At 39.3% G+C, this 288,358-nt stretch overlaps 1 protein-coding gene across 1 annotated transcript; it reads right to left on the reverse strand.

Moving 5' to 3' along the window:
* Positions 1–557: 557 nt before the first annotated feature.
* Positions 558–190,137, reverse strand: adcy8.L (adenylate cyclase 8 (brain) L homeolog). Its single transcript, XM_018268263.2, has 18 exons — positions 188,167–190,137; positions 122,054–122,203; positions 111,525–111,655; positions 109,884–109,995; positions 94,554–94,681; positions 93,794–93,952; positions 91,741–92,011; positions 65,358–65,555; positions 57,648–57,748; positions 42,100–42,301; positions 30,008–30,097; positions 26,680–26,852; positions 22,612–22,693; positions 17,098–17,256; positions 14,621–14,767; positions 7,162–7,254; positions 3,110–3,224; positions 558–1,133 (listed from the first exon to the last, which is right to left on the reverse strand). Exons 1-18 carry the CDS (start codon positions 189,088–189,090, stop codon positions 646–648), a joined length of 3,723 nt encoding a protein of 1,240 aa, XP_018123752.1. The 5' UTR covers positions 189,091–190,137; the 3' UTR covers positions 558–645.
* Between the last annotated feature and the right edge of the window lie 98,221 nt (positions 190,138–288,358).

The following is a 288,358-nucleotide window of genomic DNA, read 5'->3' on the forward strand; positions in this document are numbered from 1 at the left end:
GAAGAATTTTGAAGTATAGACTCTTAGGGGTATATTTATCAAAGAGTGAAGTTAATAGTGAAGTTCCGCCGCTAGAGTGAAATTCCGCCACTCTCCATTCATTTCTATGGGATTTTTATAGGCGTATTTATCAAAGGGTGAACTTTCACTTTCACCCATTGATAAATACGCCTTTCAAAATCCCATAGAAATGAATTGAGAGCTGCGGAATTTCACTCTAGTGGCGGAACTTCACTCTTTGATAAATTTACCCCCTAGTGGTCTTTAACCAACAAACCCATAGAAAAAATGAAACAATCAATACCAGCCCTTCAGGAGGAAGACTGAGACTAGGCAGGGAATGTTTTTGGAAGAGTTCAAGTGACAATAATTTTAATAGATGTAGCAGCCATGATTTCCCAGATGTCTGTGTCAAGTGAACATGCATAAAGTCATATGGGGGCAGTGCAGAAATTACAAGAGCCCATGCCATCAAGTGCCACATCATCTATGACAAATGCATTCAAACAATATATTCCAATAGGTCCGCTTCAAGAAAGCAAAAATAATACCTTTTGTAAAAAAATTATACATTTTTTATTTGCGTATTTATATATAAAAGAAATACAAAAAATGAACCCAAAAGAAAAAAAAAAACATTTATTTTTATGGCAATTCGGACTTGTCAGCCCCCTCTGTCTGGGTAACGACCTCTGACCCACCTGAGGTCAGTAATGTCCGTCGGTTGTAATGTCCCTTCATGATACCCGAGTTGTTGTTCTCATTTAGGATTTGCTTTTGTTTTTGTCTGTTAAGAGACTGTACAAGTCCTAAGACAACGGCTGCTAAGGAATATTGCCCAGTTAGTTTTCTTGGCTGTAATATCAAAGGATTTGGCTGTACTCTTCCTAGAAGAAAATACGTCTTGATCTTTCCTTCCTGCTCGCTGATGCCTTTCACGTAGATCTCTCCTCGATATTCGAAGGCAAAGCCTCGTTCTTTTAGAATGAGATAGGTGTCTTCAGGCACTTGGATCCTGCCGCTAACTCCTGTGCTGTCCATTCTACTGGCTAAGTTGACTGTTTTACCCCAGATGTCGTACTGAGGCTTTTTAGCCCCAATCACACCGGCAACAACTGACCCATGACTGATACCTGAAAGGAAGCAAAAATAGTTGGGGTTAGAACTAACAATTTGGCAGTTGTGAGAAGAAAGTGGCAAGTCATCTTAAGCTTCTGAGTTGAATGAAAATACCTCTAGTTGGCTTTGCTATGTAACTGATCAAGACTGAGTCTTATAATTGCTTTTTCTTTCATGGTATAGACCCACTAACCATCTACAACAGATCATGTTACAGGAATGTGGCATGGCCAACGCCTCTTTTGTATCTTACAAATGTGTATGTTTCCTGAAACAAGAGATGAACTTGTCTCTGCATGGAGACAGTATAACCTAATGCAGATAGGGGCCAAGTGGTTTACACAACCTGGTAGCTGAGCAATATTTGACACATAATGCAGGTGAAACAGGAGCTATCCCCCCTGCCATTAATACCTTTAATGAAGTGTTGCAGCAAACATACAGAATCTGATTTAGAACTTTGCAATCCGGAGGCGGAAGATGAGGCGTGAGGGGAAGGAGGGTACCTGGTTGACTTTCACCAGACTTCCCCACATGTATATTACATCACTTTCATACTGCCCATGGGGTGCACTGAGGTTGGTGCTTAGAGCAACACTGGACTAAAATACTGCACAGGGCACAGTGTACAAAAGAAGCCATGTAATTACACCTGGTCTGTGGCAGGAGTAAAGTTCAGGGCTCCCTGATGCTAGGCACATAAAAACATACTGTAGGCATCACTGCTTTATTATGAAGTTTTGGCAGCACAATAGTTGGAAATACGGAGAAAAACAGGGGCTGTGTTGACTAAGGTTGGGAGATGCCATTATGGATGTAAAATGAATGAGTCATCATCTGTAAAAAAACGAATGGGACAAGGAGTGAGCAGTCTGTCCTGTAAGTAGGAACCAGGAAGTGAGTGGTTGCAGTTAAGGAAGCTGAGGAGTAAAGCTAAAATACAGTATGTTGAATGTTTGTAATTTCCCTAGATTAAGGTGCATACCCATTCCAGTTTCAGGAGAACCCGAATAAGGGATTGGCAACACCCCAAAATGATGTGCTTGCTGTAACACTTCAGTTTCCCTGTGTTGCTTTATGGTTTTTTGTGCAGTGTTAAACATATGTTAATCCGACACACAAATATAAGTCCAGCCAACTTCATTCAGTATTATGACATTTAATGCAAAGATGAATGATTGATTTGGCCCTTCAGCACCTGAGTGAGTGGAAACCTCAATCATAAGAAGGGATGCTAACATTTGACCCCCTCGGCTTCTTATTGAGCTATAATTAGTTTTCTTATCATCCATCACAATTTTAAGATAGCATTGCTTATACCAGGAATCCACAACATTTTATACCTGTGAGCCACATTCAAATGTAAAAAGAGTTGGGGAGCAACACAAGCATGAAAATATTCCTGGAGGTGCCAAATAAGGGCTGTGATTGACTATTTGGTAGCCCCTATGTCAGTGATCCCCAACCAGTATCTCGTGAATAATATGTTGCTCCCCAACCCCTTGGATGTTGCTCCCAGTGGCCAAAAGCAGGGGCTTATTTTTGAATTCCTGGCTTGGAGGCAAGTTTTGGTTGCATAAAAACCAGATGTACTGCCAAACAGAGACTCCTGTAGTCTGCCAGTCCTCATAGGGGCTACCAATACCCAATCACAGCCCTTATTTGGCACCACTCAGGAACATTTTTATGTTTGTGCTGCTCCCCAACTCTTTTTACATCTGAATATTGCTCATGGGTGAAAAAAGTTGGGGATCCCCTCCCTATGTGGACTGGCAACCTACAGGAGACTCTGCTTGGCAAAATACCTGATTTGTATGTAACCAAAACTTGCCTCCAAGCCTGGAATTCAAAAATAAGCTCCTGTTTTGAGGCCACTGGGAGCAACATCCAAGGGGTTGGGGAGCAACATGTTGGCCGTGAGCCACTGGTTGGGGATCACTGGCTCATACAAATAAATGGCAGTGTTCCAGAGCTGTTCAGAGTTGCTTACCAATTCGTAATTCAAAGTTGTTGAAGGAATGCTTGTTGATCTCTTGTATACTTTCATTCAGTGCTATGGAGAAGTCAGCCACTGCGCACAGATGCCCCCATTTGTCTTCACATTGCTAGATAATAGAAAGATATAACTGATTTGTGTTGAGTTCAAAACTATTACAAATATGGAGTTCAATCTACCCGTCTAGAAATATAACGTATATATTGCTATGTTTGAATTAAAGGTTAATTGGCATATACTGTAGATTCCATAGGTATCCAGTTTTAACAGGGGTGGTGGTAACTTATTTTTAAGTCTCATGTAAAGCATTCTTTGATTAACTTTATTATCTTTCAGCAGATTCTGGCTAAATATATTTGGATCCAGTCATTCTCATCTTGCACTGTGTGCGTATATTAGCCTAAGCAAATATAGTGCTTAGTTTTGTAAATATTACATAAACAAAGCTCCAAAGAGTGCAATTTCCCTGTTATAGCAAAATTGTGTTTCTTTTTATATCTTGTCATATGCACACCCAGATGTTCCTTGGTTAGAAACTGATTTGGATGAGATAAACAAGTAAATGAAATGACGTTTGTATAGAGTAAGATAAAATATAGACTGAATGATATTTATATAAATAAATTCACCAGACGCAAATTCACTGTGAATTTCCATATTTCCCCGCAAGCAATTTGCAAAACTGCGACAACAATTTGCTGGCAAAAAAAAATCTGCCGCGTCAAAATTGACGCTCGCATAAAAATTGTCATGCGTAAGGATGGGCAAATTTTTTCGCCTTGTTTTGCCGCAGAAATGACGCCCATAGACTTATATGGCGTCGTCTGACAAATAAAAAAGACGTGCGTTAAATTTTTTTTGGACTATAGACTTTAATGGCCTTCGATGACATTTTGCCAGCAGCAAATTTTTGGCGAAGCGAAAGGGTTCAAATTTGCCCATCCCTAGTCATGCGTCAAAATTATTTATATACGCCCATTGACTTTAATGCATTTAGACCAAATTGTCGCTTGCGTCAAAATTATTTTGATGCTCATTGACTTCAATGTGTTTCGCCCATCACTATATACCAGATCTAGTGCCTGTTAATACACTGAACACCCCCTTGGCGGACCAATCATTGTTCTGGACCCCCCCTTATAGAAGATAATTGGTTGATTATATAGTGGATAATGTACCCCCTACTGTAATTTATAAAGATATTATGTCACCGTGGAGTTATGTGACCATATAAACACATATACAGGTCACATAACTCCGAGGTGACTTCTAATATCTTTCTAAATTTCAGTAGGGGGTACATTATGCATTATAATCTATATTTTGTGAGAAATGTCGGGAGGGGGGTCGGAGGGGTCAGCATCCATTTCTGGTCGCCGGCGTACAAATTGGGCGCGCTGGCGTCTAATTAGAGCGCGCCAGAGTTCAATTTGAACACGGTGGCGTCAAATTCGGACTTGGGGTGTCAAATTCGGCGGCCAGGGACCCCTTTTATAAACAGTGCATTCTCACGTCAGAACGCGCTGTTTATAAGGATATAGTTTACAGTCTGGTCCCATAGGGAAATTACCAGACTGTAGATTATAACAATATATAGGACAGTAAATTGGCGTTCAACCATAGTACTTGTAGTTGGGCTTTTAGGTGTATCCAGAAGAGCAAATATGCATTTTCCCTAACTATCACCTACACATGTCTAAACTGAGGGGTAGAAGAACCATGTTTAATTGAAAAAACAGCATGACGGAAGGATAATAGTGGTTGCTCAGAGGGGAAATGCAGAAAGAACAACAGGAAGCCTCTGTGCCTCAATTCCTTTAAAGAAGGCAATTCCCTGGGGTAGATATAGTGGTATTGTTTAGTGCAGCCCCACTGGTGATCTAGATCCTTAATGAGGTTTCTTTAAGTGGTCTGAAGTGATCCAGTCTACTGAATTGCCCTGGTCCTGGGTTATCCTAAAGGATGTCAAGTGTAGGAGCTCTAGGAACACAAGATAGACTGAGCTGTATGCACTGAACTCCAACAAGGAGTAGTGGTATTACTGTGGTAGTAGCCAAAAAGCCTCTGAGGTTAGAGGTGTCCATTTAATTTAATACATTGTAAATGTTTAAGATAAAGCCCACTGGTGTTTCATAAAAATGGTATTTCATACCTAGGCTCATGTGTAAGAACGCAACTAGTGTTCTACTGGAAGCAGAAAATAGGGCTGGTCATGGTTCAACATAGTGTGCCAGATATATATATAATATTCTCAACGGCTAAAAAACACCAAAGCCTTTCTGTTTAAGATTAACCTGTATCCATTTGAGGACATATGTAAGTTAATGAATGGGTTAATGCTACACATCACTACTGATCCTTCACTCACAGATTCTCAGCTGATCAATAGTCATACCGATAAATCTCGAGGGACAACAATGCAAAGGCATCTTAAATTGCTCCATGCTCTCAGTTAAAGGAGAAGCAGCGACGTGATGTTTCAGTAATTGGGTTCATGTGTTCCCAGACTCAATACTCGCAATTAGCTAAATGTATGTGCAATGCAAGAGGGGTTGCAAGATATAATGCAAGGTGTATTAAGAGGTATGAAAAAAAAAGATCTAGGTTGCAGAATGAAGCCTCAAAAACAGCTCCTTTTGTAAGAATCTGCATACAGATTGAAGTAAGAGGTATTAAAAATGTATACTTATACTTGATGTTAATGTCCCCTGATAGACCAGTCCATTCCTCATTTATTGCAAAAAAACAAAAAAAACAATCTGCATTCTTGCAGAGGGCAACCAAATGCTGCATGTATATCTCCAAAATACCATAGTCATCACTGTCTTCTCCTCCAAAATTATCCATGTATTGTATTGTTTAGCACTGACCAACCCCTGAGCTGGGATGCATATACCAACTGGCAGGATATACAGTTGCATGGGGTCTCCAAGAAACCACCCATTAGCCCCTCATGCTGTGGGATTAATTACCATAACTTCCCAGAGCCTGGGTTGATAAATCTAATAACCAGTGTGTATGTAGTGAAGTTAACGTTAGTTGTGGAGTTGGTGGGGATGATGGTGTTGGGAAAATTCAGTTACCAGAGATGATTTGAGGTGAAAGACAAAGTTTATTTGAAGCTCTGTGGATTCTGAACTCCCATAGAGTCAGAACCCCAAACAAAGGATTCACAGAGTTTTCATAGACTTGTTAAAATAGATTCACTAGTGGAAGAGCATAGAGATATCATTCCACAGCACAGAAAAACTGCTCTTACAGCCAAACAGGTGGCTCTGTCCTCAAGGCCAGGGTATTAGTGATCAAGGCTAGCTTGAGAACAGAATCCATCCAAGTAGGTTGAATTGAAGAAAGGGTGAAGTGGCTGCAAAAATTCCACATTTAAAAGGGGAAACAAATAACTGCAAACAGTAAAAATGTGGGCAGCAGGACTATGGGAAAAGCAGTGCTGTTCAGCTTTATAGAGAGGGAAAGTCAAACTTTGTACCACAACAGCAAGAACCTTCAGAATTTATTCAGGCCTATAAACTGTATTTACATGCATGCCTAGGGGTTGTTCATGTAAACATCCATAAAAATAGTCTGCACAACACTCCACATAATGTACAGATTATTGAGAGGAGAAAAGGGTTGGATGAAATATCACCACAATTCCTGAGAATTCTACTTCTGCAGCAGCACACACATCAGACACCCAAGGTTTTACAAGGTGCATGAAACAAAAAGAGACCCAAACTGTGGCTCAAATTGAAACACAAAACTATCACTTTGTATATCATGTCAAGTTTGGCAGCTTTGCAAAATCTATTTTCCAGTTGCCCATTAAAGTATCACCTTAATGTCTTTTTGGCACAGATTAGTGAAAGTGATAAGACTGAGAGATATTGGAAGGTCAGCCAGGAAGAAGGTTTTGCTAGGAATTCTTATAACCGTTGTGGCTGGAAACCATATCACACATTAACCTTCTTTATGTATCCATGGACTATTTCAGTTCTTTATATTTAGTAGAAAATATACAAAACATGGCATGGCAAATAAATAGGTACCTGCTTCTCGGGGGATAATCCAGACACGGCCATGTAAGTGCTGCCAATAGTTTTGATCTTTTCAATATCCTGGAATCTTTCTTCACCCAGTAACTGAAACAAAAATCAAATGTTACAGACTGCAGCATAGTTACCATGTTATTAAAAGGCTTTAAGCCTTAACAATAAATGTTTGATAGATAGATGATATATAGATACATGTACATCATGTGTGTGCTCTCCTGCTGACTTCAGCTGACTTCCATGTGCAGTTTATCTCCAAACGTTGTTGAAAGACCTTCATTAACCTGCAAACAGTTACTAATGTATGCCTAATAACTTACTATTGCCCGTAAGCGATATCTTCGATGAGGCCTGTCTATTAAGGGCCTTAAATGCCAAGCTAGTTTTATCATAGCTGAGGCTATGTTTAAGTTCTTTGGGGAATGTCCTTCCTAGTGTCTGTAGGAGTGCTAAAAGTGTCAATATATTGTGTGTTTTAAGTTATTTTTGTTACTTATTCAAGACATTAGGCTGAGGGTATCCTCTTCTTACAGTAGGCCTCCCTCAATCAAGAGTAAGGTTCTGGAAGTTCATATAAGAATATGAGTGGTTGGCCCAAGTCTCTTTGGCTGATGAAAGGGAGGATTCATGATGCCCAAAGGCCCGTGGCCAATACTTCAGACAATTATTAATTAAAACCATTTTCGATAACTCAGCTAGTGTTAGATCATATTCCATTGAGTTCATGTTAGTTGGTGATGGATAGATACAGGATCTGGTACAGAGGGTGGTTGTTAATGGTACATTCGCTACTTGGAGTAAGGTTCTAAGTGGGGTCCCCGAGGGCTCGGTATTGGGTCCACTTTTATTTAACTTGTTCATTAATGACTTAGGGGATGGTATGTAAGTAATGTATCAGTGTTTGCAGATGACACAAAACTATCCAGCCCAATTAATTCCATCCAGGATGTGGCACTTGCAACATGATCTTGACAAACTGGCAATCTGGGCAGCTAAGTGGCAAATGAGATTCAATGTTGATAAATGTAAAGTCATGCACCTGGGAAGTAAAAATATAAACACTTATACTCTTAATGGGACTGCAATAGGCAAATCCATAATGGAAAAAGACCTTGGAGTCCTTGTAGATGATAAACTTGTCTGTAGCAAGCAATGTCAGTCAGCAGCATCAAGGGCAAATAAGGTCTTGAGCTGTATAAAAAGGGGCATAGAGGCACAGGAGGAGGGGGTCATTCTTACACTGTATAGAGCACTTGTAAGGCCCCATCTAGAATATGCCGTACAGTTTTGGTCTCCATCACTCAAACAGGACATTATTGTATTAGAGAGGGTACAGAGAAGGGCAACTAAGCTGGTAAAAGGTATTGAAAATCTTAGCTATGAGGAAATACTGGCGAAATTGAGGATGTTCACGCTGGAGAAGAGGCGCTTAAGGGGTGATATGATAACTATGTATAAATATATAAGGGGATCATATAATAATCTCTCTAATGCTTTATTTACCAGTAGGTCTTTCCAGCTGACACAAGGTCACCCATTCCGATTAGAAGAAAAGAGGTTCCGCCTAAATATTCGGAAGGGTTTTTTTTTTACAGCTGTGAAAATGTGGAATTGTCTCCCTGAATCAGTGGTACAGGCTGATATATTAGATAGGTATAAGAAGGGGTTGGATGGTGTTTAGCAAGTGAGGGTAAACAGGGATATGGGAGATAGCTCATAGTACAAGTTGATCCAGGGACTGGTCCCATTGCCATCTTGGAGTCAGGAAGGAATTTTTTGGAGAGAATTCAAATGTTTTTTTTTTTTTGCCTTCCTCTGGATCAACTAGCAGTTAGGCAGATTAAAAGGTTGAACTTGATGGACATTTGTCTTTTTTTAACCTAACTTACTATGTTACTGTGTTAAGATAGTACTTGCCAGTCAGGGACACAGTTTCAGGGTGAGAGGCTAGGCAGGTCTTTGATCAGCATTGAGTGACACCCTTTTGACATGTGCGTTTCATCCTGGGCCAGACACCTTTGTAAATCATTAGGACCCCTTAGTAAAGTAGATTCTCAGAAAAGTGGGCAAAGTGATAGGCCAAACATGCTTTGAGACCCTGCACTGTTTTAATATTACTACTGTGACTGAAAGCATCTGAAGGACTAAGCTGTAATACCATTTTGGTGTCCTCTACTACTACTACACCACTGTAATTAATCCTTCTGGTTCATTTGGTTAAAGGAAAACTATACCGCCAACATGAATACTTGAGCAACAGATAGTTTATAGCAAATTAAGTGGCATATTAAAGAATCTTATCAAACTGGAATATATATTTAAGTAAATATTGCCCTTTTACATCTCTTGCCTTGAACCACCATTTTGTGATGGTCTGTGTGCTGCCTCAGAGATCACCTGACCAGAAATACTGCAGCTCTAACTGTAACAGGAAGAGATCACCTGACCAGAAATACTGCAGCTCTAATTGTAACAGGAAGAAGTGTGGAAGCAAAAGACGCAACTCTGTCTGTTAATTGGCTCATTTGACCTAACATGTATAGTTTGTTTGATATGTTTGTGTGCACCGTGAATCATACGATCCCAGGGGGCTGTCCTTATTTTTTAAAATGGCAATTTTCTATTTATGATTACCCAATGGCACATACTAGTAAAAAAATATATCATTATGAAAATGTATTTACATGTAGCAGGGTTTTACATATGAGCTGTTTTATGCAAACAGAGACCTATGTTGTTTGAGGGGTATAGTTTTCCTTTAATTTTCTACTCCATCAAATATGTTATCGCTTCTCTTTGTTGTACCCTTTAATAAAGCCCTACACCCTGACATAAAGCTTATTTTTTGCTGCCCACATCTGGGTGTAATGTTGGTGGTCACTTCATAGTTATTAGACCTTGTAACAAAGGTTGTGATAGAGCCATGTTGTCTAGTTGCACATCTTTCCAATCACTGGATTCAGGCTGTGTGTATGGGAGACAATTATTCATGGTGTGTGGTCCTTATCTAAATCACTAGCAATTGCTTTACAAGCTGAGGAGATAAGGTGAAGGGATAGTGTTGTGATATGATTTGACCTTCTATTTATCTTCTCACACACACACCATCATCCTCTAAACCTTATGTATTGATTTCAATGTATAGAGTAAACCTCAACAAAGATGTGTGAAAGGAAGTGTCTTACTACATATTTTGAAATCCTCTTTTAACCTTACACCGGATAGCTGCCATTTTTATTTACATGGTCCTTTTAAGTCCTTTTTAAATGGATACATCAACATTTATTGTTATTTATTAACAAATGTCTTCTCTTCACCCACAGACCATCTGCTCCTTCTAATTTCTTTTAAGGTTTCTGGACAGGTAAGGTAATTTCACAGATCACATATACTATTATGGCAGAAACACAAGCTCAGATTCGAGGAAATTATCGCCCGGCGACAAATCTCCTCTTCTTCAGGGTGACTAATCTCCCTGAACTGCCTCCCACTGGCTAGAATGGAAATCGCCGGGGGGATGACACTTAGAGCGCTTTGTTTTCCGAAGTTGCCCGAAGTTTCCTTGTGAGGCAACTTGAAAAACGAAGCGCACCGATTGCCATCCCGCCGGTGATTTACATTCTAGCCGGTGGATTCTTCAGGATTCTACTGGAAGAAAACTATTGACTGATATAGTTGGTAAAAAGCAAATTTCCCCATGACGTAATGCCTTTAAGGGCAAACAAACTCAGATTCACTGGTATCTGACACCTGCATGAGGACTATTCAATATATCTATCTGTAAAGAGGTCTTTTCTTATATATCTTTTCATTTTTTCCCCCAGCAGTTTGAGCCATCTTTCACACACAGAAGTATGGATAATCTGTAAACTTCACGGGAGAGGTGCTAAATGGGTCAGGAATATATAAATAAACATAAATAAACACTCAAAAACTAAACATAAGATGAGGGAGAAAAGAGAGACACGGACTGTCCTATCCCTAAAGAAACGGTAAGAGAGTCATGTGAATATAAGGAAAGGTCCAGTCTTGGTCATTTAGAAATCTCAGTATGATAACTAGGGATGTAGCGAACAGTTCGCCTGCGAACTTGTTCGCGCGAACTTCGACCGTTCGCGTCCGCCTAATGTTCGCGAACGTTTGGGAACGTTCGCAATTTGAGTTTGCGACCATTCGACCACTAAAATCGAACGATTTCCATTCGTTCGAACGATTTCCATTCGTTCGAACGATTAAAATCCCTCGACCGTTCGATTCGAATGAAAATCCTTCGATCGAACGATGAAAATCCTTCAAACGTTCGAATCGAACGAAAAATCCTTCGAACGTTCGAATCGAACGATTTTGCGGGTGTTCGAAGCTCGCGAACGGTTCGCGAACTGTTCGCATTTTTTGCCGGTGTTCGCGAACGGCGTTCGCGAACACCAAAACGGCGGTTCGCTACATCCCTAATGATAACCATAGACTGTAGCAAGAGGTTTCGGAACCACCATATTATTAATGTTCAAACATGCAACTCAAGAAATTCAAGCAAGAAAATAAGAAAGTACAACCAACATAATGAAGTCTAACGTAAAAGAAACAGATATGGCTGAATTATAGCCTTCACTTAATAAATAAAGTCATTGAGGAAAGCAGGGAGCTGTGATAAACACATTACATGGATGGTAGAAAATCCCACAATCTCCCAGGCCATGAAAAACAAGACCATCATGTAGAATGCGGTAAGACTGCTAATCCTTTCCATATTGATTGTTCAAATATGACCTTTTATAGCAATAAATAGCATCAGTTGCACATAGCCGGTGAGTGACAGTTCCCTCGGAGAGCTTGTCCCATTGTTCCTTTTAAATGCAACATCACAAATTGATTAGGCCGGGTGTACATACGAGACAAAACCCAAAGTGAGAAAATGACAGTGGAAGGTTCAGAAATTGGTTATTATTATTCTGCACTGTAGTTCCTAATGAACCAGCAGAGGAATATAATGAGCTCGTTGCAATTCCTGTGGATTTTTTGTTCACTGTTACTTCATTTCTTCTCCAATGATTGGAACATGTTCATTAACCTCTTGCTACAAGAAAAGGCCAGCAACACGGTGTAATTGCAGATACAGGTCTCTCAAAACGGCAGGGTTAGTCTGGCTGAAATAATTGCTAATGGTAATGAATATAAATACGAGTGTTTTCTTGATTTTATACGGTCTTTGCATAAAGCTGTTTATATATTACAACTTAATTATTGATGACCCAAAAGATAATCAGCTGGAAAGAATAAAAACAAACAAGAACTCTAGAACATCCCTGCATAAGTTCATTAAATGGTCTACAAAGAAAAACCCCACATTGTCTAATCTATAGTATATACATAAGGGACATAGAGTTGTGCCCAATTGGGGAATTTGAGTGTACATATATTAATAAATATATTGATAATGGGTTGAGTGCAGAGGACCTCTTGTATTTGTCTATATATATATATATATATATATATATATATATATATATATATATATATATATATATATTTATGTACACAGTATATATTTATATTGGTTGGTTGGGTGAAGGAATCTTGGTGAATCATCTTTTCTAAAGTAATGTGGCCCCTATGCAAATTATGTCATAGACGTAGAGATCCGCTCATTTGGCGATGTCAAACCGGATCAGAACGTAGGGTGTTGGATCGCGGGACCACATCAAGGAAAAGATGCAGCCGCAATCTGACGGGATTTTCTATCCTGCCCGATTGGTATCTGCCCGGCTTTCAGCCAGATATTGATCGGGAAAGCCTGTCGGGGGGCTCTACACACGGGCCGATAAGCTTCTGGCCTTTACCGTTTCAATTTTGAGGAACCCTTGCTTGACTCAGGTCCTTGTAAGTCAACGTTTTACATCTTATATATAAAATTGTAGTGAAGGGTAGTTTTCATTACCGTACACACCATCTGTATTTTGGGGCACAGCAACAGTACTTACTGCAATTGTTCAGAATTTTTTTTAAAGAATGGAAGAATGCATGGGCTCAATGAAGAAATGGAAGAATGCATGGACTCCATGGCTAATGAGAAAAAAGTATCAATTTATGGTACCTTGGTATCATAATCCATCAGCCCATGGACAGTGGGATAGTGTTCAATGGCTTCATAGCTTCGTTGGGTTGGACTGGTGTAGTGCAGGGTAGTTTCCATTACCCTATACACCATCTGCATTTTGGGGTACAGCAGAATAATGAAGATTCCCCAAATGTATTGCAGTACTTACTGCAACTGTTCAGTTGGCCCTCTTTGTTACAATTTCATTACTCCAATGGATGTATTGATCAAAAATCAAATCTGTGAGGTGTTAGAGGTTTTTTCTTCTGTGAATAAACTCATAATTAAAAATAAACTGGAATGTGTGCTTATTTATTAAAAAAAAATCAACTTAATTGAATAAAATTATTGAATACCTTGAGTTTGTGAGTTGTACAAGCTCAAAAAAACTCAAAATTAAAAAAAAAAAATGGCTTGAATTTTGCCTAGCTCCCATTGACTTCTACATGAACTCACAGGCTTTCAGATGCTGACGTTTTACATTCCAGTTCTTTTTTTAATCCCATGATTAAGTACTGTGTGGGTACGAAACACATAGGGCCTATGGAGATGCATTTATACTTTTAAACTATGATTAAAAAATACTTATTCTTTTAACTTATAATTTTGGCCCTGTTGATTCCCGTGGAGTGCCGAATAGCCCTGTCTTTTAACTTTAGTATATTAACCCATCAGCCCATGGGCAGTCGGATAAAGCTCCATGACTCCAGTGGGTTGGGTTGTTGTAGTGCAAATTAGTATCTATAACCCTTTAATATGGGGATCCCCAGATGTTTTTTTTTCTGTGAGCTACATTCAGATTTTAAAAAAAGGTGGAGAGCAACACAAGCATGCAACAAGTTCCTGGGGGTACCAAATATAGGTTGTGAATTGCCTCCAAGACAGGAATTAAAAAATAAGCACCTGCTTTAGGGGCCACTGGGATCAACATCCAAGGGGTTGGTGAGCAGAGCAACATATGGCTTGTGAGCCACATGTTGGGGATTTTCAGTGCTCACTGTTGACCCCGAAGCCATGCAGTAAGGATATCTTGAAGTTCAGGAGGCTCAGAGTTGTCTAATGCAGATGAAGCCTCAGGAGATGAACAATAGAGCTATAGGTTTTGATAACCAACTACATCTCTATGAGTCACCTTTATATGAGGAGAATCCCATAGACTCAACTCAAGTGAAACAACAGATAATGATTATATTATTATGTCTTTGATCTGCTACTTACCAAACTGTCCAAATCCTTGGTGGAAATTGGTGGAAACTATTTTATGCCCAGCAAACCCATACAATGTAAATACTGTCTCTACTGTAACGTTATATGCTACAGGACATAAATAAACACTTAACATTTTAAATTTATTCAATTTACCTCGTCAAAGTCAGCAATGATTTCATTCAGCAAACGAAGGCATTCGACGCCCTGGTTATTCATTTCGGTTTGGGAATAGAAATCGGCAAATCCAGGAATAGACGCAAACATGACGCCTACAGCATCATAGGACTGGGAATACAGCTCCTGAGACAAAAGCAGTGGAAATACATGGATTGTGTAAGTCTCTATATCTATATATCCTCAAGATTTTAGAAACTGTGCTTAATAAATATAAGAAAGCTCTAGACCCACCATAATCATAGATTCATCAATTCAACCCTTTTGCTAGTTCTTCATCCACTTACTGACTAGTTTTCCTGCACAATCAAGTTGCTAATGGAGAAATGGGGAGGACTAGCAATACTGTGTATTTACTGGGAAATATATGGGAAATCAAGAGGTTGCAATGAAAGGTTTTCAACAATAACCGCCATATACATCAGCTATTAGTAAACCATGGAGACATCTGCTTCTGATCCCATGTATCTGATCCCCTGTGCTTCTTTGATTGAGGGCCACCAGGGAGAACCTCCATGCACCGTTATGACTATTGACAAATGATATTTCGTTTATTTTGTGTTATCGTGATTTCTTTTACTAAATATTTTTTATACCTTAATACATTTTAACCATTCCATAATATACGGGTATTCAATAACTGATTATGAATTCTGTCACTAGGTGGAGCATACATGGAAAATGTATGGGAATGGAATGCACCTCCCCTCTACAGCATTTATTTTTTTATATTTAGCCTCCCATAAAAGACTAATCTATTTATTGCTAATATTTTTTGAGTCCTGAATTCCAACTTCATTGGTTGTCATGGAGAGACAGTTACATGTGATGTTGCAAGATCTCCTGTGGTTGAGCTTCAGTCGCATAATGCAGCCCCAGGAAATACCTAGAAACTGCTTTAATTCTGATGCTGACGTGATGCAATCGTTTAAGTGATGTTAAAAATAGAGATGCTTTGTACAACAGAGAGGGAAATAAAGATGAAGGCGAAAGGGATATAAAATGCCCTGAAAATAAGTCCTTTCTGTTTATACAAGTTGGCATTTTCTGCTGTTGGCCCATGTTGAAGATATATCGCTTTGTGTGTGTGCTTATAACCACGTTTATGTACCCCCTAGAGAAACAAAGATGGAAACTCTGCTTTGAACTGGGGGGCCATGGAGTGTTTTTCTTCTGTAGGAAACAGACAGCTAACAGATAACTTAAGTCAATATCTTCTGTGGAGCTGCAGAAAATTCCATTTAGGAGCCTAATTAATTCTCCTTTAATATCAACTGCACCATAACTTAATAGCGTGCTCGGTTCTGAAGTCAGAATAATTAGTGTAACGGGGCACAGGCTAAGATACTTATTGCCAAGAAACATTTGGTGAGCAGACAAAAAAAAGCACCTTGTATAGAAGCACAATTATATTTGCAATGTTAGGGTGGTTTATACAGAGAACATGCACATATTTCTAATTATAATGTACCACCAGTGCCTCAAGAACGTGCACATTCCAGCTGAGGAATGTATCCCCCTCTTGCCTTCATTTCTGTTGCCTTGTTCAATCCTATGAAATGCCCTCGCATAAAGTTAATTGCCCTAATGTTCCACTTTCCTTTCTAAAACTGCCCTCCCAGCTCCAACCTTTCTAAAACTGTCGTCCCAGCTCCAACCTTTCTAAAACTGCCATCCCGGTTCCAACCTTTCTAAAACTGCCATCTCAGCTCCAACCTTTTTAGTGGGGGCAAAAGTGGTCATCAGCTGGTGGCATTTCAGACTGCAGATGGAGGTTCCAATAAAATGTCAGGAAATAAGAAGCAGCTGAACTGGGGTGACCACACACTGTTCCATACTCATTGGAATTATGGTCAATGGGCCGATTGGAATTCTATAAGAAGGATCATACATGGTAAGACCACCATTCTACTGTTCCGTTTGTTCAGGCCAATAGCCCATATACCCTGGCCGACATGGTGCTTCAGCAAATGAAATTTTCCATCATGTCCCATCAACAAACTATTTTACACAGGTCGCAGTTGGGACCGTCCCCCCAACATAAAAGATTCAACAGTACAACTTTAGTAACTGAGAATCTCAAGTAAACCCAACGCTTCTCACCCTACCAGAGACTACTTAGGAACAAAGCACAAAGGGGGTTATGTAAGAAAAGGCACTAAATTTGCCCAGGAGTAGTAACCCATAGCAACCAATCAAAAGGTAGAACTTGCTGGTCACCTGTTTAAAAGCAACAATCTTATTGGTTGCTATGGGTTTCTGCTCCTGGGCAAACTGAGTGCCTTTTATTGCATATGGGGGAATGTGCACTAATTAGAATTTTCTATTGGCCACTGTTTGTAATACCTGCATTTTACACTAGGATTCATGTATGTCAAATACACAGATTTATAAATAACAGCACATATGTACATACTCAGTGACTATATAAAAAGCCAAAGAAAGGGAAAACATACTTCATTATCTCGGTCCTTCTCCAAGAAGTGCCGGGCGACATGACTAGGAAGAATATTTCTCAGCATATTTTCATTGTGTTCCCTTAATTCCTTCATTTCATTGATCTCTTCTTTGGCCTGAACTCGCCATAGAAAATCCAGTCTTGCAGTATATTCCAGCTGTGTGATAAACATAAAGCAGGGTCACTAACAGAAACAATGGATATGCATGGGTGCACAGAAGTACTTTTGGTTACAGCGGGAATCATATTCTTCTGCGATAGATGATAGATAGATACTGTAGATAGACATAGATAGATAATGGATGGATGGATGGATAGATATATGATAGATATATGATATATAGATATATGATAGATTATAGATGATAGATGGATGATAGATAGATAATAGAGAGATGGATGAATAGATAGATAGATGTTGGATGGATGATAGATGCTTAATGAAAGATGAATGATAGATAATAGACAAATAGATGAATGGGTGAATGGATAGATATACAGACAGACAGAAAGATAGATAGATAGATGCTTAATGAAAGATAGATCAATGATAGATATATAGATAGCTAATAGATAAATAGATGGATGGATAGATAGATAGATAGATGATAGATAGATAGATAGATAGATGATAGATAGATGATAGATAGATGATAGATAGACAATAGATAGATGATAGATGGATAATAGAGCGATGATGGATAGATAGATGATAGATAGATGAATGGATGATATATAATGATAGATGTTGAATGGATGAAAGATGCTTAATGAAAGATGAATGATAGATAATAGACAAATAGATGAATAGTGATGGGCGAATTTGGGGCATTTCGATTCGCCGAAAAATTAGCCGTATTTCCCGCGAAATTCATGAAACAGTGAAAAATTTGTGAAACGGTGCCGGCGTCTCGTTTTTGACGCCGGCGTCCTTTTTTGTGGATGCCGGCATCTGTTTTTTTGGCGAAATTGCGCCGGCATCCAAAAAAATGGACGCTGGTGTCCATTTTTTTTTGACGTCAGCAAATTTTCACCTGGCGAAAATTTGCCCATCACTATAGATGAATGGATGGATGGATTGATATACAGACAGACAGATAGATAGATAATAGATAGATAGATAGATAGATAGATAGATAGATAGATAGATAATAGATAGATAGATAGATAGATAGATAGATAGATAGATAGATAGATAATAGATAGATAGATAGATAATAGATAGATAGATAGATAGATAATAGATAGACAGATAGATGGATCGATGGATGATAGATAGATAGATAGATAGATAGATAGATGCTTAATGAAAGATGAATGATAGATAATAGACAGATAGATAAATGGATAGATAGATTATAGATAGATGGATAGATATATTGATGAATGAATGGATGGATGGATAGATGATAGATATTGAGTGAGTGATGGATAGATGCATAATGAAAAATAGATGAATGATAGATAGATTATATACTTAATGAAAGATAGATGAATGAAAGATTAATGGATGGATAGATAGATAGATAGATAGATAGATAGAGATGGATGGATGGAGAGATAGATAGATGGACAGATGAGTTGATGGATAGATAGAATAAAATGGTCTAAGTAGAAAATCCAACCCTGCTTTCCTGTGTGTCACTTAAGCTGCAAGGTCTATACATTAGGGTCTCCTCTCTCCTACTGGGGGGGATGTTTTACAGTTTATACAATATTTTATCGACTTCTGGCAGGGCTGAAGCATTTCATTAAGAAGCATAATAAAAAGCGGCTGATTTGTTGCACAAGGATTTTCATTATTAATTTATCATGGAAAAACCATAAAAAAAGGTGCAGGCTGCTCAAACGAAGCTCTGATTATTTATACTGCGATTGAAATAGCAGCGGGGCATACGAGACGAGATAATTACATAGCATACATTATTAGCGGACTGGAAAGAGAAGGGACTGCTATGGAATGTATATACTATTTGTATCAAATGAACGTGAGAAATGAGAGCTCCCACGGAGAGTCACTGCCCTCTCAAACATTGCAGGCTATAATTAAAATGCATTACATTTCCCTCATTTATACATATATAGATCACCATAGATAAATATGCTCAGAAATTACATTTAAAAAAACAAAACAAGGGAAACTGTTTCATAATTCAGTTTAATAAATAGGCTGTCCTTTTTTAACATATTCCTATTTTTAACAATTTATCTGTGCGTTATTTAACTCAATTTTTCCAGTTTAAAGAGATTATGAATTAGTGCAGAATGCATTCTACTAATCCAGTATATCCAGAAGCCCATGGTATACTAGAAGCAATTCACCCTTTTCTTTTTTTTAAAACAACATTTTTCTATTTATATTGCAATTTTCTTATATTTAATTTTTTTTGTGTGCCAGGATACTGTAGGGAAAGGTAATGGAATAATGAGGTTTGGAGGCCGGGCCCCCTGACTCTCTTATCTTGGGACACTTGCCACTAAAGTGATTTAACAGCTTCAGCCGATGAGCCAAGTGCATCCAATCAAAGTGTTTCCCGAATAACCAAATAGAAAGGCCGGACATAAAAAAGATAAGGACAATTTGCATAATGTCTGGAAGCCTTGTCCTGTCTCATGTAATCTCACCAAGCATTGGGCACGAAACCAATTACATAACACAGAAAGCATGGAAAAGACATGAAATAGCACATACATGTTGCTGCCTTTTAACGTACTATAATAAGCTTTTTATGTTTTTCTTGTTTGCTACCGATAATTTATTTTGATTACGTTTCCTGCAGAGTAAAGCGACTGTCTTCAACTAGAGACAGTATGAGTAACACTGATTCCTTTACAGGAATAGTTTGTAAAATGGGGATCTTAAATATTCTGGCACTTGATTTTGTGTTTAGGGGTAAGATACTGTACAATGCAAGGGCAAATAAGGTCTTGAGCTGTATTAAAAGGGACATAGAGTCAAGGGAGGAGGGGGTCATTCTTCCACTGTATAGAGCACTTGTAAGGCCCCATCTAGAATATGCCGTACAGTTTTGGTCTCCATCACTCAAACAGGACATTATTGTATTAGAGAGGGTACAGAGAAGGGCAACTAAGCTGGTAAAAGGTATAGAAAATCTTAGCTATGAGGAAAGACTGGCCAAATTGGGGATGTTCACGCTGGAGAAGAGGCGCTTAAGGGGTGATATGATAACTATGTATAAATATATAAGGGGATCATATAATATTCTCGCTAATGCTTTATTTACCAGTAGGTCTTTCCAGCTGACACAAGGTCACCCATTCCGATTAGAAGAAAAGAGGTTCCGCCTAAATATTGGGAAGGGGTTTGTTACAGTGAGAGCTGTGAAGATGTGGAATTGTCTCCCTGAATCAGTGGTACAGGCTGATACATTAGATAGGTATAAGAAGGGGTTGGATGGTGTTTAGCAAGTGAGGGAATACAGGGATATGGGAGATAGCTCATAGTACAAGTTGATCCAGGGACTGGTCCTATTGCCATCTTGGAGTCAGGAAGGAATTTTTTCCCCTCTGAGGCAAATTGGAGAGGCTACAGATGTTTTTTTTTGCCTTCCTCTGGATCAACCGGCAGTAAGGCAGGTTATATATAGAGACTTAAAAGGTTGAACCTAATGGATGGGTGTCTTTTTTCAACCTAACTTACTTTGCTGCTATGTATGTATCAATCCGGAACACTATAAAGTAAAGTCCAGGGGCCCAAAATTCAAATAATACCAAAAGTTTTTTTACATTATGTTTAAATTGAAACTTTTTACGCCTTTTACGCGTTTCGTGTCATCCAAAGACACTTAATCATAGGCTTATGAGTAAGTGTCTTTGGATGACATGAAATGTGTAAGGCTGTTTAATTTAAACATAATGTAAAAAAAAAAATTTTGTATTATTTAAATTTTTGGCCCCTGGACTTTACTTTATGGTGTTCCGGATTTATGCCTACTATTGAATTTCTCCCCCTTGCTGAAGGTCTGGGGCATGACCACCTGGACCCAACAATGAAAGCAGTAAGTTTATCCTATAATTTTAAAGATTCAAGCTTCCTGTAGCTATAAAATATATGTACTATATATGTAGCCAGAGTTATCCAATGTGATATCGCACGCTATCCCATACATATGTATGTTGCCAGTTTCTAAATTGAAGTTCTAGGTACACAATATGGCCATAAGTATGTGGTCATCTGCCTGTCCAACATCTCATTCCAAAAGCCAAGAATATTGATATGAAGTTGTTCCTCTCTTTGCTGCAAAAGCAGCCTTTATCCTCTACTATTCTAGGAAGGCTTTCAACTAGATGTTGGATCGTTGTTGGTGGGATTTGCTCCAGGCATTATGTCAGGGTTTGGGTACTGAATGCAGTTGGGGTTTCTTGTTCAGTTGGGTTGAGGTCAGGGCTTTCACTCACATCTCAGCAAACCAATTGGGACCTTGTGGATGGGGTTATTATCCTGCCCAGTCTGGAAAGAGCCTTCCCCAAACTGTTGTCACAAAGTAGAAAGTACAGAATTTTCAAGAATGTCATTGTATGATGTACTGGCACCTATTTTGGCCATGATGGCCATATCTTTAAAGGGGTTGTTCACCTTTTAATTAACTTTTAGTATGACGTAGAGAGGGATATTCTAATATTCTGACAATTTGCAATTAGTTTTAATTTTTTATTATTTGTGTTTTTTGGGTTATTTAGCTTTTTATTCAGCAGCTCTCCAGTTAGCAATTTCAGCAATCTGGTTGCTAGGGTCCAAATTACCCTAGCAACCATGCATTCATTTGGATTAGCGACTGTAATATAAATAGGAGAGGGCTTGAATAGAAAGATGAGTAATAAAAAGTAGCAATAACAATACATTTGTAGCCTTACAGAGCTTATGTTTCTTGGTGAGGTCAGTGACCCTCAATTGAAAGCTGGAAAAAGTCAGAAGAAGGCAAATAATTCAAAAACTATAAAAAATGAAGGCCAATTGAAAAGTTGCTTAGAATTAGCCTTTCTAAGGCACAATTAAAGTTAACTTAAAGGTGAACCACCCCTTTAAACAGAAGTAGTGGCCACATACATTAGACTATATTGTGTATAATTCGGATCCGATAAGTAGAATTCTTTCTGAGATAACTGAAAATAGACACTATCTATAAAAGGAATGTCACATTTAATTCAATATGGAATGTTTGTGCAATAATATTATGTATGTTTTCCATACCCCTAGTAATGGACGAATAAATTCGCCAGGCGCGATTTTGATGTGAATTTCTGCGTTTTGTCGCCAGCAACTAAATTCAAAATTGGCGAGAGCGTCAGAATTGATGCAGGCATTAAAATTCTTGTTTTGCTAATTTTTCGCCATTTCGGGACAAATTCGCCCATCACCACTTACCACTAAACCTTTTATTAGACATCATTCACCTTGATAACACAATGTTATACAAATGAAAAAATTCTGCAGGCCAAGAGCAAGAAGTCTAGTGGCTAATGATCAACGGTGACTGTCATGTTGCCGTACCTGTTGCCCGTGATAAAACACCGCTAGGAGAAACATGGCCATCAGGAGCAAGGAGGCTTCTTTGGTTCCCAGGAAGTCTGTGCTAGAAAAATATAAGAACAGACACGGATCAACCTTATTGATCTGCAAATAAAGATTATGGTCGTAGCAGAGTCATTTTCGCTTGCAAATGCATGTCGTGTATCACTGGCTGCCTGTGTTTAACAACACGCTGGATTTATTGTTAGGAGAAAAATCTATAGCTCCTGGAACCGATTCTTTATGCACGTCCTCAAAAGCACGGCGAGGTTAGTAATAGCCCTAAATCAATCCTCTCGCAAAAATCTGCATTGTAAATTAGTGACACTGTCACACAGGGGATGTGTTTTCTCTCTGTTACAGACCAATAAAGCTGCCATATTGGCTCTTGCTTTGCCCCTGCATTGATGTCCTCTGGCCACTAGAGGGGGTGCCATCATATTATTAACCCCCAGCATAATTGTAAAACAGGTATGGGACCTGTTATCCAGAATCCTGGGGGATTTCCAGGTGAGGGATCTTTCTGTAATAGATCTTCGTGTCTTAAGTCTACTAGAAAATCATGTAAACATTAAATAAACCCAATAGGTTGGTTTTGTTTCTAATAAAGATTAATTATATAGTAGTTGGAATCAAGTACAAGGTACTGTTTTATTAAAACAGGTATGGGACCTGTTATCCAGAATCCTGGGGTTCCCTGGATGAGGTGTCATTCTGTAATATAGATTGTCATACCTTAAGTCTACTAGAAAATCATGTGAATTATTAAATAAACCCAATAGGCTGGTTTTGCTTCCAATAAGGATTAATTATATCTTAGTTATCAAGTACAAGCTACTGTTTTATTATTACAGGTATGGGACCTGTTATCCAGAATCCTGGGGTTTTCCGGATGAGGGATCTTTCTGTAATTTAGATCTTCATACCTAAAGTCTACTAGAAAAGCATGTCAACATTAAATAAACCCAATAGGCTGGTTTTGCTTTTAATAAGGATTATTTATATTGTAGTTGGGATCAAGAACAAGGCACTGTTTTAGGAAATTTGGATTATTTGGATAAAATGAAATTTATGGGAGACTACCTTGCTGTATCTCTGAGTTTTCTGGATAACGGGTTTCCGGATAACAGATCCCATACCTGTATCAATATCTCTACAAGCTATAAATTCTCACCAGTCTTAGAGCATCTCAATGGGGGTGGAGTTTAGCCCACAAGCAATAGGAAATAAGCCAAGGTAAAAGCTTGGTATTGGTACACTATATAGTGCTAGGCACTAGAGATTTCTTGAACGATTGATGTAAATAGGCTTGGGTGAAAACTAGAGCTGATTAGGCCTATAAAGCAGATGCATAATGTTTGAATAATTATAATATAATCCCGTAGGTAAAACAGCAATAAATGGGGGATTTTTTTCTCTTGTAAAAACAGAAGGTTGAGGAAATTATTCATATTCCAGAGGGCGGAAAAGATTTAGAGCTGGAAATATATTTCTATCAATATGGTGCAGTTTAGTTAAAATTTGCAGTGGCATTAAAGGTCCAGTAAACACCAATAAGTGGAAGGTCTCGCCCTGTAAAATCTAGAACTGCTGCTCCCAAAAAAATATTGGTGCAGCTATGGAATCCATTATCGGGAAACCTGTTATCCAGAAAGCTCTGAATTTTGGGAAGGCCATCTCCTGTAGACTCCATTATAATCAAAAAATTCTAGTTATGAAAAATGATTTCCTTTTTCTGTCTAATCATAAAACAGTATCTTGTACTTGATCCCAACTAAGATATAATTAATCATTACTTTATTTCATAAATTAAAAAAAATCTAAATAAATGATTTTTTTGTAGATTTAAAGTATGGAGTTTCAAAATACAGAGAGTTTCAATCTGGGAAAACCCCAGGTCCCAAGCATTCTGGATAATAGATCCCACAGGATTATGGGATTATTGGAGCAATGGGGATTGGAGTACTGGGAATTTAAAGGAACAGTAACGTCAAAAAATAAAAGAGTTTTAAAGTAATACAAATATAATGCAGTGTTGCCCTGCACTGGGAAAACTGATGTGTTTGCTTCAGAAACACTACTATAGTTTATAATAAGCTGCTGTGCAGCAATGGGGGCAGCCATTCAAAGGAGAAAAGGCTCAGGTTGCACAGCAGATAGTAAATAAGCTCTGTCTGTCTAATGGTGTTATCTGTTATCCATTAGTTAACCTGTGCCATATAGCTGTTTTTCAATTTCCACCATTGCTACCCAGCAGCTTGTTTATATGAACTATAGTAGTGTTTCTGAAGCAAACACATCAGTTTTACCAGTGCAGGGCAACACTACATGATATTTTCATTACTGCATTGATGAATAACAGACAGGGATATAAATAGGAGAGGCCTGAATAGAAAGATCAGTAATATAAAGTAGAAATAACAATACATTTTTAGCCTTACAGAGCATTTGCTTTTTGGATGGGGTCAGTGACCCCCATTTGAAAGTTGGACAGAGTCAGAAAAGAAGGCAAATAATTCAAAAACAATAAAAAAGAAAAAATGAAAGCCAATTGAAAAGTTGTTTAGAATAGGCCTTTCTATAACATACTAAAAGTAAACCTTAAAAATGAACATGGCTTAAAACACCATATTTTATATAGTGAACTTATTGCACGAGGCTAAAGTTTGAGCTTGTCAATAGCAGCAATGATCCAGGACTTCAAACTTGTCACAGGGGGTCACCATCTTGGAAAGTGTCTGTGACACTCACATGCTCAGTGGGCTCTGATTGGCTGTTGAGAAGCTAAGCTTAGGGCTCGTCACTAATTATCCAGCAGAAAATTAGCTTCCCTGGCTGTAATATAAGCTGATGCTACAGGTTTGCTGATTATTAAATTCTGATGCTAATTGCACTGGTTTCTGTGCTGCCATGTAGTAATTATCGATATTAATTACTAATCAGACTTATATTGTGACATTTCTATTCTATGTGTACTGTATATTGTGAGTGGGTCCCTAAGCTCAGTAAGTGACAGCAGCACAGAGCATGTGCAGTGAATCAGCAGAAAAGAAGGTGGGGAGCTACTGGGGCATCTTTGGAGACACAGACCTTTACTGCTAAAGGGCTGTGGTTGCCTTGGGCTGGTACAGAAGCACAAAACATCATGTACAACATTTTTACTTATGTCTTTAGTTAGGTTTTAGTTCTCCTTTAAAGGTGAACCCTCCCTATAACCATTATTCCCATGCGGTGGCTTTTTTGTGGGTTACACCTACCCATGGGTTTTAAGCTGTGGTGCATCACTAGAATGAAAGGGCTTGAAGTGCTGCATCTCTGTCCGTATCAAATTGCTGCATTCATTGTACTTGCAGCTGGCTTTAACACGCTATTAACTGATTGGTTGCTATGGGCAAATCTGCCCGGTGTTGATAAATGACCCCCATTAGTGAGATACAGTAAGTACAGGGCGGTTAAGTACTTAGTGTGTAATGTAATAAAAGGCACTATGTTTGCCCAGGAGCAGTAACCCATAGCCACCAATTAGCAGTTAGCATTTACTGATCACCTGTTTAAAAGCAAATATCTTATGGGTTACTGCTCCTGGGCAAACTCCTTTTATTACATATTGGGTTTAGTGTCCTTGTGCTTGGAGCAGTAGTAAATCAATCCTAATGCCTCAACAATAGTAAATGCAGCTGGAAGCTCCACTCTACTGACGCCCCACCGGCCAACCAGTTTCTTCTTTCCCACCTCCCGAATGTGACTGCACTCGGCACAATCTTGTCTCATCCAGGTCCATCTCATTAGCCGACTGGAGCAGCAGAGTTCATGCAAATTTAAAAGCTCATTTCAGTGGATCTCGGCAGGTCGGCACTGATGAAGGCCCCACAATTCCTCAGTTCTCTGCTTGAAACAATTAATTAAATTGCCCTAAACATTTCTATTATTGGCTGGGGGGGGGGGGAGTGTTAAGCAACAAATGTCTTTATTTGGGAGAGAACATAAGGGAAGCAAATAAAATATTAATAATTTGTGTCCAGTGGAACAGGAGGAGTGGGTGTCACTTACTTGCCGTTATGGTGAAAGTTGTCATATCGCAGGAAGAGAGACGTGTAGATGGTCTCGGTGAGCAGGGAATATATTGCTATCATTATGAGCAGCACCGCCAGCTTCAGCACCGAGTTCAGGCGCAGGAATACGGCACAGGTCACCATGGCAAGAACACCGGTGAAGACAAAGTACTGATGGAGGAGAAAAATTAATATTATATATATATATATATATTTATGTGTGTGTGTTTTCATGCAGAATGAGCACCGTAGAGCTTGCTATCTATGTACAAAGAGGGATTGAAAATTAAGTTCATTCAACACTCTATTCAACTGGGGGTAGGGGGAAGGACAGGGAGATTGTAGGGGGTCACTTACTTTGATCCAAGACAGAAGTCTTCTTCAATAAAAAAAATAAAACCAAAAAACCCTTGCATCTGGGGCAGTGGCGTAAATATATATTAATGTTCCCCATAGCAAATTATTTTTCAAGCCCCCAAAATGTTTAGCTGTTGACCTGTTTTACCAATATTTATTTAACTTCTGTATGAATTAGGGCCTCATGGGGCCCCTATACCTCCTGGTCCTCTCTGCAGCCACAGGGTCTGCTTACTCTGTAGTTACGCTCCTGATCTGGGGTCTGGATGTTAGTGATGGGCGAATTTGTCCCGTTTCGCTTCGCCACGAAATTCGTGAATTTTCTGTGAAACGGACAAAAAATTCCCGAAATGTGACTTTCGACGCAGGTGACATTTGACGCCCTTTGGGCGTTGTAACTGTCACAAATTCATGAATTAATTTGCCAGCGGTGAAAATTTGCCACGAATTTGCGCCTGCCGAATAAATTCGCCCATCACTACTGGCTGTGTTCTGCGTCTAGCACTAAATTTCCAATCTAACTGCAGGGTGGGCGCAAGGCATACCTATCCTTAACGCCCACCAAACTGCAAGTGGCAAGTACAGGGCCTTTAAAAAGGCCCCTTTATTGGAGCTCCCTGTAGATTTGTTAAGGTTTGATATGAGGGGTGGGTGTGTGCTAACAGTCCCTGCCAGAAGCACAGCATGGAGGGGGACAGCCAATCACAGCTTATGATAAAATGTCAGATCTTGAAAATTACTATTTATAAAGATTTTTTCTACTTTTTAACAAATATTTTTGGTCTGATCTGCATGTGGGTTTCAGAGTGCCATATACCTGTCACTTCTCTATACGGATTAACCACCCCCCTGAGCTGATTGACTGGGGCAGGAGCACCACTGCTCCACCTTGGTGAGTTCTCCACTTAGATTTGTATTTTGGACAGCCAATCACAGCCCTGCAGTCACACAGGCAAAGACAGTCTTCAGTTCCCTATCAGTCTAGCTGCTGATTGGTTCTTATCCTATAGTGTGCTGAATGTTGCTGACTATCCTGCACAGCCTGGGAAAGGAGGCAGCAGGAAGTGGAACAGATAGGCGGGACTAGTAGGGTAAGGAATCTTTCAATAAATAAGCCTAAAACACTACTTTTTTTCCAGCACATTTCTTCTATATTTAAAAGTGTATAATGCACTGGTACATTCTTGTTTCCTTTAAGCATTATCCTGGACTAGAACACTGTATTGGTAGCGAGATTTTCTTTGCTGATACATTGATCAGTGCTAGACCACTCTGATTGGAAGCTTCCAGGGGGCGGGGCAGGGAGATTTCAATTCAGGCTGTAGGAAGGATTACAATACTATGATGGCAGCTTACATGGAAAGTGGTCTGACACTTAAAGGAGAAGGAAAGTCGTTTCAGACTTGGGGTGGCAAATGTTAGGCACCCCCAAATGAATGTATTGACTTACCTAAAACCCTGGCCAGTGCTCCTATCAGCAGAAAACTGCACCGGCCCTGGGTTTTTCCAGCAAACACCCCGGAGCGATCCTCTTCTGGTTTCTTCTTGTTTCTCGCGGCTGCACGTGCATTAGAGTGAAAAGATGAACTTTAACTAAAAAGCCGCTATTTCTACTGCGCATACGTCTGCCCCGGGAAATTTGAAGAAAGAAGAAGCCTGAAGAGGATCGCTCCGTGGTGTTTGCTGGTATAACCCCGGGCCAGTGCAGTGTCCTCTTGATAGGAGCACCGGCCCAGGATTTCAGGTAAGTAAATACAATCACTTGGGGGTGACTAACATTTGGCACCCCAAGTGTGAAACGACTTTCCTTCTCCTTTAAGCATTGATCCTGTTTAGCAAATTCTATGAGTGATTTGAAAAAGAGATGAGTTATGTAGGTTTTAATGAAACATGGGAAATGCTAAATGTAAGTTCTTTTGGGGAGAGCCCCTTGTATTGGTGTGTTTTCCTGTATGTTTAATGCATACACTGATTTATTTACTGTACAATTCTGGGGAATCTTTGGGCATTTTATCAATACACAATAATAATGTTTTTGAATATCGGCGATAACTAGATTTGTCTGTTTTGTTCTGCTTTCATTCCTATTAAATGGTCTGTAAACCCCCAAATTAAATTTTCCTAATGAAAGAAATTGCAGCAGGCCTTCTCCTTCTCCTTTCAAAATAATGTAGCAGAAGCCTGAGAGCTGCGAATAAGCACGGAAGGCTGATGACTTCTGTTTCAGGAGGCAAAATCAGCAGTGTAGAAAGAAAACACTACAATTTTTAATGAAGGGATATTGGCGACTTGCGTAGAATTAAGTTTTCTTTTATTGTGCAATTTTGGGTTCACATGGGTTTTTCTTTTTGTATAGAGATAGCGAGATTTTTGTATTGTTATTTTTGCTCATCACTCATCAGAACTTGAGTGTCTACCTAAAAGCTATAATAAAGAAGGATATGCTTTTCCAAGTGGAGGGAGCTGGATTAATTGCTAGAGAGCCCGAGAATGTACTTGTCTATTCGGCATTGGCCGAGTGCTTTAAACAAGCGTATTTTTCCAGCCAGCTGCTCATCGCTCTCATGCACTGCTGCACCCCATGACAATAACATGTTATTAGTTCAAACATTCTGTCGCAGCGGAATCCATGCAGCTCATTTCTGTAGCGCTGTGTTACCGCCTTTGTCTTTGACTGATGTCACAATTTATAGCATTATAGAAGGGCTTTCAGCACAAGCAGCTCATTGTGACACCTTCATAATCATCCAATGGACAATTACACTCACAGAGAAAACCCAGAGACACGGATTAGCCATCACTCATATGAGGTTGGGTAGAGCTGTAATTAAGAGCTTGCCAATCACTGCCTGCTTTACTTTTGCTTGACATTTTTATTATCCTCATAAAGATAAATGGCAGATATTTGAAAACAAATGATCATTTGTCAAGGGGCCAAACAGGAGAATATTGGAGATAGATAGGATTACCTCTGGATAAAAGCAGATGTCTGTGAAGGAGGCAGATGCATTGAAGGTCTCATTTTTTGAGGTTATTGACTTGTCGAAATCACACCAGAGCTAGAAAGGGGGAAAAAAAATCATTAGGCTGATTTTGGTAGCCCACAAGGGCAAAATACTTCTTTATATCCAAGCACCTGAAAGGAGAAGGCACAGTATAGGTATGGGATCCGTTATGTTATCCAGACACCTTTTATCCAGATTTTAAAAAATGATTCCCAACTAAGATACAGTATAATTAATCTTTATTGGAAGCCTATTGGTTTTATTTAATATATACATTATTTTCTAGTAGAGTTAAGGTATAAAGATCCAAATTACGGAAGGATCCATTATCTGGAAAACCCCAGATCCCGAGCATTCTGGATAACAGGTCCCATACCTGTATTTAGAAACAGTGCAAAACATTGTGATAGAATATTGTGCTCCTTCTCTTATCTGAATTTAAACATACTGCAGGATCTGGAGCTTCCATACTTGACTCAAGCAATCTCTTTATTTCACACTTATACAATGAACCTGGTTTTGACTCCATTATTTAGTATACAGTGAAGATGCATTTAATAGGGGATGGTTTAAAAGGTAACAAGTTATCCTTTACCTGGTAAATTGTGCTTAATACAGGCTAATTGCTATTTTGCCATACTTGTATGGTATCTCTCTGTACAGAGCAAACAAAGGGGGCTGTTCCTGCTGAATTGTGCTTAGTACAGGGGAATACCTATGCTGCCATAGTTTTATGGGATCTCTCTGTACAGACTATGAGCAAACTTAGGGGACTGTTCCTGCTGAATTGTGCTTAGTACAGGGAATACCTATGCTGCCATAGTTTTATGGGATCTCTCTGTACAGACTATGAGCAAACTTAGGGGACTGTTCCTGCTGAATTGTGCTTAGTACAGGGAATACCGATGCTGCCATAGTTTTATGGGATCTCTCTGTACAGACTATGAGCAAACTTAGGGGGCTGTCCCTGCTGAAATGTGCGACTCCCAACTCCCAAGAAAGGGCTCATTTTAGGGTGTTCCCAATTCCCTGTGATACGCTTTGGGTGGGGGAAGGAGGCTGTGGGAGAGGGGCTTAGTTATAATTTAGGATTTAATTCTTCTTTAAACAAGAGTAACTCCGCCTTCACTGGAGGGACAGAGTCCCATGGGTTGGTTTTCTTGGTATAACGACAATGGCTCCCACTACTGTCTGATCAATTGATGAGTGAACACAATCCATACCAGTTGTCAGACTGAATGTTCAGCGAGTGCACCTTTCTGAAGCATGGAATAGTTAAACCCAGGAAAAAGGTCATTGCTAAGTGAACGAGGTTCTTATTAAAGATTCACTATATATTCATAATTTAATTTCTATTTGCATCTGTTTAATGGAAATATTAAGAACTGAATGTGTAAGTACTTTTATTTTATTTTCCCCCTGACATCTATGAAGATGTACTGGTTAGATTTTAACTCTAGCCAAGCCTAACCAGCCACTGTCACGCATGAATGAACACAAACTATCTTATGGCCTCTTGTAGCCCTCCAGTTGTGTTATTATACCCTTATGAGAAGGTAAAACAAGGTGTGACCTAGAAATCCATGGAACTTGCTATAAAAAATTTGGAAGTGGAAGAGATGGAAGCTATAGTAGGACTAATTGATAACAGCAGAGCAAGATGGTAAAAGTAGACCAAGGTGATCCAGTAGGGCAAATTAAGACAGGAGGTCAAGATGAGACAATAAGACAAAATAAAACAGCAGGACAAGATGAGACAATAAGACAAGATGTGGACAGTAGGCAAAGATAGTGACAGTGGGACAAGATGTGACAGTGGGACAAATGAGACAAAAGGACAAGATCATGCAGAAGGACAAGATGAGACAATAGGATAATATTGTTATAGTAGGAAAAGATGAGACAATAAGACAAGATGGTGGCAGTAGGCCAAGATGAGACAATATGATAAGATTGTGACAGTAGGGCAAGATGCAATAAGACAAAATAAGACAGTAGGCCAAGATGGTGACAGTAGACCAAGGTTAGACTATAGGACAAGAGCATGGCAGAAGAACAAGATGGTAACAGTAGATCAAGATTAGACAATAGGACAAGATCATAACAGTAGGACAAGATAAGACAGTAGGACAAGATAACCCAATAGGATAAGATTGTGACAATAGGACAAGAAGATACAATAAGACAAGATAAGACAGTAGGATTGTGACAGTAGGACAAAATGATACAATAGGACAAGACGGTGACAGTAGGACAAGGTCAGACAGTAGGGCAAGATGGTAACAGTAGGACAAGATGGTGACAATAGGACACATTTGTGACAGTATGACAAGGTCAGACAATAGGGCTAGACGGTGAGGGTAGGACACGATGGTGAAAGGAGGACAAGATAAGACAGTAGGCCATGATTGTGACAATAGGACAAGATGGTGACAGTAGGACAAGGTCAGACAGTAGGACAAGATGAGAAAATAGGACAGGATTGTAACATATAGACAAGGTCAAACAATAGGGCAGGATGGTTATAATAGAATAGGATGAGACAGTTGGACAAGATGAGACAATAGATAAAAACAGCAACAGTATCAGCATTGCCAAACCTGTTGCCCTTCATTTCTTGTTGAACTAAAACCATCAACACCCCCGACAATGGCATGGGTTAACATACTTTGGTGATATACAGAGGCATATATATAACAATATCAATCAACAATAAACCTTTCTCCATTGCTATGAGAACCAATAGGTAATTACTGAATTGGCATCATGGACAGTTTGTCCGCTGTTGTTGGACTACATGTCTACAAAGGGGGGTTGTGTCTGGGTTTTCTCTCAGCCCTAGATTCAGCTTGCATTGCCAAGGGCTCAGTGAAAAGAACACATCTGATGAAGAATATAACAAAGTACTTTTTGTTATCCCACATAAAACAGAGGTTTCAGATATTCCCAGGTCAGCAGTGTTCCTGCATTCAACAGGAATAAACCATGAGGTTTTATTAAAGGCAAGGATTTAACATGCCACAATGCTTTACTACACACTTACAGCCTCTATAACAATATAATGCAATTGAACACAGAATTTCAAGGTTTTTTATTTTTCATGCTGCTGGGTTTTTGCCTTTGAGTTGAGGGCATTTATTAGTCTGTGAAGCTTCCCCATATTTCTCAATAATACGTCAGGTTAATGGTATTTTTGGTGATGAGCACAACTTTATAATAGAGACATCTGACCATTTCATAGGTCCTTTGAGTGTTGAGTTGCTGCTGTAGATAGATAAATGTACTAAGCTTCAGCTAAACCGGCTTCATAATGCCAACAAGGATAACAATTATAAACAGTTAATTTGCTGCTGTATGCGCTCACACTTTTTTTTACATGCACAGAGCTTTAAAGCAGTTCTAAACCTTGTTCTCACCAAGGCTTTACATACTCTTACTAGATCCCTGAGACCTGCAACCTGCACCCACCACCCAGTACCCCTACCTAGTTCTGCTACCTTACCTTTCAACCCAGGACCTGCTAATCTGGAAGTGATGTCACTGTGAAACGGAAGTGATATCACAATGAAGCCCAATCAAATGAGCAGGGGAGAAATTTTTGCCACAACCTCAGGGGATGGTTGGAGGAACCAGTCCCGCACCTTCGCTGGGTACCCGCACAATCAGGGAATTTGAACTTTTTGCTGAAACTCAACCCAACTCATTCTCCTGAATAACAAATCCCTCCCCCATAAAAATCCTATTAAATATTTAAATCATTTTTTGCAGATTTAAAGTATGGAGATCCAATTTACAAAAAGATTCATTATTTAGAAAAGGCCAGGTTCTGAGCATTCCAGATAATAAATCCTATACTTGTACCAATGAAACAATTTAGTGTTGTATCATACTAATTATACTTATATAAATTATACTTGTATATATTTTTGCATGCCTGTAACTTATATACAAGGTAGGGTTGCCATCTGTCTGGATTTCATCCGGACATCCTGAAAGTGCCTGTCCGGATGAAAAGTGCCTATCTGGATTTCCAAATTAGGAAATCTGGACAAGACATTGACGTTAATGACATGGTGATCAGCCAATCACTGATCGCGACGTCATCGCCCCTGCCCCAACATCACAGGCCTGCCCCCAACTTCACTGGCCTGCCCCCGATGTCACCAGCCCGCCCTCTGATGTCACTGGCCCGCCCCCTAATGCCATCCGCTCCCTGCCCGTTTTCCAGGAATTAAAAAGGTGGCAACCCTAATTAGGGATGAATTGAATCCACTATTTTGGATTCGGCCGAACCCCCGAATCCTTCGTGAAAGATTCGGCGGAATACCAAACCGAATCCGAATCCTAATTTGCATATGCAAATTAGGGGAAAACATTTTTTACTTCCTTGTTTTGTGAGAAAAAAACTACGGGATTTCCCATCAGCCTCTAATTTGCATATACAAATTAGGATTTGGTTCGGCCGGGCAGAAGGATTCAGCCGAATCCTGCTGAAAAAGTCAGAATCCTGGCTGAATCCAGAACTGAAGCCTGAATTTGCTGCATCCCTAACCCTAATAAAAGGAAGAAGAGGAAAGTATCTTGATTGTGAATTTTTGTCATGATTTTCCGGAATCTCAGCAAAATCGCAATCAGCTTGACATTCAGCCCAATATCTACCCATCCTCTGTATCCTCCATCTCCCCCATTTACAAGTGCTCATTTGCTCATTGGCCTTCACTCTACAGAGTCCATCCTAGTTATGGGCAAATTTGCACCGTTTCGCCTGAAAATTTGCGAATTTCCCATGAAATTCATGAAACGCCGAAAAATTCGCGAAACGTTTTTGACGGCGGCGGCAAATTTTTTCGGGCGAATTTTCGTGGACATTTCGTGAATTTATTCGCTGGCGGCGAATTGCGCAAAATCCCTGCGAATTCGCGCTTGCCAAATAAATTCGCCCATCACTGGTCCATCCCCTTGCAGTTGGTGCTGATAACATTTCTCATTTTGCTCACCAAATATCTATATGATTATATCTGAACTGGAAAACAAATCCCAGTTCCAAATGCCAAGATTTCAGTGAAATAAAAGTAATCAGATTTTTCCTCTTTCTACTGTACTGCGACTACTTGGACTGCCTAATAGACCAGCTGAGCTTTTGAAATAAATAAACTGAACATAATTTATATATTCAATATACATTTTCATTAGCTATTTTCTTCCTCTGGCTTTAGAAGTATCGCTGTGTCTCCCCCGCCCCTGCATAAGTTATAGGCACAAGCTTTATTTATTACATTAAGAAAGCTGCTTGGACTTCACCCTCTGCTCAAAATGTGTTTCTGTTATTAAACTATGGAGCCAAAAAACATTCGTTTCATGATGATGAATATTCCCGGGACTAGTTCAGTAAAAAAAAAACGTGCCCAAAATTTGAAATAATGCGACGGAGAACTGGCAAAATGTTAATGTTTCTCTGAATCATTTCTGAGGTCATTTGCGCACAGCTGGGGGAAAGACGGATCGCTTTTTGACAACACCATGTGTAATGATTAAGAACATAATGGAGTTTTGCGGGGGTTTCATTTGAGCTGCGCTGCACATACAGTAAATAATATCTGGCAAAAAAAAACAAGAGTTTGCTGAAAATTTTCGTTTCTTAAATCTAGGGAGCTGCTATCCGTGCTTGGGTTTTGAAGAGTTGTTTGACCTTTCAGTGACAACAGTATTTCACATGAGATCCATTACATAATATAAAGGGATGCAAGGAATGGGATTGTTTATCCAGAAAGCTCTAAATTACGCAAAGGGCATCTCACCTTAGACTCCATTTTAATCAAATAATTTACATTTTTAAAAATGACTCCCTTTTTCTCTGTAATAATAAAACAATACCTTCCAAACTAAGATAAAATTTAATCCTTATTGGGGGTGAAACAATCCTATTGGGTTTAATTAATTATTACATTATTTTTTTAGTAGACTTAAGGTATGGAGAGACCCCTTATTCAGTCCTGAGCATTCTGGATAACAGGTCCCATACCAGTATATTGCAAGGTGGCAAGTTATTTAAGCAGTCAACACCATTGCAAAAGGAAGAGACTTTGGTAACTACTAATTGTTGGGCAAATGATTAAGATATCCAACAGCAAGGAGTTGTAGCTAAGGGGATGGACAAAATCGAAGATATCATTACATTTGGCAAGTGTAAATGAAAGGCTATATTGGTTAAAACATGTATATCACAGTTAAAACTGCATATCATTACTGCACTCAAGGCAAAGCAGTCCCCGGCCAATTCTAAATAATTTGACAGCAAATACCCGTTAGAGCACAAAAGGGGGTCATTTTCCAAACCCAGGGGCTTCTCATGCTCATCTACTTAGTCCTTGCACAAAGACAAAGGCGTCAAGATCCCCCCTACCCGTCCTTCATGGAATGACCGCTGCCTAACACATGCAATGGTCCATTCAAGGGGAATGCCTCAAGTCCTGCATTGTAAGTGACCACCGTTATTGTAATGCACAATGTATCCCATTCAGTATATTGAGGACTTCATAGACACCATCAATTGGCCTAATTTACTAACTGCAAAAAATGGGCGCAAGCATATAATTTCAGAATAATTACACTGGCAAAAACCAGAGCTATATTCTGTGCTATTCACTTTTGTGCCAGGTTAGCAAATTGCATGCAATCACACCTGCAACAAAATGGCACATATATGACACAACCCCGTTCAGTTGTATGTGATTCCTAAAGCTCGAATCTTCCATTGACACCATCCACAAAGTCAGCCACACACATGCCATGGAACCAGAGTAGTGTGGAGAGTTTCTTGTGCCACATCTTGTACTCAGGGACTTATTCCCATTAATAATGAAAATGCTAAAGTCCACACTTTTGACCAGGTTGGGGTGCTTCTCAGTGCTTCCATTTCAGCCAACCTTTCACTGCTTATCACGGTCATGACCAGCTTGAAGAATCACCTCCTATGTAATTGGGATCTGCAAACATCAGTTCTTTACATTAGCACACTGCACCCACTCAAAAAAGGAGCAACAAAGTCTAATGGATTGCAATATGGATTGAAAATGCTAAAGTCCACACTTTTGACCAGTTTGGGGGTGCTTCTCAGTGCTTTCAGTTCAGCCAACCTTTCACTGCTTATCATGGTCATGACCAGCTTGAAGAATCACCTCCTATATAATTAGCATGTGCAAACATCAGTTATTTACATTAGCACACTGCACCCACTCAAAAAAGGAGCAACAAGGTCTAATGGATTGCAATACTTTGGCACTTGCAATAGACTGAGATTTGAAATGGCAGTAGATGTTGGCAGGCACGGGGGCCAAATAACACACTTACGGTTAAGTTTACTAAGCGGTGAAAATTCGCAGCCATCGTAACACTGCGCCGGGCGAAAATTCACACAGACAGAGCTAATTTACTCAAATGCAAAGCTGCGTCCAGGGCGCCGAACGCTGGCGAATTTTCTCTAGCGTTACTTCGGCAATGCGAGCAAATCCTGGCACAACCTCGTTAGAGGTCTAAGCTCAGGCTAATTTGCATATGGCTGGAAATTATAAAGTTGAATATACGTATATGTTGCTGCAAATACATTACATTACACAAGGCCAGGGAACCTTAATAAAGACAATAGAGTTGTTATATTGCCCTACACATGAGCCCACTGTATAGTTAATGTTCCATATGTTAGAAAATGTAGGGGGGAAACCGGTTACCCAAAAAAATTTTTAAGGACTTTTGTAGCCTATCGCTGCAAAAGTCGCCAGCATTTTTTGGACTTTTGTATTTACATTAAAAAATATGATGTAAGTAACAAAAGAATGAGGAAGATCTATGCACTCCAATTCACTTCGCCTGGTCTGAGCTGGTGAACGCAAGTCTGGCGAAAGAGGTAATGTTTAGTAAAATCCGAGTGACGTCCATTCGCCAGAGCGAAGATTCGCCTGGCAAAAGAGTGTGAATGAGCACTAGCATCTGTCTCTTTCACTAGCGAAGTTACGCCTGCGCAGTTAGTAAATCAGTGAAGTGCCTAAAAATGGTAACGCTGGCGAATCGTCGCCATCTTTAGTCACTTCGCCCTTTAGTAAATCTTAGTCTGCACCACATGTGCACAAATGAGCCTCACCGTTTGCCGGCCCAATATCAGTCAATCTGCTCTGGAAAGGAAAACTCGTCCTACATTGTTCTGTCTCATCGGTTGAATACATTTACCCCATCTGATTATCCCCACAGGGGAAGAGCACAATGTCTGGCCAAAAAGAATTAAGAGAACTTAGCCGAGCAGAACAGAACCATACGACTGAAACACGCCTCTCCCCGTGTGTATACGCGGTTCCTGGTCCCATATGTGCTAATATTACAGTACAAGCAGATAAATCAGCATGCTTAAGCTGATCAGTTCAGTGGCTGAAAAGGCAAAGTTTAATCAGGATAAAATTGAAGTGAATTGGCAGAGCCGTGTAGGAGAACGGACGAATTCCCTTGACGACCCAGTGAACAGAATTTCGGCTGTACGGCTGAATGTTTTTTTTTATGGAGCTATTAAATGGTCGCTGTGTGAATAGTCTGTGCTTATCCAATGCGTTTTAGTACATGGTGCTCTGGGTCAGAGAAAAAAAAAAAAAAACACCGGGTGAGGGAATAAAATAAAATCCTTTAAGATGAGACGCTTGAAAGGAGAATTACAAAATAATACCCTTGGCTTAGGGTGAGGGAGTTTAATGTTTTCATTCTGATCACTCAGATAAATATTAATAGGAAATAATCCTGGTCAGACACAACATGTAACCACATAATGATCAGAAGTGCAGTCGCGCAAGGTGGGGGGCTCTCCCTGAATCCTTTGCATGACAATGTCGCTGCAGCAATTGCCAGTAACCCACCAACAGCCAAACGTTTGGGAAGTCTAAGTCTGTATTCCAGATAGTGCCTTCGTGTCTCCATCAAGGCTATGGATTTATACCAGGGCCTTTTCCACTTGAAACACTATTAAAAATCTTACGAATACTTAGAACATTTTGTCTCCTTCTATAAATTCTCTCTATTTCTGTGAAAATGTAGATTAGGTTCTTATGCCGCATTCCTGTTAATTTAAGGCTTAGGCTACACAGTGATTTTCGTAAGTAGTAAATTATCACCTTTTTTTTTTTTACCTCTTTTTAACTTACTATAAAAGTATCCAGCCCTTTCCAATATAGGTGAATAGTACAAAGGCAGGGAGGCAATTCAATAATTTCATAGCTTTTAATGGACAGGATAATTTCTCCTTTGTTTTTGTCTCAAAAGAAAACCATATGTGACTTCTGGAAGGGACTACTGGGGTATAAAGCACCAAAAAACACTTAAAGGGTTGTTCACCTTTAAATAAACTTTTAGTATGATGTAGAGAGTGATATTCTGAGACAAATTTCAATTGGTTTTCATTTTTTATTATTTGTGGTTTTTGAGTTATTTAGCTTTTTATTCAGCAGCTCTCCAGTTTCAGCAATCTGGTTGCTAGGGTCCCAATTTACCCTAGCAACCATGCATTGATTTGGATAAGAGACTCGAATATGAATAGGAGAAGCCTGACGAGTAATACAAAGTAGTAATAACAATACATTTGTAGCTTTACAGAACATTTGTTTTGTTTTTTGTTTTTAGATGGGGATAGTGCAAATTTTTGTGGGGTCAGGCAAATAATTCAAAAACTATAAAAAAAAAAATAATGAAGCCCAATTGAAAAATTGCTTAGAATTAGCCATTTTATAACATACTTAACGGTAAATTAAAGGTGAGCCACCCCTTTAACTGTCTGGGCTTTATATGGTGATCACATAGCTCTTTAAGTAAATTATGAAAACATAGGGCCAACTTATATTCAATTTTATAACAAACAAGGGAAAGTTGTGCTCACCACTAATTTTTATAACCATTAGGCAGGGGGTGCAATGAGGCTGTGACCACAAAATAGACAAATACAAAATGTCTCAATGCCTTAAATATATTGATAATGGATTGAGTGCAGAGGACCTCTTGTATTTGTTATTCAATTCTAATATCATGAAAATACTAGGGAAGGTCTATAAATAAATAAAGGACTCACTTCATATTTGAAAAGACCCAGGGGCACCATCCCTTCAGCCTTCAGCTAAGGACTATATAGATGTAGAACAGTAACTCAAAGAGCAGTCTTCCAAAAGCAGAGGTAGGCTGCCCCTGCTTGTACATAAATAAAACTCTACTTGGTTTTATAAGGCTTGCTATTTCAATTGGATGTTGCTCCCAGTGGTCTCAAAGCAGGGGCTTATTTTTGAATTTCTTGCTTGGAGTCAAGTTTTAGTTGCATAGAAACCAGGCTACTGCCAAACACAACCCCCTGTAGGCTGCTAGTCCACATAGCTACCACCAAAAGTCAATCACAGTCCAGAATTGACACCCCAGGAACTTTTCACATATTTATGTTGCTCTTTTTTTCTCTACTTTTTTTCACATTTGAATGTAACACACGGGTAATAAGGTTGGGGACCCCCCTATCTATACAATTAAATTCTAATATCCTAATTTCATAATAAAATCTTTTTGAAAAGGTTTAATTTGCACCTTGTTCACCTTCTTTCACTAATATCTGTTGTTTAATATGTTTCTACCTCACTGGAGATGCCACAAAGACGCCCAATCATGTCATTATAATGTCCCATCTTGACAACTAAAAGCTGGTACTGTCTGCTCTTCCACTTCTCCATTATAGTTTGTTAACCTTCAGCTTTCCCAATTCTGCCATCTCCTCCACTTGATCTCTATAACCATCGCAACTAATATAAAATAATAACCCTCATTTCCAAAGCCCTTGATGTTATTCCCGCTATACCTGTTATCCAAAATACTCGGGACCTGAGGTTTTCCGGATAAAGGATCTTTCCGTAATTTGGATCTTCATACCTTAAGTCTACTAGAAAATCATGTAAATGTTAAATAAACCCAATAGGCTGGTTTTCCTTCCAATAAGGATTAATTATAATTAATAATCTTAGTTACAAACCAGTACAAGCTACTGTTTTATCATTACATAGAAAAATGAAATCATTTTTAAAACTTTGGATTATTTGATTATAACGGAGTCTATGGGAGACAGCCTTTCCGTAATTCAGAGCTTTCTGGATAACGGATGCCATACCTGTATATATATATATATATATATATATATATATATATATATATATATATATATATATATATATATATATACACACACATACACAGGTATGGGATCTGTTATCTGGAAATCCATTTTCACACTTAATCCTTATTGGAAGCAAAACCAGCCTATTGGGGTTATTTTATGTTTACATTAATCTTAAATAGATAAAAGGGAGATCCAAATTACGGATAGACCCCTGGTACTGTGCATTCTGCATAACAGGTCCTATACCTGTATATATAATATATATATATATATATATATATATATAATATCCTTATATTTTACATATATATATATATATATATATATATATATATATATATATATATATATATATATATATATATATATGTAAAATATAAGGATATTATAAGTTACCGAGGAGTTTCATGACCATATAAAAGTACGAGACCGAAGGCCGAGTGTTTTTATACAGGTCATGGAACTCCGAGGTAACTTCTAATATCCTCATATTTTGCAACTGGGGGTACTTTATTTATTATAATACACAAGTTTCAGTGAGTCATGTGATAGAAATGACATCACTACTCACCGTTTATAACTGATGACATCAGAACTCACCATTTATAAGGATGTAATTTACAAGATATTCATTGCTTTTGTGTATTATATATATATATACTTATGCTCAAGTCACGGGACACAGCTGATGTCACCAAGAACTGATTATAACAAATAACATCACTCAATATTGTTTTTTACACTCTATTTTACATATTTTTCATATTCATATTGGTATATGTGTGTTAAGGTCAGAGCAATAACTCAAATTTCTGGTTCCTGTTAATAAATCCTGCCTTATCCTAGAAAAGTCATCAATGTATTTAAATAAATTGCTTACAATATTGATGACGGCTCCCAGAAAATTAATCATTATGGAGGCGAAGATGATGACATTCCGAGCCAAGTAGGTTTCATTAATCCAACAGCATGTTTTGCGTAGAACGAGGGGCAAGCATTTATAATCCTCCGCCGTTGTTATCAGGACAAGAGCCGAGTGGAGCATGATCAGAATGGAGAACTGGATCACCATCGGCATCATCCTGGGAAGAGAATAGTTACAGTTCATATTAGAAGCCAATTCCAGCATTGTTAGTTTCATTCATTCCTTGTATAACAATAAAAACCGCCATTTTCTTTAGCAGAAATTTACAGTATGTTTTATATGTTTCCAGTTCATCATGTTTTAAGTAATAAAAATATAATGTAAAAACAGCTTCATTGGACGGAAGCATCGTGATTGAACTTATTGAATCCATTCACCTCTAAAAATATAATGCAGTGTTGCCCTGTACTCATAAAACTGCTGTGTTTGCTTCAGAAACACTACTATAGTTTATATAAACAAGCTGCTGTGTAACAATGGGGGCAGCCATTCAAGCACAGGATACACAGTAGATAACAGATAAGTACTACTATAGTTCATATAAACAAGCTGCTGTGTAGCCATGGGGGCAGCCATTCAAGCACAGGATACACAGTAGATACCACATAAGTACTACTATAGTTTATATAAACAAGCTGCTGTGTAGCCATGGGGGCAGCCATTCAAGCACAGGATACACAGTAGATAACAGATAAGTACTACTATAGTTTATATAAACAAGCTGCTGTGTAGCCATGGGGGCAGCCATTCAAGCACAGGATACACAGTAGATAACAGATAAGTACTACTATAGTTCATATAAACAAGCTGCTGTGTAACAATGGGGGCAGCCATTCAAGCACAGGATACACAGTAGATAACAGATAAGTACTACTATAGTTTATATAAACAAGCTGCTGTGTAGCCATGGGGGCAGCCATTCAAAGGAGAAAAGGCTCAGGTTACACAGCAGACAAGCTCTGTAGAACATAATGGTGTTATCTGTTATCCACTATTTAACCTATGCCATATAGACTTTTTTTCAATTTCCTCCATTGCTCCTCAGCAGCTTGTTTATATAAACTATAGTAGTGTTTCTGAAGCAAACACATCAGTTTTACCAGTGCAGGGCAACAGTATGTGATATTTTCATTACTTTAAAACACTTTCATTTTTTGGTGTTACTGTTCCTTTAAGAACAATTTATCCTTATCAATGGCAAGAGCCGATTTCTCAAGCACATGATCTGAACCCTAATTTGCATATGCAAATCAGTGAGGGGGAGGGAAATTTTTTTTACTTCCTTGTTTTGTGACTAAAAGTCATCCTGATTTTAAGGATTCGGTTCGGCCAGACACAGGGATTTGGCCGAATCCGAATCCTGCTGAAAATGGCCGGATCCTGCCCGTATACTGAACCTAACCCTGGATTTGGTGCATCCCTAGTTTTAATACATTTCAATGGGAGTATTTCCCAGATTTCAAGTTGGTTTTCCAGAATTTGACATCAAAATTTTGACCCATTTTTCTTAAAGACCTGTTTATCCATGTGAATACTACTTTTTGTGAAAGCATTTTAAGTTTCCGCACATTTTAAATGAGTTATTCACCTTTGAGTTAAATTTTAGTATGATATAGAGAGTGATATTCTGAGACAATTAGCAGTTGGTTTTAATTTTTTATTATTTGTGGTTTTTGAGTTATTTAGCTTTTTATTCAGCAGCTCTCTAGTTTGCAATTTCAGCCATCTGGTTGCTAGGGTCCAAATTACCCTAGAAACCATGCATTGGTTTGAATAAGAGACTGGAATATGAATAGGAGAGGCCTGAATTAAAAGTTGAGTAATAAAAAGTAGCAATAATAATACATTTGTAGCCTTACAGATCATTTGTTTTGGATGGGGTCAGTGACCCCCTTTTGAAAGTTGAAAAGAGTCGGAAGAAAAAGGAAAATAATTAAAAACTATATAAAAGAAATAATGAAGACCATTTAAAAAGTAACTTAGAACTGGCCATTCTATAACATACTTAAAGTTAACGTAAAGGTGAACCACCCCTTCAAGTTGTATATTGGAAAACCATGATTTTATGTACCCCTATTTTATGGGTCGAATATTTTTCAATTCCAGTTTGCTGAAGTTGCTGAATTAAAATATCAATCAAAAAAATCCTCAAAAATTCAAATGGTGATTTCTGAGTTTTTTGGGGGGATAAATGCATTTTTCAATTTCAAGTTCTTTAGCTGTGAAAAAAATGTGTCTTTTTGGGCTATTGATGTTTGGGGTAGGGATGCACCGAATCCAGGATTTGGTTCGGCCAAGATTCGGCCTTTTTCAGCAGGATTAGGATTAGGCCAAATCCATCTGCCTGTCTGAACCGAATCCGAATACTCATTTGCATATGCAAATTAGGGGCAGAGAGGGAAATCACGTGACTTTTTGTCACAAAACAAGGAAGTAAAAAATGTTTTCCCCTTCCCATCCCTAATTTGCATATGCAAATTAGGATTCGGATTCAGTTTGATATTCGACCTAATCCTTCGCGAATAGTGGATTTGGTGCATCACTAGTTTGGGGAAAAAACGCAGATTAGTAAATCAGTCCCTTCTCCCAAAGTCTTCATTATTCTTCACCTATGGTTTTGTGGTTGAAGTCATAGATCCAAGCAAACATAAAAGTTGATATTCAAACACTAGAAAGCTGCAGAAGAAATTGTTAAATTCATTAATAAAAAGAAAAAAACGCACATAGAAACAACAACATCAATATCTTCTTCGTTGGCCTGAGGAAAAGCAGCAAGTGCTCCGATAAAACTTTAATAGTTATACTGTATATGCTAAAGTATCTAGATCTTATATGTGATTCTGGATCACCAACAGTCCTGGATTTCAAAGATAATTTTGCATGGGACCAAAGATTCTCCAAGCATCTATGGGATGTCTAATTCAAATGCTACTGTAATATCTAAGAAAATCTTTCTGTTGTTCATAAATTGTTCCTGTCATTATGAGTAGTGATGGGCGAATTTGTCCCGTTTCGCTAAGACGAAAAATTCAAAAATTTCCAGCGAAATTCGTGAAACAGCGGAAAATTCACTAAACTTGAATTTTGACGCTCACATCAATTTTGACGCCAAGGTTAAAGTCAATGGGTGTCTAAATAATGTTGACACCCCATGGTTTTAACGCAATCGACTTTTCCTCCGTGCATCCAAAAGTCTCCGCAAAGTCGCGCCTGCCGAGTTTATTCACCCATCACTAATTATGAGCCAAGGAGGTACAGGACAAGCAAAATTCAATGTGAATTTTTGTGGTCCAATTTGTTGGTACACTTGTTTATGAAATGTTATTATGATATAATTTTAAAGGTAAGATCTCAAATATTCATAAGCATTTTGGCGTGTACAGTTCACCGGAAACTTTCTTGTTTCGCAAAACTGCGTAAATAAATTCACCCATGCAGCTCGTTTGCTTTGGGAGACAAAACAAAAATGACGTGCAACAAATGCATACATCATTTTATACTTCCCCTCTCCTTAATCTACATCAACCAAACAGATCTGAGCCATCCCACTATCAATATAAGGACATACACATAAATATATGGTTTATTCATTTTAATATGGGATGCAAAGCACCCAGATATTATCTGTTGATAGTCAGATTTATTATTAGTTGTGCCTGTGTTTGTAAGCAACATAGTCTAGTAGTAGATTACCATTCGACCAGAGATAATGTCAAAAATCACAGACGTGCTTTTAAGAAATGGGAGCCTTCAAGTTGTAGCCTAGTGTAGAGGAGGTCCTTTAACAATGTAGGGCATGTGTGTAGCAGTATTATGAGCAAAAAATGCTCTTACTGGATCAACTTTTTCCAAGAGAGGATCCTCTAGCGCAGTCTGGGAACTGGAAAGCGCTGGTAGTATAATTTCTTGGTCCAAATGAAAAGATGAAACCACTTTAGGCAAAAAGGAAGCATCTGGCCTCAAAATAAGTCTATCTGGAAACAACATCATGTTATCATCTTTAATAGACAAAGCTTGAAGAAGACTCACTCTAGCTGCCGTAGAAATGGCCACCAAGAAAAATGTTTTTAAGGTTGAAAACCAAGTAGAGGTTTCTTCCAAAGGCTCAAATGGGAAAGAAGTCAAGGCTGAAAGAACCAGAGGCAGGTTCCACGACGGAAGAAAATTCTTTCTTGGAGGTCGTAATCTAATGACTGCTGAAAAGAATCTCCTGATCACTGGATCCTCTGCCCACCTAGTGCCAGATATTGCTGATAACGCAGACACTTGAACTTTCAAAGTTCTGTAATGTAAACCTTTATCCAGACTGTTTTAGAGGAAACTATTTGAGATAAAGAGATTAGTGACGGTGAAAAATTCACGAAACGGCGCCAGCGTCTTGTTTTTGATGTGTGCAATTTTTTCAACGCCGACGTCCGTATTCGATGCCGGTGAATTTTCGTCAGCGAATTTTCACCGGCGTTTCTCGAATTTTTCGCCGGCGGCGAATCACTCAAATTCACAGCGAATTCGTGCCTGCCGAATAAATTCGCCATCACTAAAAGAGATCTCTAAACGCTACAATTGATCTAGGAATGCTCACAAGTCTGGCTCCCACCTTGGAGTTTTCTAAACCTTGATAGTCATGCAGACTTCTTTTGAGGAGTGGAAGTTGACTTGCCTCTTTCTCTGGAGACAGAAAATCCTGCATTAGGCCAGGAATTGAATTTTGAGTTGTCTCTTGAATTCTATCTGGAAGTAGCCTCCATACGATCTTCCTCTTCCTGTTCCACGAGAAAGATAAGGTCTAAAAGATTGATTTTTTTGGCTTCTTTTTCTCTTGAGGTAGAAATTAACTTTTCCCCACGAGAACTTAGAGATAATGTCATCCAACTTTGACCCAAAGAGTCTGCCTCCCTCGAAAGGTAAAGTACAAAGATTCAGCTTAGAAGGAGTATCCGCTGTTCAGACACAAAGCCGCAAAGCTCTTCTAGCAGTTACAGAAAGAGCCATGGTATGAGCTGTAAAACGAGTCAAGTCAACAGACGCCTTGAGAATAAAACCTGCTTCTTGCTTCAGCTCAGCTAGACCCAAGGAAATATCCTGTTTGTCTGCTCCTTCTTTCATGGCATTATCCAAACTATCAATCCATAAGGATAAGGCTTTTGCCACCGAAATAAATTGAAACTGCTGGACTGCAAGCTGATCTTGCTACTTAATAAAGTTTCCTTAATTCTGCTTCAACTTTCCTATCCATAGCGTCTTTAAGGACAGAGGAATCATCAATAGGAAGAGTGTTTCTTTTAGCCAAATGAATTACTGCTGGATCGACTGCTGGAGAAGAATCCCAGAATTTAGAATCTAGATGAGAGTTAGCCAAAAGAAACTCTCATAGAGACTCTCTAAGACACTCTGACTTAATTAAATCTGAACAATTCCCATAGGGAGGAAGCACACCAAACATATGATTTTGCCTTTTAGGACATTTATTCAGCAGTGTTGGCACAAGCTTTCGGGGTCAACCCCTTCCTCAGGTGCAAGGGGTTGACCCCGAAAGCTTGTGCCAACACTGCTGAATAAATGTCCTAAAAGGCAAAATCATATGTTTGGTGTGCTTCCTCCCTATGGGAATTGTTGTATGAAAACCAGGCTTGGAAGTAGCTGGAGGAGTTGAATGCACCCTAAAGAAAAAAGGAAAAGTAAGTGGTGTGCCGAAGAATATGTATGCAGGCATTAATTAAATCTGAGACTTGAGAAAATAAGGGAAAACCCTCCTTTATCTTGGCAGAAGAAGGCAACACCTTCAATCCATGTATTGATCCAGAGGGTGGCTCTACTCTAAGAATAAGCTTTACAGCCTTAATAAGAGGATTGACCAAGGCCAAGTCAAAACTTGAAGAAGATTCACCTTCTTCTTCCTCCTCCTCTTCTTCTGTGAGTGAGGCATCTGATACATTCTGATTATTGTATGAAAGATCCTCCTCTGAGGAAAATACTTCCTCTCTTGAAACGGTATTATAAGAACCTGAAGCTCTGGAAATACCCGTACAACTGCTTCCAAAATATAAGCCAAAAGAGATGGAGACATGATATCCTTAGCCTTGGCTGAACTTGTCCCAGGGGCACTGTCTTCTGCCAGTTGGCAAAGGCGATCAGCACAAAAATTTTTATTTGTCAATGGAGAATTGAAACATCCTCTGCACTCCATCTTCCCCTTGGGTTTGGCAGTCTTTTTATTTTGCAAACTGCAAAGAAAAACGGAAGCCACACTATATATATATATATATATATATATATATATATATATATATATATATATATATATATATATATATATATATATATATATATATATACATTTTAAAAAAAATATTTACCTAGCTCCTGGAGCAGTTTTTGTTAGGGCAGTGGGATCCATTCTGGTGCACTGAACTGCTGAATATATAGGAATAAAAACCATTAGAGCCCAGGTACCAGACAATAAAAAATTGATAAGCTTAACCCAATTTAGCATAAAAACTGACACCAACCTGCAGCTTTAAGAATAAAAAAACCTCCAATGCAGACAGTTACTTGCTGAAGTGGCAAGCCGAGCGCTAAAATTGATGGCCTTTTAACTGATGCGCATCCTGGCGTCCAAAAACCTTGTTTGCACATGCGCAAACACGTGAAGCGCAAACACGCCATGCGTAAACACGCCATACGGAAACATGCCATGCGAAAATACGCCATGTACAACACGCATAGTGATGACATCATCAGCGCCATCTTGGAGGAGGCATGCACGAAAAACATGCATTGACCTTCTGAAATTTTCTGAATCCCACTGTGCCATAAACACCCTAGAGGAGGCATTAACATAGCACTACCCTTTGACCCAATATGGAATCTTAAAAGAAAATGTACCTTCCCCTTAGAAGAGGAGAAGGAAAGCGTATCTTATACACAGCCTTTTTCAAAGGAGAGCTCTGACTGACCCTGAACAGCTCCCAAAAAAGAAAACAGGGAAGGAACTCTGCTGCATTAAGAAGCAACCACAGGTCCAGATCTACTAGGTAAGGAGGAAAAATCTCTTTGGCCACCTTAGGCAGAGAAAAAAAAGACTGGTTCCAGGAGGGGGGGGGGGCACATTTAAAGTTTTGATGGAGGAGGAGTTCTCTGGTTTCGTCTGGGGGGCGGGGAATTACCCAGTGTTTTATGTTGACATATAGTGGCCAGGAAAAGTTGTTTTGCAATTTTTTTGGCAGTTTCACAAATTTTTCGGCAAAGTAAAATGGGACAGATTCACTTATCCCAAATTTTAAAACATTACAAACTTTTATGCATATGTATATACTGGAATCGTGTGAGCTACAAAATGTTCTTTCAGATTAGAGAGGTAGTACTACTAAACGAGTTACTCTTTATATATAAGGAATTAATTTAATATTAACTTATTAATTTAATATTTAAAAAAGGCTTTAATGTAATTAGTTACATACATTGTGTATAAATAACAATGTTATACACATAAACCACAGAAACACATGTGAAGGATGCTTTTGAAATAAAGAATGACTGTTTTTTATGCAAAAACTCAAAAAATGTGTGTGCCCCAAATAGTCTTGATTTTTTGTTTCTCATTTTTGAAATAAATAAATATATATATATATATATATATATATATATATATATATATATATATATATATATATATATTACAGTGTTTAATATGACTGGGGTACTGTAAACGGCACCAATTACACACAAAACATCGATTAATGCCCTTTGTTTAACTAGTCATGTATTATTTGCATATCAAAAAATGAATTATTGGCAAAACACAGAACCACAGAATATGCATTGTTCAACACCTTTTTTGTATTAGCAGTAGTGATGGGCGAATTTGTCCCGTTTCGCGTCACCCAAAAAAAACATGCATTGAAGTCAATGGGTGCATCAATTTCGGCACCCGCTACAATTTTGATACACGTCCGAATAATTTGGACGCGCAACAATTTTTATGCATGCGACTATTCTGACATGCGTCCAAATGTTTTTGACGCAACAGATTTTTTGCTGGCAAATTTTCTTTGCAGTGTGGCAACGAAACGAGAAAATTAACCGCAAATTTGCGTCGGGCGAATTTATTCACCCATCACTAATTAGTAGTGCTTATACTGTATGGTTTGTAAAGGAACTAACCATCCTTACTGTGAAGATGTGTTTTTTTTCCCCTTTGGTCTAGCGGTAGTAATTGTAGCTCTCTATCACTATATAAAAAGGAAGAGAGACCGTCCTCTTTGGTCTAGACTCTAGGAGGACGATGGATTCGCTAGGGAGCATATGTTCCCAGTATCAAGTGCACCCTAAGTTAAATGTGAGCCTTACTTAAATCGGAGCCTTACTCATAAATGAGGTATAAATAGTGATAGGATATCATCTTTAGTAGTGTTAGGCAGACATGGCTAGCTAGTAGAGCAGTGTGTGCTCCACTGAGAATACTGTAGTGTGGTGTAAATCCCCAGGCTATATCCGCCATAGTAGTTACTCCAATGTGATAGGGCTCTGGATGTATAGCATTGGAGCACCACTGGATAACTAGTATACAGGGGAATGACACCTGTGGGGTAAGTAATAGTCATTGGGCTCTTGGTGTAAGATGTGATTTTGTACCACAAATTTTGATGTACAAAAGATATACCTTTCAATAAATCTACTGTTCCTGGTTAAGAACCATTGCATTTTCTACATGAAAATGAAAGGTTGTGCACTAGTCTTGAGAGCAGCTGGAAAAGGTACCTTCAAGTATTTATAGTGCTGCCATTACATATACTTAACCCCCTTTGAGCATGTATATGAATTCTCATCTATATTCTGTATTTATAAATTGCAGAGGTGGAAATGCACCAGTAAAAATTGTGGAATGACCTAGATATTAATGGTGTAACCTTCTGCATTAATCATTTTAATCATCAGATATGTCCTGCTAGAATTATACAGGGCCTCAAAAGAGATGTTCTTGGAATTAATGATAGCTACATTAGAAATGGACACACACGTTGACAAGTTATGCATTGGTGGTAATCATTACATTTAAAGTGATACTGAGTGGTTTAAGAAGAGGGTAGGGTTCCCAGGGACAATGGGTCCAGAGAAATACACAGACATACTTCCGTGGACAAGTAGGCCAGTTTGATTTTTATTTTATTTTTTTAACTTATGTAGACCATGATTTCGAGAGGGTTGTGTCAAGCAGTGTAAATGGCTTTCTCTTTAAGGAGCCGCATAAGAGGATTTTCTTTATGATACAAGCAGAGCTACAGCAGCGAACAAACAAAGCAAATGTACCCGTATCCCTGTGTACTGTGAAATAGCTGTGAAATTACAGAACATTGTCGGGCAGAAATGTACGGCGCAATTCGCTAAAAGTGTAATTTGCTCAGCACAATGACTCTTTTGGTGACCTACAGGGCTGGTTTTACATTTGCAGTATTATGCATCAAATAATACAACTTAAGAAAATTACAATTGTAATTTAAATTCTGCTACAAAATAAGCCCTGTGCCAATTAGCATTTGGTCACGCTGAGTATTAAAAACAAAATGCATACAAAATAGGCATGTGAACCTGTAAGTCAACAGTGAACATTTACTAGAGTCGTTTTGCTATTTTTGTGTTTTTTTTGGGAAAAAACAATATACAGAAGATGGTAAGTGTAAATGCAGGAAGGGTGAAACATGGCGGCCTATTTACCAAAGGTCGGATGTTTTTGAAACCATGACTAAACTGGCTTTCTCTAAAACCATGAATGTCATGACATTTATTAAAAAATCAGAACAAAAAAAGTACGAACAGGAAAACACGCGGAAAACTTTTTGAGTTGTCGCACAATAACTATGACTTTTTTTATTGTCGTACGTTAGCGTCAAAAACTCTCAAAACCCTCTAAAACCACAAATCAAATGAAGATCTTCCAATTGTAAAATGGACATCTGCCATTGACCTCTATGTGATTTCTACAGGTTTGGAGTATTTTTGTATTCAAAATTGCCGCAGATTTTAAAATAATAAATCCTGAAAAAGTCACACTTTTTTCCCCACTACTTTTTCAGACATTTGCCATCAATGGTAGCATAATACCAATATGTGAATAGATGCAGTGCAAAATGTGTGGAGTGTTCTTGAACCTGCTAAGGAGAAATAACAAGTGGTTTTAAGGGCTTAACCTCTTATCCCATCTTTTGACTAATTTGTTATTTTCCCCTCTTCTTTTAATTTGTGTTCATCCTTGAATACATTTTTAATTTTCTCCAAAATAGTTTTTTGCTAATTTCTCCGCCTATGTCCCTCAACTCTTTAGTCTTACCCTTCCTTATCTCTCCACTTTAATATCCTCAAACTTTCTGCTTCCTCATTTTGTCTTCTTCTTACCTTGCTAATTACCTTCAATATCTTTCCTCGCTGATTTTCTTTGCCCTGTCTGAATTGCTCCGTCAAGGTCTTAGGGTCCTTACAATTATATTTAGACCTTCTTTCCATGGTGGCCTTGATAATTTACTTGTAGAGGACCCTATAGTACTTAACAAACTTATCTTGTTGATAGTGCCAAGGAGAACAGTATGCTAAAACATTAGAGGAGGTATAGCACTGAAAATCTTACAATGGCCTAGCATTAGAGAGTCATTGCGCTGCTAGGAAGTCAAGCTCAACTGGTTGTATAGATAAGAGTGAAATGCTAGTCCTAGTATGTAGGGTAGGAAGTACATCCATGAATTACTCTGCATTCTGCATTTGTTTCTGGTGGAAACATAATCAGAAATGTGCTTCTTGCCACCACCACCACCACCACCACCACAATACTTTAGCTTCAATATTAGCTTTTTTTCTCCTCTTGCTTGCTGTTAAATCATTCTGCCATAGCTACTATTAAGCTGAAAGCTGCACTCTGTCAGTACATATGAGAAAAACATAAGTCCCTATTTGATTGCTTCCCCGATCCAGTAAATAGTCATTCATGACCTGGATTAAGATGCTACTGTGCCTTTACTCATGTCAGATTTGATTACGTTTGAACAGGAGATAATGATCATCAAATTCTATGGCTTCAAGAATAAAGTTCAGTTCATTATTCCATTAAATCTGATTTCGCCATGACTGGACACAAGGTGCACAACATGCAGTGCCTGCAATGATATTTTTTTCCATGTACTGATTTCTGGCCCCAGGAATGATATGTATGGCACATGGTTTCATGCTCGCTGCCTTCATCTTTTTGGAAGATTTATATAATAATCAAGGAAAGAGTAACGTGTGGACTCTGTAACAGGGAAAGTCTGACTTGATACTTGCGTCAGCTCCAAGGGAGAAAGCCTCGGGGCAACAAAAACGAGTTTATAAGCTTCATAAGGCAGGATTTGCTACAAATGAGAATTTCAGTGCAGCGTATAGCTAGCCAATCTCCAGAAGCTGAGATTTCATTATTAATGTGTGTGCCACTAATAGTCTCTGTATATGTCCATTTTAACCAAATCTTTGAGCTAGTTAAATGTAATACAATGTTAAGGAAGGTTAGTAACAGAGGACAAACATTCTAAATAAAGAAATACACCCATAATATAATAAACCCATCACAAAGGAATCAATTAACTGGACTCCTTAGAGTATGGTTTGAGGTACTAGGTAAGTGACTTGTATTACTATCAATGCGGAAAGTCCTTGACCTCCTTTAGAAATGAGGTTGGTTACTATATAAAAGGCTAAAGATCTGTCAGTATTGTAAAAAAGGACAAGGGAATAGGATCTATTTCAGTGTTTGCCTATGAGAGAGAGTCAGAAGTAGCTCAGTGCTTGTCCTTGACCGTGATGAGGACTATAAGATTGTACTTAACGTCGAGTGCTTCTAATAAGAAAATCACCATTCATTTTAAATGTGTATGCCAGCCTCAGTTTCTAGTTTACATTTATTAATGGAGCTTTAAAATATACTGAAGAACCAATTGCCCTTGGTCTCTAGCTGATTATTTGTATTTAAGATGACAACTATAGATGGTAGGTCCTATGATGTATCATGGAGTACAGGACCACAGTTTGAGGGTTCATAACTATAGGAGTGTCTCTTGGTAGTTGGATGATTGTCTGGCTGGTAATTCTAGAAAACCTCACCTGTCCTAGAAAAACCTTTTTTGTTTTCTAAGCAGCCAATACCTTGGATTCATAAAATTTCACTCAGAAGTCTATGGGGCAAATTCAAGATCATATTTTTTTCCAGAATTGTGGCAAAAATAAGTACAACTAGAAGTAAAAATTCACCATTGAGCTATGTACAGTAAATCAATGAGAGGGGTATTTTCAGTAGCTGAATTTGTAAAAAAAACAAAAACCTTGGGGTATTCCAGATCTTTCTGTTATTTGGCTCATCATAACTTAAGTCTACTAAAAATAATTCAATCATTAGATAAACCCAATAGGCATGTTACTGTATTCAATAAGGATTAATTATATCTTAGTTGAGATCAAGTACAAGCTACTGTTTTATTATTACAGAGAAAAGGGAAATCATATTTAAAAATGTGGATTATTTGGATAGAATGGAGTCTATGGGAAATGGCTTTCCCCTAATTCATAGCTTTCTGGATAATGGGCCATTTTCAGTAGCTGCATTTTTTAAAGAATTGCAACATTGAATATTTTCATTGTGCTGAGGCTTTTTTCAATTAATGAAGAGTGTTACCAAATCAAAATGTTTTCATAAATAGATGAACAATCAAGGATTTCAAACTGTGACTTTTGGAAAAAAACGAAACTTGCTAAAATTTTCAAAAACTCATAAATATGCCAACTCAAACTAACATGTATTCATGTAATGTACCTGACCCCATCTGGATCCACCAATGACATCCGAGTCATGTCTTTTGTTCCTACTTACTTACCAAAGCTGGTCCAACATTAGTTGGAGAAAACCACCCAAGAAACAATGACTGTTGTATACAGTACCATAATGCCAAAAAGCATTCACACTGATTATAACTAGGAATATAGCTGAGTAACGTTGTACAAAACAATAGACTGGGATATCACCAAAGGATACACCTGCCTCCATGCATTTACTTATATACTCATGTTACATGAACAAGTATTCATTGAGTATGTTATGATGACTCTAAACATGGTCACATCACATATGGGATAAAAGAGAAAATGAGAGCAGTATTTTTTATAATTAAATAACCTCTAATAGAAAGAAGGAAGGAGGAAGAAGAAGAAACTTAAGAAAAGGCTTTATGGACATTACAGTTCTAACTGGTGCATTAGAGGGTCTACATGTTTACTGTATCTTAGTGATTAGTACGCATCTGTGAAGACAATCATGTCTCTTGATTGCTCATGTATATGCAGGAGAGAGTAGAACCAACAACTGCTAAGCTTGTAGAGGGCCCACTACAGTTTTTCATTGATGCCCAATTTGATGACAAATTGAAGAAGCTCGGATGAGTAGTGAAATGTCTTCAATAATTAATCAGCAAGTCCAGTTGTTTTATAAGGACTTATATCAGATTGATGACAGATTGTTCATTTGGAGGTGGGGGTTGCTAAAGAGAATTTATTGTGGATACAAGTAACTTCAAATTACGACACCGGTTAGATATATTCAACGGGTAGACTTTTATTTGTCATGGAATATTAATGGGTCTCTCAGAGGATTTTCACAGAGAATTTAATCTGAAAAATAATATTTGCCTTATTATTTTTTACTGGTGAAATGTAAAACACCCACACTAACGACATTTTAGTCTCATATTGCTTTTGATAGCAAATATGCATCGCAAGCTTTTTATTTTAGGCTACCACCAGCTTCTCTTATTTTATTACGAGATGAATCATTTGAATGTGAAATGACTTGATTAAATATATATTATTGTTTTCATTCCACTCGCAGTTTGAATCAGTTTGAGACTAAGTACATTCAATATTAAGATGTTCTTCAATTGGAATTAATTGCCATTACTTAACTAAACTGCAAAAGCGTTGGGAAACTGGGTTGTTCACAAGGATAGAGGAAAACGGACTGGGCGAAAGTGTTTGGACAAGGAATAACTAAAAACTACACACAGGGAAAGAAGTGATGGGTTGGTAGCGTCACAAGAACAGATGGAGATGAACTACACTTACGAAAGAATGGAGATCATGGGATGGGAGGCACAGAAGGGGTCTCCATGTGACGAAGATGGAGAAATCAGTTGGTGGTCTTTACCGGACCTACATATTCATGGCCACAGGCTGAAACTTTTGCCCTGTAGAGGACAGAATGAGGATGGGATCACGATGATAATCTAAGTCAATATTTATTGCCTACTTATTTGCCTACAACAGAACTCACATCAATTCAGAAAGTCGATTCTTTATTATGTAAATGGTCCTTGTTATCTAAAAGGGCTTAAAATGTGTGGAAGGATGTGTTTAAATAACAGGATGGAATGCAAATAATGAGTTATATGTAGAATTTTTTTTAGATATGCAAAAAAAACACTTCTTTACTTCTTATTCATTTCACCAAGAGTTTACACAATAAACTAATTGTGTGGTATGGCAGGACTACATCGCTACCTCTCAACACTGTGTTTCTGGGTTCAGTTCTGTCCAAAGTGGTGTGATGTTTAAATACTCTCCAGGTGCTCTAATTTTCTCTAAAATTCCTGAAACATGCAGCTTCTTGGCTCTTGATGAAATTGACCATCGTTTGTACACTTGCCTTTTGTAGGGAATGTAGGTCATAAGCTCCAGTAGGGAAGGGACAGAAAATAACAACAAGCTCTTTGTTGGCTCTATATAAATAACATCATTTTCTTGACATATGGTAATAAGGTCATCTTATAGTTTTGCGGTCTCCACCGTTAAAGTTAGCATTGAAACGTTAGACCCAGATACATAAATATACTGTATAATTTGCCTACCATATCCCATAATGCCTTGGTTCCAATTATAATTCCAGGTTGCCAGGGCTTTGTGAGAAAAAAAAATGTAATGCTCTCATCGATTGTACATAAATACTTGTTATTTAAAGAAGATTTGATGCTGTATCATCAACAGCAACATAAATATGTATACAACCAACCAAATCCAAATAGCTATGCCACATTTAAAATTATCCCTAAAGGGTATTTTTTTTACTGATTATATATGAAAAACATAATCCATGGTAACTCTATGGCTTCATAATAATAGTTATTATAGTGGAAGAGAGCATTCATCAAGGACGGTAAGAAAGAACTTGATCTTCATCTTTGTTCCCATGCATAGTGCAACCTTTAAATGAACGTATTGAAATAAATAAGGCATCTTTTCAGTCTGACAAACATATCAATACTAAAGCATCTCCAACCTAAATGTCAATACAGTACACATTGCAGAGAAAATTATATTTATAGGGTACACAAAAAAAAAGACTCCAGGGCAATAAGCTTGCCAGGAACGGTGGTGTTGATATTATCAAGTATTTAATTCAGGGACGATCAATAGAAATAAATTTGCCCCATGGTATTTACCTTGATGAAGGAAGCAAGCTTTGGATTGCCGTAATAAATACAAGAACTATGAAAGCGCACACCAGGTTTGACTTGAACACTTCATCCCTCATTTGAGAATACTGAAATGAAAAGAAGAGGAATTAATAAGGTGGAAGAGGCAATGCTTTTAGTTATTTGAATGCCATGATGTTACAAACAAGCAGAAACAATATATTGTACAGCCAAGTTTTAGCTACAGATTTTAAAGAAGAAGGAAAGGTTAAAACTAAGTAAGCCTTATCAGAAAGGTCCATCTAAATATACCAGTAAACCCCCAAAGTAGTGCTGCTCTGAGTCCCCTGTCAAAAGAAACAGCACATTTCTTTCCTTCTATTGTGTACTCATGGGCTTCTGTATCAGACTTCCTGCCTTCAGCTTAAACCTCATTGCCCAGGGCAAGAGCATGCTCAGTTTGCTCCTCTTCCCCACCCCCTCCCTTCTCTACTGTAATCTGAGCCCAGAGCAGGGAGAGACTCAGGCAGGAAGTGATGTCACACCATGTTAATACTGCAGCTCCTATCCTAAACAAACAGAGAGTTTCTAGAGCTTTTTACTCAGGTATGGTAAAACATTCTACAGAATAAATATAGCATTCTAGCTTGCACTTTTGCAGCTAATCTAATGGCAATAAAATGCCTCCGTAGCTTTCCTTCTCCTTTAAACTAATAGGTAGGGAAGTAGGAGGGGAAACGAAGTGGAAGGTCAGAAGAAGGGAACACTAAGTTATACGGATGGTGGGAAATGGAAATAGCAGCCTTTTTAGTGATAGGCCAGGGATGGTGATGAGGAGGTCCAACAACTTCCTGCGAGGGATGCTTGGCGGGATGGGGTACCTGTGCTCCAGATTTAAGCACAAGTGTGCCAGGTTTGTGATGGTCTCCTCAAACAAGGATTCCAGAACAGCCTGCTCTCAACTGCCCACCTCTCGCTCTCATGGGAGGTCATGTGCTGTTGTTGGACGGCAAGCATTCTATGCAGGGGTGTGTTATTTTCCTATGTTATATTGTTGTTTATGTTACTACTGCTATTTATTAAAGTCCTTTAAGTTTTATCCCAACCATGTTGTCCTCTTTGGCTCCATAGGGGGCAAAAGAAAAACCACTAAAGCGTGTTCCACCCATAGATAAATGTTGGCTAAGAAACAACATTAACTACAGATGGTTGCAAATCGTATCTAGACATTTAGCACTATATACCCCCATGCCATGCCACTTAAATAAATGCTGTGCTTTATTATGGCAAAACAAAGATTTACTCCATCTGTAAGATATCGCTGTAAGATCCAACTGTAAGATATCACTTTCTACCAATTACATTCATACTGAAATACTCCTAAAACCAAATCCATATGTGAACGCACTGTGTGACTTAACTAGATCAAAGATTTTAGTTTGTTACTGCCATGCACTTTTAGGGCTGGTTCAGAAAAACAGAGGTTCTCAGCAAAGCCAATGTAGCATATCACAATTCTACACAATTTCACAATTTTTTCTCCATTTTTGTGAATTTTAGTCTTGGCTCAATGAAGGCAGATTCTAAGCACTACAATGCAGTCCCAGCATTAACTAAACTGCAGGAGCTCCCCACAAAGGCAGTACAGTAATAAGAGTGCCCCCCACAAAGAAGGGATGGAGAGGACAGCATAAAGGGGAAAAACAAAAAAGAATAGGACAGGGCAGAGAATTGGGCAAGGGAGAGCATACGAAAGACAGGGAATGGAAGTAGAGGAACATTAAAGAAGAAAACTGAGAAATTCAACAAATATATTACAGAGTGTTGCTTTTCTAGCGGTGACTTTTGCATTACTTGTTCATTATATTAAGGGTCAGAAACTGTTTATTGAAAGTATACACACGTATGTTCCCAATGGACAGTTCATGCTTTTGACATGCTCTCAATCACAGCAATTTCACATCCTACTTTAGTAGAAAACTATGGGAAGCATAAATATCTTGGAGGGGAGAGGCAACCATTGATTCCCATAATACTTCAGGAATAGACCTTCCAGTAACAGATGGAGCAAGGAGGATATCGGATAAAGAATGGTCTTTTCCGTATCCAGGCTTAGAGTTCTATGAGTGTATTATGGAACTAAATCAAAGTGTTTATTTAATATGGAGGTAATCTGCTTCAAAAGATGCCTTTAATAAATGTTGATGTAAAGAATAGATGAGCGCTAAAGCTCTTTATGCATCATTACTGCTACTGCAGACAGATTAATCGTGTCCCTTAAGTTTTTAACCCCATGTTAGTATTTCTTTTTTTATATATATTTTAATAAAAAATGTATATATATATATATATTTTTTTTTTTTATGCATATTTATTCTGTATATATTCAGATATTTTACAGTAAGCTTGGAACGCTTGAATTATTCCAAAGAAAAGCAACCAGCCTTCAGCAGACCAATTGACTTAAACATGGAAGTGCCAGTAAGTCTCCAGGGTACAAAGAGATTACCCATGTGCTTACAGGGTTTAATCAATTGTTAACAGTTGTTCTTTAAATTTGAAGCTGCTATTGGTTATTACTAGATGATTTGGAATTACTCTGATACCTCCAGCTTTCAATCAACTTCCCCATACACATTCATAAACAATTAATTACAGAGTGTAAGTAACTTTAGGGCTCTTTTACTAATGAAATGCTTCATTTCAGCATAATTAGATTTATTTACTCACAATGCAATATTCCTTCACAAATGTCTATGAAGGTTTCCATTCATTCAGGTCATGGTATATCTAGCAGAAGTAAATCTAGAGCAACTGGACTTGCCCAGTCATCTCTGAGAACATTTCAGTACTAACCCGTGTAGCTTCTTCAGTTCAACTGACTGGTACGGAAAGTCCTCAGATGTGATTGTGACCTCTCTGAATAGTTACACTGCACCATTGTTTTGGATTATTGGAAGAGTTTACATGCTGAGGACTTCCCGTACCAGTCAATTGAACTGAAGAAGCTGCAGGAGTTAGTATTGAAACATCTTCAATGATTACTTCTACTAGACATTCCTTCACATAATTATTGCACCTGCCACCTACTTCCAGAGTCTTGCACCTCATGCACCAAAAATGTAACTATAGCACTGCACTGGTATAGGTTAGCTCAATTAGACGTTTTTTTTTATCAAAATGCGAAAATGTCTGAAAATATTTTCTGAAAACTACTCTAACCAAATCAGCACAGGTTTTTTTCCCCTTATAAATCAATACATATTTCGGAAAATTTCCTGTGCGGGAAAAAATTTGAAAAAGACACAGAAAAATCTAATCGTACACATTTTTCATATTTTCATATTTTCCGCCAAAACCCCAAAATCTTTGGATTATTGCACAAAACCAAATGCTGATCAGGATATCTGTGGGACCTCTCCCATTGACTTCTACATGAACTCGGCAGGTCTGAGTTGGAGTACTTTTTTATTTTTGTACTTTTAATACCCTCTGGGTTTAATAAATTCTGAAAAAATTGTGTTTTTTTCCCACAAAAAAACAAAACAGCATTTTCAGAGTTTTTGGCATTCGGACTTTAATAAATAACCCCTGTATTTTCTGACTTAACCCCCTTTAAAAGGCTCCTCTCAAAATGTGTTGACTAATTGCTGCAGACAATGACAAAATGCCCTGCCCATCATGCAGATTTTGTTATGATGATTAACCAGAAAAAAATGAAAATGTGGAATCTTCTGGCCCCTGATATCCGACACTATTGTTTGGGTTCTTGTTTCGTTTGCAACATGTATATTAGAAGCTGTTTGCTTAGCAGCTGTCAAGTGTTTTTTAATTACCATCTCAGGGGCACACAAGGATTTATATGTAAATGGTACATTTAAACAACATAGTCAACTACAGTTCTATTCTTTGTGTTGGAGCAGCTAATGTTCCGTTGGGATACAGAGGAAGTACAGTGGTTTGGGCACTGAGATACCTCTGATACTCCTACATGACTCAAGAACATAAATATCATTAGGATTAATTCAAAAGGAACCATTACATTTTAGCTTGGTGCCAACCAACCTGAAACCTATACTCATTTGTATCAGAATGTTCATATCTGCTATCATCTTCCTACATCAGTGATACCTGGGGAATAGGGAAATAAAACTGTAATAATGACAGAGATGTCACAAAAACCAGGGAATAAATATCTGCAGATATCCTTGGGGGAAGCTGACATTTAGCTTAAACAAGTTACCATCTGTGCACAAATATGTGCTCACCTTTGCATGCACTGGAATGTTTGATTAATATTTGGTTCCCTAGATTAAATCAATGCTGTGAGAAGCTAAAAAATAGAATGGGGATTACAATTTAAAACAGTATCACCCTTTCAGTTATGTACTGATATTGTACCTAATACACTAATATATATATATATATATATTACATCTGCAATTGTATAGAACACTACATATAATTATTGTCTTAATTAATTTGTCTAAATTTCATTCAACTGGCACTCATCTGATGGGCTGAAGAGGTAGCTGACACTTATTATGACCTCTAAGTCTTGGTCAATCAAAGTTCAGTCCTGATTGTCCAAAAGGAAGAAAAGATGGTATTTAAACCTATATCAGGATACATGGTCAAGCAGTTCCTTAAAAAAAACCTAAAAAGCCTTAAAATGCATAAAGTCCTTTCATTATTGTGTTTTTTGTGAAATATTGCTTTTATATGGTTACTTTGGCTGTGTTTCATCACAGCCATAGTGATTCAGTCCACATTTTTAAGACCTTCTTCCGCTTTATAGCAGTAAATGGTATTGCAAATCTCTAGGATGGGATCATTATCTCTCTGATGATATGGGATTCATTGATGACTCTGAATTAATGGAGTTGAACTTAACAGTAATGATAGGATAGAGGAGGTGCTGGGAGAGAATTGGCAAGAAACAGACATGCAAAAGCCAATGAGTGAGATGAAAGAAATATTAGGATGGTTATGCAAATATAAGAGATTTGAAAAAATACGCTGGCCCCACTGGATTGGGGTTTTATAGTAGTTCTAAACATGAACTAGCTTCATATCTGCCTTGTGTTTTCTATGAGTTTTGTAATCCAATAAAAACTGCTGGCAGAAGTTTGGGTTGACATTATCCCATGAACCCATGAAATCACATTGAAGACCTTTTTTCTACATTTGTTGGTTGTAATTTAGGGCTGTCTACCATAACTGCTATAAATACTGGATGTCTGATTCTACAGTTACAGTTTTTTAATTATGCCTCTGGTATAGCCATAACTGATACAGCTACAAAGAGAGCAAGCTTTATCTAGATATTTGGTTAATATGGCTCACCATGTCCCACCACATAAGCCAAATGTCTAGATCAGTGATCCCCAACCAGTGGCTCTTAAGCAACCATTGGATGTTGCTCCCAGTGGCCTCAAAGCAGGCACTTATTTGCAAATTCCTCACTTTATGCTTTAGTTGCATAAAAAACAGGTGTACTGCCAAACACAACCTTCTGTAGGCTGCCAGTCCACATAGGGACGTACAAATAACCCATATTTGGCACCCCTGGAACTAATACTTGTGTTGCTATCACTGTGGCCAGGCCCGAGCCAAACCAGCCGGGTGCCCAAGGCAACCGAGCCAGCCGATATGCCCCCTTGCCGGCATGGGTTAGAGTGCACATGCTCGCGTGTCAGGAACTGCGCATGCGCACGCCTGATATTTCAATTCATAGAGGGGGAAGAGAGTGGGCACAGAAGCACGTTGGAGAGTGCTGGAGGGGGAGAAAGGGTCTGGACCAGGGGTAAGCTGAAACAAGAGGAACGCGCTTGGTGCCCCACTTCATTGCGCCCTAGGCAAGTGCCTCTTCTGTCTCCCCCTAGTTCCATAGAAGGTTGGGGACTCCCCAATCTAGATACTGTAAACCTCCTTCCACTCAAATATATGATATTGCATGTTAAGGATCATTTATGAATGCAGCATAGCGTACAAATTGCACTTAGATGGAATGTTGAGTGAGGATTGTGTCAGGTCTGGTGTGCCTGTTACATTAAAATCCAGTTTTCTTGGTGCAATCTGTAATGACCATTGATGTAACTTGCTGTTGTAACTCTGGAATTAAAACCACATAAAGAGTGGAGGTAATTCAGGAGTTCCTAGCATCAATAGACACACACTGTTTATCAGTGTAGGCTGGGTGGGCACATTGATGCTCAGCGCAAATACACCAAAATGCAAGCAGGAAGTTCTTTTTATGAATGGCTTCAATGTGGGAATAAATTTGCAGCCATGTTTGTGCACGGCACGTGCGCTTCAGGTCATAAATGAGCCTTGTTGTATTGTAGTGTGTCTGTTCACCTTCTAAAACATGGCAAACTGTTTTTTTCTTCATGGTTTTAAGAAAAGATTGTGGGGAAAACAAGCAATTGGTGGAAAAGAAACGCAAGCAAGATAAAGATCTCTCTATGTTTTACTACTTTGGGATGACCTAACACAAGGTACGAGCTTTAATAAATTAGCATCTATGGGTTCACAATTAAGTTCAGCAGAATTGCCACATTTTTTTCAAATCAGTAGGTTAGTAAAAGTGTTAAAAAAAGGGCCAAGCCTCTAGCCAAATCCTTTATTCCATGCATCCTTGCCCACCACCTAATTAAAAATTAAACATTTTCTTTCCTGAATATGAGTCTAGTATTATAGATCAATATCATAGCAGCTAATCTAATAACCCCACTATGAAAACAGGGTGTTTATAATTATATCGGCTGCTACAAAGTGGATCTTCATAGATCTGTCATATCCTATAAATATGCTCACTTTGTAGTGACTAACCATAGGCAGATAATTTAGTTTATTTAAATTTTGAAGGAAATTGAAATCATGTTCAAAATAACAATACATTTTCATTCTGAGCTTGCATACCTTCCAACATTCCTGGCTGAAATATCTAAACATTTAGTCCAAGCACATGACCCAATCTCACCATGACCTGATTGACCTTAGCCACGTCTCATTTTGGGAGATGACCTTGCCCTTTCGCAGTAAAGTTTAGTCTCACACATGATGGGACAATCAGCAATTATCTAGACATTTTGTCCATGCTCTTAAAACCACTTTCTGATGCACCATAATCCCACAACCTTTTGGGAGAAGCCCTGAATAACCTGTTTTTTGCATCATTGTTGTTATATCTCGCTCAAAACGGTTGTCTTGCTGTATTAGTATTATTCACATGGAACATGAAAACAAAAAACATAAAGAGAATATGTAAAAATTAAACATCTTTTCTCCTTTATCACATTAGTTTTTCTGAGAAGAGCTGGGAATGTTGAGGGACTTGTTTTAAAAGTAAAATAACATATTAAGTTGCCTCTAAAAAATATGCATGTTATAAAATAAAATGTAAAATGAGAACAGATGGAGAGTGAGTTATTCCAAACACTGATGCATTGCGGTGTTAGCCAATTAACGAGAGGGTTTCCAGTGTTCCCTTTGCCTAGCAACCATGGTTCCATACTTATTACCTGAGCTGGCAGCATGGGCCTGCTCCCTACTACAGAGCATACAATGGCATGCTAGTGCATGAATGTACACAATAGCTGACACTCCATCTGTAGTGTGCAATAAAAGTGACAAACAGACCACCAGACGTCTCATTGTGTCTTCCTGTAGTGAGGTGGACATCGACAAGTTAATTGGCAAATATCAGCTATTCAGCTATTCAGACCCAGCTACCTTATGCTCCAGGCTGGAGTCTTTAAACATCAGTGAGAAAGGCTTGATATGCTCTCTTCTCAATTTATCGCCACTCCGTAAGTCGATGGTGTGCTCTATTCGCTTGTTAATTTCCTCAGGCCCAGATTGGACATGCAAAGCTTGTGCAAGATGGTTTGGAAGCAGATTTATTGAGTTTCTTGTTAGAGCAGCCAGAGTCTAGGGGAAAGCACATGCAAAAAGAATAAAACTGCTAGTCCCCTTTTGAATTAAAATGCAATGTTTTAGGTCATGTAGCATCGCAAGTCATTACAGCATTCCATGCAGTTCATTCACTAGAGCTTACAGAACTTAAAAATGATCTTGTCTCGATCAGGAACAGTCTAGCAAAGTGGTTACCAAGCTCCATCTTCAAGATCAACCAACAGGCTGGTTTTCTCGATTTCACAGGCACCTTAATGGCTCTTATTCAATTGATTGTCGAATAAATTTGGTTGGTGAGTGGTTGATCTTGAAGAGTCAAACTTTGACAATGCATGTACTGTTAATGATGAGGGAGGCAAAGTTAATTATGATGTATGAACAAGCTAAATGTTGTAGAGGAGTTGCTGGACACTTTAGTGGAATAAATAATCTTTCCACACAGTTCTTGGAACATGGTGGGGTGGAAATACATGCTGGACTGAATCTATTAAACACTACAGCCAATTAAATTAATAAAAAATAAAATTGTTAATCCTGTTACAAGCCATCGTTAATCCAAGTTCATGTTATAAATTGTTTTTTAAATTATTTTAAATCAGTCTAAAAGAGCAGCGAATTGTCTCTGTGTCTTTTTTTCTCCTCTGTCTGATTTTTATCTCTTCCTCAGAAGTCCATAAACATATGAAAACAATTTTACAACAGGGGGTACATTATTTATTATAATACAGAAGTTTCAGTGAGTCATGGGACACAAATGACATCACGGATGACTTAGAACGGATGACATCACTAAGCATTGTTTATAAAGATATCGTTTACAGGATATTTGTGTGTCTCGTGTAGTATATATATATAGGAAGTAAGAGAGAGAGAGGTCTTCTTTGTAGAGAGAGAAATATGAAATAAAATATTTACTTTGGTTTAATTGTGTTTTCTTTACTTTGTTAGTGTAATTAAAAACTAAAAGGAGATACGATAATGTATAAATTTAAAAGGGACCATACAATAAACTCTCTGATGCTTTAATTACCAGAAGGTCCTTCCAGGAGACATAAGAATCTGTTCATTAAAGGAAAGGAGGCTCTATTTTAATATTCAGAAAGGGTTTGTTACAATGAATAATGTAATATTGTGGGATTCTCTCCCTAAATAAGTTATACTAGCTGGTACATTAGATAGCTTCAAGAAGGGTATGGATGGCTTTTTAGTGAGAGAGAGAGGTGAGAGAATACACGTTACTGAAAATACAAGTTTACTGAAATTAGCCTTTAGCGCAAAGTTGATCCAGGGACTGGTCCAATAGCCATATTGAGTCAATTTTTCCCCTCTGAGGTTTCAGATGAGTTTATTTCACCTTCCTTTGGATCATCTAGCAGTTAGGCAGGTTTTATGTAGACCATAATAGCAAATAATGTACACAGTCAGTATCGCTGCATTGTCAGTTATTTTGAATTGTTACACCTTTGCGGTTGTTAAAAAAGTTGCCTTTATTGAATAATTTCATAGTATAAAGTTTGTTTATTATATAGTACACAGCACCTTGCAAAAACATTCTCACTCCTGGCCAATTCTGCCATTTTAGGGAATCACAAATCCTATCCTGAATTTGTCTTCTCTGTCACATTTCTATTTCAAGCATTGAAACTAAAAAAACAAAAAAAATGTGGACTTTGATCTATATTACAAAAAAAATCTTATGAAATATATGTCAGCAATGTTTAAAATTACATTTTGAAAATTTTAAATTTCCCAAATGCAATCTTAAAATGTCATTGCTTGCCATTGTTGCTTCTTTTCAGCAATTACAGCTTTATGTCTACGAGATATGTACCAGTTTTACACCTGAGAGTGAGTTGGATGCACCTCAATGTTTTTGGATAGTGCTACAGGTTCCCTATTGGACTGAGATCAAGGCTTTGACTGGGTCATTGGCGGACGTTTAACTCGTTTTTGGGCCACTCTGGCCTTCTTTTTGGTAGCATATGGTGTGACCATTAAAATCTTCATTCATAGAATGCTTCCCATAATGCTGTGTTAAACATCAGGAAAGCTTTCCTCTGGCACACATTCACAAATATACTCATGGTCAGAAAGTGAATGGGATTCTAAGAATTGCTTCTAAGAATTGCTAAAAAATGTTTGATTATTCATCTCATCTCTAGGCAAAATGCCATTGGATCCATTGGATTTTTACAATATTTAATCAAAACTATAATTTTGCCCATGTGAGATTTATATACCCCTAGGACAGTGATCTCCAACCAGTGGCTCACAAGTAAATGTTGCTCACTGGATTTTTTTCCCAGTGCCCCTTAAAGCAGGCATTTTATTTTGAATTTCTGACCCGATGGCAAGATGTACTGCCAAACAGGTCCTCCTTTAGACTTCCAGTCCACATAGGGTCTACCAAATTCCCTTGCTTGTTCCTCCAGGAACATTTTTCATGCTTGTGTTGATCCCCAACTCTTTTTATCATTAAATTGGGATCATGGGATCAAAGGTTGGGGATTCCTGAAAGCAAAAGCAAAAGATGAAAACCCCATGTGTGAATCTAGTAGCTGATAACTTTCCAGCCACATTCTCTCGTTACTGGGAAAATCTTCTAATCACAAAAAAATAATTACAATAGAAACAAATAATATTTAATTTAACACAAGCAAAGCAAGAGACTACACAGGGCTACAAAAAAGCCACCCAATGTGAGGACATGAAGGAAGGCAACAAGAATGAATACAGTATATCAATTTGGTTTCTTAGAAATACATACACAATTCATACACACAAATCTACCTGGCAGCTTTATACAAAAGGTTCTTCCTCTGGGCCCGGACGTAGTCCTGCTTACTTCACCCACCATTATGGAGAAGAAGAAACTAGTTCCTTTCTTACATATTATAAACATTTGCTGTCTGCAGGGTTGCATTACTTCTGCTATCCAGGATTCCCATCTTAAAGAATGGGATAACTTCAGAAGGCCAAAGCTGAACATTTGGTGAAATGAATCTAAGAAGGTCTTATGTTCAGTGTTGAGCCATGGAATTAGGGTGGTTTTAGTCTTGTGTACAAAGACAGAACTCTGAAGTATTTTCCTATTGTCAATCTATATATGGCTTATAATGGGCAACTCTTACTATGTACAGGATTGTAATTCTAATTACCTATTGACTGATATAAACAAAGACCAAATTGCACTACTTTATCTACTTATGGAAGGCTTTTAAAGATGGGTTATCCAATGTACACCAGGCTTGAAAAAGTTCTACTTGCACTTAAGATAAATTTCAATCATTAGCAGGCTTCACCTTTGTTTCTGAACCCTTTCCTGTGTTTCAGAACTTCGTCTCTCTCTAAAAGCAGACAGAAATCTATTGCAGACTGAGACTTTTTATAGAACCAAATCTAAATGAACACACCTGAGATTAAGGTACCTGGACTATTCAGTCAGCAAACTCATTGTACACAGAATTAGACTTATTTGGCTTGGAGATGGGCTCAAGCTTGTTTAATTCAGTTTACAGGGTAAAAGGGGCCATTACTCCGTCAGTTTACTGGATTAAACCCATTCTGTTTGTACTCATACGAATTTCAAAGTATTTTTTGGGTACTTCGACCATCAAATAGGCTACTATGAACTTCGACTATGACTTCGACTCGAACGATTCGAACTAAAAAATCGCTAGACTATTCGACCATTCGATAGTCGAAGTACTGTCTCATTAAAAAAAACTTTGACTACATACTTCGGCAGTAACATACCGAGGTACAATGTTAGCCTATGGGGACCTTCCCCATCAGTTTTCAAAGGTTTTTTTGATTGAAGGAAAATCCTTCGATTGATTAAAATCCTTCGAATCATTCGTTTCGAAGGATTTCATCCTTCAATTGAACTATTTTTCCTTCGATCGTAGGATTTACGGTAAATCCTTCGAATTCGATATTCGTAGGATTTTTCTTCAAGGGTCAAATTCGAGGGTTTATTAACCCTCGATATTCGACCCTTAGTAAATGTGCCCCTATGTATAAAGAATTAAAAAATATGACTTTCCAGGGTTAAGATTTGGCATATATTGCAGATTTTTTTTTCCAGACCAACAGAATATGGCTCATTGCTGGTTAACCAAAGTAATAAAGATACCAGCAAGCTCCCAAATAACAAATGCTCTTTCTTGGGGCTGTGCAGTGGCCTGTAATGTAGCTGAGCTATTAGTCATGGTTATGTGCACTGAAGATGCTTTACATGGAGATGATCCTTTAAAACAAGTCACATACAGGAATTTTCAGGAGGAACTACTTTAAAGTTTCTAGATGTTTACAGAGTTAGTTTAGCAGGATAGGTGCAAACGGTGTACCCTAATCCATAGAAAGAAAAAGACCATCAGTTGTTCTGGAAAATAGTCTTTTTATGGCACCTAAACCAGACTCACCCACATATGAGAGCATAACAAGTAAGGGTAGGATCACTGCTATCATGATGATGATATAAGTTAGAGGAGCATATTGAAACTTAGATATTAATATACACTGTATTAATATAGGAAGAAGTCTATGAGGTGTCCCTTAGTCAACCATGTAATCCCCTACAATGTGTGATTGTTACCACTGTGAGGTGATAAAACCAAGTAAAGCGATAACTCTAGAAATATATATATTTTGTATTATCAACGGGGGCCTACAGATGTGATATTTTGTATAGCAGCAAAGTACTTAAAGTTTATTATTGCGACTGCTCTGTAAGTCATCCTGGAGTCATATTCCAAATTCGTTGGCAGGGCGGAGCAGAAGCAACCAATGGCCTTGTCAAGTGGGTGCCAGGCACATCCTGAGTCCAACATACTGGTTCTTGGTATCGTTAATTCTTTCGCGATTGCCAAAAAATTAAAATACTAGAGAGTGATTAGCTAGGGTTGATAGCACATTTGTTTTTATTTTTTGTATTTCTCTGGGAATGTATGATTTCTTTGCTAATATTAGCTCTGTAAATTCTGTAAATAATGAGTCCGTTTTATTTACGTCATCCATAAATATCCTCAGGAGTCCTGCCTAGAATAGAGATTCTCTGCAGAAAAACTGAACATCTGGATTATTCAGGTCCAGCAGGTGACTGGCATCTATTATAATTGTCACACATCACTTCCTAATCTTGTTCATTTTTCTACATGTCTGAAACCTCCTGTGCACTGTCTTGCCATTTGTCTTTCTGGTTTATCTCCACCCCGATAGTTGAGGCCGAGTATATCCTTTAGTAAAATTACAGAAGACTCTAAGCACACAAATTTCTTCTATACACTTGCAAACCTCTAACATTTCATTCCTTTAGATAATTATAGGAAAATCTCTTATCCGGTCTGCTTTTAATCAATCCAACCAAAGAGGTCCACAGTTTTAATAAGGAAAGCACGAAACAGTACTGATGTTCATGGTGGTTTTGAGGAATGTAGATGTTATTTATCAATCAAAAAAGTCTCAAAAGGGAAACAAAGGTTTGTTGCATAGGTAATGGTTGAACTGCTCATGTTTGCACAACTTCAGTGGAAATAAGGGCTGAGCATGACCTTTCATTCCTGATCACATGTACTTGGAGGAATCCCTGATCAAAGCAGACCTAAAGAAAATGGGTTCAAGATGGGACAGCAAAATGCGAGTGTAATTGCCATTTTGGGTGAATTCTACCAATTCTGGCAAAGGTAAAGACCTCCATGTATGCCAGTTCTGCACCTTTTGTACCCCCTAGGCTTTCTGCAGCAACACCAACAAGGATTCGACTGATGCTAAATTGACCAGCGGCAAAGTCAGCCAGTCATACGTAGGGATGTCGCGGACTGTTCGCCCGCGAACTAGTTCGCGCGAACATCGGGTGTTCGCGTCCGCCGAATGTTCGCGAACATCGCGCGACGTTCACCAATTTGGGTTCGCCTTAGCTGGCGCTTATTTTTGCCCTCTCATCCCAGACCAGCAGATACATGGCAGCCAATCAGGAAGCTCTCCCTCCTGGACCACCCCCACACCCCCTGGACCACTCCCCTTCCATATATAAACTGAAGCCCTGCAGCGTTTTTTCATTCTGCCTGTGTGTGCTTGGAAGAGCTAGTGTAGGGAGAGAGCTGTTAGTGATTTGAGGGACAGTTGATAGTAACTTTGCTGGCTAGTAATCTACTTGATACTGCTCTGTATTGTAGGGACAGAACTCTGCAGGGATTTGAGGGACATTTTAGGTTAGGTAGCTTTGCTGGCTAGTAATCTACCTTCTACTGCAGTGCTCTGTATGTAGCTGCTGTGGGCACTGCTTCTGATCTCATCTGCTGACTGCTGTAATAACCCAATAGTCCTTGTAAGGACTGCTTTTATTTTCTTTTTTGTTTTTTTACTTTGCTACTATAAGAGCCCAGTGCTATTAGTCTAGCTGTGTTGGGGAGTGGGACTGGTGTGCTGCTCCTAGTAGTTCAGCACCAACCAGAGTAATTTTTTTTTTTTAATATACATATACATATTTTTTTATTTTACTTATCTTACTGTTCTTTAACGTGTCCAGTGCTGTTTGCTGTTGTTCATAGTAGTGCACCAATAGTAGTGCACTTGCAGGCATTATTTGCCCAGTGTGTTCTTCAAACAACTGCCAGCTAGCTGTGTGAGCTTGTTCACATTCTGTCTAAATATCAATAATAATACCGTCTCCAGAAACACCACCTGAGTGACGTTTTTCAAGCAGCAATAATATATTCCGTATCCACTGCTGTAGTGTATACGTTGACCTTGCAGGCATTGTTTCAATTTGTTTGCCCAGTGTGTTCTTCATTTTCAAACAACTGCCAGCTAGCTGTGTGAGCTTGTTCACATTCCGTGTCCAGAAACATCACCTGAGTGACGTAGTGTGATTTCTGCCCTTTACAGCACAAAACACAGCGCTGTGTCAACAATGTATTTTTCAGAAACATTTTTGCCCTTGATCCCCCTCTGGCATGCCACTGTCCAGGTCGTTGCACCCTTTAAACAACTTTAAAATCATTTTTCTGGCCAGAAATGTCTTTTCTAGCTTTTAAAATTCGCCTTCCCATTGAAGTCTATGGGGTTTGTGACGTTCGCGAACCGTTCGCATTTTTGCCCGGAAGTTCGTGAACTTTTTTTCCGACGTTCGCTACATCCCTAGTCATACGGTGAGAACAGAAAGCAGCCAACAAAGTCTATACCTAAGCCATGGGTCAGGGAAGGCAGCAAGTGAGTTGGAATCTGTGAAGGCTAGACACAACAGAGAGAGGAGTGCTTCAGCTCCTAGCAATAGCATGTTTTACATAAATAATCATTAAAATAGTAAATACAGGTATGGAACCTATTATCCAGAATGCTTGGGACCTGGGATTTTCCGGATAAGGGGTCTTTCCATAATTTGGTTCTCCAAGCCTTCAAAAAATTATTTAGATATTAATTAAATCCAATACAATTGTTTTGCCTCCAATAAGGATTAATTGCATCTTAGTTCAAGTACAAGGTTCTTTTTTTCCCTTTTTATTACAGAGAAAAGGGAAACTATTTTCAAAAAATTTATGAAAATTAAGTCTTTGGGAGATTCCAAAATTCTGAGCTTTCTGCATAATAGGTTTCCAGATAAAGGGTCCCAAACCTGTACTATGCTATAACATATGAACCTTTTTATTACCCTTTATAGGCAATAAGTACAGCAAAGTGCTCTTGCCACACAAGTAAAGAAAAAGAAGGGTCCAGATCAGAATATTGGCTTTATCGGTCATTAAGAAAATGACTCTTTAACATCACCCACGGAAAAATGATTTTTTTGCGTATGTGCTGTAAAAGATTGTTTATCAGTTTACAAAGACCAACTGAAATTCTTAACTCTTAAAGAGAAGGATATCTGGCTTTCCCTAAGAAATTTACAGAATCTCAACTTCATGGAGACCTGAGAATAATATACAGGAAAAAGTTTATTCATTTTTGTACGTATATCCCAAAAACGACATGTTTGGGATCAATATTATTATGTGAATAACTTGACAGTCCAACTATACATGTCATTACACACTAATCATATTTAAGACAATTGATTGGTCTTCTTAAATGTAAAAAATAATCTACAACAAGGGTAACCCATTGTAGTCAAGCCCATCAGCAATTTATATTTTCAGTAAAGGTCAGTGGAACAAACAGTTCTATAGGGGACAACATATGCCTTAATACAATTAGTGGCCCTTAGTTCATTTCAGAAAGCATTACCATGTCTGCCTATTAATCATAGGAAACCCAATCCTATATGTCATGTCACAACATACAATCAAAAGCCTCTGGGGCGCAGGTGTTTCTCCTGCTTTTATGGTAGTAGGAAGAAAAACATTTTTGAAATCTCAAATTTTCAAGAGAAATGTCCAAGTTCAATCTATTGCTGAACCATACACCTAATAAGAAAATAAACACTAAAATTGGAGAGAAATAGACAACTTTTCCATCATGATCACCAAGATGAATTAGGCCCAAACATACTTCAAACAAAAGCTTGAGGCTTAAGTAAAATGTTTTTAAAGTAGGGTTCTAGTCTAGTCCTCAACTTATTCAAGTCTTAGAAAACTTCATATAGTTAAATGCAGGTCGCCCATTGGTTTTCTTCTGACTTTTGGGATTCATATCTTTATTGTTATAACTTTCTTTCCAATAAACTACCTTCGGTTTCAGACCTGTCTAGATTAGACTTCCTTCTCATTTCTTCTGTACTTCTCTGTTGGTGAATCAACTTTTATGGGCCTGGTTCACCACTGGGATTGACCAAACTCTCTGTTAATTAGGGTTGCCTGCTATCCAGAATGCTCAGAACCTGCAGTATTCTGGAAAACAGATCGGTAATTTTCTGTTTTCGTAATTTGGATCATCATACCTTATGTCTGCAAGAAAATTATGTAAATATTAAATAAACCAATAGGCTGGTTTTGCCTCCAATAAGGATTAATTATATCTTAGTTGGGATCCAGTACAAGCTACTGTTTTATTATTACACAGAAAAAGGAAATCATTTTTAAAAATGAAAATTATTGGATTAAAATAATAAAAACAGGTTTCCAGATAATAGTTCCCATACCTGTACCATTATCAAAATAAAGTTTTACCATATATGTGCCTTAAAACAATAGGGGTGCAAAAGCACTAGGGCCACAGAAAAGTGCTCATCGAAGATCCATCAAATAACTTGTTGCACGTTGCACCTCACGCCAAATAATAAATCTTGAACAAGGTGCAGAGTGGAGCATCAGCAGCCACAGGGCAGCCAGCAAACACTGGGATCCATTGCAGGCTGTGGCCACCTCTGCATCTTAATGTCAGGAAGGAGGCAGGGGAGAGCCATTAGTATAATTATCCCTATAGTTTGTTTTTGCCATAGAAAGATTCCATATAACTATGGAAACAGGAATACCCCGCTGTAAAGTACACAATTCAGCAGGAACAGACCCTTAGTTTGCTCATAGTCTGTACAGAGAGATCCCATAAAACTATGGCAGCATAGGTATTCCCCTGTACTAAGCACAATTCAGTAGGAACAGCCCCTAACTTTGCTCATAGTCTGTACAAAGAGATCCCATAAAAATATGACAGCATAGGTATTCCCCTGTACTAAGCACAATTCAGCAGGAACAGCCCCTAAGTTTGCTCAAAGTCTGTACAGAGAGATCCCATAAAACTATGGCAGCATAGGTATTCCCCTGTACTAAGCACAATTCAGCAGGAACAGTCCCTAAGTTTGCTCATAGTCTGTACAGAGAGATCCCATAAAACTATGGCAGCATAGGTATTCCCCTGTACTAAGCACAATTCAGCAGGAACAGTCCCTAAGTTTGCTCATAGTCTGTACAGAGAGATCCCATAAAACTATGGCAGCATAGGTATTCCCTGTACTAAGCACAATTCAGCAGGAACAGTCCTCTAAGTTTGCTCATAGTCTGTACAGAGAGATCCCATAAAACTATGACAACATAGGTATTCCCCTGTACTAATCACAATTCAGCAGGAACAGCCCCTAAGTTTGCTCATAGTCTGTACAGAGAGATCCCATAAAACTATGGCAGCATAGGTATTCCCCTGTACTAAGCACAATTCAGTAGGAACAGCCCCTAACTTTGCTCATAGTCTGTACAAAGAGATCCCATAAAAATATGACAGCATAGGTATTCCCTGTACTAAGCACAATTCAGCAGGAACAGTCCTCTAAGTTTGCTCATAGTCTGTACAGAGAGATCCCATAAAACTATGACAACATAGGTATTCCCCTGTACTAATCACAATTCAGCAGGAACAGCCCCTAAGTTTGCTCATAGTCTGTACAGAGAGATCCCATAAAACTATGGCAGCATAGGTATTCCCCTGTACTAAGCACAATTCAGCAGGAACAGTCCCTAAGTTTGCTCATAGTCTGTACAGAGAGATCCCATAAAACTATGGCAGCATAGGTATTCCCCCGTACTAAGCACAATTCAGCAGGAACAGTCCCTAAGTTTGCTCATAGTCTGTACAGAGAGATCCCATAAAACTATGGCAGCATAGGTATTCCCCTGTACTAAGCACAATTCAGCAGGAACAGTCCCTAAGTTTGCTCATAGTCTGTACAGAGAGATCCCATAAAACTATGGCAGCATAGGTATTCCCCTGTACTAAGCACAATCAGCAGGAACAGCCCCCTAAGTTTGCTAATTGTCTGTACAGAGAGATCCCATAAAACTATGACAACATAGGTATTCCCCTGTACTAAGCACAATTCAGCAGGAACACCCCTGATCAAATTACATTTCCACTAAAACAAAGCGATACAATAAAACTAGGGAGCCATAGAACTTCAGATACCTTATCAACAGAAAAAAATAAAGAGAAGGCACATACCAAAGATTGAAAACATCGCTTTGTTTTCCGAAGTCACCCAAAGTTGCCTCACAAGGAAACTTTGGACAAGCTCGGAAAACGAATCGTTCCGAGCGCCATCCCTCTGGCGATTCCGATTCGAATAAGCGATTTGTGACTGGGCAATTATTCTCCCCCAGTAGCTTTGAACAGAGAATGCATGAACAGAGAAAAAAACAGAAGGAGCAATAACGACCTATAAAAAGAATGAAAGAGGACAGCAAATGCCATCCATAATAAATGAATAAAATGCCATGAATTCTGGTTCACCTATTAGAACCAATAAATTGCAACGTAGGGCAGTCTCTTTGCTCAAAGTTCTGTCGGCCCTGCCTTTCTTAAGGAGAAAAACTTGAGCGGGAGACTGAAGTGCAGAGTTGAGTTTCATTTGTTTGTGTTATTTATAACTTTCTCATGCCTTCAATGTGCCCTGCCTGTCAGCATGGGGCAAACAATGTGTTAGATTTCCATGGTTACATTGGTTGGGCAAGGGCATGTCTCAGCATAGAGCAGCCAGGAAGATCATTTGTGAACCTCTGAGCAAGGGTTTTAGGCAAGAGGTGGTTTCAAACACACAAGAAAAGGTTTTAAAATGAATTTATAGGCTGTCACCAGCATAACGGCACCAACACTTCGTGGGCCGAGATACCAAATGTCTGTAAAATCGGAGATACCATGGGGCAGATTTACTAAAGGTCAAAGTGGCCAACGCTAGCAACATCTCACCAGAAATCCCATCCACAGGGACATTGCCAATTCACTAACATGTGTAGGCGAGAATTCGCTAGCGAATGGGACCGTCACTAGTGTTAGTTTACACTCTATCGGCAGGCAACTTTTCGATTTTGCAAATTCAGTACAGTGTGAATTTTACAGAACGTTAACTCTTTCTACAGAGTTGACTTCACCACCTCAGACCAGGCAAACTGCTAAAATGAAGCTCCATCCTCCCCAATCTTATGTCAGTGACATCATATCCTGTCTGCCAAAAATGCGTTAAAGTTGTAACTGGCGACTTGTCTACTGACTTGTGGCGACTATTGAACTTTTTTGTGTTAACATTTTTCGCCAGACATTTGAGGGGCATGGAACATTCATTTTACAGTGGGCTCATGTCTAGGGCATTAGAGGATCTATTTTTATTCAGGTCCCTTCGACATTTGTAATAAAAAAGTGGCCACTTCAATTATTTGCGCCATCTCTAATAAAAACGTCCATACGACTTTAATGTACCCGCCCTATTCAAATTGACCTAAGCGTAAGAGGACAAACGAAGACAGAACTGATCGCTAGTGTAATTTTACTTTGAAACGCTCTCACTGCCGAAGTAACGCTAGTGGAAAGTCGCCAGTGTTCGGCACCCAGGACTCAACTTCACATTTAGTGATTTTCGCCTGGTGAAGTGGCTCAAAGAGTGCGAAGTGTTCGCTGGCAACAATTCACCCTTTAGTGAATCTGCCCCCATATGTCTGTAAAATCAGAGCCCCCATGGGTAAATTCTAATGAAGGGTAAATTCTAACAAATTCTAAGGCTCCCCTAAACCTGCATCAATGAATTTGTCATTTGTCTACTGGGGGTTTAAATTTGAAATTAGCACTACATTTATGGTACCTTTCAAGGTGTTCTGGGAGGTATTTTACATGAAACTGGCACTGCATTTATGCCGCCATGTGTTCTGGTGTATTATTCTTGACATAGGCAGTGTATATACAGCATGCTACTATGTGTTTAGGGGTATTGTATATGGAGTTGGCCTTGGGATAGTATGAATAATAAAAAATGTCTTCAATTTGCCTCCCAAAAAAGAAATTCCCCTGTGCCTATTTGAACCCCCCATGAACTTTCAAGACAAGCTTATGTTATAGGTTCCTTCAGTACAAAAAATTATGGACTCTCCGGGCCCTCAGGGGCCCCTGCTGGGCCACATTTCTCCCTACAGCTGACTGTGCTACTCCATGACCTCCCTCTGCCCTGATCGCAATAAAGAGATATGGTATACGCTGGGAAAGGGGCTGAAGGGGGGTTGCAGCTGGGTTGGGGGCCACGGGGAGAGGGGTGTGGGCCCCTGATGTGGAGCTCCGGTGGGCCTGGAACCCCCAGGCCAACGCTGATCAATGTTGTATGTACCTAGTCTAGGACATTATGTATGTTCCTAATGAAGACATGATATATGAACCTAAACTAGCACATGATGTGCGCACTTAGTCTAACACATGATACATGAACCTAGTCAAGGACATGGAGTACATAATCTTAATTATTACTGGGCTTGACTTTGAGCAACAAGAGGGCACAATTGAATGTGGCTCATGGGTAAATAAAAGGTTGGGGACTCCTGATTTAGATCTACAGCATGGACCCCCCAGCTCAAAACACAATGGAAGTGATCCTAAAGGTGCTCATATCTATTTACTTGGGAGCCTTCTAAATCAGTTGACCTTGAGATATTGAAAACATCGACGATAAACACGACGGAATCTCGATGGAAAGATGCAACGTTTAGACTTGTTGGATCCTAGTCCTAAACTGATCCATAAAGCAAAGAAAAAAAAAATAGTTAACAGATTAAATTCATGGTTGACTCCTGAAGGTTCGAATAGAAGCTCCTCTCGCGGTGCATGGTGACGAAGGGATCGGCACCATCCAACTGCAAGTAGGTAAGAAATCACTGGCACTCAAAGGGCAGGTGCAAGCAGGGACAGTCCCTTGCGTTTTATTAGCAGAAAATGCAACGTTTCGGGGTCCATGCTTGATAAAGGGGCCTGACCCCAAAACGTCGCATTTTCTGCTAATAAAACGCAAGGGACTGTCCCTTCTTGCACCTGCCCTTTGAGTGCCAATGATTTCTTACCTACTGACTCCGGAAGGTAACACTACCAATGGTATCAAAAGATTCATGGACTTGTCTAAGATGACAAATCTACAAGCAGCCTTGGGGATTTGAACCAGGGTCTGTCATTTAAAACTGAGCTTGGGTATAACGAAAGCTTGGGCGTTATCTGCTGGCTGCTCTAGCCATTAATACTATTTAGTGTAATTATCCCTTCTTTACAGGGTTAGCGTGATGGATAAAGTAAGTGTATAAGCCTCCGGCCGGCTTGGCTTTCTGCCTTGCACTATACACAGTGTTGTTCTGCAATAAACAAACGGAATAAAATTCTCTATAAATAAACAAAAAAAATAATAATCTTGCAGTGGACAGTGACAGAACAGCATGAGGCTCAGTTTCCATAGCAAACACAGAATGGCAGCAGATTTATTGCTCCTCCTGGGGAGCAGAAGGCACAAAGGCAAAGCACAAAGCAATGTAACAATATTATAAAGCTTTAATAATATTAATAATAATAATAATAATAATAAGGGTGGCGATGACAAAATGGGTAGGGCTGAGGGTTAAAATGCTAGTATTTATTATCCTTAATTTATATAGAGAATAAATATCCTGCGGCATTTTATAGAGATTATACATCAGTCGTAGCTGTTGCTGCACCAATGGAGCTTACAATCTAAAGTCCCTATCACAGTCACATACACTAGGGTCAATTAGGAGCTAATTAAACTGACTGTATTTTTTTTTGGAGAAAATCAGAGTACCTGGAGAAGAGCCAGAGCAGGCACAGAGAAAACATTTACAACCATAAGTGCAAATTCGAATGCAAATCCCTGTGTGTTTTTTACCTGCAATGCAGAGTTTTCCCATCGCAATTCTTCATGGCGGCGGTGCAGCAAGTTGCAATTTTGCTCAATGTTGCTCAATATCCAAATTTTGAGGCATATTGGGTGCAAGTTGCTGCTAAAATGTTAATACTGGAGATGACATTTCCTTTTACAGGGATGATTGCATTTCAAATTTTATCAGATACAGTATTATTCCCTGATACATTAAAGGCTCAGATTTAATTAAAAATGTATTTTACCACTCCGGTGATTTTTATGACCTGCCTCAGCTAAGCGTTTGTCTCTTCCAATGGCAAGCATGGCAAATGCACACCCTAAGAAAATAAGTGAGGTGCCAATCCATTGCAATCAGCCCAAAAACAATCCCAAATGCATTAAGCAAAAAAAAAAACAAGGGATTGCACACTCCAAAATTTAAAATAAAAAATCTTTATTAAATAATCGCATCATTAAAAAACCAAACACGTTTCAACCACAAAAAGAGGTCTTCATCAGCGGGGTTCTCCACCCCTTGGAGAGCAGCAGTTCATTGAAATGATCCTTTTTCTAATTTTGAGGGCATATCTACAAATCCCTTCCACAGAGTAAGGCAAGAATGCTGTTTAGATTTTTGGCAGAAAAGAAATAGGTGTACAATACTTCATGCAGAAATGTACAGTACAGTTATGGGATCCATTATCAGGAAACTCCTTATCCAGAAAGCTCCGAATTACAGGATGGCCGTCTCCCATAAGGGCATATTTATCAAAGAGTGAAGTTAGAGATCACAGTCCACTAGTGGGAAATTCCTCTACTCTCCATTCATTTCTATGGGATTTTTAAAAGTGAATTTATTAATGGGTGAAAGTTCATCCTTTGATAAATATGCCTTTAAAAATACTATAGAAATGAATGGAGAGTAGAGGAATTTCCCACTAGTGGACTGTGGTGATCTCTAACTTCACTCTTTGATAAATACAGTATACCCCATAGACTCCACGGTATCCAAATAATCCAAATGTTTTAAAATGATTTCCTTTTTCTCTGTAAACTCCGAATTACGTTCTCCCATAGTCTCCATTTAAATCAAATAATTGACATTTTTTCTCTGTACTTGATCCCAACTAAGATATAATTAATCCTTATTGGAGGCAAAACAATCCTATTGGGTTTATTTCATGTTTAAATGATTTTCTAGTAGACTAAGGGGCAGATTCACTAAGGGTCGAATTTCGAAGTTAAAAATACTTCGAAATTCGACCCTCGAATTGAAATCCTTCGACTTCGAATATCGAAGTCGAAGGATTTAGCGCTAAACGTTCGTTCGATCGATCGAAGGATTTTTCGTTCGATCGAACGATTAAATCCTTCGAATCGAACGATTCGAAGGATTTTAATCCAACGATCGAAGGAAAATCCTTCGATCAAAAAAAGGTTAGCAAACCTATGGGGACCTTCCCCATAGGCTAACATTGACTTCGGTAGGTTTTACCTGCCGAAGTAGGGGGTCGAAGTTTTTTTTAAAGGGAAAGTACTTCGACTATCGAATGGTCGAATAGTCGAACGATTTTTCGTTCGATTCGTTCGATTTCGTTCGTATTCGAACGAATTTAACCAATTCGATGGTCGAAGTACCAAAAAAATACTTCGAAATTCGAATTTTTTACATTCGAATCCTTCACTCGAGTTTAGTGAATCGGCCCCTAAGGGTCGAATATCGAGGGTTAATTAGTCCTCGATAATTGACTGGGAATTAAAATCCTTCGACTTTGAATATCGAAGTCGAAGGATTTAGCGCAGATAGTACGATCGAACGATTGAAGGATTATTCCTTCGATCGAACGATAAAATCCTTTGAATCGAACGATTCGAAGGATTTTAATCCAACGATTGAAGGAATATCCTTCATTCAAAAAAACTTAGGAAAGCCTATGGGGACCTAGGTGGCGAACTAGGGGGTCGAAGTTTTTTTTAAAGACACAGTACCTCGACTATCGAATGGTCGAATAGTCGAACGATTTTTAGTTCGAATCCTTTGATTCGTAGTCATAGTCGAAGGTCGAAGTAGCCCATTCGATGGTCGAAGTAGCCCAAAAAAACACTTTGAAATTCGAAGTTTTTTTACTTCGAATACTTCACTCGAAGTTAGTGAATCGGCCCCTTAGGTCTAGTAGAAGGTATTTTAATTAAAGAAGAAGAAAAGGTCTTTTTGGGGTGCCAAAAGTTAGGCATGCTCCGGTGCTCCTATCAGGAAAACTACTACGTTCCGTGGTGCTCGCTGGAATAATCCTGGACTGGTGCAGTTTTCTCCTGATAGGAGCACCGGCCCGGGGTTTCAGGTAAGTACATGCGATCACTTGGGGGTGACTTGGCACCCCAAGTAAAAAGACCTTTCCCCTTTAAGCAAAGATCCATAATCCGGAAAAATCTGGAAAACCCCAGGTCCCGAGCATTCTGGATAACAGATCCCATACCTAGTGATGGGTGAATTTTTCCCCGTTTCAACAAAAAATTTGTGAATTTCCCGCAAAATTCACAGAACTGGGAGAAATTTGTGAAAATTTTTTTAAAACTCGAAAATCAATTTTGACACCGCGTTGAAGTCAATGGGCGTCCAATTAGTGAATGACACACGCCGATTTTCATGCGAGTGACTTTTCGGGTGCGTCCAAAATTTTTTAATGCCGGAAATTTGCAGCAAATTTGTTCGCCTATAACTACCCATACCTGTATAACCTTTATAAGCAAAATATCGCCCCTAAACAACATTGACTGTCAACATAAATAAACAAATCTCATTGTTGCATCAGCAGCCATGTAACCGATGTACTGTATATAAAACTCATATCTGACAATCTAGAAACCGATGGAGTCGAGTAGGATAATATTATATACTTGACAGATGTTGCTATTAGGAGTGATTCATCTCATTAAAACATCTAAGTATATCATGTTGCTGTCTGAGACCCCCTACTCATAAGCAGCTAATAGGAGCCAACATTGCCTATGGGAAATTTATAATGAGATCTCCGAACCGGCACCTCTGGTTTTTTTTGATTCTCAGAAAATGTTTTTAATCTGTTACCTCCGGGAGTCACTGACTGCTTAGATCTTAATGAGGTATCCATAGAGCAGTTTCTTTACAGAATGATCATTCTTACACATAGGATTACTTCATTTTTTTACACTGAGGATTAATACTGATTAATGCAGTTGTGGCTTTGGCTTTTTATGTCCAGTTGTCTATTTACAAAAGCAGCTGCTTTAAAATGGACACAATGGAGAGCCCCTGCAGTAACCAATGGACCCATTGTGCCTCTTATGAGTTTATAGGTGCACCAGACCTGCACCCAGTGAATCAGATCACACCCCTCTTTGAAAATTCTAGATGCAACTTGCACCCGAAGTGCACCGCAAAGGCAACTGAGTGCAACCCAGAGTGAGGCTTCAATTACAATGGAATTATGGGGGGCACGTTGCATTATGGGTAAAACATGGTGATATCCATAAGAAATTGCAATTTGCACACCACACTTGCATTAATAAATGACCCATGGACACATAAAAACATGAATAAAAGTGCCATTTCTAAAATCCCCATTGATGGCACTGATGTTGAAAGTTTTTTACAAGTATGGGACCTGTCATCCAGAATCCTGGGGCTTGACAGATAAATAGTGATGGGCGAATTTGCGCCATTTCGCTTCGCCGAAAAATTCTCGTTTTTGACGCCGGCGCCCGTTTTTTATGCCGGCGCCCGTTTTTTGTGCCGGCGAATTTTTGACGCAAATTTTTGCGGGCATTTCGCGAATTTATTCGCTGGCGGCGAAACGCGCAAATTCGCCGCGAATTCTCGCCTGGCGAATAAATTCGCCCATCACTACAGATAAAGGTTCATTCCATAATTTGGATCTTCATACTTGAAATCATGTAAACACCCTGTTCTGTTTCCAATAAGGATTAATTATATCTCAGGTGGGATCAAGTACAAGCTACTGTTTTATTATTACAGAGAAAAATAGTTTTATACAAACTATGAAAAGCTTCCCTTTAATGATTTGTTGACACTAGAGGCTTCAATTGGACTAAATTGTAACCTGGATGTGAATGTTGGTACTGTGTCACTTTTATCCACTGATAATGACATGAGCTCAACAAAATCAGATTACGCTTTACACACCTACGTAGCAACATGGTGGGATCACCTAGATGTGTTGGATCACTCACTCGGGAGTCAGGACTCTCATCCCACTGGAACAGAAGTCAATAGATATGAGATAGAGTGATCACACAAGAATTAAACATATAAACAAATCCTACTCTATTGGCCTTTATCAGGGCTGTCTAACTGGTGGCCTCCGTGGAGCTCAAACATGGATTATAGTAAATAACTGTCCCAATTTATGGAAAAACAGGTATGAAACCTGTTATCCAGAATTCTCGGGACCTGGTGTTTTCCGTATAACATATCTTTCCATAATTTTGATCTTCATACCTTAAGTCTACTAGAAAATCACATAAACATGAAATAAACCCAATAGGCTGGGTTTGCCTCCAATAAGGATTAATTATATCTTAGTTGGGCTCAAGTACAATCTACTGTTTTATTATTACAGAGAAAAAGCAAATCATTTTAAAAAATTTGGATTATTTGGATAAAACAGACGGCCTTTGCGGTAATTCGGAGTATTCTGGATAATGGGTTTCCGGATAATGGATCCTATACCTTTGGCCAGCATCCACCAGAGAGTAAGTCCTAGGCAGCAGGAATATAGTGGCCATGATATGCTTATGGTATCATATACAGGTATGGGATCCGTTATCCAAAAACCCAGTATCCAGAAAGCTCCAAATTGAGGAAAGGCTGCCTCCCATAGACTCCATTTTATCCAAATAATCCAAATTTTTAAAATTGATTTCCCTTTTCTCTGTAATAATAAAACAGTATCTTGTACTTGATCCCAACTAAGATATAATTAATCCTTATTGGAAGCAAAACCAGCCTATTGGGTTTATTTCATGTTTACATGATTTACTAGTAGACTTAAGGTATGAAGATCCAAATTATGGAAAGACCCCTTATCTGGAAACCTGCAGGTCCTGGGCATTCTGGATAATGGGTCTCATACCTGTATAATTAATAATGCTCTTTAGAAACAGAAGACGTTTTTTTATGTAAAATTAGCTGATCTGCTTGGAATCAACAAATGCACCCCATGAAATTTATTTATATACTTTATAGACAACAAGGCAGCAGTTATAGTAAAAGCAAGGCAATGCCAAGCGGAAAGCTCTTGTGACACCCTTGGGTTAATTCGTTCTGGCTCCCAAGCGATCAAATATCGGAGATTATGTACACTGTGATTTTGTGCTTGTTTCAGTTACTGAAAATCTGCTGTAATAGAAAAATTAAAAATGCATTTTTAAGGGGGAAGTATTAATGGCTAACCGTGCAGAAAATTACTGGCGGCTTTCAGAATGTCTACGGCCATTATCTATTCAGCAGGTCATTCGAGTCTCAATTTTAAACCACTTTTGTTATTTTTCTGTTACAAGAGATTTTTACCTGCTTGTCTATTATGCCGTTAAATATTGTTATATTGTGCTCTTTATTCGCACCAGCTTAGGACTACACCGGGTCAAAATTATGTCTGACTCATCAGCAATCGCAAGAAAAAAAGCATGTATTTTTGCTTAATACCACGTTTGATATTAACTAGAATAATGTTGAATAAAATATGGATTTATTACAAAGCGGGAACTAACACTCCCACTGGCAATGGCCTACTAGATTAGCATTAAAGCATAGAGCTGACATACTAAATGCCATAAAAACAAGCTCTTTGAAAATCACTTGAATGTACTGTATGCCATCCCAATCTCCTCCACCTTTTACCACTTGTGGTGGAAGGCCAGGTCTCCTGCTTCCCATTCCTCACCACTGTGTTGTCCCTTACATTTCCCTAGGACCACTCTACATATGAACTTTGCTTCAAGATTAAGGTGAAGAAATCAACCAGACCAAGAAATCAAGACCTTAAACAAAAAATTATATTTTGATACCAAAAATATGAACACACCAAAAAAGTGTTCAAAACAAAGTAATTATAAAAGGAAGTGAGCCTATGAGTAAGTGCCCCATTAAGCACAAAACACATCAGGCTCTCTTATGTCCTAATAAAATGCTGTTTTAACTTTTGTTATTACTTAGTTTCTTGGGGTATCCATATTTTTGGTATTTAATTGCAGCTTGCAATCCATTTTGTATCCCAAGTCTTTATCTCTTTTTTAAAAGGTACATGAGCCTAGGAGTAAGTACCCCATTAGGTATAAAAACGCGTCAGGTTCTCTACGTCCTAATAAAATGCTTTTTTTTTTTACTTTTGTAATTACTTTATTTGGAAAAAAAATTCTTGGGGTAGCCATATTTTTGGTATTTAAGTGAAGATTGCCATGGATATGGCTATCCATATTGGACCTCAATTCCTTTTCTCCTTTTTACTAATCAACGACTAATTGCATTTTCAATGACTCCCTTTTGGACTACCTGGTCACCTTTACCAGCTTATGATTCCTTGGAAAATAATATTTTGAGTCAAACCTTTTTTTTTTTTAAATAATTACTTGTATCTGCTTCCTTTCCTTAAGGAAACAAGTGACTTCAGTAGAGTCACACCTCCATAATTATTTCTAACATAGTGTCTGAAAAACACATGGAGGTTCATATTATCTTGGTGCACAGAATCATTTGCTGGCAGCTAAGCTGATGGACTTCCTGCAAGCGTCTTCCAATAAGGAGCACCACCAGGAGCCCCCCGGAAAGTCATAGTTTCAAATGACTATGGAGCTTTTAAGGCCATATGGATAAATAAGCCATAGTCATGACAATATCAAAGGATAGTGTGCTTACATTTCCTGCATATATGAGCAAGATATAAAAGATGCCAATATTAAACATATTAGAAAGCATATGTTTCTACATTGTCAGTTTCCTGCCTCACTTGAAACTCTTGGGAAGAATAGACCCTGAGTTTCCCTAGAAAACGCTCAACACATGTCTGATCTTTTGTTAACAGACAACAGCACATCTGACTATATAAGACCTTCTCTCATCCTAGTTAAATGGGGGCCAAGAAAACTGATCCCTGCGGCTAGTTAAAGGGTCACTGCTATCACAATGGCTGTTAGATTCCATCTTGAAAGACTCTGAAAGAGGACATGCTCATGTCAACATAACTTGGCTTTTCCTTGTAGAGTGTAATCACGTCGACAGATACAAAGTTTATTTCTGTGATCTTTAAAAGATCTTAACCATACTCACAAACACGGTTCAACAGCAACAACCATTTAAAGGTAGGCTCACATTGTCCCTGCACATGCCCCAGTAAAGTACCTTTGTTATCTTCCATTTTTATCATTGTTGGCGGCCAGACGTTTTGAGCATAAAGTTGCAGTGTATGTTGGTTGTTCCAAAAGCTTATTTTAATAACTTTATGAAGAAGTGGCCTACAATGTGCATTACTTACAACAGGCAGATGTAACACAGCATACAAACCATAAAAAAAGGCTGAACATTGAATCAGTTCATGCAGGCAACATTCCAACATATGACTAGGGATGCAGCTTAATAATACATGCATGTTTAATGGCTCCCGTTCAGATTATGGTAATTAAATTAAAATTAAAATAAAAGACAGAGTTGATGGTATGGAATTTATGTAAAATGGCAACAGTAGAGAACCATAAGCAAGCTTTACTGACTGTGTGCAGGATTGATGCTGTTCTACAAAGTCATACTTGAGTCCTGTTGAGATGTTAGGGGTACTGGTGAACTATTTCCCCAATTTTTTTTTTTGATTTATTGGCAACAACTGCTGAGAACATGAATCCAGTTTTGCCCTAAAACTTACACTGATGCAGACCTCCGCTTTCTGGGTTACTCTCTTTCACATGATTAGGAAAGAAGGGCCTAAGGCTTTTTTCTCACTAAGAAGGTTGGGTTGATGAAGCTTTGGCCAATAGATAAATGGATTAATGACTTAAATCTGAATTTATCTCATAATATTAATAAAAAAAAGCTTGATCAAAGTCCCATGCCGATTTTACTTTTTTATTTAAAAAAAAAAAAACATCCTATTTAATCCGATCAATAAAATAGAGCGAAAAACTGGAATCATGCATATTTTTTTCAAGTTTTTTCCTATATTGCTTGATTTTTGGAGTTTTTGCCTGAAAACCCTGAAAAAATCAGATTTTCAGGCTAAACCCAGCATAGACCACAATAAATTTATATTGGGATAGGTGCCTCTCCCATTAACTTATACCGGACCTCGACAGGTCTGTGGTGGCAGATTTTCGGATTCAGTTTTTTTGCAGCATCGGGGTATAATAAATCTCAACAAATTTGAGAGCTTTTTTCCTCTAAAAAGTCAAGATTTCTAGTGAAAAATCTTTTGAGATTTTACAACTCAGCCTTTGATAAATTACCCCCTATGTGTTTGCTCCATCAATCAACTACTTTGACCTGCCTACCATGGCCCATAAATATCAGTGCACGGGGAAATCCCCCATGATGCCTTTCAGCCTGGTCCAGTGCTAAGCCCTGCCTTACCATGAAAGAAAGAGAAAAGATGGAGAATCAGAGGTCAATACCTGTGTAAGTTCTGGAGGCATATAACCTTAATTTACCCAGGGTTTAGGTTTTATCCTAAGAAAATTTTTTCTTAATATAACTGTACACTTGTACTATCATAATTATTAGTTATTGTGGGACATCACTCATGAACCATATTAAACCTAAAATCCTAAAAACCTAAAAGGAGAGTGTTGTCCATATTATTATGAAACATTATGATCGCTCTTAATATCTTTAGAATTTAAGAGACATTTTCCTATGGGGGTATCTTCTCTCGCATAGCACATCTTATTTCCATTCACTTTATTAAAATGATCTACCTGGGGAAGACACTGTAATTGCTCTGCTGGGGATAAGATTGACTGTGTGCAATACCCCATGCTCTGTGTATGATTCAATAACAATAACACATACTCTTAGGGAGTCTACACTGTCAGAAGCAGAGCATTGGTGTTGCAGTTGTTCAGATACCAAACTAACTGAATATACAGCAAAAGAGACAATACCTAATGGAATGAGCTTTATCCTCTTAAAATGTAATTAAATCTACTCTCTCTGCATTGGCATAGTATTATTTAAAAAAATAAATATTTATTTTAAAATATCTATAGATATTATCATTTGCTGAATTTAAAATATACAATTAGGTCCATAAATATTTGGACAGAGACAACTTTTTTTTTTCATTAATTTTGGTTCTGTACATTACCACAATGAATTTTAAATGAAACAACTCAGATGCAGTTGAACTGCAAACTTTCAGATTTAATTCAGTGGGTTGAACAAAAAGATTGCATAAAAATGTGAGGAACTAAAGCCTTTTTTAACATAATCACTTCATTTCAGGGGCTCAAAAGTAATTGGACAAGTTTAAAAATTTAAATAAAATGTTAATTTCTAATTCTTGGTTGAAAACCCTTTGCAGGCAATGACAGGCTGAAGTCTTGAACTCGTGGACATCACCAAATTCTGGGTTTCCTCCTTTTTAATGCTCTGCCAGGCCTTTACTGCAGCGGCTTTCAGTTGTTGTTTGTTTGTGACCTTTCTGTCCCAAGTTTAGTCTTCAACAAGTGAAATGCAGCTCAATTGGGTTCAGATCAGGTGACTGACTTGGCCATTCAAGAATTTTCGACTTCTTTGCTTTAATAAACTCCTGGGTTGCTTTGGCTGTATGTTTTGAATCATTATGAAATGTTAATCTCTGGAACACATTCATCTAAAACGCTGTCTCTTTATTTATGCATCAATACATGCACTTGGGGCACCCATCATAAAAACACACCTGTGTGGGGTTGAGAAGAGCCTAACATCACCAAAAATCTATAAGTGAAATGCAGCTCAATTGGGTTCAGATCAGGTGACTGACTTGGCCATTCAAGAATATTCCACTTCTTTGCTTTGATAAACTCCTGGGTTGCTTTGGCTGTATGTTTTGGGTCAGTATGAAATGCCTCCCAATCAATGTGACTGCATTTAGCTGGATTTGAGCAGACAGTGTCTCTGAACAGTTCAGAATTCATTCTTGTGCTTCTGTCCTGTGTCACATGATGGATAAACACTAGTGTCCCAGTGCCACTGGCAGCCATGCACCCCAAGCCATCACACTGCCTCCCAAATGTTTTATCATGTGCAATGCTTTGGATCATGAGCTGTTTCACACCTTCTCCATACTTTTTTTCTTGCTATCATTCTGGTAGAGGTTGATCTTGGTTTCATCTGTCCAAAGCATGTTTTTCCAGAACTGTGCTGCCTTTTTTTTTTTTTTTTAGCTTTTTTTAGCTAAGTCCAATGTAGCCTTTCTATTCTTGATGCTTGGCCTTGTACCTTGCAGTGCACCCTCTGTATTTACTTTCCTGCAGTCTTCTCTTTATGGTAGACTTGAAATTGGATACACCAACCTCCCTGAGAGTGTTGTTCACTTGTTTGGCTGTTGTGAAGGGGTTTCTGTTCACCATGGAAATGATTCTGTGATCATCCACCACTGTTGTCTTCCATGGACGTCCAGGTCTTTTGTATTGCTGAGTTCACCAGTGATTTCTTTCTTTCTCAGGATGTACCAAACTGGAGATTTTGCCACTCCTAATATTGTAGCAATGTCTCGAGTGGGTTCTTTCTGTTTTTGTATTTTTTCACCTGCATGGAGAGCTCCTGCATGTTGTCTGTTCCACATCCAAGCAACCCCCTCAAATCAACTCCAGGGTTTTTATCTGCTTCATTGATAATGACATAACGAAGGAATTTCCCCCACCTGCCCATGAAATAGCCTTTGAGTCAATTGTCCAAAAACTTCTGAGCCCCTGAAATGAAGTGATTGTTTTAAAAAAAAGGCTTTAATTCCTCAAATTTTTATGCAATCTTTTTTGTTCAACCCACTGAATTAAAGTCTGCAGTTCAACTGCATCTGAGTTGTTTCATTTGAAATTCATTGTGGTAATGAACAGAACCAAAATTAGAGAAAAGTTGTCTCTGTCCAAAGATTTATGGACCTAACTGTGTGTATATATATATATTATACTGTATACTTATAGGGTAAATTTATTTTTAATAGTTTTGTCAAATATGATGATTATTTAACAAAATAATTGTATGGCAATGTTAATCTCTGGAACACATTCATCTAAAATTCTGTCTCTTTATTCATGTATCAATACATGCACTTGGGGCACCCATCATAAAAACACACCTGTGTGGGGCTGAGAAGAGCATCACCAAAAATCTATAAGAGATATTCTATCCATTTTTTGTGAACATGAAATCATTTTGGGTTATTTGGTACACACATTTAATTTTTGTATTGATGTCTTACACTTTAATGGTATTTAATTCTAATAGGGCGTGTGGGATTTGCTTCAGTTCATACATTTAGTAGGTTAATTCAACCCTTGGGCAATTTTCATAATTATTTCTAGTTGTATGTTAAAGGAAAGGTTAAAGATGGAATTTTTTTTCCTCGGAGGCTTTCAGAACTGAGCTTTGTTCAAGCATGTCTTATATGTGTTGACATTATGGAAAGTAGGACTTACATTTTGCTTGCCAACAATGTTATCAAATGGAAGTTCTGGGCTCCATGAACCTTCTGTGAATGTTGCTCCACTGTTTCTTCTATCGGTGGGACTGACAGACTCCTTCACAATATCTTCAGGTAAAGTCAGGAGATTTTCCTCTGGTTGTTTAATTAAGTATGTCTCAATGTTATGTTTCCTCAAAAATTCATTTCTTTCTTTACCATGGCCCTCTTCCACATTATAATCACCGTTAAGGCAGTCCAAGGTAGCTTTTGATATATGAATTCTCCTACAAATGTAAAGAAGATTTTACATTGAAAATATGAAAAACATTTTTAAAAAATTTGCTTCAATTGGGGAAACACAAACATAAACAAGGTCCAGTTCACAAAAAGTCCCTTTCAGCTACCAAAGGTTTCATTGGCAAAGTGGCCATTTTAGCAAAACAGCTGTTTAAAGGAGAAATAAAGCTTAACTAAATAACTAGGCTAGAAATATTGTACATTATGTTTTGAGCTGCTGTACCAGCCCAAGGCAACCACAGCCCTTTAGCAGTAAAGATCTATGTCTCCAAAGATGCCCCAGTAGCTCCCCATCTTCTTTTCTGCTGATTCACTGCACATGCTCTGTGCTGCTGTCACTTACTGAGCTTAGGGACCCACTCACAATATATAGTACACATAGAATAGAAATGTCACAATATAAGGCTGATTAGTCATTAATACACATAATTACTACATGGCAGCACAGAAACCAGTGCAATTAGCATCAGAATTGAATAATCAGCAAACCTGTAGCATCAGCTTATATTACAGCCAGGGAAGCTCATTTTCTGCTGGATAATTAGTGACGAGCCCTAAGCTTAGCTTCTCAACAGCCAATCAGAGCCCACTGAGCATGTGAGTGTCACAGACACTTTCCAAGATGGTGACCCCCTGTGACAAGTTTGAAGTCCTGGATCATTGCTGCTATTGACAAGCTGAAACTTTAGCCTCGTGCAATAAGTTCACTATATAAAATATGCAATTTTTAGCCATATTCATTTTTAGAGTTTAGTTCTCCTTTAATAAATACTTATTATTATAAGAAAGTTAATAGGGAATGTTCATAATGTTATAAAAATGGATTAGTGTAGAAGATAGAGAAGCAATTGTCAGAATCATTAGAAAAATATATGAACAACACACAGTGAGTGCATAATATAATGAAATATTGAGATGTTTTATGCTGGCCAATGCTATTCAAAATAAAAATAACCGAGTCTCTGATATATGTCTCAATAAAAAGTTCATGCTGGCAGAGCATTGTCTACTTAGGAGGTTTAGGAGAACAAGACTGTCCATGGGAAATGATGTTGCTATTGTGTGAATCTCTGAAGGCAAAGCCAATAAAGTTTGTGTGGGGTATTGTCAAGGAGTGTTTTGGATATCATCTGCATTCTGCAATGGTTGCCTTGGGGATCTTATAGGCAAAATCACACTGGATAATGTACGCTATGGGGGTTATTTTTCAAGGTCCGAATTTATCTCAGTATTTCTAATATCCAACTCTGTGCAACTCCGAATTCTCGAATGGATCTAATTTATGAAGAAAAAAGCCAGAAAAAATAGGATCGAGCAAAACTCCGAAAACTTCAGAGCTTTCCCCAAAAACTCCTAATTGTTCAGAGTTTTCTGCAAAAACTAAGATTTTTTCACAGTTTTCTACGTTTTTTGGGCCAAAACCCCCGAAATCATCGGATATCCGTACGGACATCAGCGCAGACATTGTCACCTTCCCCATTGACTTATACAGGGCCTCGAGAGCTTTAAGATGCCGGGGATTCGGATTTTTTAGAGTTTTTAGACCATTGGACTTTAATAAATCTCAAGAAATTTGTAGGTTTTTTTTGCTCCAAAAACTATGATTTATTCAAGGTTTGGATATTCGAAGCTTGATAAATAACCCCCTATGTGTAATGTTGTGTGTATTTGTTTATCACTAAGCAACATAGACAATGGTGTGAGAAGAGTACATTTATATATATGTATATGTACATGTACATGATACTAAAGAAAATGATGCTGCTTACCCAGGGATTCCACCTGATTCCAGTTTGTTTGCAATATCCACATCCCAAGACCAAACATCAAACTGCCACTTTCTCAGCCCCAAGACTCCACATAGAACTGAGCCAGAGTGAATACCTATCCTCATATCAATATCGTGTTTGGTCCTTGATCTTACATACCTACAAGATAACACATGGAGATAAACAGATGGGGTTTAATCCCAGTTTCGTAGTGTGTAAGCAGGCCTGCAGGTTATTTGACGTCCCTTGTATAGTGATGGGCGAATTTGAGCGAATTTGCGCTTTTTGGACGCCGGCATCTGTTTTTTGGACTCCGGCGAAACTAATGTTTTTTTTGATCCTGCCGAATTTTCACAAGCGAATTTTCGCAGCCGTTTTGTGAATTTATTCGCCGCTCGCGAATGGCACAAATTCGAAACAAATTCGCGCCTGGCGAATAAATTCGCCCATCACTACCCTTGTAATTAACACAATTTCCTTCTTTATAAATGAATTGCTATTTAGACCATACAAATTTAAATTCTAAAAAAATAAGATCTACTTAAAATTCCCTTGACCGGCTAGTATTACAGGAACACGGACCGAATGAAAAACCAAACAACGCCCAGCTGTGCTAAATTATTACTAAGAGAATCAAGTAACTGAACGTTCTGTAATGCAATTCGGAGGTGAAATTGAATGCAATGTACCAGCAGCTTAACTTTATGTTCCCAGAAATGAACAGACATAGGGAAACATTAAGCAAATAGAGTGCAATTACCGAATTGTTTTGATCATGCTCAGCCCCATTTCTACACAGCAATGAGCGTGGTCTTGTCGTGGTTCAGGGAGTCCAGACACACAGTAATAACAATCTCCTAAGATCTTAATTCTAAGGCAGTGATGCTCCTGAAAGAGAAATGACATCAATGGCTGACTTTAGACTTTGAACGAAACACAAAAACAAAACAATCAAGAATCTGATTATTAACGTTACTGCAGGATCCAGGGCTCTTACGATTCTTTAACATTTTTATTGCACTTACTTTTTTTTTGCATTTCACATATTTTAATAAAATTGTAATTAATAATTACTAATTTAAAATGTCAATATTTTTTAATAAAAAAAAAACTGATGTAAAATGATCTTCAAATTTTTTCCTGCCTTATATTAGATGCTTACTTTGATTTTTGCTTCATATGAAGCTTTTGTTTCTGTATTTTGTATATATAAACTAGACAAAGAACATGTGCATTTCTTTATTTTTACCTCTTCTTTTCTGGATATGTTTTACTCTTTGGTTCTTTTTGCATTGATTGTGTCATCGCGAAATTCAATAAAAGTTTTTGAAAAAAATTGCAGAATGAAAAAGTGTTCCTGTTGCCATACTGTGATATAGGGGGAGGGGGATATAAATAAATGTTTTTGCCTGTTTGTATAAAAAAATGCCCATTGACTCCAATGCATTAAGAAAAAAAATTCTCACTGACTTTGACATTCTGAGAAATTTCAGTGAAAATTTGCCTATTTTTTCATGTTCCTTAGTCAACAATTACAGCTATGGGACTTATTATCCAGAATGTGCATGACTTTTTCAGATAAGGGATCTTTCCATTATTTCCATGGATCTCCATACCTTAAGTTTTCTTAAGTCTCATTTAAACATTAAGGGGCAGATTTATCAAGGGTCGAATTTTGAAGTGGAAAATACTTCGAAATTCGACCATCGAATTTAAATACTTCGAATTCGAATATCGAATTTGACGTTTTTTCATCAAATTTGGCAATCGTTTGATCGAATTTAAATAGTTCGATCAAACGATTAAATCTTTCTAATCGAACGATCGAAGGATTTTAATTCGATGTGTAAAGACTTGAAAAAAGTTTGTAGAAGGTCCCCATAGGCTAACATAGCAATTCGGCAGGTTTAAGGTTGGAGAAGTATCGAAGTCGAAGTTTTTTAAAGAGATAGTACTTAGATTATTGAATGGTCGAATATTCAAACTATTTTTACTTCTAATCGAATTCGAAGTAAATTTGAAGTCGTAGTTTCCTATTCGATGGTCAAAGTATCCAAAAAATTACTTCGAATTTATAATTTTTTTTACTTAGAAAATTCCCTCGAGTTCACTTCGACCCTTGATAAATCTGCCCCTAAATAAACCCAATAGAATTGCTTTGCCTCCATTAAGGATTAATCATATCTGAGGGACTAATTTACTAATTTGGATTTCCTTTCATTCCACAAATCGTATTTTTCTTTAAAAATAGTTTTTTCTATTTCTCTAAAACTTTAAAAAACTGAGATTTATTAAGTGTGAAAACCACAAAAAATTCAAATACAAAACTGCACCAAGTAAAAGTAGTTGAGGTCCCATAGAAGCCAATGGCAACTGCACTAATCCTATTGGACCTTTTTGTAACCATTCAGACTTTTAGAGGTTTTCAGATATTTTTACACTAGTAATTGAATTGTCCATACAACTTGAATTTTTAGAGGGATTGCAGATTTTGTATTTTTTTCAGCATTTTTTTCTGTTAGTACTTTTTTTGTTCGGATCTTTTTATAACATTCATGGCATGCGTCATTTTAGAGAAATAGAGTTTAATTGAGGTTTCAAAAAGCATTACCCACTAAAATTCAACCTTCAATAAATGGGACTTCTTGTATCAAATACAAGGTTCTGTTAAATTATTGCAGAGAAATTTTTTTTTAAAATTTCAGTTATTTGATGAAAATGGATTCTCTGGGAGATTGCCTTCCCATAATCCAGATAATAGATCCCATACTTGTACTACGTATAATTAAGTTGTATTCATTATTTTATATTTATTATGGAAGGGGAACTACCAAATCTACACAACCTGTAATGGGTTTGTAATAAATCTATTTAACAAAAAAAAAAAAAGGCATATATTTTTTTTTGGGTATTAAATTATGGGGCAAATTTACTTATGGTCGAATATCGAGGGTTAATTAACCCTCGATATTCGACTGCCGAATTGAAATCCTTTGACTTTGAATATCGAAGTCGAAGGATTTAGCGCATTTCCTACAATCGAAGTAAAAATCGTTCGATCGAATGATTAAATCCTTCGAATCGAACGATTCGAAGGATTTTAATCCATCGATCGAAGGATTTTCCATCGATCAGAAAATTGTTAGGAAGCCTATGGGGACCTTCCCCATAGGCTAACATTGACTTTGGTAGGTTTTAGGTGGCGAACTAGGGGGTCAAAGTTTTTTTTTAAAGAGACAGTACTTCGACTATCGAATGGTCGAATAGTCGAACGATTTTTATTTCGAATCGTTCGATTTGAAGTTGGAGTCGAAGGTCGAAGTAGCCCATTAGATGGTCAAAGTAGCCAAAAAAAACATTCGAAATTCAAAGTTTTTTTTATTCTATTCCTTCACTCGAACTAAGTAAACGGGCCCCTATGTATTAATGTGCACAATCACTCTACCATTTATTTTCTTGGCGTGCAAATAATTTCTGCTGTTGAAATTGAAAGGAATGTGTCACGGTGCCAACAAACATAACAATTGTCACCTTGTCAAACCAAACTGTTTATCTATTATTATGGCACCGATTTCATGAACACGTTGTTGGAAGCAGGTTGGCAAAGGCTGATGGATCTCAGTAACAAAACATTTCAGAAACTGGAAAAAAATAACATGGTAAATTAATTCAGACCAACATTTTTGCAATGACTTTTCCCTTGTAAAGCAATATGGTCTTACTTTTTATTTTATTTATATGATACGAAAAGAGATCATAAATACTTACCTAAGTATGAACAATGAGCCTTATATGTTGTTTCCTTTTAGTTGTGAATGGCGACCTATATGGTTATTTTATCATAATACGCCATAATGGCTGGCAGATCTCATATGGAGATGAATATATTTCATTTGTGACTGATCAACCAAATTATGTGATTCTAGTAAGATACATTATTTATTCCGGCAATCAAAAAAAAAAACATGCAAGCGTTTAGCTATTCCCTCCATGCGGATCAGTCAAGTGTAAGGTGGCGTTATTATGCAAGAGATAAATTGGTTAAAGGATGTACAATATGAATAAACCCATTAGTATAATTATTTGTTTTGTACAAAACAAACCCATTTAAGCCAAACAGATAGTAATTAGGAATGCTTCATTAATAATACAATAAAACGCACATTTTCCCTATCATTTCTAATTTCTCAGCTGTCATTGTGTTGGATAAATGATGTGGATTTTAATGCAATTAGACAAAATGGATTTCACTAATTTAAAGTTACTCTAAGTGGTGATGAAAAAAAAAAAACGAAAAAAACAAAAACTTTGTACCGGAGTCTGGATGTTGTAGAATATGCAATGTGAGTTTCATTGTTACAAATTTACACTCTTTATGGCTCATTTACTATTTTACCACTCTCTTAGTGGCCAGTGCTGTTGGCAAAAACCAACCCATAGAAAGGCAGAAACACCCTGGAACTCCTCGTATTTCAGTTGATGATGGCATGCGCATGCCTTGTTGAGCATAAGTCTATGTTATGGATAAACTTTCCAAAGAGTCTTATTTTTTAACAAAAGGAAAGATCTCAAAGCACAAGCCTGTAGGAGATCCATGTTGTGGACCCAGTTATGGCTAAAAGTTGAGCAGTTTATTAGGTTGGTTCATAAAGAAGCCAACAATGGACACAAACTCATCATGTGGTACTGCCAACCACCTGGATACATAACTTTTTAAGCTGCTTTTTCCTAAGGGGATTAGTCCCTATGTATTAGTCAGTCAAGAGAGAAGTCATGCTAATCCATGGATTGTTCAGCAGTTCGCAGTCGCTCAAGCAAGGGCTCAAGAATGCTCCCCAAACAATGTGATTATAGATGGGAAATAATCTTATCCCATTTATTTAAATTCAAAAGGGTGTGCTATAAGGACAAATTGTTTTGGGAAGCCTTCTTCAGGCACAGAGACAATTGCTAAAATAAATAGATCAACACCTTTCAAATTCAGTTAGAGCTGCCGGTTTATTTTATGTTTTATGTTCATTCCCCAAATGGAGGTCATTGATGGAGGTCAATGGTGCAAAAAGAATTAAATGGTGAATAGTCAACAGGCTTCTATATGTGTAGCATCATCTCACTAGCTTGTATGTGCAATTTATGCAAATCTGAGGGACTAATTATATTTTGCCTCAAGTAAATTGTACAACTTCAGGGTATAACCCCCCACACTTGGATATATTTAGCAACGACCCAAGTGTTAGAGCTGGATTAGTAGTGTAATATTTGAATTAAGGCAGGTTCTAAGAACAGTGCTCCTTGCAAACCCCGATACTCTAAAACTATCTCTAGCTTTCATGCTAGGGGAGATTCTATGGGATGACCATGTCACCTGTCTGTTACCCCTCTCTGGACACACTGCATGCAGACAGTGCTGCATTCACAGAAGGTGGTGCATATATTTTCTCCATTGTTCATAAAAAAGGCTTTTAAATTTTTTTCTGGCTTAAAGTTTGTCAATAAATAAGTCTATAGACATTTTAAAGTGGTTGTTCACCTTAAAAAATAACTTTTAGTATAATGAAGAGAGGGATATTCTGAGACAATATGCAATAGGTCTTTATTTTTTATTATTTTGCTTCTTATTCAACTCTTGAGTTTGGAATTTCAGCACCTATCTTGTTGGGTCTAATTTACCCTAGCAACCAGGCAGTAGTTTGAATATAGGGATTGAATATAGGGTTGCCAACTGCCACCTAGTTTTCAACCAGACAGCTTGGTTTTTTAAGGGGCTGCCCAGTTCAAAACATCTTGCCGGGTTTTTAAATTTCAAAATTGATACAGGCGTGACATCATTAGAGACACCCATAACTTAATCAGACATGCCCCTAACATCACCGCTTTGTAGTTATGTGCAGGCCAGCCCAATGTGGGACCCTTGGCTTTACCAGTGGGTCAGACGGGTTTGGGCCTCAGCACAGTCACTGCCGGCTTCCTTCTTCCGGCACTCTTTTTTATACCCTTGCACTCGGCCCTCCCCTTTTGTGATGTAATCAGCAGGGCGAGTCAGGGCAGCGTCGGTCTATATATAGAGGGGAGGAGGCAGGTGCTGATCAGGTGCAGGTCGGGTCGGGTGCTTGTCGAGTTTTTCTCGTCCCGCAAATCACTACCGCTCTGCCCTCCAATGTCACTAGACTGCCCCTCTGACATCACCAGCTCACACTTTTGTCTGGCTTTCTATTCAAGCCAAAGTGGCAACCCTTTTTGAATAAGAGAATGGAATATGAATAGGAGAGGGCCTGAGCAGAAAGATAAGTAACAAAAAATTAATGCAACACTAGTTTTTTGACTGCTGGGATCAGTGACCCCATTTGAAATTAAAATACAATAAAAATGAAAACCAAGAACTGGCTATTCTATAACATACTAAAAGTTAACTTAAAGGGATACTGCGTATCTTGACAGCACTATATAAATAAATGATGATGATGATGATGATACTGTCATGTGAAAAAAAAATTTTTTCAAAATGAATCAGTTAATAGTGCTGCTCCAGCAGAATTCTGCACTGAAATCCATTTCTCAAAAGAGCAAACAGATTTTTTTAATATTCAATTTTGAAATCTGACATGGGGCTAGACATTTTGTCAATTTCCCAGCTGCCCCTGGTCATGTGACTTTAGGAGAGGAATGCTTTCTGGCAGGCTGCTGTTTCTCCTTCTCAATGTAACCGAATGTGTCTCAGTGGGACATGGGTTTTTACAATTGAGTGCTGTTCTTAGATCTACCAGGCAGCTGTTATCTTGTGTTAGGGAGCTGTTATCTGGTTACCTTCCCATTGTTCTTTTGTTTGGCTGCTGGGGGGGAAAGGGAGGGGGTGATATCACTCCAACTTGCAGTACAGCAGTAAAGAGTGATTGAAGTTTATCAGAACTTGGGGCAGCTGGGAAATTGACAATATGTCTAGCCCCATGTCAGATTTCAAAACTGAATATAAAAAAATCTGTTTGCTCTTTTGAGAAATGGATTTCAGTGCAGAATTCTGCTGGAGCAACACTATTAACTGATTCATTTTAAAAAAAATTTTTTTTCCATATGACAGTATCCCTTTAAAAATGAACTACCCCTTTAATTATTTCCTGAAATGCAAGCTATTGTATACAGTATATCATCATATGTAAAGCAATAAAACAAGAATATGAATTTGCCGGCCAACGATATCCAAAGGTCACGAAGAAAGAACTCTCTGTCCCAAGGATCTTCTAATCTAATTCAATCATAAATCCTATTGCAGTGCGAACAAATGAAGTTAGATAACAGATCAGATATTATTTGAGTTATCTCTGCAAAGTGGGTATCTGCATGAATACATGTACGTAGGTGTGCTAAACACTGTTATTATGAAGCATAAAAAAAAAAAATCCTGGCGTCTATTTCCTTACGAAGGATAATTATTTGTAGCGACTTATTTAGTGACAGATGTCAAAATAATGGCGCTTAGCTCCGGTGGTATAATAAGCACAGTTTAACGCAGAGACGTAACAATCAGGTGCATACGGACAAAGGAGAAGGATTTAATAACGTGGAAAAACTTTTCGTACATTAACAAAAGTGCGTTGCACAAGCAGGACGTGGGAGAGAAGGAGCCTGAGAGGTTTCACAGAAAGATATGGCATTGCTCATGAAATTCACACAAACCTCTTTGATTAGAATGTGCCGGCCACACAGTCCAAGTTGGCAGAAGCTGTGGGTGTGAAATTCAGATGACAGTAAGCATGCTGTATGATTCAGAGCCGGTGACGGCCGGGGAAAAAAAAGGGGATGATGAAACTTTAATAAAAGGCACAGCTTTGAGCAACGTCTGTTGATGATAAAACACAATGTGCTCTTAGAAGATCTGCCATTGACAAATAATGGTTTTCTCTCTAATTAAAGAGCTTGAAACAGAAATGACGTCACTAAGCAGCACATTCTGTTTGTACTCTGGTTCTAACCTACAGACTTGGGTTCTGACTTATGACTAACAAGTCTAAAAATATTACAGCAGCATCCAAACTGCTAGAAAATATAATACAGACATTATATAAAATCCCCTGGTATCGTCGAAGATAATTGTCTTTGGCATTCCTTTTTTCAGGATACAGTGTTGAAGGTGCAATATTGAACTGGCGTGGCAGGGGGTCTCCAGGAGATGTAATATCAGGAGCCCACTCTCCAAAACAACACTGTATATTCTCCTTCCTACTTGACTCATCATCTCTTTCCCTGCCCTACTCTATCCTTCTGATTCTTATATGTTCCCTTCCTTCTGCACCCTTTATTTCCATCCCAACACTTTTCTCTTTCCACTATATTTAATTTCTTCTATGTCCTCAACTCTTCTCCCTTCCCGGGCTGTACACTTGCTTATGGAACACACTACACTAGGAATGGGAGTATCAGAGATATACAATAGCTATGTCCTTCAGTCTAGATATCACAGTCAGCAACCACCTCTTAAAGGTACTTCCCAATTTATGAACATCAATTTGCCATCGGACTTTGGCTATCACGAGATGCAACCTATTTCTTCAAATGCAAAAACAAATAATTAAGAATTTAGAGCACAGATACCAAATATGTTTGTCCACCAAATGTATTATTGTGAAATGTTAGCTGGTTAGTTGTTGAAGTCCACCAACAGATGAAGCAACATCAGTTTGGAACCCATGGTAGATTTATCAAAAGATGTATATTTTCCTGGATATTTACAAAACAACCTAAGCAACTGTTTACATGAACAAGCAGTTTATATTACAGAAGAAGCAGTTGTTAGTGTGTCCTGCTGGCCTACCTGGTCTGCTGTCACCTCTGTATAGTTGTGATAAATAATATGTATGTGCTCACATGGCAGTGGACAAAATAAATGCATTATTAAGCATTGCCTTATCTGTTCTGAGTCAGACTGGGCAGCCAGGACACGGGGAAAAACCTGATGGGCCCCAGCCCTTGTAGACCCCATTAACCCATGCCCACTACCTCCTAGCAACCCCTTAATGCTTCCACAATTAAAAGGACCACTCCATGGTAGGGATGTAGCGAACTGTTCGCCCGCAAACTAGTTCGTGCGAACTTCGAATGTTCCGAATGTTCGCGAACGTTTGGGAACGTTCAGAGTGCATGCTAGTGGGGTTGTGGTGTTGGACAAGTCTTGCCAGTGGATGGAGAATTTCACAACTGATGTGGGGAGACCTGAGGTTTCAGCCATGGTGGGCCCAGGACAACCCAGTCAAACACTGTACCTGTTCATGTTTTTGTGAATAATTGTTGCTTTAAATGCTCTTACAGGCTCTTTTTCTGTAGATGTTGCCTGAAAGTGTCTGCTCTGCTAATACCCTAGGGGCACTTATGATCTAGGTGACCTCCTGATTGTCCTTGCTCTTCATTTTTTGACCTATTCTGTTTTCTGAATTATTTATTGGCTTTGTCTGCTTGAGGCTGACCCCAACCCTACTACTATCCTATCTCTCTCTCTGATCTTACACTGTCTATCCAAAATGATCAATTCAGCATCTTAAATTTCAAGTTCTTCTAGCCCTCACTTTGATGGCTCACTTAAAGGAAAAAAGCTCTAGTTAAAGACCCTCAAGACTCAAACTGAAGGGAACAGTGGGTGCAATATGGGCACAGAGCAGGGCCGGTGCCAAAGCTGGTAAGCAACTAGTTGGCTATCTAACAGTTAAGAAGTGAAACCAAACTGAAAATGAAGAACAATGATGAATGAGAAAGCAGAAGATCTAAGTGAAAGAAAGTGTGAGACAGATGCACGTTCTGTAAAACAGATGTAACATTTGTAAGGAGCTTGCATTAATTTGTCAATGTAAATTAGTCTGTGGAAAGGGAACAGCTTATCAAAATGTCATCCTTGTGTGCACTAGTATTCCAATTAGCTGCGAATCTGGAACCTGAGCAAGACAATGGGAACATTCAGGCAATTTAGGTGTGTGCCCTTATCTAATTATGTAAAGTCAGCTAGAACAATTATTCTAAAACTGCAACTGATAACAATGAACCCCTCCCACAGATTATTTGATCTTGAAAAAAAATTAATCAGGACCTTTAAGAAACTCACAAACCTTGTAAATGGGCATAGAATACAGACTTAGATTGTCATATATTTATGTATTGAATGTGGGGTTCATTACTATTATCATTACTATTCAATAGAAAATACAGTTCTTCCAATATCTAAGAATGTGGCCTGAATCACAGTCCTTATGGGTTGTTCACCTTTGAGTTAACTTTTAGGGGCAAATTTACTAAGCACCGAAAATTTGCCAGCGATGGCTTCGCATCGCAACACTTCGCCAGGGGAAAATTCACTCAGACAACGTTAATTCACTAACATGCAAAGTTGCGTCCTAGGCGCTGAATGCTGACGAAGCCTATAACCCTGAGTGTTTTTTGGGTCTTAGAAAAATGTTCAATTATTTTTTGAGGAACTCCTATCTACTCTATTGCACTTCGCCTGGTCTGAGCTGGAGAAGGCAAGTCTGGCGCAAGAGGTAACGTTCAGTAAAATCCACATCTTAGTAAATTTGCATAATTAGGTAATAAAAAGTAGCAATAACAATAAATGTGTAGCCTCACAGAGCATTTGTTTTTTAGATGGGTCAGTGACCCCCATTTGAAAGCTGGAAAGAGTAAAAAAAATAATTATAAACCTATAAATATTAAAGACCAAATAAAAAGTTGCTTAGAATGGGGCATTCTATAACATACTAAAAGTTACCTTAAAGGCGAACCACCCCTTTAACAGCTTTGAGAATAACACAATTATGCTCTACAAAGAGACCAGTGAAGCACTTGAGAAGGCTAGAGTTGCTTAAAATTGTCTAGAATGGTCAGAATTGGGTGGATATGTTTCATGCCCTCATTCCATGACCATGAAAACATATAAGGCTGTTCAATTCCTGAGCTAGTACCTTGTGAATTAAGGGAGCAAGAAGAAATATAACTACTTAGAACTATTTTGATTCCATGATTATTTATCATGTGTGGGTTGAGAGGGGGTGGCCATGGTGGAAATTATAATAATTAAATTATACAGTAGTTGTCTCTAATATCCAACAGCCCTCCTTTTTCATTATAATACCTTTTCAAGAAAGAAAATAAAGGATATAGTCTAGTGGTTCAAGGTGTAGGATCTGAAGCTTTTTGGGGTTGGGGCAGAACACAAAGAATTACAGCAGGGAGTTGGTCAATAACATAAAACTTTACCAGCATAGACCAATATACTCCTGTAATAAGCACAGTTCAACAGGAACATTCCCAAATCTACCTATAGTCTAAAACAGTGATTCCCAACGCGTAGCTTTTGAGCAACATGTAGTGCTAAGTAGAGTCTCCTGTAGGCTGTCAGTCCACATAGGCACTACCAAATAGTCAATCACAGCCCTTATTTGGCACCCAAGGGACTTTTTCAGGCTTGTGTTGCTCCCCAACTCTTTTCAAATTTGAATGTGGCTCATGGGTAAAAAAGGTTGGGGATCCCTGGTCTAAAAAGAGACATACCATAAAACTACACTGTGCAAAGTACTCCCCTGTACTAAACAATTCTGCATATTTATGTTGTTTTTGGTTGGTCTGTAGAGGCTTCCGATATTGCATAACCTCTCATGCTTTAGTGCTCTATTGCCACCACATGTACAGGGAAGGTGGTTGTAGGTCATAGTTCTATCAGTGGGATCTATTACAGGTAATTATGTTGGGTGATGTCCATGGTATTGAATGACCGGTGTCCATTGCAAAAAGCTTTCAAAAGGTTTTGCTTTACATTATTGCATTTCAAATGTCAGCAGTTTTGAAAAAAAAAAATGCTGTATCATGGGCAACCCAAGGTGTGGGGGGGGGATTTCCACTGATGATTAAACTGCAACTGCTATTCTGTTGTCTCGGCCATCCCACTTTGATCACATACTGTACTGTCGCTCTATAAACCTAAAAGTCACTCTAACGCAAAGGCTGACCTAGACATGCAAAGAATGTCTGTATTGGGCAGGGACATCAAGCTCCCAAGACCGAAATGCAGGCGGCTGTTGACCATGAACCATTAGAATGTGCCCTGTTATACTCCAACCATGTCCCTTGCTCTGTCCTGTGGGTGGTATAAATATAGGTGACTCCTTAAGAATAATAGAGGGTTGTCTGGACTGGAATCAACTACATTACAATTTTTATTATCATGAGATAATCACGTGATTTCATATATCCAATGCAAATGGACAACGTTGGCTAATATCCAATTAGGACTATGTACAGGAATAAACTCATGAGATCCTCAAAAGCATGGCTATCAGATGACAACCCAAGGCTTGTTGTCTTGACAGTCTAATTGATTTACTATACAAGGTGGCTTCATATGACAGACGGTATCACAAAACAGGTCAAACAGCTGTTTCAGGAACGGATTTGGTGTCTAGGGTTTCACCCGAGCAACTTCTCCTGCATTTTAAATGACACATCTAAGAAATAAATTGGTAGATATGGTAGCACTATCCTACAGTTCTCCCACTCTATCTAAACATCCAGGAATATGGGGTAACACCAGCTACTGCTTCTCCCTGTCCTGTATTCAACAAAATGCAATCGGAAATATTCAGTCTGCTTTACAACTGTTTTATATGAAAGCTAACTTTTGATTGGTTCCAAAGGGCTATTCAACTAGCAAAATAACTTTCTCTACATTTCTCTATTAAATAAGCTTAAAAGGGCTGTGAGTAACATGCTCAAATGCTCATTTGAATATTCCAATTTGAAATAAAAAAGATATGTGTTAGAAGTCATCTGAGTCATTAAATTAAGCTTTGGCTAGGATTTCCCTAGCTTAAAACAAAACTGGGATATTAATCAACTGGTCCAACTGTGAGGTTAACGCAATGGTATTTCTCTCCTATTTGGCCACAGTCAAAATTGTGGCGCCCATGAGCCACATGCCTTGAGTTGAAGTGATACCATCACGTAGACACATGAGGCCATTACACTGCAGTTTGGTGCTAAATTTGGTTGCCAAGGACCTTGGTTCAATTCCCGAATATAGTTTATACTCCTGAGTGCGCTATAATTCTTTTTTTTACTTATTCCTGGCTCCTGACCTTCTCTCTTTGATTCTTGACTTTGCTATTTGCTGCCTGCCCTGATCTTTTGCCTGGTTACAACTTTGAACTTTCTTAACCCTTCAGATAATACAAATTAGACTTTCTTTATACAGCTTCCTTCTTGGTCCTGAGTCCAACCTTACAAGAGCTGCTTGACCCTGACCAACAAAATATAAAGCCTTAAAGGATCAGTTCAGTGTAAACATAAAAACTAGGTAAATAGATAGGCAGTGCACACTAAAAAAATGTTTCTAATATAGTTAGTTATCCAAAAAATGTAATGTATAAAGGCTGGAGTGACTGGATGTGTAACATAATAGCCAGAACACTACTTCCTGCTTTTCAGCTCTCTAACTCTGAGTTAGTCTGTGACTTGAAGGGGGGCCACATGGGACATAACTGTTCAGTGAGTTTGCAATTGATCCTCAGCATTCAGCTCAGATTCAAAAGCAACAGTTATGACTCATATAACCCCCATCAAGTCACTTATTGGTTACTGCCTGGTAACCAATCAGTGAAAACCAAGAGAGCTGCAAAGCAGGAAGTAGTTTTCTGTTCTGTTAGACATCCAGTCGCTCCAGCCTTTATACATTACATTTTTGGCTAACTAACTAGATTAGAAACATTTTTTATTTTGCACATCCTATTTACCTAGTTTTTACTTTTATACTGAACAATTCCTTTAAGTCCTACTAAATTGAAGCTTTATGTTAAGTATCTGGAAGAATAAATAAGCCTTCTCTCCAAATCTAGCCCTATTTGGCCTTTAGGTGCAGTCTTCAAGCTACTCTCCATGTTCCCATTGGAGTGCCAGTCCGAGAGTTTTGGAACCGTTGTTGTTCAAATAAATATCACATATACTCATAAACCTGTTATTTATTTGAGTATGAGGCAGTCTCCAACTATGAAGTGAAATGTAACATCCATAGACAACAGACTTTTTCCTATTATTTACTGTTGATTTAAGAAAATAACAAAGAATAGTAACAGCCTAGTTTTAAATGCAGCACATTTTCTCTTTATCTATATATCTATAAAGCCCACATTCTGCTGGCGTCAGTGAGCCAATGGAGGCTTGGATATCATTTTTCTATGACTAATAACCACAGCCCATTCATGCCAAAATTGCAGTTGAAATTTCCCAGTTTTGACAGGAAATGATGATGAGGTCCAACATGTGGATGAAATTATACAGTTACATGCCTGAATTAGACACCTGTGAGATTAAAAGGGATTCTAATATGTCACACATGTAGGTGCGGTATCTTTTAACCTGTAACATTTCATGTATTAGGATAGTTATTTCCCTGTACTAAGCACAGGAACAGCAACCTAAGTTTTCTCATAAACTGAAAGCAACAGTAGAGTATATTCTCCAACTCTCTCCTTTAAAACTGTACAGTAGGGGGATTAAAGGGTACAGTACATTTTATTCTACTGTGAAGACGTGAATTATACATTCTCTGTAGGCAGGGGGCTTCCAGGGGCATTTGCCACCCAGAGAAAGCCTTTTGAATGCCCCCTCCTTGCACCCAGTGCTTACCTTTTAAAGCATTGCAGTGGAGTGAAGAGGGCACCATCGCTAGTGGAGAAGGCAATTACTCATCTCATGGCAGTAGTGTCCCTGTCTGTAGGAGGTAAGTGATCCTTTTTGCTACAAGGGAATTATGGGTAATCCCTATCTTATAAAAGGTAGAGTTAACTAGCCCTAAATCTATTTGTCCGGCACTCTGTGGAGGAGGGTGGATGGTAGTGGGAGGCCCTGGTAAAGAAGCGTTCTGAAATTTGGAGAGTGGAAGTTGGGTAGAGGGACCTTGTGAAATAGGATTAGATGGTATGAAATGAATCCCTGTTCTAACACCCTCTGAAAGTGTGGGGCCAGAGTAGAGTAGCAAGTTAGATCAATTGTGTGTTCCACAGAGGAAAAGTAGGACATGGTTATTTCCAAAAGTGATCACCTACTAGAGTAGGGCTCAAGTTATTATGACCAGGGTAGTAGACAATAACTTTGAGGCAGGGGTCGCCAACCTTTTTTTTTATCCACAAGCCACACTCAAATATAAAAAGAGTTGGGGAGCAACACAAGCATGAAAAAAGTTAATGTGGGTGCCAAATATGGGCTGTGACTGGCTATTTGATAGCCCGTATGTGGAGTGGGGTTGGCCCCTTTGGGGTATAGAACAGTGGCATGGTCTCTCTGAAGGTCATAGAGGGTCAGATTGGTGGAAAAATACCTATTCACTCTTCTAGATACATGTGAAAGCCCTGCTTGAAGGTTAATGAGGATAAGTAAATGGGATAAAACTTGGAGGCTCTGTTTGGCAGTACATCTGTTTTTTATGCAACTACACTTGACTCCAAGTAAGACATTCCAAGGGGTTGGTGAGCAACATTTTCAGAGCTACTGGTTGGAGATCACTACTTTGAGGCATCACTGGGATTCAGAGGTTTTGCAAATTGAATGTGATTAGGAATCACTGCTTATTGTGAAAGATTGTGATGTGTATGTTTGTATCAACTTGGAGACCCTTTCCACTGAAAAAAAATACAACTCTGTGGATGAATTCTGTTCTCAAGCTAGACTTGGTCACTAGTACACTGGCCTTGAGGCAGAGCCACCTGCTTGGCTAGAGCAGTTCTTTATTTCTCTGTGCTGTGGATCAATATCTTTATGCTCTCTCACAAGTAATTCCCTTTTTTACAAACCTATAAAATCCCTGTGATTCTGGGTTATGACTCTTTGTGAGTTCCGAGTTTGACAATAAACTTTCTCTTTACCTCGAGTGATTCCTTAAATTCCAAGACACCTTCAATATTACAGAGTGTACCCATGCATTTAACCTGACCCTGCTCAGAAAGCAGAGCGACTCATATAAATTGTGGAAACAATTTAGAGGACATTAAATAGTAAAGCATAACTACTAAGCATCACCTTCTTAACAACATGCATTTTGATATTTTTCAAAGTGAACGCAACTCACATGAGCTAGTCGATCAAATCTCGCAAAGAGTTCATTCAACATCCGGACTAACTCTTGGGCTGAGAGTGTAGTGGACAGGTTTGTGAATCCTTTGACGTCTGCAAAAAGAATGCTGAATAAAACATGGAAATAGCATTAATATTTCATTTTCATTAGTACACTAGTTGATAGCTGAACATCTTCTAAACTCTCCATAGATTCCCTATTGCCCTGCTCATTAGGGAACACTTTTCTTGGCAAAAGTTTCTCAGGGGCATTTAAAGCATTAATTGGTTCAGTGTAACCTTGACTTCAGTGCAATTAGGAAATAGGATGGTATAGAGAGATCTGCCGTCATCTTAGGTACAGAAAGCAATAGGAGGGGAGTGTGTACTTCAGCCTCATTGAGGCTACATTAAGTCACTTGCGTATTTTACAGCTCATTAACCAGAGATTTGAAGAAATCTTAAAATGCTTGAAAATAACACAGGGATGGAGAGAGAATGTAGTTAAATGCATTAGGTTATTATGCATATCACGCAATCATTGCCAGCTAATTCAAGACTCCTGTATAAAAGCCAAATTGAATTGTACAAACCAAAGAAAATAATGAGGAAATTATGCTAGTTTATAAAACAATGAGTAAAGCTCAGTAAGTAACAATGTAAAAGATATTTTAGCTGTTAGGGCTCCTCTTCCATTGGAAATGGTACTGGAGCAGGGACCTCCCTCGTCTTGTTTCTTTGACACATAGCTTTTAATCTCTAATGCAACTGTACTTTGTATTTTTTTTATTTATAATTATACAATTAATTAATTTATTGTTCTTCTGTACAGCGCTGTGTACATAAGTAGTGCTACAGTATATAAATAAAAATATACATACACCCAAGTGCTAAGAAACACAGAATCGATACTTTTAGGGCCCATAAATTAGGAGCACTGGCTTCCGTAGCAGTGGCAGGTGCAAACTGCAATTTGAACCTTGTGCCATATTAAAAAAGGTGGAGAATGCAACTCACATAAGAGAGCTAACTCTTTGAAAAATATTTACCTTCAATTCCGATTCCAGTGAACAAAGAGCTGGGGATATCACCACAGATAAAAGGAGCTGAACACTATTTTCCCTTTTATAAATATAAATTTGCCCCATAGTGAATGAGATGTTTGGCCATAGTTCTCATTGTGTACAGGGCCCATGAATTAATCCTTTTAATTCCTTGATCATTGTTCCCTATAGATTTGTATAGGGGATTTGCCTTTCCCAATATTTTGACGGATCTCATTCCATCTAATACTACACTACAGTATTAATATATGGCTCTCTGAGCTTGAGGTCAAGATCAAAGATATCTGACCTTTACCTAATGAAGAAGGATCCATCAGAGATTCCACCACCACCACTGCCAACACAAAAACCCCCAATAAACCCCAGGGTAGACTTAAACAAGAGGAGACACCATAGTAATATTATAGAGAAAGGAAAATTAAATAAATTATGGTTGTTCAAATTGGTAATGGTAATTGTTTGTAACCCTAGTGCTTAGGGAAAAATATATGGAAGGAGCTCTTCAGTATTCTGCACATCAAAAAGGAACTCATTAAGCATTATACATGAATTATACATTACAAGTTAAATGTCCTGATCATTAGTTCCCTTACCTGACATTTTCATAGCGGTGGATATAAATCTTGTGGAACTGATGCTGTAGATGCTCATCTTCAACATTGGTCATGTCATTGATCATTTCAAGTACAACAAATCGGGGTAATACTGATAAAACGAGCCTCTCCTGTGAAACAGTAGGACAGTTACTTGTTAGGAGACTGTTCTTGGTAAAAAGTACAATCTAATGAAATGGCCTGAATCTGATCTTTGTTGACTAGAAGTTCTGCCCAGCACAACCCCATTGTAGTTCTAATTGTAGGCCTAACAACTCATGAATTACCTGTAAAGTATATACCTCGAAACAGAGAGTAATTATGTTGGGGTTCCTTGACCTAAATAAATGTATTTGGCCAGTGGCCTTGTACTACCTTTATGTGGAGGAGATGACCTAGAGGTTATTTAATCAGACTTTGATGTGGGGGTCTCGTGTAGAGGACTTCAATTCCTTGTGGCAACTCCTTGCAGGGTGGGGCTGGTGGGAAACCATGAAAAAACGTCAGCCTAGCCCACTCCTAGCCGCATTAGATTGTGTGCTCCCTAACCTCCTCCTTGCCCCAATTGTGAAAAGCAGAGAACAGAGGTAAGCACTGACAGGGGGAAGGGGGTGGATGAGTGTTGTAGCTGGGATTCATGGGGATAAGGGACAGTGGACCCAGGGGTGTTTGTGGGCCCCAATGCTGCAGCCCTGGTGGGCTCAGATCCCCCCAGTCTGACGCTGACTCCATGTGACCCTGGACAAGTCACTTAATCTCCTGGTATACCAGATTACTTAGCGCGTCAATAATGGCTGTCTTTATTTTCTGTAAAAGTGCTTTGGGTTCCACGGGATTGCTAGAAGAAGTGCTAGAAGAAGCAGTGATCTGGATCAGTATTTAGAAATATTGTGAATCCATCATTTTGCCCATTATTAATCTAGGACAATGGCTGTTGGACTTTTCACTTCAAGCCTCCAACATTTTGATAAGAGCACAAGTTTTACCCCAATTACTTATCCTCATTGACCTTCAAGCAGGGCTTTCACATGTATCTAGAAGATAAAATAGGTACTCTTCCATCAATCTGACCCTCTCTGACCTTCAGAGAGACCATGCAACTGTTCTACACCCAAAAGGGGCCAACCCTTCAGTTTTGGAACCACTGCCTTTAGACCAGGGATCCCCAACCAGTGGCTCATGATCAACATGTTGCTCACCAACCAACCAAATTTTTTTAGATGTTAAGTTCTCTGTTGCATTTTTTTAAAGACCAGCCTAAATAGTCCTCCAATCCATCAGCTCTTCTGCCGTTGGCTCTCTGCACCTTCCAGCAGCCTTATCCATGTCTGGTATTCAAAAACCCACTTGAAAATCTGCATATTTTTCAGCCAGGGTGGAATTCACACATTTGGCACTAAAGAAAGCAGCACGTTCCAAACGGCTGATTTAACATTCCGGCGGATTGAATATCTTGCTTTTCCACGCTACACTGCCCTTTTATAAATATGCAAAAGCCACACACACATAAGGCAGGGGAAACAAATTTGCAGACAAAACAAGCCTTTTCTCCAGATCTTTCAAGTTTTACTTCGGAATGATAATGAACTGGCCAAGAAAGAATTTGCACAGAAATAGGATTTTGTTTGAGTGTAAAATTTCCATTTGATTTTCAGCTGAAGCTATACAGATACAGTTTCAGCAATGTTACGGCATTAAGTTATGGTGTAGCAGATGCAGGATAGGGATGTAGCGAACTGCCGAACACCCGCTAAAATCGTTCGATTCGAACGTTCGAAGGATTTTTCATTCGAATCGAACGTTCGAAGGATTTTAATCGTTCGATCGAAGGATTTTAATCGTTCGATCGAAGGATTTTCATTCGAATCGAACGTTCGAAGGATTTTAATCGTTCGAACGAATGGAAATCGTTCGAACGAATGGAAATCGTTCGAACGAATGGAAATCTTTCGATTTTAGCGGTCGAATGGTCGAATGGTCGAACGATTTGTATTCGAATCGAACGCGAACTCAAAATGCGAACGTTCCCAAACGTTCGCGAACATTAGGCGGACGCGAACGGTCGAAGTTCGCGCGAACAAGTTCGCCGGCGAACAGTTCGCTACATCCCTAATGCAGGAAAAGTATAGGCGATGTTTTGGGTACATACTTACCTGGGAAAAACAAGAGAGCAATGGTTGGTAAGTACATGGCATGCTCATAACCTTGCCAAAAAATGCACACTAACAGAAAGATTAATTGGCACTTAATTTAGATGCACAGGGAAAGGGATTGTCCTTGCGGTCAACTTTGAGCCCCACTATATTATGCCATTTTTTTCTACCCAACTGAACCGATGATCTGGGTTTAGGCTGTGCCAGGTTTTTATTGTATTTAATATGCTTTAAGCCACATGTTACAATTATAATAAGGTCTATGAGAAAGCTTTCAGTTGCATGAAATTGCTTTATAGCATTTTAATATATTGCTATCCAAAAGAATATATAGAGGACAAGGAATTGCAGGCTATCAACAGTCCAAACCTATACTACTTAGTTATTCCTCCCTAGGAGTCCAGACTATTATTTCACTAGTAGCACAGCCCCCTTAGAGGATGGACCCTCTCAGCTAAGTCAAACGTGGACCAATTTTCATTGGTTGTCTAAATAGAATAATCAATAATCAACACCAGAAATGCCTGGTTCAGCCAAACTCTTATGCCCTTTCAATGTTAACAGTCCAACCAAAGAATACTTAGTTAGAAGAGCCCATCCCCCTGGGAGCCCAAACTATTATTTCACTAGTAGCACAGCCCCCTTAGAGGATGGACCCTCTCAGCTAAGTCAAATTTGGACCACCAGAACACCAGAAATGCCTGGTTCAGCCAAACTCCCCTTTCAGAGTCCATGACTGGGTGGGTTATGTCCCCTGCAAGACACCCGCCTGTCCCACTTGATTGGGGGCTCTTGCTCAACCAAATGCATACTTATTTAAGATGTATGAAAAAATGCATGTACAAATGCATGCAACTACATTAGGAAACACACTCAAAGACACAAAGGTGCATTTGAATTGAATTGACATATGTTTAAAGCCCTTGCCATCATACCCAAGGCTATTAAATAAACCATGTAGCCAACAGGAGGCATCTACATAAGCTGGTGTCATTTAGCCATTTAGCATTTTGATTTCATATGTGTTCAGTTTTAATGTAGCTATCAATGATCAACTGGTTCTAAAATATGGCCAATAGCAATCAGAGCAGAAAAGTCAGGAGGAGTTTGCTGGGGTATGTCAGTCTATTTATTAGTGATGGGCGAATTTGTGGCGTTTCGCTTCGCAGAAAAATTAGTTAATTTCTTGTGAAATTTTCAAAACGGCAAAAAATTCACCAAATGCGCCGGCGTCTAGTTTTTTACTAGAATTCGCTGGAAAATTACGCTGACTAATTTTCGCCAGCGAATTTTCACGCCTGGTAAATAAATTCGCCCATCACTACTATTTATCATTACACAGTGCCTGCTTTAAATAGTTATACTCACACCCCAGCTAATTGCACAAGGGACTTCCTGGAACATGGAGGAACACTCCAGTTTGTACATAGGATTTCTCTACACCATAATGCCATTGGTGAAGTATATATCAAGTTTTTGGGTCGATTACATTCATCTGAGTTTAAAAAATTCGACTTTTTTTTTTTTAATAAATTTCGATTGGTCGAATTTCGAATTTCTGGGAGTTTAGGGGAGTTTTTGAAAACTAACATGAATTCAAAATATGACCTTTGTGCCTCCCTGAGTTCCCACACACATTGGGTTTACAGTTTACTGTAATGTAGTTTGTGCCATGTGGTGTAAATTGATTTCATTCCCTATTGGTATTTACCTGTGGGAACAGACACCAGTGGAAAACACAGAACCTGTCTAAGGAAACTAAGGATGCGCCATCTTGCATTTGCTGTGAGCACTGCACTCCAAGCAAGAGTTGGAGTCTGTTGGACTAGAAGGAAACCCATATCATGTACTGAGGGTTTCTTCATCCACAAAATTTATTCTACTTGTTATCAGTCAACTGGGTTCCATAAAGCAATCAACTTGTATTTCCCCTCATCTCCTGATGATGCTCATTCTGTGTACGATTATTTTCTGATATATAATCTCTTGCAGAAGTGTAAATTCACAAATTCTATTGCTATTCCTAAAATTCCTTTTGCTGGGGTATTCCTGATTCCTGGCAAGTCTCCCTTGCTCCTAGAAATATGCTTCTGAATTGGGAACCAATGAGACATGGAGCAGCAAGCTCTTATGAATAATGCAATTGTAAGAAGATATCACAAGATGAGACTGTACATCTTTACCTCATTTAGTAGAGATGGGCAGGGTTCAAAGTGCACAAAACAGGTGCAAAACTGCTGCTTGACATTCAATATTGGAGCAAACACTGTTGATGGGCTTGTATTTTAGGACTGTAGGAAGTTCCTGGTTAACTTTGTAGATTTCTATATATTATATCTTCATGCAAATGAAATATTTTTTGATAGCAAGATCTTCTTTTACTGTATGTAAGAAAAGGGGTCTCTTTTACAAAGAGCTGATCACAAATGCTAAGGTCTGCTAAAGAACTGTACCTAGACATTCCTGTGCTGCTTGTATACTCTGCACTAGCCTAGAAATTTGGCACAAGTCGTACAACAGAGCAGTTACACCATTAGCAGGCGTTATATCTAATTAAGTCCCCTGAAACTCCTCAATTTACACATGCAGGGACTCCCAAGGGCCACCGACCCCTTCCTGTAGGCAGTGCTGCATACAAAGAGGTGCAACTCCTTATGCTCCATTATTGAAGTACAGGTATAGGATCTGTCATCCAGAATACTCGGGACCAGGGATATCGTGGATAAGGGGTCTTTCTGTAATTTAGATCACCATACCTTAAGTCTACTAAAAATCAGGAAAACATTAATTAAACCCAATAGGATTGCTTTGCCTCCAATAAGGATTAATTATATCTGTAAGACACGCCGGGAGATCGCTCAGTGTCCTCAGTGCCGGATTTGTTTGCTGGCCGCCCCTAGGCCGCACGGTCCGACCAGGCGGCCACACGGTCCTAGTTCTTCCCCTTCCCAGCTCCCCGGCAAAAAAGCGCCAGCGCAGCTGGTGTCATTGAATGGGGACGCACACGTCCCCACAATGCGGCTGGGCGACATGCCGCCCCTATTTTTTGCCGCCTTAGGCCCGGGCCTATGTGGCCTCGCCACAAATCCGGGCCTGAGTGTCCTTACCTCCTGGCGCATCTCTTCCAGGGTGACGGGGTGCAGGCGTGTCCGCCGCTGACGTCACCATCCTTAAAGTAATGCTGGCGTAGATTTGCCAGCATTGATGCAGTGCGTTGCGATGCTCACGTCAAGATACCGTGCATCATGACTTCATGATTTGGTGCGGAATTTGAATTTTGCTGCCAAATTCCCTTTAAAAAGCCAAATTTTTGTCAGTGCCAAAGCTGGCTTTTGTTTTCAAATCCTGTCAAAGCGTTTTTATTGCGATTGACTACTTTGTTTTTTTGACTTCTGCCTGTTTTTGACCTTGATTCCTGCCGCCTGCCTTGATTCTCTTGCCTGATTGACTACGTTTTTTGCCTAATCCTTGCCGGTACCTCATTTCAGACTTGTTGCTACCTAAAATGCACTTTTTCTCTGTGGTTTGGCAGCAATGTAACTGAAAGCCCGGGGCCCCTAAAGGGCATCAGTGAACACCAGAAACCCGTGTGCGTCTGAGTGTACCTCCTAAAGGCTCCAGATTGACTAGTACATACAATATCTTAGTTGAGATCAAGTACAAGCTATTGTTTTATTTTATGCTCTAAAATGTTGAATTATATTATTAAAATGGAGTCGAAGCGAAATCACCTTGTCGTAATTTGTAGCTTTCTGGATAACAGGTTTCCACATAATCTCATATCATATACAAAGAGTTTGGCCTCATGTCAACTCACAGATTATACTGGGGAAAGATGCTCAGTGCAAAATAACGTATCTAATACTAATACAAAACAGTTAAAGGTTTAGTTAGCCCTTCCTGCTTGTGGCCTGCTCTTTATGCCCCATTGTTCTCCGGTTGCCAGTTCTGACCACTGATATTGCCTGAATTTTGCTGCTACGAGAAAGTGCCATGTTGCCTTTTATTAGCAGGAGGAATAAGATCAGTGCAAGCCAAGGCTACAGCAGATTAAAAGGCTCCAGGGCCGACAATAAAGGCTCTGATCTCATTCTTGGCTTTGTGCTGCAATAGGAGACAATTACACTGCTATACTGTAGCATTACAATGATGCTATCCTTAATGTATGAATCATTATCCCACCACCATAAATGAATAATGGCAGCTCACTTTCACACAAAATGCGCCAGTGAATAGAAGGAAAGGATCCGGTTCTCGAGTTCCCTATATCCATATTGTTTCATTCTAAGGAACAATGTTCTATTCATATTGGTGCCAATATAATCAGATAAATGGGTTTTTTATACAAGATATTTGAAATCTCTTATAAAATATGCTTGGGAATTGGGGGTCTTTCTGTACAGGTATAGCAAACCTTATCTAGAAACTTGTTATCCAGAGAGCTCAGAATTACAGCAAGGCGTTTTTACAAAAACGTAGTTTTAATCGAATAATTCAGATTTTAAAAAAATGATTTCCTTTGCCTCTGTAATAATAAAACAGTACCTTGTTCTTAATCCAGACTAAGATATAATTAATTCTTATTGGAGGCAAAACAATCCTACTGGGTTTATTTAATGTTTCAATTACTTTAAGCAGCCTTAAAGTATAGGGATTCAATTTACGGAAAACCCCAGGTCCCGAGCATTCTGGATAACAGGTCCTATACTATGGAGCATGATGCTTGCAGATAGTCAGGAAGCATCTCTGGGTGCCAGAGGTGTAACCATTCAGCCACCAAGGAGAAAATACAAAGTGTCAATGATTTGTTTGTTCAAATAGGACTCCATGGGAAATGGCCTTCCACATTTTTAGAGTTTTTATCAAGATCTTGAATAATCTGTTCCCATATAATGGATCCCATAGCTAGTTTAGTCATCTAGTCTTTGCTACAGGGGAGAAGAAATCTGAGCAGACCCACTTACCAGTAGACTGGTCTCTCCCTAGAGCTGAGGTCCCCACCTTTTTGTATCCATGAGCCACATTTTGGCACAGTGGGGAGCCACATATTATGCAAAAGGTTAATGGGGTTCCCATATAAGAACTCGTCTTGGCTGTTTTTTTCCATCCATTTTTATTGCTGGGCGGTAGGAACCTCTCTTTGTTCTTACACTTGTAGCTTGCACCTCAAGGACTTCTCTTTAAAGGGGAACCATCTTCAAAATGAACATTTAATATAAACTTCATCATACTAAAATACATTTTACTAAAAATAAATACATTTCCTAAATATAATCAATTAAAATTCTGACCCCTTTCAGAAATAATGAAGTTAATCTTCACTCTCCCCATTTCAGCATCTGTCTCTCTTCATTATGTCTTCATGCAGCAGTTGCAGGATTTTTAATGACAGTTGAGTCCAAGGGGAACTCCTTTTGCCTAAAAGGTGTATTGGAGCTCATTCTTTAAAATGACCAGAAATCTTGTCTCTCTACATGCAGGATTGGTGCCAAAGTCAGTTATTATATTGAATCTAACTGTCAATGAAACTCTGACATTCAATTCCCGCAAGAAGACAGAATGAAGAGATTCAGATGCTGAGAGTGAAGACATGAAGTTAAAGAGATCCTGCCATCGGAAAACATGTTTTTCAAAACACATCAGTTAATAGTGCTACTCCAGCAGAATTCTGCACTGAAATCCATTTCTCAAAAGACAAAACAGATTTTTTTATATTCAATTTTGAAATCTGACATGGGGCTAGACATATTGTCAATTTCCCAGCTGCCCCTGGTCATGTGACTTGTGCCTGCACTTTAGGAGATAAATGCTTTCTGGCAGGCTGCTGTTTTTCCTTCTCAATGTAACTGAATGTGTCTCAGTGGGACATGGGTTTTTACTATTGAATATTGTTCTTAGATCTACCAGGCAGTTGTTATCTTGTGTTAGGGAGCTGTTATCTGGTTACCTTCCCATTGTTCTTTTGTTTGGCTGCTGGGGGGGGGAAAGGGAGGGGGTGATATCACTCCAACTTGCAGTACAGCAGTAAAGAGTGATTGAAGTTTATCAGAGCACAAGTCACATGACTTGGGGCAGCCGGGAAATTGACAATATGTCTAGCCCCATGTCAGATTTCAAAATTGAATATAAAAAAATCTGTTTGCTCTTTTGAGAAATGGATTTCAGTGCAGAATTCTGCTGGAGCAGCACTATTAACTGATCCATTTTGAAAAAAAAAATTTTCCCATGACAGTATCCCTTTAAACTTGATTATTGATTATATTTAGAATATATATTATATATTAATTGATTATATTTAGAAAGTTTCCAATTTCAGTATGATGAAGTGTCTATTAAATTTACTTGTTTGCGACAGGTAAAAAATCAGCACATTTTCTGAGGTCATTGTGAGGAACGTCCTAGTGGTTGTTGAGCAACAACAGGAATCACTGCCCTAGAGGAACAGAAATAAACCGAATCCCACCAGAACTTTTCTGACCCAGGTCGGGTTTAACTATGGGTTTCAGCTGTCGATGAGATAAGGGAGCGAGGAAAGAGCTACATGTAAGAAATGCATCTGTTAAATCTCTATTAAACCATTTATTTTTTAATACCAGTGGATTTTTTTCTCACGTAGGAGTTATAATTATAGGTTCTAATTTTGCATTGAGTACCCAGAGTCTATTTTATGTTTACTTACACTTTAATTTTACACAAAGATTTCTGACTTGGCTGCAGCTGTCACTTTGTGCCATATGTAGGAAGCTTGGAGTCAACACAATAAAATAGACACATTTTAATCATCCTCGCGCTGCGTGACTGTTTATGGGTGTAATACACTGCGCTCAATAGCTGCCGCTTCTACCATCTTGCACAACACAAAGCACATTAGACTTGGAAGCCGAGATTGTAAATGGACTTTCTTTTATCCAGTTTTTTTTTATTTTGGCTGCATTCCTTCATGTGTTCCTTAAATACCATCACTATGGCAATCCCAGGAGACTTGTCGCCATAGAAACACCTGTAATTTGGAGGGGGGCTTCCTAAGGGCACACAGAGGGTGGTTGGCATGGCAGCTTTTGAAAAGCCATCAAAAGTGTTGTATTTAAAATTCAGAAGGAAAGAGAAGACGTCAAAGGGGTATTGGCTGGATTAAAAGGGCTGTATCCTTTAAAATGCAAGTTCTTTGGCTTATATATCACAAGTTAGAGGAAGGAATTACTGCATTGCCTTAAAGAACCCCATATTAGCCTTAATGCTTTGTTAGACACTCAAATATCCCAACGCCCTTTGAATAAAACGAAGCCTGGCACCTCCACTGCATCAATTTAAGTTGCAAAGCTTGTTGAAAGTCTAGTAACTTATTGTATACAATTTCCACCATTGATTTAAGGCCACGGAACACCCTATCTGATCACATGTATTTATGAAGTCGAGTAATGATTCTGAAGGAAGAAGAGGAGTTCATTTGAATAAAGCTTTTATGTTGCTGCATATACCGCTTTTTATGCCTCGTATTCTTTGTACCCTAAGTTGCTCTAATGGACTTCATCAGGATATGCCAGATCTGGAGAGGTGTGAATAATGGCATTAGAAATACTCCGATTAGCTCACTGTGATGGATTATTTCCAGAATCCTGAGGCACGGTGCTAATTCTTGCATGAGTTCAGCAATTAGGCTTTATATTTATACATCTTTATAAATATGACCCTTGTTTATAGGCATAAGCATCAATGTGTAAGGAGCCAGTTTGACAGCGTCAGACTGGCGTGTCACCTCGGGGGTCCCACGCCCTCTCGGGGGTCCCACACCCTCTCAGAGGTCCTCCTGCTTGCCCTAGTTTTAACTAAGGCTAACCCCCTTTGCCCATAACCCCCCACCACCTGTGCAGATAAGTTAACTTCTCTGCTGCAGCCGTGATTGGGGGAGGTCAAGGGGAAGCAACAAATATTTTTGGCAGAAAGTGGATCTACGTTGGCAGGGCCCACCGGGTTTTTCTGTTGGCCCAGTCCGACGCTATTGGAGGCTTATTAGTCTGTCCATAGGGCTGAAACAACAGGCTTCCCTGACTGATATGTGCTCACCGGCGATCCCTATTTTAGAGGGCAGGAGTGGGGACCTCTACATGCATGCCACTTGTCCTTGTGATGCCAGGCAGTGCTGTATTCATAGGGAAAATGGATACCATTGCACTCCTTTGCTGACCTACCCCCTTTGGATGCTCACACTCTTTTTTTACTTTGCACCTGCCCTTAGGAGCCATAAGATATTTAAAATACTACCTTATAATTTAGAAAATATTCCTAAACTGCAGAACTGGACTATTAGACATTGCATTGCTGCCATTTCCTACTTCATACAGTAGGGCTATTTTTGAGATATCCATATTTACATACCTGTCTTTGATTTTCTGTCTCCAGCCTTAGCCTCGCCTCGACGCATCTCCGGGTTTCCAGGAATGCTTGGCGCTGAGCGCGGTCTGACAGGTAGCTAATGAAAATTCCGGCAGTGTTCATACACATAAACAGCACTGCCTGCGCCACTATCTGCAAGACAGAAATGTGAATAATTTAAATCGCAGGCTCAGTATATGCCACATATACAGAATGACATGGAAATAATAATAGGCATATTGCACGCTAGGTTTCATAACCTTGTCACACATTGTTACGGGATCCTGAGATGGAGAGAGAATATTTTTAATTGGGTTAAAAATGTAGCAAAAGGTCATTGCAGTTTTTTTCATAAGACTTTGTAACTAAAATAAATGTTGCCACTTAATGCTCCTACTACAAAAAGTAGGGATGCACCGAATCCAGGATTTGTTTCGGGATTCGGCCAGGATTCGGCCTTTTTCAGCAGGATTGGAATTTGGCCGAATATTTCTGCCTGGCCAAAGCGAATCCTAATTTGCATATGCAAATTAGGGGCGGGAGGGAAAGTGCGTGACTTTTTGTCGCAAAACAAGGAGTTAGAAAATGTTTATATCTACGTATATGCGCTCTTTATACACACTATATATGCCTGGAAGGAGTGCTCTATGTTCATAATGGGGCAAAGGGGGAAAGTGCAAAAAACAGTGCCTATCCCTGCCCTACATATAGAATAATTGCCACAGATCTCTTTGTCAAAAAATGGAGCTGTATTCAGAAGGGGAGAAGTGGAGAGGCTTGTAGGTGCCTCCCTATAAGTTAGGTGGTACCAACTGGTGAAGACCACAATGGAGCCTTGTATTTATTACTTTCCCTATGGCCTTGTGCAGATTTTTTTTATCTGCATTGAATGACCACTAAGGGGCGAGTTTTTGGGATATATATAAATAAGCCCCTAATATGCTATACTCTTCCTATGGAATAAACACAAGGCAGCTTCCAACTCTATATATATACTGTTATAGTCTCCTGGATTTCTATACTGGGCTGGGAAAGAGATGGATCATGGTTGGGGTGTATCTGAACATGTATTCTGACTTAAAGTAGGAGTAAGGTGTAGTCAGGCCAGGTCAGAACCACATAACAAACTAGTGATGGGCAAATTTGTCCCGTTTCGATTTGCTGTAAAATGTGCGAATTTCCCACGAATTTTGACACCCGCGTCAATTCTAATGCTCACGTCAATTTTGACGCTGATGTTAAAGTCAAGGGGCATCCGTATAATGTTGACACGCGACTGTTTTGACGTGAGCAACTTTTTTGATGCACGTCCAAATTCACCGGTGATTTGTCACGGCAGTTTGACGATTTTATCTGCCGTCGGTGAAACGCAGATATTCGCCCTGAATTTGTGCCTGCCAAATTAATTCGCCCATCACCATAACAAACCAGTAAATTGAGAAGCAAACTTGTAAGCAGGAAAAAGCTGGGGTCAAAACTAGGAATTAAATGTAAGTGGAAGGAACAGGAGTGAGTGAGAGTAGGAAACCAGATTGCAGGAGTGGGATTCCAAAAACAGGGAATCCAGGAACAAGCATACTTAACGTACAATGGGCAGTGAGTGAGCTCTGAACTAGGGATTATATAGGGAGGCTCATAGAAAAATCACACCACCTGTGTGCAGCTATGGCTACCTGAATAATCATCAAGGATACCATAGCATTGAATAAGGTCTTATCTGCCTACTCCTATAAAGCAGTGGCATATATATATATATATATACTGTTATAGGCTCCTCGATTTATATACTGGGCTGGGAAAGAGATGGGGTCATGGTTGGGGTGTTGTGACATGGTCTATTCAAGGACAACAACAGAACATGTCAGTGTGCTCCTTTGCTCACAGGCATTAAAACCACATTGCCTGTCAAAATGCCAGATAGGCAATCATATACAAGCAAAGGAAGGCATGATTGAACAGACATAACATGGTCTGGTATCTCAGAATGTTTAGTCATATGGGGAGAACCATATTTAGTTGATGAGTACCATCAGGTTAAATACATTCATTCAATATCATCAACCCAAGCCATTTCTATGAACCTTAAGGGAAGGAGGCCCTAGCCCTATCTAGGGAATGTAAGCTTGGCCAAGACAAGTAGAACTACCTATTTCTGGCATTGTTTTATGGTAGCTACACAACTTTATGGGGCCATTCCTGCACAATTGTGCTTAGTACATACAACCTAACCTAGACTAGACTTGCATAGTTTTATAGTATTTCTCTCTACAGGTTATAAGTAAACCGGTGGTGGAGTTTCTATACTGACCACATTTGACTAACCATACCTTATATAACCCTCACGGAAGATAGAGAAAAACAATGCATGAGGATAATAATTTTATATTAACCTCTTCATATTCATATTAATAAAAGAAAATCTAGGGTTTATTGACCCTTGAAAGAGGTAGACCTTATTCTTTAGAGCATTACTTCTGCACATTATTCTCCATGTTCATTAAAGGAAATCTGAAAGTCTAGCTGAAGGCGGATACAAATTGACAGATTAGGGAAGATATTCACAGTTGCACAAATTACCTACATGTAACAGACTAACAAGAGGTTAGAATAAAGTGCATTAGTCACAGATCTCAAATAGATTTACTGGCGAACACTACAGCTGAATGATTTAACAGCTGAGTCATCATTGTGACAACACTGACGATTCCGGATTGTAAACATCAAATAACAAGATAGTAAAAACTGTAAATCCGATACATTTAAGGGTTGTTTGTCCTTAACATTAAGTTTTTGAAAGTGGGGTTCCCTAGGAACCCCATTAGCTTACCTTTATGGGAATGTGGGACATGGAGAATCCAAACATGAAGAAACATGATTTTTGTTAAGATTTAGCTACAAATTCATCTAAATTATTAACCCTCAAATACGTTCCTGTCTCTTGCCATCACGGAAGATTATAATATTTGCCCTAAACTTCAAGATTCAAAAAGGCCTTGCAATATTTTTCAGTTTTTGGTTCAGTTGTTAAGTCTGAGAAGTTAACTTTTGAAGAGCAAACCATAGACTCATCTGCCAGTCTTCTGCCCAAATTTTCACTCTGCAAAGTGGCAGCATCCTGAGAAAATGCTCCATTTACCACCACTCTTTGTAATCTATACTTCAGCCAGTTCTCTATCCAAGTACAAATACTATGTTCCAGGCCAATAGTTCTTAATTTAACCAGTAAGGTTCCGTGTGGTACTGTATCAAATGCTTTAACAAGTAGATCACATCCAATGACATGCCAGAGTCTAGGTTCCTGCTCACCCCCTTATTGAAGTCTGACAAGATCTATTGCTCAAAAAGCCATGCTGGCAAAAAAAATCATAGTATAGTGATTTGCAAAGTGTTTAAGTATCTTATCCCTTATTACCCTTTTCAAAGCTTTCCTACCACTGATGTCAGACTAACCGGCCTATAGTTTTGAGGCTGAGAACAGGATCCATTTTTGAATAGAGGCACCACATTATAAATTCATCATTCTCATAGCACCATGCCAAAACTAAAAGAATACTGAAAAATTAAGTAAAGAGGTTTGGTAATCACAGAGCTAAGTTTCTTTAATATTTTGGAATGAATACCAGCCATTCCTGGACCTGTGTTCTAGTCTCTTTTGAATTTTAATGCATTTAGAGGAAAAAGTTGATTGGCAGTGAATGGGTGTCCCCTGGAACCACCTGCACTCTCCCGGGTTAAATGTATTCAGAAACTCAGAACAACAAATGCCAGGGGCCACATCCTTTACTTACCACATTGATGTCACATAAGGCAATTGCAACCCCAGGTGGAGTAACTAATCTATAACGGACAACTTTGGGTTGACAGCTCTTCTTAGGGTGGAGACTTTTAATCAGGTGAACAGAGTCCTGTATTTGACTCAAGCCCAAGTGCTCCAAGCATAGGAACTGAGTAGTGATGGGCGAATTTATTCGCCAGGCGTGAATTTGCGGCAAATTCGCGCGTTTCGCCGCCAGCGAATAAATTTGCGAAACGCCAGCGAAAATTCGCGGCAAAAACGAGACACCGGTGCCGTTTCGCTAATTTTTCGCCGTTTCGCAAATTCGCTCATCACTAGAACTGAGGTGCAATAATAAATGAACCGTAATATATGACAGTAGATTTCATTTACAGTTACACATTTTGTAAATTATGTTCAATTCATGTTTTGATTCTATTTTGGATTTTCCTTGAGCCTCAGAATATTATTCTTGTCCAGAATGAGAGAATATCCAGAACTGTTCAGAACTATTTCAAATACTGGAAGATAGTAAAGGTTTTTAATGTACCTGAATCTGTATCTGTATCTGTATCTGTATGTCTCCAGGAACCTGCACTAAAGAATAACTCACATGGAAATAATAAAATATGTCTAGAAGCTAATGAGAAATTTTAGCTAATTTGACCCCTGCTAAATTAGCTATATCTTAAACTGTTATTTTTAATACAATGGACCAGGAAACATTTCCTCTTTCCCTTTAGTAATTAAATGTCTTCTGCCTTAATCGAGCCAAGGTCAACTGAAGGAGGAATTTTTCTTCAACCTCCATTAACTTCAAGTCATAATCGTCGTTTCAGACATACATGAGCACTGACATAGATGATCGAGTCAAAGATGACATCATCCCCATTGAAAACGAAGAGAAAGATGACATCATCATCCATCACACAATGGTTTTAGCTCGGATTTGTTTATCATTTTTAAAAAGAGCCAAGACATAATTCAAATGGAAAAGGAAGATAGTTGCAGAACTATCTAATTTCTGTGGGCACTTTTAGAAAGATGTACAGTATATGTAGCTACAGTGCCTTGTGGTCCATTAGTGTTTTTTCCTACCATTATTTTTTTTAATTTGTAACTCTGTTTTCTTTTCACTGTCAATGTATACTAGGAAAATATCTAGTGCTACCAATCCCTATCTGTAGTCCAAATGAGAATAGCAGACAGTAACCCTTCCATCTGTTATACCTTGTGATTATAAAACATTTTTGTGTCTTTTTAAATATTTTTCTCTCTATAGAATCAAGTGCTGGATCTTTTTTCAGTTTTTTTCAAGAGTGTGATCAAATTCATATTTTATGAGACGTTGTCACTTTGAGAAGCATTAGCAGTCTGTTGGGGATTTCCTTTCTTTCTTAACATTAAATTTCCATCAGTTTAATTGTTTGCTTTAAGCCATCGCACGGCAGTGCCACAGAATAACAGAGATGCACTCAAGTTCATCAGCAGCAAACAAACAGGGGTTTATGATGGATAAAGAGTCAACATGGCAACAAAGTGAAAGCTTTAATTACAGTTCACATTTTTTTCTAATACAATGAACTTCCTTTTTAGTGGACAAGTGCAAGGGACAAGGTACTGAACAGTTGTGTATTTTAGAACCAACAGACTGCTCAACCCTATCCATGTTGGTATGGTTACCTTAAATGGTTCAGTGGTTTGGTTCATTATGGTTCATCTGATTTTCTGAGTCAATTTGTCCATTTGTCATGTTTTTTCAGTTCTATGGGTTTATTACAGATGGAGCAACCTCTTCAAGACGTGATAAAAAGGGTTCACCATGCCACTCTGTTTCAATAGATCATTATCCCACATTGAAATATATACTGTAACATAGTACTATGAGGTTTATCCACTTTGGCAAAACAAGTTTGATCCCTCTTTAGGTTGAGTGCTTGAGGAATTTATGCTTTGTCACTTCCCAGTGCCTTGTCTTGACACTGCTGCTGGGTAAATCTAGATCAAGAGGCCTTATGAAGTATTTGTTGAAGGTATAGTTGGGGTCCTTCTTATGCCCTTCTGAAACCTGAAGCTGGCCCCCTATTCTTTTTTTTTTTTATATTTAATTTATTTGTTCAGTTTTTTTTTGTTAAAACAAAGAATAAAACACATAAAAGAACAATACAGCAATAAATGTTTTCTCATTGCATAGTCATCATTAAATACATTTATCTGTATACACAAATACATAAGAAAGAAAAGAAGAGAAAAAAAAAACAAAACAAAAAAAAAACATATTAATTAATAAATAATAATAAGGAAATTAGAACTGTCACCCTCTTCTTAATTGTCCTTCATTCTCTAAGAAATCACACCATTGTTTCCATAATTTATGGTGTTTGCTCATTTTACCTCTTTTTTTTGCTATTATTTCTTCTATACCTCTTATTTCTTCAATTTCCTTAATCCATGTTATTTTATTTATTGGTGTTTTTGTTTTCCATTTGTGTGGTATCATATTCCTTGCCACAGCTATTATTAATTTGATTACTGAATCAGTAATAGTTTTCTTCTTTTTATAGTCATAAAGCAGTACAATTTGTGTTATGTCTGTATCTGAGATATAGGTTCCCATTTTCTCTATTACAGATAGGACATATTCCCAGAACGGCCTGATCACCTCACATTCTATTCTTCACTTACAATTATATTTTTATCTTACACACATATTCCATGTGCCTGTGACTGATTGTATCCTAAACTAATGTGCTGTACTATTGCCTATTTCATAATTGATTTGGTTTAGGAGCATTGATGTCAAAATGTTATCTTTCTTCTCTATGTTTGCTGAGTAAATGAGTGAGGAACTAGGAGAAATCATGGAGACCAACCTAAAAGGGTTCTGTACTATGAATGCATAAACATGATGCAAGATTTAATAGCTTATTACATACACAAGAGCCATAAATAACATCTAAAATAAATCAGTTTGCCATAAAGAGCAAGGTCTGTCTGTACTTCAGTGTGGCCTCTCAGATGTCAATGAACTATGGGCCATGCAAAGTCAAAACAAAGTTTGCTCTATCTAGTAAGTGAAGTCCAATATAGAGCATGACCTTCAAACTGCAATGCACTGTAAAACTACAACAACCAACCGTTAAGGCTATTTTAATAGTGCTGGGAATCATAGCTCAATGAAATCTAGAAGGTCCCCATTGCCTTTCGCTGATGCAATATACTGTTCATGCAAAGAAAAGTATTCTCCACTCTACAGCAAATCCAGGGACCTCTTATCTTCTGCAGCTTTTCATTTACTTTGGCAACACTTTCTAAACATCCCTTCTTGTCAAATTTCCTCTTGCTTAATGAAGGATCACTCGTCATCCATTTCCAATATTCCAATATTAATAGGAGACAAGAGCATAATCAAGCCTCTCGTTCTCTAGATGAGTGCCATTATTTACATTAGCAAGCCTTAAGAGGACGAGATTGCTGAATGAAGGAGATACAAGAGTTCTGGGGATATTTTCCTAAAGTAAATCTATCCTAATTGCTTTATCAAATGAGTTATTACAGTAAGAGATTTCTATTCTCTCAGGGTCAGCACTGATAAAGTTGATAATTAGCTTCTTTAATTTCATATACATGGTTATGTCACAAAGCCTGTTAGCAAATTGGAGGTACAAATCTAAGAACTAATAGGGTAATGCAATTAAAATTTGCACAAGGTTTGGTAAACCAGATGAAACCATTCAGTAGGTAGAGTTTACTGGTCACCTGTTTGCAGGCAAGCATCTGATTGGTTGCTATGTAATACTAGATATGGTGCATAACCTGCCACCTACATTTTCTTCTATGTCCCAGTCTGGAACTCTGCATGAGAACTAAGTAGATCAGGGGTCCCCTCAAATTCAAGTGTAAAAGAAGTTGGAGATTAACACAAACATGCAGAAAGTTCCTGGGGGTGCAAAATATGAGTTCTGATTAGTTATTGGTAGCCCCAATGTGGACTGGCAGTCTACAGAAGGCTCTGTTTGGCATAGTTCTTATGCAACCAGAGCTTACCTTCAAGCCAGGTATTTAAAAATAAGCACCTGCTTTGAGGCCACTGGGAGCAACATCCAAGGGGTTTGTGAGCAACATCTTGCTTGCAAGTCACTGGTTGGGGATCACTTAAGTAGATGAATATAATAATTTCATTGAAATAATTTCAAATGAAAATAAAACCAAGAAAGAGCCCCTGCACCGTCTCCCTTCAGAACCACTACTCCAACATTGCTCCCCAAAATGGGCATGTTCTCTCCCATACAGTACCTGTTTTTTTAAACACCATCTTCACTTAGCCGTTTCCTAGGCCCTCTTGTGCTAATACCCGACCAGGAGCATAAGCACTAAAAGCCAAAACCAGATCCACTTCTCTACCCATTCTCCTTTTCAGCACTCAGCACTAGGGAACCAGGAAGGACCTTCAACTTTTTGGAGCTTTTATGGAATCTGTTTAAGTATGTTAAAGTAGTAAATTGTTCTCCTTCAACCAAAGCTTTATGCAAGGGACCCTTGTCTGACACTTGATAAAGGGCGTGGGCCCGAAACATGTTGTGTAACTCATTATCCCAATAAAGAACTTTGCAGACAAGTTGCTGCCCTGGATTTGTTCCACAACTACTGAATGCATTGAACTATTGGGTATTACACACAGAATACCTGTGGAAGAAGCCAACAAAGAAATTCGGTGAGCTTGCTCTGAATACTATATTTGGACCCTTGTCTACCACCTGGCCCAACTGTCACCATTTTGTCCTGCTATTAGGCTGAATTCTTTGATAAAACCTTCCCCCCCAAAGGCCTACAAAACTAAAAATCAAGTTTTATAGGTAGCTGTAGAGATGTAGCTATTACTGTGTCACAGTTTATCATTACAAATATAATTACTAGAACATGGATACATGCGCCCTCTTAATGCCCTCTGTGTTTGGCTAAAAATAACTAAATGGGCAAATCAGCATGAAAATAGAACCCTCCATTGTTATCACATGAAACTGATCCAGTTAGATGTGTATTATGTGAATTAATGTCCCGCTACATTCCTGCCTCTGGACATCGGACTCATTGCTGCACAGTTTGTTCTTTCACATATGTTAACCTTGAGGCTGAACGTTATTCCTTCCATTGCTTGGATCCCTCCAGGGGCCAGTTTAATGTGTTGGGGCCCCTGTCAAGCACACAAGGAGCTGAATTAGCCATACCCAAGGCACTGGTTTCTGTACACAGCTTGAAATTGACAGGATGCCTCAAACACATTGTTTTTCCTCATTTAAGAGAGAATTAATTTATTCAATGTTCAATTTTCTTGAAGGAGAGCTATATATGTAATGTTATTAAGGCACAGAACAATGGTCACACTCTGCCTCTTGAATCATGTCAATCGAATTACAATGTGGAATGCAATGTAGCGAATGGCTGCAAAGATAATTATCTGGGAAAGCCTGAGATATCACCCTGAGATACCCCTGGCTACATTTGTATTGTGGTTGGCCTGTTTGATCTCAGTTTCAATTGGCTGCCTGAAGATTCATGGAATTGTACTGGAGCTCAGAAGCAACAAAATATCAGCATGTTTGACATCTCTGGGCTAAAATTAGTGCCATGTGCTTCACTAGAGTATTAATTTGCTGGAACATTTTTGTCCTCAATAGAATTAAATGGGTTTTGACAGTTCTACAAAAACTTTGCTAAGCCCCTGTCTTGCAGATGATGCAAAATTCAGCTTTTAGGGTAAAGTCACACTGGTGTCCTGCTGAGGTAGAAAATACCAGTACATTGTGAAAATGCTTTTGTGTGCATTTTTGGAGCACATTGTTGTCAATGTATGAAGGTACAGGGTGGATTTCAGTTGTATTGGCATTTTCTCTGACGCCAATAGAGAAAGTGCCAGGTGTGATATTTGTAAGGCTCTGCTGAGATTGATGCCAGGAAGCTCTGACCTTCTGTCTCTGTAGCTTATCCTCTAGGGCAGGTGAGCAGCTAGCAAGTGTGTTCATTATATCACCAGGTCTTTCCTATCTGGTCCCAGCACCCTTACTGGTTCTAAAGGGTCAACCAATTAGGGCTGACCCTGCCTTATATATGCCTGGTCCTTATTTTCTGAGAATTGTTATCCATCTGCAAAAATGGAACTACATGTCGCCACCACTCTAAGCACAATCTTCTTGGCAAATTCACATGCAGCCAAACCACCAGCAGGGCCTGAGGGGGTGTGGACCCCAGTGCAATCGCACCCCCAGTAGTTTCTCCACTGTTCACCCGCTCCATCCTGTTCCAGTCATGTTCTCTTCACCCACTCCTTCCCTATCCTGCCAGACCCTGACTCTTCACCCATGTTCTAGTTCTTGTACCTTTGTGACCCATTTCACTCTTGTCTGCACAATACCAATCCTCGCCTGAAGGACTCACACCTTCCTCTCTATAGAAATCTATTAGTATCCCTTACAATGTTAGTCTTAATATTAATTAATATTAGACTCTGTTGCCTTGCAGTTGTACCTAAAATAGGTTCCTGGGCTGGAGAGTAGACCTTTGCAAATTGTTTATTGCCATACCATTTGATGTACAACTCAGAATGAGACCTCACATGCACAAAGACAATGAGACCTCACAAGCACAAAGACACAAATGACAAGTCGTTAGCTATATAAACACTCCTTCTAATTAAGAGAATTTGCTATTCAAGTCATATTGATCATTGTTGACATGGTTTCCATCATAAAATGACATTCTTGACAATTTTGTGCTTCCTACTGTGTGGGAACAGGTTGGACGGAGACCTTTATCCCCATGCACAAAGTAAGGTTCATAAAGAATTGGTTTGCTAAGTAGAGGCTTGTCTGACCTGTATAAAACTCAATCTCAATCCAAAATAACTCCTGTGGGATGAAATGATGAAATTCTGATGCAATTCAGCCCCAACATTAGTGTCCAACGTCTTATATATGAATGGAAGCGAAACCTAATACCAACAATGCTCCAACATCTGGTGGACATATTCCCAGAAAAGTAGAGGATGATATAGCAGCAAAGAGAACACTGAAATTGATGCCTGGGATTGACATGTTGGACAGACAGTTGTCTACATACTATTTGCCATCTAGTGTATATCTGGTACAAACTGTAGAGAAAACGAAGAACAACCCAACTCTGTACATTGTCTGTTTCACTCTATCCCCAAAAATAATTTTTAACCAAAACCATGACACTCACTGGCATATTTTGCACAGAGTAGAAGGTATGTAAATTCCATGGTGGGACAATATTATAAATCCTGGGATTCCCATTCATTATATAATTACTTTGATTATTTCATTATACACTAGACACTAGCAAACCTCCAACATTTATCGATATTTGCTGAAAAATATAATTCAGGGTTATTCGTGCAGAAAAGGATCTTCATCAATCAGCTTTGTTGTGTTCTTTATTCTCTGTGTTTTATATAAGAACCAGCAATTGGATTAGGGTGACTTTAATAAGACACAGTGCAGGAATCCTGCAGGAAATGTTCTTTTAGAAGAAGTTGGAAAATAAATGGATTGGGGCTCTGACCATTTTTCATTCTTTATTGAAAGCTTTTCAATGGGATTTTTTAGCCAGGTTGTGGACAAAATACACAGAGCGGATGTGAGCGAATGGGATATAATGTCTTTACAGATCTTAAACGTTTAAGAAATTATTTTTTTTCTTCACGGAGTTTGCAATAAACTCTCAGTCTGTAAAGATGAGGGGTCAGAGGTATAGGGGGAACAATAAGGCCTATTATTTTCTAGTGAGACATGGCTATTGAAGACAATTTAAGCAAACCCGGAATATATATATATATATATATATATATATATATATATATATATATATATATATATATAATAACAAATGATATACAAGAAAATGTTTAAGAGATGTCTTACAGCAGTAATGCCATCACCTTTAGTAACAATACAGATCCTGGTCTTTGATGGGAGAAAAAAGAGATGAAGTAAGGGGCAATAAGAACAAATAAGCAGCATCTATTATGCTGAAAAAGGCAACACAACAGGTCCCCTTTATTTATTTGGTACGTTGACTACGTTCTTCCCATCGCTGACTTGTCCAAACTTGAATCCATGTTAAGGATCTGCAAAACAAGATCTATTGGGAAGCTCAAAGTGAATCAACAGTGCCTCTATGTAATCCATACATTGTAAAACTATGCAGCGAAACTGCAGCAAAAACTTTTGCCGCATCAAAAAATGTTGATGCCTATTCTGATGCCCGCGACTATTCTGACGCGCATCTAAATTATTCTGACACCCATTTACTTTTATGCATTTTGATAAATTGTCGCGGGCATCAGAATAGTCATGGGCATCAAAATTGACGTGAATTTTTCAGCAAAGCGAATCAGGACAAATTCCCCCATCACTAGTGATAGGATTTAACTTAATCAATACAATTAAGATTATATAATTAATAATATAATCAATCTTGGGCCGCAGGTTTCCCATCCATGGCCTGTTGTAAGTTCTAGGCAATCTAAGTTCAACACGGTTGATTTCTTTGCCAGCTGAGAAAGAGACTGACATCTTGACTGTCAGCACTTTATATTGGAGGAAGAATATGTGCCCAAGTATCACCAAATTTATACTGAGACTGTAAAAACTAGGGGACATTCAGAAAATCATCAAGGAACTTTACATGTACCGTACACAGAATAACAGTAGAGGAACCAAAGACATCTTCGTGACACCAGATTTACACATGAGTTGAACATGAACCTACTGTAACTGTTGTGACCACCATAATAATGTTATTTTATCAATATAGATACAGCAGTTGTTTGGGCTGAACCAATAAATTAGACCATCAGTTATAACTTCCAAGGACCCTTAATTATGATCCAGAGGAGGCTAAAAAGTAATATGTGTAACAAGAAGGTTACAACTCAACAATCAATGAGTTTGGATCCATTCAGAAGCTAATGCCCCATATTATAATTGCTCAAATGTATCTACAGATACATTACCACCTCTATAGGCCGGGGTGAAATTTCAACTGCAACAAGATATTCCTTGCTTCTAGTGATGGGCGAATTTGCGCCGTTTCGCTTCGCCGAAAAATTCGTGAATTTTGTGAAACAGCGAAAAATTCGTGAAACGGCACCGGCGTCTCGTTTTTGACGCCGGTGCCCGTTTTTGACGCCGGTGCCCATTTTTTTGACGCCGGCGCCCGTTTTTTCGGAAAAAAAATTTGTGACGCCGGCGAATTTTCGCGGGCGTTTCGCAAATTTATTCGCTGACGGCAAATAAATTCGCCCATCACTACTTGCTTTCCCAGAACATGTATTTGCAAGTTCAAGGCCAGGGGAAAGAACCTGAATAATTGCAACTTATAGGTCTACAACATGTTACGTTATTCACTGCCCCCTAAACACAGTTGTGAAGTCTACAACCTAAATTGTTATACAGGCATGGGATCTGTTATTCAGAATGCTCAGGTTTTTCGGATAAGACATCTTTCCGTAATTTGGATCTCCATAACATCTGCTAAAACATAATTTAAGCATTAAATAAACCCATTAGGATTGTTCTGCCTCCAATGAGGAAAAATTATATCTTAGCCGGTATCAAGTACACAGTGTGGTTTTATTATTATAGATTTCTGAGCTTTCTGTATAATGGGTTTCCGGATAACAGATCTATGCCTAAGCTATTTTTCAGATCATAAGATAATGTAATACTCAGATGTTTTTTATTTTTTTATTAGCCAGGATAGGTGTTTCGGGTGGTTATTTAATGAAATGCCTAATATTTCCATGTTCAGCTATTCCAGACCCCTTTCCGAGTGAAGCCAAACTGGAAATGTTCGTCTCCTGAAACACAGGCAGGAATTAGAGCGATGTTAAAAGCTCACAACATAGAACATAATGTATTTAAATGGAAATGCTGCTGAATTACTGTAACATGATCATTTTGTATTCAGTTATAATATACCTGAACAAATGTGAAATCCATTTTTTTTTATTTAATATTCACCAGAACAGGTTAATATCAAGGTTACAGCCCCGGGTCAAGATGATGTATACTGGAAGGAGCTCATTCTGAATAATATTTTTCTTTTCCCCCAAGCATATTAGGTTTTCACTATCTAATTATATGAAGCATATTTAGCATTTCAAAGACGTTTCATGCTCTGCTGATCTATATTTAGATGTTGCATTTCCATTGTTTCATAATTATTTTCAAGTATAGGATCTTTACTTTATATTCTATATCTACAGACCACTAGCTAGGATCTTTAAGCAATACTTTCATCTAGTGATGGGTGAATTTGGGCCGTTTGGCCGAAAAATTCGCGAATTTCGTGTGAAATTCGCGAAACAGCGAAAAATTCGCGAAACGGCGCTGGCGTCTCCTTTTTTCGAAAAAAAAAAATTTGCGGGCGTTTCGCGAATCGCGCAAATTCGAATAATAAATTCGCCCATCACTACTTTTATCCCAAAATGTCCATTTTCAAAATTATTTTTATGCAATTTTTAGTGACAAGCTGATGTAGAATTTCTTATTTTAATCAATATAAAAGCTAACCTGACTGCAGGCATTCTCTCCACTGGGACAGAATGTTCTGTTATACAGATAGTTAGAATCTCAGCCATCACTACTTTTATCCCAAAATGTCCATTTTCAAAATTATTTTTATGCAATTTTTAGTGACAAGCTGATGTAGAATTTCTTATTTTAATCAATATAAAAGCTAACCTGACTGCAGGCATTCTCTCCACTGGGACAGAATGTTCTGTTATACAGATAGTTAGAATCTCAGCCATAAAGCAGGACAGGACTGCTGCTTACAATGGGGATCAGATAGGATCTGTGCAGCCACTGGAACAGAATGTTCTGTTATACAGATAGCTAGAATCTCAGCTGCCATAAAGCAGGACAGGACTGCTGCTTACAATGGGGATCAGATAGAATCTGTGCAGCCACTGGGACAGAATGTTCTGTTATACAGATAGCTAGAATCTCAGCTGCCATAAAGCAGGACAGGACTGCTGCTTACAATGGGGATCAGATAGGATCTGTGCAGCCACTGGGACAGAATGTTCTGTTATACAGATAGCTAGAATCTCAGCTGCCATAAAGCAGGACAGGACTGCTGCTTACAATGGGGATCAGATAGAATCTGTGCAGCCACTGGGACAGAATGTTCTGTTATACAGATAGCTAGAATCTCAGCTGCCATAAAGCAGGACAGGACTGCTGCTTACAATGGGGATCAGATAGGATCTGTGCAGCCACTGGGACAGAATGTTCTGTTATACAGATAGCTAGAATCTCAGCCATAAAGCATGACAGGGCTGCTGCTTACAATGGGGATCAGATAGGATCTGTGCAGCCACTGGGTCAGAATTCTCTGTTATTAAGGTTAAAACAATCTTGTAACTGGTCATATAAAAAAGACAGGCAGGCATTAGGTCAACCTTTCAGACACCCTAAAAATGTCTTTGTACGGCCTCCTTAAGTCTCTGATATCAGCATATGGGAAACTAAACTGGTATAAGCAAAACTACATCCATCATATAAATCTATTTGAACAAAGAGTTGCAGCAGCGAGACCTAACAGCACTCAAGTCAAGAGATCAGACAGATTTTGTCATTTTTTCAAGTAATTTTGAGTGCTGAGAATTTTCAGGGTCAGAGAATGCTGATTTGTGTCAAGCCAAGATTACTTTGTAATTGAATTGACCCACGTACACCGACCCATGGCAAATGTGTTTATATTATTTATTTTATGTATGACAATGAAGAAAATGCTTCTTTGGAGGGTTTTACTGGAGTTTCTGGGTAGATGAGCCCAGTTTCAGTCTTTAGGTATAGAGTAACAGCCCTTGCTTTCCCTAATTGATATACAAATGAATCTTTCAAGGATTCAACCAAAACCCAAACCATTGGATTTAGTGCATCCCTACAATAAGCTGTGTGTTTGATCAGAAAATCATCAGAAATATCTCCTGCATAACTGAGGACTATCTAAGGACAAATGGCAATGGGATGTGGAGTAATTGCCAGTTGTAAGAAACTTACCCTGGTGGTCTAGTGGGCAGCGGGGTCCACGGCGCGTCCTTGGCGTGGACGCCCGCTGCGCCGCTCCTATCCTGCCCTTGCCGACGCCATCTTGGATTACTAGGGCGCGCACGGCATGCCTGCGCGCCTCTTAAAGGCACAGGCGCTCTGGCGTGATTGCGCCAGCGCGCAACGGCGCGAAATTGCACATGTTTCGGCGCCAATTGGATCCCTATTTAAGGCCCATTCAGACCTGTAGCCAGTGCCCGTTATAGGATCATATCCTGTGGTTTCCTGAGCTTTTGCTACCTGTTTCTGAATTTGCTATCCTGACTGATTATCTGTGTTTGACCCAGCCTGTTCCTGACTACTCTGCATACTGTATCCTGACCCTTGCCTGCCTACGACAACTCTTCCTGCTTAACCCCTTGCTTGATCACCCGGTTTGACCCCTTGCCTGTTTGACGATTCTGATATCCGCCTGCCTCGACCCAGCCTGTCTGACCATCCTTCTGCCTTATCCAGTCTGTCTGATTATCTGGTTTTGACCCCTTGCCTGCCTGATGATTCTGTTATCTGCCTGTCCTGATCCGGTCTGTTCCGTTTCCACCTGACGCCTTGCCCTTGACCTTCTGCCCAAAGACTCTTGCTATCCGGTCGTGCCCCTTTGCCAGCCAGAACTCCTCGCCTTGTACCCCTCGTTAAGTCCAGGTGGCACCCAATTAAGCTGAGGGCTCCTCCCGAAGCCCAAAGGTGGTCACACTACTGGTGAAGCCGAGCCGAGACCAGGGTCCTTGGCATTTGTTCTGGTATTGGGTGCTGGCCGTGACTCCAGTGCTTTGCTGCCTGAGCGATATCCAGTTTTGGAGGGTGAGCGGGTGGCAAAACCCTTTACTGATCTAACTGGTAATTCCAGGCAGCAATAACTCTAAGTGCAGTGGTAGAGACAATTTATGCCAATCATCCTGTTTGCTACTGCCTAATACTGTGCATTAGTGATGGGCGCATAAATTTGCCAGGCGCAAATTTGCGAAACTGCGGCGTGTCAAAAAAATAGTCGAGCGTCAAAATTATTCAGACGCCCATTGACTTTAATTCATTTGGACAAAATAGGCGTGCGTAAAAAAATTGTATCGATGCGTGTCAAAATTATTTTGACGCCCATTGACTTCAATGCGTTTCCCTAATTTTTCGCCATTTTCCGAATTTCGCAAATTCGCCCATCACATCTGTGCATATCCCTCTTTATTCGAAGTCCACTAGGAACAACAGACTTTAGAAACCTAAAATTGCGAGTGCCTCCAAAAATCAATAAACAATAGTAAAAAATGACAAAAGGTTTATTAGGACATGTTGGGACAAGGCCTTGACACAAAAAATCCAGAATGTTTTAAAATGCTTGCCGATTGCTTACCACCCAGTTAAACAGCTTTGATGAGTGGTGAAATATATAATGTATTTAAGTTTATTCAACAAGTCCCGTTGCTTTCGATTTATCACTATTAGATGTGACAGTTTCCAAAGCATTTGAGATGAAGGATTATTGATTTTGCTTTCTCAGACCATTACTCTGATTCTGATCTTCTATACAGAAACACGGCCATAAAGCAAGCAAAAACTGTTGTTTTTCTTTTGCCAAGAAGTCACGATACAAGTACACTCGCCTGTTCCTAAATCAACAGAATTTTCAATCAATATTGCAAATTTTCTATTCATGGATAAAACCATTTCATTATATCTATATTCTTCTATTCGATTTAGGATAATAACTAAAGAGGATATGTGAGCTCTATGGACCACAGGGGCATCTGAGCAAGCAGGTTGTACAGGTATGGGATCCGTTTCCTGGAAACCCATTATCTAGAAAGACCTGAATTATGGGAAGGCCATTTCCCATAGACTTCATTTATCCAAATAATCCAAATTTTTAAAAATGATTTCCTTTTTCTCTGTAATAATAAAACAGTACATTGTACTTGATCCCAACTAAGATATAATTAATCCTTATTGAAAGCAAAACAGGCCAATTGGGTTTATTGATTTTCTAGTAGACAAGGTATAAAGATCCAAATCACAGAAAGATCAGTTATGTGGAAAACCCCAGGTCCCACACATTCTGGATAACAGGTCCCATACCACTGATGTGAGCACTAGAATGGACAATACTTGGTTCTTCAGTCTTCCATGTTGGCCATCTGAAATTTTAATTACAGCCAAGTAACGATTAACAGTTACACGCATAATGAATAGTGACCTTGTCACCCAGAGGATAATTCCATAAGGCAGTCTAATTTACAGAATCCATGTACATTTTCATATTGGAGCACTTGTAATATGTTCTGTATGCAGACTATGTAAAACATGTTGGTTGGAATATGCGTTGATTACAGACTAGAGTGTGATGATATTCCCAGATTATAGCATGTATTGAAGAAGAATGGTGCAGGGGAATCTGGGGATCATATCTGAAAATATATATCTATATGGTGAGATAAAATACAAGATGGGCATTAAGTAGTGTAAAATATTTGAACAAGGTGTGGATGGCCCACTGGGGCTGCAACCAGAAGGGTCAACTTTGAGATATAAAGGCACCCCCACTTCCAACTGCCACCATGAGGCAGCATCGCATATTTTTCACTTCCTTCCTCAACTCGCAGCTGTGATCGGGTGATTGGAAGTAGCAGGGGAGCATCTGCAGTGGTGTGGGGAGCAGGACTGGGTCAACTGGGGGCCCATGAAGGTTTTTTTTCCGGTGTCCTGATGGCCCAATCTGACCCTGAATATAACCTGTAATCAATAGTAGCACTCATATGCTCAGCCATGGGTGCTATAAAAGCAGCACTGATTACAAAACTCATAGGTACTGTCAGTGGTGCTATACTCATTGCCCTCACTTGAGGTTATTTATAAACACTGGATGCATTTGCTCCTGGGCAGAAGACCATGTCAACCAATCAGATGTTTGCTTTCATTTTTTCTACCTGCAATTCTCATCACTGGTTTTTTGCTTTGGGTAACTGCCCAAGAGCAAAATTGCCCAATGTTTATAAATGAGCCCCATTGTGTGCCCATAGACGTGCCTTTTATTCTTGTTCTCATCACTAATTTCACTGCTCATCCATAGCAATTTCTATTAATGCTGCACTATTCTCAGTGAGTGTCCATAGCCGTGCTTGTTTGTGCTACAATTGGGGATGCTCTCATGGCAGCAGCCAGCTCATATTTACATATGCATGTACGAATTTCAACAAGGAACAAGGACAGTCATGAAACACCTAACCTAGGAGCCCTTCCATAGAATATCCACCTTGTTACATGCTACAAATGCTACAAACCATTACAATGTCAAATAAAGGTAAATGGTATAAACCAAGGTTCATTATACAATTCATTCCATCATTTTCTGGCCCTCCAGTGAGCGTGCATGCCATACAACATCAATCCTTATTAACCCTCCAAATTCCCTTGTCAGGGCAGTGCCGCCTAAGAAAAAAACTCCCTGAGATAAATCTTTTTTTTGTTAGAGAAGAATTTTTCAATCTACAAAAAAAGGAGCAATTGTACTTTTGAGCAAGGCTCTCATTTATATTTATTTGCAATAGAAAAGTCATTTTGTGAGAGTTAAGGAAAATCAATTTGGCAAGGCAGAGTGGGACTTCTCAAGTTGAAAACATTGTGGTGGTGAAATTAACTCTTTGCTAATAGGTTCCTCTGAGTTATTAATAGTTATTAAGTATAAAGATTTAGGTCATTTTTAATGATACACAATATCTAAAGCACATCTAAACACAGTAGGTTAGAAGGGCTGAATGTAGAAATAGGGAACAGTCAGAGCTCTCTTTAGGGTTATCCCTAAAATGTTGTCTTTTGAAGTTTCATTATGGCAGAGATAGAAGAAGTAATGATCCAGGGGACCCTGGCTGATGTGCAGTTTCAATATGGCAGAGATAGGAGCCTTAAAGGGATTCTGGCATAATTTTTATGGTGAAGTTTTTATTTCTAAATTACACTGTTTACACTGCAAATAATACACTCTACCATATAAATTTGCATTCCTAACCTAACAAGTGTATATTTTTAGTTGTAATATTGGTGTGTAGGCGCTTGTGATGTGCGGGCCAGGTACAACCCGACCTGCAATCGACCCTAACCCACCCTCCCTCCACCCGCACCCACCCGTGCCCAACTTCCAGCTTACATTTATAGACCCGCAGATGACGTCACAAAAAGGGGCGGGTCGATCAGGTGCACGTCTATAAAAGAAGGAAGCTGTGGGTATCGGGCCGGCCAGCACATCACTAGTAGATGCCATCTCAGGTCATTTTGCCTGGTCATGTGCTTTCAGAAAAAGTCAGTGCTGCACTATGGAACTGCTTTCTGGCAGACTGTTGTTTCTCCTACTCAATGTAACTGAAGGAGTCGCAGTGGGACATGGATTTTACTATTGAGGGCTGTTCTTATATCTACCAGGGAGTTGTTATCTTGTGTTAGGGAGCTGCTATCTGGTTACCTTCCCATTGTTCTGCTGATGGACTGCTTAAGGGGGCGAGGGTGATATCACTCCAACTTGCAGTGCAGCAGTAAAGAGTGACTGAAGGTCGATCAGAGCACAAGTCACATGACCGAGGGCACCTTGGAATCTGGCAATATGTCTAGCCTCATGTCAGATATCAAAATAAACGGGAACAAATCTGTTTGCTCTTTTGAAAAAGGTATTTCAGTGCAGAATTATGTTGAAGCAGCACTATTAACTGATGCATTTTCCCATGACAGTATCCCTTTAAGGATCAAGGGGACCCTGGAAAGTTATGGATTCAGGGGATCCTGGCTGATGTGAAGTATCAATATGGCAGAGATAGGAGAGTTAAGGATTGAAGGGACCCTGGCTGATGTGCAATATTGTGGAGATCTGTAAGATTCTTGTGAGCTAAGTGGGATTTCCCAAAAGACAGATGCCCCGGGTTTACAGTACGGCAAGATGTACCAAGATAATAAGGCTGTTAGTGTAGGGGTAGTTCATATTACAGCTAAATGGTCATATCTATGGGTAGCAAGGCAATGTGGTGGTTTCAGCAACACTTGATATCAGAGGTACCCAACTTGCATCTAGCTGTGGTTGATCTCCAACTCTCAAGTAGGGATGTCACGGACTGTTCGCCCGCGAACTAATTCGCGCGAACATCGACCGTTCGCGTCCGCCGAATGTTCACGAACGTCGCGCGACGTTCGCCAATTTGGGTTCGCCTTAGCTGGCGCTTATTTTTGACCTCTCACCCCAGACCAGCAGATACATGGCAGCCAATCAGGAAGCTCTCCCTCCTGGACCACCCCCACACCCCCTGGACCACTCCCCTTCCATATATAAACTGAAGCCCTGCAGCGTTTTTTCATTCTGCCTGTGTGTGCTTGGAAGAGCTAGTGTAGGGAGAGAGCTGTTGAGTGATTTGAGGGACAGTTGATAGTAACTTTGCTGGCTAGTAATCTACTTGATACTGCTCTGTATTGTAGGGACAGAACTCTGCAGGGATTTGAGGGACATTTTAGGTTAGGTAGCTTTGCTGGCTAGTAATCTACCTTCTACTGTGCTCTGTATGTAGCTGCTGTGGGCACTGCTTCTGATCTCTCATCTGCTGACTGCTGCCTGTAACCCAATAGTCCTTGTAAGGACTGCTTTTATTTTCTTTTTTGTTTTTTTACTTTGCTACTATAAGAGCCCAGTGCTATTAGTCTAGCTGTGTTGGGGAGTGGGACTGGTGTGCTGCTCCTAGTAGTTCAGCACCAACCAGAGTAATTTTTTTTTTTAATATATATATATTTTTTTTTATTTTACTTATCTTACTGTTCTTTAACGTGTCCAGTGCTGTTTGCTGTTCTTCATAGTAGTGCACCAATAGTAGTGCACTTGCAGGCATTGTTTGCCCAGTGTGTTCTTCAAACAACTGCCACCTAGCTGTGTGAGCTTGTTCACATTCTGTCTAAATATCAATAATAATACCGTCTCCAGAAACACCACCTGAGTGACGTTTTTCAAGCAGCAATAATATATTCCGTATCCACTGCTGTATTGTATACGTTGACCTTGCAGACATTTTTTGCCCAGTGTGTTCTTCAAACAACTGCCGCCTAGCTGTGTGAGCTTTTTCACATTCTGTCTAAATATCAATAATAATACCGTCTCCAGAAACACCACCTGAGTGACGTTTTTCAAGCAGCAATAATATATTCCGTATCCACTGCTGTAGTGTATACGTTGACCTTGCATACATTGTTTGCCCAGTGTGTTCTTCAAACAACTGCCGCCTAGCTGTGTGAGCTTGTTCACATTCTGTCTAAATATCAATAATAATACCGTCTCCAGAAACACCACCTGAGTGACGTTTTTCAAGCAGCAATAATATATTCCGTATCCACTGCTGTAGTGTATACGTTGACCTTGCAGACATTGTTTGCCCAGTGTGTTCTTCAAACAACTGCCGTCTAGCTGTGTGAGCTTGTTCACATTCTGTCTAAATATCAATAATAATACCGTCTCCAGAAACACCACCTGAGTGACGTTTTTCAAGCAGCAATAATATATTCCGTTTCCACTGCTGTAGTGTATACGTTGACCTTGCAGACATTGTTTGCCCAGTGTGTTCTTCAAACAACTGCCACCTAGCTGTGTGAGCTTGTTCACATTCTGTCTAAATATCAATAATAATACCGTCTCCAGAAACACCACCTGAGTTGTTGTTGTTGTTTTAAAAAAATGCCAGGCAAAGGCAGGCCGCCACGCAGAGGCACTAGGGGCCGTGCTGCTATGCTATCCTGTGGCCCTAGGAAATTGCCCAGTTTTACAAAAGCAATTACCCTGAACTCCCAAAATGCTGAAGAGGTAGTTGACTGGCTTACACAGCACACCCCATCCTCTACCGTTTCTAACTTTGCCACAACATCCTCATCCTCCTCTGCTATGGGCACCCCACGTAACACTTCCTACACCACCGGCGCCCCTTCTTCACTGGAGTCAGAGGAGTTATTTACACATGAGTTTCTTGAACTGAGTGATGCGCAACCATTATTGGCAGAAGAAGATGAAGGAGATGAGGACGTTACACCAGATATAATTCTGGCAGACAACACAACAGAGATGGACATAATGAGTGATGAGGAGGTCCCCGCTGCTGCTTCCTTCTGTGAGCTGTTAGAAGAAATTGATGCATCTGAGGAGAATGATGATGAGGAGATTGATGTTTTGTGGGTGCCCAGTAGAAGAGAGCAAGAGGAGGATAGTTCAGATGGAGAGACGGAGAGTCAGAGAGGCAGGAGGAGAATAAGACTTAGAAGAAGCAGGGAGGACAGCTCGCAGGGAACAGTAGGGCAACAACATGTATCAGCACCTGTGGTCAGCCGGCCAACGCACCCGCCATTGCCGCCAACTTCTACTGTTACCGCCAGATTGCCAGCTTCAAAAAGCTCAGCAGTGTGGGATTTTTTTAATGTGTGTGCCTCTGACAAAAGCGTTGTAATTTGCAATGAGTGCAGTCAGAAACTGAGTCTTGGGAAGCCCAACAGCCACATAGGTACAACTTCTATGCGAAGGCACATGAACGGCAAGCACAAAGCACTATGGGAGCAACACCTCAAAGGCAGCAGACAAACTAAAAGCCACCCTCCTTCTGGTCCAGCATCTTACTGCTCTACCTCTGCTGTCCTTGACCCGTCTGAACCACCCTCCACTCCGCCTTCCACCTTGACCACCAGTTCCCAGTCATCTGCCCCCAGCCAAGTTTCTGTGAGGGCCATGTTTGAGCGTAAGAAGCTAATGTCTGCGAGTCACCCCCTTGCCCTGCGTCTGACAGCTGGCTTGTCTGCACTCTTAGCCCGCCAGCTTTTACCATACCAGCTGGTGGACTCTGAGGCCTTCCGCAAATTTGTAGCAATTGGGACACCGCAGTGGAAGGTACCCAGCCGCAATTTTTTCTCCAAGAAGGGAATACCACACCTGTACCACCATGTGCAGAGCCAAGTCACCGCATCTCTGTCACTTAGTGTTGGGGCAAAGGTCCATATGACTACTGACGCATGGTCCTCCAAGCATGGTCAGGGCAGGTATGTCACCTACACTGCCCACTGGGTGAACTTGCTTATGGCTGGGAAGCAGGGAATGCGTGGCTCAACAACAACAGTGGAGTTGGTGTCACTGCCACGGATTGCACGCGGTTCTGCCACCACCTCTACTCCTCCTTCGCTCTCTACCTCGTCTTCTTCCTCTGCTTCCTCCTCCTCTGCTGCTGGGTCCTCCTCCTCCACACCTGTGCACCCCCAGCTCCCCCTAGGCTATTCGACGTGCCAGGTACGCCGTTGTCATGCTGTCTTGGGGATGACGTGCCTGGAAAGCAGAAACCATACCGGATCTGTACTCCTGTCATCTCTGCAGTCACAGGCCGATCGGTGGCTGACCCCACACCAACTGAAGATCGGAAAAGTGGTGTGTGACAACGGAAGCAATCTGTTGGCAGCACTGAGACTGGGCAATTTAACACATGTGCCCTGCATGGCACATGTTCTGAATTTAATAGTCCAACGTTTTGTCTCGAAGTACCCAGGATTCCAGGACATTCTCAGGCAGTCCAGGAAGGTGTCGGCCCATTTCAGACGTTCCTACACAGCCATGGCACGCCTTGCTGACATTCAGCAGCGGTACAACATGCCAGTCAGGCGTTTAATTTGCGACAGCCAGACTCGCTGGAATTCAACGCTCCTCATGTTGGAACGTCTGCTGCAACAACAAAGAGCCGTCAATGAATACCTGTTTGAACTGGGTGGTAGGACTGGATCTGCAGAGCTTGGGATTTTTTTCCCCCGTTACTGGGTGCTTATGCGCGATGCCTGCAGGCTCATGCGCCCTTTTGAAGAGGTTACAAACATGGTCAGTCGCACCGAAGGCACCATCAGCGACCTAATACCCTTTGCTTTCTTCCTGGAGCGTGCCGTGCGACGAGTGACAGATGAGGCTGTAGACCAGCGTGACGAGGAGCAGGAAGCGCACGATTTCTGGTCGGAATCACCAGAACGAGCCCAGGCACCTGCTGCAACGCAGGGAGAGGTGTCAGAAGTGGAGTCAGAGGAGGAAGGTGGCTTTGTGGAGGAGGAGGACCAACAGGAGCAGGCTTCCCAGGGGGCTTGTGGTGACCTTTTGGGGACCCCTGGTCTTGTACGTGGCTGGGGGGAGGAGACTGTGGATGATATAGTCCTTGATAACGAGGAAGCGGAGATGGATACCTCTGCATCCAACCTTGTGAGAATGGGGTCTTTCATGCTGTCATGCCTGTTGAAGGACCCCCGTATCAAGAGGCTTAAGGAGAAGGACCTGTACTGGGTCGCAACGCTACTAGACCCTCGGTACAAGCATAAAGTGGCAGAAATGTTACCAACGTACCACAAGTCCGAAAGGATGCTGCATTTACAAACCAGCCTGCAAAACATGTTGTACAATGCTTTTAAGGGTGATGTCACTTCAGGAACTCATCAACATTCCAGGGGCAGAGGTGCCAGTAATCCTGCCACAAGCGCACCTGCAAGGACAAAGCACTTTGGCCACTCTGTAACGTCAGACATGCAAAGGTTTTTCAGTCCAAGGCAGCGCCAGAACCCTTCAGGATCCACCCTCAAAGAACGCCTCGACCGGCAGGTAGCGGACTACCTGGCATTAACTGCAGATATCGACACTCTGAGGAGCGATGAACCCCTGGACTACTGGGTGCGCAGGCTTGATCTGTGGCCAGAGCTGTCACAATTTGCCATGAACCTCTTGTCTTGCCCCGCCTCAAGTGTCCTCTCAGAAAGGACCTTCAGTGCAGCAGGAGGGATTGTAACTGAGAAGAGAACTCGCCTAGGTCACAAAAGTGTGGATTACCTGACCTTTATTAAAATGAACGAGGCGTGGATCTTGGAGGGTTACTGCACGCCGGAAGACTTGTTCTGACTCCCCATGCAGCTGTCCTTCTCTGCACGCCGCATGACTCCACACACAGCTGTCCTTTAGCGTCCTCCTCCCTCCGCCACCGTTACAAACTAGGGTGCAAACCCTACTGGTTTCATTTCAATCAAAACTTTTTGGACAGGTAAATCCTGAGTTTTTCTGGCCTCTGTGCTTCAGTGGCTGCGACAAAAAAAACAGAATATTTTCAGCATTTATATGGCATATTTTTTCTGGCCTCTGTGCTTCAGTGGCTGCGACAAAAAAAATTCATATTTTTAGCATTCATATGGCATATTTTTTCTGGCCTCTGTGCTTCAGTGGCTGCGACAAAAAAAATTCATATTTTCAGCATTTATATGGCATATTTTTTCTGGCCTCTGTGCTTCAGTGGCTGCGACAAAAAAAATTCATATTTTCAGCATTTATATGGCATATTTTCTCTGGCCTCTGTGCTTCAGTGGCTGCGACAAAAAAAACATAATTTTTCAGGAAAGTACACATGCCTAATTTTTCAGGGTTCTGCAACAGTGGCAAAATCGCATCTTTTATGGTCACCGCAGGTGATCAATAAAGTAGACCAAAACTGGGCCCACACTGCAGAATCAGTGTTTTTTGGTTCACTTCACTGTACATTGAATTACCTCTGCCTGACCGTGCACGTGCGCACAAGCACGGTGACTGCTAAACACACCACTACAGAAATATTGCCACCAACAGGACGAACATCCTGGAGGTGACAAGCAACTAGTAATTAAAAACTATTATTTGCTCACTTGACGGTATCATTCATGAAAGCTCTTTGAGTTTTTTTGCGTTGCAGTAAGCGCCGCGTTTTGTCTTTGCGTGTGAACAGGCTGTAACCTTTACACGACTTGATTGGCATGTAGACGCCGGACGTTTTAAAGCAGTTTATTACACAAGTTTAGAAATGTAGTGTGATTTCTGCCCTTTACAGCACAAAACGCAGCGCTGTGTCAACAATGTATTTTTCCGATACATTTTTGCCCTTGATCCCCCTCTGGCATGCCACTGTCCAGGTCGTTGCACCCTTTAAACAACTTTAAAATCATTTTTCTGGGCAGAAATGTCTTTTCTAGCTTTTAAAATTCGCCTTCCCATTGAAGTCTATGGGGTTCGCGACGTTCGCGAACCGTTCGCATTTTTGACGCAAGTTCGCGAATATGTTCGCGAACATTTTTTCCGACGTTCGCTACATCCCTACTCTCAAGTTGAGTAGATAACTCTCAAGGGATACTGGGACAATTCTGCAACAGGAATGGGGGCACACAGAGTACTTTCCCCTAGGTTTATCCATCATTCAGCTGTTTCTTTTTAGCCGGTGCTGCCATAGAGATCACTTTCTGCTGTAAAATAACACACATTTAAGCTGGCCATAGAAGCAAAAGATCCGATCATACAAATCCATTAAACGATCGGACTTCCCCATCTCACAACCTGCCACTAACCATTCAGATCAAATAAAGTAGTAAAAGAACAGATCAGCCGATGTTCTGCCCCTGACAGCAATCGTACGCAAGTTATGTCCAATAAAAGTTGGTGACAGTGTCCCACTGAAAATCGAGATATTATCGGCAGCCCACAAAAATTTTCTAACCTGTCAGATTGACCAAACGACCGATCTCCGCCGGACAAAAAATGACGGGACTCTCCACACATGGTCCGAAATGATTCGTATGATCGGATCTTTGCGTCTATGGCCAACTTTGGAAGATCACAAGTCTGTTCAATTTTAATGCGTTGCAAATTATTCCATTGTTTGATGTGACACAACTAGCCCTTTAATTACCTGCCACTCTTGTTATTTAACCCAATGCATGGTTTATTTGCTACTATTTGTTTCTGTGTTTGGTGCCGATCTTTATAACCAGAGGGTGCTACTGTTTGTATAAAACAACAAAAAAACACCAGCAATCAATGCCTCGCTCATTTATTACTCTGGGCAGTTTGATTGATAAGAAGCCACGACAAAGTTGTGTTAATAGCAGGTATTGAGTGAATTAGCAGAGCTTGGGAACAGTGATTATTATTCAATGGTTAAGTGAGTATGTAATTGGCAATGTCAGGTAATGCCCCCATGAGATTAAAGGCTGGTCAGTATGAATGGCACAGCCAGGTATTTATAACATAATGTTAAGAAGAATTGCATAGTTACCTCCCACCTAAATATTGCACCATTACTAATCATGACCTTTCAAGAAAAGGTTAAGGAATGTAGAATCCACATCTAATTGTGGGATTCAATAATAAATAGGGTGACATTTATCGTTGGACAGTCAGAAATGGGATGTGTTCTCCAACAACATTAAGGGCAAGGGTAAGATGAGTGACTCTCACACAACGTTTAATGGTTGCATTAAATTCTCTCAAACTGAGATCAATAGCCCCCTAAGGGGTGGGCCACATGAGGGAGCATGGGCTAAAACAGTCTTGGACAAATCCAACTTCTCAGCTACACTCATCAATCACTGGGAAGATGCTGGAAGCTACTGTAGATTTCCCTTGTTGTTTGTGGAGAACCAGAGGCACATTGTCCGCTGAAGGGATAAGAATATGACAAAACCCAACCAAGAGTTCAACATTGATCCAAAGAACTTCTAGTCTATAGCAAATTCCCTGCCAACCTACAGTGCCTTCAGCTAAAGTCAGCAAACTGGCCAACAATGGCTAACCTTACATGCCTGCCTTCAACCAACTCCTGTTCTACCATAGCAGAATTCCTGTCTACCTGCAGTCACCTACCTACACCTAATCTGGTTTCTAGGGTCCAAATTACCCTATGCATTGATTTGAATAAGGGACTGGAATATGAATAGGAGAGACCTGAATAGAAAGATTAGTAATAACAATAAATGTGTAGCCTCACAGAATATATGTATATATATATTTTAGATGGGGTCAGTGACTCCGATTTGAAAGCTGGAAAAATGCAAATGAAAAAGGCAAAAAATTCAAAAACTATAAAAAAAATAAAAAAATAAAAAAATATTGAATTGTGGGACACCAGGAAAAAAATGGGATGGGAACTGGCTCTCCCCAATGACCCAGACCCGTGGGAGAGGGGGGGATAGGATGGGTTTGGCCAGAGGAGCTTTGTGGCTGGGGCCGGGGGGGAATCAAACACTGTCCATTTTAGAGCAACCACAATCATGGGTGCATTCCTAACTGACCCCTCATAGAGTGATCAGGGAAAAGCGGGCATTTCAAAACATATAGGGGCTTCTCCATGTGTATTTATGCTTGCATACGTGGAGCATGTCATTGGAAATATATCTAGAAGTTCATCAGACATGAAGTCTACAGTTGAGTGCTGCTCACTTCTTGCTCTTTTAATGAAGATGAAGCTTGAGAATCATGAGTTTGCTGCTGCTGCTGCTGCCAAAGAAGTACAGGGTGTTAATGCCTGAAATCTGCACTAATTCTCCAGGGAACATATAATAACAGGTGGCAAACTAATGTGGTACATAGGGCGGACTCTGATCATTTCCCAGCACGAAAACTTGTAAATTGGACTCATCTCTCCAAGGACAGCCCCATAAATCATAGTTTGGTTTTTACAAGGCAATGCTGGAAACAGGTGAAATTTCAGCTGAACTTGCCCTGAACTTGCATTGAAAGCTGTGATTTCGGGAAACGTTTCTATATCAAACTCTGCTGGGTTTTGTTTTATAGAGAACTGAATGTATTGCCTTTTGTTTTGTACTTAACTTTATGGTCCACTTTATTGCTTGTGCCGTTATTTGGCACAGGAATGTGTTCCACGTCTGCCCTTCACCTGTTTTACTATATACTGGTATATAGCCATTGTTATTCAGTGCAGCCAGCAGTACTGTTGTTTTCTATTGTGTTCCTTTTTTTCTCTAGATTTTATTGCAATTTATTTTGATGACAAATATCTAGAAGTGGTGACCTCAAAGCTGCAATATGGCTATATTTTATCTGCACAAACCTGTAAGGTTTACTTACATAGTGACTTAGTTAATTTTGGTTGACCTTTTTAGCCTTGAATATTATGCTTGCCCAGTAAGTAGTGATGGATGAATTTCTCCCGTGAGAAAATTCTCGCAGAAGTTTTGCAAAACGTGGAAATTTGCTGCAAATTCACGACTGGCAAATTTATTCGCCCATCACTACCAATAAGTCATCCAAGCCACTCTTCTAGCATTAATGGAGTTTGGCAACACAACATCCCCTGGCAGAGCATTTCCTAACCTAACTGTCCTCAATGTGAAGAACCACCTTCTCTGCTTCAAACGAAGTCCTTTTTAAGAACTAGAGCCCAAAACTGCCCCCCATTCTCCAGGTGAGGCCTTACCAGGGATCTATAAAGTGGCAAAACTGTTTTTTTTACCAATCAAGTGAATGCCCTTATAATGCAAGACAATATTTTATTTGCTTTTAGAAGCCACTGACTGATGCTGCCTAGAAATGCATTGTCTGTTGTCTACAAAAATTTCCAAATACTTATGGAGCCACCAAACACACCTCTATTTAGTACATAGCTAGCTTATTAACTAACTAACTAACTAACTAACTAACTAACTAACCTTTTTCATTTTACCAATATATGTGAATAAGTAACAAGAGATTAATTAACAATGATGTTCCTATTCGAGGGAGATTACAGGTTTCTAAGGATGATGGTGGATGAGCCCTTTTTCAATTGACTGTTACTTCCCATTACTCTGCTAATGCCGTGAATTTGTAACCAGGGCACCCCCTAGTCTTCTCTAACTTTCGTTGCTCAATGTGACGGGAGTTATAGAATGGCACAGAGAAGTTCAGAGTCAGACTAGGGGGTCTGGGGTCCACTGGGGCTGCCAATTCAGGGGTCCCCACACCTCTCCACCCCAGCTGCAACCTCCCTCCACCATAACCACCACAGGGGGGTTGTGGCTCGTTGCCGAGGTTACGGGAGTGGGTCTGGGTCGGCATGGCTCACAAGGGACATGCCCCCCTGGGGTAGGACCCAGTATTACCCTTGAGAAGTCTGCTTGACACACAGACCAGCAAAGGGAGCTACTGTTACAAGTCATGATATTAGCTGTGTTAAATGGCTAATATCATGACAAGCAAAAGATAAAAATGTCTGTATATCTCCAAAATGCTCAGAGCACGTTTACATTATGTTTTTTGGTTGGGTATCTATCCCCTTTAGCATAAAACACAACAAGATGGCCTTGATATAAAATGTTATTCAGCTTATAATTAAAAAAACACAACCATTTGCAACAATTAGAAAACTACATTTCAATGTGCTGCACCTGTAAAGGCTCTTACACACGAGCAGTTGAAGTTGCGCTCCCCTGTGTTCCGTTTTTCTGCGTTCAGCCGCAGGGGAGCGCAGGAATAGACGCATTACATTTTTTCCAATGGGGCTGTACTCACACAGGCGCGTGTAGGGGCCGAACGCAAGAAAAATGCAGCATGTTGCGTCTCAACCTGCGTTTGGCGCCTACACGCGCCTGTGTGAGTACAGCCCCATTGGAAAAAATGTAATGCGTCTATTCCTGCGCTCCCCTGCGGCTGAACGCAGAAAAACGGAACACAGGGGAGCGCAGTTTCAACCGCTCGTGTGTGAGAGCCCTAAGGCTATTTGTGGGGGTTGTCCAGGTGTGAGGCAATATGATATATAGGTTGGACTGACTCATAAAACCCCCCACTAAGGTGCACAAGGTCTGATTAGCCCTGTAGCTAAAAATGTTACGACGAGAACTCCAAGGAAATCTCAGATGAAAGCAATACATTGCAATCTGACGTGTGATAATATAGCCATCCTCATTGCTTTAAATTGTCTCCGCTCAAACCTTTGATCAGACTCCCTTTATCACCATAAGTTAAGTGAACGGAGAATGAGTCACTAGAGGAAAATGGAACTTTGAGACAAGGGGAGAATCTACATTCAACCAATTTCTAGGAAATGTGCACGTCACTGGGCCTCTCCAGGGATTTCTGGTAGAATAAATGGCATCCGATCTCTGAAATAAGGTCACGGGTGTAGCTCAGCTTGTTTAAACTGAACTCTGAAGAAAAGTACAAGGGTTTTATCATGTAATGGAATCCTGCACTGTCTAGAACTGATTAACCCTTTCAGATACTTGGGGTACATATTCTGCAGCCATGCTGTTTGGCAACTGCCTGTTTCAAGCTGTTTTCCATCGACAACCGGTGCAGGTATATGGAAACCCGTTATCCAGAAAGCTCCAAATTACTACAGGAAGGCCAAGATATAATTAATCCTTATTGGAAGCAAAACCAGCCTATTGGGTTTAACATATGTTTAAAGGGATGATACTAAAATTTAATAATTCTAAGCAATCTTTCAATTGGTCTTCATTATTTTTTTATAGTTTTTGAATTATTTGCCGCCTTCTTTTGATTCTCTCCAGCTTTCAAATAGGGGGTCACTGACCCCACCTAAAACAAATGCTCTTTAAGGCTACACATTTATAGTTATTGTTATTTTTTATTGCTCATCTTTCTATTCAGGCCTCTCGTATTCCTTTTGCAGTCTCTTATTCAAATCAATGCATGGTTGCTAGGGGAATTTGAACCTTAGCACCCAGATTGCTGAAATTTCCAGCTGCTGAAAAAAACTAAAAACCACACATAAGAAAAAAATGAAAACCAGTTGCAAATTAACTAAAAGTTAACTCGAAGGTGAACAACCCCATTACATTCTTTTTTAGTAGGATTATGAAGATCCAAATTATAGAAAGATCCCTTATCCGGAAAAACCCAGGTCCCAAACATTCTGGATAACAGGCCCCATACCTGTATAGAACATTCCGAGATATAATCTTGAAATACTTTGAAAACATATTGCCTTTATGTGCTCCCCCTTCCAAACTGCAAGTACAACAGTCTTATAAAATTACCACCAAAAGGTCAACCCAGATAATGAATGAGATAAATGATGTAAATAATTAAAGCCTCCGCAGATCCAGCTGTTCCATTCCCAGTGATATGGTATAAGGCTGGAGGTTGGCAGCTATTTAATGGAATATTTTCCGAATACCTTTTGGTTTTTTTTTTGTTTGCTTTCTTTTGAATGCCTCTAAGGCTAAGGCCACACTAGGCGATAGCGCGGCGATTTGACTCGCGGCGACTTTTCGCCGTGACTTTTAAGCCGCAATCGCTGTGGAAACTTTTGCGCTGGCGTCTATGGGGAATCGCGAGCGTAAAAACACACGCGGCGATCTTTTTTCTATTGTCGCTCGAAATCGCCTAGCGAGGCAATTTCGAGCGACAGTAGAGAAAAGATCGCCGCGTGTGTTTTTACGCTGGCGATTTTTCGCGATTCCCCATAGACGCCAGCGCAAAAGTTTCCACAGCGATTGCGGCTTAAAAGTCGCGGCGAAAAGTCGCCGCGAGTCAAATCGCTGCGCTATCGCCTAGTGTGGCCTTAGCCTTAGTCTTGACTGCTTCTTAATTTAATTGAAACAATTGAATCCAGTCTGTAGATGCCCACTATGTAGGGCTCTGTCTCTTGGTGCTTCCCACTCAATTGTGTCTAAACAATGTCAGAAAATTTTAATTAAAGACCCATTTATGGATGGAAATGCAGTTGCTCTATTTGGTTGCCCATACACTGGATCAAATACAATCACTTAGTCACTAGGCCAATTTTTGCACCCAGGGTTGGACTGGGCCAACAAGAGACCAGGGGAAAAAAAACCTGGTGGACCCGGCCCTTGTGGGTCCAACTGACCTCGACCCCATCCCCAACCAACCACTGACCTAGCCGGTGGGTGAGCGGACGGGTGGCGAAGGCCCCAGAGGGGGTGTGATGGGCCCCTGGGGTAACAGCACTGGTGGGTCTCTTACACTGCAGTCTGACCCTCTTCAGATCAGAATGACGGCATATGCAAGCCCGTCAGGAGAAGGCTGAATTAACTGTCCAAAGGGATCCTCTAAACAATCTGGCCTATTTTTGACCAGATCTTAATTTGGCCCGCCATAGGGAGGGCTTCTTAAATGAATAAATAAGCTGCCATAGACCTGTGCTGACAGGCCCGGATTTGTGGCTAGGCCCCAAAGGCCCGGGCCTAGGGTGGCGACATTTTAGGGCAGTACTCCGCCCAGCCGCATCCTAAAGTGCATTAAGAAAGCAGAGTTCCCTAGCTCTATGCAGGGTTGCCAGGTTGGCGGTTTTCCAGCCAAATTAGGCTACTAATTTAAATGCCAGGCAGGGTTTGAAAGTACAAACTAGCCAAGGTATAAATTTGGGTTACTTTTTGGGCTTTTGGCAGATTTGTACTTTGGAAACCAGACAAAGTTTTTTTTTTGCCCTAATGTGCCGAGACTGCATCTCCCAATGCATTCTGGTTAATGTAGTTTTTGTTTAACAATTTGCTAACTGTCACATTTAATTTAAAACTACAATACCCAGCATGCAATGGGACTGACTTGTATAGAGTCTGGAGTTACCCTATTCGCCTGTCCCTTCTTAAGCATTCTCGCATTTTCCGGTGATTTTCCTTTATTTCAGACAATGTTGGGGGGAAAAATCTGCTGGCCACCAAAATACTGTATCTAGAGGCTGACCTCTTTTACCAAAATTGTTTGAAATTGTATATGTATTAGGGCATTATATTACCTCCTGGGTCCCCCTCTGTAGTTACACCGCTGGTGACAGGCGAATCGGTCCCATTTTGCTTTATGGAAAAATTAGCGAAACAGTGAAAATTTGACATAGGGGTATTTTCACACAAATATTCATTTATTTTTTAGACTTTTTTCACTGCTCATATCACAGTTAGCCCTATGGGAGCAGTTAAAGTCAGCCTTGCATGTGCTGATACTGAGCACTGGCCCTCGTGCAGGATTTTTATCCAGAGCAAAGTGCAGAAAAAAAAGGTTCTCTATTATTAAAGGGGCCCCTTAGTGCTCTTGCACTTCTGTCCTGGCTCATAGTGACACTTAAAATAAAGTTTTCTCATTTCCATTCTTTATTTATATAGCACTTCACTAGTGATGGGCGAATTTCTCCCGTTTCAATTGGCCGAAAAATTTGTGAATTCCCAGCAAAACTCGCAAAAATTGTGAAATCGTAAAATTCACGAAAAAATCTTGAAATTCGAAAGTTTTCACAAAAGAACTTGAAATTCTAACGTTTTCATGAAAAAATAGTGGAATTAGAATGTTTTCACAAAAAAATTGAGCAATTCTAATGTTTTCACAAAAAATTTGAGAAATTCGACAGTTTTCACAAAAAAATCGAGCAATTCGAACCTTTTCACTAAAAAAATTGAGCAATTCAAACGTTTTCACGAAAAAAATAGTGGAAATCGGAAATTGATGCCAGAATTTTCTCTGAAGATTCACAAATTTATTCGCCGACGGCGAAATGCGGAAACTAGCCGCAAATTCGTGCCAGGCAAATTTATTCGCCTATCACTATACTTCAACATTCACATCAGTCCCTGCCCAAACAGAGCTTACACTCTAAAGGAGTAATTGCCGATTGCATGTGCAGTGAGCAAAATACAATTTCAAACGCATTCTCTGTATTTTTTTCCCATAATTCCACCTCTGTTGTGGTTTCAAGGGGGTGTTGTGTATGATGCCAATGTGCCAACTGAGCTTACACTTTGCCGTAAATAAGACGCAATTGTGGTGAAAGTTTTTCAAGTCTGCTTGGTTCCATTTCCAAAGTTCACGGCGAGAGAAAGGTGTGATTAGGAAGAAGCAAGTGTGCTGCGCTTATTGACACGGGAGCTAATGGAACCCTAGAGCAAACACCTGGCTCAGTAGCTTGAAGGTTCCTCTGCGCTGACAGTTGTAGCTGGGTTTTATTTGGAATTGGAGGCAAGAAGGACTGAGTGGCACTGAGCTCAACTATATGGAAGAGCAATGAGCCCATTTTGTTGCAAGACAGTGTCCTGGCTGGAATCAAACCCTAGGCCCCCAGCAATGCAACTACTACTCCACCATTTATATAGATAAATAGTGGGACAGTGGGAGCTGCCAAATTGCTTCCCTTGTCTGAAACATAAAAGCAGAATTTCATTATGGCTGGTATTCAAATGCAGAGATACAGGGAAGAAATGTCATGTTAATCTAATGCTCAGGCTGTGTGTTTAAAGGGGAGGCTCAATATTAAATGTACTTTCTGTATTTATTTCAGTACTAGTTTCAAATCGAATTTCATCAAAATATCACTGTGCTTTTTCTATGCCGTGTCTAAATCATTTGCATTTCTGTTTTTCTGCTTTCTCCAACGTGAAATTTAGAATGAAATCGTGTTGCCTGGTGACGGCATCCGGCAGAAAACATAATTTATTGGTTATTGTTATGTTTGTCTTTCTGTTTGCGACCCTTCTCTGTTTATAATTCACTCTGACCTCCCTGGAGATTTCAGACTGAAAAGCTGAAAAACAGTAGAATGAATTTAAAAAGCTTAAATAATACAAATGAAAATGCGATTTGGGAAATTTGGGACAGGTGAACTTCTTGGTTCTCATTTAACAAATCTTTTGCCGTATGGCCTGTCTCCACCGGCGCCCCCTAACTTGTGCCTCATGGGGGGCAGGAGGTGGGACACCTATGTGCCTGTCCCCTTATCATGAATACAGAATAGCTGAACTTAGGCACTTAGGGGCAGATGTATCAATGGTCCAATTTCGAGTTTATGGGAGTTTCTAAAAACTCCCATCAACTTCCATAAACTCGAAATTCAAAAAAAAAAATGACCAATCGAAATGTATTAAAAAATCACATTTTTTAAAAAATGGGTGAAGAGGGTCGAGCTGCAAATTCAAATCAAATTCGAATCGAAGTAGATCAAATTTGATTAAATTTTTTTCACCAAAATAATTTTTTTTTCAAAAGTCCACCAAACTACTCCAAATTGATTGTAGGAGGCCCTCCGTAGCCTAAAACAACAATTCGGCAGGTTTTAGATGGCGAATAGTAGAATTTCAATACTTAAAGGGACAGTACATGATAAATTTCAAAATTCAAATTTCATTTTTTTAAAATTCAAATTTCATTTGTACTATTCCCTACTCAAATTACACTAAAATAAACTTGAAATTCTAATTTAAAAATTTAAAAATTTGAATTTTCAATTCGACCCTTGATTAATCTTCGCTTTAAACTCAGCCTCAAATCCATTTGGGGCAGGATTGGACTGGGCCGGCGGGACATTGGAAAAAAAACGGTGGGGTTCAGACCAGCTGCCTTACTATAAGAATGTACTGCCGAGGGGGTTGCGGCTGGGGCAGGGGCCCATGGGAGTGGCAGAAGGTTTTGGGAGAGGTGTGTGGGCCCCTAATGCGGCAGCCAAGCTTGGCGCAGACCCCCCAGTCCGACACTGATTTGGGGTAAGAATTGGGGAGACTAGCCATTTGTTTTCCTAGATATAATTGAAAGTCCAGCTTAACATAGTGTCAAACTGGTCCTCCTAGGACCCACCTCAGAACTTGACATTGGGGACATGTTGCTGCTGCCCTATACAGCCCTGCTCTACCTGGGTCCCTAGGGAGTCAACAGTATTTATACCCCTAAGGACAGTTTGCTCCTGTAATCTTAATTCCCTAGTATATTGACAATTAATAAATAGTGAATAAAGTACCCCCTATTGTAAAATATAAGGATATTATAAGTTACTGAGGAGTTCCATGACCATATAAAAGTACGAGGCTGGAGGTTGGGTGTTTTTATACAGTTCATGGAACTCTGAGGTGACTTCTAATATCCTCATATTTTGCAACAGGGGGTACTTTATTTATTATAATACACAAGTTTCAGTGAGTCATGTGACAGAAATGACATCACTACTCACCGTTTATAACTGATGACATCCAAACTCACTGTTTATAAGGATATAATTTACAAGATATTCATGGCTTTTGTGTATTATAGGGATATAACCTACAGGATCTTCATGGTCCTTGAGTACAGGTATGGGAATTGTTATCTGGAAACCCATTATCCAGAAAGCTCCGTATTATGGAAAGGCTGTCTCCAATAGAATCCATTTTATCCAAATAATCTAATTTTATAAAAATGTATTCCTTTTTCTTTGTAATAAAAAACAGTAGCTAATTAATCCTTATTGGAGGCAAAACCAGCCTATTGGGTTTATTTAATGTTTACGTGATTTTCTAGTAGACTTAAGGTATGAAGATCCAAATTACGGAAAGATCCATTATCCGAAAAACCCCAGGTCCTGAGCATTCTGGATAACAGGTCCCATACTTGTGCTTCATTTTAATAATAGCTAAGACCAATACAATCTGATGAACTGTTGGGCATCTGTTTACATGAATATTTCTTTATTAGCCTTTTAATGTTCTTATGCTATAAATCATTGCTCATTTGTACAAAGAGTGAGACATACAGTAGCTGCAGTCCCCCCTACTCACACTCATGTCTCCCCTCCAGTCTCCTCCTTGTTGCCTTCTACAGTGAATGCCAAGCATCTTGTCTCCCTGAAACTTGTTTTTGTTTCTCCATCTGTCTCCCAATCCCTTTTAGCAGCAGATTTGGATCCTTCCAGTTCTTGTGCAGCCAAGCTCAGTTCCATCACATGTACATATCTGTTTACCTTTAGAATCCCAAGAACACAACCGAAGCAGAACTGAAGCCTTCTAATGAATTAATAAAGAATCCTACTGACTTACCACCCTGCCGGCTAATTGGGGAGCCTTTGTTTGTTTGTCATGTGACACCAAGCGATTATAAAGGAGAGGAAAGGAGGATATATTTTTTGGGCTAATTCTAATATCATGGCAAGATTTAAAACGAGTTGTAGATGCTATGGTTTAACAGAGTGGATCTTGACTTTGATTACTGAGTACAGTTGAAGAAGCTTTATAATGAAGTTTCAGAGGGGCGTTCAAGCACATTGCTACTGCAGAGCACTAACACCCCATAGAGCAACATGGCGATCAACTGTTGAAACCAGGTGTCTTTCTTAATAAATGAAAGTCAGAAAAATGTTCATAAATTGGGCAATCATCAAAAAATGTTAGGAATCCTGCTTGATATTTTATAAATCCTCCTTTCATGGAACCTTATAGGCCAATAGCTTTAAGAAATGTGCAATTTAGTGATTGAGAAATAATTGGGTTCATTTACGGCAAAACAGGGAGCCAGATATAAAAACAGGGGGCAGATTTACTAGCCTGGCTTGTTTGATATGCGCTCAGAGGTTTGACTTATGAAAGTGCAATACGTTTTAAAACCTTTTAAAAAATAAAGGCAAATTACACTATGGGCGCTGCCCCTGCTTTTTAATGTCTTTACAGAAAAAGGAAAACCCTGGAGTTGATATTGATATGCTGTTTTGAAAACAAGAATCTTGTAAATTGCTAATCCCACCAGAGAGTGGCGAAAGATTTTACGAATTGAAGAAAACACCATTGCACCTTATTTTAATTCATTTTACCTTTTGAAGCAAGCACTAAAAAGACTTTGTTTGACCTAATTATAATTTTATTTTGGAAATAGCACCTTGCAGAAATCACTGCAGCACTTTAAAACACACTCGAAAAAATCTGTGCATAGACTTTCTATGGCTCAGGACACACACAGATTAGTGTTGAGATTGCACTGAATATTAGCAATATTGCACTAGGTTCTGTTGTTTGGTTTTTTTTTCATAGCCTGTGGCGCTGATCTTTGATTGTATCTTGAAAGAGACAGACGCCATCGGTCATTCTCTTTCGCCAGGCGAATTTTTGCTCTGGCAAAAGGACGTTACTCCGCAAATTCACTAGATGAAGATGCGGAGCCAGCTCAGACCAGGCGAAATGCAATAGAGTGCATAGATCTTCCTCAATCTTCTGTTACTTACATCATATTTTTAGTGAAAAAAGTTTCTAAGTCCCACAAACAATGGAGTCTTTTCCTTTTTTCAGAGAGATAGGTTGCAAAAGTCCTTAAAGGAGAAGGAAAGATTAAAACGAAGTAAGCTTTATCAGAAAGGTCTATATAAATACACCAGTAAACCCTCAAAGTAATGCTGCTCTGAGTCCTCTGTCAAAAGAAACAGCACATTTCTTTCCTTCTATTGTGTACTCATGGGCTTCTGTATCAGACTTCCTGTTTTCAGCTTAAACCTCCAGGGCAGGGCTTGAGCATGCTCAGTTTGTTCCTCTCCCCCTCCCTCCTCCCATCACTGCTGTAATCTGAGCTCAGAGCTGTATGTGAGCAGGGAGAGACTCAGGCAGGAAGTGATGTCACGCCAAGTTTATATCCCAGCTTCTATCCTAAACAAACAGAGACAGTGTCTAGAGTAGGGTTGCCACCTTTTAAAATAATCTATACCGGAAGGTGGAGGGGGCAGTGTTAAAAGGGCGAGGCCATGACGATAAAGGGGGCAGGACCGTGACGCGCTATTGGCTGACCGGGTCGTGACATCAAAGGGGGCGGAGTCATACACACAAATTTGGCAAGAAGCCCAGGAAAAAGGTAAGTTTGGAGCAGGCTGGGGGCAGGCCACGGGCTTTTTTTTAGGTGTATTACAAATTTACCGGCAGCTACATTGCCGGTAAATTTGTAATACTGGCCCCAGCCTTGGCTGGTGTTTTACCGGCTAGGCCGGTAAAATACCGGCCGGGTGGCAACACTAGTCTAGAGCTGTTTACTCAGGTATGGTAAAGCATTCACAGAATAAATATAATGTTCTAATTTGCACTATTGTGGCTAATCTGTTGGCAATAAACTGGCTTGAACCTTTCCTTCTCCTTTAAAATGTTTTTTGGGTAACCGGGTTCCCCCACACATTTTCTAACATATGGCACATAAACTATACAGTGGGCTCATGTGTAGGGCAATATAACAACTTTATTGTCGTTATTAAGGTTCCCCGGACTTGTATAATGTAATGTATTGGCTGCAACATATACGTCCATTCAACTTTAACTTCCTGCCGTATGCAAATTAGCCTGAGTGAAGACCTCTAACGAAGGCATAATTGAACGATAGCGCCTCTTCGCTTTGATTGTCCAAGTAACGCTGCGAAAATTCGCCAGCGGTCGGCGCCCTGAATGCAACTTTGCATTTCAGTAAATAAGCGTTGTCTGAGCAAATTTTCTCCTGTCAAAGTGTTGCGATGGCCGTCGCCGGCGAATTTAAGTCATTTTTTTTTTGCACCTTACACCTTGCACCTGTGATGCCCCTTCATGATTAGAGGTGCTTTTGCAAAGTGGAGCCCAAAGAGTTGTGTTGATTTCTGCCGGAAGTACTGTATGTTAATGAGCAGGGGGTAAGGGTCCCCTACTTTTGGTATAGTTCAATACATGGAAGGTAGACTCACAAGAGGAGGATGCAAAGGAGCAATGTGGTGGTGCAAAGTGCTTACACGGAAGATGAGCAGCTGCCTAAGTGTAAAGAGCACAAGCTCTAAGTGGTGCAAATTTGTGCCACTTAGCATGACAGCACTTCCAACCCTGATCATTGTAAATGAGCTTATTGGAAAAGTTGAGGATTACAGTGATCCCTTAAGGTTTGGTGCAATTAACACATCACTGTAACTCTCTACTTTTCCAATAAGGTCATGCTTTGACCCTGCACACCCTCTGACCCACTGTCCATTTTAGTGCTCTCCAGTTATTTTTTTATTCAAATTTTAAAGCCCAAGGTTAACACAAAGATATATATATACACATATGTACAGATCTTTGTACATTTACTTCTTATACATTGTCTAGAGGCAGATCAGAATGTTTGGCCCTCAAGGCAATGACTGAATTATGCGATGCAGGAATGCTGCGTTACTGATACACATCCAGATATTCATCAATCAGTGTTATGTTTTCCAACCTTAGATGGTGTCTGAATAAGCCCCAATAAGGTTTTCATTAGAAAGAGAATGTGGTCGTGGGCCCATATTCTGGTTAAAAGAGAACTAAATCCTAACTAAAGAAGTAGCTAGAAATATTGTACATGATGTTTTGTGCTTCTGTACCAGCCCAAGGCAACCACAGCCCTTTAGCAGTAAAGATCTGTGTCTCCAAAGATGCCCCAGTAGCTCCCCATCTTCTTTTCTGCTGATTCACTGCACATGCTCTGTGCTGCTGTCACTTACTGAGCTTAGGGACCCACTCACAATATACAGTACACATAGAATAGAAATGTCACAATATAAGGCTGATTAGTAATTAATACAGATAATTACTACATGGCAGCACAGAAACCAGTGCAATTAGCATCAGAATTTAATAATCAGCAAACCTGTAGCATCAGCTTATATTACAGCCAGGGAAGCTCATTTTCTGCTGGATAATTAGTGACGAGCCCTAAGCTTAGCTTCTCAACAGCCAATCAGAGCCCACTGAGCATGTGAGTGTCACAGACACTTTCCAAGATGGTGACCCCCTGTGACAAGTTTGAAGTCCTGGATCATTGCTGCTATTGACAAGCTGAAACTTTAGCCTCGTGCAATAAGTTCACTATACAAAATATGGAAAGTTTAGCCACATTTATTTTTAGGGGTTAGTTCTCCTTTAAGAGGCTACTGTCTCAAGCAAAGCCAAGTTGATCAATCTTAGATATCATTAGTGATGGGCGAATTTGTTCAGTTTCGCTTTGGCGAGAAATTCGCAAAGTACAAATGGGGAAACAAGAATTTTGTCAAAAAAAACCTTTGAAGCCGTCGAATTTTCATTGGCGATTTTTTCTAATTTAATTCACCCGAAGCAAAACGTGGGAATTCTCCATGAATACGCACCTGGCGAATAAATTCACCCATCACTAAATAACATTTATTGCCATAGGTGAAATCTTTCCCCGGCAGTAATCCATATCAGCCAATAAACAATGTTTTCTAGTTTTCAGCAATAAAGGAGAATGCCTAATTGGTTGCTGGTGAGAATCAGCAGTGCAGACGGGGGCCAACAAAACACTGCTTCCATTTACAAGTAACTTTAAAAACCAGTGAAATGCTTAAACTACAGACGTCTCTTAGTCCATATCAGGCTCCAACCAGAGCAGGGTTCTTCTCCTGTACAATAAGGCTGCGCTAATGATCCTGTCTGAGAGGGCTTTAAACCCTCAACTGAAGAGCTGGCTTCAACAAAAGGCAGACAAAGCCCAGCATGGGAGCGAAATCTATTATAGAATCTTACAGCAGCAGGGGACATTAAGGAGCTTATTTCTTCAGCACAAGCAGCACTAAAGGAAAACACCGAGCGGAGAAAGGAAGAACGACACAAAGGACATGGGAAAAAAGGTAGACTATCTTTAGGAGCCAAAGGGAAAGCAGGGACTGAATTGTGTCAACTTCTTATTATAACTTTGTATTAAAACTATCTCCCTCTTTCTCCCACTATTATTTGAAAAGCTGACAAGCTTTGCTCATTTATACCAAACTGCTTGCAATTCACTTTTCAGATCACTAACCCCCCCCTCCGAAAAGAAGTTGGTTGGACTGACCAGATAACCCTTTATGAATCTAGTCAGTTAAAGGGGATGCTCACATTGTTTTGCACATTTTTGCACATTGAAAGAAGTCATTCTAAGCAACTTTCCAATATAGTTTCACTAAAAAAAAAAATCAACGACCAACCCTTGTAGACACAACTGTGAAATCCTACAACATGGCTGCCGTTATTAAAGGAGTCCTTATCCTGAAAACTATTTTTTGTAGAATGAGACAAACACAATTCTAAGCAACTTTTCAATATACTTTCATTAAAAAAAAAATCAGCGACCGACCCTTGTAGACACCACTGTGGAATCCTAAAACAACATGGCTACCGTTTCCCTTTTTTTAAAGGAGTCCTTATCCTGAAAACTATTTTTTGTAGAATGTGACAAACACAACTTTTCAATATACTTTCACTAAAAAAAAAATCAGCGACCAGCCCTTGTAGACACCACTGTGGAATCCTAAAACAACATGGCTGCCGTGTACCTTTATTAAAGGAGTCCTTATCCTGAAAAATATTTTTTGTAGAATGAGACAAACGCAATTCTAAGCAACTTTTAAATATACTTTCATTAAAAAAAAATCAGCGACCAACCCATGTAGACACCACTGTGGAATCCTAAAACAACATGGCTGCCGTGTACCTTTATTAAAGTGGTCCTTAACCTGAAAACTATTTTTTGCAGAATGAGACAAAATGCAATTCTAAGCAACTACAGATGAAGCCACTTGGATTTGTGAGATAAATGCGTCATGACTCATGGTTAATTGAAGAAACTGCGTTATCTAAAGTCATCTTAACTCATTTAATGCATTTAACCTTTCCATTAGCATACCAAAGCACCATTGTGAACAATGGTGAATGCCTTAATTAGATGGGATGTTGTGACGCAGTTTTCTGTGTTAAATGAGATAAATGGGATATCTGTGTTTAGTTATTCTGTGTCAAACAGACAAACCAAAGTGGCTGCATCTGTATACATATTGTAAAGATTTTCAATGCCCCTCCCTTTTAAAGACCCCAGTTTAGAAGTGTGGGATCCTAGAACAATATGTCTGCCGCATACCTCACTTAAAGGGGTCCTCCACCCAAAAGCTATTTTTTGCACAAAGACACAAAATGTAATTCTAAGCAACTTTCTGCTGTGCATATAGTAAAAATTTTCATCATGGCTGCCACATACAGTACCCCACTTAAAGGGATCCCCCACCTAAAAAATGGTTTTTTTTTAATGGAAGAAGATGTGATTGTAAGCCAGTCTGCAATTAACATTAATTAAAAATGTAAATGGAAGACTCAGTTAAAGACCCCAGTCTAAAAGTTTGGTTCCTAGAACAACAAGGCTGTAGCTTTTCTCATTTAAAGGCGTCCTACACCCAAGCTTTTGCAGTATGAGTAAAATCATCATTTATAGCAACTTTCCAATATTATTTAGTAAAAGTTTTAAATAGGGACATCCTTTAAAAGACACGACCTAAAGGCACAGAACAACATGGCCACCATTTATGTCTACATTTATCAGCCAAACCCACTGTGTAATGTGATCTGTGATATTTGGACGTCTATATTTTTTATGTATTTCTCCCAGTTTTTAGGGGCCAAACAAAATGCGGGCAGGTCAACATGGACAAATATGACCAGTTTTAGACCTTGCACATGGCCTGCAAACCTCCATTTATAAAAGTCCTTCATTCAAAGTCGAAATATACCTATTTATTAGCTATCAATGCTTAAGTTCTTAAAAGGGACAGAATTTGCTTTGACTACTATAAAATGCTTTGAGCCCTCGGGAGGAAAAAGCTGTAGAAACCACATATGTACCTTTATAATCTTTTGGGAAAAGCCTGCATTTATGGAAAGCACAATACAACAAGAGAATAATAAATCCCAGCAGACACACTAAAACCAAAAGAATTAATAAGTGTCTTTAGTAAGTAGAAAGGTCAAATCAATTATCGTTAACTAGGCTGATATAATAAAGATGGCTGTCATACGGCGGCACTGGGGTCAGCACAGAAAATACCACATATAAAGGACAAGACGCCAATTATGCAAAGGGAGGAAGAATTTCTAATCCAAAATCGTCTCTTGAAAGGAGAAAACCGTGCCATTGATAAAGATTAAGAAACCAATCACCATCAATAGCAACATAAAGGATTGTTCTTTCTTTTCTACTGTACAATTGCGGCTTCAGAGAATAATAAGGTTAGGAACAATTACCAGCCGTAATAGTCGCCAAGGACAATAACGAGTGCAGTAAACAGACACTAAGGTAACATAAGCAAGAGTCATCAGACCGCGTTAACAGTACAGCGGGTATTGGCATGGCTGTAAAGGATATTATATCTCTGAAAAGAAATAGGAAACACAAGAGTATTGTCACGGTCTCCATATCCTCTCTGAAGGCTTTGGCTCAGGTTTAATGAATCACAATAAAGACCACCCCCTACTACCAGCCTTGGAGAAACGGAAAAGCATGAAGGTGTAGAATCTTCTATCCACATTCATTCCTTCTCTTCTTCTCGTCTTACTTACAGTCATTTACATGGGACTGAGCTGCCATATTGCTTGCTTAGGATGGGCATTTCTCCAAAGAACAGGAAGAGAGAAACCATTACAGTTCATGTGCTACGTATGTAAAGCATGGAACATAATACATATATATGTACAGGTATGGGAACTGTTATCCAGAATGATGGGGACCTAGGTTTTTCAGGATAAGGGGCAGGCATGGATTTCCTTCTTCTGCTCCCCTGGGCTGCCAGGTCCTTGTGCCCGCCTGATTTCACACGTGCCCATTGTTCCCCCCCAATGAGTGTGCGCACATGCAACAGATAGCTGGATTCCTGGGGAGTTGTGGCTCCCTAGAATGCCGCCCCTGAAATTTTGCCGCCTATTTGTGGCCTCACCACAAATCCGGGCCTGATAAGGGGTCTTTGCGTAATTTGGATTTCTATACATTTCCTTAATAACCCAATCCTCCTGTAAGGATAAATTAAATCCCAGTTGGGATGAAGTACAAGATATTGTTTTATTATTACAGAGAAAAAGGAAATCATTTTAAAATATATGGATTATTTAATTAAAATGGAGCCTATGGGAGATGACCTTCCAGTAATTCTGAGCCTTTTGGGTAACTGAATGTAGAATAAGGTTCACACTCATCTCCACACAAGGTCATAATGTCCAACCATCAATCAACCCAATACAGGCTGTACTCCAATAATACAAGGACTTCTCACTATTTAGGGACACCCTCTTCTCAAAGAGATATATCTCTTCTCCCTGATGGGTTTCAAGTAGGGATGCACCGAATCCACTGGAATCCTGCTGGAAAAGGCTGAATCCTGGCCGAATCCCAAACCGAATCAAGGATCCAGTGCATCCCTACTTTCAAGCTGAAGTATTACCAATGTTCTATCTAACGCACAAACTTAGAGTATCAATTTTGTAGTGCAGCTGCTGGACTCTTTGGGGCATAGTGCAAAAAATCAGGGGCAAAGAAAAAAAGGATTTTGCCTACAAAGTACCTTGCCCTGTGGAGTTGCACCTGTACCTATAAGAGAATGCTGCATCTGTCATGAAAGGGGCATGGACATTGGTTTTTGACATAGAGTACTGTGCTGAACCAATTTTTTAAGCCTGGACCAAACCCGGACATTTTTAACTGCTTGGACCTCATACCTGACCTACAACTGCCTTATCAGCAACCCAATCTTCAACCCACTGAAGTGCTGTTACTGCAAAATGGAAGTGACATCATCAGAAGTGGGAAGAGGTAGAAAAAAGTCTATAAAATTGGTTAAAGGAGTAAAATATAAATAATATAAATAGTAGAAAATTAGAACTATAGATAAGACCCGCAACCCAACATGTCACCCAAAGATCTGCATCTATACCTACACCCAAAAATCAAAATTGTGCTGTAAACACCTTTCACTATACAGTATGTGCCCAAAAGGCAATGCAAAAATTGAGCTTAGCACACCTAAACGAATGGGAGCATCATTTATACCCCTCAATGTGCCAGAACCCTGGGGGTTCAATAATGAGTCAAGAGTTTGATCCTTAAACCAGAACTTTAGCCCTCGTGCCTTAATAACCTTCACCACTCCTGCAATATTTTGCCTACTGCGCCACCGTAGTACTTAGTAGTGAGTTCTGTGGCTCTGAACAATAAATTTGGGAAAAGACCAAAAAGAAACAAACCAGAACACAAGGCCGAGGACCCTACTAATGCCACCATCAAAGCTACATAACAACTACATAGAAGGTAGGCCACACTTGCTCCCTAGTGAAAATAATAGGCCACACTGGTAAACTGATTGTTAAAGGAAAACTATACACTCCAAACAATGTAGGCCTCTATTAAAATATATTGCATAAAACAGCTCATATGTAAAACCCTGCTTCATGTAATTAAACCATTTTCATAATAATATACTTTTTTAGTAGCATATGCTGTTGGGTAATCATAAATAGAAAATGGCCATTTTAATAAATAAGGGCCATCCTGGGATTTTATGATTCACGGTGCAACAAACAAACCATACATGTTAGGTCACATGAGCCAATTAACAGACAGAGTTGTGTCTTTTGCTTCCACACTTCTTCCTGTTTCAGCTGCAGTATTTCTGGTCAGTTGATCTCTTCCTGTTACAGTTAGAGCTGCATAATTTCTGGTCAGGTGATCTCTGAGGCGGCACACAGACCATCACAAAATGGTGGTTCAAGGCCAGAGATGTAAAAGGGCAATATTTACTTAAATATATATTCCAGTTTGGTAAGATTATTTCATATGCCACTTATAAAATCTATAAATCTGTTGCCTGGTGCAAACTGCCGGAGGGGAATAAGAGGCCATTGCAACTTGCACGCAATTCACCATAGCAGATGCACTGACTTTGGTCAGCACACAAATGGTGGCACATGCTATTTTGCAGCTATTTTGGATGCTATTACAGTAGTAAACACATTGATATTCTGCACGTTACCCTATGCACAGCTTTAGTAAATAAACCCTTATATAGAGTGTATTACGATGTATCCAGCATTACTGTACCTTACATCATATGAAAGCCTTCACTTAGCCATGACAACCTGCAGCGTGGTGCATAACTCTGCACTGTGGCCCCCAGATACAATAGATAGATCCACTCCCCGGGGGGCAATTCTAGATTTAGGCTTTGCCTAATCAGATGTGTGAGTACTAAGCTAGAGGGAAATCACAGATGTGCTGGTGAGGAGAGCAATCGATGTTTATATATATGTAGCTGATGTCTCCAGGGGGCTCTAAGTGGTGCTTTATGTAGCTCTGCAGTGCACTGATGCAACTCCTGCCATACAGTCTGCATACAAAATAGGGAATGGAAACAGAGGTTTAACTGAATGTTGACGGGTCAGGATGATTGAAAGCACTGGTGCATCAGTCCCATCCCTACGCAGATGTACAAAGAGCAGATCAGCCGGGAGAATCATAAATATGCTGATATCTTGAATGATGCGTTACACATGGAAAAGTTAACACTCGATTGTGCACTATATAAGGCAAACAGATGTTTCTAAACTGTGTGGGTGGCCCCTATAAGGGAACTCACAGCAAGGCCTCTGGGTCCCAGCCCAAAACCTAACTAGAGGGAGGTCTTAAGGTGGCCAAAGACGCACAGATAATATCGTAAGGAAATAAATTTTCGTACGGTATTCGGTGCGTGTATGGTGGGAAAAGAGCCAACTGAAATCGACAGTAGACTTGGATATCGGTCGGCTCATCGATTGGGCTGGACTGAAAATTTTAATTGGGTGCCTTTGAAGGCACCCAAACATTGGCCATAATTAGTGCTGAATCATCAGATACAGGTAGAATTCTATTGTTTCTATTTTGTATATCTGACAATTCAGCTCTACACTTGTGTATTAAAATGAACGATCTTTCTTGGAAACATCTTTTCCAAGAAAGATCGTAATTGTTACATCTATGGCCACCTTAAAGAGTGTGTTATTGATCTCCATAGTATGACATTTAAAGGTTTATCTGAACACCATGAGCTCTGCCACTGATCTACTGTAGCTAGCTCTTACCTGGAGCCACACTTGGAGATATAGTCATTGATGTGGCCCCCTACCTAAAAGTGTTAGTTAGGGTCAAATAGCTGTCCAATATGTTCAATGTCTGTGTGACATGGAAAATGAGTAATTAAGCGGCAGCTGATTTTACTATAATATAATGGTGAAATTACCGGGGTTGCAGGTGGTGAGGGCAGAGAAGGAGAAGGGGAAGATATTCCTGAAGGCACACATGCATCTGGAGGTTGGGGGGCCATCTCCAGAGTGGAAGGGGACAGTTTGAAAGGAGGGGGCATCTTTAGGGTGGAAGGGGACAGTTTGGAGGGTGGACGCATCCCCAGGGTGGGAGAGGACAGTTTGAAGGGTGGGGCCATCCCCAGGGTAGAAGGGGCCAGTTTGGAGGGTTGGGGACCAACCCCATGGGTAGAAGGGGTCAGTTTGAAGGGTGGGGGCAATCCCCAGGGTGGAAGGGGCCAGTTTAGAGGGTGGGGGCCATCCCCAGGGTAGAAGGGGCCAGTCTGGAGGGTGGAGGGCCAACCCCAGGATAGAAGAGGTCAGTTTGAAGGGTGGGGGCCATCCCAAAGAGTGGAAGGAGCCAGTTTGGAGGGGGGCGCATAAATTACACCACTGCTAAAATATTTAAAAACAGGCACCACTAAGATAAAATAATACTTCCACAATCCTGCCCCCTTTCAGGTAAGCCCTTCCGTTATGGTGTCTGCAGCTGAAATAGATTAGCAGAATAGATTAAGATGAACCCTTTCCAGTTCATCAGAAGCATTGGAATGTTTTGATTCTCCCCAAAGGAATTCATTTATATAGAGAAGGTTCCTAAGAGGGGACCCTAAAGAGGCAAACTGTACGTTGCACATGGATCTGGGTCGGCTGCATTCATTATTCCCTAACAGAAAAGGCCAGAACAAAAGCATTCTTCTATTAAATGTGTGGGTGTAAATTTGCTATTAGCCACACTTGGTGCTTCTGTGTGTAACGTGATGAGAAGGGAATTCAAGGAAACAAAGCACAAAGGAGATTCCAGTGTAAAAATAAAATGGCTCAGTTTATAGTTTCTGCAATTTCACACACACAATTGCTACATAGTTGCATTTATGAACTCACTGGATAAAAAGCTTATGATGGACATGGATGAATTGATGAAATTTTTGAAAAATGCCTTTGTTTTAAAGAAAACTAAAGCTCAACAAGGAAATAGGCAACAAATACTGCACCTTACATTTGGAGTTTCTCTAACAGTCTACCACCAAAGCCATTTAGCAGTAAAGATCTGTGTCTCCAAAGATGCCCCAGTAGCTCCCCATCTTCTTTTCTGCTGATTCACTGCACATGCTCTGTGCTGCTGTCACTTACTGAGCTTAGGGACCCACTCACAATATACAGTACACATAGAATAGAAATGTCACAATATAAGGCTGATTAGTAATTAATTCTGCTTCAATTTACATGGCAACGCAGAAACCAGTGCATTTTGCATCAGAATTGATTAATACTAGCCCTGAAGCATCAGCTTCTATGAAAAAGGAAAACATGATCTGGTAGCTGCTAAGCTTCACTTCTTAGTAGCAGCCCAGAGCCCACTGATCATGTGCAGTATCGTTGAAACACAAAAGATGCCTAACAATATCCAAGATGGCGAGCTACTGGGGCAACTTCAGACTTGGATTTATAAACCGGATGCCCCTAGGCTGGATCCACTCATGGTTGCGTCCGTGCTTCTGTGCCTTCTCTGTCCTCTTCCCTCTCTCTTTTTCGTCCCCTTCCCTTCCAAATCTGCTTCCCTTGCATTCCCTGTCCACTTCCTCACTCTGTCCCCGTCCACCTTCCCTTCCCACTGTGTCCCCCTTCCTAATCCACTTCTCCTGCTTTCCCTATCCACTTCCCTCCCTCTGTCCGTGTCCCCTTCCCTTCCTTGTCCGCATCCCCCTCCCCTTCCGTGTCCCCCTTCCCAATCCACTTCCCCTGCCTTCCCTGTTCACTTCCCTCTCTCTATCCGTGTCCCATCTTCGTCCCGTTTCTTGTGTGAGTGCATATGAACAAATCTTTAGTGCTGGTCATTTGGGAAGTACAGTAAGTTCAATTTATAGAATACTGCTTTTGACTATTAAACTCTAGTAGACATTCCTAAATCGAATAGCACACAGGATGATTCACCCTAAAAGCACATTAGAGAGATTTGGGGTTGACACCAGTATATCCCATTCAATTCTAGGGAAGGCAGCAGGGAGAGTTTGAGGCACTTTTGCACCGGCTAAAAAATAACAACATCTATCATTATTCTGAAAATGTAATAGAAAAACATCTGCTGGTTTACCAGAGGATCCTCGCCGCCTTCTATATTAATATATGAGTTGGGATAAAAATAGATTATCCAGAAAAATTCTTTCAAACTACAATTCCCAGACAGTAGAAACTATAAAAAAATGTAAATAAATTCTGAAAGGGTGTTACTGCAAAAATTCATTACATGATTATGTGATTAATTTACTTCTGTACTTATAAATGACATCAAGTGCTTTACAAATTCACTTAAAGGGGCCATTCCTTATTTGAGCCTGTAATTAGATTCTTGATAGATCACATAAAGCGTAGTTAACAGTTTAAAGACAAATCGGTAGTTTTACATTAATGGAATTTGTAAATTGATTAATTGGAAATATGTAAAATGACAGAAATGAAGTGCAAAAGTGTTGAATTCCTCTAAAGCTGGCCAAAGGCGTACCAGTAACACGATTAGATTTTCTGACGCATAAGTTGCCTGGACATTTCAACACGTTTACTTGTTCAGTGGATTTTGGCTGAATCAAATCCAAACCCCTAATTTGCAATTTAAAAAAAAAGGTTTCATGTGAGAACAAAATATTTTTTGCATTCCCTTGTCCAGAAATTTTGTGAAAATGCAGTCATTTTTTTAAAGGTTTTGCGCACTTTTAAAAAGTCATAAATGGTTTCATCATGATTGGATCAATGCATGGGAAAAAGAAAAGTCCCAAGTTGCATTTTCCATGCATTTTAAGCAAGTTGAAAAATTAAATGTAAAATAAATGTAAAAACTAAGGCTGGCACAATATTGCAGAGTAAAATTGGTCATCTTCAACAGGGGTGCACTGAATCCACTATTTTAGGAATCGGCCAAACCCCAAATCATTCAAAAAAGAGTCTACCGAATACTGAACTGAATCTGAATCTTAATTTGAATATGCAAAAGGGAAACAAAGGATGAAAGAGAACAATACTGGGTTAAAAAATTGTAAACTTCTTTGATCATATGACGACAAGTCACATGATTTTTAGGATTTGGATAAGGTTCGACCAGGCACTTGGAATCAGCCTTTTTCAGCAGTATTTGGCCAAATCAAATCCTGGATACGGTGCATCCCTAGTTTTCAACTTGAATCCTACAGATGCACTTACCATCATCTTGACAGGATTTGCATAACCGAAATGTTTTTTCCGTTACTCTTTCTTAATAAATTGAGCAAAATTGTGAAATTATGTTATTTTACACAATGTTACAGTAAAATGGTTCACAAAACCACAGTCGTATTTGTCTATTTTTGATAAATCAACCCAGCAGGGTTTTTAATTTATTTAGAATATCATTTATAAGAAAACTTTTTCTACAATTTATTCCTATATAAAATAATAGCCTTGATCCAGAACAGTATTTAAATATTTCAGTTGGGAATGAAAACTTCTGTCAACGGTATGATCCGTGCAATATGGAGACTGGTGGTAATGTCAGGGGAGGGGCTATGACACGGCTATCGGCCATTGGACGATCGCCAAGTCAATCTGGGGAATCCTTTAGTCATTAGCCCATGACTAAGTACCATGTATGTACGAAACACGTAGGGTCTATGGAGATGCATTTATACTTTTAATTATGATTAATAAATACGCTTTTTAACTTGTACTTTTGGCCCTGTGGATGCTTCTGAGTGCCGGATAGCCCTATCTTTTTGCTCTGTATATCGGTTTGCCGCTTCCTGAAGCTGGGGTTCTGGGGCTGGTGCACCTGGATCACATGATCAACTTGGTAAGCTATTTACCTTTTAATTCTAGAGCACCACTCATTTTTTGTTGTAACCCTAGACATGCACCTACCATTTCATTTTCCTATGGGTGCCAGTGTGCCCATGCACCATGATCAACAAAGTAAAGTGAACATGACAGCCCTCCAGCGAATAAAATGTCTTTATTTAGCAGTTTAGGGCACAAAGTAGCAAAGTTTCAAGCCTACGTGTCTTTTTGTTAAGTTGACAAAAACCATATAGGCTTGAAATGTTGCTCCTCTGTGCCCTAAATTGCTGAATAATTGCATTTTATTCACTGGAGTGCTGTCATGTGGACTTTTCAAATGGATCCCTTTGGAAATTCAAGTTAACATTTCTTGGTCAATCCTTCTGAATTATAAATCCTTTATAAAATAAAGCAGCAAAAATGAAAAACAAAAAACAAAACCCAATGCCTGGGCAGTGTGACCTAAGACAAATTATGAAATATGAAACAGCTGCTCTTTAGCAATTTTTCTACTGTTACAATTTTTTAAACACGCACACATTTATTATTTAGGTATTCTATTCTATTTTTAGACTTGGCGGCGGAACACAAAAGGCTGAGAAATGAACCCTGGCAACACGAATGAAGGGAAAAACAATGTCTGAAATAACACTTGGAAATGGAATGCAAATAGATGGCAAATAACTCAAGAACTGTGTCAAATATTTAAGATGCTTCCATTCATTTGGACAAAGGGCTCCCAAATAGTAAAGTAAAGGAGCTCAGAGCTCAGTTTTTGGAGGAAAGGAATTTCCTTTGTTCTGTTTTTATCATTCCTGTTGGATTCAAAGCCTATGCTACTATGCTAGAAATGTAGTTTACACAACTCCTAAATAATAAGCCTTTCCTACATTCAGATAGAAAGTACATATTAGGGACTCCTTATCTATAGAGGTAAAGGGCCTGTTATCTAGAATGCTTGGGGCTTGGTGTTTTTTGGATAAGAGATCTTTTCATAATTTGGATCTTCATACCTTAAGTCTAGAAGAAAATCATGTAAAAATTAAATAAAGCCAATAGGCTGGTTTTGCTTCCAATAAGGATTAATTATATCTTAGTTGGGATCAAGTACAAGCTACTGTTTTATTATTATAGCGACAAAGGAAATCATTTTAAAAATTTTGATTATTTGGATAAAATGGAGAGACAGCCTTTCCGTAATTCAGAGCTTTCTAGATAGTGGGTTTCTGGAAAATGGATCCCATACATGTATTTGCATAACAGGTAACAGATGATGATTAGCTCCAAACAAAGTTTTAAGCTAGAAATGCTACACCTGGGGACATATTTAACAACGGCCAAATTTAGATTTTATGGGAGTTTATAAAAACTCGAAATTCGAAAAAAAAATAGCAAACAAAATTCATTAAAAAATTTGAATTTTTTAAATTTGGGTGAATAGGATTGACCTGCAAACTCATATCAATTAGAATTTGATTCGAGTTTTTTCACCATAAAAGTCCACGACTCCAAATTGATTTTAGGAGGTCCTCCATAGGCTAAAACAACAATTCGGAAGGTTTTAGATGGCAAATAGTCGAATTTGAATTCTTAAAGGGAAAATCTCGAATTTTTTTTTAAACTCGAATCGAATTTGGACTATTCCCTAGTTAAATTACGCTAAAATAAACTATAGATTTGAATTTAAAATTGTTTATTTTCAATTATCCTTGATAGATCTGCCCCCTTATGTTTCGGGTTTCTGTACCATCTCAAGACTCCTTCAGCAATCAAAAACTTTGCCTCTGAAGATGCCCCCTCTAGTTCCCAATATGCAACATACTAAACTAGAAGCATAATTGCATGTAACCCTTTAGTGTAGTTGTGTCTATTCCCTCTTAGTCTGGTTCCTACCAGACACCAACCCCCTTGAGTATATCCTATCTTTCCCCTATCATTATTGCCTAGCCAAGTAAGGAGATACTACTCCATATTAAAAATGGATCATTGAATAGTCTTTTGATGATTTTGATGACCAAAGTAAGTTTGCTTCCCCCACTATTGATGGCCTAATTCATAGACAGACAGATTGCTATGAAAGAAACATAAGTGTCTACATTCAAAAGAGGTGCCCACCTAATTCCAAACATTCCACATGCTTCTCCATTACCCTGAGTTATATATTGCTATTTAGCAGACAAAACATGTCACCACTGCAAACATATATGAGTGTAGGAATTCCATTTTGGAAGGATACATTTTATGCTAGAATATTGTAGCCAGAGTTATTTCAAAGTGAAACTTCGGGCTATCCTAGATCATTATCTCTGCAGCCGTCGGCCATGCTTTCCAAGGTGCAATTAGAGTGTCTCAATATAACCTTGCTGTATAACCAAGGTTGCTTGTTTATTGTGCCATACAGTTCAATTTTGCTGTAGGGGAAGTCAATTCTCTATGTGTTCTTATTGGTCAGCTGTGTAATAATCTTCCCCTTTCTGATATTCAAGGAGAAGACCAAGGGCCTCCCTTATCTCCTGGGAAATGGTACATTATTTTGTTCTAATATATCAATGATTTAGCAGTCATCAACTACACCATCAGGAAGAAGACTATTAATTGCAACCAGAAGGCAACAATTGATTGCTTCCTATCAGACGTACATTGTAGACCACAAGAGTATTGCTATGAGGTAAGGAATACTATTATGGTGTTTTAATGACTAGATCTAAATGTAAATACATAATAAAGCATGTTATTTAAAAGAGAAAAGAAAGAAATGTCTGTGCCATAAAAGAGAACCTGTTTGTACTACACAGAATCTCATTAGACCTCCTTGTGATATTAGAATTAGGGATGTGCCAAATCCATATGCAAATTAGGGGCGGGAAGGGAAATCGCGTGACTTTTTGTCACAAAACAAGGAAGTAAAAAATGTTTTTCCCTTCCCATCATATGCAAATTAGGATTCGGTTCGGTATTCGACCTAATCTTTCGCGAAGGATTCCGGGGTTCGGCCGAATTCAAAATAGTGGATTAGTCGCCCCAAAGAAGAAGCGATTTGTCACTGGGTGACTAATCTCCCGCAATAGCAGCATGTGCCCTGGCCCTTAAGGTAGGAAGATCCAAATTACGAAAAGGTCCATTATCTAGTATTCTGGATAACAGGTCCCATCTCCAGTTTGTCACGGAAAGAGTAAGTGCAATCTGTGTCCTGATACAGACAACCTTGTATTTTTTTACTTGTTAAAAAGTCATCCAAATATTTCTTGACACTATCTATTGTATCTGCCAGCTCCGATAAGCCTTTAATTAAATCATTTGCTTTTCTGTCAGCCTTGATCTTATTCACCATGAGCCATGTTATCCCATCACTCTCAATTCCATCCAAACTCCCTGAATTCCTTTCATTATGGCAAAACCTTCTGCAACCAAATAGCTAGAAGGAGACTTATTGGGCCCCCATCAACCTTCATTACAAATATTATAACTAAGTCAGTCTGGAAGAGGGAGGGTTTGGTTTCTTCTCATGTCTTATTTATTATTTAACTATATCTAGACATGCATAATATTACACGCATTATAATTTTCATTGCAGCTGCACTGACACCAAACATTATCAGTCTTATGAAAGGTTCACACAGCAGATCTATCACAAAATACTGGTAAGGGACCTTTTATCCATAATGCTGGGGGTTTCCAGATTTGGGTCTTCATACTTTCTAGTCTACTAGAAAATTATGTAAACATCAAATAAACCCAATAGGCTGATTTTGCCTCCAATAAGGATTAATTATATCTTAGTTGGGATCAAGTACAAGCGACTGTTTTATTATTACAGAGAAAAGGGAAATCGTTTTTAAAAATTTGAATTATTTGGATAAAGTGAAGTCTATGGGAGACAGCCATTCTGTAATTTGGAGCTTTCTAGATAACAAGGTTTCTGGATAACGGATCCCGGATGAGTAAACCTATAAGGGAGACGTCTTCCAATGAATAGATCTTGGGTTTGACCATTTATGATTTAGATTTGGAAGGTTAATTTTAAAAAACATTAAGAACCCTGAAAAGGTTGAATGAAGGACAAGATTACTTAAGGGACTGTACCTAAAAGGAAAGGCTCCATATACTATATTTGTTTACCTTCATTACTAAATGGCATTCATCCCAAGGACATAGAAGTGACAAGAGGAAATCCACTGAGGCTGAGTCAAGGCTACTTCATCAATTGCATGGCATTCCCTATAGACAGGGGTCTACTGCATCACAGATGAGTGGGGTGCTCACCTAGCAACATGTAACTGGCAGATGAAAGTCTAATAAACCTAAGCATTCTTTAGCACCTAAATCTACTGCTTGGCTAGACAGCAGTAGACCCAATGGTCAAAGGCAACCACAGTCCCAGGATGTCTCATATTTATGGTCTCCATCTTTCTGTTGTTATTCCCCACTCAAAATATTTGAAGAAAAATTGCATTTTATTTTATGTTCCAAGGAACCCTGACTCAAGGGCTTACTCTTTTAAATGGACTTCATATTTCCAATTGGTCATTTATCAAACTATAGAGCAAATGGACAGGCACTCAATGGAACAATCCTCCGCACAGATGTGTAACTGAAATATAGTTTATTCGGTATCCATGGCTCAGCCTTACGCATTTCGTATCAACACTGATACTTAAGCATAGGCACAACAAACAAAGCTACACAAGCCAAGCATATTTAAGGAAACAACCACCAATCGGCTATTAGGGTTAATTAACTCCTACCAATGAGAGAGATAATACAATGTGATGCAGATTACATCATAGATCCAGGCAAAATCTTGGTGCTCTCAGTTAATGAAGAGAATTCAAGACAAACACAACTTTAATCATACATTTTTATATATATATATATATATATAGATATATAATTTTTACTTTGTAAAAATGTAGAAAGCTACCTGTAGTAGAGTATGGTTATTTATCATAGGTAGAATTTTAGAGTTTTTTATACCTCAAATGAACTCCAATTATCTGAGAACTCAAATGGTTTCTTATTTAAGAAAAAACTCCAATGATAAAAACTTGATTCAGCAACTTCAAGTTGCGAAATCTAAAAACTCAAATTAATCAAGTTTTCAAAAAAAAAAAACCCTTGAATCACTCGAATTGATCATGCATTGGGGTAAAACCCTCTGAAAAAAACTCGAACATCAAGAAGGTTATTAACATCTTCAAATGGTTCAAGGGACCTCTGTCACTGACTCCTACATAACCTTGAAAGGTTTTAGATGGTGCATTTTTGGATTCAAGCTATTTCCAGGGTCGAGGTATAATAAATCTTGAAAAATTCTATTTTATTTTTTTTTCAACTGGAAAAATTTTAGTTTTTTTAACCAGAAAAATAAATTTTTGACCAAAAAAAATAACCTCAAAAACTCATAATCTGCCCCTTAGCTGCCCATTGCCTACATATGGCACAATTAATAGACAGCCCTTTGTCTGCACCAGGCTTACTTCACCTACTTTATTTGGCCTGGGCTTCCCACTCCCTAACTGCTCAGGAAAGATAATAATATCAATGGAATTAATACTCCAGCAGCTTGTATCTAGACTAATCTCTCTTCCTGCATGGTTTTATTACAAAAAGCTTCTTTCAATGAATTGACTAGCAGACCTTCCCTGATTAAGCATCCGAATGGCAAATGTGTCTGTAGGGAGTGTCTTGCTCTGTTCTTCCTACATTGATGGATGTTTGGCATTTTGTAATTTGTATTCTTGCATGAATATAATTACGTTCTCAATGTATTATTCAATACTCTGCAGTGTTGTGGAGTGATTGTTTTGAAAATTAGGGGCAAGTCCCTTTCAGAACCCCATTCTCTTAGTAGATGAGTGTAGATCAAGTCTCTTCCAGGGCTCCTTATACTCTTCCAGGGCTCCTTAGCATAAATCTTATATGCTTAAAGTATATATTACCATGCAATTGTGTGTTATGCTACATACAATAACTAGGACAGATAATAACCAGAGTAACACCTACTCAAACAACCCATGCTCTAAAAAGGTTTAGCATGTATTACTCATATGAATGGAAATGCATTTCAAAAGCTTTTCTGATGTCTAATTATCAAATGTTATTGTGTATCTCCAATAGTCTTCACAGGGCAAGATGAAGACTACGACTTTGAAGAAAACTGAAGATCGTTCTCAGATTGGTGATAATGTTTTCATTATATAGGAACAACAGGGCACTCATTTACACAATATTATATAGAACATGTATTTGTGAAGACCAATAAAAGAGATAGGTAGACAGAAGAATACTATAGATATAGATATAGAATTTATTCAATCTGCATTTACTATGATCCCTGGATGCAAATGCTAGATTATACTAAGGGATGCAAAAGCTAGCCCAATCAAAGAGGATTTGTGTCCATGGTCTTGGGGCAGAGCACAGTACCAGCTGGCTAAAGACAGCTCTTTCCGGACTACTATAAGGCAGGAGGTAAGTACAGGGCTCAGCTGTGGTCTTCACCGACAGGTATACGCTGCCATGGAGCTCTGAGTAAGACATAAGTTAACAGGGACATATGTACCTCCCCACCAACTGGACACTCAAGTCTATGTGCTTCATTTTAGAGCTATTCATAAAAGTGCCTGGAAGGGTGCAAGAAGCATGGTTGTGTGCACCTTTTCTGTACCTTGCACCCGGTCCTGCACACTGTGACCAATTTAGATCATTATAACACATATAATCAGTTTCAGCTTGCATTATCTTATCTTATATGGTTATCTTACATTATCTCATATGATCAAGTATTGATCACCAGGTACAGTGACCAAACAGCAGACCCAAACAGAGAAGACATTTTCATTCTCTTTTCATGTCTTTTAAGGCCACAGGGCACCTTGGCACAACAACTAAGTAAAGCATCTGTCTGCAACACATGGTCACATTTCCTTTAAGTAATAATTATTTTATCTCAGACCTTTGTCTATATTATAACAATTTCCATTTTGACATTTGTTAGCAACAAGATTTTAGAGTCTTAACTATAACAAAGCCTTGTTGCTTGTTTTCTTCCTATGTATATGTGACCATGTTCTGCTAGAAGGTCCTCCTCTTGTCTTTATCCAGGGCATATTGGCTCTTAAGGTGTGACTGGTAAAAACAGATGCCTCCAGTTCTCACAGCTACATGAACATTATCCAAAATCAATCACAACTTGCTTGGCAGGATAGATCTAAGATCATTCCAAACCCTACAATGCAAAGTAGAAAATATTACTACAGCAACAGTTGAAAAACAGACAAATATTAAGGAGTTGGTCCTCACCGAGCTTCAATTAATTTACAAAAAAGTAAATGTTGAGTCCACAAGCAGAGACCCTGGACTGGTGACAAAGCAGCCTACACATTTTTAAGGCATCATGCCTAAGACAAGACCTCAAAAAGCTATGGAGGCATTTTATTAAATTAGCTGCAATAGTGTGAACTAGAATGCTATATTTATTCTGCAGAATGTTTTATCATACCTGAGTTAAAAGCTCTAGAAGCTCTTTGTTTCTTTAGGATAGTAACTGACATATTGGCTTGTTGTGACATCACTTCCTGCCTGAGTTTCTAGCTCTATGCTCATATTAGGGGAGGGGGAGATGGAGAGAGGAGCAAACTGAGCATGCTCAAGCCCTAGCCCTGGAGGTTTAAGCTGAAAACAGGAAGTCTGATACAGAAGCCCATGAGTACACAATAGAAGGAAACAAATGTGGTGTTTGTTTTGACAGAGGACTCAGAGCAGTATTACTTTGAGGGTTTACTGGTGTATTTATATAGACCTTTCTGTTAAAGGTTTTCTTCTCCTTTAATGGACAAGCAAACTGGAGATGCAAAGTCATTAAGCAGCCCTTGATGATTCTAGTTCTTACTTCAGATCCCCAGGCCAATGCTCCTCTTCTTCTCAAAATGCACTGGCTTTAGCTACTTTTTTTTCTTGTCAGTGTTTTCCCCCATACTCTACCGATGCCCTGGCACTCTATACATCAACCTGTGCAAGAAGAGAGAATACTGGGGAAACAAAAGAGTATTGGTGTTCAGTACTGAGAAGAGAAGTTCCCCTGGGTGGTGCAATTTTATAAGAAGAGGAGCACGGGCTCTGGGTCTGTAGTAAACTACAAACAGTCTGGCACCCCCAGTTACTCGACCTTTTCTTGTCCTCTAAATCAACTAGGGTTGCCACCAGCCCAGAAAATAATGGATTCTCCATGTCGATGTTAATAATAGAGAAAAACAATAGAGAATAGAGAGTCCAACAGGATTGGAAGGCTGCTCATTTTCCAGGAAAGTTGGCAACCCTGAAATTATCCAAAATTAAGTTTTCACACATTTTTACGTAAAAAGGCCCCGATCATATTAACGGTTTTCTAACTACAGCATTTTATTTATTTAATTAACGTCAGGATCATATTCTGACACATATATTTGAGCACATTACAAATAATTTTTTTATTGATTCCGGAGAATTACACCCACACCTGATTTTCATATATGAAAGGAACTTGATTGAATGCATTGAACATCAATACGGCTTAATGGTACATAATAAAACGGTTTCTAATTTAAACTGCTATGTCAGCAGCGGAGTGTCATATCGGAGACAATATACACACGGCATATCTCTGCCATCTATAGCGTCTGTCATCACAAGCAGAACAGCGAGGCAGCCGTAAGGAAACGTGGAGCATACATTGCCTTCCGCTCAGAAATACAGTCTGGTGTTTGTACTACAGAGGCTTTATAGTAATGTTTTATTGGCAGATACAGGTATGGGATCTGTTATCCAGAATGCTCATGACCTGGGGTTTTCCAGATAACAGATCTTTCTGTAACTGAAATCTTCATACCTTAAGTCTACTAAAAAAATCATTAAACGTTAATTGAACCCAATTGGATTATTCTGTCTCCAATAAGGATTAATTATATCTTAGTTGAGATCAAGTACAAGGTACTGTTTTATTATTACACAGAAAAAGAAAATCACTTCTGTATAATTTGTCTATGGGAGATAGCCGTCCTGTAATTCTGGATAAAGAGTTTCAGGATAATGGATTCCATACTTGTAATGCCTGCCTTTAAAGGTACGCTATAATATCACAATTAAGTGCACCATACCCAAGCACTAATTTTACCCAGCCTGGAGCACTTGAAGGACTGTACAGGAGAGCAGAGCTGTGCTGCCTGCCCAACTTGTCATGCATTGACTGATACTCTGCTAAGCAGCACTGAGCAGTTTATAGGACAGGAAGAGGCTAATTCTAGTTCTAGACATTCATAATATATGCAATTTCCTTAACGCATGGGGCCTCAGATTTACTTGCCCCATCCACCAGACTTTGTAGAACAAACCTCCTAAATGTGCTACACCGAACACACCCTGGGATTATAGTAATCTGTCAAGACTATATGGCAGAAATGTATCCCAACCACTGAAATTATCAATGGGAGCTGTGAAGTAGTGATGAGCGGGTTAGAAATGTTTCAGCTCAAACCTGACCCTAATCCTTCACAATCATCATATAAGCCAGCCTGAAGCCCTCTTCTACTGTATGACCCGACTTCTCTCTGATGACATACTTGGATGGGATAAGTCAAAATAAGGGAGAAGTCAGCATCATTATATCTCCAAAGTAGAGAGGCCTTTGACTGGCCACCTGCCTGAATCCTCACTTGGAGCTCACTGTCTTGGCTCAAACCCACTCAACCCAGGGGTAAACCTATGGGTTTCAGGTCTATCCGTTCATCACTATGTTGAGATAACCACTAGATTTGTTCTCCCTACTGGACTGTGAACTCTTTCAGAAAGGATAAAACTCTTCAAAAAAGGGATGTGAAGATCACAATATACAGATAAGGGACAAGGGACCTCTTATACAGAATGTTCTGGACCTAGGGCCTTCCTGGTAACAGATCTTTCCATAATTTGGATCTTCATACCTTAATTATACTAGAAAAACATGTAACCATTAAATAAACCCAATAGACTGGTTCTGCTTCCAATAAGGATTAATTATATCTTAGTTGGGATCAAGTACAAGCTACTGTTTTATTAATACAGAGAAAAAGGAAATCATTTTCAAAAATGTGGATTATTTGGATAAAATGGAGTCTACGGGAGATGGCCCTTATGTAATTTGGAGCTTTCTGGATAATGGGTTTCCAGATAACAGATCCTATACCTGTACCTTTGCATCAGGCATTTCAATGATACGCAGGTCCAAAGTAAGAGTGGAAAATGTAGTGAGGGGGAGCCCCATACGCACCAAGGTAAATTAACTGTTTTACATGATTAATTGACATCAGCAAAGGCAATATGACAAATCATAGCTTCAGCAAGGTGACAGGGCCCACAACCCTGATTGAACATTGCTCACGCAACTTCTAACCCCCTTGACATAACCATTGCAAATGATTTCAGTCCTCCAATCAGTCTGCTGTGTTGTTACTGCCATCGCTGACCTGAGCAACTCTAATTCATTTTTGTCCATTCGAGAGAAGTAAAATACGAAAGGAAATCATTGAAAAAACAGATGCAAGTCTACTAAAAATATTTTCTAGGGCATTCAGAAATTGATTGAAAGGTAAACCTTCCCATTAATGCCCTGTGTTTTTATAGGGTATCCTCAGTGGCAAAGGCTTTGAGTTTCTGGAATCTTATTTAATATTATTAATTGGGGATGAACTTCCAGCACCCACCAGTGGCTGATGATCTGCCATGAATTGAGTAAAAGCATGAGCAGTTGGCACATATTGCCCATTATATGGGCCCCTCTGATGCCCTCTAGCCCTCTGTCCTAGCTTAATAGTTGCCTTCCCTGGCACAATGATTTTCCCTTATCTCTGAAATGACAAATACTCTAAACATCAATAAATACGCATTCATATCAGACTATAAACATGGAATGAATACAGTATAGATTAGGCACTGTATATAAAACACACTCACAAAAAGGCATTTCCATTATAGTACAGGTATGGGACCTGTTATCCAGAGTGCTTCGGACCTGGGGTTTTCTGGATATCGGATCTTTCCATAATTTGGATCCTCATCCCTTAAGTCTATTAGAAAATAATTTAAACATTACATAAACACAATAGGCTGGTTTTGCTTCCAATAAGGATTAATTATATCTTAGTTGGGATAAAGTACAAGCTACTGTTTTATTATTACAGAGAAAAGGAAAGTCATTTTTAAAAATCTGGATTATTTGATTATAATGGAGTATATGGGAGATAGCCTTTACAAAATTCAGAGCTTTCTGGATAACAGGTTTCCGAATAACGGATCCCATACCTGTGCTAGTTACCAGAATGATTAATGCCACAGCCAAATCAAGCATTAAAGACTGTAAATGTTTCCTTCATTCAGTGATAACTTTACCTTAAGCCCTATGCATAAATCGATTCATAAGAACATTTTTCCTGTACAGTAAATGTATCCGGCACTGCTGCCTGCACCGCTTTCACTAATTCAGCAGAATCATTCTTGAACGTACGGTATTATTGAATTTATCCTTTTCTGACTTCACCATTCAGCGCTGCTCACTGAACGTCATTCCTTTGTCGCCTGCTCCCGTCGGAAACATTCAAACATTTAGTTTAGTTACTGTAAAATCACCAGGGAGATTGTAACATGTAATTATTGCACAGATTATGTGAATGTACTCACAGTATGGGCACTATCAATAAGCCAAGCTTTTAATGATCCATTGTTTTGCTAATGGAGTGTTTACTAGCGAAGGCCTTGCACAGCTTAGGTGAAAACACTCAGCAAGAATGTAGGAATCTCAAGAATGAGCGGGGTATAGAAGCCTCATATGGACGCCCAGCACAAGTTTCTTGCCTTTATCTCTATTTAGAAGAGGGAATGTTTACTATAACAGCATTGCATGCACCAGTAGAGGGAGCCCAGACGAGGATTTGTTTATAGTAAGAAAACAATACAATGCGTTCAGCACCACAAAATACTGGAGAGCGCCCATTCATCATCCATAGACTGGTGGATCCGACAAGGAATTCAGGGCAAGAGAGTAATTATTACCAATCATCCCTATCTATTCATTTACCAGCTATAGAATTCAGCATCATGGGAACAGCAGTTGCAACACAATGATCTTTATACTCCGTGTGTGTGTGTGATGTTATGGATCTTGCAGATAGAGGATAAGTAGTAAATAGGTACTCTTAATGGACAGATATGGGTAGATTGGCAAAAAAGTAGACACATGAAAGACAGACATAAATAGATTTTGATAGCGGTATAGATAGATAGATAGATAGAAGCTATATAGAAGATATATATATATAGATAGATAGATAGATAGATTGATAGATAGATAGCTAGATAGATAGATAGATAGATAGATAGATAGATAGATAGATGATAGATAAAAGACAAAGTATGTATTTAGGGTTGTCATGGGAAAAAACACATCAAATGGAATTAAGAGCTACAGTACAGTATGTGATTAATATGAGTAAAAATCAGTCTCCCCACAGAAGGCATTTGGAATCCCGCTGCACAAAATGACATAAAGACTTTGGTCTGGCACTAAGATAAAGGAGCGGGTGGACAATTTCCATCAGTATCCTGAGATTCCTGCGAGTCATTGATAAAAGTCCTGCTAATCTATTTCGTGCAAGACAAATCTGCTATTCTGTGTGTGAGGGAAGAGTTCAGAAAGAACCCCTATGTTTCAGTAGAGGGATAGTAAAACAGATGTGTGTGCAGAGAGATAACTTTACAAGACATTAGGAACACCATATCTTAAGCATGAGAGGTACCTGGTTTATGGAAGTTACTGCAAGCCTTGGTATTACCAACTGCATCACAATTTGTAGAAGGGAGGTGACCAATCCAGCCAAGATAGCCCAGGTCAGGGGCAATGGAAGCATGCTGTAGGTAGCAAAAAGTGTGAAGAGTACATAACCAATACCGTCCCCTAAAAGGCCATATCCGAGCCCTGCTGCTAGTATCTGAGTGGCCATGGCTATCCAGGTCACAACACCACTGAGCTGGAGATAGGTATAGGATGTGGTGTCCTTCCTGACAACTACTAAGGCACATATCACCACTTCAATTCCAGTAAAGAACCCCAGCAGAATGCCTTTGATTGGGTCCATGGGAGCAGAGGCCAAGGTGAGATGAAGAATCAGTAAAGTGAGTTTGGTCAAAACATCAAGAATGTTCATGACCACTTCAGATTTTCTCCGTTGGCCCAGAAAATATCGCTGATAGAGTCTCTCCAGATCTCTAGATTTAAAGGAATTTCTCAGTGTTGGGAAAATGACTCCTCTGTAGGTGTAGCCCCAGTTCAAAAAGAAATCTGAATTGCTAGGGGCACAATCTAAATGAAGGAAGCCCAAGTCGCTGCTTGTCCTCTCTGGGAAGACTTTAGTGCCCCCATTGTTATGCCTGTCCCCACCAGTAAGTTTGCCTATAGATTGCCTGTTGGCATGGTGTGTATAGGAATCATCTGAAGAAAGGGTTTTGGCGCTGCTTTGTTCGGTAATAAACCTCTGCTCCGTGATATGTCTCACAGCAGTCTGCCAGAGAAGTCTCTTAGGTCTCGTGCCACTGTTAATGGTCGGGGTCTTGTTGATGGTGTAAAGTTCATCAGTGGCACTGGAGCACCTCACCTCAGACAACTCCATGGTTGATCTGTAGATTTCTTGCTGTTTTCTTCTTTGAAGTTTACTGAAATACATCTGTGGTCATTTTATCAGCCAACCTGATTGGCTGCTCACGGTCTTGTGCTTTGCTCTGAGTTTCTTCTCTTTTGTTCTCTGCAACACGTTGACATTTGATTCATGAATCTTCGTACAGCGTTTCATTTCCCCCAAACACTTGCAGGGTCGAAAGCACGCAGGCAGCAGACATTAAGTCCATTCATATTTAAAAACTGTCCTCTGGAATCTCCTAAAGGGCAATCGAGTGTCCGCTTGTAATTTAGAAAGCAACATCACATCTTCAGGATCTCCAAAGCAGCTTTGGAAACCCAAGGTTGCAGGTCGGGAACGACTATCCTTGCCTTTTGCCAAATTGGGATCATGGCAGCTGCCACGTTAAAATAAGAATCATGCAGGCAATAACTTGATTAAGGACAAACCGTGTTTATATCATTGACCTTGGTATAAATTGCAAGCACCTTAAGTGCTCCAGAAGCGATCAAGGTCTTTCTTAAGGTCATTAAGTAATAAGAGGAGCTGGGAAATATCGCAATAATTCCATTCCTTATCATATATCCCATATATGTTATAGAGAATAATGCAAGGAAAAGTTATATGCAGCGCTAGAGCGATCCTATACGGCAGGGTATATACATATTTACAGTTACTGACCAGATGATTGGATTGTTGCTTGACTTGCAGAAGCCAAATCCATCACAGGTCGCTGAAAATCAGCAGGAGAAGATTGCCTAAATCCCATCCTGGTCAAGGACTTGAGTGAGCAGCTGTCACCATTCATTAAACTTCCAGCAATCCCTGTTGTGTCAGATGAGAGATGGGGACGTGCAGATTTCCTTGAGGTTCATCAGCTCCAGCTCATCACTTCTGCTGTAGGGAAGAACTTCTCTGCTGCTTCAATTGATCAGTTCTAGTGATAATCCATTGCTGCTCTCCTCCCTCTGGCTGTGAATTCAGGCTCTAGTCTAAAGCTGTGTGTGTGTGTGTGATTTCTCTAGGCTCCTTGTCTGTGAGCTGTTCATGCACTGAGAGCAGAAAGGGGAGTGAGGCTCATGGCTTTGCCTGCACCCAGCCAAGTCAGTATGTAGCCAGCCTTAGTGGGAGGGGCTTAGTGATGAGCAAGAACTGGCGGTGCTGCTGGGTCCTAAGTGCTGAGAAGCTGTTGCTGTCCGAGGTGCTGAACTGCTATTTAACGCATTCACCAGCAGCAAAATGATGGGGCATTTGCAGAAATAATTTTTGCAGCTTTCAAGTGCCCTGCTGTGCCCTGGTGGGTGATATTCTGAAATGTTATAGACATCACTGGGGTTAAAGGGAACATACAGTGTTAATGAAGGCTGGGCTTTTCTGTACTGAAAAAAATCGGAACAGGGCTCCACAATATTTATTAGAAGGAATATAACAGCGTGTTTCCCAGTGATGCTGATTCCTGTATTCCGGCAGTCAGGCAAAGAGTTGACGAGTGAAACCCAGGACAGCAGAGAGAAGTTCACATTCCAGGCTGCAGAGACACAGAATGGAAAGTTCTCACATAAGAAAGTATAATAAAGATGGGAAGGTTTCCGATATCTGATCCCCATTGTAAGCAGCAGTCCTGCCCTGCTTTATGGCAGCTGAGATTCTAGCTATCTGTATAACAGAGCATTCTGTCCCAGTGGCTGCACAGATCCTATCTGATCCCCATTGTAAGCAGCAGTCCTGTCCTGCTTTATGGCAGCTGAGATTCTAGCTATCTGTATAACAGAGCATTCTGTCCCAGTGGCTGCACAGATCCTATCTGATCCCCATTGTAAGCAGCAGTCCTGTCCTGCTTTATGGCAGCTGAGATTCTAGCTATCTGTATAACAGAGCATTCTGTCCCAGTGGCTGCACAGATCCTATCTGATCCCCATTGTAAGCAGCAGTCCTGCCCTGATTTATGGTTGAGATTCTAGCTACAGGTATCTTTATAATAGGACATTATTTTACAATGGCACATGTCCTATTCTCTTATACAAATACTCAGAGTATTGTATAACTCAGCCTGCAGCCTTGTGCCTTTATATGGTCACAGAACCCCTCAGTGACTGCTAATATCCTTATCATTTACAGTAGGGGGTACATTATCCCTTATATTACATTTGTGATACTCAGAGTTCCCTGTATAACTCAGCCTGCAGCCTTGTGCCTTTATATGGTCACAGAACAACCCCTCAGTGACTTCTAATATCCTTATCATTTACAGTAGGGGGTACATTATCCCTTATAATACATGAGTGATACTTAGAGTTCCCTGTATAACTCAGCCTGCAGCCTTGTGCCTTTATATGGTCACAGAACAACCCCTAAGTGACTTCTAATATCCTTATTATTTACAGTAGGGGGTACATTATCCCTTATAATATGAGTGATACTCAGAGTTCCCAACCAATATAAATTTTGGTCACAAAACATCATAATAGCTTCTATTACTCTTATTACTATTACTATTACTCTTATTTTAAAATAAGGCATGAAGTATTCCAAAAACATTCAGCTAAACATAATCAGATTATTATGTTTACAGCAAATTACAAAGTCATGAAAAACCTTTTCTTTTTTTTGCATTAAAGGACATGTAACATCAAGGTTTCAGAGTACTAATAGTTCCTTTATATGATGGTATTTTATTAATTTTTATTAATTTATGTTCTCATAAATAGGCATTAAAGCCAGAGGCTGTGTGTGTTGGTAGACAATTATTTTTCAGTGTATTATCATTTTTATTTACAGGTATGAGTTGCCCCAGTGTTTGTTAGGGCAGAGTTTTAATGATACCTGCTGTTGTGCAGGTAAAGGAGACAAAGAGATTAAGGGGCAGATTTATCAAAGGTCAAATTTCGAAGTGAAATATACTTCGAAATTCGACCATCGAATGGCCATGCTTCGACTTCAATTATCGAAGTTGACGGTTTTTACCGAATTTGACTGTTTTGCGGTCGAAGTAAAATCGTTTGAATCAAACTATTTCAGTGATTGATCGAATGATTTTACTTTGACTACAAAAAACTTGCATTAGAAGGTCCCCATAGGCTAACATAGCACTTCGACAGGTTTAATTTGGCGAACTATTGAAGTCAACTTTTTTTTTAAAGAAACAGTACTTCAATTATCGAATGGTCGAATATTTGAAAGATTTTTACTTTGAATCGAATTCAAAGTAAATTTGAAGTCGTAGTATCCTATTTGATGGTCGAAAAATTACTTTGAATTCACTTCGACCCTTGATAAATCTGCCCCTGTGTAATTTAAGAGGATGCTAGGAACAATAACATTATAACGATGTTTGCAGCCCTGTCAGATGGATGAGAGCCTTTTTGTCTCCCAAGGCAAATTCCTCAGTTTCTACCTTTTTGGAACAATAGAAAATACTGTCTGGGCTATTATAGAAATTTCTTTTTGAGATCTGGATGGCTATGGCATATGGATTATATCATCATATAGTGGCCATTACTTTAAAAAGTAATTAAGTATGAATCTGTCTATTTCAGATACAGTATTCTAATATGTGAATAAGAACAGCTTTATATATTATACATGATTTGTATGGATGGATACATAGATACATGATATATATAGATGAATATGATGATAGATAGATAGATAGACAGACAGACAGACAGACAGACAGACAGACAGACAGACAGACAGACAGACAGACAGATAGATAGATAGATAGATAGATAGATAGATAGATAGACAGATAGATAGAGATAGGTGATAATAGAGAGAGAGAGAGAGAGAGAGAGAGAGAGAGAGAGAGAGAGAGAGAGAGAGAGAGAGAGATGATAGACAGACAGACAGACAGACAGACAGACAGACAGATAGATAGATAGATAGATAGATAGATAGATAGATAGATAGACAGACAGACAGACAGACAGACAGACAGACAGACAGACAGACAGATGATAGATAGATAGATAGATAGATAGATAGATAGATAGATAGATAGATAGATAGATAGACAGACAGACAGATAATAGATAGATAGATTGATAGATAGATGATAGATAGATAGATAGATAGATAGATGATAAGAAGAATAAGAAGTTGTTGCACAATCTATGCATTCCATTTCTGACAAAATGATACTCAGGAATATCCGCTGCAGAGCTTACAATTATCTGGCTTCACTGAGTCTGGGTCATGGAGGTGTAGAATGAGCACCAAACTAGTTCTTTGAAGTTGACTACATGAGTTTTCTCAACTACAAAGTCTCCGTGTTCCTCTGTCAGAGATCTAAGCTTTGTGATCATTGTTGCTCTTTCCTTTTATTCCATGCCGGTGTATTCTCTTGAGATTATTGACACTATACAGCTCGATTTATTTAAATAATATTGGCACTTAAAGGAAAACTAACCCCTATTTCAAATTCTGAACTTCCTGCACTGGTCTAAAGGTAACAGTAATGATCAATGCTTATAAAGTTGTGCACAGGGGGTGATCACCTTGCATTTTGTGAGGAGTGTCAGTGGCACTGCACATGCTCAGTATGTTCTGGGCTGCTGTTGCGAAGCTAAGATAAGGGCTCGTCAGGAATAAAGCAGTTACTGCTAGTAAAGGTTGTCAGCTTGTTTTGGAACAACCAACAGTTTCCCAATCCTAGCAATCTCCAACTGGATGAACTAGCGCCAACTCAAGCTCAACCTAACAAAAATTTAACTAATCATCTTTCCAGCGAAGCCTGTTCCTACTCCCGGATTTACTATCTCTATTGATGGCGTGCTCATTAACCCTGTCACCTCAGCACGCTGTCTGGGGGAAATCTGACTCCTCTCTCTCTTTCTCTGATCATATTAACACCACTGTCAAAACTTCTCCCTTTTTCTTACACAATATTGGCAAAATCTGTCCCTTTCTTTCACCTGCTACAGCCAAGACGCTAATACATGCTCTCATCTGATCCTGACCAGATTACTGTAACCTTCTACCGTGGCCTCTCTAACTCCCACCTCTCCCCTCAACAGTCTGTATTAACTACTGCTGCCAGAATTATCCTCCTCTCACCCAAAAGTAGTGATGGGCGAATTTATTCGTCAGGCGCGAATTCGCGGCGAATTTGCGTGATTCGCTGCCAGCGAATAAATTCGCAAAACGCCCACGAAAATTCACGGCAAAAATTCGCCGGCGTCAAAATTTTTTTTTTGAAAAAATGGATGCCGGCGTCAAAAACAGGTGCCAGCGTCAAAAACGGGCGCCGGCGTCAAAAATGAGACGCCGGCGCCGTTTCGCGAATTTTTTCACTTTTTCGCGAAATTCGACCATCGCTATCCAAAAGGGCACAGGCCCCTCTCCTGCTGAAGTCCTTATCATGGCTTCCTATAAAACAAAGAATAACTTACAAACTCCTCATAACCGTTAAAGCCCTTCATTCCTCTGCACCTCACTACATCTCATCTCTTGTCTCTCTATATGTTCCTGCCCGAAACCTTCACCCCTCTCAGAACAACCGCTTGGTTACACCCCCCAATACTACTGCTGTTTCACACATCAAACCCTTATGTCTTGCTGCTCCTTATATTTGGAATGACATTCCTGAATTTCTCTAGAGAGAATCCTCCCTCAATGTCTTCAGAACTAAACTAAAAGGCTCCCTCTTGGGAACTGACACTTATATGGCAGTGTCACCCACTGTAACCTACAGCCTTTAATATCCTTCTGTCTGTAAATTACCCACCCATTTAGATTGTAAGCTCTACAGGGCAGGGACCTGCATCCTTTTGTCTCCTTGACAATAAGCACTGCATATGTATTGTAACTATACTTTATATCAATGTGTATTGTATTTTTATACTTATTTGTACGTATTATTGCAATAACCTCCTGTTTCTTCTGCTAATTTAATGTTCTGCTGTACAATGCTTTGGCCTCAAGGAGCGCTTATCAAATCAAAATATACATATATACATACATACTGTACATCCTTCAGATTTGAGTCTGTACTTATTAGAGGGATATGAGACATCCTCAAGGCCAAAAACACTAAGTGATGTGATGTCTTCTTCTGTTCAATTAAGTCTGTAGCAGTGATGTATGTTTTGAGACTGTTCCAAGTCAACCCTATGACAAATCACACCCTGAGTTCCACTTGTTGTTACTGGATAGACTGTCCCACAAAGCAGAAATCTTGCTACTGTATTGTACCCATGCATTTGTCTGTTATACATCAGCAATCGGCTTAGCCTACTCTATGCAAACAATTCCAATTGGTCATTTTGAAGATTAATATATAAACATGGCGCTCAATAAAGGAATTAGCTTGCTGGGCAATGGACTGCTGCATTTATTAAAGGCATTTTTATGTTTATTTAGAATAGTTGACATGATCTCTTAACTGCAGTGGGGAACGTTATTGTTGGGTCCATATACTCATCTTCCTATATGATCCTCTCCACTAGGGATACAGCTTTGAGACCTGTTATCCAAGATGCCTGAGACCTGGAGTTTTCTGGATAAGAGGTATTGATCTCCATACTTTGTCCACTAAAATATAATATTAACATTAATTAACATTAACATTAATTAAACTCAATAGGATGGTTTTGCTTCCAATAAGGATTAATTATATCTTAGTTGGGATCAAGTACAAGATACTGTTTTATTATTACAGAGAAATAAAAATAATTTTTAAAAAAGAATTATTTGCTTATAATGGAGTCTATGAGAAATGGCCTTTCCATAATTCGGAGCTTTCTGGATAACGGGTGTCTGGATAAAAGATCCCATACCTGTATATGATTCCTGTCCACAATGAGTCACTCTTGGATTTGACTAAAATCACTTACTCAAACTGAGTCTGGTCCTGAACTTCCCCCCTGGGTCTGGCTAGAACCATTCCGGTCCATTGAGGATGTTATCCAGACAGCTTTGTTTGAGGTATACATTAATACAGAGTATTACAGTACAGAGTGTTAAATAATATCTCAGGACTCATGAATAGGGATGGGCGAATAAATTCACCTTGTGCAAATTAGGACAAACTTCCTGTGTTTCGCCTCGGTGGATAAATTTGCGAAACGCCTGCGAAAATTCCCCAGAGTCGAAAAATTTTGGAAGCGCATCTGAAAAGTTGTTCGCATCAAAATCCCAGCACGTCAAAACTATTCGGACACCCATTGACTTTAATGCAGGCTTCAAAATTGACGCGGGCATCAATTTTTGCATTTCACACATTTTTCACTATTTTTTTGCGATTTTGAGAATATCACGAGAGATTTGTGAGTTTTTCGGCGAAGTGAAGTGGGAGAAATTCGCCCCCATCACTACTAATAAAAGCTTGTGACACTGCAGGGGGCAGGGAAGGACTGGGGTGTGCAAGGCTCACTGGGGCTGCTATCCCGGGGCCCCCTTGCCCATGCGCTTACCCACTGCCAACCTCTCCATGTGCAACGTCCTTAAACTTACTTTTGCTGTGATCAGGGGAGGGCAGCATTGGGGAGCGATGGAGGAGGGAGGACAAGAGGGAACAACGGTAGAAGGTAGAAGGTGGGGCCCACAGGGTTTTTTCCCAAATGTCCACTGGCCCAGTCTGCCATTGGTAGCCATTTAGGAAGAAGGCAGTTGATTTAAGATGCTCCTGCTCCTCCTTTGCCTTTAGAATCAACAGGGTGAAAAACATTTTAGGGGTCCCTTGTGGGTGCTCTAATATGGACACCCAAATAATATCCCAGAACACACGACTGGAAGCATATAGTATAGCCAACTGCATATATAATACCCCAGAAACACATGGCAGAATATTATGCTAATTCCATATATAATACCCACAGAACACATGGCAGCATAAATACAGTGCCAATTTCATGTGTCACATGGCAAGAAAATGTTCCATGTTCCATTAAATTTGAAATCATTAGGCGGGGGTGTAATGAGGCTGTGACCATGAAATTCTTATAGACAAAGACAACTGATCCTCTGCACTCAACCCATTATCAATATATTAAGAACATTGAGACATTTTGTGCATTAAAGGAAAACTTTACCCCCAAAATGAATATTTAAAGGAGAAACAAACCCCTTATTAAAAAAAACCCTACCCCCTACTCCACATAGACCCCCATCCCTCCTCCCCCCCAACCTAGCTGCCCCTAATTTTTTACTTACCCCTCTATGCAGATTCAAGGATCGGAGTTCATGGCAGCCATCTTCCAGATCTTCGTGTCTTTCAGTGATTTGGCAATTTCCGTCCATTTCGGCGCATGCGCGTTGTTGCAAACCGGGAAATTACGGTCCCATTCTCAGATTACTGAAGACCCGTAAGATGGCTGCCGTGAACTCCGATCACTGAATCTGTAAGTAAAAAGTTAGGGGCATTTGCCCGGGGTAGCAGCTAGGCTGGGGGGAGGGGTGTCTATTTGGGTTGGGGGGGTAGGGTTTTTTTTAATAAGGGGTTTGTTTCTCCTTTAAGCAACAGATAGTTTATATCAAATTAAGTGGCATATTAAAGGAGACATAGTGTGCAAAAAATAAGAACGTACTAGTGCATTATACTCATTTAGATATAGAAGAATTGTGCTTAAAAAGTAGTGTTTCAGGTTGATTTATTGAATATTTCTGCAAAAACCCTAATGATCCCTCCCTTCTCTTCCACTTCCTGCTCCCTGAATTCCCAGGCTGTGCACTCAGCTCACTGAACTGTATGACAGGAACCAATCAGCAACTAGCAGGACCTGATAGGGAACAGAAGTCTCTCTGTGCTTGTGTGACTGCAGGGCTTTGATTGGCTGTCCCCCTCCTACTGTGCTTCTGGCAGGGACTGTTAGGACACGCCCGCCCCTCATTTGAAACACAGACAGGGACCAGAGAACATCTATAGGGAGCTCCAATAAAGGGGCTATTTTTAAAGATAATATTAATTTTTAGCACCATTTAAAAGCAACACCATATATTACTCATAATTGCCTACAAAATTAGGGTTTTTTCATTTCTCCTATATGTCTCCTTTAAAGAATCTTACCAAACTGGAATATATATTTAAGTAAATATTGCCCTTTTACATCTCTTGCCTTGAGCGAACATTTCGTTATGGTCTGTGTGCTGCCTCAGAGATCACCTGACCAGAAATACTGCAGCTCTAACTGTAACAGGAAGAGATCACCTGACCAGAAATACTGCAGCTCTAACTGTAACAGGAAGAGATCACCTGACCAGAAATACTGCAGCAGGAACTGTAACAGGAAGAAGTGTGGAAGCAAAAGACACAACTCTGTCTGTTAATTGGCTCATGTGATCTAACATGTATGGTTTGTTTGCATGCACTGTGAATCATACGAACCCAGGGGGCGGCCCTTGTTTTTTTTAAATGCCAATTTTCTATTTATGATTACCCAATTGCAAATAATGCTAATAAAGTATATTATTATGAAAATGGTTTATTTACATGAAGCAGGGTTTTAAATCTGAGCTGTTTTATTCAATATCTTTTTATAGAGACCTACATCGTTTGAGGGGTATAGTTTTCCTTTAAGATACTTAAAAAAAGGCCTTCCCCTTTAAATGTTGGAAGGTATGATCTGGATCCCGCGTGGGGGGGGGAGAAATCTATACTTTGTTCAATGTACTCACTATCAGGCTTGACTGTGGGCCTATGAAACTAAAACAAAAACAACACTTAATGCAGCGTTAATTCCTTAATTAATTAGATACATCCTGCAAACTGCAGTGGTTTCTAGGCAGCCATGCAGTGCGCATTTTAATTAAATGCCAGTTAGCTATGCAGCCAGTAAATGTATTGCTGGGGGGGGACCTTTAGCAGGCTTTTTTTAGCTTGAATTATGAAGCAGATCCATGCATAGAATAAGCCTGTCCCAATATAGCATCAGTCAGGTTCCAGAGCTGGTCTCCACCTGTCCGGTATTAGACATGAGAGCATTACAGCCCAGTATAGAGTGGATTACAGGGGGAAGAGGCAGCCTCTCATGTCAGCTCGCAGCACTGATGTCATTCCATAGCCCATTCCATTCTCTGGCAGAGGTTTAATCTACACGAGAGAGAGAGCAGAACAATGCACTAATCACTAACACCCCCTATGTCTGCCAGTTAGTGACAAGAGGATCAACTGTCAGTCTTCTCTGCCCACACGGCTGATTCATCCAGTTTATTGACAAAGGAGGGAGGCATTAAACAAGCAATGCCCAGTGATGCTGCTCAGGCCTGGCTCACGTGGGAGTGGGGAGGATACAGGACACTTGTGAATGGACAGTTGGTTCATGATTCTCCGCATTAAATATAATATCCATTTACTGATCCCTAATGTATTCCTAATGATCAAGTCACATTGTAGCACAACCTGTGTTATATTAGGTTATAGGGGTATGCAACCTACTATCCAGAAGCTCAGGACCTGGGATTTTCCAGAAAAGGGATGTTTCTGTAATTTAGATCACCGTGCTTTAAGGGCTCTTAAAGACAAACGTTTTTAGCTGCTCTCCCCTGCGTTCTGGTTTCATACATTCAGCCGCAGGGTAGCGCAGGAGTGGACGCACTGAATTCTTTTCAGTTGGGCTGTACTCACACAGACGCATGTAAGCGCCGAACGCAGGAAAAATGCAACATGCTGCGTCCCAACCTGTGTTCGGCACTTACATGCGTCTGTGGAGTACAGCCCCAACTGAAAAGAATTCAGTGCCTCTACTCCTGCGGCTGAACGCATGAAACCAGAACGCAGCTAAAAACGCTCATCTGTAAGAGCCCTAAACGACTTTTTATCCTTTTAATTCGTTTGAGGTAAAGATTGACATTCTGAGTAGTGATGGGCGAATTTGTTGCGTTTCGCAAATTTATCGGGTAAATTTATGAAATGTCGAAAAATTTGCAAAAAGCATTGAAGTCAATATATTCGCCGGGAGCAAATAGCGGAAATTCACTGCGAATTCGAGTCTGCCGAATTTATTCGGCCATCACTAATTCTGAGACAATTTGCAATTGGTTTTCATTTTTTATTATTTGTGGTTTTTGAGTTATTTAGCTTTTTATTCAGCAGCTCTCCAGTTTGCAGTTTCACCAGTTGGATTGCTAGGGTCCAAATTCCCCTAGCAACCATGTACTGGTTTGATTAAGGAGCTGGAATATGAATAGGAGAGGCCTGAATAGAAAGATAAGTAAGAAAAAGTAGCAATAACATTAAAGAAATCATTTTTTAGACCAATACTTAAAAAACTATAAAAAAAAAAAATAATGACCATTTGGAAAGTTGCTGATTATTAGTCATTCTATAACATACAAAAAGTTAACTTAAAGATAAACCACCCCTTTAAGTCTGCTAAAAAAAACCATTTAAACATAAAAAAAACCCAACAGGATTATTTTGCCACGGATATGGATTCATGCAGCTTAGCTACCATCAAATACAAGGTTTGATTAAAAAAAACGTCGTGGGGTGACGGAAATTAAAAAAAATGTAATACAAAAATCTGTTTAGGAGGTGATTCGCAGGCCTTTGGGGTACAAAAAAAATTCCAAAACTGCAAAAATATTTGCGAAACTGTGAAAAATGTGTGAATCGCATTGAAGTCAAAATTTACATGCAACACTTTTTATCGCTACAAATTTATTATGTCAATGGGCGTTTTTTCTTTTGTTATGGGTTTTTTTTTTGTTCAAATGTATTAAAGTCAATGGGCGTTTTTTCTTATGGCGAATTTTTTTGTCCTCATGCAATAAAGTCACTGGGTGTTTTTTTTCTTCTGGGCCTTTTTTCTTGGTGACTTTAGGCTATTGTCTCATCATTAAAGGAGAACCAAACCCTTGCTAATAAAAATCCTTACCCCTACCCATACATAGACCCCTGCTCCCCCCCCCCAGCCTATGTGATACCTCTGGTAAATGCCCCTAACTCTTTATTTACCCCTCGGTGCTAGGGATGTATCGAACTGCCGATTTGGTGTTCGCGAACGCCGTTCGAAGGATTTTAATCGTTCGATCGAAGGATTTTCATTCGAATCGAACGATCGAAGCCATTCGATCGAATGATTTTCATTCGATCGAATGCTTACAATCGTTCGAACGAATGGAAATCGTTCGATTTTTAGCGGTCGAAGGAATTCGAATGGTCGAATGGTCGAACGATCGAACGCAAACTCAAAATGCGAACGTTCCCAAACGTTCGCGAACATTCGGCGGACGCGAACGGTCGAAGTTCGCGCGAACTAGTTCGCGGGCGAACAGTTCGCTACATCCCTACTCGGTGCAGATTCAGGGCATCGGAGTTCACAGAACTATCTTCTTCTCTTCGGTAATCTTCGAGTCTTCTTCCGGTGCTTTGGCGATTTCCATGATTTTTGCGCTGTAGTCCCGAAACAGAAGATTGCTCCAACAGCGCATGCACCAACACGCTGCTCTCTTCCTGAAGATTACCGAAGAGAAGATGGCGCCCATGAACTCTGACATGGGTAAAGGTCTATGGGGTGCATGGAGTTCAGTTTTGCCCCCTTAGGGCTCCAGCGCTGTACCTGTGGCAAATGAGCCCTACTGTGTGTTGCGTGCAAAAACAACTTTGCAAGTGAATCTAGTTATGATATTATGAGTATATTTAGAACCACAAAAAGGTGGAAGAAATTTAATAGACACTTTTATAGCTTTGATTCTCCGGTGCTAAATCTCCCCTGGAGGGCAGAGATATGTTTCTGATCTTTGTTTTTGCAGCACATACATCATTTTAATCATTTCTCAAGTCTTTAAAGTTGTGTTTATTTACCAGCCGTAAAGCCTCCCTTTGAACAGTTACTCTCCACTCTGTCTTCATGGATTAGGAACTCCATCATTTAAAAGATCAAACAGATATAAATGTATCTCCCCACACCAGGACTTTCTGTGATTATTGTCCTCCATTAGCTTCATCCACGTGCCAGTTTCCCAAGGGTAGCTGGTTCTTAGCTTGAAACCAACCGATGTCTGATCAGGGCCTATTGTAGGGTAGGGCATTTGCCTTAGGCAACCTTTGGTCAATATTTTCAGTATATAAATAAGGTGGTGCAGCCTTTGGCCAACATCCCGACATGGACAGTATAAAGGGAGTTTACTAACTACTTAAAGGGATCCTGTCATTGGAAAACATGTTTTTTTCAAAACACATCAGTTAATAGTGCTACTCCAGTAGAATTCTGCACTGAAATCCATTTCTCAAAAGAGCAAACAGATTTTTTTATATTCAATTTTGAAATCTGACATGGGGCTAGACATATTGTCAATTCCCCAGCTGCCCCTGGTCATGTGACTTGTGCCTGCACTTTAGGAGAGAAATGCTTTCTGGCAGGCTGCTGTTTTTCCTTCTTAATGTAACTGAATGTGTCTCAGTGGGACATGGGTTTTTACTATTGCGTGTTGTTCTTAGATCTACCAGGCAGCTGTTATGTTGTGTTAAGGAGGGGGGTGATATCACTCTAACTTGCAGTACAGCAGTAAAGAGTGATTGAAGTTTATCAGAGCACAAGTCACATGACTTGGGGCATCTGGGAAATTGACAATATGTCTAGCCCCATGTCAGATTTCAAAATTGAATCTAAAAAAATCTGCTTGCTCTTTTGAGAAATGGATTTCAGTGCAGAATTCTGCTGGAGCAGCACTATTAACTGATTCATTTTGAAAAAAAAAATGTTTTCCCGTGACAGCATCCCTTTCAGTGGATTTGAAAGAGAGAGAGAGTTGACATACAATTTAATGGGCACTAGTCTGGTGTATTGACATAACCTTCTGCAGAAACCCTGGTGCTACCACCAGGTCCTGGATGGGGTTATCTCCGTGCGTCCCAGCAGTTATCACCATTCATCAGAAGAGGCAGGATTTATTTTGTTGCAATTACCTTAATGCATTGTGCCAATATGCACTCTCCATTGTGTCTGTTTTAGAGCACCGGAACTATCAGGTGTGTTCACAAACAACCCCGTATGTTGCTTTTAGCATATCCTACTATTTGCTGTTGTTGGTGCATGTGGCCAGGTCAGGGAGTAGTTGCCCCATGTGCTATACTTTACCCACCGCAACAAGCTCACTTCCCCCTGCAACTGCAAAGGCACCACACACAATGTTTGTAGCATTAGTCATGTTTCTGCTTCTGAGTAAATACTGAATTTACTGAGATTACAGCAATTTGTGGCCACTTTTCCTTATTTTATCGTGCCTGATCTCTCATTAGTCACCTCTTTGTCATTGTGTCAGCACTTGTGTTTAATCAGCAACGTCCCCTGTTAGGCGGAAGCTTACAAATGAAGGTGAAATTAAGACATATGTTCTGTCTTAGAAAAAACCCACATTGCATCAATAAGAAAAAAGACAACAGAGGTCCTAGGCTTGGGGAAGTCATAGCTTGACCACCTTTGCAGCAAATAAACTGTGCTAAGGTTGAACCACCTTTCCATCATTCATCATGGATATCCTCTTATTAGTTTCTCATAAATCTTTACACTGATGAAAAATAATTAAAACATGTTAAACATATGCCACGTCAATAGATTGTATTAATGTACAGTTACCAGCTTATCTGACTAATGGAGCTCTCCATGTCAACTGCCCTGATTCCCCTTCAGCTTTCATTCACACTTGGTATGAGCCACGTCCATCACAAACATTATTTGTTTAGGTATGATGCCCATAAATTTATGTGTCCATAATTCTTTGCAAATTTGTAATGTCATACATGAGGAGGGTTATTTACTAAAATCTGAATTTATATTATTACTTTAATAAAGAAAACCACAACCAAACTCCCATGCCCGATTTGACCTTCTTTATTACTTAAAAAAATCTAATTAATTGGTTTGGGAACAAACAGAAAAAGCCCAAAATGATTGGATTTTCAGGCTAAACCCAGCGCAGACCACAATGACTTCCAATCAGGGATCTCTGGCATTGACATGAGGGTTTTGCCCAAAAAGTCTAAAGTGATCAGTTTTTAAGACTAAATGCAGCTCAGACCACTTATACCATTGCCATTGACTTATACACAACCTCGGCAGGTCTGAGATGGCAGATTTTTGGATCAAGGCTTTTTGCAGCATCGGGCTTTAATAAATCAAAAAAATAAATAAAAATTTGAGTTTTTAAAAAAACCCAAAAAATTTGAGTTTTGCCCCAAAAAGCTTAACCAGATAAATTCAGAGTTTAATAAATAACCCCCTAAATATCATGTACATGCTTAGTTTCACCGATAACTGGATTCCAGATGTCCAAGACCAATTTGAGCTCTAACGTATGATCAAGGCCTACTTAACCATTAATATATTGCAAATATATAAAAATATTGCTATATCTGCTTCAGTTACAAGATGTCTCCACCATAAATGTCACCCTAATTGACCATAAGACGCAGAATTCCATCTATTCTGAGCCACCGAGGTGGGACAGTCACACCATTTGGATATCTCAGATGCACATGGATTTATTGATTGTGTCCCATGTCCACTGATTAGAAAATATACAACACATTGTCGTATCTCTACAAACATAACCATGAGGAACACAGAGATCATAAGCCTCCAAGCCAGGAATTCAAAAATAAGCACTTGCTTTGAGGTCACTGGAAGCAACAGTCTAGGGGTTGGTGAGCAACATGTTACTCATGAGCCATTGGTTGGAGATCGATGTTGTTCTTTGTTGATGGCCTCCAGATAGCTAACCATGTAGCTCTTTATTATATATTTCATTGAAGGTAAGTGGAAGGGTATATTCATAATGAACACTATGTGATGGAGCTACTGTGCCCGTATGTGCATGATTCGCCGGGCCATCATGTGATGGATTCAATGAGGCAATATATGCTTGGGGTCACTGTGCTGTTATAGGATGAGGTCAAGGTGTCAATAAATGATGGAGTAACTGTGTCATTATATGATAGAGGTCACCACACCATTTTATTAAGTGCTCTCTGTGCTATTAAATGCTTGATTAGCAATGAAATACTATAGTGTTGGGGTCACTGAGCTAACATATGCTGGGGTCACTGTGCCGTTAGGTGTTGGAACTACCATTCCAATAAATCTCTCTGCCACTACATGTCGGGGCAATAAAACAAGGCTAAGATCCGCCATGATTATTAAGATTGATTGATTGAGGGGCAACAAGGTCTTGCACAACTCACTAACTATAAAAATATCTCAGCTTATACCATCATGAAGTATAATGTCAAATTGATTTTTATCACCAAGATGTATGGATCGATGCCTGTTTGTCACAATATCTCACCTGTCAGTCAATTACACTTTTTATCACTTACCCAGTAGTTATTGCTCTGGCAGCACTTTGTACGCCCATAAACCTGATGCCTATAGTCTTATAGACAGAGACCTTACTCCTGCTGATGTCAGGGACATAAACTGACAATTTTCCCAAAGCAATTTACGTATGGGAATTATGTTTTTTTGAAAAGAGATAATGGAATTTCAGTCCGTGTGTGCTTCACGCAGTCTGGTTCCATGGACGGTGAGAGGTTGGGAGGTTGGGGGTTGGGAGTAATCCCATTATACATATTATTTTATTGAGATTATTGGCCTTTAAAAAATGCCAATATTAATATTGTAATATACAGGTATGGGATCCATTATGCAGTAACCCGTTCTCTGAATTATGGAAAGCATGTCTCCCATAGACTCAGTTTTATCCAAATAATCCAGATTTCTATAAACTACAGGTATGGGACCTGTTATCCAGAATGGGTTTTCTGGATAACGGATCTTTTCGTAATTTGGGTCTTCATGCCTTAAGTCTACTAGAAATTCATTTAAACATTAAGGGGCAGATTTACTATGGGTCGAATATCGAGGGTTAATTAACCCTCGATATTCGACTAGGAACTAAAATCGTTCGACTTGAATATCGAAGTCGAACGATTTAGCGCAAATCCTGCGATCGATTAGTTCGATCGAACGATTAAATCCTTCGAATCGAACGATTCGAAGGATTTTAATACAACGATCGAAGGAATATCCTTCGATCAAAAAATCTCAGGCAAGCCTATGGGGACCTTCCCCATAGGCTAACATTGACTTCGGTAGCTTTTAGCTGCCGAAGTAGGGGGTCGAAGTTTTTCTTAAAGAGACAGTACTTCGACTATCGAATGGTCGAATAGTCGAACGATTTTTAGTTCGAATCGTTCGATTCGAAGTCGAAGTAGTAGTCGAAGGTCGAAGTAGCCCATTCGATGGTCGAAGTAGCCCAAAAAACACTTCGAAATTCGAAGTTTTTTTAATTCGAATCCTTCATTCGAGCTTAGTAAATCTGCCCCTAAATAAACCCAATAGACTGGTTTTGCTTCCAATAAGGATTAATTATATACTTGGGATCAAGTACAAGCTACTGTTTTATTATTACAGAGAAAAGGGAAATCTTTAAAAATTTTGATTATTTGGATAAAATGGAGTCTATGGGAGACAGCCATTCCGTAATTTGAAGCTTTCTGGATATCGGGTTTCCGGATAAGGGATCCTATACCTGTATTTCCTTTTTCTCTGTAATAATAAAACAGTACTTTGTACTTGATCCAAACCGCATGTTTCTCTTTTCTTCCTTCTTCCCTAATTGACATATGCAAATTAGGGTTCGGATTCGGAATCTTTCACAAAGGTTTTGGAATTGAGCCGAATCCTAAAATAATGTATTCGGTGCACCCCTAGTATTTACTCCCTTTATGAAGCCCTCAAAGTTGAATGCCTTCTGTTTTAGGTTTTGACTTTTAAGTGGCTGCCAGTACCAAATATTACACATTTTGAGGAAAAAAATGTGTTTAATTAACACTCATGTTAAGATACACTAATAAATTTGAAAGTGTAAGGCACTTCCCACTCCTTCTGTTTGTTGCATGCATATTGCACCTTTCATTCAATCCATCGAAGTAGCTCAATGGAGCGAGTGGCGTGTGTAGTGTTGGTACTTTTGTGAACAGCTTTAATTATTTTGTGTTTTGTATTTGTCCTTGCATCCATAAATGAGCTCTTGCTATTACTGTGAGCCTGCCTCCTCCCACCCATATATATATAGTGTAACCTTAACACTATCATAGTATTTATTACAAAAGAAGTGAACCCTACATTTTTGAGAGACCCTTCCACTGTATAAACGTTATTTGTGCCAATTAATGAGCGTGAAGATGCCTTGGTCTCTTTTATTCAGAAAAGTGTTAATTCAGCTGCAGCAAAAATATCCTCATTTACATTTTATATCCTGTGTTTATAAATAGATCTTTCCCTCTCACCCTCGTCTCACTTAATTATCAGCCAGGAATTGTGTTTACTTCATTAGCCCTTTCCATGTCCAATATTTCATGTATCACTGCTCTCCTCTTACTTTCTCCACTAAACTGCTGCATTTTACCATGTGCCTAATATAATCTGATTTAGCTATCCCTGTACTTACGTAGATCAATACAAGTGACCCAGATCTTTGGTCAATTTTCTATTTGTTTGCAGGAAAAAATGTGTCTATTAAACCATTGTTAAATAGAAATAGAAGGAAGAATGCATGGCACAAAATACAAGGATATTGATAGACAATAAGGGATCATTTATAGCAGGGGTCAGCAACCTTTACTATCAAGAGAGCCATTTTGCCCCTCTCCCACTAAAGAAAAATAATCTGGAGCCGCAAAACATAACACAGCTTATAAACTTTTTCAACCTTTTTTTAATTTTAACTGTTACAACAACAGAATACAACAAACAGAAGTGCATTGTGTATATGCAGGGCTACTTTGAAATAAATTACTGTATATACTCGAGTATAAGCCGAGTTTTTCAGCATCCAAAATGTGCTGAAAAAGTCTACCTCGGCTTATACTCGGGTCAGCGGGCAGTAGCTGAGATTGCAGTCACTTTTAACCATTCCTATACCAACAGTTCACTTGGGGAGAGACTGTAATATCACACAGCGCCCTCTGTTGGTTATATGAAAGAATAACGGTGACTGCGATATCACACCAGGCCATCTGTTGGTTATATGAAAGAATAACAGTGACTGCAATAGCACACAGCACCCTCTGTTGGTTATATGAAAGAATAACAGTGCACCCTCTGTTGGTTATATGAAAGAATAACAGTGACTGCAATATCACACAGTGCCCTCTGTTGGTTATATGAAAGAATAACAGTGACTGCAATATCACACAGCGCCCTCTGTTGGTTATATGAAAGATTAACAGTGATGGCAATATCACACAGCACCCTCTGCACATGGTAGTGGGACAGTGGGACAATGCACACAGTAATCCGTTTGGCAATTCTCTGTCACCATCAACTTTGCAAAGAAGTCCGGTTGATCGCTGGGGGGGTCGCTTTGGCTGAATGTGCGCTGCTGGGAGACAGGGCTGTAGTTGTGTCTAGGCTTATACTAGAGTCAATACGTTTTCCCAGTTTTCGTAGGTAAAATTAGGTACCTCGGCTTATACTTGGGTCGACTTATACTCGAGTATATACGGTAAACACTGAATAGCCCTATTAAATGCTAGTGTTCTCATCTGTTTAATGTGACTTCTGTTTCTGAAGCTCCATGCTGATCATCTCTCTCTTGTCTTGAGTGTGTGACCACGGTAAGAACCATAATGAATCATCTTGCTGTGTCTCAGTCTTGCCACTCCTGGGACGTCTATACAGCCCTCGCACCTGCTGGCGGCTTCTTGAGTGTGCTTACCGCGGCCGCACACTCAAGAAGCCACTAGCAGGTGCGAGGGCTATAAATACGACCTGACAGGCAAAGCCGCAAGACTGAGCCGCAGCAAGCAGGATGAAGAGCCGCAGGTTCCCTACCCCTGATTTATATTGATGGGCGAATATTGAAATCAAAATTATTTTGACTCACGTCAATTTTGACGACCGAGACATTTTTTATACGTGCGCCTATTTTGTCGAGATACAATATATTGTATGATATAATATTGTACAAGATACAATAGGGCTTGCATTGTTATGCAAATCAGGATGGTCTTGCATTTTTTTGGAGTGGGGTTTCAGTCACCTTTGGAGTGTGTCTTCAGAACTCCATATGCATTAGAGTCATGGTGTAGCCAATGGTGAAATATTCTGTGGAGACCATAGAGCTATCTTCAGGATCGGGTCGCAGTAGCTGCAAGGATCCCCAGCATCAATAGGCGCAGTTGCGTACCGTGCATCATAAGAGTCAGAATGGAGACACCGGCAACCATGTTGAAGTCCAACGGCATATTTGGAAGCAAGTACCTTAATGAATTACATCCTCATGGGTCTCTAATGGGGTACATGCACTTGCAAATATGTTTGTAAATGGGGGTACATGTACTGCAATTTAAATTTAAAGGAATAGTTCAGTGTGAAAATAAAAACTGGGTAAATAGATAGGCTGTGCAAAATAAAAAATGTTTCTAATATAGTTAGTTAGGCAAAAATGTAATATATAAAGGCTGGAGTGAACAGATGTCTAATAAAACAGCCAGAATCCAACTTCCTGCTTTTCAGCTCTATAACTCTGAGTTAGTCAGCGACTTGAAGGGGGGCCACATGGTACATTTTTGTTCAGTCAGTTTGTAATTGATCCTCAGCATTCAGCTCAGATTCAAAAGCAACAGATATGATCCATGTGGCCACCCCTCAAGTCTCTGATTGGTTACTGCCTGGTAGCCGGGGTAACCAGTCAGTGTAAACCAAGAGAGCTGAAAAGCAGGAAGTAGAGTTGTGACTGACCTGTTATACATAAAATCACTCCAGTCTTTATACATTACATTTTTGCCTAACTAACTATATTAGAAACATTTTATATTTTGTACAGCCTATCTATTTACCCAGTTTTTATTTTTACACTGAACAATTCCTTTAATCTAATTTGTCTGCTAAACACTGAAACTTGGGCAAAAGTTCAGCATCACAATGATCACAAACCCAAGGCCTAAATAACTCTGGAACTGCGGAAGAACACAAAGGTTAATGTCCTACAGTGGCTGATTCACAGGTCTGACCTCATTCACAGGTCTGACCTCATTCACAGGTCTGACCTCATTCACAGGTCTGACCTCAAATACAACAGTCAGGGAAAAGTCCAGGAACCAAAACATAAGGGACAACCAAGAAACAAATTTCAGGCAATGTACAAAGCTGGTGGAGCTCCAGGAGACATGATCAGGGGTTCCTACCCTGCAGGGTGACCAGCAGGTAAGTGGACGTAAGAACTAGCAAGAGATGATGCTGGGTCAGTATATATAAAAGTTAATCTCTGCTAGGAGCTTTCTAAAAATGAGCTGCACCTGTCAAATAATGCAGAGCAGCTGGGAGCGGTTGGTAGAGCAAGGGATACAGACCAAAATAGGAATAACAACAACAACTTAAATTATAAAGTAGCTTGAGTGCTTAGAATGCACCTCCCGTTGACTCCCATTCTATAAAAGCTTGGCAGGTTTTAGCTACCAAATGTTTTCATTGGAATTTTTGAGGTTTTTTTTCAACTGATAAATTTAGAAAATTCATGTTAGGAAAACTCATTTCAGTACCAATTTCCTGCAATTTTCTCCAGTCATAAAAAATGTTTATGAGCTCAAGCGTGGAAAGAAAAAGAAATGAAAGAATGTGCAGGACAAGAAGTATTTAGGTCTATGCAGAACTGTATCAGCTGTCAAATGTTTTTCTATCCCTGGGTTTAAAGTTTGGCACATTTTGGTGGAAAAAAATGAGTTTCATTAAATGAGACTTCTGACAGTTTATCCTTACAGGTTTGTAGACGTTTGAAACAGGGAAGATGGGACATTTGGGAAGAATTGTTTTATTTCAGTTTATTTTTTTTTGGAATGAAGGATCCTATATAACCAAAACATTTACTTTTATGAACCATTTTTAATTTTGACTATTTTTAGCCTATTTAGAGTGAAATTAGACCAATTTTTTTCTCATTTGTGCAAATGATTTTTTAGTTGATGCCTGTATATTTACATAGATTGTTCATGATTCATATAAGTCCCTGCCCCCAATGGAACACAAACACATATACAGGTAGGGGATCCATTATATGGAAACCCATTATCTAGAAAGCTCCGAATTATAGAATGACTCTCATAGGCGCCATTTTATCCATATAATCCAAATTTTCAAAAATGATTTCCTTTTTCTCTGTATAACAGTATCTTGTACTTGATCCCACCTAAGATATAATTAATCCTTATTGGAAGCAAAACAGCCTATTGAGTCTATTTAAAGGCAAAAAAAATAAAATCCAATTTTTACTTTCTTTAATGAAAAAGAAACCTATCTCCAATATAATTTAATTTTAAATGTGTACCATTTTTATAAGAAACCTGGCTGTATACAGTGAAGTTCTCCCTTCATTTACTGCTGTGGATAGGAATTGTCAGATGGTCCCTAACTGCTCTGCAGGAAACAATCATACTTATGAACAGCAGGGGGAGCCCCAGTCTTACTTTCCAGCTATGCAGAACTCAAGCAGCTTTGTTTGTTTCCCTGTAGAGCAGTCGGCGACTGTGTAGAGATTTGTATTGGATTTTATTTTTGCCTTTACATCCCCTTTACTGTTTCCAACTCCAGCTGCAGGGACAAAGATCACGGAGACAGATTTAAACTTGGATTCTATTTGGAGGATTATTCTGTTGCAGCCACTGGTTCTGCAGAGTTGGAGAACGTTTGTATTAAACAATACAAAAACTATAAAATCCACATTAGATTACATGACAACACAGGACCCAGTGCAGTCTGTTTATTCTGATTATTAATCAGTCTTGTTGTATCGGCTTCTGGCAGATATTATTTGACTTGTGCTGTTTTGATAATTTATGATCCCTAAGCAGCCCAGACCACACTGAGCACAGTCTTAGTCTTGCAAAGATGTTTAACAAAGTTACAAGATGGTGACTCCCTGTGGCCAACTTTGAAAGCATAAATCATTTGTTTTTTTAGGCTTCTGGTGCAGTAAGTTCATATTTTTGTTTAGTATACAAAATACAGCATTTATAGCCTTGTTCTATTTTAGACTTTACTTCCCCTTTAATGTTTATATGATTTTCTAAAAGACTTAAGTTATGGAGATCCAAATTACGAAAAACCCAGGTCCTGAGTATTCCGGATAACAGGTCATATACCTATACAATGATGTGTTTCATTAGGAACCAATTAATCACCATATTTTGGACTGTAGGAGGCAGGGCCACCATCACGGCTGGGGGGGGGGCACTAGGGAGGCCCTGTTGCTTTTAATTGTAAAGGATTCCCCTTGAGTCTCCAAAGCAGTAGTTGAAGCCGTTGAAATGACTCGAAACTGCCGGAGGGAGATGAAGAAGGTAAGAAAACTTGAAAGGGGTTTTTAAACCCCTGGCCATCAATGTTCTTTTTAAGAGGTCCCTGGCCACCAATATTTCTTTTAATTTTGTGGAAGGCATAAGAAGTTGTCATACAGGGCCCTGCGAATTTAGCAATTTAGAAACACAGATGTCCTTTATCCGAAATCTGTTGAGTTGCATCAAATTTGGATTCATCTGTATTCTGAACAATCTGAATGTGTGAATAAACTCATGAAATGATTAATGAAGGCATTAGAGAGAATGATGTTATTGTATCAACATTACAGCTTTTGAAAAGAACTCAAAATACGCCCTTCCTTCCAACAATAAAAGTGATCAGGAAAGAAAAGGTTCCTTATTAGGGCTTGGAAGCCAAAGTGTTGTGCTTTTAGGAGATCTCCTGGGGACGGTTGTCACAATAGGAAATTATTCTTTCAATGTTTGTAATTGTAATAATCTGGTGTATCCAAACTGTGCAATTATGTTTTGTTAGCTAATAGAACATTTCATTGTTCCGGGTAGCGAAGGGGTAATTAGCATTTTGATGTTTTCTCTGTGCTATTAAATATGTTGCTCTGATTAATCTGCATTTCATTCAGTAGTGAAAAAAGGAATTTAATATCTGAAAAAAAAACATATTTATATGCTCATTATATTGTATTGGTGGGGGCAGGCATCGGTATAGTAGGGGATTAAAGCCGTTTTTTTTATTAGCTGCAAATGAAATTTAGCAGGTGAAAAAAGATTGTTACGTGACATTGTTTAAAGAGTCAGAAGCAGCGGAGAGAAGAGCACAAATAAATATTTCTTTCAACTGGAATAACATTTATAGATTTCCCATCCACAGTCCCTTTCCAGTCATATGGGCCGTTGGCACTGTCAGGCAATAATGGCTCAGAAATGTTCTTTTGGCAAGTTTATGAAATCGAAGGCAACATTATCTATTGGGGGAATTTATTCCAATGGCAGAAGTGAAAATATATTTTCCAAAAAGAGAGACAGTGACACCAAGGGAGTTATTTATTAAAACTACAAAAAAAGCCGAGTCCGAAAATCCGACATCTCAAACCTGTTGAGGCCATGTATAAGTCAATAGGAGATGTCCCTATCCCAATTTGAACATATCTCGATCTGAGCTGGGTTTTAGCCTGATATGAAAAATGTGGGGTTTTCGGACAAAAACACAAAAAAAACCGAGCGGTTCGGGACAAAAGAAAAACAAACAGAGAAAAAAAATACGATTTGGGTATTTGCAAAATGTTATCGTTTTTTTCCCCCAATCTGTTTTATTTGAGCTATTTAACCAAAACGTTTACTTATTTTTAGCCTCGATTCGGAACAAAAGTCAGAAAAAATCACATGATTTGGGTTTTTGCTAAATCTTATCGATTTTTTTCCCCCAATACTTTTATCTGAGTTATTTAACCAAAACATTTACTTATTTTTAGCCTTGATTCGGGACAAAAGTCAGAAAAAATCATACGATTTGGGTTTTTGCAAAATTTCGGCTTATCCGATATTTGAGTTATTTTAATGATAAATAAGGAAAAATCGGGGATGGGAGTTTGGCCAAGCTTTTTTTTTTTTTATTAAAATGAGATAAAATCGTATTTTAGCAAATAACCCCCTAAATGTAATTTTCAAGTAGGTATGTATCTGTGTTTTATTCACAGCAGTGTTTTCTACAAACGGGGCACTTTTCTATGTATCGATTTTATGTTTAAAAAAACATAGAATAAATAAACAAAGTAAAGTTCATTCTTCTGACACCAAACCACACTGCTCATTTGGCAGCCTGAATATCTCAGAAACCTGCTTTTTGACAGTATTTTGGTGGGAAAAAAAAACTATTTCAGCAAATGAGACTTCTGACTGTTCACCCTAACATGTTTGTAGACTTTTGAAGCAGGGAAGATGGGACATTTGGGAAGAATTGTTTTAGTTCAGTTTTTTTTGGAATGAAGGATCCTATTTAACTAAAACATCTACTTTTTTGACCCATTTTTAATTTTGACTATTTGTTGACTATTTTTAGCCTCGATTCAAGACGAAAGTCAGAAGAAAATCATACGATTTGAATTTTTGCACAATTTTATCGAGTCTTTTTCCGATCCGATTTATTCAAGTTTTTTTTCATGATAAAAAAGGAAAAATTGGGGATGGAAGTTTGCCCGAGCTTTTTTTTTATTAAAATAAGATAAAAATCGGAGCTTAGCGAATAACCTAATGTAACCTAAATGTAATTTTCAAGTAGGTATGTATCTGTGTTTTATTCACAGCAGTGTTTTCTACAAATGGGGCCCTTTTCTATGTATTGATTTTATGTTTAAAAAAACATAGAATAAATAAACAAAGTAAAGTTTATTCTTCTGACACCAGAACACACTTTGGCAGCTTGAAAATCTCAGAAACCTGCTTTTTGACAGTGCATCATCCACTTTACGGGCAAAATTTCAAATATTAATTTCCGTTTGTCTCCTCAACTTTCTAAGCTCCACCCTCTTCCTTCTTCCTTGACATAGAGCTCAGTTACAGTCCCTCCCCTTTTCAAGGCTGATGACTCATCAATCCCAACACCTGCACAGACTTTTCCAGACTCAGTGAACAAAGCCCCTGTAATTCTCAATGTTAGGGCTCATGGACAATGCTCCACAATCTGCCATTTTTCCCCTTTGACCACTATACAGGGCATTTTGCAAATAGCTGTGTTTCAGAGCACAGACACCTGCTGACTGTGCCATGAATAGAACATTGACAGCCGGACTCAGGGTCGGACACAGGGTCGGACCCTTATGGGCCCTCGTCGGCCCAGACCCACTCCCCCGATCAGCTGACCTCAAAAAAACGATATTCAGCACAATGCCCCGGCGTTCACGCATGCGCACAGGGCCCCGATGCTCCAGTCCTACTCTGGGTAGGCATATAGGCATCCCACCCTGTACCTTGAGCGTCATTTAGAGTGCAGCACTCAGATGGGCCTCTTATTGCTCTTGCACCGCCCTGGGGTAAAAAATTACCCCTGTTCTCTGTGGCTCATAGAACATTTTGGGAGAGATATATTTACCATTTAGAAAAGTGATCCCCAACCAGTAGCTCGTGAGCAACATGTTGCTCTCCAACCCCTTGGATGTTGCTCCTAGTGGCCTCAAAGCAGGAGCTTATTTTTGAATTCCAGGCTGGGGGGCAAGTTTTGGTTGTATAAAAACCAGGTGCACTGCCACACAGAGTCTCAATGTAGGTTGACAATTCACATAGAGGCTAAAAATGGCCAATCACAGCCCTTATTTGGCACCCCAAGAACATTTTTCATGCTTGTGTTGCTCTCCAACTCCTTTTACTTCTGAATGTTGCTCATGGGTTCAAAAGGTTGGGGATCCCTGATTTAGATTCTTCCTAGCTACTGTGCCACAATATTTATATACCACCACCAGGTTATACTGCTGTATAATTATAATATCAGGGCATACAATTAACATACAAGAGTTATAGAATAAAAACAAGAGGGTTAGATGGATCTGCTCAGCAGAACTTTCTGCCATTATTTATTGAACAACTCCGTATATCAGCCAGAAGGCACAAGACAATACAGTTATGGAATCCATTATCTGGAAACCCCTTTGTCACGTAAACGTGTGACGTATGACCAACTAGCACACACAGGGAAATACCACACCTTTAAGAGGGGTTTACACAGGAGTTTATTTCAGATATACAACAAGCGGTAGATCAGGAACACGGCATTAGCAGGTGAACTCCCCCAAGTCCAAAACACTCCTGGTCCGAAACAAAGAGCCTCCCTTGGAGCAATCCACTCCAAGATGCACACGCCCTCCAGGCAAATCCAAATACAAAGTCAGGGAGTTCCTTTGGGCAATTTCAAAGGGGTAAGGGGCAAAGTGCCTTTGGGTAAGTCCACAGAACAACCATACCTCAAGGGGATCCAGGTATAAACAGTCCTCTGGGAGGTAGGGAGATCCAAACTGTTGGAGGGAGTCTTCCTGCCTCAGCTAGGATAAACTCCAAGGAACCGCAGAGGAGGGTGACCTGCCGCAGCCAGGTTACAGCCCAGACGAACAACACCCACTCTCCCCCCTTCCCCCTGGTATTTATACCCTGCATCTGGTGACCCTGCCCTTTTCCCCACCCCCTAGGGTTGATTGGCTGGGAGGCCGGCCCTGCTTCTGGTTAACCCCACCCAAGCAAGTCTGATTGGCAGGGGCCCTGCAGCATCATGAGGGGAGGGGGGAAATACCTTGGAGGGGTTTGTCCAGCTCTTCTGGAGGGCAATCCTGGGAGCTCCTTTGTTTAAAGCTTTTTGGCGGGAAAGTAGAACAAAGAAACACCATCTTGGATTGTATGTGTACTAGTCAGTTAGTTTATGGATAAAATGGGGCCAGTAGAAGGGGGTTTTGGTCACACCCTTATCCAGAAAGCTCCGAATTATAGGAAGGCCATCTCCCATAGAATCCATTTTAATCAAATTTTTACAAATGATTTTTTTTTTTTTGCTTCGACAGGCTTTAATAAATCTCAAAAAATTCTAGTTTTGACCTAAAAAAGTCTGACCTCCTAAATTTCCAACTTTTCAATATGGCATTTGAGAACCCAGGGATCCCGCATGTCTCTGAGTCCCTATGGATCACTGTTATATACCAAGAAGGCCATTTTCCACAGACTCCATTTCAATTAAATAATTCTCATTTTTAAAAATAATTTCCCTTTTCTCTGTTATAATAAAACAATAGCTTGGACTTGATCCCAACTAAGATATAATCAATCCTTATTGGAAGCAAAACCAGCCTATTGTGTTTAATTAATGTTTACATGATTTTCTAGTAGACTTAAGGTATGAAGATTCAAATTACAGAAAAATCCCTTATGTGGAAAACCCCAGGTCTTGTGCATTCTGGATAACAGGTCCCATATGATATGTCAATTGGAAGAACTTATGTCGTTAGTTAATAATAAATATACAGAATATGCTGCTACATGGTCAATGTGGTCCCAGTATCTTGAGAGCTGAAAATAATAACCCAATGGTGTTGTAAAAGTGGTAATTTGGCTATAATCCTTTATAGTAAACTATAGGTATAGGATTCCTTATCCGGAAACCCATTATCCAGAAAGCTCAGAATTACGGAAAGGCCGCCTCCCATAGACTCCATTTAATCCATATAATCAAAATTTTTAAAAAGTATTTACTTTTTCCTCTGTATAATAAAACAGTAGCTTGTACTTGATCCCAACTAAGATATAATTAATCCTTATCGGAAGCAAAACCAGCCCATTGGGTTTATTTAATATTTATATGATTTTCCAGTAGACTTAAGGTATGAAGATCCAAATTATGGAAAGATCCATTATCCAGAAAGCTCCGAATTACGGAAAGGCCATCTGACCTAGACTCCATTTTATCCAAATAATCCAATTTTTTAAAAATGATTTCCTTTTTCTGTGTAATAATAAAACGGTCAGTTGTACTTGATCCCAACTAAGATATAATTAATCCTTATTGGAAGCAAAACCAGCCTATTGGGTTTATTTAATGTCTATATGATTTTCTAGTAGACTTAAGGTATGAAGATCCAAATTACAGAAAGATCCGTTATCCGGAAAGCAGCAGGTCCCAAGCATTCTGGATAATAGGTCTCATATCTGTATATGTATTAACAAGGTCAATCTCTTTTGGAACTTCAGTTCTAACTACAGTGTGTAACCTTGTAATAATATATAATATGGATCTTATTAAGTTGTACCCTTTTCTGGAATAAATGTTTTTTTCAAAGAAAAAAGTATTTCTATATAAATCTTTATGTATGGAACAAAATAAAATAATTTAAATTAATTAATTTAAAATTTAAAAAAAGTTACAATTTTACTTCTACCCTTTGTATGTCATAGATCATAACATTCTCAATGTTGGCTCTACCATAGCGCCGTCCATTTTATGTTTCTGCTCTCCTCTTTGACCTATGCTGGGCCTTGTGTTTACTCAAAGTACTCCAGCATTCAAAGGGTTAACTCCAAAGGGTTTTGCTGCTTTCCTGTGTTTTACTTTACATTCAGTTTAAGGCCTTGGTAGGAAGGAGATAATGTTTCAAGCTATCAGAGCTTCATTCCTCCTCTCAGTATAACATGAAGGAGATAAGTAGAACCCAAACATCATCATTGTAAGATAATGTTGAGCCTGGATTCTGTGCTCCCTCTAACCTCCTTTAAGTAAGTTGCATATGGGGAGACAAAGCCCTCCGTGAGTTGAATACATGAGATCAGCTTATCAATGTTTATTAAAGGGATTGCTTTGCTTTTCTGGGAAGATGAACTAGAACAGCATGCCTTCAATCAGTTTTGTCCAAGCTGGATGTGATGCTATCTCTCATCCAAACTCTATTATGATATAGATAAATTGTTTGAACACCTAACACACATCTTAATCTTTAATCAGGTTTATCCTTAATCTCTGGCTTTTAGGTGCTCCTGGTTCCAGCAACAGAGATCAACCAGTTGTGTGTGTGTTATTGCCCAAACCTTGTAAGAGGAAAGCTTCTGGTGATGAAGCTTATGGCTAGAATAAGATACTAAGAGGTGTAGTTCTGGATCTAGAAAGTAGATGGGCTAAATAGTTACATAGTTACATAGTTAAATTGGGTTGAAAAAAGACAAAGTCCATCAAGTTCAACCCCTCCAAATGAAAACCCAGCATCCATACACACACCCCTCCCTACTTTTAATTAAATTCTATATACCCATATCTATACTAACTATAGAGTTTAGTATCACAATAGCCTTTGATATTATGTCTGTCCAAAAATCATCCAAGTCCCTCTTATAGTCATTAACTGAATCAGCATCACAACATCACCCGGCAGTGCATTCCACAACCTCACTGTCCTGACTGTGAAGAACCCCCTACGTTGCTTCAAATGAAAGTTCTTTTCTTCTAGTCTGAAGGGGAGGCCTCTGGTACGGTGATCCACTTTATGGGTAAAAAGGTCCCCTGCTATTTGTCTATAATGTCCTCTAATGTACTTGTAAAGTGTAATCATGTCCCCTCGCAAGTGCCTTTTTTCCAGAGAAAACAACCCCAACCTTGTCAGTCTCCCCTCATAATTTAAGTCTTCCATCCCTCTAACCAATTTAGTAACCATTAGGAAATGGTAGTTCCTTAGATTGTAGAGTAGGTATGTCCAATGTAAATGAAACAAACAGATACTCTCTGTATCCTCTAGTATTTAAGGGGTTTGAAAATGTTTGCATTATGTTTTGATATTATTTTGTGATATAATACAGGTGTGGGACCTGCTATCCAGAATGCTTTGGACCTGGGTTTTTCCAGATAACAAATCTCTGTAATTTGGATACTTTCATACCTACTAGAAAATCATATAAACATGAAATAAACCAAATAAGCTGCTTTTGCTTCCAATAAGGATTAATTATATCTTCATTGGGATCAAGTACAAGCTACTGTTTTATTATTACTGAGAAAGAGGAAATTCAAATATATATATTTTTTAAAAGTGGATGAATATAAAGTATAGGTGCAGAGTAGACAGCATTACCAACCAATTTACTTTTTCCAATGGAATTTAGAAATTTCTTTCTCACACCTGCTTAAGCTTTATAAAATAGAGCCTTGAGAGAAGTGTTGATTTATTAATCTTGGAGCCCGTTGTGAATATATTATTGTTGTTCCAGCTTTTGTCATTGGCAATCTTTTTTGGCTGACTTCCCAGACATTTTCTATTTCACATGATATTTTGGGTATCAAGCACCAACACTTTTATTTTAACATTTCTACTGTACCCGTTTACATGCACCTGCTATACAGAGGTTGTTAAAATGCCAGTCTTAGGGGATTATGTAATATAATGCACTAAGTTTGTCCAGGAGCAGTAACCCATGCAACCAATCAGCAGGTAGGATTTACTGGTCACCTGTTTAAAAGAAAACATATCATTGGTTGCTATGGGTTACTGCTCCTGGGCAAACTTAGTGCCTTTTATTACATTTGGGGGTAAGATACTTACCCAGTGATATCAGATGGACAATCATCAGGCATGGAAAAAGCATGAACAGACACAAAAATACAGGGAAGATATACTGTAGAAAAAAAATCTTTGCCCTAGTGTGGCCAGCTTAGTGTTGGACCTAAATTGGATATGGGAGGGGGAGTGAGTCCTTTTCCCTAGTAAAGTGTGGCAGATTCCAGATTTGGCCAGAAGGTGCCACTGTTTCTTTATAAAGCAGAGCAGCAAAGTGCAAAGTCTCTTTTCCCTTCCACCCCAGTTGGGGTTGGATGCAGCTGGAGCAGAGAGATGCCACATGGATGGTGAGGTCCTTGGTTGGCTCAGGAATACCTGGACCATGCCAATTGTGTGAGAGCTTAACCAGAGAGATGTCTGGAGCTCAGAGGCAGTGGATAGATGTAAATGAACTGCTTGGTCATGGATTAGTGTAAAAGAGGATTGGGTGTGCTTACACTTGAGATGAGTGTTGGAGCCAGGCCTAAAGATACTTCTATGAGATGATGTGGATGCCTATACCAGCTCTGTGTGAGTTTCTGCCTGAGGAAAAGGGTATTGAAATACTCCAGTGTGTGTCCCCTGTGTGAGAACAGGTGTTGATTGTGTACCTGCTACATAACAGCTACTGCCTCTATTCAAAGGAAAGGTATTTGGGGCAGGTAGCACTACCTGGGTTAAAGAGCTCTTTGGACTTTGACTGTGTCTGTCCTGGGTAGAGACTGTACCAGGAGTTGGAAGACCATACTGGTACCCCAAGGCAGGGTTTATATTATTTGTGATTTAATCGTACCTTTATATTCAGTTATATAAAGTTATATTTGTCATAATATCTCTAATGTTTAACTTACCAGTAGGTCCTTTCAGCTGACAAGAGGGCACCCATTCCGATTAGAAGAAAGAAGGTTCCGTCTTAATATTCGGAAGGGGTTTGTTACAATGAGAGCTGTGAAGACGTGGAATTCTCTCCCTGAATCAGTAGTACAGGCTGATACATTAGATAGCTTTAAGAAGGGGTTAGATGGTGTTTAGCAAGTGAGGGAATACAGGGTTATGTCGGATAGCTCATAGTACAAGTTGATCCAGAGACTGATCCAGGGACTGGTCCGTTTGCCATCTTGGAGTCAGAAAGGAATATTTTTCCCCTCTGAGGCACATTGGAGTGGCTTCAAATGGGATTTTTTGCCTTCCTCTGGATCTTCTAGCAGTTAGGCAGGTTATATATAGACTTAAATCTTGTTGGACGTGTGTCTTTTTTCAACCTAACTTACTATGTTTATTATGTTACTATGTGTGTTTCCTAGTGGGCCACTCGTAGGTGCATCCCCAGATCCCACTAGGTGAAGGCACTGCACATTAAAAAAATCCCAGTATCTTTTACATAGCAAAGGGGATTCAGACCCTGTATTGGTAAGAACATTTTAATTTAGTAAAATTAAAGATGTTACATATGTATATATGCTAATTGCACACTTTAACACATATTTGGTTCAAAACTATAGAGAGACCCAAGCATATTTTTGAATGCAGCCAATAAACCACTTGCTACCAGGTCTCTATAATTCTATAACCTAACTACTTCTGCAGCAAAGAAACATTTCCTCTGCTGAAACTAAAACAACGGGATTGATTTAAAAATATCAAACTGGAGATCCAGATGGATTCTCTAAAACAATTAGATATTTATAAAGTATAAAAACCTTGAAAAATTCCAGTACAAAAATTTGCCAAATAAAAGCAGTCAAGGTCCTGCAGAAGTAATTGGGAGTTGCAATGACCCTATTGGACCTTTATATTAGCCATTCAGACTTTTGGATGTTTTGGTATTCATGGTTTTAGAGAAATACCCCCTCACATGTAATAAGGTTTGGGTAACTGTTCCTGGGCAAACCTGGTGCCTTTTATTACTTAATCTCCATAGAGTTTAATGTTCAAAAAATCTTTTAAACTTCAAAAACCACTAAGATGAGAATGTTGGTAAATGGTATTCACTGAGTTTCATTATTATGAAAGGTCGCAGATTGAGGACCTCTGCCCAGTTTAGCCATAACTAATTTACAGTACTAAATTCAGTTTGGCCAAAGATTGGATAAAACTGCAGCCATACATAGACAGAGAAGGACCTTATTAATTCATTAATTTAGTCTTTAGTCTTAAACAAATATGATTTGTAAACCTGTTTAATAGATAATCAGCCAGATTTGCCCCAAATAAGTTTTACTACTTGGTCTGAGCAAACAGCTTTTATCTGACCATCTGTAGTCACCAATTTGCAGAGATAAGTGCAATGCTTGAGGTGCCAACTGGGCATGTCCAGGTGAAGATTAGTCCCCTCTGTGAAGGACTTGTAATGTTACTGATAGGAGGTTAAATTTTTATATCAGTATAGGTTTGCAGGCAACATATTTTGGTCACTGAAGCAAAACTGCAACTGTTAGTTAAGCTCTGCTAGGATTCAAACCAGGGACCTGTGGCTTTTTGGCTTGATGTCTTAACCACTGGGCCAGGTGAGCAGTCTGCAGAGCTGCTCACTATATATTACATGGCCTTTGCAGCCCCAGCCTAGCAGCAGCCTGATTGGTTGCAGTCAGCCAATAAGGACTGACTCTGCCCTATTTAAGGCCAGCCCTCCTAACACACCTTGCCGGAGCATTATTTCACCTTCCTAGTACTGTGGTCCAGCTCTAGCCTTTTTCCCTTGATTCTACCTTGCCCTGATCAGCCTTTTCATTCCCTGCCTTGACCTGACCCTGCCTTGCCTGTTCTTGATTCCTATTTCCTGTTCTACCTTGTACCATTCCCTACTTTGACCTTGAACCAACCTTGCCTTGTCTATTCCTGATTCCTGCTTCCTGTTCTTCCTTGTACCTAACCTGTCTTTTATCTAATCCTCTCCCTATCCAGTCCTCTCCTGCTTTCCTGTCCTCTCCTACTTTCCCATCCTTCTGCTCCAGTTCTCCTGCTACCCAGTCCCCAGTCTGTTCTGAGCTACTCGTGCACCATCCTGTACCATCCTTCCTGATCTACATCCGCACCATCCTGTACTATCAATCCCGCTTCTACCCAGTCTGCTCCTGAATTTAATCCTCACCCCTTCACCTGTTCCAGTCTCACCCTCTTCAATCTGTTCCTGCCTTCTCTTTATGTGTTTCCTAGGCACATACAGCTCCTGCCTCAAGGACTCACCCTTCCCTTATCAGCCTCAACAACGCCCCCTACCTAATCCTTGACAAGTTAACTGCAAACACATGTGGAAGAGAACTGGTCCTCAACCACCCACCCTATTCCAGAGCCAGGCTAAGAGATACTGGTGCCAACTATTGCCCCTAACATCCCCCACAATCTGCTCATTTGAAGCCATCCACTGTTTGCTGCCATAACTGACTGACCCCTCCACCAACGTTGTTTGGTGTAGTCACTGCTCAATGACCCCAGTTTGCAATTAGTTTTTTCTCAGGAATGCACTCCAAGTAATTTGTGTCCCAGGAACCTACCTATCCCCAGTTCCACCCCCCTGCACTCTGCATCAACAGGGTTGGACTTAGGTGGTGAGACACCAGGAAAAAACATGGTGGGCCCTGAGACTGTGCGCTCCCTGACCTCCTACCACCCGGAATGTATGAAGAGAAAAGAAGTTGGGGTGGTGATAAAAGGGGAGTGGAGGAGGGTTGCAGCTGGGGTGGGGGGCCTATGAGGGTAGCTGAAGCAGGGACAGTGGCCCAGTGGTATGTGTGTGGGCCCCTGATGCAGCAGGTTGGCCCAGACCCCCCCTTGTTATGTGCATCAATCCAATATTTTGTTAAATATGTTTATATTTTAACTTAGAATCAATTGATGATCACCTAAGAATCATATTCATTTTATTTTAAAATCGGCAAAACGCAACCTACAGTAGGAGCATATGCTTTTTTTTATATTTCAGATTATTACCAGGAAAGGAACCATGACCAGTTTTCTTCTTCCTAATATTAGACTTCTCTTGTGATGTTTAGTGTCTGAGCTTCGGCCCTTTAATGGCACAGCCAGAGGCTCCATTGTGTTTCAGATTCCTAGCAAGGCCTTTGATGCTGAACATGAGGCCAGTGTATTTAACAAGCTGAATAATATGAGAAAAGGTGAATGTAACTGGGGAGAAAAGAAATTGCTTCTTAATGACTCTGTCCCTGTATAATTATAGTTGCCACATTTCTCTTTCTTGTACTGTTTTCTTGTACTGTTTTCTTGTTTCTTGTACACTGTACAATATTGTGTAACTTTGCTGTACATTATAACCATTAAACCCCTTGATATCCAACTTTATACAGTAGACAATATCTTGCTGCACCTGGTTGTTGGAAGGCCAACCAACACTAAAGTTTCTTTCAACCTCCAAAGCCAAATTCACTCACACAGGAAGAACAAGAATATTTATATGTAGGCTTTGCACACACAGACACACATGTATAAGTTTCCCTGCTGCTCCATATTATATAAACTTGTAGATATCGACACCCCATATTTATTTATGGAGGCAGAGTTAATTTTTCTTTATACAGGTACGGGATCTGTTATCCAGAATGCTTGGGTCCTGGGGTAATTTGGATCTTCATACCTTGTATGGTATGGTTGTTCACCTTTGAGATAACTAGTGATGGGCGAATTTATTCGCCAGGCGCAAATTCACGGCGAATTCGCGCGATTCACCGCCAGCGAATAAATTCACGAAACGCCTGCGAAAATTCGCGGCAAAAAAAACGGGCGCCGGCGTCAAAAACGGGCGCCGGCGTCAAAAGTGAGATGCCGGTTCTGTTTCGCAAATTCGCCCATCACTAGAGATAACTTTTAGTATGATCTAGAGAGGGATATTCTGAGACAATTTGCAATTCATTTTTTATTATTGAAGGTTTTTGTTATTTCGCTTTTTATGCAGCAGCTCTTCAATTTGCATCTTAAGCAATCTGGTAACTAGGGTCTACCCTAGCAACCATGCATTGATTTGAGTAACAGACTGGAATATGAATAGGAGGGGACCTGAATAGAAGGATCAGTAATAAAAAGTAACAATAACAATACATTTGTAGCCTTACAGAGCATTTGTTTTTTTAGAAGGGGTCAGCGACGCCCATTTGAAAGCTGCAAAGAGTCAGAAGAAAAAGGCAAATAACTATAAAACTAAAAAAAAATAAATAACGAAAACCAATCGAAAAGTTGCTTGGAATTGGCCATTCTATAACGTAATAAAAGTTACCTTAACGGTGAACCACCCCTTTAAGTCTACTAAAAAAATACTTTTAACATTAATTGAACACAACAGGCCTGTTTTGCCTCCAATAAGGATTAATTATATTTTAGTTGGGATCAAGTACCAGGGTACTGTTTTATTATTACACAGAAATCATTTCTTTAAATTTCGATTATTTGGATAGAATGGAGTCTATGGGAGACGGCCTTCCTGTAATTAAGAGCTCTCTGGATAATGGGTTTCCTGATAACTGATCCAATCACTGTACTCTTCTTCTTCCATTATTTTCTTCATTATTTTCTCTATTTTCTTGCCATTTTAATATGTTCTTCCCCTTCACTTTATCTTTTACTCCTTCTTCCATTCTTTTCTTCTACTCTAACATTTTATTTCATTTTTTTTTCATTGTTTTATTTAATATGGTTCCCCTTTCTCCTTATCACCTTCCTTCCACTCCAGTTATTATTTTGCTTTAAAGGAAAACTATACCCCCAAAATGAACACTTAAGCAACAGTCCATATCATATTAATTAATTAACTTCTAGAGAAACTCTCCCGGTTTTAGATCTTGATAAATCTTAAAAATTCAAGTTGGGAAAACTCCAATTAAAAAAAAAAAGTAAATAAAATAGCTTGAATGTTTATGATTAACTACCTAATTTTGTGATTGAAATTTTCACAATTGTTAAATCTTGAAGATTTTAGTGATTTAAAAGAAGGCCTGCTTTCAATAAATGTAACATTGTTAATTAATTGCGTCCCATTGGACTAAGTCAGCTGCAAATACATTTATTATGAAAATTCCAGTTAGAATAAATATTATTTTCAACTTAGAACAGCTGAGCTGGTTGATATCGACACTTGTAAACATGACAGCCAGGTGAAAGTGACAGTTGGTTCTCTCAAGGATAAAAATCTCACAGTGGTAATGTATTTTTACTTCTATTCAAGGCATATTTTCATGTGGTTATGCCAGAACTTAAAAGAACTTAAAGGAGAAGGAAAGGTTAAAACTAAGTAAGCCTTATCAGAAAGGTCCACCTAAATATACCAGTAAATCCTCAAAGTAATGCTGCTCTGAGTCCTCTGTCAAAAGAAACATCACATTTCTTTCCTTATATTGTGTACTCATGGGCTTCTGTATCAGACTTCCTGCTTTCAGTTTAAACCTTCTTGCCCCGGGCGTGAGCATGCTCAGTTTGCTCCTCTCCCCCCCCCTTCTCTGTCGTAATCTGAGCCCAGAGCTATAAGAGGGAGAGACTCAGGCAGGAAGTGATGTCACACCAAGCTAATACTGCAGCTGCTATACTAAACAAACAGGGAGCTTCTTGAGCTGTTTACTCAGGTATGGTAAAACATTCTACAGAATAAATATAGCATTCTAGCTTGTACTATTGCAGCTAATCTGTAGGCAATAAAATGCCTCCGTAGCTTTCCTTCTCCTTTAACAGTGTAGGACTGGGGCACCTGAAGCCTATCAGAGAACTTGACCTCAAGGGCCCCCAAACCCAACCAGTGACATCATTAGGGATGTAGCGAACGTCGGAAAAAAAGTTCGCGAACATATTCGCGAACTTGCGCAAAAATGCGAGCGGTTCGCGAACGGTTCGCGAACCCCATAGACTTCAATGGGAAGGCGAACTTTAACATCTAAAAAAAAAATTTCTGCCCAGAAAAATGATTTTAAAGTTGTTTAAAGGGTGCAACGACCTGGACAGTGGCATGCCAGAGGGGGATCAAGGGCAAAAATGTATCTGAAAAATCTGCCTGTGTGTGCTTGGAAGAGATAGTGTAGGGGGAGAGCTGTTAGTGATTTCAGGGACAGATGATAGTAAGTTTGCTGGCTAGTAATCTGCTTGATACTGCTCTGTATTGGAGGGACAGAAGTCTGCAGGGATTTGAGGGACATTTTAGCTTAGGTAGCTTTGCTGGCTAGCAATCTACTGTTCTCTTTAAACAACTGCCATACGTTGACCTTGTAGGCATTGTTTGCCCAGTTTTTTTGGACGCAGCCACTGAAGCACAGTTGCCAGAAAAAATATGCCATATAAATGCTGAAAATAGTAATTTTTCGCCATACGTTGACCTTGTAGACATTGTTTGCCCAGTTTTTTTGGTTGCAGCCACTGAAGCACAGTTGCCAGAAAAAATATGCCATATAAATGCTGAAAATAGTCATTTTTTGCCATACGTTGACCTTGTAGGCATTGTTTGCCCAGTTTTTTTGGTCGCAGCCACTGAAGCACAGTTGCCAGAAAAAATATGCCATATAAATGCTGAAAATAGTCATTTTTTGCCATATACGTTGAGTCAACGTATGGCAAAAAATGACTATTTTCAGCATTTATATGGCATATTTTTTCTGGCCTCTGTGCTTCAGTGGCTGCGGCCAAAAAAACTGGGCAAAAAATGCCTACAGGGCAAATAATGCCTAAAAGGTCAACTTATACACTACTACAGCGATGGATACGGATTACGTAAAATATATTATGGCTGCTTGAAAAAAGTCACTCCGGTGTTTTTTCTGGAGACGGTAATATTATGGATATTTAGACAGAATGTGAACAAGGTCACACAGCTAGATGGCAGTTGGTTGAATAACACACTGGGCAAAAAATGCCTACAGGGCAAATAATGCCTAAAAGGTCAACTTATACACTACTACAGCGGTAGTAAAATAAAAAAAAGTAAAATAAAAAAAAATGAATATTAAAAAAAAAAAATTAAAGTTGGTGCTGCTGAACTACTAGGAGCAGCAGATTAGCACACCAGTCCCACTCCCCAACACTGCTAGACTAATAGCACTGGGCTCTTATAGTAGTAGTAGTAGTAGTAGTAGTAAAACAACAAAAAAATAAATAAAAGCAGTCCTTACAAGGACTACTGTTATTGCAGCAGTCAGCAGATGAGATCAGAAGCAGGACAGCTGCCCACAGCAGCTACATACAGAGCACTGCAGTAGAAGGTAGATTACTAGCCAGCAAAGCTACCTAAGCTTAAATGTCCCTCAAACCCCTGCAGACTTCTGTCCCTCCAATAACAGAGCAGTATCAAAACGATTACTAGCCAGCAAACTTTCAACTGTCCCTGAAATCACTAACAGGCAGCAGCTCTCTCCCTACACTATCTCTTCAGCACACACAGGCAGAGTGAAAAAAACGCTGCAGGGCTTCGGTTTTTATAGGGAAGGGGAGTGGTCCAGGGGAGAGCTTCCTGATTGGCTGCCATGTACCTGCTGGTCTGGGGTGAGAGGGCAAAAAAAAGCGCCAACAATGGCGAACCCAAAATGGCGAACGTCGCGCGACGTTCGCGAACTTCCGGCGAGCGCGAACACCCGATGTTCGCGCGAACAAGTTCGCCGGCGAACAGTTCGCGACATCTCTAGACATCATCAATGATGACTCCTGTTGAAGAGGTGTGCACCAGAATTCTAAAGTGTCCATTCCCTCCACGCAAGAATAAAAGTATGCAGGGCTAAAGCAGTCATTCGGTGGTGACCCATCTTTGTTAAAAATATCCACTGGACCATTCTGGAGCCCACCTGTATTTTACCTTTCATCCTTGTTGGCCAGAGTAGGTCTGGAGGAGCATATAAAGTTCATAGAGGGAGACATTTGTACAGATTTTAAATATTGTCTATCATAGGTGGCCACGCATAGGCACAGTGCATTTGTTCTTTTGTTTTTAAAATATTTATTTGATTTTGACATAAACAAGAAAAATCAGTATGACAGCATATATCATGCAGACTCAGAGGATGTGCTGTAATAAGTACAATGGCATGTCATTTTCAAAAGTTAATAACATTAATAAATAAAAGAACATAGAAAAACTAACAAAAATTAACCAGTGGACAAATGAAAAGAAAAGAAAAAGCCCATTGTTTCGGGGAAAGTCAGATTACCCAGTTGCCACTTAATTAACATTTGAAGGAACCTAGAAATTTGATTTTAGGTATTGGAGTCACAGGTCTCAAAATAAGGAGACCATATAAGTTTAAAGGATTCTTTGGAACTCTTCTCTATTGTTTTTGCTTTTACAGATTCCTGCCAACTAAGTTGGTTCATGTAAGAAATGTTCACTTGGTTCATGTAAGAAATGATATCTGGTAATGAGGGGGATTTTTTCTGCAGCCAATAATTAAATAAAGCTTTCTTGGCAGAAGCCAAAAACAAAGTTGTCAGTGTCTTTCTTTCATGTTCTTTATCAATAGGGACACCAGAGTTTCATTAACACCTAGGGATTATTTACTAATAGTGATGGACGAATTTATTTGCCAGGCGCGAATTCGCGGCGAATTTGTTTTTTTTATAACTTTCTTTTTATTAAGATTTTTCAAGAAAATATATTTCCATACAAAACATTGCAAAAATAAAGAGAATACAAAAACAAAAGTAAAAGTTGTCCAGTGGGCAAGAGGTAAACATATACAGGTACATCAGAGCAGTATAATGAACACCCACCAAACATTTCCATGAAACATACATAAAAGTTAACAGTGGGGCACAAAGTGTTCAGTAATAAAGGTAAACCTAGAGAGAACTCTATTGCTTTATGAAAGAGGCAAATCGCAGAAGCTCCAATCAGTGGCTATATCTCCTCGTATCCCCCTCGGGCACAGTGAGTTCATAGGCACCCTGACCCCAATACGTTCCAACCCCACCAATTCTCCTACCATAGGAGATCAGTCCAATGGTCTGGATTTCGCGGCGAATTTGTGCGATTCACCGCCAGTTAATAAACTCGCAAAACGCCCACGAAAATTCGCCAGAAAAAATTCGCCGGCATCAAAAAAAATTTCCGCGCTGTTTTGCGAATTTTTCGCCGTTTTGCGAATTTCGCAAATTTTTTGCCGAACTGAAGCGGCGCAAATTCGCCCATCACTATTTACTAAACACTGAAAAATGTGTGATTTTTTTTAATAAAATCTGACTTTTAAAAAAATCATGAATTTTTCAGAATTTAATAAACCCGAGGATGGAAAAGTCTGAATCTGAAAGTCCGGCATTTCAGACCTGTCGAGGTTGCATATAAGGCAATGGGAGAAGTTCCAATGATTTTTTGATGTGCAATGGGTTTCGCGCAATACCCCGAGTTTTTGGACAAAAAGCGTTTTCAGGTGAAAAATCTGAAAAAAATCGCGAAAACCTGAGGAAAAATATGAAAAAATTGATAAAATCGTTTTTTTTCCCCACAAAGCCAATTTTCGGGAAAATTTAATAATAAATAATCATCTTAACCTGAGCGGATTTGATCGGAGTTTGTAACAGAAAATATTGAGTAAATATTGAATAAATAACCCCCTTTCAGTTTTCTCCTTGACACAAATGAGTTATTCTTTCTTAACTATGGTGCATTCATTTAAAGCTCCACTACCAGCCCCATCCAACCCTGATACCCAACACTACATCGTTTTCTGGGTAAAGCACAGATCAGAAAGCACGTCTTTTTTCTGCAATCCTGACCTGATATGGACATTCACTTGAATTGTAGAGAAAAGCAAATATATTTAAGTCAGGTTGAGAATAATAACATTATTATGAACCCCTTGTCTGTAGCCTGCTATTGTTGGGAAAGTTTATAGGAAGGGTATTTAAAGAGCAGTAACTCTGAGAGGCAATGTGTATGCAGGTTTATAGCAAGCCTCAGGCATTTCAATCAGAAGATGCATAAAATATGTCATGACAACGGTGGCTTAGATATTTATCAATTTCTAGTTCAAGAGACTAAGGTCTTTGTCTGTTCTTATAGTGTTGACAATTATTTTTAGGAGAGAATGGATAGAGAAGGATCCTCAGCTGCTCTAGATGTTCCTCGCAGAGATCACATTTATTCAATTCCTTGCTATTTTATTTTTACTTCCCTAGAATCTGGATAGACTTGTTGCAGATGTGACAGTTGGGTTGGTACTAGCCTGACAAACCAATTAGTAAGTGCTTGGATAAGGGGGTCACTGAAATGGTGGTCGGGGCAGAGCCTGTACCCCTTCTACCTTGGGCTTGAAGACATGAGTTTTATATCTGTTATTTTCATGACTCACTGACATGTTTCAATTAGAGCACATGGGGCTGCGAGGAACCACCTTTTAAGTATACGTAGAGCACAGTTATGCAAGAACATGAGCATAATTGGGGGCAATATTGCACCCCCTTGTTGCAAACACACTTATGCCTGAGGCTATGATAAATGACCCATTATTTGTCAACAGGGACTTGGCACTCTTTGCATTAGCCAGTTATTTTAAACTATAACTGTGAACTCAAGTTTAGTCAATGTGTCCCTTAATGTGATGAAGTTTGAAGGCATAGTTCATCATCAACGTTTGGCTGAAATGCTGACATGGATATTCTGCTAAATGATGTCACAGGTTCTGACAGTTTGTCAGTGGAGGGGGACTTTTAGATTAAGTATAGCAAGTGTTAGGGCTATGGCCTCTATTGAGGAACTAAGTACATGGCAATTAGTGTAATGAGCAGCCTGTGGCTTCATTGAGAATCTCGGTACCCCAGTCATATACTCCCACCCAGGTACCCAAGTGCTGAGAATGACAGTGTGCCCTGAAATTGATGAATAAGGCACCAGGTGAATATTTGTTTAAGTTGCACTGAATTCTACTGTGGCACCTGTATGTAGGTTATGGGAGTCTTTATTATGTTTCTGAAGTCCAACAAAGGAAAAGTATACCTCCAAAATGAACACTTGAGCAACAGATAGTTTACATCAAATTAAGTGGCATATTAAAGAATCTTATCAAACTTGAATATATATTTAAGTAAATGTTGCCCTTTTACATTTCTTGCCATAAATTTCATGATGGTCTGTGTGCTGCCTCAGAGATCACCTGACCAGAAATACTGCAGCTCTAACTGTAACAGGAAGAAGGGTGGAAGCAAAAGACACAACTCTGTCTGTTAATTGGCTCATGTGATTTAACATGTTTGGCTTGTTTGTGTGCACCGTGAATCATACAATACCAGGGGGCGGCCCTTATTTTTTAAAATGGCATTTTTCGATTTAGGATTACCCAATGGCACATACGACTAAAAAGGTTTATTATTATGAAAATTGTTTATTTACATGAAGCAGGATTAACATATGAGCTGTTTTATGCAATGTCTTTATAGAGACCTACATTGTTTGAGGGGTATAGTTTTACTTCAACACCCATTAAAGTGTACTACATGTGCAATGGGTCTGGAATAGGATCCATGTCACTTTTGGAGGAAATCATAACGGGTCTCTCATGGTTGGCACCCTAATTCAGAACTGATGCTAAGCTCCCTGGTCTCAGCTCTTGCTTCAGCCTTTAGAAGCTGCCTTTCACCTCGGGAGGAGCCCTTAGCTAATCAGATGCCGCCAGGTCTTAATAAGAGAGGTGCAAAGCGAGGGGTTCTGAACAAGCACAGGGGCACGGCGGTAAATGCAAAGTCTTTGGGCAGAAGGTCGTCGTACAAGGCTTAGGCAGAAGAGTAGTCACGGAGTCAGGCAGGCAAGGGTCAAACCAGTAGATCAATCATAGGGGATATAGAATAAGCAAAGTCAGATATCAGGCAGGGGTCAGGATACAGATGTCAGAATAGTTAAAAGCCAGGCAAGGGTCACAACAGGAATCAGGATCAATAATACAGATAGCACAAATGCTCTGAAGCACCAGGAATAAATCCTATAATCGGCAAAGTCCTGTAGCCCAAATGAGCCTTTTAAACATTTAGAATTTCGCACCATTGTGCACTGGCATCATCACGAAAGCGCCTTTAAATCATGAAGAGGCGCGTCGTGTGCGCCCTAAGTAGGGATGTAGCGAACTGCCGATTTGGTGTTCGCGAACGCCGTTCGCGAACACCGGCAAAAAATGCGAACGTTCGCGGACAGTTTGCGAACTTCGAACACCCGCTAAAATCGTTCGAATCGAACGATCGAAGGATTTTAATCGTTCGATCGAAGGATTTTCATTCGAATCGAACGATCTAAGCCATTCGATCGAAGGATTTTCATTCGATCGAATGCTTACAATCGTTCGAACGAATGGAAATCGTTCGATTTTAGCGGTCGAAGGAATTCGAATGGTCGAATGGTCGAACGACTTGTATTCGAATCAAACGCGAACTCAAAATGCGAACGTTCCCAAACGTTCGCGAACATTCGGCGGACGCGAACGGTCGAAGTTCGCGCGAACTAGTTCGCAGCAGAACAGTTCGCTACATCCCTAGCCCTAAGGAATCAGCGCCTGCGGCAGGGAAGATTGGCTCGGCGGGCGTCCCTGCCATCCCCCCACTAGACCACCACGTTGAGTTGTTACAGGGTCCTTTGCATCACATGCTATACAAATTAAATACACAAATAAAAAATAGCTTTTAGTACTCCTTTAAGTGAAACGTTATCCTCAGAGACATTGAAGAAGAAATCAAGAGTATGTAGTGGATGATGTGGTTTAGAAACAGCGGGGGGGGGGGGCCATAAATTTCACGTTCCTCTTTCTCAAAGAAAACATAGCTTTGTAGATAAGAAAAAAGCAAACTTTGTAATAATAAGGCAAGATAAAATGTTTCCCATCAGGCTGCACAATGAAGCAGAAATATCCTCATCTGTGTGTTTACCTAAATGACAGCTGTTGATGGTACTATTCATTAGACAGAGAAATGGCTGGATGCGGACATTAGGCACTCATCACATCTGAAAGCTTCTCTATTTACTCTTTCAATATCAGATTCCATTTTGTCTTCTCATAAACATGATGATTACTGTCTGCCAATTTAGTCGATTTTCAGAAAAGCAAACATTTACTGAAATTCGGGTGTCATATTCTGGTCTCCGTCTCCTTTTTGGAAAGCAATCATATGGTTCTCATTTTCTGAAAAAGAAGATAAGCATACGTTTTCTTCATGTTATTGCTGTTTGTTAGTTGTGTCTTGTGCTGCGCTGTTGGAAACAGTAAGTGGGTCTAACATTCCGTATCAAACAATAAGGAGGTAGTAACTACCGGTCATTGGTTTTATGACAAACCTGTTTCAAGGCAAACATCTGATTCACTGATAAGGGGTTGACCAGACCTGTTTGAAGGCAAAAATCAAGTTGGTTGGTAGAGGTTACTCACCCCTTTTTGCTTCGATTTGTTTACTATTTACATGTTTAAAAAATATTTTAAAAAAATTAACCATGTGAAAAGCATTTCCCAGTTAATATATCACAGAGATGCCCTTCTACAGCCAACATTTGCATGTCTATAATTTCATGTTTTAGTTTGTCCCTTATAGAGTTTTCAAGAGCAGGTTATGATCACTATTCACTTTCCTATGTGTCTTAAAGGAGAAGGAAAGCTACGGAGACATTTTATTGCCAATAGATTAGCTGCAATAGTGCAAGCTAGAATGCTATATTTATTCTGTAGAATGTTTTACCATACCTGAGTAAAAAGCTCTAGAAACTGTCTGTTTTTTTAGGATAGGAGCTGCAATATTAACGTGGTGTGACATCACTTCCTGCCTGAGTCTCTCTGGGCTCAGATTCCAATAGAGAAGGGAGGGGGCGGGGGAAGAGGAGCAAACTGAGCATGCTCAAGCCCTAGCCCTGGAGGTTTAAGCTGAAGGCAGGAAGTCTGATACAGAAGCCCATGAGTACACAATAGAAGGAAAGAAATGCTGTGTTTCTTTTGACAGGGGACTCAGAGCAGGGGTTTACTGGTATATTTAGATGGACCTTTCTGATAAGGCTTACTTAGTTTTAACCTTTCCTTCTCCTTTAAGGAAGAACATGATATACAGGTATAATATAAGAAATATGACTGTTAAAAATAAACAAGCAGTTGGCATTAATATGACATGTTACAGAGTGGGGGACTATAAACATTGACCCTATGTATTTTATTTTTTTTCAATCTTCCTTACATCTGAACTGCTCTGTAGAGTTGCCGTGGTGTAATATTGCATGCACTATAATCCCTGGCTCAATACCCATGAGTAAATTTTGAAGGCCCATATTACATGAATTCCAGATTTAGCGCTTCACCTTTGTAAGAAAAACAGAGGTGAAGCACCATGCAGGTGGTAGATCTTGCCAAAAAGGTATAATATGGTATAGTAATCACTGCAAATGTTGACCTAGGTCTAGCAAACAGATCCTATTTTTCGAGGTACCTGCTGATTCTGGGTCATTATAACCACCAATCATTGGCTTGTTCTAGAATCACTCCAAGAGAATTTTATCCTTTCTTGAAATAAACTGCACTGCAGGGCTGCGATGACACGTTTTGCTTTATATCATAGTAGACAAGAGACACAGCTCGACTAAATGTTCAATGGCCTGTGAAAAATATTACTGCTGCCTGGTGTCATCTTTGCCTTTAAGAATTTGGCCACAGCTTGTACATACATTTTCTACCGGAAGGAATTAAAAAAAAACTCATGTCTCACTCATCAGGGGAAAAATTAGTAACTGTTGATTGGTATTATTCATATTACAGTTCTTTCTCACATGGGATTTATGTGTTGACAGCAGAAATGGTGAGAACTAATGTGGGGGAGAGATGGGCCTAGAGAGATGCAGATTCACTGAAAGAGCTGAACATTGTAGAACGAGAAAGGAGCCTCATTATATAACGGATAAAACAGAAAGATGACAAGGTGAAGACAAGGGATACAGGGTGAAATAACAAGCGCATGCGCACAGGTGCAACATTTGGACCAGGACCACATCATTCTGCTTTCCAACCCCAACAGTTGCCAAATATCGTCAGTTTTGTGCATTGTGGGATTGTCCATTGGACCTGTCAATATGAATTGATTAAATTCATTGTCCTCGTGTGGTCCTCTTATGTCTGAAGGACCCACTTTCACAATGCAACCTCTTTATCTATTTCAAATTCATGTATATTCAAAAACAAAGGGTTTTAGTTGTGTTTAGTTAAGCTTATGGTCATAAAATCGGCAAGTTCTCCCTCAAACCTTTTTTATTTTGGTGCAGGAAGGAAGGTCAAACTTCCACATGGTTGTAGAACCCTTTATCTTCCTGCTAAACTAGTGTGAAGAGGAAAATCCAATAGCTCATTTCACTCTCCCATCTCTTCAATGGTGTTTACCTGAATGCAGGGCTGGTCCTATCACATGTGGGGCCCAATTGGGACCATGTTGGCGGGGCCCCTAGACAAAGTGTTGCTGGCTACTGACACACCAAGTATTTAGGAAAATAAGGGCATACAGGCACAAAATAGAAAGGAAAGGGGCAGACAAGGTAACATAATAGGGGCACACAGGGTAAGAGAGAGAGGGAGGAAATAGGAGCGTGGACTGGGCCAATTAGTTTGGGGCTGGGCCGATTCAGCTTGGGAGCAGGCTTGGTTGGATTGGGGGCAGGCAGGGCCTATCAAGGTTGGAGGAAAGCTGGGCCTATGAGAGTTGGGGGCAGGCTAGACCTATGGATTTGGGGATGGGCTGGACTCTCAAAGTTGGGGGCAGGCCAGGCAGCATCATGTGCTGAGGGAAATATTATCTGTGCTGCCCTGTGGTGCGGGGCCCCCCAGAGGTGCGGGGCCCAATTGGTCCAATTGGCCTAAGGCCGGCCCTGCCTGAATGGTGTATACCTGAAACCAAAAAAAAAAGTAAAATTAATATAAACTTAAAGGTTTTCCATCTCCCTCTGATTAAGTAGTAGGTTCAGGGGTCAAAAATAACTCCTTGTCATAAAAAATATGCTCTCCCTCAGAGTAATTGGCATAGGAACCCCATTCACCTGCATCCCAGTACTAAATGAAATGAGGGAAAATTATCTTAAACATGGTCCTCTGAGTACCTTTGCAATTTGTTTGTTGTTTTTTAGTGGTTTTTGAGCTATTAACAGTTTTATGCTTTCAGCTTAGCGGTTCTATTTCAGAGCTGCTACATCAATGACCCCAGGGTTAACTCACTCTGCAGTAAGTGTCTGGTATTAGCCGTCTAAAGCAAAGACTACTTAAAATAGAATGTTAATGCAAATTGTGAAAGTGCTCAGAGGACTATGTTTAAGATAATTTTCCTTCATTTCATTTAGTACTGGGATGCGGGTGAATGGGGTTCCTATGCCCATTACTCTGAGGGAGAGCATATATTTTATGAGCTATTTTTGACCCCTGAACCTACTACTTAATCAGAGGGAGATGGATTCACAGCATGGGAGGATGAATGGTGGGTTAGGGGCCCATTTACTTAGCTCGAGTGAAGGAATAGAAGAAAAAATACTTAGAATTTCGAATGGTTGAATATGGCTACTTCGACCATCGAATTGGCTACTTCGACCTTCGACTACTACTACGAATTCGAATCAAATGATTCAAACTAAAAATCGTTCGAATATTCGCCCATTCGATAGTCGAAGTACTGTCTCTTTAAAAAAAAATTTGACCCCCTAGTTCGCCACCTAAAACCTACCGAGGCCAATGTTAGCCTATGGGGAAGGTCCTAACAATTTTCTGATCGAAGGGATATCCTTCGATTGATGGATTAAAATCCTTTGAATCGTTCAATTCGAAGGATTTAATCGGTCGATCGTAGGAATAGCGCTAAATCCTTCGATATTCGAAGTCGAAGGATTTCAATTCGGCAGTCGAATATCGAGGGTTAATTAACCCTCGATATTCGACCCGAGGTAAATCTGCCCCTTAGTGTCCACTTCATCCTAAACCAAAAGTGCCCATACTTTACTGAAACAAGGTCTACTTTTTGTGAGGCTGTCCCATTATGATCTACATCCATAAAATCATTGTTAGCATTCTGTTCCACGTAAAATATTACTTAGATATTGATTAATGAAAAAATTTATATTTCTATGTTTAACAAACAATTATTTCTTATGTAACCATGTCATAATAAATATATGAATAAAAATCATGAAACAGGAGGGTGATTTAGACAAGTTGTTTGTTGACAGTGACTTGAGATCTACTGATCGCCAGTTAAAGGTCTACTGGTAGATCCCAATCTACCTTTGGGCACCCCTGTCCTAATGATTCTGATTTAAAAACTGGCACCGAAGCCATCCTTTGGGTATATCCTAATTGATTAGCTTAAACGTAGCCTTTACACTGGAGGTCTGTGATGTTTACCATTAAGAAGACACATCTATAGTGAATGGCAAGTGGGTTACGTTTCATAGACACAGTAGGGTTGATTAATAATTCTCATGCAACAAGAAATGTCATTCTGGTGCAGTCATTATCCCATTATATAACACTCTGAAAGAAGTGTTCTTACAAAAAGCAAATGGGATGTATGGGTAGCAGCTGGCAGTTCATTCTATAGCCAGCTATGCAGTAGTGACACATATAGTACATGCTATGCATAGAGCTGGGGATGTGTCAGCAGATTAGAATATACAAGATCCTGAAGTGATTAACTGTAGTCCACAATGGCTTAATAAAGCTTCACTATGACAACATTTAATGACTTTACTCCTAGTACTTAGCCTACTTTGTGCTTTGAGCCTTTCCTATAGAAAGAAGAGGCTGTGCTTATAAGAAGCACTCAGCTGTCGGTTACTTTAGGACTTTTGATTACACTACACATGCTCATTAAACCACTGGATAAAAACAAGTAGAATGTGGCTGTTCTACTCTATTCCATTCTATTATTGCCCCTTTCCTGTTCCAGAAGGAATGCAATTTAGGTTTTTTTTGGATTAGACTAATCTGTTTACACCCTGTACATGTGTTATTTACTGGAACACATCAAGAAGAAGCCTGTAAGGTTTCCTAAGCTGTTTCTTTTCCATATTTATTTGAGGGATAAAATGCTTGTTCATTAAAAGTTGTCACAATATGCAGCCCAAAACAAGACTCGTTGAGATACTTGGCCTTTCCCTGGTAAGTTGATATGTGAAATATTTAATATAATATTTTAGAAAAAGCACCTCTGTTCTGTAGAGTAGGTTTCCACTACTATTAAACTCTGCAACGTTTTTTTTATAAATAGGTAGGTGGGTCTCTACACAAAATGGGAAACCAATGAGTATGTAGGCCACATATATGGGCCTTGGTGATTTGGTCTGGAGTATTCCTACTGTAATTTCCCCCAAAATCCATGTCCCGAGTCATCAATGTTTTTTTATGTTTCCCTATGTTTCTTATCTCTTTTATGTATTGTTTTAAGTTTTACTCAGCCTCCATTTTTATTAAATTAAGTAGTAGAACATTAACAGGACATTGGGACATTAAGAAATAACCTGATGGGCCCCGCTGACCCAGACCTGCTCCCCAAGGACACATTAGATTAGTGCACTCCTTGATCTCCCCCCTGCCCGGATTGTGAAAAGCTGAGAGAAGAGGTACTAGTGGAGGGGAGGAAGAGGGGTGTTGTGTTGGGGGAGTGGGGCCGTAGGGGTGGTGGGGGGTTTACCAGTGGTGTGTGGGCCCTGATGCTACAACCCTGATGGGCCGGACCCCCCCTGTCTGACACTGAACTTCAGAATTTCTGATGGGACCCTATAAAGCTCTGGTTTGGTTGCAACCACTACTCCCCAGCAATAAGGACCCCTTTCTGTCCCTGATCCCCAGTTCTAAGATATATATATATATAAAACTACCTAAGACTTACAGGAGACATAGAACTGAAACTCAGAACCTGAACATTCTTCCGTACCAAACTTCTGAACATGTTGCTGTGAGATGTAGGATAACATAATCAGAACAAGTGAAACGGTGTTAACATAGCAATTACTTGTTTTCTCAGCAGCCCGTCACTAACACTGAATATTTCTCACAAAATACCACGCTCACATTCAGATTACGTCAACTAAACCGTCTCATTCTGCTTGTGGTGCTCCTTATAAGAACAATAAGTATATAAATGTTATCAATCATTGTCCCAAACCTTTAGGATTCACAAGTCCTGTGAGATTATTAGATGCTCCAGCTCTTCCATCAGAAGTCAAGTTGTTGGTTGGAAAAGTTCCATAAAAATTATTATATGAAAAAATAATTTTGGTAAAAATACATTTTACAATGCTTTTCAACATTTCCTTGTAAACTCTTGTGAGAACGGGGCCTCTAATGCAGATGTAGCATCTTCTGACACTTGTTTGCTATAATAATAATATCGTAAAACACATTGAACCCCATGCAAAGTGGGTTCAGTGCTTTAATAGTTACACCACCAATGTTGAATATTTGAACTGGACAGAAGAAATTGCCTCCGGAAATCGTTCCTGCGGATAAACTTTACCATCAACAATTTTTGAAATCTAAACACAAAACAGCCAATGCTTTCAGCAGGCGCACTTAGGATTTGTATAACCTCTCATTCATCGAATGCCGCATGGCCAAATGCACTTGAAAACACAAAATCTCTGCCTTTGTTGTCGTCGTTTTGAGCCAATTTGGAGAGGTTATTTGCTGTCATTATCTCCAAGCAACTCTGGCGCACTAAGAGCTCTGTTGTACCTTTCCGCGCACAAAAGAACACATCAGAAAATTCCTTCTTGAATGAAACTTTAGAAACCGCGTCCTCCAGTTGAAACCATTTGCCTTTTCTTTGTTCCTTGCTTTTCTTTGCCTTTTAAACCAACTTACTTTGATGCAAGCTCTTCATGCTGTCTTTAACCTCCATGTTTTCTTTTCAAGTAAAGGAAGAGAAATTAAATGCGCTCCAAAAACAGGAAATGGAAATAATTATCAATATGAATTTGTTTTTTTTTACTGCCATTAAAATTACTCAAGGATGGGAATATTTGCTATTTCCCAGGTAGAACATGTAGTGTGGACAAAAACAAATCTTAAAGGGATCCTGTCATCGGAAAACATGCTTTTTCCAAAACACATCAGTTAATAGTGCTACTCCAGCAGAATTCTGCACTGAAATCCATTTCTCAAAAGAGCAAACTGATTTTTTTATATTCAATTTTGAAATCTGACATGGGGCTGGACATTTTGTCAATTTCCCAGCTGCCCCTGGTCATGTGACTTGTGCCTGCACTTTAGCAGAGAAATGCTTTCTGGCAGGCTGCTGTTTTTCCTTCTTAATGTAACTGAATGTGTCTCAGTGGGACATGGGTTTTTACTATTGAGTGTTGTTCTTAGATCTATCAGACAGCTGTTATCTTGTGTTAGGGAGCTGCTATCTGGTTACCTTCCCATTTTTCTGTTGTTTGGCTGCTGGGGGGGAAAAGGGAGGGGGGTGATATCACTCCAACTTGCAGTACAGCAGTAAAGAGTGATTGAAGTTTATCAGAGCACAAGTCACATGACTTGGGGCAGCTGGGAAATTGACAATATGTCTAGCCCCATATCAGATTTCAAAATTGAATATAAAAAAAATCTGTTTGCTCTTTTGAGAAATGGATTTCAGTGCAGAATTCTGCTGGAGCAGTACTATTAACTGATTCATTTTGATAAAAAAAAAATTTCCCATGACAGTGTCCCTTTAAAGACATTTTGCCTAAATTCTTTCAGTTTGCTGACTTTGTTTAGTAGACAGTTACAAACATGAGAGGTTGAGATGGTTGATCCTGTAGAAAAAGCATAATTCTTGCACAGACCCTTTTTTTTGTATTTCTTCTTTATTAACACACTAATTATATGCAATCTCTAACTGTACAAATCGCATTTCATAGGCAGTTTTGGACTAGTAGATTAACTGGCTTCTGCTGCTGCTGCTATAGTTTGTATGATAGGGAGATTAGATAGTAGGCTTCACTGATGCATGGGCTGATGGGAACCATAACTGGCCTTCAGGCTGGACCCTTTTAGCTCATAACAAGGTTACAGATATATAGAAACATTGGGGTAACAGTCACCCTGCTATAGTTCCAGGGGCACAAATAAGCACTCACCCCAAATCTCACCCTAACTGGCCTTCGGGCTTGGCCCTCTTAGCTCATAACAAGGTAATAGAATATAGAAACATTGGGGTGTCACTCTGCTATAGTTCCAGGGGTACCTGGGGCACAAATAAGCACTCACCCAAAATCTCACCCAGACTGGCCTTCAGACTGGGCCCCCTTAGCTCATAACAAGGTTACAGATATATAGAAACATTGGGGTAACAGTCACCCTGCTATAGTTCCAGGGGTACCCAGGGTACAAATAATCATTCACCCCAAATCCCCCCCTAACTGACCTTCAGACTGGGCCCCCTTAGCTCATAACAAGGTTACAGATATATAGAAACATTGGGGTAACAGTCACCCCGCTATGAGCCTTTAAATGTAGTAGATACAATACTGTCCTACCAGCTCAGTTTGGGACCATGACGTAAGACCAGATCTGCTTGCAAGAAGAGCTCTTTGGTACAACCCAGCTGGACCCAGACATATGGGCCATTGGAGAACATACTGTATATATATATTTATATATATTGACACACACACAGTTGCGTTGTTTCACATTATTTAAAATTCACAAATTTACCAAATGAATGGCATGTGCTCATTTTACATTTACACAAGCATTTTACAGCCATGTGAGCTCTGTTGCCATTAGATGTATGTGTGCATTTACACTGACTCACTGTGTACATTGTACATATATGCAGCTTTTTTTTTTTTTTAATAAACCTTTGCAAGCCTTTTCAATTATTCCATTCTATTTAGGCAGCTGTCCAATAACTTATTTTTAAATTATGTACCATGTCATTAAGTGTATCCACATGCAGGACTCTATTTATCTCATTTTGTTTGCTCTGTTTTATCAGCAGTTGATGAAAAGTGACACTGTAGCCTCTTAACACAATTGTCTAGCCTGTTACATGCTATTTTCCAATATACAGACAATTACCTTCCCTGCCTTTTGAGAGAATAAGCAAACCATTTGCCTTTCATTTTCAAGTGCCACTATACCACAAAGAGTTCCTGCTGAATTGTGCTTAGTACAGGGGAATACCTATGCTGCCATAGTTTTATGGGATCTCTCTGTACAGACTATGAGCAAACTTAGGGGACTGTTCCTGCTGAATTGTGCTTAGTACAGGGAATACCTATGCTGTCATAGTTTTATGGGATCTCTCTGTACAGACTATGAGCAAACTTAGGGACTGTTCCTGCTGAATTGTGCTTAGTACAGGGGAATACCTACAGTATGCTGCCATAGTTTTATGGGATCTCTCTGTACAGACTATGAGCAAACCTAGGGGCTGTTCCTGCTGAATTGTGCTTAGTACAGGGGAATACCTACAGTATGCTGCCATAGTTTTATGGGATCTCTCTGTACAGACTATGAGCAAACTTAGGGGGCTGTTCCTGCTGAATTGTGCTTAGTACAGGGAATATCTATGCTGCCATAGTTTTATGGGATCTCTCTGTACAGACTATGAGCAAACTTAGGGGACTGTTCCTGCTGAATTGTGCTTAGTACAGGGAATACCTATGCTGCCATAGTTTTATGGGATCTCTCTGTACAGACTATGAGCAAACTTAGGGGACTGTTCCTGCTGAATTGTGCTTAGTACAGGGGAATACCTATGCTGCCATAGTTTTATGGTATCTAAGTGTAGTTAGTTTTATGGTGGTCTAAATGGAGGCACACAAGCTTGATTTGGCCCTACAAAGGATTTATATGGCCCCCAATTTGTTCTAGGGTTCCAGAGACTTCATTGTACAACCTTATCATTTTAATATAATCTGGCCTTCAAACACTCTGAATGAGAATTAATCGGCCCACTACATGTAATAAGTTGGACCGTTATGTAGACAACAAGCTGATATGCAGTTATATAAGTTAACCTTGAATAGCTTAGTCTTGGACATCCCAGGTTCAACTCAAGACCCATTACACCCAACCATCAGCTGTGCCATCTGTCCAATATGGAGCTAAGTCATTCAGTTTAGCACCAGTATTTCTTAAACAGATTTTTCAGAGGAACAATCGATAATCAGGATTAACAGAGGCCCTTACACACAAAATGACCCTGACATTTAATGCTAAAATTAAATTGTAGAGGAGCCATTTACTCATGCTGCACGGTTCATAACTCAGTGAAGCCAAAGTGGTGATATAAGAGCCGTGCAGTGACCCAAAGAAACAAGTAAAATCAGTCCTTTTATCCATTAATTGGTTTGACAAGATGGCGCTACTCATACTGAAGGCAAGGTAATTGTGTGAGACATGAAACAGGTCAATAGTCATCTCTTCTCAGTTTGGATATGCCCTTTCGTGTATAATGGCAAGGTCATATTTTATTTTTGTATAAACTGCGAATAAATGGAGTGGCCTTTTCACCTATTAATCATGTTTTTTCTGTTTTGTTTGTGAAACAAACAGATTAGTGCAGGTTGGGTTGGTCACATTGTGATGGGTTAGTTCAGGTCAAGAGACAAAAAGCTTTTATTGCACAAGGGAGGAGTAGCATGACGTAGAACACATCCCTTTTTTCTGCTCCGTTGTCGTCAACATTGAAAAAAATTTCCAGGAAAAATGGAAACCGGTATGACAAATGAATAAAATGATTGCAGTTCCTAGGTGCATCCTATATCAGTGATTATAACATACCTACCAAAATTCCCAGCAGTGGCATAACTAGATATTACTGGGCTCCACAGTAAACTCAAAATATCTAGAAGTTGTCCTGTTTTACCAATATTTATTGAAATTGTATATGAATTGGTGCCTCCTGGGGGCCCTAAACCTCCTGCAGCTGCATGGTCTGCTTCCAATGTAGTTATGCCCCTAATTCCTCTATTCCACTTAATTCAGGCTTTAAGCACAACGATGATGCCCCATGTGGCACCTCCACTTCATTTTCAAACCCTTCTACCAAGGGAAGACGTCCCACAAAACCAAGAGCATCTAGTGGGTTTGCAAATATCTGTGTCTTCTTCAGGGTTGAGTGATGAAATAAGATTTATCACCTTTTAGGACTTTTATGACTCCTAAAAGGCTATCCCCGGAGATTAAGGGGCCTGTTTAATTATTATCATTCACATTTCACATTTCTTTTTTCCCCACAAATCTCTAAAAGTGTGTGTTTTTTCTATATTTATTTAAAAACCCCAGAAATTTAGATTTATTAAGTATCAAAACCATGAAAAATTATTATTCAAAAATGTATCATGTAAAAGTCCTAAAGAAGTCAGTATGCTGGTGCTGATCCTATTGGACCTTTTGGTAATCAAGTCTGGCTTTATAGATCTTCAAAAAAAATTTCACTAAGAATTGTCTGAAAATGTTATGCCATTTATATTGGCCCACATATCTTAGTAGGTGCTTTTGCTATGCCAATCAGGACAGAGCTTTCTCCCATTTTGCCTCGCTAAAATTTTCTAAACTGCGAAACTGCGAAAAGTTAATGAAAAATTTGTGAAACTTTAAAATTGATGCCTGTGTCAATTTTGATGCCTTGTTAAAGTCAATGGGCATCCGAAAAGTGTTGACAAGCTGAGATTTTGGACGTGCTTCAAAAAATTTTTGTAGTCGAAGAATTTTCGTCGGATAATTTGTGCGTGACTTTCGCAAATGTATTCGTCGGCAGCAAAACAGGGTGAAACCCCGTTAATTTGTGCCAGGCGGATTTATTCACCCATCACTAGCCATGTGCCTTAGGCCTATTAAGGACTATACATATTATATCCACATGTACATAGCACCTGCACCTAGTGTATTAAATGAGTGAGGGAGCATACCAACAATATAGTTTATGTCTCAAAAATGACAAAAAAATAAGGTTTAGCAACATATTGCTGATACTTCTTAAAGAGATACTGTCATGGGAAAAAAAATTTTTTCAAAATGAATCAGTTAATAGTGCTGCTCCAGCAGAATTCTGCACTGAAATCCATTACTGAAAAGAGCAAACATATTTTTTTATATTCAATTTTGAAATCTGACATGGGGCTAGACATTTTGTCAATTTCCCAGCTGCCCCTGGTCATGTGACTTGTGCCTGCACTTTAGGAAAGAAATGCTTTCTGGCAGGCTGCTGTTTTTCCTTCTCAATGTAACTGAATGTGTCTCAGTGGGAAATGGGTTTTTACTATTGAGTGTTGTTCTTAGATCTACCAGGCAGCTGTTATCTTGTGTTAGGGAGCTGTTATCTGGTTACCTTCCCATTGTTCTTTTGTTTGGCTGCTGGGGGGAAAAGGGAGGGGGTGATATCACTCCAATTTACAGTACAGCAGTAAAGAGTGATTGAAGTTTATCAGAACACAAGTCACATGACATGGGGCAGCTGGGAAATTGACAAAATGTCTAGCCCCATGTCAGATTTCAAAATTGAATATAAAAAAATCTGTTTGCTCTTTTGAGAAATGGATTCAGTGCAGAATTCTGCTGGAGCAGCACTATTAACTGATTCATTTTGAAAATATTTTGACCATGCCCCCTACAAGCACAGATGTGCCCCCTGTTGGCTCCCCTGCTTCACTAGCAGCCTTTGACTGTCAAAACCTCAACAAAATAAATTTATATAACACTGTGAATCGATTAAACTTGAAAAACATTATGAAAAATTAACATAATGTAAATAACAGCTGGAGCACCAACTGGATAATTAGACCTTGATTCAATTAGGTATTGTACAATTCCCAATATAAACCTATTTTCCATCACTTTTGGCATACAAATTACAAGAACCAATTATAGATATGTTGTAGAAGCATTTGTGATTACATTGAGCCGTCTACACTAAATTCTTCTAAAAAGCCAAAAGAACTGCCTTTCTTTTGAAATATATGGTAATGGGGAAAATTTATTTACAGCATTCAAAAGGGGTTATATTAGACCCAAATCAGTTACTTTCAAAAGCTTTTTCACTTTAATGACATTATTTCAGTGGTTGATAATCCTTTTCTAAATTTGAAGTTCCAAGTTTTGGTCAGAAATGTCCTTGAAGGTCCAACCGTGATAAGTATATATATAGTATATGAAAAGGGTACAGAATATCAGTGTATCGGTAATTCAGTAATCAGCAATAGGGTTGAATTCAGCCATGGTTCTAAGAATATCTAGGATACCAAATACATATTCACCCAAAATCTCACCCTAACTGATCTTCATTCTAGGATTTCAGGTGTCTCTAAGAGTGCAGAGGCCCATTCCACTCCATTCTCACCTTAACTGGCCTCCAGGTTAAGCACCCCTGCTGCTCCTTTAAGCCTTCCCCAGTGTGGGAACCACTGCATTACTCCAGTAGTTTAGCTCTGGACATTTTCAGTCCTACCATTCCTTAATTATATTCTCATTTGTAATTCTAGGTACATTCTAGAAAAGGCATGCCATTGTTTATACCAGTGATCCCCAACCAGTAGCTCGTGAGCAACATGTTACTCACTAACCCTTTGGATGTTGCTCCCAGGTGCCTCAAAGCAGATTTTTAATTCCAGGCTTGGAGGCAAGTTTTGGTTGCATAAAAACCAGGTGTACTGCCAAACAGAGTCTCGTGTAGGCTGCCAGTCCACATAGGGTACTGCCAATCACAGCCCTTATTTTGCACCACCCAGGAACATTTTTCACATCTGCATTGCTCTCCAAATCTTTTTGCATATGTATGTTGCTCATGGGTAAAAAACAGCTGGAGACCGCTGGTTTAAAGTACTGGGGAGCTAGGGATTTTTAAAAAAAAATCAGCTACACTTGCTTATGGAACATTGATTTTGACACTAAAATTATTCCAGATTTTACTGCTCAATATATACTTAATCTGTTCCCATGGAACTCTTGGGCAGCCTTCAAGTCATCATAATCCATTGGATCTAGACGCAGAGATTCTATCTTTGAAGGCCAGTATAATGACTTGGGGTCATAAATATCCCTTGAAGTGCCACATCTGACCCTTGGGTTGCCAGTTGGATTATCCCTGAAAAAATGTGGAATAATGCATACAGGGCATCGATATCTAGTGGTGCTGCAGATACACTTAGGGGCTGATTTACTGACATTCAAATTTCAATGGAATTCTCTTTTCAATGTCTCTAAAACTCTAAATATTTGATTGACATTTTTTGAAGTGTAAAAACCATAAAAACCTTGAATACAAAACTTCGGCAAGTAAAAGCATTCGAGGTCCTATAGACCTTTTTTAGCGATTCAAACTTTTTCTGATTTTTCTTTTGCTAGTAATTGTCCAAAAAAAAAAAAACTTTTCGATGTTTTCATATTTTTTATCTTATCCTTCAGCTTTTTTTATATTCACATTGTTTAATAAATTACATTGCATCCGTGATTTTAGAGATTTATATGAGTTTATTTGTGATTTCTAAAAACCATGAAAATGAGAATTTGGCTAATGGTCCTTCCAGATTGAGTGTTTAAGTATCCACAGACAATTCACCAGTAGAGATTTTGGACTCCTTACTGTATATCGGGAAGGGACTTACAGCGTGAAAAAAGATCCTGTACAAAATGTAAATAATTTTTCCGTAGAGTTTGGAACATAGTCCCTAACTTACAGCAGTCCAACTTTTTTAGCTATAGCTCCTGTATTTACCATTGTACTAGAAACATCATGCAGATATAAGGAGCATCTTATATGGCTGGGGTTTTGCAAATATGTAATTTCATGGTTAGTCAAGTGCAAAATTTGTGCAAAGCAAGTTATTTTTTCTGTTTTTTCACTTGGGAATTTAAGAAGATACAGTATACAACACTACATTAGCTATCATTGACCCCTTCTAGTGCACTTCCAGTTGTGCATTCATCCATATCCCCCTGCTGTTATTATCTCGGACAGCTTCAAATATCTTTTTGCAGGATTTTACACTCCCACGTCTTCAGAAAGTTCTCCTCAAATCTGAAGTGACTGTTGAGAGAAAGGACAACAGCTGCATTCTAAAGAAGGTCCTCCATACTAAGGCAGAAGGTCATTGCTTAGTAGGACATCCAGAGAGGTGACTGGATGAGGTCAGATAGGACCAACAATTGCTGGTGTATGGAACTAGAGGTGTCTGGGGCTGCCACAATAGGTCTGAGGTAGCTGGTGAGGCTCAAGGGGGCCAGGAGATGCCGCACAACTACAATGGACCAACAAGATTTATTAAAAAACAAAACCACAATCTCAGTAAAATACTTGCATTCTCAATTTAGGTGCAAGTTCTTTAAAGCTACCTGTAACTTCAGCTGCACTCAATCCATAAAATTCCTTTTTTCCTAGAGAAAGATATTGACTTTGATGTTTTATTTAACATAGTTAGAAAACTAAGATTTTGGAACCGTAACACTTCAATTTTCTTCTTACTTATTGTACAGTCTGTGAGGGCAAATACTATAGTAAGGCAGCAGCTTCTATGAACTCTTCTTCTGGGATTTTGCTGAATAATTGCTGTGCTTTGTGGCCTGTGGGCAGAGCTCATACTGTGACAACAAATTTATAACAGACGGGGTGGATAAAAGATCAATACGATCCTAGGCAGTGATTAATACCCAAGGGAAAGAGGCTCATCGATTAAAACATCACAAGATCTCCTGCTGCGGGGGTCAGTTCTGAGCAGTTTTTATCCAGATGAGTCCTGTCAAAAGCCAAATGATGGTGTCACTGTCAATCAGACCGGACAAGCCGCTACTGTCATATTTTTGGTTTCTACAAAATCACATTTCTAGGAAGATCCCTATTATTAAGTTTAAAATCTGCTTATTAAACAGCTTGATTTCTGCGGAGCTAGTTTCTTTAAATTGTTTATTACTGAGAAATAGTGATGGGCGAATTTGCGCCGTTTCGCTTCGCCAAAAAATTGGTGAATTTCGCGCGAAATTCGTGAAATGGCGAAAAAAATTTTTTTGAATTTTTGCTGTCGGCGAATCGCGCGAATTCGCGTTCCTGCCCACTTGTTTGCTTGTGACAGCAGGCAGTGAAAATTAGAATAAAGATACAGTAGCACCAGGAGAAAGAAATTCCATACAACAGACCCACCGCCCACTTTATGGTGGTTACACCAGTGGGTAGGGGGTTGGAGGGAGTTGCCTATGTGCCTCTCACTGCCTGCCCCTAGTGAACATGGAGAGCAGAGACCTGCGGCAAATTGCAGAGAAGAGCGTAACGTGCAAAAATCACGATCCATTGAGCCTAGTTTTTACACTTTGCACCCTGCCCTTAATAAATTATCCCCTTGGGTATTTTTTAAAGGGGCCCCCTGCCAAGAGTCTTAATTCAATCTGCAGTTGCAAGTTTAAATTTGTCTATAGGAACTCAAGAAATCTGTTTATAAAGTGAATACTGTTGTAGTTTAACTTTAAAGACTTCTCAGTTGTCAGCTATAGCCCTTGCCCCTCTCTTGTAACCCAAAAAGGAACAGGAAAATAAACATCCTTGAATCCAACCCTACTAGATAAAACATAAATTAACCTGACCTGAAGTTCCTCTTTTTGGGCTATCTAGTCTCAACTAAAGGAGAGTTGATTGAAACTGATGTACGGGGGCAGTGCAAGATTCAGGGGCTGACACTTGAAGTATGTTCATGCCCTTCCCAATTGATGCGTATAGTGGCAGTGTATGTCATAGAAACAGTTGGGTCCATGATTGATGTCTGTATTGAAGTGCAGGGATGAGGACCATGTAGGAGGGAGGCATTCTCCCATTGGTTTAAGGATTTTATGGGATGCCCTTTTTCCTAGTTGATAAGAGAGGAGTGATTTCTATGTACTTGGAGTACTGGGTGGGGTGTTGAGGGTTCACAGGCTAAGTAGGTCTCATTCATTGATCAAGCTGGGGTATAAGAACCTATGGATGAGGATTAATGATTGGTAGTCAGACCCTGTCATTGTACATCCAGGGGTGTAAGGCAGATCAGGGTCAATGAGCAAGGGCAGTGCAATGCTCCATCTAGAAAATTTAGTGGGGTCAGTACTCCTATCCAGGGTTAGACTGGGCTGGCAGAACACAAAGAAAATACTCCATCCCACTTTTGGCCCCGCCGATCTAGACCTGATCCATGCCTGCCCTCCATCATTTCTTCTCCCTGCCCTCCCTCCACAATCCCAGCAGAGGTATGTATAAGGATGATGCCCACATGGTAGGGAGGGATTGGTGATGGGTGAGCAGGCCGGAAGCAGGGGCCCTAGAGGGGGTTTTGGGGCCTCTGGGGTTGCTGGCCCAGTGTACACACACCACAGTCCGACCCTACTCCATTTGCACACAGTCCCCCAATTTCTGTACTGTTCTTCCACACTAGGTTTTCCTTATTAACTTATAACCACACACTCTCCAAGCTGTATGTATCTGTTAAAGGGAGGCATGATGACTTTTTATAATAAGCATTAAAAATCAAATTAGTAAGTTCCAAATATAAACAGAAAGTTATTCTCTCTAACAAACCCTTCAGACCCAAGTGTTCACCACAGATTTCAAGAGCAAAGTTACCAGCAGAAGATTCTATTTACAGTGAGAAGATTCTTGGCAGTTTCTGTGGATTCCCAGAAATATAAGGACAAATGGAAGAACGGAACATCTTCAATTTCATTTCTTCAATAATGATAGAAATCAGAAAGATTTACAGTATGTCTGTCCATCAGGTACAGGACTGTCTGACTTGCAAGATGGAAGCAACACAGGGTAGAGCTCAACCTTTATACAAGTTGTAAACTTGTATTTTTTGATTGTTTTACCATTATATTTTTGAAGCCCAGACTGAAGGCCAGGCAGGGAGACAGATTGGTTCATTACTTACTGTATTTTTCACTCATCTTGCCAATCAGGACACTTGCCAATCAATTTGCTCATAATGATGCATGTGCATTGCATGTACATAGAGGCCAATGCCTTCAGTTCAGTACCAGGCAATTTTCCTTCCTGATAGACACGTAGGGGCAGATTTACCAAGGGTTTTTAGAAACTCCCATAAACTAGAAATTTGACCCTTGATAAATATGCCCCTTAGGGGTTATTTGCTAAAACTCAAATTTATCTCATTTTTTTATTTAAAGGGGAACTCTGACTTCCAAACCAAAATTTGATAAAGAGGCCCACATAGCACATAAACCCCTAATATATCCGTCACAGTTATTGTTTTCTTCAAAAAGTATGAATAAATGCCATTTTCTATGCTGAAATCCAGTTCTTCTCTTTCTGCATCATTTGAAATCCTGGCAGGGAAGGAGGGACTTAACACTGATGTTAGAAATTGTAACAACTTCTCCACAGCTTACAGACAGCATGCAGGAACTACATAACCCACAATGCATTGCACTGTGATATTCTGCTCCTTATTGAAATCACGTGAGCAGGGAATTGTGGGGTTAGGAGGATGCAGGCTGAGGACAGATGGCTGTTGATACAAAGTAACAGTAGTCAGCCAGCTCAGCAAAGTAGTCAGATAGATCAGCAGGAGAGCAGGGGGCTAGGCTTAGGGAACCATTAAAAATCATGAAAAGTCTGCATATTTATTAACTGATTTATATCACAAAGTTGCTTGAAATGATGTTTACTTTTCAAAAAGCTTATCAAGTGATTCTCGGTTTGAGTTTAGCTACCTGTTCTTCGACTCTTGTTGTTTCCTGACCTCTGATTCCTAGACTGTTTAACTTGGTTGCTGCCTGCCCCTACTTCTGTTTTCAGATCCGATTATCTCCAGACTCCTCTCATCCTGACACCTGGCACAGAATTTGTGCTCATCAGTTAGCATCTTAGCTACTTCTCACCTGAGATCACCATGTCCTCATACCTGAGTACTCAGTGGAGGCGCAGGGAAGGTTCTTATTATCTGCTTCATAAGTGAGGCATTTGATGAGATAATCCATTTTCTGGATATTCTTGGTACTAAATCAAAAGGAGTTGGCGGATTACTCCACGGCTAATTGAAATGTAATGGAAGTGCAAATGACCTGGCCAATTTTGCTTCAAAGAGAGGGTATTAATCAATTGGGCATGTTTACTAACATTGGAGAAAAATTTCTTCAGACATGTTGCCCATAGCAACCAATAAGATCTTTGCTTTTTATTCTAACTTGTAGGTGACTGTTAAGGTGGCCATAGACGTAGAGATCGCCAAACGAGCAGATCTCTCCCCGATATGCCCACATTGAGGTGGGCGATATCGGGCTTATCCAATCGTGGGCCCTAGGGCCCAACGATCGGATCAGAATGGAGGTTATACGGGCGGTCAGATTGCAGGACCGCATCAACGCACAGATGCGGCCACGATCCGACGGGATTTTTTGTAACCTGCCCGATCAAGATTTGCCAGACTTTCGGCCAGATATCGATCGGGGAAGCCAGTCGGATGGCCCCACAAATGGGCCAATAAGCTGCTGACACGGTCTGTCGGCAACTTTTATCAGCCTGTGTATGGGGCCTTTAGAATAATTGCTGATTTGTTGTCATGGGCAACATCTCAGGAGTAGTGATGGGCAAATAAAATCAGCTGTCATGAATTTGCGTCAACATTCCACATTTCACCTGCGTCAAAAAATTTTGGACGCACGTCTGAAAAGTTGCTAGCATCAAAATTGCCGTGCGTCAACACTCTTCGGACGCCCATTGACTTTAACGCCTGTATCAAAATTGACGTGAGCGACTTTTTGGACGTGCAGCCAAAATTGGATGCGGACATCAATTTCGATTTTCACAATTTTATTTGCAAACTTTTTGCTGTTTCGCAAATTTTGTGGGAAATTTCCTGAATTTGGGAGAAATTCACCCTTCACTGCTCAGGAGATCTCCAGAGATATTTATCTCCAATGTTAGCAAATATGCCCCATTGTTAATTCCCTGGCCTGTAATTTATTCAGTACAAGTGCAGGGTTTTTCAGCTACAAGTTGATGATTATAAAATAGCCAACCCTTCATGCCAACTCAAGGTAAAACATGGTATCTCACTGGTTGATCCTCCCCCTAGTTATAGCTTTTATAGGGATCTTCAAGACCAACACCTACCTTTGAAGGCAAGGTTTGTTCATATTACTATGTATTAGCATATTGTAGTCTTGATAGGAGATAAGTCAAATATGAAGAAATGTCGGATCACAAAAAAAAAAAATAGGTAATCGCAAAATCTATGATCAGTGATGGGCGAATTTGCGCCGTTTCGCCACAAAATTCGCGAATTTCCAGCGAAATTAGCAAAATGGAGAAAAATTCGCCCATCACTATCCATGATCAATGACTTTGAAGCCTTGGAGAACTGCAGGTGACCATTTTTTTAGATGTTATAATTTGGGAAAATTTGGAATTGTATGAATAGGGTTCTAATTATGTTTGGCAATGAGCTTAAGCTTCTCTGAAGAATATGATATTCAGCAAAAGAAAAAAACAATAGGGTTTGGTACTTCCATACCAAAAAAACTCGGCTTAGTGGGATGAAACAATAATAACTAGGAACGTTTATATTTAAGCTGCAGTTTGGCTGTAAGGCATTCCCGCATTGAATCTAATATTTGTCAAACTTCATTCTTTCTTTGTTTTTTAGGAACATTTGGATTCTCATAGAGACAGCCATCATTCATTTCTCTGAAACAAAGAGACACAAATACAAGAGAGCAACAGCTAAGAGAAACAGGCAGAATATGAACAGAGCAAAGGCTATAAAAATGTAAATGCACAAATCCTGGGTATCAATTATTTTACCTTTCCATCACAGAAACAGCAGAGCTGTGTGTTCGGGATCATTATCTTGCATCATAATCCGCGTCTGCATTTTTTCAATATCTACTGTACATAAAGTTAATGATTTTCTTGCATTTCTCTGTGAAAATATTTTTCCATTAAGCCTGGATGTATATGTGCCTTATTGTTTCCAAGTTGAATGAATGACAGTTTGCGGAGTTGAAGATTCAGATGACAGTAATAACAACTCTACAGTATTCTCTCTCTTTTTACTAACTTGTTCCTCATTGCTTAAGGCCAGCATTAAGGTGGCCATACACTGTAGGATTCGCTCGTTTGGTGACCCTGAACCTTTCCTCTGACAGGCCCATCTTGGGTGGGCGTTATCATGGTAATGCAATCATTTGACCCTAACGATGAAGGGGATACGAAAAGTCGGAGAGAGGACGGCATCAATGAGACGATGCAGTCCTCCTTCTGTCAGAAACATCCAGCCTGTCTGAGTAAGATCTGGCCTATTTTTGGAAAGGTATCTACCTGAAAGGCCTGTCGGGGGGCCCAAACATGGGCAGATAACCTGCTGAATCAGTCTACAGGACCCGAATTGGCATCTTAAATCCCCACTTTTGATCTTGAACATATCGGAAGCCTTTTCCTATTAGTCCATGGAATGTCAACATTTCTATCATTAGAAGGTCCAATATCATGGGTGGCAACAAAGCTGCACCAGTTTGATGGATCTGCACCTCTGTTAGCTATTATACAAAGTCCAGGATCATCAACCAGAATGAAAAGGTGGCACTCTTCCAACTTTACCTTAACTGGTCTTTGGTCTTGGCAACACCTTCCACTACGTTTGTCCTCTGATGGAGATGGACCCACAGTTTGGGAACATGTGATTCAAAGTAAAGATGAAGAAAGTCCTAGCTAAGAACGGATCACTCTATTATGGAAGTGCGCTGACCCTTCTACTTATGAAAAGTGGCACAAATCTGCTAATTACTTGTATAATAAAAAGTCTGGTCATATACAGAGCTGGCCATGTTCAGGGTGGGCAATATCGGACTGATCCGATTGTGGGCCCTAGGGTCCAAGAATCAGATTACAACAAGAAAAGAGGTGGTCAGATCGAGGACTGCATCATCGAACTGACGTGGTCCTCTGACCAACTGGGTTTTTTAAGCCCGGGCGATTGACATCTGGCTGACTTTAGGCCAGATATCAAACCGGGAAGCCTGTCAGAGGGCACCATACACTGAGCAATAAACTGCCAGCTTAATCTATTGGCAGCTTATATCTGCCCTTAATAAAGGCCTTAACAAATTTTTGAAGGGTCTGACTGTAATAAATCTCATATTCGAATTCGAGTTTGAATTGAAACCTTAGTAAATCTGCCCCAAAATGTAGAAATCCTGGACTGCCATGCCTACATCCTACTTAACTTTAAATTAAAACTTTTGATAAGTATGGCCTTATACTGGTTTGTCATATAGGCACTATTTAATCCATCCTACTGCACACTTCTTATTGTGTATCTTAAACTGGGTGCTGTCTGGTGCTTGGTCCATCCACATACCTTCTTTGGGTGGGGAATTAGCTGGTTGTGGTTTTTTTACCTACAATACAGTATTTTCCTCACAATTTCAGTGTCATTGTCATCACTTGGGGAGTTTTGTCCAACACAATTGTGCCCAACACACTTGCATATTTGGGTAAATCATGCGGCTAAAATGTTGGTAGTGGAGGTGGGGTCACGTTGGTGCAAGTATACTACACCTAGGGGCAAATTTACTTATGGTCGAATATCGAGGGTTAAGTAACCCTCGATATTCGACTGCTAAATGGAAATCCTTCGACTTCGAATATCGAAGTCGAAGGATTTACCGCAATTCATTCGATTGAACGAAAAATTAAAATCCTTTGAATCGTTTGATTCAAAGGATTTTAATCCATTGATCGAACGATTTTTCTTCGACCTAAAAAAGATAGCAAAACCTTTTTGGGCCTTCCCCATAGGCTAACATTGACTTTGGAAGGTTTTAGGTGGCGAACTAGGGGGTCGAATTTTTTTTAAAGAGACAGTAGTTCGACTATCGAATGGTCGAATAGTCGAACGATGATTCGAAGTCAAAGTCGTAGTCGAAGGTCGAAGTAGCCCATTCGATGGTCAAAGTAGAAATTCTAAGTTTTTTTCTCTATTCCTTCACTCGAGCTAAGTAAATGGGCCCCCAAGTGATGCAGCACCCTGAGGGAACCCTGAAATTATGGGAACGTTCAAGGTAGTGGTGGCTCCATGGTTTCCCTACATCAGTAGGCACATTTGTGATCAAATCAGTGAAGGTGGATGGAGCCACGGGCAACTATTCAGAAATGCACCTTTTTCATCCAGAAATTGTCTCTCTTTGCATTGTCAGCTGCTTCTGCAGGGAAACAGCTAATATTTCAAGTTTCTATGCATTAAACTCATTTGAATTATTGCTGTGTACAGCAGCTAAAACACCTTCTCATGTGCAAACAAACAGTTAATATATACAGTATTAAATTGTAACAAAAATAGCAGCACACATTTTCACATGGAAATACTGGGGCTTGCAGGGCAACTGTCAGTATGTGAAAAACAAGCTAAACAAAATGCAGAAATGACAATTCATTAAACTGTCAGCCCCAAGAACAAGTGATTTGCTTGCAAAACAGATTTTACGGTGGAGCTAAAAAGTTGGAAATTGTAACGGTAATAATTGAGCAAACATCTTATGATTTGTATTCATCTCTTGCTGCTGGGCCATTGTTACCTCAAATGATCCTCCTCTCTACAAGCGAGTTACTGAAGTTCTGCTCCCAGCTAGATATCATAGAAAAAGAGAAAAATACAGATTTTTTTTTTTTTTAAATCAACTGTGGCAATGGATTAAAGGACAAGGTGAACACGCAGACAAAGATGACAGACAGTGAAAAACTTTAGGGGCCTGATTCATCAAGGGTCGAATTTCGAATGAATGGGAGTTTTTTTAAACTCCCATAACTTTGAAATTGGACCAACCGAAATTTATTAAAAAAATGTAAGTTATTTTTGCGGATGAATAGGCTGTATTCAACGTTTGAAACAAATTTGATCGAATTCGATTCAAAGTATTTTGAAAAAGAAACTTTGATTTTTCAAAGTCCACCATTATCCGGACACCGTTATCTAGAAAAGTCTGAATTACAGGATGGACTCCATTTTGCCAAATTATTAAACATTTCAAAGATTATTTCATGTAATCATGTCCCCTCGCAAGCGTCTTTTTTCCAGAGAAAACAACCCCAACCATGTCAGTCTCCCCTCATAATTTAAGTCTTCCTCTAACCAGTTTAGTTGCACTTAGTCTCTGCACTCTCTCCAGCTCATTTATATCCCTCTTAAGGACTGGAGTCCAAAACTGCCCCCATACTCCAGATGAGGCCTCACCAGGGACCTATAAAGAGACAGAATTATGTTTCATCCCTTGAGTTAATGCCCTTTTTTATACAAGAACTTTATTTGCTTTAGTAGCCACAGAATGACACTGCCCAGAATTAGACAACTTGTTATCTACAAAGACCCCTAGTTCCTTTTCATTTAAGGAAACTCCCAACACACTGCCATTTAATGTATAACTTGCATTTATATTATTTTTGCCAAAGTGCATAACCTGCATTTATCAACATTGAACCTCATTTTCCAGTTTGCTGCCCAGTTTTCCAGTTTAGACAAATCACTGTGCAAAGTGGCAGCATCCTGCATGGAACCTATAGTTCTGCACAATTTAGTATCATCTGCAAAAATAGAAACAGTAATTTCAATGCCCACCTCCAGGTCATTAATAAACAAGTTAAAATATGACAAAGGATTCGTGGATTTGACCAAATCCTAAATAGTGGATTTGGTGCATTCTTAATATTCATACAGTCTTGTGTCTATCTGAGCTTAAGTGCATTTGTAAAAATTGTAAAAATCGTCCTTTACTTAACTTACACGTCATATTCTCAATTGGTAAAAAAAAATAAATGGAAAGGGCAAGGTCACCTTGAATAACACAGCAATAGCCTGAAACATCATATATAAATACGTGACATTGTTCACACTGGAATGAATAGCATGGCGTGTGTATAATGGGCTCCATATCAAGTCTGTTGTACCTTCCTATAGGAAGAAGGAATCCTCTGTCATTTACAAATTGCAATGTGATTGTTTTCCTTCTCCTTTCTATTAAAACAAAATAAGCAAAAGTCTTTTCAGTAGACTTACCAGTCTGTATAGATACTCATCCGTTCCATAAAATTGAAGATTTGGGTAAATCAGGAAGATCCTCTATTTGTTCCCTTCAACTATAGTGATGGGCGAATTTCACGCGAAATTCGGGAAACGGCAAAAAAATCGTGAAACGGCGCTGGCGCCTCATTTTTGATGCCGGCGCCCGTTTCTGATGCCGGCGCCCGTTTTTTTGACGCCGGCGCCTGTTTTTCGACGCTGGTGAATTTTTTTTTTGATGCCAGCGAATTTTTTCGGGCGAATTTTCGCAGGCGTTTCGCAAATTTATTCGCTGACGGCGAATCGTTCAAATTCGCCCTGAATTCGCGCCTGGCAAATAAATTCGCCCATCACTATTCAACTATATTGTTTTGCTGATAAAACAAATGAAATGGTTGTCATAGTCAGACTAGGTCATCCTCTGATTGGGCACACTGGATTGCCTGCTAGCTTGTCGGTGTCAATAAATTAGGGATGCACCGAATCCACTATTTTGGATTCGGCCGAACCCCCGAACCCTTTATGAATGATTTGGCCGAATACCGAACCAAATCCGAACCCTAATTTACTTATGCAAATTAGGGATGGGAAGGGGAAAACATTTTTTACTTCCTTGTTTTGTGATAAAATGTCACGAGATTTCCCTCCCGCCCCTAATTTACATATGCAAATTAGGATTCGGATTAGGTTTGGCCAGGCAGAAGGATTCGGCCGAATCCGAATCCTGATGAAAAAGGCTGAATCCTGGCGAATCCTGAACCGAACCCTGGATTCAATAAATGTTGCCCTTTTTATTTGTGTGACACCCAAGGTCCATGACTTTTTTAAGGGTAAATATTCAAATTCAGTGGAGCATAGTGATGCACCAATGCATCATGTCATTATGCCAGTTTGGTGTGACAATTTTAACTAAAAGGATGATGGAAACCCAGGTTCAAGGCCGATTATAGGTTCTTCTCCTGTGAGCTCTTGGGTGTGCTTAAATTGACTTCTGATTGATCCTTGGTTCCTGATTCTCCTGCTGTGATTATTGACTATGTTGATTGCTGCCTGCCCTAACTTTTGCCTGGATTCAGACCTCAAGTTTCTTTAACCCATTGTCTATGAAGGTTTTCATTAATCCAGGTCATGGGTCATCTTGTAGAAGTAAATCTAGAGCAACTGGACTTGCTGAGTATTCATTGAAGACGTTTTACTACTCATCCAAGAAGCTTCCACAGTTCAACTGACTGGTATGGGAAGTCCTCAGATATGCTGAGGACTTCCTGTACCAGTCAGTTGAACTGAAGAAGCTACTTGGATGAATAGTGATGATTACTCAGCTAGTCCAGTTGCTCTAGATTTAATTCTTTAACCCATTGTGTACTATGTATTGGACTGTTCCAGCTTTTTCCTTGGTCCTGACCAGGTAGAGCAATCAGACCCTGACAGGGGTATGGACTGCTATCCATTAACTTGCGTCTCTTCTACTCCACCTTCTAGGACCCATTCCATACTTTCCATGCCACCTCTACACACCATTCCCATTAGAGACACATGGCTGTGACATTTTTGTGAGGCTTTTTTATACCTCAAATGAACTCACAACTAGAATTTGTTCTAATTTAAGAAAAAATGCGAATAAGTGAATTCAAGGTTAATAACCCAAAAACTTGAATCAATCAATTTTTTCAAGTGAATTCCACCAAAACAACCCAGAACATCATGAAGGCTATTAATATCTTCATAGGGATCAAGCAACCTCTGCCATTGACATCTAGGGATGTAGCGAACTGCCGATTTGGTGTTCGCGAACACCGGCAAAAAATGCGAACGTTCGCGAACAGTTTGCGAACTTCGAACACCGCTAAAATCGTTCGATTCGAACGATCGAAGGATTTTAATCGTTCGATCGAAGGATTTTCATTCGAATCGAACGATCGAAGCCATTCGATCGAATGCTTTTCATTGGATCGAATGCTTACAATCGTTTGAACGAATGGAAATCATTCGATTTTTAGCGGTCGAAGGAATTCGAATGGTCGAATGGTCGAACGATCGAACTCAAACTGCGAACGTTCCCAAACGTTCGCGAACATTCGGCGGACGCGAACGGTCGAAGTTCGCGCGAACTAGTTCGCGGGCGAACAGTTCGCTACATCCCTATTGACATCTACCTTTGATAAATCTGCCCTAAATCTTTGGGGGATACACATATATCTTACCTTGAATTATATCTGTAATTCTGTAACATTACTACCTGCACATTGTTCCCATTAGAGACACATGGCTGGAATATCATTTGACAAGGAGGTTAGGTATGAAATCGCTTGCCTCAACAGTAAACCTGAATTATGAACACAAGGAACCAGACAAGATCTGTTGACCAGATATATCATTGCAGCAAGTTTATTCCATGGGAAAATCCATTCACTGCAAATGCTTCTATTGTGTCCAATGCACTATATATATATATATGTATGAAAGAAGTTAATTTCCTTTAGTGGCCACTGTAACCTATTATTTATCAATAAGTATTCCACTTCAGTCTATGAGTGACTTCACCTCTCATGCAGAGAGGACCTTTGAATCGTATTTATAGATTATGAGATACTTATTATTTCCATTATGAATAAACTCTATTCACATATGGGTTTCCATCACTCAGTTTAGTATGTCATACATTCAGAAAATCACATATTGCAGATGCCCTAGTATAAGCCTTAATTATCTGACTTAAAGGACAAATCTGTAATTATTAGGGAATTTTCTGTCTTTTTGATTTGTCCCTAGTATATTGGATAAGTATATTAGAACCACATATTTTTATATTGGTTTATGTTGGTTATGTTGGTTTTTACCTGTATTAGCTTAATGCAGTGATCGCTAACCAGTAGAGAGTGAGCAACATTTTGCTCACCAACCTCTTGGATGTTGCTCCCAGTGGTCTCAAAGCAGGTGCTTAGAGATGCTTTTATATGAACTGGCAGCCTGTAGGAGGCTCTACTTGATAGTACACCTGGTTTGTAAGCAAACAAAACTTGCCTCCAAGCCAGGAATTCAAAAATTAGCACCTGTTTTGAGGCCACTGGAAGCAACATCTAAGGCAATGATCCCCGACCAGTGGCTGGTGAGCAGCATGTTGCTCATCAACCCCTTGGATGTTGCTCCCAGTGGATTAAAAGTAGGTGCTTATTTTTTAATTCCAGGCTTGGAGGCAAGTTTTGGTTTCATTAAAACCAAGTGTCCTCCCAAATAGAGCCTCCTGCAGGCTGCCAGTTCACATGGGGCCCATGATTGACATCCCCAGGAACTTTTTGCATGCTTGTGTTGTTCTCCAACTATTTTTACATTAAAATGTAGTAAAAAAAAAAAAAGCTTGGTGATCCATGCCTTCATGGATTATATTCTGGATCTTTAATCAACCTCTTTAGCTTTGATTGAATGTGAATGTGAGTGGTGAGTGGTGTCCCATGACATGACTAAAATCAGCCAAGACTTCACAGCCAAGTCTGATTGCACTTATGGGGTATGCTCAAAAAAAGTTGGGTAAAAAGCAGCATGTGGCATTGGCTAAATTAGTCCCATTGACTTCAGTGGGTGATTCCATTTCTGAAGAGTAAAATAATGACTTAACCTACATCCATTGTATGTCATAAAATAAACTCCCAGGGGTGCTCCACCAATGAGGTGAGTCGAGAATCTCGCCTCAGGCGGCAGCGCCCCTTTAGGTACCAGGGGCGACAAAAATGGCTTGTACTTTAAGAGCCGAATTTCCGGTTTTCAAAGAGGAAATTCGGCTCTTCTACCGCAGAGTGCATAATTGCTCTCTGCGCTAGCGTCCTGGCCCTCTCCACCGCCCTCATGGAACCCCCCTCCGGCGCAAAAAGGAGAGCGCACGGGGAGGGGGTGGTGGCAACAAAAGCAAGCTGGCGGAGGGGCCAGGATCGCCCCTGTAAACTCCCTTTTGTAAATATCAGAACAAACTCTTTGTAGTGGTCAATTTCTGCTTTTGTGGTGATTCCCAAATGGAGCTTTGAAAATACATCTTTCTAAATTTGTCCACTAGTTTCAAGGTCAACCATGTGGCTATATTTGTTCCATGTAGGACTTGTTTGAAAGCCTGTGTTACAATAATAAATTGTCTTTGTTGCTCCGCCACCATCTGGGAAATTCAGCTCTTCAGAGAATCACAATTAGATATATTCTTTACCAGCTACAATTTCAGGCATGAATGCCAGTTCCGTTGTGTCAATTGGGTAGAGCTGAGACTGTAACTATTATATGGCGATAAAAATAGTACCAAGGCAAAATGTGTCATCCCGCTTCTGAGAGGAACATAACCAACACACATCTGGTACTAAAAAATCAGCCGAAGCTGTGAAGCCCATTTGTGCAACGTTAATGAATTCAGACAATCTCCATTACCTGTCACATCCAATTTTTTTCATATTTTACAGGATGAAAAAGGATATTGTTAGAAATTCATGTCATTCCACAAACTAAATATAATAATAGTTTCCTTTGACCAGAAACGGTTTATCGCCTACTTTAATTCCAATGCAAACAAATTATACAAACCAGAGTTTTCAGAATCTACATGTTCCGTGGGAGAATAATGAATACCGTCAGGTACAGGACAAAAGAACATACAAATGCCCATCAAGACTGACTTGTATAAATACAGATTCCAGAAAAAATATATAATATCTTTATTATTGAGAATTTTGGGGGCAAATGCATTTTGTAGATATATTTTTTTGTTACATTATTTTTTTTAGATGGGGGAAAAAAGATTTTCATGCTAATTACTGAGATGTGAGTCACAATGATATGTAGGAAACCAAACGTACGGATCTAAGAATAAAGGATAGAGGAGATGAGGAGAACTAATCTGTGCTTCATGCTGATATGAAATAGTCTCCCTGCTGTTTCCCACAAATTGTGCAGTCATTTTGTCTATGAAATTGGCACCATCATGATGCAGACCACCCACAGAAAAGGTGATGTCTCTGTGCAGAATTTAGTTTTGGTAGTGCCACCACCATAGTAGACCTCAGTTACTCAAACAAAAACACAATGAGAAGGTTCCTGTCTCCTCTATTTGTTCATGAATCTTCTCTCCACTTGAACGCTTTCCATAGACCATTCGTCAACTACAAAGATTCTTCTATACAACTCATATTCTCCACGTTGCTCAAGTTATTTCAACCCCAAAATATCCCTATCTTACCTGTCAGTTCTTCTCAGCATCAGTCTGGGGCACTGGGAAAAAAACCTGGTGGGCCCAAACCCTCATGGGCACAAAACCAGGACCTTCCCAAGCTCTGCAGGGCCCCAACCCGATAATTTTAGAGTTAGCCGAAGGTACAAAATTGGGGCAGGCCCGGCAGGAGGTATGCAGTGGGGCAAGTTACAGTTGGGCAGAGAATTTGCGATGGTTGGGGAATTCTTGATTAAGGTTGTGGTGGTGGGGGAGTTCTCATCTGGGTGGTGGTGGGCCCTTGTGGTGGAGACCCAGTGGGCCCTGGATCCCACAAATTTAAAGAACTTAGGGTCATGAAAGGGTTATTTTTTTCTTCTTCCTCTTGAAAGTAACCTACTTGTAGGAATTGGGCATCACTGTCAGAATTCCTTGAACATTACTCCCTTGAGACCTGCGTAGATAAAAATAGCTGTCCATGGCCTACTCTCTGCAAACTGGAAAGCATGCTTTCCTACTTCATTGTTCTTAACTTTCTTTACTGCTGTCACTCATTCAGTACCCATGCATATCATGTTCCAAGGATATTAATTCCCAGGAATAAAAATTAAAAATTAAACATTTTTCTAGTCAAGGGGAAAACTCCAATTTGTTATACCCCAAAGCTGCTAAAAATACGATTCCAAAAATGCTCCATCTCAAACCTGAGGTCACGTAGAAGTCAACGACAGATGTCCCTGGATCGTGATCCGCGCTGGTATTCGCCTGCTAATCTGATAAATACGAGTTGTTGCAGCTACAATTCGATCAAGTCAAGTTTACAGAGCGTCAATTGCACAATTCTAATTGATGCAAGATTTTGTTGCAACATTTTTTTCACACTGACTTTTTTGCACAGATTTTTTTTGTAAATCAGTTAAATTCATGGATGAGAGTTAGGTCAACTTTGTTTTAATAAAAAAATTGATAAATGTGAAATTTAGAAAATACCCTCCTTACTGTCCTCCCCTATACTTTACTTTTTTCTTTACCCATTGACTTTTTGAAGTAAACTGAATTATACAATAAACTGACCACTGCATAGTAATCACTGGTTTTTAAACCTTAAAATACTAGTTCAGTCCCCATAAATAAAATAGGACCCTTTCACGAAACACTGAATCATTTCCCATCATTGTTTATTTTGCAAGCAGCTAATTTTTTTCTAGAATGCAAATTCAGGGCAAGTGTAAAGTTGTTATATGTTGCAGGTGGCAATTTCCAAACAGATTCTTGAATTTCTAAATATAGTTTCAGTTAATTGCTATGTTACAAGTTCTATGTTACAAGTTCTGTGACACATCTCACTTAAATATCCAAAGATGTGTAATTTTTCAAGTGGAAAACATTTTTTTTTTTGCAATGTTGGAAGTTTTTTTTATGTTAAAGTAAATTGAGACGTGAGAACCAATTGGTGCTTACAAACACATTAATAAATATAATAATATCACAAAACAAACAAAAAACTTCAGCAAAAATATTTTTGTGTTATTGTTGTAGAAAATGGAAAGGTTATCTTAGAAAATATCAAGATATTATTTTCTATTACAGTACTGAATTTCTTTTGTCAAAAACAAAAATCTTTTTTAAAGAAGAAAACTGCATGGAAAATCATTAAAAAAAAACTTTTTTGAAATATAACTTTTTTTTAAAAACCATTGGACACACTTGCAAAGCATCTCTTCATGATTAGAGAGAAAATATTTTGATTATTAGAATATTGATAACACAGGTTTTCTATTTTTGTGAAGAGGAACTGTCATTATGGAAATCCACTAAATTGTAGAGGGTGTCCCATAAATCTGATTTTAAAATGATTTTTTTTTATATTTATTTTAAAAAAAAATATGGCTGTGTTCTTCAACGTTATACAGTACAGTATGTGTTTGAATGCTGGAGCCAATATGCTTAAGCTGTGAGTAGCGGGCAGATTTCATCTATTCTAAATGGAAAAAAATATTAGGTTAAATAAGGTGATAAAAAAATTATTTCTCCGCAACAATAAAAAAACAAAAATTAAATCTAATTCTAAAAAAGATGACTAAACAGCTGCAATTATTAGGGGGCATTTTTGGAGACTGGATAACAGGATTCCAGATAACAGATCCATCACCTGTATACGAAAGAGGAACCTTTACAGAAGGGCAATGGTACAGTGATTATATTCCCAGTTAGACAATCTCCCTCTTTTGACGTCAGCAACTTTTCCACCGTACACCCAGTTTTTTTGACGCAGGCGAATTTTTGCCTGTGAATTTGGCGAAAAGTGGAATTTTGCCGAAAATTTACACCTAGCGAATTATTCATCCATCACTACTTATAAGATTCCAGTTTCATTAAGGATAAAGGTCCTATCCCACTTTGTACTGTAGACTAATTGGGACTTCTAGTGATGGGTGAATTTATTAGCCAGGTGCACGTTCACTGCGAATTTGCGCAATTCGTGAAACATCTGCGAAAATTAGATGGCAAAAATTCGCCAGTGTCAAAATCAAATTGATGCTGGTGTCCGTTCTTTTTACGCCGGTGACAGCGTCAAAAACGAGACGCTAGCGCCGTTTCTCGAATTTTTGGGCGTTTCACTAATTTCTCGGGAAATTCCCCATTTTTCCTGTGAAACCCCTCAAATTCACCCATCACTAGGCACTAAATGAGATTTATTGTTGATAGACCTATCTTGTTCTAGACTATCTTTGTAAGATAGGCTAACACGATGTCTTCTTTTGCAATCCACTCCTTTCTCTTGTACCGTGCTCATGTTTGTTTAAACAGCAGTCCTAGTATTCAATATTGAAGATGGGAGGTACATAATCCCATTCACATTCCCAGCTACACATTTTGGCTATGCAGAAGATGTTTTATGATGTTTTAATCTAAGGGGCCTATATCCTAATATTGATGTTTTTTTTTCACAAATCTCTAAAAAGTTTTTTCTATATTTCTTTAAAACTCTAAAAATTTGAGATGTAATAAATGCAAAACCACGAAAAACTTGAATCAAAAATTTGCTAGGGAAAAGTTGTTGAGGTCCTATAGAAGTTAATGGGAGTTGTGCTGATCCTATTGGACCTTTTTTAAAGGACAAGGAAAGTTAAACTAGAAGTAGCTAGAAATGTTGTATGAGTTTTGTGCTTCTGTACCAGCCCAAGGCAACCACAGCCCTTTAGCAGTACAGATCTGTGTCTCCAAAGATGCCCCAGTAGCTCCCCATCTTCTTTTCTGCTGATTCACTGCACATGCTCTGTGCTGCTGTCACTTACTGAGCTTAGTGAAAAAACTTCGATATTTGAAGTAGAAGTTTTTTTTGATCGAATATGGCCAATCGAAATCGTTCAAATCAAACGATTTAATCGACCGATCGAACGATTTTCAAAAAAAAACCCTTCGGCTTCTAAAAACTTAGCCAAGGGGTACATTTACTAAGGGTCAAATTTCGAAGTTAAAAAACGTTGAAATTCGACCATCGAATTTGATACTTCGATAGGCAAAGTATTTTTTCGATCGAAAACGGACATCAAGTCAAGAGTCAAGAGTGAGTTTATTAAACAGTTTTTTATGTGGACAGATAATAAGATGCTGTCGACTTGGTCAACACAGAGAAGCAAGAATACAAGAATCCCAGGGAGGACTCCAAAACTCCATGGGGCAAATCCACTAAGATGCGAAGTTGCGCCAGGCGCAACTTCGCCGCACTTCGCCAGGCGTAGTTTCGCCAGCGCTCCGCAAATTCACTAAAATCCGAAGTTGTGGTCAGGGGTAGCGTAAGGTTGCGAAGTTGCGCTAGCGTTGATTCGCTATGTAAAGCGAAGTTACGCTAGCGAAGGCTAATTTGCATACGGCGCCAAATTCAAATTTCAATGGAGGAATACATATCAGCACTACAAATGCCAAGAAAACTTTCAAATCATCATTTAAAAATTTTATTTTGCCCTACACATGTGCCCACTGTCTAGATAAGTTGCCATGAGTCAGGAAATGTAGGGGGGAAGGAGGGGAGCCCAAAAAAATTTTTTCGATCTTTTTCAGCCTATCACCCATAATGTAGAAAACACGCCAGCGTTTTTTGGGACTTTTTTTGAAGCAATCCCTATCTACTCTATTGCGCTTCGCCAGGTCTGAGGTGGCGAAGGAAGTCTAGCGTAAAAGGTAGCGTTCAGTACACTGCGCAAGTTAGTGAATTTGCGTAGTTACGTCGCTAACGAAAATTTGCCTGGCATAAGGGTGCGAAGTAACACTAGCGAAACTACGCCAGCGTTCGTTAGTGAATTTGCGCAGTAACGAAAATGCCAAACGCTAGCGAATTAACGCTAGCGTTCGGCGCTTCGGCGCTTAGTGAATTTGCCCCCATAATTGATGTGGAAGCCCTTGTTATTGTACATGTTTTCAATCTATCACAAACAAAGTGTTTCTTGAGACAGCTTTTATTAGATACACTGTAGGAGTACAAATATATTGAACAAGCAAAGCTTCATTTGCTCAATATGTTCTAGATATTATCATAAATGTGGGACTGAATACTCAGCAGGAATCCCACGGGATGTCAGTTTTGATGTTGCTCATTCAGTTTAAATAACATTTTCTAAGCAGGTGTGATACAGAGACGGTGTGAATGGCGGTGACTCATTCTGAGCATCTGAGATGTTTTAATGTAATAAAAAAATGTGTATAAATATGCACTGTATATGTAACACAGCAGGAGTTCTAGGAAAGAAGTCGTTTTGCTTCAAAGTGTTCCATTTCCATGAAATGCCCTATAAACAGATGCTATAAGCACAACTAGGGGTCCATTTACTTAGTTTGTGTGAAGGAATAGAATAAAAAAAACTTCGAATTTCAAATGTTTTTTCTGGCCACTTCGACCATCGACTAACACTTCAACTTTTCGACCATTCGATAGTCGAAGTACTGTCTCTTTAAGAAAAACTTCGACCCCCTACTTCGCCACCTAAAACCTACCGAAGTGCAATGTTAGCCTATGGGGAAGGTCAGCCAAACGAAATGCAGATGCACACCTGGTCCCTCTTTCAACGTTCACGGTGCATGGATCATAGGAGGACGGCACCCCCAACACAAGGTACGTAATAATTAATCCAGCACACGAAGTTTGCTCAAGGGTTATTACCCGTGTTTAATGTCAAGCCAAACAGGTTACAACGTTTCGGGGGCGTACCCCTTCGTCAGGTGATCTGTGCCTCCCACTTCCACCAATAAATAGGTAAAAAAAATTTTAAACAACACCCCCATATTAAGAAAAAATTTACATATCAATCAAGAACAATCAACAGAAATCCTTGGATTATAGTAAAAGTCCAGAGTCCATCCAATATTAAAGATATCCATTATTCACAATAAAGTCCAAACCCCTGAAAAGTTTGAAAACATTTGTTCACACATTATTTTGTTATAAGAAGATCATATCCAAAAAGAAAAAATACTCAAAAAAATTCTTTAAACAATATAGGAAAGAATTAATCATACCTTTCCTTTTCTAACGAAAAAATTATCAATTTAGGAGAATCTGTAGAAAGATAGAAACAAATTAGCAACATAATCTCAAACCAAATGGTACATTGTTACAAGTAAGATCTCAGGCTGAATTCCTCATTTAACCCCCTCGGTGTCTGAGTTTGCAGCAGCCATATCCAGTAAGCCTCACGTTGTGCTAATCTTATCTTTAGATTTTGGTTCGATGAATATATTTTTTCTAGCACCTGCCATCGTAGTTGTGATGTCCTATGGCCTGCTTCAAAAAAATGTTGGTATAAAAAAGTTTCCTGCTTTTTCTTTTTATCACCAACTCCCTTAATGTCATCCTTTTGTGGTTTAAAATTTCTTATAGCAGCCTTATGTTCGTTTAACCTTATTTTAACCTGTCTACTCGTTTGGCCGATATATGCCAAACCACATGGGCATTTTAAACAATAAATTACACCCTGAGAGTTACAGGTATGGAAACCTTTCGTGTTATGTTTTGTACCTTTTTGGGGATGTACCACATAATCTCCCTTAATAATACCAGTACAATGGCCGCAACAAAGACAGGGAAAAGTGCCTATCCTATCAGTGTGTACTTTATGGGGATTCTGCTCCTTCTTTTTAATAATGTCGCCAACATTCCTGCCACGTTTATATGAAAACACAGGGGGCAATGTGAACAATTTACCAAATGAAACATCACCTTTTAAGACCTTCCAATGTTTCAAAATTGTTTTCCTTATATATTTCGCATTAATATCATATGTGGAAATAAAAGGTATGCGTTTATCCTTATTAGTAGTTCTAATCTGCAAAACAATTTTGAAACATTGGAAGGTCTTAAAAGGTGATGTTTCATTTGGTAAATTGTTCACATTGCCCCCTGTGTTTTCATATAAACGTGGCAGGAATGTTGGCGACATTATTAAAAAGAAGGAGCAGAATCCCCATAAAGTACACACTGATAGGATAGGCACTTTTCCCTGTCTTTGTTGCGGCCATTGTACTGGTATTATTAAGGGAGATTATGTGGTACATCCCCAAAAAGGTACAAAACATAACACGAAAGGTTTCCATACCTGTAACTCTCAGGGTGTAATTTATTGTTTAAAATGCCCATGTGGTTTGGCATATATCGGCCAAACGAGTAGACAGGTTAAAATAAGGTTAAACGAACATAAGGCTGCTATAAGAAATTTTAAACCACAAAAGGATGACATTAAGGGAGTTGGTGATAAAAAGAAAAAGCAGGAAACTTTTTTATACCAACATTTTTTTGAAGCAGGCCATAGGACATCACAACTACGATGGCAGGTGCTAGAAAAAATATATTCATCGAACCAAAATCTAAAGATAAGATTAGCACAACGTGAGGCTTACTGGATATGGCTGCTGCAAACTCAGACACCGAGGGGGTTAAATGAGGAATTCAGCCTGAGATCTTACTTGTAACAATGTACCATTTGGTTTGAGATTATGTTGCTAATTTGTTTCTATCTTTCTACAGATTCTCCTAAATTGATAATTTTTTCGTTAGAAAAGGAAAGGTATGATTAATTCTTTCCTATATTGTTTAAAGAATTTTTTTGAGTATTTTTTCTTTTTGGATATGATCTTCTTATAACAAAATAATGTGTGAACAAATGTTTTCAAACTTTTCAGGGGTTTGGACTTTATTGTGAATAATGGATATCTTTAATATTGGATGGACTCTGGACTTTTACTATAATCCAAGGATTTCTGTTGATTGTTCTTGATTGATATGTAAATTTTTTCTTAATATGGGGGTGTTGTTTAAAATTTTTTTTACCTATTTATTGGTGGAAGTGGGAGGCACAGATCACCTGACGAAGGGGTACGCCCCCGAAACGTTGTAACCTGTTTGGCTTGACATTAAACACGGGTAATAACCCTTGAGCAAACTTCGTGTGCTGGATTAATTATTACGTACCTATGGGGAAGGTCCCCATAGGCTTTCTAATGTTTTTTTGGTCGAAGAAAAATCGAACGATTCGAAGGATTTAATCGTTTGATCGAACGATTTTTCGCTCGATCAAACTATTTGCGGTAAATCCTTCGACTTCGATATTTGAAGTCGAAGGATTTACATTTGACAGCCGAATATCGAGGGTTAATTAACCCTCGATATTCGACCAAGAGTAAATTTGCCCCCTAGTGTATGCACTGATCAGATCCCAGCTATAGATCAGTTTCAGCCATGTTGTAAATTTTAATGTCTCACTCCCACAATTTCCGTAGTTTTGCATTAGAAGAAGAACATTCGTAGAGTGTTGATTGTTGCATGTGCTCTCCTCAATAAAAAAGAGCCAGAATAAGTCTCATTGATTTCATTTTCACACATGACTCATTAAAACATGTACAGGTATGAGATCTATTGTTCAGGTTGCTCGGGACCTGGGGTTTTAGATTTTATGGAACTTTCTATAATTTGGATCTTCATACCTTAAGTCTACTTTAAAATCATTTCAGTATTAAATAAAGGTTTCATTTCCACCAATAAGTATCTTAGCTGGGACCAGGTAGAAGGTTTTGTTTTATTATTACAGAGAAAAAAGAATTTGAGCTATTTGACTATAAAGGAGCCAAGGGGAGACAGCCTTCCCATCATTCTGAGCTTTCTAGATAACATGGATATCTCAATATTTTCTGCTACAAACTCAGATCAAATCCACTCAGGCTTTTTGTGCTTATTTATTATTACATTTTCCCAAAATTTACTTTGTGGGAAAAAATAAGATTTTCATGTTATTTCTGTTTTTTCATCAGATTTTCAAGATTTTTTCAGATTTTTTGCCCGAAAACTCAGATTTTTGCCTGAAAACTCAGAAAATTCGGGGTATTGCACGAAACCCAGCGCACATCAAAAAATCATTGGGACATCTCCCATTGACTTGCAACTTCAACAGGTCTGAGATGCCGGATTTTCAGATTCAGACTTTTCCATCCTCGGGGTTTAATACATTTTGAAAGATTTGTGATTTTTTTAAAAGTCAGATTTTATAAAAAAAAAAAAATCACAAATTTTTCTTGATTTTTGCATTCAGCGTTTAGTCAATAACCCCCTAGTGTTTTCTGCATAAGGGATCTTTCCATAATTTGGATCTTCATACCTCAAGTCTACTAGAAAATCCTTTATATATTAAATAAACCCAAAAAAATGGTTTTGCTTCCAGTAAGAATGAATTATATCTTAGTTTGGATCAAGTTCAAGGTACTATTCTATTAATACAGAGAAAAAGGAAATACAAATCTGGATTATTTGATTATAATGGAGTCTATGAGAGATGGCCTTTCTGTAATTTGGATCTTTCTGGATAACGGGTTTCCAGATAGCGATCCTATGCCTGTATAATTAAACAATGCACCCACTATGTTATAATATTAATATATATGAAGTCACCTTGTAATACTGTGGGGAAGTTTAAAATGTTAAGTAATTTTTCAGCGATTTGGGTAAATGCATTTAAAAAGCTACAATCGCAATATTTTTTTTCCAAACTTAAATCTTCAAGATTTATCCATTAAACAATTTTTTAAAAATTTAGATGAAAAATGTTTGGCAACTAAACCTGGCTTCTAAAACCTTCTAAATTTAGGGGCATATTTATCAAGGGTCGAATTTTGAATATAAAAATACTTCGAAATTCCACTATCGAATTAAAATACTTCGACTTCCAATATCGAATTCGAAGTTTTTTCAGTGAATTTGGGTATCCTGCGGTCGAATTAAAATCGTTTGATCGAACAATTAAATCCTTCGAATCGAACGATTCTAAGGATTTCAGCGATCGATCTAATGATTTTTCTTCGACTTAGAAAACTGCTCTAGAAGGTCCCCATAGGCTAACATAGCACTTCGGCAGGTTTAATTTGGCAAAGTATTGAATTCGAAGTTTTTTTAAAGAGACAGTACTTTGATTATCGAATGGTCGACTATTCAAACTATTTTACTTCGAATCGAATTTGAAGTCAAAGTCGTAGTATCCTATTCGATGGCCGAAGTATTCAAAAACTTACTTTGAATTTTGAATTTTTTTTTACTTCGAAAATTCCCTCAAATTAATTTCGACCCTTGATAAATCTGCCTCTTAAGGTTTTTTTTACAAGTTATATATAAAATTGCTCATGTATTAATTTTTTGATTTGAGGCATTATTTCACTAACAAAATCTGTACATTTGGTGATTCTGTCTTCCATTTGAATTGAGTAAATTTATACTTACCGTAATTTACTTTTCCCTTAGTCCCTACGGCAGCAACCATGAGATTTATTCTTTGCAACCTGCTATGTAGGACCATGAAGAGAAAAGGTTAATTAACCCCACCCATAAATAGGCACTCCCCCTAGAGATCACCAGTGAATAATGAGTAAACACCTAATGCTTAATATCTTTTATTATTTGGGCGGGGAATTCTTGCTGCCGTAGGGACTAAGGGAAAAGTAAATTACGGTAAGTATAAATTTACTCATTCCCTTACGTCCCTGTACGGCAGCAACCATGAGAGCTAACGAGCAATAAGGGTGGGTTCCAAGGTTACATCACCCTCTGGAGGATCCTACTGCCAAAGGAAGCTTCCTGAGCAGCTAAGATGTCCACCCTGTAGTGTCGCACAAAAGTGTTTGGGTTACTCCATGTTGCTGCTTTGCAGATATTATCCATAGATACTCCTGCGACTTCTGCCCATGACGTGGACATTTTTCTTGTCGAATGAGCTGCAATCTGGAATGGAGGAAGACGATCTTCCTTGATATATGCCATCTGAATTGTCTCTTTAATCCACCTTGCCAAAGATGGTTTAGAAGCCTTTAGACCCTTATTCTTCCCTGCAAAACTGATGAATAGATTTTCGTCTTTGCGAAACTCCTTGGTGCGATCCACATATATTTTTAGACTTCTTCCCACATCAAGAAACTGAAGCTGATCGTCCTTTTCTTGAGTCTCCTGATTAATATAGGGTAATATGATCTCTTGGTTAGTATTGGATAAGGATGCCACTTTAGGTCTGAAGAAAGGAAGAGGTTTCAAAACTACCCGATCTTGAAGGAAAACCAAGTACGGTTCTTTGGATGACAAAGCTTGCAATTCTCCAATACGTTTGGCTGAAGTGATGGCCACTAGAAAAAGAGCTTTGAAAGATAAACATTTTATAGAACAACTCTCCAATGGCTCATAAGGGGAAACACAAAGATTCTTAAGGACAAGCGCCAAATCCCAAGAAGGAAGGGGTTGAAAAATCTTAGGTCGAATCTTAGATATGGCCTTTACAAACCTTTTGATAAGTGGAATTGAAGCAAGGGATTTACTCCAAAAAGCAGAAAGAGCTGAGATCTGTACCTTGATTGTATTAACTGCTAATCCCTTGTCGAAACCTTCCTGAAGAAATTTTAGCAAGTTAGGAATTGAAGGCTGGTCGCTTGCAACCTTTTTCCCGCTACACCAGGCTCTAAATACTTTCCAGATTCTGCTATAGATCTTATTCGTAGAATCTCTTCTAGATTGTACAAGGATATTAATTACCTCTGGGGAAATATCCTGTGACTCTAAAAGGGACCTATCAGATTCCAGGCCGTTAGCCGAAGTCTGGGGAGGTCGTGGCAAACAATTGGTCCTTGAGTCAGAAGTTTCGGAACTTGAGGAAGGACCCAATATTTCTTCTTGGTCATCCTCATCAACAGTGAGAACCAGACTCTCCTTGGCCAGAAAGGTGTTATCAAGATGGTCTTCACTTGTTCCTCCTTGATCTTCTGAATGACTCTGAGGATCATGGAAAATGGTGGGAATATGTAGACCTGGTGAAAATTCCACCTGATTGACATCGCATCTAGGAAATCTGGGTGATCCTGCCTGTTCAGGGAACAGAACGTTCTCAGCTTGCGATTTTTCCTGGTCGCCATTAAATCTACAGCTGGAAGTCCCCAGCGTCTCGTAATTTTCAAGAATATTTCTTGATTCAGAGACCATTCCCCCGGTCTGAATGCATTTCTGCTTAGATGATCTGCTAAGATGTTGTTCTCTCCCTTTATGTGCACAGCCATAATACTGGGTATATTGGTCTCTGCCCATTCCATAACCTTCCGTATCTCCTTGCTCAATAAGGGAGCTCTGGTTCCCCCTTGCTTGTTTATATAAGCCACTGTGGTAGAATTGTCTGACATGATTTTCAGATGTTTCCCTCTGAGATGTCGTTCTAACGCCAAGATTGCCTTGAAGACTGCTCTCATTTCTCTGAAGTTTGAGGACATAGTCCTTTCCATTGGACTCCAGACACCTTGTGCTGTTAATTGATTCAGATGGGCCCCCCATCCTGATTGGGAAGCATCTGTTGTGAGAACTAACCAATTCATCTGTTGGAAAGACAATCCCTGTGTAAGATTGAGATCCTGAAGCCACCATTGAAGCCGGTGTCTCGTCTCTCTGCTGAGAAAAAACTTCTTCTCCAAGGAAGAAGGCTGGCGATCCCATCTGAGGAGAATCTCCGCCTGAAGGGGCCTCATGTGAAACTTCGCCCATGGTACAGCATCTATCGTCGCTGTCATAAGACCGAGCACCCTCATCAATTCTCTGAGAGAGGAATGCGGTCTGGCAATGATCTGTTGGACTGATTGCTTGAGACTGAGAACTTTCTCTGGTGGTAAAAAAACTTTCATCTTGACTGAATTGATTTCCATCCCCAGGAATTTTATCACTCTGGATGGATGTAATGATGACTTCTCCCAATTTATTATCCAACCTAGTTGTAGAAGGAAGGTAATCACTCTGTCCAAATGTTTCTGAAGCAGGGATGCTGATATAGCTGTGACAAGCCAATCGTCCAGATAGGGAATTATCGTAATCCCTTCTTCCCTCAATACAGCTGCCATTGCTGTTACAATCTTGGTGAACACTCGGGGAGCTGTTGTTATTCCGAAGGGCAGTACTCGGAATTGAAAATGGCGAAGCTCCCCTCCCATGTACAGAGCTATTCGTAGGAATCTTCTGTGGTCCTTGAAAAGAGGCACATGAAGGTAGGCGTCCTTGAGGTCTAAAGAAGCCATATAGTCTCCATGATCTAAGAGCTTTATAGCCGATCTGATATTTTCCATACGGAAAGCCAACTTTTGGATGAACTGGTTGACAAACCTCAAATCTATTATCGTGCGGAAGCTCCCATTTGGTTTTGGTACCAAAAAAACCCTTGAATAAGTACCTTGAAATTCCTGGAATGGAGGCACTGGTTCGAGAACCTTGGCAGCAAGGAATTCTGTTATTGCCTTCTCTAAAGCTCCCTGTTTTACTGGCGATGCAATGGGTGTTATAAGAATCCTGTGTGGAGGAAAACAAAGAAATTCTACTTTGTATCCTTCTTGTATCAGTTTCAGGATCCAAGCATCTGAAATTCTTTCTTCCCATTCTTGATAAAAGGCCCTCAATCTTCCTCCCACCGGAAGACCACTTCTGGCGTCAGAAAGATGTTTTCTTTTTCTGCTCAGCAGACTTATTCTCTCCTCTGTATCTGTTGAATCTGCCTCTGAAAGAGTGGAAGGAACTAACTTCTGTTTTCTTTCCGTCTCTCTGAAAGGAGTCTCTTTTCGGTGAGGGACGTCTATTCCGAAAAAAATAGTTCTTCTATAGACGCATCACACAAAAAATCCACTGCTGTAGAAATTTTAGATAGGGATCCAAGCAATTCCTCCCTAGGAACTTTATTACTTATGTCCTCAATGAGTTGTCTTAGCCAGAATCTTGAGGAGCGAGCTACCCCTGAGGCTGCTAAAGCTGGCTTACAGGAAGCTGCTGCCGCTGTATAGGAGCGTTTAAGCAAGCTTTCCACTTTCCGATCCATCGGATCTTTTAGGCCAGACCCGTCTTCCACTGGAATGACCGTTTTCTTTGATAGCCTTGCTACCGCAACATCCACCTTTGGTGGAGACTCCCACTTCTCCAGCTCCTCTTCTTGGATAGGGAACAACAACTTGTGTCTCTTTGTAATGGATGGGGCTTTCTCAGGATTTTTCCACTCTCTTTCCATAAGTTCCTTCATGACAGGATGAACAGGGAAAGATCTTGATTTTTTAGCTGAAGAAGAGGAATTCTGGGAATCTTCCTCATCAGCAGTATCCATGGTGGCTTTTACCTTCTTAATTAATCTTGCTGTATTCTCAACAGAAAAAAGAGCTAATTCATCCTCCTCCTCAGATGATGAATCTTCCTCCGTATCTTCCAAAAACCAGTGATTGGTTAATGAGGGAGGAGCTTCAGCAACAGCATTAACTCGCATCTGGTCTAAAATCTCTTTCAAAGAGGTCTTAACAACATCCTTAATCCAATCTGTAGAGGTAGTAATAGTATCCTTCTGAGCTAAACTCGCCAAACATTCCTGGCAGAATCTCCTGTCACATCCATCAGGAAGCGGAGTATCACAAGCTCTACACTGAATGTGTTTCGATTTCTTATGCTTCTTAGCAACAGGAATCTCTTGCTGAGGAGGGATGGACATCTGAAAAAAACAATAACGACAGACAATGAATACTTAAAATGTTCCCTAGGAACACACCCAGTACAATCCCTCCAGTCTCAGTCACTACCTTACAACCTGCCCAAGAGGCTGCAGCCTAGGCAGAGGAGACAGTTCAAAAGTATCACCAGCAGATCTGCAGACCTTGTCTGAACTGCGCTGAAATACCACTGCATACCTGTAAATAGCCTCAGCTTTCATTTGGTAATTGGCGCTCTTCGTGACGTCATCGCGTACGTGCGCCCGCTCCGACGCGCGCACGTTCTGACGCGCGCACGTACTGACGCGCGCGCGTCTTGTCGTGCGCGCGTTTTGCGCGCGCGCGTTCTGGCGTCCATGCGTCCCACAGTGGAGTAGTCGTCTCCATGTTTGAAGAAGGCAAACCCTCGGCTGCACAAAGATTCCTCATGGAGGACAACATAACCAAAGAGACCCCTTCACAGCCTCCGGATCTTCTACCCCTAGGGTAGTTCAATCCTATGGTCATCAAGTCTCCTGGAGACCTGGAACTTGACAGCCCTAGAAGAAAAGAAAAGAAAAAATTAGTAACGGACAACAAACCTTCACTCTCCTACGCAGGTAGGACAAAAAAACACTGGTGATCTCTAGGGGGAGTGCCTATTTATGGGTGGGGTTAATTAACCTTTTCTCTTCATGGTCCTACATAGCAGGTTGCAAAGAATAAATCTCATGGTTGCTGCCGTACAGGGACGTAAGGGAATGTAGCTTTTTAAAGCATTTAACTTCATGCTTCTAATTTCCAGTTTTAGGCTAAATTTTCTTTCCATTGTAAACATATTCTAATAGAGTTCTTTCAGGTCTCCTTGTGCTGCAGTCTTAAATTTCCTTTTTTTGCCCGAAGGTTTCCGTCTGTTCAATTAAATAATAACATTTGAGTTAAGCAGAGACACAGTGAAATGCATTCAGGGAAATGGAAAACACTTGTGAGCACTTCAAATGTTTCTATGTTATCTCCGTAAAACATAATGAACCATAACTAAGATGGGCCTGTTTAAAAATTGGCGATTTAACCCAGATGCTCACCAAAATTGCAGTTGCATTTATTCTGTGCTTATTGTGTGGGAGGACACTTTGCAGATAATATCATCCCATCCTTGTAATTCTGAATTTACCCAAAGGTTTTCGCAATCAAAAAGCAGAAAAGCAAGGCTATAATATTTTGCTGTATTTGCTTTGAAGATTACGGTTATAAAATTAAAATAATAATGGCAATTAGAATTTAAATGATTCTTCTTAATAAGTTGTACTTTGTAGATTTAGCTATTACTGGGGACCTGATATTTTGGTATGAAAAGGAATCCAACCGGGGAGTCTTCATTATTTCTTTTTGAGAACTTTATTGTTTTATTACTGAGCTTCTTCAAAAATTTTCCTGATGAAAATAAATCTATCAATAATTTGACTACAATTGTGGAGAGCTAGAGAAGTCTTTACTCGACTTGGGCCCATCTACCATAAGAGAAGTCTATCCCCCATGACTTTTTTTTTGCCTGAGGCCTCTTTCATTCCCTCTTTTTGTACAGTTATAGAAGTGTGTGGAAAAGTATGAGAGACAACATTGAGTTTATGTCATACCCAGGCCTGAAAGCATCTGTTCCTTCTTCTATTATAGTATGATGACCTGACATTAGTGTCCATTGGTATAACTAGAGGCTTATGGGCAAAATTTATGCCACCACACAATTTAAGAAAAGGGAAGATTCCCAACGCAGTGATGCTGACTTTCGTGGACAAAGGTTGAAGTCCACTTTGTGCTATAGAAAAGTTATATTCCTTAAGGTGCTTGCATTTAAAGGAGAATTCAACCCAAAAGTTAAAAAAATTCTACTCTACATAGACCCCCTCCACCGAGCCTAACCCCCCCGGGCATATTCCCCTAACTCTTTACTTACCCCTCCATGCAGATTCTGTCCAGTGGAGTTCACTGGCGCCATCTTCAGCTGCTTCAGTAATCTTCGTAATAAGACCGTTGCTTTGGCAACTTTGGCGAGTTACGGCGCATGTGCAGTTCTCGAAAGACAGGAAATTGCTCCAACTGCACATGCACTGATATGCCAGCGTCATTCCAAAGATTACCGTAGAGTAGAAGATGGCGCCTATGAACTCTGCTGGACAGAATCTGCACGATGGGTAAGTAAAGAGTTATCGGCATTTGCTGGTGAGGAGGATGGTCAATGTTAGCAGGGGTGATCCTGGCCCCTCCGCCACCTGAGGCAGCTTGCTCTTGCTGCCGCCCCCCATCCCGTGCGCTCTCCTTTTTGCGCTGGAGGGGGGTCAGTGAGGGCGGTGGAGAGGGCCACATGAAACACTTAAAAAGGGTAATATTGGGTTACAAAATGATAATATTATTCATTTAATACATAGTCTAACTGTTGATACCACCTCCTCCACTAATGCTTGGCAGTTTTATCTTTATATTGTCTGTCTTACATAACTCCCACAATCAGAGAACTGCCTCAAGCACTATCCTGTGCGCTATGATTCTTAGCTTTCTGCTCATCATTATACATAATGGTTTCACTGCTTCCTGCAAAGGCTAATTGTGATATTGACTCTCCACCTTTGCTACATGTGTAATTAATGCATAAATTACAAGGGGATATTTCTGTACCTGTCAAAAGCAACAAAACAATTTAGTTGGCTTGTTGGACCCTTTCATTTGATAATCTGATACATTCAAGTTGTCGTGGTGTTCCACCAACATTTTCGAGAAGATTTATTGGTAAATTAAGGGGATTTGTGTTTGGGTCAAATTTTTTTAGTGAGATAAATTTGAGTTTTAATGAATGTTGCCCTTAAAATAAAAAGATTTTTGGAAATGTATTTCATTTTGTTTGAACTGATTCATTTGATGGATGAAACTGCTTCAATTAGTTACAATTATTTTTTATTAAGTTTGTAGAGGTTCCATAATTTTTTGGATTTGTCCAAGTACAAAAATCCTCAACTTCAGATCAGACAAAATATTAAAGGCTAAAGCTGGACATAGACGTGCAGATTTACCTTCATATTGGACGAACGATCATTCAGTGCCATCTCCCGACCTGCCACTAACCATTCAGATCAAATAAAGTAGCAAAAGAACAGATCAGCCGATGTTCTGACCCTGACAGTAATCGTACGCAAGTTATGTCCGACAAAAGCTGGTGACGGTCTCCCTCTGATATCGTCAGATCGGCAATACACGCAGAGATATTATCGGTAGCCGACAGAAATTTTCTAACCTGTCTCTTTGCTTGAACAACTGATCGCCATGGCACGAAAAATGACGGGACACTCCACACATGGCCCGAAAATCGTACGAAACGGAGATTTGTACGATAAAATCTTTGCGTCTATGGCCAGCTTTAATTTGATTTTCTGATAAGCACTACCAACAAAACAGTTATTCAGGAAAAAATTATTCTCTTATCTTCATCTGTCCAGTCCTTTGAATCCACATGATCTTAAGGATAGTGATGGGCGAATTCGCCGTTTCGGTTCGGCGCGAAATTCACGAAACGGAGAAAAATTCACGAAACGGCGCCGGTGTCTCGTTTTTGACGCCGGCGCCCGTTTTTTTTACGCCGGCGCCCGTTTTTGACGCCGGCATCCATTTTTTCGAAAAAATTTTTTGATGCCGGCGAATTTTTGACGCAAATTTTCGCGGGCGTTTCGCAAATTTATTCACTGGCGGCGAATCACGCAAATTCGCGTCTGGCGAATAAATTCGCCCATCACTACTTCATTCAGGACTCAGATTTCATTCAGATGATGTTTTCAATTAATTTGCATTGTGTATGAAGTGGTGGGATTTGCCCCAATCTCAATCAGAATCCAGAATTTAGTGCATTCATATTTTCAATATTTTATATTGCTACTATAAATATTTGCTTAAAACTAATAAAGGTGGGCATGTGTGGTGGTGGGCAAAATTAAAATAATACAATCATTTGGCTATGGATCAATTCACACCTTTGGTTTTCATTCAATAGCTTCCAGATTTTCTGACCAGTATTGGGTTTTAAAAAAAAAAACCTTTAATGGATTCATGTAAAATTGTTTAGAGTTTTTGATTTTCTAAACATGTTTGAAATTTCCATTAATACACTTGCCAATAAACTGAGGACTTGCGCAGGAATGAGTACAATACATCTAAAATTCAAGGCAGATTATACCTTTATAGTGTAAGAGGAAAAAGAAATGTTATCTCATTATAAAACATGTCATCTGTTTAAATATCACTAACATGATTTATAAAGACTGCCATCATTTGGGCTTAAAAGTCTAGAAGAAATACACTTGGTTATGAGAAGCAAATTTGATCTCATCATAAAAAAAGTCAAAAGTATCTTCTGAAAGTGACAAGCTTGCTTGACTTAAACTCTAGACACAAGATGCACTTTCAAGTGAGGTGTGAATATTCATTTTTTTTTTTTTTGGAATAACATGTTCCTGACATTAGTTCAGATTTTATTGTATTTCCTTTTTTGTGGGTCTACAGTTTTTCTTAATTATAGAAAAAACTGTAAGGGGCCTATTTATTAACATTCGGATTTACATTTATTTCTTTGAGTTTTTAATTTTTTTTCTAAAACTCTAAAAATTCGAGATTTATTACGTTTGGAAACCATGAAAAATTCTAATACAAAGCTTCTCCAAGTAAAAACAATCAAGGTCCCATAGAAGTCAATGGGAGCTGCTCCCATCCTATTGGACTTTTAGGGTTTTTTCTGATTTTTTTCCGCTAATAATTTTCCAAAAAACTCGTGATTTTAGAGAGAGTTTAATCATGGCTTCAAAAAGCTCTAATACCACTAAAATTCAACCTTTAATAAACAGGCCTCCTTGATGGCATAAACTTGGAAAATATTTTTAGTGCAACAAATATGCTTTGCTCAACACTAGAAAACTGTGAAGAAGGACTTGGTGTAAGTGTCCAAAATATAGGCATAATCTTCAGGCATATCTATCTTTACATTTACATTGCACAACTTCATGTAACAAAATTAAGGGGGTATTTACTAAAACTTGAATTAATCTCACTTTTTAATGAAAACAAAGTTGACCAAACTCCATTCCACGAGTTGAACTCATTTATCAATCATTTTCTCTAAAAAATTGGAGCAACAAAACAATCGAGCATCAATTTGTATCTTACGATCGACATACTTAAAACTTGACTATCGAATTTGTGCTGCATAAATTCAACTTTTTCAGATTATTAGATGAAAAAACGGACTTTAACGGACTATCCAGTGCAGATCCCGATTTCAAGAAACATCTTCAGTATCATCTGTCATTGACTTCTACATGACCTCGACAGGTTTGTGATTAACTATCATTGGGCTCGGATTTTAAGACGTTTTGGGGTATAATAAATCTCTAAATATTAATTTTTTTTCCACGATAAATTTGATTTTCATTGTGATTGTGGTTTATGCTGCAAATTAGTTCACAACAATTTCCTATTCATGTTCTTTTGAAAAATATCTCCACCAAATTCTACAATTCATTCAAATTTGACCATTAATATATCAGCTTCTGAAAGCAAATTTCTCAAGAACTTTTGCAATTAAATATTTTTTTTGTGGTTAGAAATAGCCATTTTAATACTTCTGGCAATGTTTATTTAGCATGCCTTCTTTTACAACAGTGCATGTTTATATTAAGTTAAAGCTTTATATATTATGACTATGAAGATTTTCATTCATCCAGGTCATGGTATATCTAGTACGGTATTATCCAGAATGCTCAGGACCTGGGATTTTCTGGATAACGGATCTTTTCGTAATTTGAATTTTCATGCCGGAAGTCCACTAGAAAATCATTTAAACATTGAATAAACCCAAAAGGCTGGCTTTGCTTCCAACAAGGACTAACCGCATCCCAGTTTGGATCAAGCACGAGGCACTGTTCCACCATTAGAGAAAATGGAAATCATCCTCAAAAAATTGGACCATTTGGACAAAATGGAGTTAAATATTCTATTTTAAACATTTGAAAGGCTGATAGAAATGTTATACTGTTGAATTGGGTTTACAGCACAGCAACAATGAGAAAAAGTGAGTTCATCCAGCTTGGGTCAGGTTTTTGTAAGATAAATAAGAGCATGTCTGAGAGAACCAAACTACAGGTAAGAAGGGAACATAGGAAACTAAGCTTCTCTAGAGGGAAGCAACTCCTTCTCTTAGTTTTGAATACAGCTGCATATTCCTTGCTGAGCAAGTGTCCCCCTCAATGGAGATACCTATTGAGCCAATTGACTGCCATCCCAGCAGTTGCTTGTCAAGCTGTTTCACCAATTTAATTTAAACTTTCAACAATTAATTATTTCAGTGGCTTCCTAATAAAAGTGTATTCAACATTATTTTAACACCCCCAAGACATGAAATAACTGAACGTTACTGGAGTGGTTTCTTCATGGTCAAAACAATAAATAAATAAATAAATAAAATAAAGGATTATTTCGTTCAGTAGCCGAGAGCTGGAAACTCTACAATAGAATAATAAGCACTTGTGTCTGTTCTCACCAACTCTCTTAGGGTTGGAAATAAAATAGAAGTGCTAAAATATAAAATTGATTTTCTTTTTATTCCACCTCGCCCTATTACTTTCAAAGTTCCAATCACTTTTAGCTGTTAACATATTCTCACACAGCCCAGAAACAAATGCGCCTTCTAATTTGACTTGAACTGTGTGAAGAATGATCTATAAATATCCAGAGTGGTGAAATACACTGTTGTTTAATTTATAGGCAGTTTCATTTGTGCCCTTTAAAGACTGAGCTGTCTGTGGTCTCTGGAATGCAAATGTGTTGTGAATGTGTAGGGTAATATATTTTAAGGCCTTTTTGTAAAAGTAATGTTACTTAGAGGGTTGTGGTCAGTTGTATATTTTGAAAGCCTGATCAAGTCACTGAGGCGAATTTGTCCTGCAAAATGGCGAGAAATTTGTAAACCGCATAGAAGTCAATGGGCGTCAAAATAATTTTGACACACGTCAATTTCGGTGCCCCTGACAATTTTTATGCGCATGCTTATTTTGTCCAAAAATATTAAAGTCAATGGGCGTCCGAATAATTTCATCGAGTGACAATTTTTATGCGCGCAATTATCCTGCTGGCCAAAATTTTTTGATTCAGGGGATTGTTCACTGACGGCAAAACGTGGGAATTTGCTGCGAATTTTCTCCTGCCAAATTTATTCACCCATCGCTAGTTACTGACAGTAGAGTCAACCAGTATCCTTGAATTTTTTGCAGTTTCGATGGATGAGGGTTCCTTATCTGTTTTGATGTCTTTTGTCAAGAAGGCACAAAGGTACATATGTGTATACTTTTTCTGCATGTTCCTCTTGACCTCTTTAACTTCTTGTGCTGTGTGTACTACTCGCCTTGCCCTCTGTCTAGAAAAAAGACATTAGTTTACTTATTCTGCTTGTGAACCTCACCTTGCCCTCTGTCTGGATTGATTCTGTATGTACCACTCACCTTGCCCTGTGTACATCTCTAGTTACTCACTTTTATATACCATTTACATTGCCATCTGTCTAGGCAGTTTCATCCTTAGTTACATAGTTTATGTATGTATAGTTAATTTGAGTTTTTAAAGAACAATAGTCTATCAAGTTTAACCTGTCCGAACAATTCACTATCCTCACAGGGAAAATACATTTGTGGTTTCAAAAAGTAAAAGTTCAGTTCCTCCAAGTCTAAAAGTCAAATAGATCCGTGTCTATATTGTCCTGTAATATACTTGTAAATAGTAAGTCACAGTTGCAAGTGTAGGATGACACTTGTACGCTGAAATCTGGAAAGGACGTCAACCAGACTTAGAAGATTTCCAGCCCAATTATGCCTCATTCACCTCAAATACAATTGTGTTAATTTTAACGCATCAGTCAAAATTGCATTAACCAGAAAGACTTGGAATCGTGCAGATAAATGTTGCATTGTGGACAAGAAACAAAGCAATTGCCCTCTAAATTGCACTTTGCTCACTTTATTTGTTGTCGGTATTGGCCCCTAATTAGTGATGGGTGAATTTATTAGTCAGGCAGAATTCGCGGCGAATTTGCGCGATTCGCCGCCAGCGAATAAATTCATGAAACGCCCGCGAAAATTAGCCTGAAAAAATTCACCGGCATCAAAAAAAAAAAACGGACGCCGGCATCAAAAACGAGATGCTGGCGCCGTTTCGTGAATTTTTCGACGTTTTGCAAATTTCGCGCGAAATTCGAGAATTTTCCGGTGAAGCGAAACGGCACAAATTCGCCCATCACTACCCCTAATGTTATCCTCAATCAAGTTAAAGGAAAACTAGACCCCCCCTGAGTCAATACTCAATAAACAGAGTTTATATCATATTAAGTGGCTTATTAAAAAATCTAATCAAACTGGAAAATAGATACCAGTAAACTTTTACCTTGATCTACCATTTGGTGATATTCTCTGTGCTCCCTCAGAGATCACATGACCAGAAATAATGCAGCTCTAACTGTAAGAATAAAAGACAGAACTTTGCCCTTTAATTGGCTCATGTGACCTCATTAATGCGTGTCCTTGGTTTGTTTATGTGCACCGTAAATCATATGGTCACAGAGGGCGGCCCTTAATACTTAAATAGAACTTTATATTTAGGATTACCCAATGGCACATACTATTAAATGAGTATATTTTTTATGAAAATGGTATATTTAGATTAAGGGGTATATTTATCAAAGAGTGACGTTAGAGGTCACCACAGTTCTCTAGAGTGTAATTCCGCCACTCTGCATGCATTTCTATGGGATTTTTAAAAGAGTATTTATCAATGAGTGAAAGTGAAAGTTCATTCTTTGATAAATACGCCTTTCAACAACCCATAGAAATGAATGGAGAGTGGCAGAATATCACTCTAGAGGACTGTGGCGATCTCTAACTCCACTCTTTGATAAATAAAATTGTATACCCGGAAGTAGGGTTCTACATATGAGTAGTTTTTATATGCAAGACACAACATTGACTGGTTGATACTGCCTAGAGTTATACAGTCTGTTATCCACAAACCCCTCAAATCCTTTTTAATTAATGTTATCCGAATATACTCCCATTTATTGTATAACTAACATGAGAATGGGGCTGAAAAAAGGGAGCAAGAGGGGTGAGAGCACAGGAGTAAGAGCTAGAGATTAGGGCACAGTGCTCCAAAAGTAGTTAATGCTCAGGCAGGGGAAGTGAGGTAAACAGAGCCTATATAGGAAAGATACACCCTGATTGACTGACCCAATCCAACCAATAAAACTGCTAGAACAGGATAGGGAAGGCCATGTGATGGGTGAGCTAGTGGATATGGTATAGAGCCAGAAATGCAGAGGTTCCTGGCTTAAATCCTGACAAAGCCTTACAAGAAAATACTAACAATGCCCACCTCAAGATCATTAATGAAAGGACCAAGGACATCTTCTCACCTTGTGTTTTCTTTGGCAAGTGAGTGTGTATGGTTACTTATTCTGCATGTTCAGTAATGCTTTCAGTCTAGGTGGGATAGCTTTATGTTTCTCAATCAACATCAGTAATATTGCCCTCTATCCTTGGGTACATCTTTGTTTTCTGCCATCACATCATGAATTGCAAATATGCTAGCAGTGCATAGGTTTAAATTATACAGTAAGTCATAAAAAGCAATTGTGAATAAAGCTTGCTTGAACACGCTTGATCAGTTCAAGAGGGTCATTTTTGTTTTGTGAAATAATTCTGCTTTAATTACAGTGGTCTGAACAGGAATTCAATAAACAGGGCAACAGTGGAAAAAATTGAGGACATGACAATTAAATGTACATGTATGTCGATATACAGATAGAATTAGAAATCACTCACCATGAATTAAATGACATAAACCTTCTAGTTCCA

Source organism: Xenopus laevis, chromosome 6L (assembly GCF_017654675.1).
Source record: "Xenopus laevis strain J_2021 chromosome 6L, Xenopus_laevis_v10.1, whole genome shotgun sequence".
NCBI lineage: Eukaryota > Metazoa > Chordata > Amphibia > Anura > Pipidae > Xenopus > Xenopus laevis.

Coding starts and splice junctions, on each gene's coding strand:
- adcy8.L (XM_018268263.2), bottom strand. CDS start 189,090: ATGTATTTCAGTAAACTTCAAAGAAGAAAACAGCAAGAAATCTACAGA. Junction 93,953..94,553: donor AGCATGATCAAAACAATTCG/GTAATTGCACTC, acceptor GTTATCTTGTAG/GTATGTAAGATCAAGGACCA. Junction 3,225..7,161: donor GATTATCCCCCGAGAAGCAG/GTACCTATTTAT, acceptor TCTATTATCTAG/CAATGTGAAGACAAATGGGG.